This window comes from Callospermophilus lateralis, chromosome 3, assembly GCF_048772815.1.
Source record: "Callospermophilus lateralis isolate mCalLat2 chromosome 3, mCalLat2.hap1, whole genome shotgun sequence".
In the NCBI taxonomy this organism is placed as follows: Eukaryota; Metazoa; Chordata; class Mammalia; order Rodentia; family Sciuridae; genus Callospermophilus; species Callospermophilus lateralis.
Window position 1 is genome coordinate 76445682 of NC_135307.1, and position 288358 is coordinate 76734039.

The following is a 288358-nucleotide window of genomic DNA, read 5'->3' on the forward strand; positions in this document are numbered from 1 at the left end:
TTTAGCAAACAATCAAGTCTTAAGAAGGCAAGGTATTTCTTTCCAGTTCATTCTTCCCTAAAATATGTGGTAATAGACTTGAATTGAAAATTGTTTCCTCAATTTCATTGATCTAAGTCTTGCTCCCCAAACACTGTAGGACATAAATGCAGTATAATGTAAAGTATGCCTTATGGAATGAAAGGCTGTGGGAGTATCATAGTCAGCAGTAATTTGCACATTCAGAAAGCGGAAATCTATAGTAGGCAAATGACTCAACTTTCTATACCAAGTTCATGGCAGAGATAAGCCCAGAATCTCATATCCTATTTTCATTCCCATAATATTTAACCTCTAACATGTCACAATAGTGTTTATTTTCTATGCGCCAGTTTATGATGAAGTTTGGCACATAATAAATGCTCACTGAATCAAGCTGATTTTCCTTTCTTAAAGGGGATTTGTCTAACACTCACTCAAACATGCTTCTGATTGATTCCATACTTTCTTGTGTACTTAATCCTACTTCTAAACTCACGCAGATTATACATGGCCATTTGCAGAGTACCACCCTACTGAGAAGTCGGGGTGTGTCCCAATTTCTGCTGACATTCTTCTTCATTCTCTCCAAATCTACTCACTTCCACGTATACCCCTGCATGGCATTCCCCCATGACTTGTTACTACCCCTTTTTCAGAGGGAGACTTGTTCTTCTAGTTCCAGTTTGAAAGATAATCAACTGAGTTGTAAATGGTTTAAAAAGTTGACTCGTGGGAGGAAAAAAAAAAAATGCGTACCTCCCAAGGACATTCCAATTTTTTTCTTGGTTTCACTGGACTCAAATAGAATATATCTAGTATTTATTATTTTTGTTTGCTTTTTCAACCAAAGTGACTGAGGCATGTTAGTCCCTCAAATGCATATTGGATAAAATATGTGTGAAGATGTGATTTAAATTCTTTTATCTCAAACTGCAACAGAATGTATTCTTATCCCTTCTATCTTTGAGAAAGCTTGGAATGCAGTCTTACTGTTCAGGGAGCTAATTCATGAATATTGGGTTCTATAGAGGAGTCAGCAACAACATTTGGAAAGACAGAGCATGACAAAATTTCCCTGCTGGAATTTTCAATAGTTTTGTCCTGCAACAAACTTATAAACAATAGCCTACATGTCCCACAAGATCTTGCACTACCAAATCCAACCTCACCACTCTTCAAATTTCTTTCATTCTTTATCAGCCATAGTGGCTTTCTTTGAGTTTCTTCTTATTTCAGCTAATTCAGGGCCTTTGCATATGCTGTTCCCTCTGTTTGGAATATTAATTGTGCTCCTCATGCTCCTCCCTGCCACCCCTACCAATGAACCATGCCTCTTTTGTATCCACATCCCTTTGCTACTCCTACTATCAAATAGTAGAGGCGATTTCTCCTCCACTTTACCTGGACAAAACTTCTGACTGATATAATGTAATGGAAGTGGTATGGTTTGGGTAAGTGCTCTGGGTAAGTGCTAAGTATAAGTAGCCCATGTGTTAAAGATTTGGTTGCCAGCACCATGGAGCTAATGGGAGGTAGCAGATCCTTTCAGAGGTGGGGCCTAGTGGGAGGTCTTCCAGCCACTGGGGCATACTCTTGAAGTGGGCATGGAAACCCCAGTCAACCCTTCTTCTCTCACTTCCCAGCGATGAGGTGAGCAGTTTGCTCCATGTGTACCCACTGTGTCTTGGATATGAGGTGTCTCCCCCACGTTCATGTGGTAATACAGGAGTGTTCAGAAGTGAAATGGTTATATTGTGAGAGCTGTAACCTAGGCAGTCTGTTCTAATTTGAATGAGCTAAGCAGGTGGTAATTGTAGGCAGGTAGGGCATGGCTAGAGGAGGTGGGTCACTGGGGACATGCTCTGGAAAGGTTCATCTTCCCAGCCTCTAAAAGGGTAAGTCAAATTAACCTCTCTTTCTCTCCACTTCCCCTGCCCCTCTGCTTCCTGGTAACCATGAATGGGGCAGTGCTTCTTCCCCACACCCTTGTACTACTCACCTTGGGCCCAGAGCAATAGAGTTGATCCACCATGGACTGAATCTCTGAAACCATGAATCAAAATTAACTTTTACTCCTCTAAGTTGTTTCTGTTGGGTATTATGGTCAGAGCAAAGCTAATCTTCCTAACACAGCACTTCACCATAATGCTGCCTTGACATAGGCCCAAAAGCAATGGGATCAACTGACTATGAACTGAAACATTTGAAACCATAAACCTTCTCTCTTTATAAGTTTATTATATTTTGTTACAGCAACAAAGCTAAATAACACAGAAAGTAAACATTCTGGAACTTCCAAAATCATATCCTAAGTGACCTTAGAATTTTTGTTCTCAGAAATAAGTAAGATGATCAAGCCATCTTGTCAAAGACAGAGGGCACATGGGGAGAGACAATAAGCCTTGTAGAAAGACATACCACATGGAGAAAAACCAAGATGTCTTAGCTTAAAGATAGTACCAAGACCCAAAACACTAGTGAAGCCAATTTGTATCCTCTAGCTCCAGTCTGAGCTATTACTATATGAAAGAGAAGCACCATCCTGACTTAATCCTTCCATATTCCTGACTCACAAAATTGTAAGCAATAAAATAATTATTGCCATTTAAAATTCATTTATTTTTGTTACATAGAGTAAGTATATTACTATACTTTGGTTTACAGTTATATAGGTTCCAGTGTATACATAGATTCTTTTAATCACCCATGAATGGATTTATGGTAGTGACGTAATATTCCAAAGTATTTTTGGTACTATCAATAGTACAAAATAGAACTCTACACCCACAAAATCCTAGCAACCACTGATCTACTCTCCGAATACAGGTTTTTGTTGTGTCATATACATAGATTCATAATGTAATATTTCAGACTGGTTTCTTTCTATTAGAATAGCTAACTTGAGATTCATTCATGTTGCATGTATCGAGTAGTATTTTATTGTATGGACTCCCACTCACTGAGGTACCTTACAGTTGGTTCTGGTTTGGGGTAATTTTGAGGGCTATTTTAAACATTCACCTTAAAGTTTCTATTGAAAATAAGTGGTTAGTCCTCTCAATGCTGTGACCAAAATACCTGACAAGGGCAATTTCTAGGAGGAAAAGTTTATTTGGGGCTCATGATTAAAGAGGTCTCAGTCTATGGTTGACTGACTCCATTGCTTTGGGTCTGAGATGAGGCAGAATATCATGGCAGAAGGAATTGGCAGAGGAAATCTGCTCACCTCAAGGCAGCCAGGAAGCAAAGAGAGCATGGAAAGAGCCAGGGACAAAAGTATAGACCTCAAGGCATGTGCTCAGTGCCCATTTCCTCCAGCCACGCTCCCACTCTGCAGTTAACTACCCAATTGGTCCATTCAAATTAGAATGAACTGATTAGGTTACAGTTCTCACAATCTCATACTTTGACCTCTGAACATCCCTGCATTAACACAGGAGCTTTCAGAGGACACCCCATATCCAAACCATAACAGTAAGCTTTCATTTTTGGCATACAAATAACTAGAGGTAAGCTTACTCAGTCACATGAAAGATCTGCATTTCACTTCGTAAGAAACTACCAGAGTAGCTGTCCCATTTTGCACTCCTGCCAGCAGTACATGAGAATTTTACTTCTTCCACATCTTTGCCTCACTTATTTTCAGTAATTTTAAATGATTCTAATAGACACGTATGTAGTGGTAACTTTCACTTTAAAATTGCATGGTAACAATGGGCACTTCCCATCAGGCATGTCATATTATCATTTCAAACTGGACATATTAAATATTTATGGTTCTTTGTATATCAATTATATTTCAATGAAACTGCTTTTTTAAAGAGATAAGCCCCATTCTCCTTTGTTTGATCATTAATGGAGATAAACAGTGAATAGTGGCTAGTTTTATTATGTTTGTACTCTGCTACAATTCTGTTTTGTATTCTGCTATACATATATGTATGTATACATTTGATATATGTATGTCTTTTTATATATTATACATGATATTTATTATATATTATATAGGAGGTGTACATGACATATAATCATATATGATATATAATGTGATATATATTATATATGATATATACAAATATGTATTTATACACTAATATGAATATATAGAGAGAAATATATAGATATGTATACATACATATGTATTTATCTTTCTTCTGCCTTCTCCTCCAAGTACTTCTCCACCTTCTCTATTATAATACTAATTTTCATTTATGATACTAACTTTCATTTCTTCAGTTACATAATTGAACCCCCTATGATTACCTCCTTTCCCTCATGCTTGAACACTGATTATCCTAGAAGAATCGTGTGCTTTCTTCATCTCAGTGCTCCCGGAAATCTTTCTAGTTCCTGTTCTCAAACTGCATTACTCTATCTGGCCTACAGCTCACTGATGTGATCTGTTGTTTTAAAGCTGGTTTTGTTTCTTCACCCATTACCCTTTACAGGCTTTAGAATTTCTCTTTCTTCCTGGGCCCATCCCAGACCTCATCCTCAGACTTTGGTTCTAATTTCCCTTTAATTGGAGCCCTTGAAGTACACGAAAACTACTCCAACACTAGTCTCTGCAGTTAGAATTCAATCTGTGTCCAGCCCCCACTTTCCTGAGAAGGCAGATCTGCCACCTGGCTTGCTACAAATGAAATATGCAAACTGACAGGGTGGAGCCATCATAATATAATTCATGTGGTTTTGCTGTTTATTGATTACAGTTTAATCCATTGGGCAAAAAGATGTTTGATTTTAAATACAATAGGGTCTAGATTTTTCTGCCTTTCTAAAAGATTACTTAAAACATCATTTAACTTGTTTTTGGTATTATTTTAACATCAGTTATCTAAATGGATATTATAGCATGACAAACCCATATCTTAGTCAATTGAAAAAGACTATTTCTCTCATAAACATGCCTAGATTTATTGTGTTTTATTGTTGGTAGTGTTTCTTCATATTTTTTCTATTTCTTGTGATTTTAACATTTTCTCTTTTTCTATAAAACTATTTAACTTTCTCTGGAAGTATCTTTCTTTTAAATTTCTTCTAATTTACTATAAACATTATAAAAAAATGTTTGCTAAACTTACCACCCATTCTTCTTTATTTTTAGTTTTTTTGCTTACCTATGATTTGAATTATTACAATGACTTTTATTAGTTTTTATATATTTTACTAACTAAAAATAATTTTAAAATGAATTTAGGCTTGGTTACTTCCTAGGAGAATTATGAATATTAAATACATTAAAAATGTGTTGAATATCTATAGTCATCTGAACCTTGACAAAGGTGACAAATATGTACGTTGGAGGAAAAAACACTGTTCATGGATAGGCAGAACTAACATCATCAAAATGGCAATATTACCAAAAGTTCTCTATAGGTTCAATGCAATGCCAATCAAAATCCCAACGGCATTTCTTGTAGAAATAGATAAAGCAATCATGAAATTCATATGGAAAAATAAAGGACCCAGAATAGCAAAAGCAATTCTAAGCAGGAAGTGTGAATCAGGAGGTGTATCGATACCAGATTTCAAACTGTACTACAAAGCAATAGTAACAAAAACAGCATGGTACTGGTACCAAAACAGGCGGGTGGACCAATGGTATAGAATAGAGGACACAGAAACCAATCCACAAAATTACAACTATCTTATATTCGATAAAGGGGCTAAAAGCATGCAATGGAGGAAGGATAGCATCTTCAACAAATGGTGCTGGGAAAACTGGAAATCCATATGCAATAAAATGAAACTGAATCCCCTCCTCTCGCCATGCACAAAAGTTAACTCAAAATGGATCAAGGACCTTGATATCAAATCAGAGACTATGCGTCTGATAGATGAAAAGGTTGGCTCCGATCTACATATTGTGGGGTCGGGCTCCAAATTCCTTGATAGGACACCCATAGCACAAAAGTTAAAAACAAGAATCAACAAATGGGACTTACTTAAACTAAAAAGTTTTTTCTCAGCAAGAGAAACAATAAGAGAGGTAAATAGGGAGCCTACATCATGGGAACAAATTTTTACTCCTCACACTTCAGATAGAGCCCTAATATCCAGAGTATACAAAGAACTCAAAAAATTAAACAATAAGAAAACAAATAACCCAATCAACAAATGGGCCAAAGACCTGAACAGACACTTCTCAGAGGAGGACATACAATCAATCAACAAGTACATGAAAAAATGCTCACCATCTCTAGCAGTCAGAGAAAAAACACTCTTTTTAACAAATGATGCAGGAAACTTGTTATCCAAATGTAGAATAATGAGACTAGACCCTTATCTCTCAACCTACACAAAAATCAATTAAAAATGGATCAAAGACCTAGTAATTAGACCAGAAGCTTTGCAACTCCTAGAAGAAAACATAAGTTCAACACTCCAGCATATAAGCAGAGGCAACAACTTTCTCAGCAGAGGCAACAACTTTCTCCCAAAACTCAGAAGGCCCAAGAGTTAATAAATGGATGGCATCAAATTAAAAAGCTTTTTCATAGCAAAGGAAACATTTAGGAATGTGAAGAGAGAACCTACAAAAGATCTTTGCTAGCTACTCTTCTGACAGAAGATTTATATCTAGAATATATAAAATACATAAAAAAATTAACAGCAAAAAATCAAATAACCTAATTAATAAATGGATAAAAGAATTAAACAGACCCTTCTCAAAATAAGAAATACAAATGACCAACAAATATATGATAAAAATGTTCAATATGTTTAACAATTAGGGAAATGCAAATCAAAACTGCACTGACCTTTCATCTTACACTAGTCAAAATGGCAGTCAGTCATCAAGAATACAAATAATAATAAATGCTGGAGAGGATGTAGAGAAAAAGGAACATTTTTACACTGTTGGTGAGATTTTAAATTAGCACAACCACTATGGAAATCAATATGGAGATTCCTCAGAAGACTAGGAATATGTCCCAGCTATACCCATTCCTCAGTATTTATCCTGAAGAATTAGTCATCTTACTATAGTAATACATGCATACCCATGTTTACAGCAGCACAATTCACAACAGCCAAACTATGAAACCAGCTTAGGTATTAATTGATGGATGAAGGGAAAAGCAAAATGTGGTATACATACACAATGGAGTTTTTTTTTTTTAAATCAGCCATAAAGAAAAATGAAATTATGTCATTTGCAGGAAAAATGAATAAAACTGAAGACCATTATATTAAGCAAAATAAGCTAAACTCAGAAGGTCAAGGGACTTATGTTTTCTCTCATTTGTGGAAGCTAGAGAGGAAAAAGGCAAAGAAAGGTGTTGGGAGTGGGGAGGGGACTCTCATGAAGATCAAAGGAAGAGAAGCAGAAGAAAGAGACCAGGGGATGAGAGACACAGAGGGAGGGGGCAAGTGCTGGGTAGTAATATTGGCCAAATTATATTGTTACATTGTGTGTATATACAAATATGTAACAACAGATCCCACCATTATGTACAACTATAATGCATCCAAAAAATGGGGAAAGAGAAATAAAAAAAATAAACAAAAATGTATTTGAGAGATTAACTACTATGAATTTTGTTTTCATCCCTGATTCTGGACATAGTCCTGCTCTGCATTTTTAACTCCTCTGACATCTCTCCTGGATACTCTACATGTTCCTGTGTACCTCAAATTGAAGACTTAAGCTCACCATCTTCCTCCACCTCCACCTAAGGTTATTTCTCCTCTTGTGTTTCTTAGTTCTGCCTGTAGCACTATGAATTTACTCTCATGGACTTGAATGTTTTTAAGACACCTTTGATTTTTCTCTTTTCTTTGTCCCCCAACCCAAGCAAATATCCAAGGTCTTTTTATTTCTACTTCTGCTATATCTCTTAATTTTCATTAAGACTTTCTTTTCCTCTCATACCCTTATTTGGAACATTATTTCTGCTCATTTGGATTAACGCCATAAAATCTAGATTAATGCAACAGTCTGATAACTGCCTTTGATTTCCAGCCTCTACACATGTCGCATTAATTTTACTCAAGAACTTGTCTAATAATCTTTCTTTCCTACTCAATAATTTTCTTCAACTTCCTAATCTACAAAGAATTAAAGCCTTTCACTCTGCAGTCCCAATCTACCATTGCAATTTGCTTTAGTAACCCCTTCTTCCTTTTTGTCCTCCAGTCAAGTTATCTAACTAGTACTAAAATTAAAATGGTCATATTTTAACTGAAGGTCTATGATATTTTTTTCTTTCTATATTTAATGAATGAGCTATAAGAAGTGGACTTCAGTCACCTCTACCTGGGCTTCTAGAAAGTCTTTTATGTTGATTTTAACGGGTTCTTGGCTTTATACTGAATAGATGACATTGCCAAATTACAGAGTTCCTCATATATGTGTGTGTGTGTGTGTGTGTGTGTAAAACCATACACACAGGCACACACATGCACATACAACCCACCAACAAGTTCATACATATATCTAAGCAATGTATTAGAATTTCCATAATATTCATTCTTTACCTCAAATGTAGTAGATACCAGAGGAATACTTTTATATTTTCCTTTACATTGGACATATTTGCAATTTGAGAACAAGAGCTAGTGTTGGTTTTCAGACAGAATCCATTTAATTAATCATACTATTTGAACAGCTGGGGAGGCCATGTATTTATGTAAGAGCTTAACATTCTTGCGAAAAATTGTCAAGTATGAATCAAAATAATATTATTTCACTTTTTAATGATACACTATTTATCTTTAGGTTTTATTCACACCTAACTTTATAAATCAATAGTTCCAGTCTTTGGGACACATTATTACCTATGTTTAAATGCTTTTAAAAGCACTATCATATGCAGTGTGGTAAAAAGGGCTAAGGTTCTCCTTACCACAGGGACTCATTTGGAAAGTGTAAGATTTTCCAATTTTTGTTTCTAAATTTGGCCAGCAAGGAATAGAGTAGAAAAGAAATAGTTTGATAAAATTGCATTTTTCCCTTGGTAGTTACCAGCACAAAGATGGACCTTTTTTATTTAAAAAAAAAGGGGGGGGTTAGGTTTGTCTTGCTCAACACAGCAATAAGAGTTCTTCAAAAACACAAGCTGAAGGCATAGTAAATCTGAATTCTTGTGTAAATCACCCAAAAACAGTTTTAAAGAAAAATGTTCATTAAAACATACCCAACAAGAGTGAAAATAAGTGGGAAACCTATAAAACTAGTTTTAATGCTGGATTCTATCTTTTATTTCTAGAGTAAAAGCCAATTTAAAGGAAAAACTTTGGTTTCTACCAGAGCAAATCTACAAGGAATATCTGGGAATGTGGAGGCACTTGTTTAAGTGGAAATCATTTCTGAGCACCTTCAACAGCTGGCCTGTGGGCCCGGCCATTGTGGTCAGGGCCTCCAAGGGTTACAGTAAGTCCTCAGAACTCTCATAGAACTTGAAAAAAAGAAAAAAAAAAACTTATAAAGGACCAGAAGTTTCATACAAGTAAACTTCTAGAGTAAAGGATTAAAAAAGAAAAAAAAAGTCAACTCTGTCTCTGCCCCTATGGAGCTCTCAAAAGAGTAGAGTAGAAAGACAATCAAATAAAACATACATACATACATGTAAAACTGAAAGTGCGATGTGGAAAAGACGGTGAGAGCTTATCATAACTAGAGGTGAGTGGTGAGAGGAGGCGAGGCAGAGACTGAGCAAGAGTCCTCAGTGAGACTAGGAGGGAATCATTTTCCATGAAAAAGGAGGAAGCTTGGTGAGTCAGAGGCACTGGAAAAAGGCTGGTGTGCCAGGAAAAGAAAGCATAGGGTGATCTGATGGGAAATGAGGCTTGACAGGAAGAAGGGCTCAGATCCTGCACCATTTGTAGGCCTCACTAATGAGTTTTATTTTGGGTAGAAAACAGGAGGAGCACATATTTTGAGATAATTACCTAGAAGGGCCACGTCCAATCTAGAGAAAAGAGAGACCCACAGAGTCTAGAATCCAACATGGCTGAGTATAGTAAAGGCACGCCCACCCTCTCAGTGTACATTAATTGCCAGGGACAGCAATATTAAGAGATGGCTTCTTGAATAGGGGCCAAACCACCACTTGGTTAAAACAGGGAAGTTTTGACTAGCTCTACTAATAAATAATGAACCCAATATCCTTTGCCTGGCCTTCATTCTTTCACATAAATCCAATATGTTAATGCATCTGTAACAAATTAAGTGTCTCTTAAAAGTCCCTTAAAAGTCTCCAAATCTTTGAAAATTTAGAGTGCCTATGGAAAACAAATAAGCAAAATCCTTGACCTTTTCTCTATTCATAAGTAAGATCAATGGAATATGCCAAGAACCCAGAAATCCTTCTATTCCCAGAATTTTTAAAAGGAATTTGCTTTTATGAACCCAAAGCAAAATTGGAGGTATTAAAAACAAAAAAAAAAAAACCTAGCTTGTTTGGTTAGCTTTTGATAATGAAGTCAAGAGAATACTAATATATACCAGTAGCAATACAGAATAACCCAGTCTCTGAACTCACACTGATATTTGACATATGTAGCCTATGCAATCCTTTGGAATCTAAAAGTAGCAATTTAAGTTGTTTATTCTTACATAATGGGAAAGAAGGGAAAGGAAGAATTTCTATTTCCCATTAGTCAATGTCACATGTCCCTTCTGTTTTCCAGTGAGCATTCTCTGTAATAACCCATTAAACTGATCTGTAACAATCAATAAAATACTTGAGACCATGCATGAGATCCAAACAGAATCTCAGACTAGAGAGATAGACTTTTGGAAGGACTTTTTAAATAACAAATTTCATTTATTTTATTTTGGGGAAAAAATATGAAGAATGGGGAGGAAAATGCTATTAAAAAGCTACCACAAGGAGTCAGCAATTTCTGAGTTTTTCAATTAAGTTGCCAATTTTAAGGCTATTACACTGTTCCCTGAATCAAAAGGATTAACAATTTTCCTCTTAGCAATTAGAAAGGTAGAATTTTACCATGGAAGCACATGGGAAAGACTGTACAAGAAGTTAGAATTAACTAAATCTCTACTGAGGACCACCCAAGAGGAGCTAAATGAGGGGTTACTTTCAAGTGGGGCTGGGATCAAAGATTGAGGGAGATTAGAACCAATAGGAGGTTAAAGGAAAACATCTGGTCTTTTGCAGTAATCACCAATAGAGAGGTGGATCTTCCTTGGGGAAAGAGCAGCCCATCTGACCACAGACCCTGCCATGTGCCACAGAGTGGTGACTCCGTGGAGGAAGGCACTTCTGTCATTCTGTAGAAAATGCACTCAACTGTTCTGAAACGTTAATGAGAGTCAGGCAGAATGCAGACTTACAGTTCAGCATTAGGATTCAAAAGACATTATTTTCCCCCCCTTAGGGTAACATAGTCATGCTACATATGGATGATACCTGCTTCCCAGACTTGACTGTAGTTAAACCCGTCACTGTGGATGGTGGTGGTGGACAATGTCTAAGCTTAGAACTGAGGCCACCATAAAAAGAGGAGGGAATGCACGTTAACACTGACTTTAATTAGCTTTCCTAACTTTGGCTTATATAATAAGTTCCCAAGTCTGCTAAGACAAGAGACGTAAAGTCCTGGGACAATCAGGGAAATGTTCAGGAGATAGAATGAAGAGGAAGAAGTTCCATTATTTTCCAAATAAAAAGTTCTTTGATGAAAAAAGCAGTTTATTTTAGAATGTTCTTGCTTTTTAACTTGAGTCTCTTAAAAGTGGAACTTATTTTACCTTGTTCCTAAACAAACTCTAATTCTACTATATTCCCTATTTTTCAGATTATCCTGGATAATTAATCATCCACAAAAATGACGAAACAGCCAAAAAATGGCATCTTTAAATGTGCCAGTTTTATCTGTTATCTCTTCACTCACATTTCCTTAGAAATCCAAGAAGGAATTTTTGTAAAACTTCAGAGCAAGCGTGTTTGCTCCACTCTATCTAACAGGAAGTTGGCTGGGATGAGATTGAATGTGCACTTTGCCACAGGTCAGGCCGGCAACAGGCTGTTTCCTCAGTCAGGCCACAAGTCAGAGAGACTGTACTTTCTGCTCAGCACCTTGCTACACAGTACTTTCATAGCCATGAGCTCTTAGAAGGAGAATCATATAGACATTGGGGCCTAGAAAAAGCTTTAATTAGACCACCTCACTTTTGCAGTAGGGACACCAAGGACTAAAAGAGTCACTAGCAGAATAGGAACTAGTCCCTGCTGGTTTTCAACTGGAGGCCTGTTTACAATTTAGGATTTACCATTATTTCTCCATTATCTTACCATCCTTCTTACTTGTTATGGCTTAGATGTGAGGTATTCCTCCAAAAGCTCATGTGTGAAACAATGTAAGCATGTTTGGAGGTGCAATGATTAGATAATGAGAGGTTAAAAACCTAATCAGTGGATTAATCCACTGATGTGGATTAACTGGGTGGTAACTGTAGGCAGGTAGGGTGTGGCTAGAGGAAGTTGGTCACTGGGGGAATTTTGGGTTTATATTTTGTCCCTAGCAAGTGCAGAAGTGAAGCTTGTTCTCTCTCTCTCTCTCTCTCTCTCTCTCTCTCTCTCTCTCTCTCGCTCTCTCTCCCCCACCCCTTTCTGTTGTTGTCTCCTGAGCTGCTTTCCTCTGCTGGGTCCTTCTGCCATGATGTCCTGCCTCACCTTGGCCCCAGAGCTATGGAGTTGGCTGTCTATAGACTGAGAACTCTCAAACTGTGAGCCAAAATAAACTTCTCCTCCCCTATGTTGTTCTTGTCAAGTCTTTTAGTCACAGTGATGAAAAAGCTGAATAAAACACTTCTCAAAGGCTTCCTTTTTGCTCCCCTGTGTCTTAGACAGCTGGAAAAGAGTGTGATAAGAAGCAAGTCACCTTAGCCCCAGAGCATCCAGCATCAGAGTGTGTGGTGGGGTTGAGAGAGAAAATTCAGGGCCATAAGGCACTGGCTTCTACCTTATCCCCCAATTATAAGTGAGTTTTCCTACAAACTTAGCCAAACATTTTCTCCTTTCTAATTTTCTTATTGTCTTCTTTAGACCTCAGGTATAGAAGACTGAGAACCATCATATTCTTCAGCTTGTGGCTCATTATCATCATTTGACTATGCAGAACATTAATTATCCCCCACACTTTTAAGTTTGATTATTTCCCTCTTCATCCCCATTCCCATTACCCTCTCTCCCATAATCAGTCCTTCTAATGCATTTCGATATGTCCTTGGATATTGATGTGTTCTTGAAGAATTTAATGTCTTCATGTGCAGTACCTGTTTCTAATTTACAGAAATAATATTACACTAAGCTCTCCTTCTGTTTGTTACATTTCAGTCAATACTTTTATTAAGATTTACCCATGCTTCTGCATGTAGATCTAGTTTATTACTCCAGACTGCTACATATCACTATGTAAAAATTCATCACAAAAAATTACTTATCCATTACTTCCAGTGATGGAAATATAGGTTTTTGTTTTGGTTTGGTTTGGTTTGTTTTTTTAGTCCCAGCTACCCTGAGTAACATTGCACTGAATGTGCTCATATAAGTCCTCTCTGTCCATAGAAGAATTTCTGCTGGGTCCCTGAGAATTAGACTGCTAGATCATGGGGAAAATGCATACTTATTTTCCCTATATATTCACACATTGCTCTCCAGAATGTCCAGACAATACTATATACCCACCTGCAGTACAGGAAAATCTTCACATCCTTCTTAGTTCTTCATATTGTAGGGTATCATATATGACTTTTTAACATGGGTTGTAGATAGTCAGGGTTTCATCCTTGTCAACACCAGGGCTTTTGACTTTGCAATTAAAGCCATCATTTTTATGTTGCATTTTTCTACTTTGTGAAGTCACATGAAATGACCAAATGCAGGAAAATTTATCTTGCAACTTCAATAAATACTAAAAATAAGTCAATATTCTGAATAGTGAAGAGCTATTAGTGACAGCATACTCAGTCTGTCATCTTCAACAAAGCGGAAAACCAACTGCAAAAACCCATGTCATCATAGTCGGTGTGAAAATTCAGAAATCACACTTAGGATTAAGTGTAACCCAGAGATCATCCCCATGAAAACCAGTTCTTGTCCCTTGTTATAATGTCTTGAAATTACTTTAAAAAAAAAAAAAAATAAGGAAACTTTTTGATAATGCAGCCCACCCACCCCCTCCACCATCCCACCCACATTCTTATACACATACACCCTTCCTTGAAATCACTCTGAAGAAGTGGTCCCACGACCACGTTAGTACCACATGGTCCTACCCACTTCCCATAGTTTCTGGGATGATGGAGTTCATTGATCTAAGATCGAGCTCATCCGTAATCTGGGGTGAACCAGCAAGAGTCTTAAGACTGTGAACTGAGATAGATCGACATGGTCACCATCTGGACCGGAGCAGTCAGATCATGGATAGCATGGGCCAGAGGCCGCACCAGGGCAAGACAGAGCTAAGAGAACGAGGAAACAGGAACCAAGGCATAGTAGAGAACTCTTTTCTTCAGGGAGGAAACAGGATCAAATTTGCAGAAAGAAGCAGAGATTACATCCAACAGTCCAACACCTACATGTACATGAACTAGCCAAGTGGGAGGGAGCCTGGCTACGAAGAATCATTACCTAGATTCATCCAGTTCCACACCTAATGTATGGAAATAAAGCTGATCAAACATTCTATCCCAAAGACAAGCTCCATCCATCCCAGAAAAGAAGGTTGGCCTGAAGGCCTCTGTTCTCTTTAGTTCCCCCAGATCACACTCCAGCAAAGCACTCTCCACCATTTGTAAGGGAAAGTAGAATTCCCGAGCCTCCATGACTCCTTCCCTATTACAAGTTACGACTGATAAGTTACTCTCAAGGAGATGGGTTAGGAGTTGAAGAAAGAAAAAAAGGAGTATGGTGTTTATCAGGCTTCCAAGGGTCAGCTACAGTATCAACAGCTCGAAAATATCCCAAACCCACTGGAATGTCAAAGCCAGAAAGGACCTAAATATAATATAAATTGAACATTTAATTGAATATTTGTGTAACAACCAGAGAGTGTGCTCTTTTGAGTATACTGAAAATGCTTTAAAAGCTGGTGTTGAATGAAGTTAAATTAAACTTGGTGGAAGTCATCAAACTGTGGAAGAAAATCAAAAGTGAAGAATCTGTGATTTGGGGAACTTGTTTTTTTTGGGGGGTAGGGGTACTTGGGATTGAACTCAGGGACACTCAACCACTGAGCTACATTCCTAGCCCTATTTTGCATTTTATTTAGAGACAGGGTCTCACTGAGTTGCTTAGTGCCTCGATAAGTTGCTAAGGCTGACTTTGAACTTGCAATCCTCTTGCCTCAGCCTCCTGAGCCACTGGGATTACAGGTGTGCGCCATCATGTCCAGTGGTATCATTTTCCTTAGAAGCCAGAAATAACTTCTGGGACAGAGCTTCAGAGAAAACTCTCCCCTGAAACATTCTGACCGCAGGTGAAACAGTGACTCTCCACTTGCCATCATCACTTAGATGCAAGCAAACGGCTGGCTATAAAAACAAATAACCTAAGTCAAGTGGACATCCCCATTGTCCATCATTCCTAAAGTCCTCTTCAGGTAGCACAGTGTGGTGGTCAAAGGAATGGGCTGCAAGAGGGACCATTTATGTTTCAACCCTGGTTCTGTCTTCCCAGCTAGTGAATTTGAGCAAGTTACAGGCTTTCTATGCTTCAGTTTATTCATGTACAAAATAGAGATAATAATTGTGCTTTATTACAAAGTTTTTGAGGTGATTGACTTTAGAAGTGTGTCTGACAGATAAGTGTGTTCAATAGGTTTTAGCTATTATTGTGATTGTGATTTGGTTAAGGTCACCAAGATTCTCCCTCAAGAAAGCAGTATCTCTCCCATTCTCAATCCAGTTAACTGAGGTGGACCTGGCTCCTATCATGACTCCTTGGTCATTGCCAAAATAGATTCTGTAAGGGTCAAGGTTAAGAGTTTTTATTTGAATTGGTAGGAAAAAAATGTGCTTTTATTTTCTTTGGAGCTTTCTGAACTCATGACTAAACATGAAGATGGTAAGGAATCATTAACTTGGGAAAACTGCCTGAGGATATGCCAACACAGAAAAACCTCAGTTGAATAATGGCAAGAGATCCAATCATTATAACATCATTCAAGGTCCTGGATCTAGACATACCTGATGCTATACACTTTTGAAATTTCAAGTGGTGTGAGCCAATAAGTTCTCAACCAATCTAAATTGGAAATCTGTTATTCATAATTGAAAGCGTCCTAAGGGATATAGTACATTACAGCCAAAGGTATTTGGGGACTAAGTAATTCACCTCTTAATTAACTCATCCAAAACTTTTATTTAGCACCACATTATTAGATACTGTACTAGATATTGTGGAACAGCATTGTGAACAAAATAAAAATCTGCATTCCAGTGGGGGAAGGCAACGAATAAATTAAAATCATCAGGCTGAAATATGTGAAATTATCACTTTTATAGGTCAAATACAGTCAAATGTTGGTAATTTTACATGATGAAGCCCTCCTTATAGGTCATACTATAGTTACTCTTTACTGTCAGAGGTTTGATACTAAGAAACAGAACCACTTTGCTGGCTTCTGGTTTTACATCTTCATCCCACAAAACTCCACTCCTCTGGACAACATTTGTTATACTATGACTTAACCTTGGTTAATGCCACAACCTCCATCCCAGCATGACAAAAAGGTACAACCACCTTCAAAATCACTTTCCTATCCATGAGGTCCTACATTCCTATGAAACCACATTGCTTACCAGTATTGTTACCATATTTTCTTTCACATGTCAGTAACAGCCTGTCTGCCCACCTCCTTATACCAACCTGTTTTGCCTACTTGATCCCAGTGCAGCCCCTTTGTAATTGGTATCACCTGGTATTTTCTTGCCTGCTCCTCCTGGTCTGAGTCTCTGATTTCTGCTTGGATACTTATGCCAGGCCTTCCTAACTTAGGACAGCTGGCAGGCTCCATCTATCATTTGGAGGAGGTTGTACCTTGCCTGGCTGGTGGGAGTTCAGCAGGACTGAATCTGGTGGAATGACTATCCATATTGGGAGTGACAGGAACAAGGAGGGGGAGCAGGGAGTCCAAATGTGTAGCCTGGGAGGTGAATGCTAAGATGGGGATTAAGATGCAGAAGGGTTCTGGAAGTGCTATTTGGGAAAACAACTGTGGGACGGATGGGAAGAGAGAGGAAGGAAGCAGATTGGGTAGAATAAGAATTTGAACTTTAATGTAGTCCTGGTAGAATCTTAGAGGCGTGCAGGAAGTTCCTAAGATGAGTCCATCCCTGAGATTTTCCTTGAATAGGGTTAAAAGAGAAAGGCCTTTGTGTTCCAGCACCAATCACGGTTGGGGGTCATTCTGTGGGGAGGCATAACAATTCCTAAAGATGGCTTACAACCAAAGTGTCTGCTTAAGGTGCTCCAAGCCTCCAGGATAAGTCCTTTATTATTTACCACAGTAGGGACACAAGAGAAGGGAGTTCCATCAGCCACCAAGTCACAGAAAAAAGTCAGAAGCCCTTGGCGAAAGTTGGAGCATGGTACCCAGGCATGTACCTGCTTCATTTCTTTGTTCACGTGTTATTATCAATACTCATGTTATTTAGAAGTTGTTTCATCATGTTAATTTTAATTGCAGTCTTCTCCAACTTATCATCAAACCCTCTCTTTCCCCCTAACTCAGTGGTGTCCTTAAAAGTCAGTCAAAAGCACAAATAACAAAATGAATAGTTATTGAGTAAAAGGAGTCAAACAAGACTATAATTCAAATGCTCTATGATACTGCTTGTGTTTCAAGAAAGAATTTGATCATTTCGTTACCAACCTTTTGGATCATTTCACATTTTGATCTCAACAAGTTTTAGCTGAGCCATCTGTATGAAATATCTTAAGGACACAGACACAAATGAGAAATGGTCCTCAGTGTCAGGAAATGTGCCTTCTTGTCACACATCATACAAACAAACAATTCAGGTTCGGGGCTACATGTGTTGCCACCGTTGGAATTGTCCAAGGGAATCCCAAGAGTTGGGATAGAATTGGGATACTTGAGCCCAACTTGACCTGGGGTCGGGTGGAATGCTTTGGGGGAGTTTGTGCATTTGATCTATGATTAAAAGGATGAATTGGGCTCAGATAAAGTTAGTGAGGTTATTCAAAGCTGAGGGACTGACAGTGGATGGAGGAAGAACAAGTGGTGTGAATTAGCTGGATAATGGAGTAAATTTGTGGAATGGAGAAAGTAGCACCAAAATTTAGGCTTAGGGTCAAGTTCTGGAAATGTCCTAGCAAATCTCAACCACCCAGACATCTGAGTCTTGAGAGAAGAACACCTTCCTATTCTTTAGTGCAATTTTCAATTTTATTTGATTCTCTCTGGAAGTGAGTCTATTCTAGGCCCAAAATTCTTTTGTGGACTTCAGTGCTTTTTGTTTGGTTTTATCATTTTTTTAAAGTTGAAGAATTATTCATAAATATGTGTGAAAAATCATCTTGGCAATTATATTGTTTATATAACACCAAAGTGATTCTGAAATGTCCAAAGCTCACCAAAAGTCTTAAATATTACCTAAGCATTTCTGAGGAGTCCCTGATTATTTTTTTAAAGGGAGAGGTTACCTTCTGAATACCCATCTGAAAAGGGGACGTTCAGAAAAGTTTGCTGGTCAGTTCATAACTAAACTTCTATTACTCTCAAAAAGCATAAAACCAATTGACAAGGAGAAATGATGAAATAAAGGTGAAAGGGAAATGTATTTTGCTTCCAAGGTACTAGGAACTAGTATGTACAAGTTACTAGTATTAGATTAACCGTATGATCCTTCTTGAAGGTAGTTCTATCTTTGAATGATTTAAAATGAAACTGGGTCTAATGACAAACATTTATTTGAGATTTTGTATAAAGTTTAGGAAAAAAAACAATATACTTATTCACATATTTTCAAGGCTATCAATTTTATTCTTCAGAAATAAAGCTAGGGCTGGGGATATAGCTCAGTTGGTAAAGCGCTTGCCTTGCAAGGCCCTGGGTTCAATCCCCAGCACCACTCACCCCCCCAAAAAAGATAATAGTGGAAATAAAGCTAATGGTGGCCAAATTTCATCTCCAAAGATCATTGCATTCTAATTTCATCCTTGCTGTAACCTTCGTTTGCAGCTTATCCACATCTGAGTTATGTGCTAGCATTTCTGTGTGACAGTCTTTCTGCTGACACTAAGTGGGAAAAGGGACCTGTTGAATCAGAGCAGGACGATCCCAAGTTTCCCTTGAATAAATCTGTGGTTAATATGTCCTGACATCTCCCTCAGCAGGTTACACACTGGCCAGCTCTTTCCAGAAGACTTTTGAAAGGTGGGGCAATCACAGTGCTGGGAAGCTTCAGGAATGTCTTCTAGCTGCAGGAAAGACATGCAGACTGGAGATCCAAAGGGCATACTTTGGCTGGATGCCAGTATTTTGTAGTGGGGAAACGTAATGTTGAGGGACTTCCTTTGCACCAGTGAAAGCTTTGTAAAGGTCAGAAAATTATCCATTGTACCCACACACAGAGTTTCACAATTCACAGATTTATTGTGGCTTAGGAATTTGTGACATCTCCTTAGAGTTTACCATGGGTGACAGAGTAGAAATATGATAATGAAATCATTATACATCAGCATTAGTCTTTTCTTCACATTGTCCTAACACTGCCCTTCTCTCCTTAAAATGAAAAAAAAAAAAAGGTAAGTAATGATTTGATTTGCTTCATTCTATAATTCCTTAAATAGCTTCTAAAAATGTTTTCCCAACAGAAATAAAATACCATCTGGCTCATAATAACTAACCCTGATGTACCAAAGTATAAATATAATATTTCTTCCTTAAACCTTTATATTAGTTCATCATATTTATAGTTTTATTTTTAAGCAACCCTTTTTAGACAAAACATTTGATGTTAAGGAAGGAAAATATCACAATGACAGATTGGCTGCTTTTATCCCTTTACATTCTACTCTATTTTCTTTTTTATATTAAATACTAAAATTGAATAAAATAGTGTCTTTTTATTGTTCTTTGTGAAATAAATAAAAAAAATCATTCCCACAAACTGCTGAACCTTAACAATGCAATGTATAGAGTCTCATTCTTTTCACAATTAAAATTTACTTCAAATCTTTTTCATTCAATACCAGGCCTAAGACCACCAACCTAGAAACAATTTCTGTTTTTAATAGCCCCCATTAATATCTATGAAAACATAGTAAATGCATAATTTTCACATCAGGATATGGAACCACAAGAAATGAATTATTTATATGAACTACATAAAAGTAATCTAGCATTACCAATGCTTGCCAAACTAAAGTATCCTTGGTAATTTTTATTCATTCAACAAAGATTCATTGAACTCCCACTCAGTGCTTTACACTAAAGCAGAAATTTTAATGGATAAGAGATATTATATGTAATTCCTGTCCTGGAGAATCTGAACTCTAGGCGGGAAGACATGCAAGTGTATACACACACACACACACACACACACACACACACACAAAATACCCAGTCATGTGTCATCAAGGGCCTGATAGCAGGGCATAGTAGCTTAGAGGAAATTGCAATCACTGTTTTTTAACAGTCTAAGAAGTTGTCATGGAAATAGTGGGGCATCATTCCAAAGGGTAAACCAATGGCCAAGGATTCCATCCCTCACAGATGTATACATCTAATTGAAAATAAAAGTTTGTTGATGCTCTGTTACCCTGGATAAACATTTTTATACCATAATGTCTCTCTTCAATCTTTCTCTGCTCCCCACCCCACACCCATCAGCTGCTTGTGCTTATAGTGCCTGTTGCTATGATTCCTATATGTTCTGCCAGAAATCCTAAACAAAAGTGAATCTTAATCTCTGAGCACCAGCGAAAATGATGTTACATTAATGACACATTCTTACGCACAAATGAAATGGCCTCTTAAGAATTGAGAAAGGGATATAGAGAGATATTTCTCCATATACATGTGTGTGCGTGCACGTGAATGCACATGTACACACACACACCCTCACACACACACACACACACACACACACACACACACACACACACACACAGGTTTTCCAAAGAAATTTTACTCAGAGTTAGGAGCCATCCTTTGTATTATCTTCTGTGGAGTCAAATCAGCCTACTGCAGAATTATTTCTCTCTGAGAATGGATGCTTTAAGCTAAGTGGTAACTAAGTATTCATACGTTGTAGTTAAGTTTTCTAAATGTCTCTGAACTTGCAAATTTAATGGATTTCTTTTTTTCTGAACTTTGTGCCTTTAACAATAAATTAGAATCAGCATTAAAGGATAGATTATATCATTAAGAAATTTAATGTACTTAAAGGTGAGGAACTTAAAATCAGATAGAAATTGCAGGATGTTCACAACAAAGCTGAAATGGTTTTTTTTTTTTTTTTTTTAACCCTCCTGGGTTCAGTCGTTAGCAATGAGAGGCTATGACCTCATTAGAGAGTGATGGTCCATGATCAGAGACAGGTGGCCAGGGGAGATATGGGCAGTCATGGTGGTAACAAGAGATTCTCCAGAATGTAGAAACATTTCTTTTTTCCTTAAAACTATTTTTTTTGTTTTGTTTTCATCAGAATTTGAGTAAGATTAGGATGTTTTACACATGTGTTAAGCCTTATTTGGATAAATCAAGCTATGTATCTTTTCTTAACAAATTGCCTGTTCTCTGCACCAACAAAATGGACATTGTTTTTACATATATAGCCAAAAAAGAAATCAATTTACAGCCTGTTATTCAAATTAGACCAGCTGTGAATTCCTCTCTGTGCAGGGAGTTTTTATGGTCATCCATTTTTAAAGTTGACAGTTGTTCAAGAAATATGTGTTAATTTTACCAATTGAAATTTTATTTATTAAGAAATTCCATGCACTCAGGAAGATATATGTGACTTGAATAGGCTAGCTTTGTTGAAAATGAGCAATCCAGATCTCAGGGAGATATAAGGAACAACTTTCAGGCCAAGATGCCCCTTCAAGTAATGAAACAGTAGGATTTATTTTACCACTGAGGTTAGGGATAGCCAAGATCTTATTCTGGGCCATGAGTCATGACTTATCAAAAAGTTTAAAGACTTGGTACATTTCAGAGACTAAGCAAAGGTGACTATGGTTCTAAAAGATGCCCAGCAACGAAGCCCAGAGGTAAGACTTTAATGGTAGGAACAGGCTATGAGAATTCTCTTCTCAACTTTGTTCATCTGTATTACTATTTTATACAGTGACATTATCATCAGTTACTACTGTAGCATCAATAGATAGTAAGCGAATTCATTTCTGGGCATACAGAAGCTAGGAAGGTGGTACAAAAACTCTTGAGATCCTAACGAAAAGAGATATACAAACAAGAGATTGTTAACTTTTTCTTTCCCCCTAAGTACCTGCTCTTAAATTTCCTTTTCTCTCCTCTTATAATTCTCCCTCATCAGTCATTCTTTTCTATGGCCAATTGGTTTACCATCCAAACCCACAGTGACACCTGCTGGCTGATCAGAAATGATGGGACTGAGTCCCAGCAAGGGTACCCATAGTATGTAAACAAGCACATTGAAGCAAGCATTAAATCTTATAAAATTCTTTTAGACATTTAGACAGAAAAAAATTGAGAAAGCATGGCACAAGGCAGTTTGGGAGGGGTGAACTTTGCAGAGAAATCTGCTTGAACCATTGCAAATATAAAATGGAAAGACTGCATGTGTTTCAACCTCATAAAAATGAGCCCAAAGTACATCCTCTACTATGAACCAAGTATTAAGACTTAAGTAAATAGTTATGCTAATTACTCCTGGAGAGGCACTTTTACAATGGTTTTCATTGACTACACTTATAGTCTGAAAGATTGCATGTAGCTTTAACTTAATAAATACCCAAAAAGAAATACAAGAAAATGAGTTGCATGAACATCTGTTTTCTTTTTAAAAATATTGATTAGAACTACAACATAAAGGGTTAAAAATTTAGATTTAAAACATTCTTTGCAGGATTTCCAATTCTTGGTTAAGTTTCTTTCTAAGGAATATTCTTATTTTTTAATCCTAGGTATTCACACATTGGTTATTTTGGCTGGGTACTTTTTCAAGGATGTTTGCTTTATTTCAAGCAAATCCATTTCTGACTTGAAAGTACAAATTCTAGTAAAAACAAAGACAACAGGAATATTTTTTAACATTGGTACATCTTCTGAAAATATTTACACTTTTCATTCGAAGGTTAAATCCTAGGAAAATTTCTCCATACACATGTTCATATTTGAAACAAGAGGTTGTCCCCCAAGGACTTGTAGCAGCAAATGTGTATTGGACAAAAATGTTGGCCTTCTTCATCCTTACTCTGTGTTCTAAAAGCCAAAACTTCATTTTAGCATGACCTTAGAAGAATAGTGATACTTTTAGCATTTCCTGGTATTTGGTGGAAGGAATGTTTTTATTTGACTGCAGATGTCACTTGGTTTACAGGAAGGATTTGGTAACGCATTCATGCCAGTACTGCACTTACCCCAGATTTCTTGCTATGTAGGAAGAACACATGTCAGAGCTCACTGTTTGTTAAATGGAAAAGATTCAGTACACCAGAAGCTTCTATTATAAACATTGTGACTTTGTGCAATTTACAAAATGTTCTATCTCCATTAAACAATAAACCCCTGACCCCAGAGCTCAGTTTTGGGATTCTGTGATTTGAGAAGGTAGACATAATGGATGGCAATAATAAATGAAAAGTTCAAGAGGTTAAGAAAAACTGTTTAATTATTTCTCTAGAGCCTGGGCTGCAGAAGCTTTGCATGTCTGCCTTCTTCCTCATGGAAATGCTGCATGGAAGGGATCCATCAGTGCAGCCCAGGCAGGTCATGAAAGCAGGTTGCTGGCCCTCAGCTGTGTTTATGAACAAATGGTCTCTAGATACACTTCCCTCTCTGAACCTTTGCAATTCCTGCCAGGAGGGATCCAGTGCCAGTCCCAGGGCTCAGCATCTGTTTTCCAAAGAGCTTAGATTTGTTAGCATGAGAAATTCATTGCTCATAGTTGCTTCCCAGCTGTGGCACTAGTCAGTGTAGCCTTTTTGCCTTATTTATTTGTTGAAAACGAGGTCCTATTCTCTCTTGGAAGTTCTCTTATATAACGAGTCCTGGACACAAGCCCCTGAGCTCTCAGGCCCAGGCCCATCAGGCTGCCTTGTTAGCTAACGAGCCTCTCCTGAAAAGCTCCCTCATTCAAACTTCTCAAAGTCACGAAGTCCACATGAGGGCAAGACTTGGCAATTCCTGAGGCACCATGTTCTGTAAATCACAGATGCAAAACATAGGCCCAGTCTGGAGACTTGGGCCTTGGTTGGAGAGTCTCCCAGTGGAGCTTCGGAAGCCAGGTGAAAAGCCTTCCCAGAGGAGAACAACTACAACAGATCTGCCAGGAATTCCTCACGGAGTCCACAGTGTGTTCAGAGCAGAGCCAGCAAAGAATGCTTTGTAGGTCTAGACCCAGGGCTTAAGGGATAGCAGACAGGCATCCTTGTTGTTGCCAAATGAATGTGAATTCTTTAGAACTTCCTATCCCTCAACCCATCCCAAAAGCACTTACAGTAAATTGCTATCTGTCTTACTCCATCTAGACTTGTGGAAACCAGATCAGGGGCAGCTGTTCTGATGAACCTTGGCTTCTGAACTCAAGAAAAGCACTGTGAAGGTTGTAACAGGGGAAAGGAAAAGAACCTGGCTTTGCTTGAATTCACATGCCAAGGATTTTTTTTTTTTCAGTTAATATGAAAAAAAAAAAAAAAACTATACCAAAACTTTAATGAAAGAATTAGAGCATTTTTACTCATTTGTTGTCTTAATTTGGAAGACACCGTTACCACTAGAAACTAGAAACTGACTTCTTTCCAGTGTGTGTACTATGGGAGAGGAGATGTGCAGAACAATGGATAGAACAAGAGCTTTGAGTTAAGAAAGTTTTGCATTCCACCATCATCTCTCTGGGTAACTTTGAGGAAGTCAACATCTTTAAAATAAGGATTTTTAAACATCTGTAAAGTAAGGATTATAAGACCGTTAAGGACAAAATGACACAGTGCACCTAAGACAACGCTCAACCCAGAACATTGTGTTACTCAGTCATTGCTGGCAACGCTTCCTATAATGAAGCCTTCAACTGCAAATATAAACACCTTGAATTTAAAGCCAGCCTTGACAACAATACCCAAATATCTTCCCTTTCCGTTGGTTCAGAATCTACTCTTAAGGACCTCTGGGAGGAATAATACAATGAATGGAATGTTCCTTATTTCCAATCTGAATGAGATGGAAATGAAACAATCATTTTGATAGGAAAAGGCTTAAGTACTAGGAGCAAGTATCTTTATCCCATTCTTATCCTGTACTATACAGTTAAGTTTGTGACAAGAGAGAAATTACAAACTCTAAGACCTTAGCACTAACTCTGAGGCTTGTGGAAGAAGCACATAGGTAGATGCACTGGGTACAGGCCAACCGGTCACCAGGAAGGAAAAATCTAGCTAAGGCAAAAGTCAGGGATGGACTAGAGCAGAATTTCTCAACCACTATGCCCCACCCACACTGCACCCTGGCCTCAACTGGAGACAGCCAGAGTGCAGAAGAGATGGGGAGCCCAGGTGCAAGACCTATCAGATTTTGACCCCAGGCACAAAACCTAAGAAGGTACCAAACATCTCAGTAATCAATATAAATATTTCAATGCAATATTGTAACATAAAATTCAATGCATAAAACCACACAATGAGCAAATTATAACTTTGACTAACTTGGGGCTGTGGCTGTATGGAGAGATCGAACCTGGCTGAGCTCAATTGGTTGCTAGGAGGTCTTTTTTTTTTTTTTTTAATTGGTTGTTCAAAACATTACAAAGCTCTTGACATATCATATTTAATACATTAGATTCAAGTGGGTTATGAACTCCCATTTTTACCCCAAATACAGATTGCAGAATCACATCGGTTACACATGCACATTTTTACATAATGCCATATTAGTGACTGTTGTATTCTGCTACCTTTCCTATCCTCTACTATCCCCCCTCCCCTCCCCTCCCATCTTCTCTGTCTACCCCATCTACTGTAATTCATTTCTCTTCTTGTTTTTTTTTCCCATTCCCCTCACAACCTCTTATATGTAATTTTGTATAACAATGAGGGTCTCCTTCCATTTCTATGCAATTTCCCTTTTCTCTCCCTTTCCCTCCCACCTCATGTCTCTGTTTAATGTTAATCTTTTCCTCCTCCTCTTCCTCCCTGCTCTGTTCTTAGTTGCTCTCATTATATCAAAGAAGACATTTGGCATTTGTTTTTTAGGGATTGGCTAGCTTCACTTAGCAAAATCTGGAGGTCTTGATGGAAAAGGTCTGTCAAATATACAAGCCCTTTGTAGGAGGAGTTTTCTCCCCAAAAGCCTTGTCCCTTTCACAAGACACATGTAAACCACCCCACACTGGCTGAGAGATGATTTAAAAAGTAAACTCTGTGTTGCTCTGGATTCATTCAAAGCAAATTTTTATTATCCTATTAAACATAAAAAAAAGAATACTACTTATCAAAGATCCCAAGAAGTTTCTTGAACCCAGAGCTAGTATTTACCATGCAATATTTTGATAAATGAGGGTTAAATAATTCCAAAATACACAGATCAATTTTTCTTCAAATATAGATGTTTTTGGAAAGTGAAAGGGAAATGGTACTTTGAGAAAAAAAAAATACACTTGGGCTCTGCTGAATCCCAAATATTTCAAAAGTACTACAAAGCTCACCCAACCCTCAGTGCTTCTGGACTCACATGTCCTAGCTCTCTACTCTAGAATACTTTTCTACCAGCACTTTGCCCAGGCAGCTCTACTCACAACAGGAAGTTTGTAACTCGATTTTTCCCTTCTATAAATAAAAGCATCTCTAAATGACAACTATACCAGAAGGAAAGAAATGAAGGCAGTTCTTTTGAGTGTTGTCACCCTCAGAGAACTATCATGCAATTAGGCAGGAAAATGCCAGGTGCTGACCTTGAGGGTGGGGAACTCTCTCATTAAACAAACAGTATCAATTCTCATGGAATGTCACACCCCATCACAAGGCCTTGGGAAAATAGCATTGGCATCAACATTGAGTTCATACTGAAATCTAAATATACAGATGAGCTAGTATCAGTCTGTACAAATTTAAATATAAGCACAAGATGCTCTTTCAAATAGGGTGATGCTATGAATAGGTGACCAAAGCAAATGAATTAACTGATGTTAAAAACAAAGCTGTGTTTGAAAAAAAAAAAAAAAAAAAGTCTTAATACACCTATGTGTCCTAATTCTCCTAAGAGCAGATACTAAATATAAATGCTGATAAATTTAGATAAAAACTTTAATTTCCAAAGCAGCGAACTCAAGAGCCAACAAGAGCTGGAGATTTCTAAGTTCCCAGGTTTGCAAATGGGTTAGCAGGGCAGAATGGAGGTGTTTCTGTTTGTGGGTTTGTTTGGTTCACTCATTGGCGTGAGAAACCAGGCACATTTCTTCAACTGTGGAAGTGGCAAAGGAGTCCGATTCGTTGGGGTTGGTGAATCAACCAAGAGGAATGGCGTTTAATATTTAAATATGTCTCATGTAGCCATTAAAAATCTTTTACGAGTGTTAAGCCATTATTAAAGCAAGATGGGCTGTGGGTCATGGACCCTTTCATGGCACTCCCACAGTGCTAATGAGTCAAGTAATATCTCTTCTCAGCACAATGGCTCCCTCCAGCACCAAATTCAGTGTACTTATCATGGCTAAAAATTCTCAAGAAAAAACATTACCATGAGAAATAGTCTGTCCCAGGAACTTTCATCTTTCCACTGTCTGAACAAAAATGCAATTTCTAACCAATGAACATTAGAATGTGTGTGTGTGTGTGTGTGTGTGTGTGTGTGTGTGTGTGGTGTAGTTGGAGGGGCTGAGTAGGAAATATAGATAACCAGTATAGATCAAATATGTGGAGAGTAGTTGAAGACATGAATGCCTGTCATCCCACAGGACCACATGCAGATGTCCCGAGAAGATGTTCATCTGAGTTTACAGATGGTGGTATACTCCACTCCAATGTAAGTCATCAGCTGTTTCCAAGGTAACTGAAAGAAGAACAGAAGAAGGAAAGAACAACAATGACAAGAGCAGGCAAAGCTAATAAAAGCAGACAAATGCTCTGCATGAAAGAAATACGTGAGTGATCACAGCAACTTATTTGGGAAGACGTTCTTACATATGAGTGATATCCTACTTGACAAAATCAAAGCTTTATTACACCCCATTGCCCAAGCACATTCTGTAGAGAAGCAAACAAACAAATGAATAGTGAGGTATTTGTATATGCAAATACTCCCAACTACTCTTCCTTCCCTTTACTCCAAAGAAGATAAATTTCCACAGAGCTGCCATCAGAGCACAGATTAAGTGACAGCCAGCATATTATGAGAGTGAAACACAAGTGTCTCATGCATTACAGACCATACACTAGGCACAAAACTGCATCACAATTTTTGTGTCATACATAACACCTTGATGGTTCCATAAAGCATTTGTTTAAATAAAATACATGGTGTAAACCTCTGAATTCTGATATTAGTTGTGTCTGATTTTGGTTTGTTTGGATGGATATTGATAAGAAGAGAGAAAACAATTCTGGTGGGTTTTAACTACATCCAAGGCATTTAGAAGAAGTTTTCGTGATTGAAAAAAGGTAGCAGGAGGTAACGATTCCATTTCTTTTTGGTGACTTAGTTTGGTTGCTGCAATACTATTAGTCATAGTGCCACAATCATCAACAAAACTTCATCAAACTTTTTGCTGGTATTAGCAAGACTCAATTGATCATGAGGGACAGAGGAGGCTCATTCAGGATGCCCCGTAGCTGAAATGAAATTTGAAGCCAAAGCTGTCAGGAACTGAGGCAGCTTCATTTTGAGTGTGACTAGGGACTGTACTAATCTCAACCCATAACTTCTCCTTATCCTCATAAGTTCATCCTATAATTGCTTCCCTGATTCCAAATCTACCTTGCAACCTTTTTAGTCATTTTTCAAAGCCAACCTGCCCACTCTCCGATTTTCCCTGATTCTAAATTCCAACAAGAGAACAGAGAGTCGGTGTCTCCTCTTTTCCACCCAGACAACCCTGCGGCGGGTCTTCAGCAAGCCTATGGACAGGCCATCCTGGGATCATATGTGTCCCATTGATCCACCCAGGTCTTGCTGGACAAGGGAGTCATTGACTCAGTAGGGTCTGAGGGGAGACAGCCAAGCCAGCTCATGACATGGAGGCATAAAAATAGCTAACCATGACACAGTAAGCTGCTGCTGTCAGCAAGGACACAGAGCAGACATGGAACATGTGATAGCAGCTGCTTCCAACCAATGGGGAACTCTGTTTTCACTTCAGTTTGGAAACAATTTAGAGGTTAAAATTTTCCTCCTTCATTTTCTTATTTAAAAGTGTTTAAGAATTAAAAAAACAACAACAACAACTTTAGGAGTGCACAGAAAAAAAAAAAAATAAGCCATTCTCTGCTAATAAGAATCTGGAGGCAAGCAGTTGTCAGACAGAAATGGATGAAGCAAGGAATTCTTGAAAATAAGATTGTTTAAAACTAGATTGTAACAACAATGAAACCATGCTTCAAGGGCACTTGGAGCAAATGTTCTCAGGGCCCTGGTGGGTAGAAATGACTATAAAAGAATATTCTACCAAAAAATAAGGGTAACATTTAGAAGAGAATCAATAGCCACTAGAGGACCCAAAGAGAATCTCAATATCCAAAATATGTTGCTGCTCTTAGTATCAACTAATGTTTTCTGGATCAGTATTAGTCTTTTCTCACCTAAATTTAGTCTGGGGTTTTCAACTATCGTTAGTGAGAAGGGACTTAGAAAACAACATCCAAACCTTGTTCTGTTCTTGCGGATCATTTGTTGTTATAATTGCGCATGCATTAACTAAATCTATAATAAATTGCATGTGATTTTCAACCCACAGCAGAACCTAGACATACATCTCCCTGGTTCATTAGGGCTGAAAATAGATCATTTTGTTGCTGCTCACCCTAAGAGTTTTTGGCAAATAGGAAAACAGCACAGCAAACCTGTCTGTCTGTAATGTTTTCTTTCAAAAATGTAGATGGTTTCCCAGAGCCTCATATGGTGTTTTGTATAATCAGTGTTTATTGAATGACTCAATTATTGGTAGTAGGCAGGAAAGAACAAAGGAAGATGCAAATCACTAGTCACATTTTTGGAGGATTTTGCTCCTATCTTTTTAGGTATCATCATACTCACAGAATTCAATTTTGGACACCTTACTAAACACAACTATTAGATTATGCTGTACATTAGAGCAAGAACTTCCAAGCTTTGTGAATCTAAAAGGGCAAGACATAAAAACAGCTGTTCCCTTGTCCTTGACTAAGGCAGCAAATAGCTTTAAGCTCAAGAGTTGTTCTCAAACACATCTACCTTTGTGAGTTGAAGTTTTGGAAATTACTCAGTTAATACTAAAATATGACTTGATACAACATCAGAGGTTTTAGCAGTGAACAATGATGGTGCTAATTATGATTGATGACCCTGGCTGTATTCTGATTACTATTTGTAGTTTCATCATTTGAGTGGTAATTCACTGCCTATTAGCTCATATCAATGCCTGGTTATAAAAGTGTTCGTAATGTTTACAACGAGAGGCCTTGGTGATTACAGTCAAATAAATGTGTGAATAATTGAGAGGTTATGCTGTAGTACACGCCTCGTCAAGCTTCCTTTTCAAGTCTTAAGAACATATTTAAAGCTCAACACTAGACCTCAATTATACTTGAATTACCAGCAAGAGTAAAAAGAGCTATGTTAACAAAGCTGTCAAAAACACCCTCTGCTTTAAATTTACTTGGACAACTGGACAATGGAAATAGTTCACTCATTTAAGGGGTGACTTCATCTGGTAAAGATTCCACTGCATTTAAGAGAAAAGAAAACAGAGGCTTGAAATTTACTGAGTTTTTTTTTTTTTCCTCCCCCTTGGTCCCCAAGAAGACAGAATGTTAATCTTGATAAAATGGTTGCAAAATTGATTAGATTGCTAACTTTATAATGCAGATTTGGTACAAAGGATAGATAAGTGAAATGTTTACATATGTATGATCTAAGATCAATTTACGGAGGTCTCAATGAATTATAAAATTCCCAGCAATAAAATAATTCAATGCAATATGCCCTTCTCAAAGAGTACAATAAATATCTACCAACTTTTCTTTAGCTCCACAAGGGAAAGTTCTGTAATTTGGAACTGAAATTAACCCAGTACACATCAAAAAGTTCTATCCTTTTCCATAATAAAAAAGTTGCATTTCATAAAATATTATTTTAAAGAACACTTCAAGTCTCAGGGATAATTCCAATTTGTTTTAATATAAAATGTGAAGAAACAAATGTGATCATGTTTCAAAAATAATAACAACTACCAAAATTCAAACACTTTATTAAAATTGGCATCCATATTTATTTTTTCTATAATGTGTTTTGCAATCTGTATCATAGTCGACGTGGAAGTAATCTTGGATTATTCCTCTGACACTGGGTTTTTTATTTTAAGCCATTCTTTCAGACACTGTCTAAAGATGCATTGCAATAAATTTTTTATCATGAGTCCCATGTTTGTGAAAAATAATTCTTAGCACTCAAAATACAATAGATTCTTATTGTCTTGGAATCACCACATAGGTGGTACTCATTTTTACACATTGTTTAATCTGCCTAAAATTCTTAGCACCTTACCTTAGATGAAGGTGGCATATAACAGGAAATGTTAGAAACTTAACATTGTGGGATCGGGATCCTAACAGCCAACTCGGTTCATTCTCTTCCTATACGGAGGAGGTACCCAAGGCTCTCAGAGCTTAGGGCTTTTCCAAGGCCACATGCTACAATGTAGTGATGGAGCATGGACTGCCGTCCAGTTCCTGTTTCTGACTTGATTTCCTTTCCCTAGGCCTCCACCAACAGGCTCCTCAGTAGCTCCACTATTTCCCCTCTTGTGAATACTCTACAAAAGAAACAAAGCCAATCACCACTAGGTCTCCTGCCTCCAGGAGAAGACAGATGTGTCCCTGAGATGACCATTGTCCACAGTCTGAAATTTCATACAGGAGCTACCACAGAAAGGGCCAGAGCTGGAAAAGCACAGAAGTGAAGAGACAGTCCAGGTTAAAAGACCTGGAAGGGCTAGGGATGTGTCTCAAGCGGTAACGCGCTGGCCTGGCATGCATGGGGCGCTGGGTTCGATCCTCAGCACCACATAAAAATAAAATAAAGATGTTGTGTCCACCGAAAACTAAAAAATAAATATTTAAAAAATTCTCTTTCTCTCTCTCTCTCTAAAAAAAAAAAAAAAAAAAAAAAAAAAAAAAAATTAAAAAGAAAAAAAGACCTGGAAATGCCTTGAGAAGTAGGTGGCATTTGAGGGTGGGTGGATGAGGGAGATTTTGGCAGCTGGCTTGATATTGATTCTAGGAAATGACTGTATTCTGCCAAACGAGTTCAATTTTGACTCATTTAAAAATTCAACCTAAAAATATAGTAGATTATAGCCAATCCATGGATGGTGTATCAAAATGTTACTACAGATTCAGCAGGTAAAACTGCAGACACTAACACATTTATTCATTCTTATCCCAAGTTATTTGTACAAATAAACTTGCTTCGACATGATGCTTTAATTTTATTAAGGTGCATTAAAGACAACACTATTTTAAAAAAATGAGGATGAGAAAAATGAAAGACTTGCCCACAGACACAGCTAACTAGCAAATGGCAGAACTAAGGCTAAAACCCATTTTTCTCCTGCATTCCCTCCCTGCATTTTCTCCCATGTTTTCTTTTATGAGTTTACTACTTTAAAATCCATTTTTATGTGCAGGGGACAAGATGGAAAGATGATAAATGCAAGGTCACAAACTTTCAGAACACCACTACAAAACAAATTTTGATCCATCAGATATAACTGTTACACACTGTGGACTCAAAACCCACTATCAAAACTGTGATCAGCAAGCTAATGTTATCAGGCAGGGTCCCCTAGATATGGTTGATCAGGCATCACATATACACTTGCTTTCTTTCCTAAGAAAACTAGAAACACCTGGATCATGTTAGGTCACTTCTGGGTTTCTACAGCTGGCTTTTATGCTTCTCCCCTCTTAAGGAGTTGACAATCTGGAAAAATCTTGATATTCAGCCAAGAAAATAAGACCCTTTCATTTTGAGCATGGACATTTCTGTATGTTCTGGTTAAAGAATGGGGAGAGTGAGATGGAAATTATTCCTTATGGTATAAAAATAAAAATGTGGAAAATAAAAAAAAATAGGTCATAATCATCAAGAAAGGATCTATTAAGAAAAAAAAATTCTGTTTTCATCCTAAACAATTCTCTTCAGCATAACAAGTGGCTGCATTTTTCAATAGCTGTGGCCAGTGGTGCCCAGTGGACAGTAACTTCAGGCCTCCTGTGCTCCATCTGCACCATCTGCTTTGTGGGGCCAGGCAGCTGTGTCTCTGTTCAGTGTATCCTCCACCCTCTCTCAGAGAGACACTTGAAAATCTCCTAACTTCAAGCAAAGGGCGGGAGGCCAGGGGTGGGGTAGCCATGCTTACTCTGTAGCACACTATTTCTCTGGTTGAGCTTCTGATGTAAAATTAGTCATCAATTTAGCTCTTTTTTTCCATGAGCCTGAACTCTGGCTTTCTGAATGTAATGTGTGGATGTAAAATATCCAAACCATGGGAAGAGCTGCAGTTTCCACAACATGAACATTGAAGCTGGCAAAGTTCAGAGCAGGTTTGACATTAATCAAGTATCACTTCACTATCCGGGCTTTGAGCTGAAAACTTATCATATTGAAAATAAGAAAATGAGAGTCCCTACACAAGGGACCATGAAATACTCTGAACGAGAATGTCAAACAAAGGCTCTGCGGCTCTCTGCCTAAGGCACGAATCGGCCAAAGTGTGTGTATAGTCAAATATTTTGAAATCCCTGCATCTTCCAGCACAGCAAAAGCCAAGGTGAGAGGGCAATTTCACCTGCTGCTTATTTCCTTTACAAAACTCTTTATTTATTTATGTGTTTACTTTCCATCAAGTGCAGTTCAGTTCTTGTGCTCTACTAGAGATACCGGCATGGAAGTGTCTCTTGTTAAAAGGGCCTTTCACAGGGGCAATCTAGCCATATATCTGATCTACTCCGTGCTGCGTTTTCGATCTCTTTTACCACACACACATACTGACTGTCCAGCGGATGGCTAATAAAAGTAAGGGTCCCTAATTCACCTTCATTCTTGCAATTGTCCAACACTTTCCTCTGTTGCTCCTAATCTTGCATCATTCTTGTCCCCCAAGCTCCTAACCCTTGACTTTCCCTCCCATTAACCAACCTGGAAGTGGCCCCCTGGATTTAATGCAGAACTTGCATGTACTGATTTTTAGGCTCCATGCATCCTAACAACAGTGGATCAGAGTCACCCTTTGACTTTTCCCACTCAGGAATAGCCAGAGGGCAACTTCCTCTTCCTATACACCTACCTATAGTCCCTGGGATCCAAACCACAACCCTGACCCAAATTGTTGTGAGAGGCACGATGTATATCGTTACTTTATTGCAGGGCAACTTGTTGCCTCATTAAGGAGCTTCAAGCCTTGGAATTCAGTAGGTCTACTCTCCTTATGAGAGGAAACAAAGAGACCTTAATGACCAATGGCAAATAGGAGAAAAACAGTAGCAGTAAGGATCATTACTGCTTCCTCACTGTCAAGCCTCCTCCTGGGTAAAGAACTCCTGCTGCTACTCATAAGAGACACTCTCCTGCCTTCCATGGGATGATTACTGATAATCAATATTTGCAATATTTCACAAGATCATCCCAAATATAATCATTGACAGGGTCACAAATAAAACTATTAGGAGAATATAAATAACATGTTTTCAAAAATTTTGCTTAGAAGGTGAGGAATATCTAAGAGTAACCTCCATTGGAGAAAGCACTGTACAAGAAAATGAAATTTTAGGATCCTTAGAAACTAGCTGTGAAGTAATTTTAAAAGCCTGGCAAAGGAGGCTATTTCAAGGGAAGGAGACCCCAGGTGCATTGGATTTGAACTGGGGCATGGAACATAGCTGGAGAGAGGATGTTATAGAAAGAAGACGTGTAATGGAGAACAAGAGCACAAAGGAATTAAAACAGCTCCTGTTCATTACTCATTAAAAAAATTGCAAGATTTAGAAAGGATGGACAATAAGGTGGGCCCAGCCTCTGCTCCATCCCCACCTGGATTCACCCAGCCATCATTTCCAGCTGCTGAGGACCCTCCAGGAAGTTTGCCCAGCATTGAGCAGTCTGTAGGTTGCAGGGAGATCTTGATCTTCAATGGAGGAAGTTGCCTTTCTGTCCATGTGGTGGCAATCTGCATGATGGGCTAGCTGGGCCTGCTATAACAGCCACCTCTCAAATCTGATGTCATTTTGGGATGTCATAAAAGTACCTTTCCTCATACCTCATGTCTAGAGCCTTCCTGCCTTTTTCCAAAGGCTTCTGTTTTAGTCACTGTGACAGGATGTGCCATGGAACCCCCTGGTGTTGATGGGAGCACTGGTTCATACTGGACCTGCAGAGCAGGAAGGCTTGACAGCAGGATCCCTGGCTTGTTCCCACTGGCTATGTGTGCTGCTGCATGCAGAGGCCCTTGCTGAGGAGATGGCCCAGGACTTGGGTTCAGCTTTCCACAGTGACCACAGGAGGACCAAGTCATATGGCCCAGAAATGCAGAGGAGCTGTGATGCTCCTCAGAAAATGGTATATGACAAACAAATCCTTCTCCTTCTTCTACAAAGACTGTTCGGAGACACAATAATCCATGCCATCTCTCTCAAGATGTCCTAAAGAACCAATGACATTATTAAAAAGTTGTACCCAGCTTGGGTACATTCTCTTTGTCCTCTGCTCTCTGACTCTTTCCCTTCTGTTTCTTTGGGATGGCTCTTTCACATTGAAAATGTAACACATACAATTTTGGCCCAGGCTTTGTTTTCTAGATTAACAGGAGGCTAGGATACGTGGCATCCTTCATGCTACACAAAGCTGGGATTTGAACCCAAACCTACTTCAACTATGATACACAGGTGAACAGACACCCCCCACCCCACCCCCACTGCCAGGTAGCCATATGGAAAAAGGAAAGAGTGAAACTAATGCAAAGCAAGGACAGGTCTGTCTGAACTCCCAAAGGAAAAATGAGAACAAGGACAAAAGAAAAAGATAGTTGCCACTCTTCAGCCTTCTATTTTTCCATCCCAAACTGTCTTGCAATTATCAAAGGCCTCAATTATCCTGGGAGAAGAAATTGCCTGATGAAGATAACGGAAGTTTGTTCCTGTGTAGATCCTATTATTTGGGGTGTCTTCAAGTGCACTATCTCTAAAATGAACACAAATTATTACCAGCTATTTCAAGAAAGACTACATTATATCTTTGTGATAAAGAATGCAATTTACAGATCTTAACCACAGAACACCAATTACCATAGTTCTTATACCTTTTATTACCCCGTTACCTTCTGCCTCTGAAGAGATTCTTCAAGAATACTTTAATTTTAAAAAAAAACTCTACAGAAGCAGTAAAATGGTCCATTGGAAAAGTCCATCATCTTTAGCAAAGAAATGTGAAATGTATGTATCTGCTTTGAGTTGTTGTTGTACTGCCTTTAGAAGCATTAGGTTTTCATACTGAGCACTGACATTCCAGTAATGAAAAAAAAAATCTCCAAAATACATCTGCCAGCTCCACCTCATGGTTCTAGAAATAATTCTCTCCAGTTGCAAGGAAGAAGGGCCACACATTACCAAATAAATCTGTTCTGGCTTCTCTTCTAGCAAATTGTGCATCTTCTCCCTGGAGTACTATTAAGTGGATGATACAATAATTCCCTTGGACTCTAATAATCTCCTAGCTCATCCCCTTGAACTCTGCTTCCAGCCTCTGCAACATGTCTGGACTCAGACAGCATCTCTGTCATGTCATTTATGTTTTTGCACACACCCCTCCTGCATAGCCTTCACTCCACGAAGGACAATTCATTAGGGAAGATCACAGAGGAGTCTCCTTGATCACATAAAAACACCACAGTCGTCAGAGAAAACTAAAAATATTTCAACTATCCCTTCTAGAACCTTCACAGGATTCCAGAAATGTTTAAAAATCAATAATAGGCCTGGTATTAAAATTTATTTTCCTGCAAATGTACCCAAAAGAATAATCTTGAAGTCAAAAAAAGAATCTTGAACTCATTTGGAATTCCCAGCTTCACGAAGCCTGGGTTCCATCTCTATTGACTATCATATCCTCAAGAAAGCACCAGCAGACTTTGAGGTAATCTATTCGTCAGTCAAATGAAGTGTTCAGATTCAGACTCATGTAAATCTCTTTCCCTCCCTCTCTCTCCCTTGTACCTTCCATCTGCCATCACTACTGCTATAAAATTTTATATGGTTGAAATAGAGATTAAGGGTAGCTTTGGACAGGAAAGGAAATCACATAACCAAGTCCAAGAGGCTGGCCAAGAGGTATGTGTGGAAGTAGGGAGTGCCATCCAACTCTGTGCCTTGATTACGAGGTTGGCAGTAAGAACTTCAGTGACTGAAAATACATCTGTAGGTATCACAGCCATTTGAAACTCCTGAAGCTGCCCTCCTTCTCCTTGCCCAAGTGCCAACAGCAAAGGGTTCCCCGAGTCATGGGCCTTAAGAGCATCAATTGCCATATATTCAGGACAGTGTTATTTACAGAGAACTACCAGTCCATTAAAGAACTCCATATTCCTATGAAATAATCACTACCACTCAAGAAAATAGAAACACATGGATTTTATTTAGTTTTCAAAACAGAACTTGGCTATACAGAAATAGATTTTAAGGAACCTGGTCATTTGGAACTAAATAAATAAATAAATAAAACTTCCTGGGGCTGCTTTTAAATAAAAAAATTTTTTAGGTGCTTTCCTTTGTTTACTTTGACTTCAGTGGTTTCTTGGCATCCATTCATGCCATTTCAAGATGACCAAGTGACTCACACACTATCCAAAGTGCACAGACCAAAGCAATTTCAGAGAAATCCAAGGAGGGGAGATTATCTATCTGGTCAACCTTCCGATTGAAGGAGAATCACCACTTTGTTTTTATATTACGAATCCAGCTTTTATACTGTAGATGTTACAGAAGTTGAGAAGCTTCCAGGAAGGAGTGAGATGTGGCCTTTTTGACAATATTCAGTGTTGGAAAAATAATCCATTTTGTTGAGATTTGGGGATGAAGATGGTGCAGAATCATACATTCAAGGGAAGTCCTTTCTCCCACAGAGAATGCTGTTCAATAGGATCCGGGGAAAAGTCAGACCTGCCAAGTCCATCTACCTTCATGGGTGGTAAAAATGGGGAGATCTACTGATCTCCCCATGATTTCTATCCCTCAAATCTATTTTATGAAAATTCCAACATGCTAAAACAAATAAAAGGACAAAATGAAAAAAAAGATAACAATGACCATTCTTTCCTAAGAAATGCTTACAGTGCTCAACTATGATTTTTCTGACTCCTGATATTTTTCACTCTATACTCAAATGGTTTTATATTGTTTCCCATTTCCAGTGACAGAATTTAATGGTAACATTTAAAAAAAATACACTCAGAAAAGGAAGCAAACTTTAAAAAAATTTTAAAAAGATTACAATGCTGAAGAATGTCATGAAAACGTCATGTAAGAAATTGCTGAGCTTACAGAAGAAATTTAGCTGACAGACTTCATGGAATCATCTTAGTACTTTTAAGTACTAAAGAGAAAGAAAGCTTACCTTTTGTAACTTCTCAAAATAGAACTAAGTCTAAAACTCAGCATAATAGGAAAAATAGTCTATTTTAAGAAAAAACAATAGAGTTGTCTAACATTAGAACATACTGCATAAATAAAGAGTGAGCTTTTCAACACTGGAAATATTTTAATAGGAGCTAGACAACTCCTTGCTCAGGGAAGTCTACTTGGAATGATAAATTTTTATTTTTATCATTTATCAATATTTCCAACTAAAAGATGTCTATGATTCTCTAAGTACCAATCAGTACTGGTAATTAAGGTTAAGGTTTTTCAAATTAAAAAAAAAAAGCTAGAACCAAATTATCAAATTTGCACAAAATATCCTTTAATGTGAACATATTCACTGATTTTTTTCTATTAATCAAATATTATTTGAGCCCTTAAAAAATGCCTGTATGTTTTAGATGTTGCACTACAATGATGGATAAGGACACTCTCCTCATGACACTTGCATTCTTCCAAAAAAAAAAACACGTTTACAAACATACACAAGGAAATTTCAGAGAGTGATAAATCCTATAAGAAAATAACATAAAATAATAGGATAGAGAATGGAGATGGGCAGCTACTTCAGCCATGGTGAGCAGGGAGGTCTACCCTGGGAAAATACAATTTGAAAATAAGATCTGTTTGAATAGAAAAAGCTGTCCATGCTAAGGTACCGGGAAAGAGAGGTTTATGCTGAGGAAAGGGCAACTGGAAGGGCTCCTGAGACAGAATGGTTCTTGATCTAGAAATAGAATGAGCTGAAGTCAGAGAGTAGGCAGGATGCAGGTCGTGTGTGGACCACTGGAAGACGTTTGGATTCTACTTCTATTTCAGTGGAAAACAACCAGCACGTGATAGCCATGCGCTCTGAATTACTTTTAACAATTACTCCGGCTATTGTGTAGAAAATATGGCTATCAGGAGCCAAAGGTGAAAGTAGGATGGCTAGTTAGAAGCCCTCACAGTGATCTAGTGAGAGCTAATGAGAGCTTGGGAGACAGCATAGTTCAAATAGCATGGTAAGAATTCTGTAGACATTTAGATGAACCGATTGAAGTGTGTGTGTGTGTGTACACCTTAAGGAATATATACATACCATTTTTTAAATTGGGAACAGGAGTCATCTAGAAAAGAATCTTTGAGTAAATCGTGGGAGAATTTAACAAAAAACACTAAGACAAGTTTTCATTTTAATTGCCTCAAAAACACTGTCCCTGTATTCCAAAGGTCAAAACTCCATCACATCTAGTTTTATCACTAGATCTGAATGACAATGAAAGTGGCATTCACAATAGCTGCAGGGATGGACTTCCTTCTCTAGCTTGTGAGAGGACAGGGGAACCAGCCACAAACTAAATCTGGTGAACTTCTCATGGCCTGTCACAGAGCCACAGTGAACAATTAACCAAACAAGGGAGAGGCTTCTCCAGGTTTACCTAACAGGAGAGAAATAAAAAGCCAATTTACCAGTGCTGTTGTTGTTTTGCATTTTACCCTGGGAGAAATACACAGTTGTTTGGAAACTGTAGGTGATGGGACCCATTCAACCCGGGATTTAAGTGGGGTTGTGTGCAGATGGATAAGCCATCAATCACTCTGGCCCTAGGTGGAAAATCTTTGCTTAAGTCATCAACACTCCCAAGTGTAATCCTACCTGCATTAAGCAGGGGGATTTCTGTTTTTCTACTGTGACTTGATATTGAGAAATAACACAAGCAGATAAGCTTTATAACAGCACTAGGAAGCCCTGTCATTCCTAACAAATGAGAATTACTGGGCTACACAAGCTGGACTCTGGCTCATGGGCCATGTGTATGATGACCTAGGTAATGTGGCAGAACCTGGGTTTTTCGAAAGGAGCCCAGCAAGAAAACAAAGTGGAAAAGAATAGTGGGGGGAGCCAGGAGATCTTGAGATAAAGAGGCCAGCCAGCTCCCCAATTTTCAAAATCATTCTTTTGCTTTATTTTTTAATTTGTTTAAACTTGATGGCTAATTTGGGAGAATTGTGTTATTCCCAAAGGCTTTGTGCTAGGAGCGATGGTGCCCACAGTGGTCCTGACCCCATGCCCCTCTCATTTCCACTTTAAAACTTCAAAGAAGATGGTTGTCATTAACGTCTATTGAATGGTTTTGGCTTGGAGCTGTTCAAAATATTCTACCCTTCCTCCTCCTCGTTCTTCTCACCCTGTGTTACCATACCTCAATGTGGCCCCACCTACTCTTTTTCTCTTCCCATTTCTCACCTTCTTCCAAGAAGCAGTTTGGAATTTCAGTCAGTAGTAAAGATGGTAGCTGCAGCCACATGAAGGGGAAGCTCCTACACTTGGATAGTTCACCTCTGCTTTGTATATTTGAAAGTTTCCTGGGAAATTGTAAAAATGCATATTTGTTTTTTGTAACAATATGCAATTGTTTGTATAAAATTGGAATACCTACAAAATTAAGAGAATTTATATAAAAAACAATGAATACTTTCATAGAAAACTAATAGTTGAAAGGAAAAACATAGTTAAACTAAATGAAAGTTAAGTGATAGAATTAGGGGAAATTGGAACAAATTGTTGTACTAAATGCTATCCTGTCTATAACAATAATTCAGTCTTATCAACATAGTTTAATAAGTTTTCAAACCCAACATTATTAACAACATGATGTGTGGGCATTTGCCTTGGTATGGTTATTTCCTACTTGAGTATTATCCAGAGTCAGAGATTTGCCATTGGAGTAAACATCTGTGTGTGAATATACATGCCTATTTGTATGCATATAAAGACACAATACATAAAACACATGTTCTTTAAAAAACAAATTGGGATGAAACAGGCACCAACTGATGGTGGCTAACAACATAATCACTGCTTAAACTGGGCTTATAATATAAATCAAGTAGGAGCCACAATCACAGGAAAGCACAAGTGTAGTGGTAAAGAAGAGTCTCTAGACCCAGACCCCTAGACTCAGACTTCACATCTCTGTTAACTTGCCAAGTGATCTTGGGTAAGTCAAACTCTCTGCCTTGATTTTTTCATTTGGGGTGGCAATATCACTCCTAAGGTTTTCATGATGATTAATGAGCTATTATATGAAAAGTGCTTGACACTGCTCCTGGTACATAGTAATTGCTATTTAAGTGTTAATTGTCTTCATTGTCATTGATTATCATTATTATTGTTGTCATCAAAATGTGACTCTCCAAAATCAAAATGCAAGCTATGAAATGTTACAGCTTGTTAGTTATTATTAGAGAGGAATGCTCTTCAAAGATTTCTCTTCATTTGATCAGTTAGAAACCATTTGTTCTGTTTTTTTGTTTTTTGTTTTGTTTCTTTGTTTGTTTGTTTTGAGTACTTCCTATGTGCTAAGGACTGTTTAGCACAAGGTGTCAGCAACCATCTCTGGTCTCATGTAGCATACTGTTATGCTCGAATTTGGGACCCTCAAAAGACTACCAGAGACCAAGATCGATGTAAGCAGCAAAGAGGCGTTTATTGTAAGCCAGCTCGGTCCTCCACACACACACAGCAACTGGTGACGCTGAGAGGCCCAGAGCCCAAGGTTTGCAGCAGTTTTATACACTCTTTGGGGAAGGCAGGGACTTCACAGACATCATAGCATCTCTTAGCAAATCATCACACACCACGGGAAAATCATAAAACAACTCTAAAATATGATTAGCACATTCACTGGTGGGAACAAGTTGGGTAGGGGTGATTGGTTAGCACAAGAGGGGGATTCATTTGAACTGATTGGTTTAGACCACGAGGGGTGTACATGCTAAACTACATTGTTTCCTAACATGTTACCAACCACCATAAACTATTGGGGGGTCATCTGGCATCACAGGTATTTTCCCTGTCTCATGCTGATTGGTGGTTGCTAGGAGGTTGCTGTGGGTCCTCAAATAGCCTGACTGAGTCAGGGTCACCTGGCTCCACAGATCTCTCCTGATATTTGTAGATAAACAACTCAGCAGGGTGGGTATGTGCCTAGGAGTGCTCGGTGGATTTTTCCAAGGACAAGGGTTATACCCTTGGACAGGCTTTGCTCTGAGGTAGAGGCTGGTTTCTCAAAAATGGAGTCACAGTTTCTCATATACATTCTAGTGAGGTAGGTGGTATTTATGTTTTATCTGTGCCTGGAGTCATTTCAAAGTATTTTTGAAGAAAGATCTGTTTTAAAGAATGAAAATATGCACATACTGTAAAGGTCGGGCGAACGTCGGAGGAAAAGACCACCAAGAGACTGTCTCATGCAACAGCAAAGGGTTTATTGGGGGTCCAGCATGCTGGGGCTCTGAGCTCACTTCAGAGGAGCAAAGAACAAAGAGCCCCGGGAACAACTTGAGCAGAGCTTATATACATTCTTTGGAGGGGACAGGGACTTTACATACATCATAGCATCCTTTAGCAAATCATCACATACCACGGGAAAATCAAATAACAACTCTAAAACATGATTAGCACATTCACTGGCGGGAACAGGTCGGGTGGGAGTGATTGGTCAGTACTAAGAAGGGGTATACATTCAAACTGATTGGTTTAAGCCCTGAGGTGCATACGTGCGGGGACTGCACGGCTTCCAAGGAAAGGTGATTTTTCTCGTTGAGCAACTAGGTGGTCAGGGGAGATTTCGATACACATCTAATGGGCAGTTCCAGGAATTGTTTTACTGCCACATGAATTTCAGGTTCCGAATGCAACTTAAAAACTTTTCAGGACAAACCTTATCCTTTCAATACATACACAAAATTTTCTCCATAGACAGGCAATAGATTAATATATTAATGTCCTTTAGAGCTATGTTTTGATCATGTCATTATTATGCAAACATATCACTCCGACTTTTTAAGCCACCAAAAAAGGCTTTATCTTGACTTTCTTCACCTTGGTTTTCTTCCAAAGCGATTGGTCAGTAAGAAAGAACACTCTATGAGGCTCCCTGATCCCAGACAGGTTAACATATTTGACTATGAAAGACAAAGGAATGTGAACTAGATTGGTGAGCCCTGAAACAGATACAAAAAACCCAACTCATCAGCAGATTGTTTTCAAACACAAAGAAAAGGAAATGCCAAATCAAGCTCCATTATAATTTCACTGAGCAATTGCAGCCCAAACTACACACACAAGTTGACCTTGGCAAAGAGATTCAGCACCCACTGTATGTACATGAGTTTGGAAAGTCATGATATTGAATCTCAGAATAAGTTGAGGACAGATAATCAAAGTCCAGTGGTCTGGATCCTAATTCTGTTCAATCTGCAGGCAAGTCATCAAATCTCATAAGACCTGTGTTCTGTACAATGGGACAAGAGTTCCTACCTTGTTTATCTCATAGGCAAGAATCAAATGAGATATGTTTATGGAAAATGGAGCATAGTAGCTTACGTGGTGGTGTTGATGTTGGGGCATGGACTGTGTAGAAATGGTAGAGATGATCTTCAGAAGGATATGTCAGTTAGGGTTCCACCAAGGAAGCAGAACTAGAAGGGACTGGTTGCAGGGAATTATCTTGTGGGAACTTGATAAGCACTCTATAAGTCTGCTGTCCCCACATCTGATGCTTGAGTTGATGTCTGTGGGGCAGGCCATCAGGAAGAGAAGATGGACAGGAACATGAAAAACACTGGCATAAGCTAGAACTGCACAAGAGTAGAATAAAACCTGAGACTGGTCTTGGTGCTGGACAAAAGTGAGGGCCCTTTGCCCCAAAACTGAACACACACCTGGTCCAGGAGTCAGAGGAATGGAAAGAGAATCCAGAGGAAATTGGGCAATCATAGACTCGGCTACTGCTTTTACATCAATCACATGTGCACATTAAAAGATGGCTGTTGTTTCTTGTCTGGTCTCTACATCTCCCAAGAATTTTCTCTGTGGTACCCCTATCACCAGACATGTAAGAATGTGATTTCTGGAAAGTGTAGTTCAGCCTAGCCAAGTTGATACTCTACAAGGTCCTCACAAAGCCCTTCAACTTCTCATCCAGACAAATGCCACTAAGGGCTAACATGTCTGTTAGACCAGTTAAGAGCAAGAGTTTTGGAATCTTCCTGACCCAAGTTCAAATTCAAAGTTTATCACTTTCTTGTTTGTGGACACTGAGCAAGCAAATTATTTAGCTCTCTATGCCTCAATTTCCTTACCTCTAAAACTGGGGTTATAATACCTGACTTACCAGTCAAATCAAAGATTAGAGAGATGATACAAGTAAAATGCTAGTAGAGTACTACTATTATATGGTCATTGTTTAGTAAGGGATGATCATTTTTATTGTCATGGTCATGCCATCGACTCTTAAGAGCTAACCACATAGGAGTCAAATGTCTAAAATGATTCCCAGACATCTCTTTTCCCTACTCAGCTTTAAGTACATGCTTAAGGAGAGTGCTAAAGAAGTATTTAAAGAACATTCTTGAGGCAAATAAGAATGGAATCAATTTATACATTAAATCATAGAAGGCCAACTATTTTTATATTTTCCCAGCTGCTGGAGATATTTGCCGAAAGAACATTGGTATTTTGAAGTATTATGCTTCCAAGTTGACTTGCGGAGTGGGTTCATCAGAAAAAAAGCATTTATTAGGCAAGCCAAGTTACATTGGACAATATATGTCAAGAAATAGAGTTATGAGTATGAATAGAGTTATGAGTTATGAGTGTGGGGACAGATGGCCTGGGTTTAAATCCTGGCCCCACAATTTAATGTACCTGGGCAAGTTCTGGATGCTCTCTATCTCATTTTCTACTTCTGTACATTGGAAATAATACCAGCATATATGTCATTGAGTCACTTTGAAGACTTTTGAGTTAAATTATGTGGAGTGCTTAGAATAAGAAACGTAGTGGTCATCATGTAAGCACTTGCTGTTGTCACTGTCATCATCATCATCATCATCATCATCCACAGATCTCGCATCTTCTTTCAAGCCAGGAATCAGCACCTATAAATTCAGGTCCATCAACATCCAGCAGAAAGCTTAAAAACAAGCAAAGAAAAAATGGTCTCCACTCAAGTACCAGCATTCACATTCAACTCTCCAACACTTGCACTCCTACTTGCTGTGGTCTACCTCCTCTTTTTGCCAAGGCAATATCCTCTGGACTTGGCTTTTCACCTGCCTCTCTCCTGCAGATTTGATCAGTTCTTCATATTTACTTAGCTGGATTTCAGGACCTTTCTGTTGGACTGTTGTGGATACCTGCCACTCATGCTCCAGAGGAATAGTCCATTGGAAAGGATTTCCATGACCCTTGGGGTCTAAAAAGAATGGGTGAGATAGTTTTCCTTTAACTGTATTAACAAATCAAAATTATGCACTGTTTCACAGTCTCCTTGTCCTAAAGAGGATGCAATACTTCAAGCTCTTTGCTCACCTATTGGAAAGCATTAGATAATTGAAAACTGAGCTCTCCTACTCTCTGAAGGCTGTGGGTTTTCTCAGATGTTTGTTTTTCCATGCTTGCACCTGCACTTCACCATAATAATACAGCCTAGGAGTTTAAATAGAGATGTGTCTAATTCAGAACACAGAAGCTTAAGGAAAGATTTCTGTTTTTAAAAGAGATTCCTATAAACGATTTAGCAAATTTGAGCACAAAACCTGTCCAAAAATGCTAGCACACTTTGCTTCAAGCAGCCAATTTTGCAGGCAAAGCTGTGGTTTTCTTGTTCCTTCTGCGACCTGTGGCTGCCATTTCCTCATAGCAGAGTCCTCAGTGATGCACGAACCAGGGATGTATTTCTCATTTGTGCATACAAGTGGTTTCCTTGAATTATGAGCCCCAAAGTTCCAAGACACTTACAGTCTGGGTGGCCACACAGGTATAAGTGCATAAAAGTCTGTTCTTAGCATGGCTCAAGGAGTGAACATATTCACTTCAAACAACCCGTCTCTCTCTGGGAACATGGTAACAGCACTCCACCAGGAAGAGGCATATTTGTGGTCATAATGTACTAAGCAAGGGTACAAGAAACACACACTTAGAGAAGTTAGAATATACCAAAAAGCAAAATAAGTCCAGCTTCTTATAGGAAAGGATTCTTTAGTCCTCCCCTTCCCTCCCTCCACTGAAACATCTTAGCTCTTTGGAATTCAGCAGAAATGCCAAAAGTGAGATTGTGTCTGTGGACCCAGCCATAAACCCAACAGTAGCAGATGTTAAAATCTAGATTTTTTTAAAAGAATAAAAACTAAGGAAAACAAATGTTTTGATAAAGGAACTCCTAATTTGGGGCTAATTACACACATAAAGTTATGAGTATGAATAGAGTTATGAGTTACGAGTATGGGGACAGATGGCCTGGGTTCAAATCCTGGCTCCACCATTTAATGTACCTGGGCAAGTTCTGGATGCTCTCTACCTCATTTTTTCCTAGAGAAAAAATATTTCTTCTTCAGACATGGAAAAGAGAGCCTACGGTTGACCATATGGAGTTGCTTGAGCAGTGTGGGCAGCAAGACCTGGGCTTAGAGGACAGCAAGCCAGCACAGGCCCGGCACCTCTCTCAGAGGCAGAGGATCACTGTGGCCAAATGTGCCACATCTGTTCTATGGGAACAGGAGAGAAGGACACAGGGGAATTTGACGACCTGGAATAAATGCAAGGTCTTTGAATTCATGTTTTCTCTACTGAACAGGTCCTGGGATCCCCAAAATTTGTTCTTCTAAATGACAAGAGAACTCTTCAAAGGTTATAACTATTGACTTAGAAAAGTTAACTCATATTGGAAATACTCAGTATCATTTTTCCTCTTATGTACCTAGGAACAAAATTATTCCTGATTATGAAGGGCATATTTACCTAAATGAAAATTGTCAAACTGAGCAATGTCATGATAATCACTACAAATGTGTAAATTTGATTCTCTTTGGTTATATTTGTACTTGAACTAAAATTATCTACGGATGTATTTCTGACTGTAGAATAGATACACCCCTAAAGAGTTGCCAGGAAATCTTTGAAAACAGAAAATTATCTTTAGAGTGCTAGGGGAGTAGCACATTATTTGCAAGGGCCCTGATATGAATTATTTAGTAGATATATTGTGTGGATATATGGAGAGCCTTATAGGTGAAAAATAAAAAAAAAAAGACACAATCTTTGCCCTTGATCAGATTCCAATTCAAGGTATTGTTTCAAGAATTGATATTTTTCACTTATTTTCACTTATTGAAGTTTCTTAAAATGAGGCCACCTATATAATACATAGCATCCAGGAAACCCCAGTCTCACTCTTTGCTAGGGAAGCACTCTGTGATAAGATCCTGTGTAAGATAGTACACCTTCCTCATAGCTGGGAGAATCCTGAACTTCCTAGATATCTTGAGCCACCAACTGCAAAGGTGATTGCCTAAGATTGAGCCACCCTTCAAAGGTACTGATTGTGTAAGGTTGAGTCACCTCTTAGGAAAGTCAAGCAGGCACTTCTCTTCCATGCATACATTGCCTTCTGTATTAGCCAGCTTCTGACTGCCATAATGAAATACCAGAGGCAAGGTCTACTTAAAAAAAGGAAAAGAAAGGTTATTTAGTCATAGCTTTGGGGACTCAAAGTCCAAGCAACATGGTTCTGGCTCTTGTGAGGGCCCCCTTGACTGTGCCACTTCATGGCAGATGGCATCACAAGAGTAGGAACACATGCAAGAGGGACAGATAACATGGTGACATGGGCAACCAGGAAGCAGAGAGGGACAAATGACAGCTCACTTTCACAAGAATTTTAATCTCTTCCAAGGGCAGCCTCTCGTGCATTGTCACACTCTTGGGGGACACACTAAAACCATCCAAATGGTAGCACTTTTCCATGCCACACTGTCTTTGCTCACTCATCATACATAATCAGCCATCTGGGATGTGTCTCTCTCTCTCTCTGTGCTTCTTGATATCCTCAGGCCTTCCACAGTGAGGTTTCATTGTAATGAGTCAAGTATCACCAGCCCATTCTGCAAACCCTCTTTGATTTCTTCCTTCTTCCTTATCCCCCCAATCAGAGGAGAATCAGAAGTGGGAAAGTCTCTGAGACTCTCAAATCACACCATGTCAATAGCCCTATTCCATCTCTATTTAGATCCTACTGTACACTGAGCATGAAAGGAACAAACTCACTGCACCAGTACTAGAGAGATTTGGTTTTTTGCTCTGTTGGTTCAGTTATAGCTGAAAATACATCCACTTGGTTGAGAGGACTCTGGTGGCCTCCTAAACCTGTTCTAAACAATAAAGTTCTATTGGTGGTTTAATGGCAGCCAGTGAGTTGGGGATTATGCCATATACTCTTAGAACCAGGGAGAGCTAAACCCTATAGGTATATTGTTTCATGAACAGTTAAATGTTTCAACAGAGACATGTCTAGTGGATGATGCTGTAAAATTTGACTATCTCCTTCTCAACAAACCCTTATCTTGACCTCTGTGACACCATCATGCTGTCCTGGTTTTATCTGCCTGTTAACAACAAAAACAACAGTAACAATCATTTACACTCATCCAATGCTTGTTCTGTATCAGACATAGTACTAAGTATATTTCTATGCATTATCTCAAGCCCTCAGCAGTGGCTTCTCACTTTATTCTCCCTCTTCATTTTCTCATGGATTTGAAAACCATAGCCTAATCATTACCAATTATTATCTCTAGCCCAGACTTATTTTTGCATTCCAGACCCACTAACTACTTAATTAGCAACTCCTCTTGAATATTTTGCAGCATCTCAAAGTTAACTCTTCTGGCTAGACGTGTGGCTCAATGGCGGAGCACTTGCCTAGCATGCTTAAGGTTCTGGGTTTAATCCCCAGCCACCCACCCACACACGCAGTTAATGCTTCACATTTTCTCATACAGCAGTCTCTTCTCCAATTTCCCATAGCTCAGGAAATGGAACTAAATAGGCTCCACTCGTGATGCTGCTTTCCTTCAACTCTCATGTCTAATCCACCAGCAATCCTACTGAGACAGTCTCCACAATGTATACCATATACCACAATGTATACCACCTCTTTTATCTGAACCAGGGTAATCACCCCATTACCATTCTTTCTACATTCATTCTTTTCCAATGCCAAATGATTCTCCACATAGCAATTAGAAAAATATTTTCAAAATAAAATCTCGTCAAAACTTTTTTCTGTGGCTTCACGTGGTACTTAGGATAAAATTGAGAATCTTCATGTGGCCTCCACCCACATCTCCAACCCCTCCTCTCACCATATTCCTCTTGCTCCCTTTACTTCTACCACCATTGCTCTTTCCCCAAAAACATTCTAAGGTCATCTCTACCTCAGAACTCTCCCACCAGCTCCCCTTCATTGGCCTCTTAATTTGGTCTCCCTCCCTATGCTGTGCACGTTATGAGGAAAGAGACCGTCGGGGTCTATGAGTTTAACACTGCATCTGAAGAGCACGCATGATGCCTAGCCTATAGGTGTGCAGGAAATATTTGGTGAACACATAAACTAAAATATCTTTTCAAGGTCTGTTATGTGCCAGATAAAGTGACAGACATGTTGTCTTCTCCACAGGATAGTTCATAAGCTGACAGCTGGTTTCCTTAAGAGCAAGCAAATATGGAAGCAAAGGAGGAGGAAAAGCAAGACAGAAACCATCTTTTTGAAGCCGAATGCCCAAAATGTCATCACACTACCTTTGCCTTGTCTATTCACTAAAAGCAATTCGCTGGGTCTAGCCCACACTCAAATAGAGGGTATGATACAATGTAATGCATACCAGAGGCAGGGATCAGTGGAGACCATTGAGAAGCTGCCTATCAGGATAGTTATCATTCTATGCCAACGTACATAAGCCTGTTCCTTTATTATTAAACCTTCATAACATTCTAAGGTAGAAATGAAGTGCTTTGTTTGAACAATTTCCTATCATTGGATATATATATGTAATATATTATATGTTTTATATATATATATATATATATATATATATATATATAATGTAATATTATAATTTCTCACAAAACTTTGTAATAAATATTCTTGAACACACACATTTTCATAATCATCCAATTATTTCTGGAAGATCAATTTCTAGAAGTGAAATTACTGCATCAGAGCATCTTTGTAATCATTCATATATGTTGCCAAATGGCCTTCCAAAAATGTTATACCAATTCACCTCTCAAAAATTTCTGACTAATACTTTAGAAACTAATCATTAAAATGTTTTGATACTCAATTTCTCTACCACATAAAAAATACTGGGATGGGATTACTTTTTATTATGGCCTTTTCCCAATGTTGCCTTCACTAAGTTCAAAGTCTGTATTTGCTTATCTGAAGATGCGACGCCTATAACTGCATAGTTACTTCATACAGCTTTTCTTCTTCATCAGAAAGGTGATAGTAATGGATGTATTAGCTGATGCTTCATTTTCTGTTGCCATAACAAAATATCTGAGACCGGATAATTTATAAAGAATAGAAATCTGTTTGGCTTATGATTCTGGAGGCTGGGAATTCCAAAAGCATGGTGCAGGCATCTGTTCAGCATCTGGTGAGGACCTTCTTTCTGCATCATAACATGGTGGAGGATATCACATGGTGAAAAGGACTAGTTCAAGTCTCCCTCTCCTCATGAAGCCATTAATGCCATCCTTGGGCCTCACTCTCATGACTTCATCAAATTCTCACTACCTTCCAAGGGCACCACCTTCAAATACCGTTAGTTTATGAACTTGGGGATTAAGTTTTTACCACATGACGTTTGGGGGGACACATTCAGACCATAGTACTGTGGTAACAGACAAAAGTAGAACTTCCAATAGCTTATATATGAAAATTCATTTCTCACTCACACAAAGGGCCCTTCAGAACAGTTTTTCTTCCCAGGGTGGTTAAGGGATCCCACCTGTTTCTACCAGGTGGCTGGGCTCTTTAGTTGGAGTAAGGGGGGCAGAGAGAGCTGGAGGATTAAGCAAGGGCTCTTAACTACTTCAGCCAGGAAGTGACATACATCATTTCATTCAAAGTGCATTGACCAGAACTAGTCATGGAGCCACACCCAAGAATCTTGGTAAGCATCCAATTTTTAAATTCTTAATTTTACTAAATATTACATAAGTGATATCATTAAGACTTAACATTAATGCATTGGACTAATTGATGCTTGTAAACACATAATATGGTGACAGTATATAGCCAATGAATTTCTTATAATATTAACATATCTCTATAACAAAACATAGCAGGTAAAAATATACTTTTATGCTTAGCAGAGGGCCTCTTTCATTGGACTCAGATATTTTCAACAAATCTGTAACCTATCTATAACTTTGATCTTTTGGGTGAAGTCATATAAAAATGTAAAAGTAAGATTGTCCATCTCCGACCTTGCCTTGCTACGTTCAGAGGGACATGTGCCACTTGGTCCCACATGTTGAAACAGCCGTTTCCAGATGATGTATTCTTTAAGTGGACACAGCTTGGCACTGGACTTTTCCACCTCTCCTGTTTCTAATCATCCATTGCCTGGGCATGTCAGGGTCAGGCTTAAAGACTTGCTAGAACTGGATTCAAGATTTACGAGAACGAGTTGTAACCAGGCCTCTCCCAGAGGTTTGGGAAGAACAGCTGGAGTCTGGCCCTTTGCATCATGACAAGGACTATTAAGAACTAAAGTTTTTTTATTTTATTTTATTTTTTTAAATGAGTGTTTAAAAGCAAAAATTAATCCAAAGGAATATCAAAGGCATCTTCACCAGGGGCACCTCTAAAGCAAAAGAGCCTAGTGGCTCCGATTCTCTACCTCACTCACATTTCAACTCTTTGTAAACAAGAAGCAAAAATTATTAGGTTGGAACTGTGGGTTTTCCCCCTTGACCCATTCCTGAATGAAGTTGAATCATTCCCACTCAAAGCATGAGGGGCTGTTTTGTTCTCCAGGCCCCACCCTGTGCTGATGTAATGCACCACGGGTGTGTTTTTCTGATGAGTGTGCTAGGGAGGGCCCTCGCCAGGAAGAGGGAAGCTGTTGCCCAGCACTCCTGGAAGGGCAGGGAGAGAGGAGGCCTAAGCACAGATGTCTGCTGTGGAAGGGACTGACAGCTCACGCTGAGTATTGGAAAGTTCACCTTGTCCCTCCTCTTAACCGAGCATGACTGCCCCTTGCCCCCTCCGTCCCCTCCAAGACCATCCATCGCTGAGAGCTCATCACTCATCACCAGAGAGCTCTGGTTTCTTTCATTTGGTTCCTGAAGCTACACTCCCTTTCTGTGCAGCATTGGACGATGTCTGCCAGCCTAAGAGTGACTGCCTGCTCCTGGTGCCCAGGTTCCTGTGGAAGGAAGAAGAAACAGGTCCTGCCCCTGGGCTGGACAATCCAGGCAGAATCTTCCGGCCTTCCCTAATGGGGGCCCTGTCACCTACTTGAAGGGACTGGTTTTTATAATTTCTTGATTTTCTTTTAATGATGAATTCATATTTGTAAACATGTCAGAAACACCAGAACAGAAAATAAATTTTAAGTAAAAACCATAAGTATTCCATTTATTCAGCTCCACCCACTACACACACACGCACACATATGCACACATGCCACAATTTTCCTCACTCCTGATTCACCTCTTTAATGCTTTACTTTTCCTTTTGGTTCTGAATATTGCCTGCTATTTGAAAATAACCTAAATGTAAAGGATTAAGTGTATAGTTCTCCTAAAAGTGAGCAATTTTTCAGAAAAACTTTCTGCATGTAATCTCTTAAACTATCCAGAGAGTGTCAAACAAATAGTAAACAAATTTATTATTTTAAAGCAACTTTATTGGTTTTCATATGAAAGCAATTTCACTGAAAAATCTTTACTAAAAATGATCTATTCCTAAGAAATCAATAAAAGCCACATATGGTCCCCGAATTTAAAGAAAAATGTTAAGTAAATCTATATTTCTGTAAACCGTTTCTTTTTCCTATATGGAAATTAAACATATTCCCATCTATTCAAGGATTTCAACATGTTCTCTGTTTGTAAATTGATTTCTTAAACGTTCCCTTCAAAAAGGAAGAAAAACAGCATTAAAAGAGAATAAAATTATGGTATTTGCAGGTAAATGGATGGAGTTGGAGAACATCATACTAAGAGAAGTAAGCCAATCCCCCCAAAACAAAGGCTCTGATAAGTGGATGCTGATTCATAATGAGGGAGCATGGGAGGAATAGAGGAACTTTGGATTGGGCAAAGAGGAGGGGAGGGAGGGGAGCAGGCATAAGGGTAGGAAAGATGGTGGAATGAGAAGGACATCATTACCCTAGGTACACGTATGATTGTACAAATTGTGTGATTCTATAGCCTGTACAACCAGAGAAACGAAAAGTTGTGCTCCATTTCATTTGTGTACAATGAAACAAAATACATTTGGCTGTCATGTACAACTAATTAGAACAAATTTTTTCTAAAAAAAAATGGGAGCAAAATATGGGTAAGATCACTTCCTCCTTTAAAAGTGTACAGGAGCTATGTACATTTTTCAAATGGGGGAAATATTTTCTGATTATTTTTTATCATGTTTGGAAAAAATTTGACTAAGCATTGAGAAGTCTGCACAAATAATTAAAATTTTTAAAGGACACATAATATGGTGACAGGTATATAGCCAATGAATTTATCTCATAGTATTAACATATCTCTATAACAAAACATAGCAGGTAAAAATATACTTTTATGCTTAGCAGAGGGCCTCTTTCATTGGGCTCAGATATTTTCAACAAATCTGTAACCTGGGGTTACAGCTCAGAAGTAGAGCTGGGTTATAGCTCAGAAGTAGAGCTCTTGCCTACCATGTATGAGGCCTTGGTTTGATTCCTAGCGCGCACACACACACACAAACACATATACACACACACAAGCAAAGCTCTATAAAAAACCATAGTTCATTTAAAAACCATCCTTTTCAGTGATATTTGGTCATGAAAATGTTAAATCTGAAAATAATAGCTGAAATGTACCTAGAGAAAGTCCTCTATTATAATTAATGATAATTTTTTGAAACTTTTTAACCTCTCTAGTTCAATAAGAATGTCCTTACTACTAAACAGGTGAGGAAAAAGAAAAATAATCCTTGAATTTATCAGCCTGAGATTAAAGAACATTTAGAAATAGAATTCTGTCTACCTTTGACCTCTATCACCTCCTACCCTTCTGGGGGCATTTGATGGGCTTCTCTGCAGAGCTATGACTTGGTTGTCCCCTAGAAGTCAAGGAGCTCTGTGCTTTACTGGGGCTTGGTTAGCCGTGGTGTTTAGATACAGCACTGTGGTTTGGCTAGTGGCAGAAATCTAGAAGGTGGAAAACCAACTTCTGGGAGAAGACTGGTGAGGAAAGCTGTGCCACTCCAGATGGGTACTCCAGGTCCAGCCCAGAGGCAATGACTGAGGCAGGCCACCACTCACACTCCTTCTGATTCCTATTCTGCTCCCCTCTCTCCACTTCCCTCATTCCCTCCCTCTGACGGCCCTCTCCTGTGCCCTTTCTTTTCCCTCACTTGTTTTCTCTCCCTCCATTTTTATCTTATTCCTGCAACACCATTAGCAGGACTTCCCCACAAGTGATCTCTAAATATGGAACTTGTCCTTCCTCAAGCAGTTTTGAGAGGCTAAGTATCTCAAAACTAAGATACTTAGAGGCTAAGTATCTTCATTAATCAAGCATTTGTTGCATCTCTACTATATACCACACCAGATATTTGGTATCAAACAATGATCTGGGTTTTAAAGTATGTCTGGTAGGGGAGACAAGTCATTTTAGGTTATAGATTATTTCAATTCAGTGGGATAGGGAAAATGACAGAGATGGTGTATCAGCCAGGGTTTGCTCAGAAGACTGAAGCTACTCTACATGTAACGAGTGTAAAGAATTTCATGTAAAACTAGGGGACTGCATGCTTATTAGGAAAGCTGCTACGGAAGGTCCCAAGATTGACAATGAAGATTTTACCCTGAGCCCTGGAGGTGAGGGTGAGCAAAGAAGCTGAATTTTTCCTAGAAGCCTGCAAAGAAATGAGTGAAGCCCACAAACTATAAAGCAAGAGCTCATGTCTGGAAGAGAGCTTTGTTTAACCCCCACACCCTGTTGAGAAGAGTGACCTCCACTTCACCTCCATTCCCAACTCTCATGTGAGTGCCTCTCCTTGGTAAAATTAAATCTGGAGCTACATGGGGGGAGGTGACTCTAGGAAATACAGTTCCTGGACTTAGACAGGAGTGAGGGAGAGGGTCCAATTGACTACAGGAAATCCACCACAGATAAGAAAGGGTGCTAGGCAGCACAGAGAAAGGCCATCTAGCCCAGATAAGAATGGAAGAAAGAGGAGGCTAAAAGGCCTCCTAGAAGAGCTTGCCTTAAATGGGTCTTAATGAATGACTCAGTTAGCCACGAAGAAAAGAGGGCAGACCAGGCAGAAGGCACATGAGCAAAGTCGCGGACATAAGGTACAGCAAGAATGTTCAAGGACTACTTTTGTATTAATTTTTCTCTTCCAATTTTGTTTCAGTTTTTAATCAAAGAATAAAATGGTTTTATTTTCTTTTAAATTGAGTTCATCATGAGCCTCGAAGTGCTCTACATACCAAAGTAAGTCCCCAAAGTGGCAATAAAGCAAATTACTTACAAAAGTGTTGACTCCGGCATCAGAGTGGAAATACATCTCCACCACTTCAGAGGCATGTGACTTCAGGAAAGTCACCCAATGTCTCTGAGCCTCTATTTTATCTTTTACAAAATGTCAAAAATTGTAGTACTATTTTTTTAAGGTTGTTGTGAGTGGTAATTTAACTATTCCATGAAAGCACTAGAAAATATTAGCCATTATTATTCATCTACTTCTGGTATTATGGGAAGATCTTAACCCCTTCAATTAATTTCTCATTTGTTTTAATAATATATTTATAACTTATGTGGATAGGTGAACAGAATGAGTAGATGAGTCACTGATATGTTCATGAATGATCTTTAGTTACAGCTCAAAAGCATAAAGAGCACTGATGTTGAAATTGTAACCACAACAAGGAGCATAAAAGTGAGTCTTACATTCATCTCAATAACATCTTCATCACACTCCCAAGGAGCATCACTCATCCCAATTCTTAGATGAAGAAATCCTCCAACACTTCAAAATTCAGTTTCAAAAACATTTTAGTGATAAGTATTACCTAATTGAGCTTTCTTTTCATAACAATCAAGAGGAACCATATTTGAGGCACTTGTCATAGCAATCTCAAATTTCCTCTCATATTTAGAATTAGAAAGAATATAGGAAAATCATAAAATCAAATAGTTAAGATTTTAAAGCACTAACGCAGCATTTATAAACACCAGATCAAAAAATCATTTTTGTCTACTTTTAATACCATTAAGCAATTAAATTTCAACATTTTTCTATTTGTCCTGATACCCAAATACAATGAAATGTTCAGTGCATTTATCTTATATCATGCTTTTGACTATGTAATTTGTTGAAATAATACTAAACCATACACTTGTTAAATAGAGAACAGGCAAAATAAGTCTATAAATTATGAATATTATGTAGACTGGATTCAAAATAAAATTGATAAAATAATCTAAAACAATATTTCACCTAAAATAGCTTCCCTTTTACACAACACATCCACATAATGAAAACAAAAATAAAACACAAAGGAGAACCAAATGATTAAATATGGTTTTAATGTGGCAAATAGGTCAGAGAATATTGGGAAACTGTTAAAGGTAATGATGGCTTTTATGAAAAGGAATAAAGGATAGATTTAAGAGGAACAAGACAGGTGCAAATAATGAAGGTGCTATTAGAAGAATCCATGTGAAAAACAGTGCATATCTGACTTTATGTGATAATAGGATTGGTGTGGAGAGGAGAGATTATGGGACCACTTGGGGAGGTAAAATTGGTAGGTCATGTGATGGAGACTTTCTTAGAGAGAAAGGGAGAGAAGTGGTGATGGTTCCGAGGTACTACTTGGCCAGTCCCACTGAGCCAGTGTTTGCTGGGAAGGAACCTTGAGAAAGCAAACTGCTCAGCGTTAGCCAATCAAGGAAGCAAAACATTTTGTTTTGCTAGTTGAGACTGTGTCATATTTCCTCCTTCTCTTTTCTTTTCTTCTACTCCACTTGGCCTTTTCCCCCTTATTTGGACACTAATTACTTATAAAAACTCAGACTATACTTTGAAAGGTTCTGAATTATGGATAGTGTTAAAGCTATTTTACAAAATTCAAGGCTGTTTTCAACCCATAAACCTGGCCTTAGTTGGGATTACTGGACCCAAGTTCCAGTATTAATTCTTCCATGAACAAACTGTGATTGGGACAAGGAACTTACAACCTCTAGGTCTCAATTGTCTTTTCTGAAAAATAAAAGAGATGAATTAGGTACATTTAAGGCTTCTCTCAATACAGATATTTTGATTTCATATAATAAATGGGTTTTTTTTGTTGTTGTTGTTGTTGTTGTTGTTGTTTTTTGCTAAATCCAGAACTTGACAGACTTGACAGACTTTGAATTATCCATGCAGCATTATAATGGTTAATTTCATCATGACTAAAACTTTATCTCTTTTAATGCTAACTAACAAGCTACATCATGGAATTGGAGATTGGGGTTGAAATATTATGAACTGAATTAATTTCCTTAAAATTTATATGTGAAAGCCCTAACTTCCAGTGTAACTGTATTTGGAGATAGAACTTTTAAAGAAGTCAAAACGGTTAAATGGGGTCCTCAAAGTGGGCCCCTAGCCCAGTAGGACTGGTATGACTCTAGGAATGTGCACACACAAAGGAAAAACTGTGAGAACAACGTAAGAAGATGACCATCTGCAAGATGAGAAGAGAGGCCCAAGAGAAACCAGACCTGCTATACTTTGATCTTGCACTGCCAGTCTCCAGAATTGTGGAGAAAATAAATTTCTGTCTGTAAGCCACCCAGTCTATGATAATTCATTATGGAAATGCTAGCAGATAAATATAATTATAGATAGAGGATAGATAATTTTATTTCATAGGAGGAAAATCCAATTCAAGCTTTTCACATTCTGTGCTAAAGAAGAAATTTTATATATATGTGTGTGTATATATAATGTGTGTATATAGAGAGAATAAATTATTATATATAGAAGAAATTTTATATATATATTATATATATACACACATATATAAAATTTCTTCTCTGCCTCAATGTCTCCAATTAAAAAAAATTTTTTTTCAAATTCTCCATCTATATCCCAAGATTATAGAGATGATTAATAAAATTAAAGGATAAAAACAAGCTTGTAAATTTGCTCTGGTTTGTTCTTGGAGGAAAAAGAATGTTTCATAAATGAGATTTAATTACCTTATTTTCATTGAAAATGCTAAGAATCTTGGTTCATTCTACACCAAACTTTGGCTTCATATTTCTTCTTCTAAACACTAGGATATGAAAATGCTTTTTAAAAATAAAATAATTTCCTAATGAAAATGGAGTTTTAAAAATTTTTACATTATTTCCCCAATTGGGCTTGACAAAATGTATTAAAATGAATCCAGAAGCCACAAAATCTAGATCCTCATTCCAAATTAAACACCTGGCAGATGAGAGATGAAAACATCTGACCATGACCTCTGAACCTTAGTTTCTTCATTGGTAATATAGAGATCATAAAATCCAATTCACAGAATTATTGGGAAAATTGAATGCAATCTATGCACTTCTTGGTCAGGTAATTTTATATATAATACATATTTTGTCACACAGCCTGATTATGTCACCTCCCTATACAAAATTCACACTGGTTTCCCTTTAATGTAGAGGTGGTATCTGCTTCTCTAGCATGTTGTTAAAATCTCATGCCCATCGCCTATAATACCCAACACTGTCCATCCTCCTAGCATATGTTGTTCTGGCAATTCCCTGAGGAAACCATGGGCTTTGGAAGGTTCTATGCTTTTTGCCAGAAACTCCCTTCCCAACCTCACTGACCTGGCCAACACCAGTTCTTCCTGTATGTCTCACTTCAAATGTCCCCACCTCTTCGATGCCTTCCCTGACTCTGGTTGAATTAGGTCCTCCCATCAGTCTTGAGGCAGTGTATGCAATTTAGTCACAGATGTTCTTGGATGTCTAACCCATCAGACTGGGAATTTCTGGTTGAGTTTGTCTCTGAACTCACAGCACTAGCACATGGTGGAAACTCGATATCTAATAAAAAAGGGAAGAGCTGTGAGAACAATGGGAAGAAGAGATGGAAAGAAACAAAACAAAAGGGGAAAGAGGTAAAAGTAACAAGAGGAAGAAAGAAGACAGAAGAATGAGAAGAACGAAAACATTAAGCACTCTAAAAATTCAGTCAATTCAGGGCTCTTTCAAGGAAAAATACTTACCTGAATGAGGTTGATCTGCCTAAATCTCTTCTACATCAATGGTGCCATCAAGTTAAGCACTGATTTTGTCTGCTAAAATTGCAAGTTGGTGAAAAAGGAAGAGTTGAACCAATGTAAATCAAATAAATTTTGAAAAATAATTTTGCACTGACAAAACAATATAGGAGAATATAAGTAAAAAATGCAGTTCTTGGAGATTATATGAGGTACTACATACCTAGATGGTGGAGATTCTAAGGATTAGAAAACTACATGAAGGGAGATTTTTAAAAATTTCCTCAATAGAGAATCTTGAAAAATTGGGGGGCTGAAAGAAAGAAAAATGGAGGAAAATAAAAAGAAAGAGAGAGAGGAAGAGAAATGGGAGACAGAGAGGAAGGAAGAGATAAAAGAAGGAAATGGAGAGGAAGAAAGGAGGGAGGGGTGGAGGGAGGAAAGGGTGGGCACAGATGCATATGCAAGATGTATAGAGATAAGTAATTGTGGAAGTTCTTTGAAGGGAACCCTGTCCCTATTTTCACTTTTCAGGCAGGATTCTTTATTTGATAATATTTTCCCCCATGAGCAAATGATTATGATTATGAATCCTGACTATAATTATTAATTCATCTTCTCAATTTAAAAAATTGAAATCCTTAGTATTTGATTAATCAGATACCAAAATGTTTAAGACAGTACCAAATGAGGTTTGAAATCATTATATTTCATATCCAGCAATGACAGAGCAATTTAATAGAATACATTCTTCACAATAAAAACATGGATGACATTAGCAAGTCACAATACAAACACTACAGTTGCCATGTTAGTGTTTTCTCTCTGCCTACATGTTTATTGGCAAACCAAATGAAGTACTTAAGCTACAGGGGGTAAGGGCTACAAATCCTTAATAGAATGTTACCCAAAGAGGAACGGTGAAAAAGATAAAAGAACACTCAAACCAAGACTCCCTTATGCCAGGGACTTGATATCTTTTATGGTGAAGATTTTTCAATGTTTTTGGAAAGGATATCCCCCTCTGGTGCCCCGATCAGCCAGTCTTTCTGTACTGGCTGGCATCCAATCTTGCCTCAGGCAAAACCCTTTCCTTATTCAATTTTCTTCCCCAGCTTTGGAGAGCTCTGCACAGCCTGGAGTACAGAAACACCAAATGCAAGCCCAGGCTTTCCAATCATTGCATCTTTAAAGTTAAAGGACACTGAATCACCACAAAGTCACCATCGAGCATAATTTCTAAGCAAACTATTCTGAGTGGAGTAGGAAAACTCTCAGTCAACCCTATTGAAGCAATTATTTGCAGCATATCCAGATTTTTTGTCGGTTCTCTCATTATGAAGGTTTTGCCCATTCACATGTGAACTTTAAACACTGACAGATGGAATTCTTTTGTATAAACAATTTCAGATACACTACTCCTCCATGGCTGTGTCAGTTGTTTACAGTATCAAAAAGCCACAGATATGCCTAAAAGTAAGGAAAGTCCGTATTTCTGCCAAAGGTTTGCACAACATTTATCCATAGTTTGTAGCTGGGTGCTCAAAGTGCTGCTGACGAAACCCAGTTTCACAATCCATGAATTTCCTCAAAGCACCCGACTTCCAAAGTGGCCTGTGTCTTTCTTTGAAAAGGACCACAGAATCTCAAAGCAGGTTGAGAAATAGAGTGGACCTAGTAGAGATCAATCACTGTAAATCATCAAGTGCTCTACTTCTCTCTCACAAGCTCATTCCCATAGGCATGGTGCAAGTCCTCCAAAGCAAAGGGTTCACTTTTCTTCTTTCCTGCAGATCCAAGAGTCTTGGGGAGATCCTTGCAGACATTCAAATCCATTTTCTAGTCCTCTCCCTTCTGCCATTTAAGTACCTTAATTCCTAATTGCTCCAACTTTGTCTAAGTGACCTTCTCCATGGGCCATTTAACCTATTTGGAATCTCTTTTTTTTTTTCTTATATACCCAATCCTATCCCAAAGCCCAGATATTCTGGAGAAGTGTTTAGTTTTATAACATTTCTCTCCAAATTAAGAAAGTCTAACTTGCTCTATCTACTTTGTGTACAAAAACTGTTTTTATAGCTTTATTGAAATATAATTCACACGAAATATAATTGATACATTTAAAGAATACAATTTAATGGTTTATAGTATATATATATATATATATATATATATATATATATATATATATATATATATGTATTCCCCACAATCATCTTTGGAACATTGCCATTACTCCAAAATGAGACTTTGTATCCATTAGAAATCATTATTCCTGTCCCCTCCACAGCTCCCAATCACCCAGCTTAACTAGGTAAACACTTATCTACAGATTTTCTTAACCTGAACATCTATATAAACAGAATTGTGTTAGTCACTGTGACATGAGTAGCTGAAAGAACAGTTTACAAGGAGGAAAGGTTTATTTGAAGTTCATGGTTTCAGAGGTTCAGTCCATGGTCAGCCATCTCCATTGCTCTAGGCCCAAGATAAGATAGAACATCATGTGGAAGGGCTTGACAGAGGAAATCAGTTCAGCTTATAGAAACCAGGAAGGAGGCGGGTGTGGTAATGAGGAGCATGAGACAAAATATAATCCCTCAGAGACTTAACTTCCTCCAGCCACCCCTACTTGCCTAAAGTTACAACCCAGCAGTCCATTCAAATTATTAACCCATTAAATGGAATAATCTACTCATCAGATTATAATTTTTATAATTATTTCACTTCTGAACATCCTTGCATTTCCTACATGAGCTTTTGGGGGGAAACCTCAAACCAACCATAACAAGAATTTTTTATTATGTGGTTCTTTGTCATTTTTTTTAATTAACACAATGTTTTCAGGGTTCATTCATGCTATCATATGTCTCAGAATTTTATTTTTTTATTGCCAAAATAATATTACTTTTTTTGAGAATATACTCCATTTTGATTATCCATTCATCAGTTCACAGGTTTTTTTTTTTACAGATATATATTTCATTTCTCTTGGGAATATTGAGAAGTGTGGAACTCTATGATAAAGCTTAAAGAACTACCAAATTGTTTCAGAAAGTGGTAGCACCACTTCATATTCCTATTAGCAATATATTAGGGCACTAATTTTTCTACATTCTTGCTAACACTTGGTATGTTCTGTTCTTATTGAGTTTGTTTGTTTTCCGTAGCTGGGCTAGTGAGTGAAGTAGTATTGCTTCTTGGTTTTGGTTTGCATTTTCCTGATACACTAGTGATTTGGACCATCTTTTTATATGTTTTTTGGCCATTTATACTTTATTTTTGGAGGAGTACCTGTCATATTTTTCATCTATTTTTAAATTGAATTATTTTTCATTATAAGATTGTTATTATAACAGGTTGAAATATTTTTCAAAATACTTGGGACCAGAAGTATTTCAAATTTCAAATATTTTCTGATTTTGGAATGTTTCCATGTTTGTAATGAGATACATAGAAATTTGGGGGATGGGACTCAGTCTAAACATGAAATTGATTGGTGTTTCATATACACCTTATTCATATAACTGGAAATTTTATACATTTTTGTTTTAGTACTCTTGCATTTTGATTGCAACCTGTCCTGTGAGACAGAAAGGGCATTTTCTACTGTGGACTAATAAAGTAATACTCAAAATAGGGATTAAGTCATTGTACTTCAATTTGGAGAATATACTCATTGCTGGGGTTCAGAGAACAATACTCCAAAATATGACAACTTATTGTGCAGAGTATTGTGAACTGAAGGGCACTGAAGAGCCTCAGAAGCAAAGTCTTTTTGATCTTCTTCCATCTTTCTGTCTCCAGAAAGAAGAAGCAAGTGATAGAAACCAGAAATCCTCTTCTCCAAAAATAGGTCATAGAAACTAGATCTCCTTTGCTCCAAAGTAAGCCATAAGATCTAGAAAGATTCCTCTATCTCTTCTCCTTTCTTTCTTGAAGATTCTCATTTGAGAGTACCTGCCCCATACCCAGGAGAAATGCTGTACAGACAGTCCTGGAGAAATATGGACAGAGTGGCCTTGTTGGGTTCCCTCTCAGTCTATAATAATTAGAGTTTATTATTTTGTCCAATCACATTTCCACATGCCTGCCCATTCTTTATTGAAACTAAACATCAAAATACATGGTTTACACTGTTTCTTTGTGTCTTTATTTCTTATGTTTTTTCTGCACATAAAACACCAATTTAATGAGTTTGCTATGAGTTTCTTTTGTTAACTTGTCTGTTGTTATAGAAGTGTCAGCTATGACCCTTATGATGGGTGAGAAAAGATACCATACTTTTCCAATCGTATACCTTTGATTTCTTTCAACAATATTTTATGGTTATTAAAACACAAGTTTTGAATTTTTAAAAAAATTTCTACCTAAATATTTTATTCTTTTTTTGGTATTATAAATAGAATTTTTCTAATATCACTTTCAGAATATTCATTGTCAAGTGTATTGAAACTCAGTTGACTTTGAATAGCCTTGTTGAGCTTTTTTATTCTTTTTATTTGTTCTTTTTAATTTACTAGAGCTTTCTAAATACAAGTTCATGTCATCTGAAAATGTAGATCATTTCACTTCCTCTCTAACTTGAATGCCTTTTATTTCATTTTTTTAATGACCTTTGCTCAGTGCTCTAGTACAATTTGGTAGAAGAGGCAAGAACAAATAGCCTTATTTTGTTACTGATATTGGGATTAGAAGCAGTCAGTATGTCACCATTAAGCATGAAGTTGACTGTGGGCTCTTTGTAAAGGTTCTTTATCAGGTCAAAGAAATTCCCATCTTCTCCTAGTTTGTAAAGTGTTTTATCCTTTATGAGTGTTGAATATATATTTATTCTATATAAATATATATTTCTTTTATAAGTTTCATTAGCATTCCTTTGAAAAAAGTAAAGAAAAAGCTTTTATATTTCAGTAGGAACACATAACCCAGAAACTATTTTCAAGTCTACACATATTACATGTCCTTCCATTCCTGATTTCTAAGATCTTCTCAAAATGGGTATATTAATTTCATAGTACTTAATGGGAATGCATTTAAAAACCATATCACTGCATCTTATAAGAATTCATATTATAAAAACCTCAACAAAGTGGATACCTCATCAAAATTCAAAGGGCAAAACAAAAGAAAGATCCACCCCCCAAAAAACAAAGTTCATTTGATCAAAAGTTCAAATGTAGGATTTACCTTGGGGAAATAGAAGCTAAATTATACATGAGATAGGCATTTGAATACTTAAAATGTGGCTAGTGCAACTGAGAAATTGAATTGTAACTTCATTTTATTTTACTCAATTTAGTTATTGGGAAACTATGCATATTTGAAAAACTTGGTATCCAAATATATTTCATCCTTAAATTTTATGAAATCTAAAAAGAGATCAAGCACTGTATTTCTGATGTGTATGTAGTGTCAGAATTGAGATGTTCTGTAACATAAAATACACAGGACATCCAGAATTTTTAGAAAAAGAGGATTTAATTACCCCATAATAGTTTTTAACATAGATTACATATTGAAATGAGGATTTTTGATATATTAAGTGAAATATATAACATTAATTCATATAAATCATTTTGCTTTTTTATGTAGCTACTAGAAAATTTAAAATTATGTGTGTGGCTTACATTTAACTTCAATCGGACAGACACTTAACTTCAATGGGACAGTGTTGATTTAGAGAGTAATATGATCCCAGGAACGGATTAAACTTTACAAATAATTAAATAAGAATTATTTCTATGACAATCTCTAGCCAAAGTAAATTCACAAAGTGCCTTGTCCAGGTTGAGACCACACTCAGGAGGGTCCATTCAGGATCTGGGGACCTCACAGTGAGAGCAATGCAGTGTGTGTCGACTTCAGAAAAGTCAAAAAGAATTACAGAATGGCCAGAGGGTGTGACTTCGAAGAAGGAAAAATAAAAGCACGAAATTCAAGGAAGGACTAAAGATATAATTTTCTGCAAAGGACAGAGGGGAATTAGTTGATGTGACAAAAGGGGTTACAACTAGAAGTAATGGGATAATAGTAAGCAGGGAAATTTAGGCTTGAGACATTTCAAGTTAAGGAAAAACTAGAAAGGGCACAGAGGGTGGGGTGGACGGCTGATTCAGGCTTGACAGAGGAATGGAAGACTTGACCTAGAGGTCTTTTCAGCTCTGGTTTCTAAAATCCTTTCCTGGCAGTGAATTAATTTGCTGATGGGGCTAGGGAGGGCAAAAGAGTTGCTGAGAGAACAAACTAGACGGCAATGAAACGGTGACAGCCTCCCTGCCCCTGGGGCTTCCTTAAACATCATTTGGGTTCACTTTGACTCTGAGGTTGATGTGTGTTGCCTCTTGGGAATCCTCACAGTGTGCATTCGATACCACACATGTCTGCACAAAAACTCCGCCTCAAAGAATGTGTCACAAGGCAAATCTGCTAAGTGACTTGGAGGGTTTGGGGGTTGCAGACCTGGTGCACCTGTTTGTTATGGAGTGTTCCTTTCCACCACATTTTATTCATGAAACAGAAGTAGAAAATTCCAAGTCCACCCCTGAAGATGGAAAACAGATTGACATTCACACATAGGCACCAATCCTTTCTTTCTCAACAGTCTTTTATACACAGTGTGGGAGACTCCTCACAAACTGAGATTATCATCTACAAAGACAAGCACACCCCGCACGCGCGCTCACACACACACACACACACTCACACACACACACACACTCACACACACACCATTACTGAGATAGGAGATGTTATCTACAAAGACAAGATAGAAAACCTACTTAAAATATGTTATAAATAGTGATCATCCATTTGCAAACACCACTCTGGCAACCTTTTGGATAATTTCATCTATGCTCCAGTAAAAGGTTATGCAAAAAAAAAATGTGTTTTCAAAGTAATAAAAAGCAAATGAACATCTCAATTCTCTTAATTCAAGGGCACTGTCGCAGAAAGGAGGATTTCCTATTGAGAATGTATGTGGGGTGGAAGGGAGATACGGCATCTCTTTTTTTCCTTCACTTCATAGAGCCTTAAAATCAAGAATAGGAAGTAATAATGCCTCAGACACTCTTGCGTACAGTAATTTCCCTTGGATCTGATAATATTTTTAATGTAAAAAGTAGGTATGATTATTCTTATTAATGTGGGATTTATACACACACACACACACACACACACACACACACACACACATATATATAAATGATGTTAGGTTCTATAATCAGAGTACCAGAGTTCAAATTCTATTTAAGAAGTGTATGACTGTGGGCAAGTTGCTTTCCTCTATGAGCTTTATTCTTTATCATTAAACTAGTGAATTTCTCCCACAGGAATTTTTATCTCTTTCTTCTTGGAAAAGTACATGAGATAAAACTCTTAGCATAGTACCTGGCAGATAGTATATGCTGATATACTCTCTGTTGCTATTGTGATGTCATTGTTATTAACACCACAGTTATGACTGATATTAGCACTAGATAGCTATTAGGGAAACATAGTAGTTGGGATGATTGGAAACAGAGAGTAAAAGCATCCAGCTCTCCATAGGAGGGAGGCAGGTTGCCTTACCTGCCAAACACATAGCAGAGAGTATACTCCACTTGCTATTCAGCAAAATGACTCTTGACACTTATGATCAAATGGCTTGGATGAGTGTATTTGAAATAGCCATTGCATAACTCTGCTAAGGCTAAACTGGGATAAATTATTAGCATAGCCTTGGAACTGTGCTTCATTATGCAATCAAGAGATTCTGTATGGTTTTACTTTTCATAGGGAAAAAAATATCAAAAACTAGAACCAGAAAACATTTGGAATTTTTTTTAGTCCATGGCCAGATCTTACAACATCAGTGATTTAAACCAGGCATAGAATATGAACTCAACTAGGCCTCTAATATTTCTGCATTACTTGGTTACAGTGAACAATGCAGTCACTGGCTGTTGTTGAAACTCTACAGCATGCAAAGGCTAAAGGGCTTGCTAGACAACTGGAATCTCACTTTCACAGAATTACTCTGGCCTCCTGAATGCTGGAATAACTTAGTACTACAATGCTTAAGTCTTTTGCACCATAAGTAAAAAATAAAAATATTAAATTTAATAAGCTCAGAGACTAAAATCAAAGCCACATTTACTGCCAAAGAAACCAACTAACAATGATGTGAAGCAAGAAGAGAGAAATGTACATTCACCCTGGTTTAAATTTCCAAGAAGATGATAGCAGAAGAAAGAATTGTGCATAATTTAAATATACCATGAGCTGGGCCTTCTTTCCAAAAGTCTTGAAGAAGTACACACAGGATTTCATATGTCCATTAGGAACTGATTTTCTAAATGGCTACAATCCTAGCAGTGTTGCTTTCCCTGAAAGAGGAAACTGTTTATTTGCATCTTTTATGCTGACTTTGTTAAAGAGTTGTTAAGTGATGCAGTGTAGCTAAGAACAAGTACCTGAAAAGAACAGGATCAAGTCCACGCACCAAGCTTTGTCTGGCAATCTGAATGCAGGTGTGAGAGACACAAACCAGGTGGCTAAAAGGCTTCTTTGTTTGAAGCTGTCAGTAGGAGGACCTGATTAATCTCATGCCCCATCCCTAAACTCCCTTTTAACTATGTCAAGACATCTCCTCACATCAGGAAGTCTACAATGACATGGCTATGTGCTAAGCTCAGTTAATGTGGTCCTAGGTTTAAACACTTCAGGTTGAAAGTGGATAATTGGTGGTAGTGGATTTTAAAAGCTCACACAGGTGCCTTTGAAAAGAGGTCAAAAGTCAAGTGCATCTCTCCTGAGAGGACTGGTGAGCCCTTCCTAAGGAGATCAAAATTCTTTTACAAAAACCCCCAGGGTCTTGTAAGAACTGTTATTAATTTAGTTCTGTATGTTCCAAATAAGGGGAAAACGATACCACATGTGTATATTACCAGTAACCTGGGCGTATTTGTTCCAGAGAGGTAGATGTTAGATAGATTTTCACCTGGCACTTCTGGATTGCTAATGAAGTAATCCACTTTCTACCAGGGCAAATCTGGGGAGTTCAGGTCAGGGTAATGAACCTTGAAAACAGTGAAAAGCCTGAGGGAAAAAGGAGTATAAACATAGAAATGTGTTGTCATCTATTGAATGTGTTGGTAAAGCTCAGGCTGTAGAGTTTTAATTATCACACACACACACACACACACACACACACACACAAAATAATAGAAATCACTATATACATTTGGGCTTTGAAAAATGTGTTATTAAGCATTTTGTCACTTTTTTGATTAATACAAATTACAAGGTTGCATCATCATGTATTTTAGGTGTTTAAAAAAGCACCGAAATTTTAATTGGTATATTTCAAATATTACTTGGGAAGAGTTTTCTAGTACAATTGAGAGGTCTTCCACTGAGCATCTTTAATTTTTCTTTCCTCTTTTTGTTACTTTTATTCAATATGACTACTATTCTTTTATGCATAAGATGTGTCATTAAAACAGGAACACATAATTAGGAAATTCTATGTTTTTGGATAGATCAAATTAAAATATTTAATCTTATGTTTCTGTCTCTGCTTATAAAAATAACATTAGCATACCAATAGTTTTTAAACAACATGAACCAATTAGAATGTCTATCATTTTTTTAAAAAGCAGGAGATAAATGTTGGCAAGTATGTGAAGAAATTGAAACCCTTGTGCACTGCTGGTTGGAATGAAAAAATATGGTTCAAGTACCATGGAAAAGAGTATGGTGGGTTCTCAAAATATTAAAATAGAATTGTCATATGATCCAGAGATTTCATTTCTAGGTATATACTCACAAAAAAATTGAAAATAGGGACTACCACAGATATTTATAGGCCCATATTCAGAGCAACATTATTTGCAATAGTTAAAGCCAAGTATCCACTGGCAAATATACAGATAAACAAAATGTGGCATATACAATGGGGTATTATTATGAATTAAAAATATTATAAATAATATTATTATAAAAGGCTGGAAATTCTAGTATATGTTATAACATAGATAAAATTTAAAGGCTTTTTGTGAAAGTAAAATAAGCCAATCACCAAAAGACAAATACTATATAATTCCATGCATATAAAATACCTAGGGTAGTAATATTCAGAGAAGAAAGTACAATGGTGTTTGCCAGGGGCTGCATGAGGGGAGAATGAGGAGTTATGAGTTAATGGGTATAGAGGTTGTAGGGGAATTTGAAAAGTTCTGGAGATGGACAGTTGTGGTGTTGCACAACAATGTGAATGCACTTAATAGTACTGTCTGTATACTTAAAATGATTAAGATTCTAAATTTTATACTATGTGTTTGACTACAATACATTTTTTAAATTAAAAATCCTTCATGTATTATCAGTACTCTGGAATTGGGGTCTGGATTAGCCACGCTTGATTGACTGCACTTAAGTCTGAGGCACTATATTACTAATGAAAAGAAAATGTGTTTCTTTCAAGATCTTGAAGAATCCAACTGGCTTGAGTAAACAGATAAAAACAAGGGTGTAGCTGACATTTTGAAGTTGGTACACAAATTCTTGAGCCCATACTCTCTATACTTATAATTAGGAAAGAATGTCACTAAAATTTTTAATGAAAATCACAGGTTTGTCACAGTAGTTTTGCAACAAAATCATGGTTTCACTTAAGAAAAGGGGGCAGAAAGAACAAAAATCTTTAAGTAATAACAGTTTAATTCCAATTCAATGTTAAACACACATGGTCACAGCATATAGCAAAGCAAAGTTAATAGCATGAAAAGTAATTAGACATTTGATTAACTGGTGTTAAACTGTACGTGTTAATTGCAGAGAAGAAAGAGTTGCCAAGGCATGCTAGAAGCTGAGCTCCCAATTTGAACTCAGAATACAAAGGAAATGGCTCTAAGATCTGAGTAGCTGTTTTAATGTTTATACAAGTCCAAAAAATTCCCAGCTCAAATACCAGGAACATAAGTCTATTTATTCTACTTAAAGTGTTAACAGAGGACAGTTCAATTAACAGCATGCAACATTTCTTTAGAAGACCTCAAAATCCCTTAACTTGCCAATAATAGTTTAAAGACTCAATGGTGCTTAAAGTCTGGAAAAGGATTCAGTCTCTACCAAACAGGAGATTGCCCTTGGAGAGCTCACTAAAGACTTTGGTTAACCAAGGAGCTATAAACCCCAGTATTCTCATTATTACTCACATATCCTTCCCTGTTGATAGAGCACAGCAGTTTGCTTGATTACTATAATTAGCAGTATCCTCTAGTAGAACTTCACCAACAGAGAGGAATTTATGGATTGCAAGTCTCTCAATTCCTAATTTTCTAGCCAATTTTCATCTACCAGTAAAGTAACAGTAGTAATAGTAACAACAGTGATGATGATGATGAAATAATAATAATAATAATAGAGAGAGAGGTTGGAGAGTGTCACAGAGAGGTCAGGCAGTTGTATTTCATTTCTGCTGTCTTTCATTCAGTCTTATGGTTGAGAACGTTCTTAAAGAAATAAAATACACACACACTCATACACCACGCACATACTTACCCTTCGTAAAATTAAAGACCACAAAAGTTGAAGCTTTCAATAGAACTAAAGTTTTGGAAGTGTTACTGACCATCCCTAATAGCATTATTAGTACATAAATTGCTAATCAAATTACTACCAAGTATCTTTCTCTGCTTTTAACATTGGCTTCATACAAATCCACTAGATTTAAAACTTCATGAAGTCAGAAACCATGTCTTCCATATCCATAACTAAATCTTAAGCTCCTATCACAGTGCTGGTTCTTGTTAGATAGTCAGTACAAATATGCATTGAATAAATGAGCGAATGAATAAGAGAATGGAAAAATAAAAAACAGGTGATGTTATTGACAGCCTTTGGAAGCAAAAAGAATTTTAAGAATTTAAAACAAATTACAAAATGCTTACTACATGCCTGAAAACATTCTACATGACTTATACAGACCAAGTCATTCAATTCTCCAGACAGTTCTATGACATCATCTTTTATTCATCCCCCTTGCGTGGTTGAAGAAACTGAGGCAGAAAGATAAACTGCTTAAGCTGCAAACTTGAGAAACAGGAAATATAGCTTCAGAGTCTACACTCTTGCTATCATCCATTGCACTAAATTCTTAAACTAGGTTGACGATGTTAAAAGCAACAGGGACTAACACTAAAAATAGAACTCGAGTTTATGAAATTTTTAAGGTGGTTCAGTTTGATCAGAAATGCTCACTTACAAGCACAACAATGGAATTATTAGCAGAAAAAATAGCAATGTCTTCATGGATGAACCAAAGCAATGTTTTTGTTTTTGTTTTTAATCACCACCAAATATCAGCAAGAGAAGACAAGAGAGCCACTATTCCCACTCTTTACCCTTTGCAAGTGTGTAGAACAGTGACTGGCAGAGTTAAGTGCTATATGAGTGTCATTGTTATTGCACAAAACCCTTCTTTGATAGTGGTATCTGGTAACATTTTTAATAGTGTGACTTAAGGGATATCCAAGTCCATTGTAAGCAGCCACGACATCAGAAAACTTTTTCTTTTTTGGTGCTAGGGGATTGAACCCAAGAGCACTTTACCACTTAGCCACATCCTTTTCCATTTCTCTCTAAGTTGCCGAGTCTGGCTTTGAACTTGTGGTTCTTCTGCCTCAGCCTCCGGAGAGATTATAGGTATGTGCTCCCACACCTGGCTATTTCTTTATTATACTGAGAAAAAATATTAGTTGGCATTAGCCCTGTCCACTGTGGCAAGTCAGAACCACTGTTGTATAAAACTCTTCTGTAGGACAGCAACTTAAGGCTTTGAAGATACTACCCATTCTCTCTGAATTCATCTGATATCTCAGGTTCATTAATTCAGGGCAATTGGTGCCCTGAATTCCAACTGTCTTCACCAGTCCTTTCCCCACCTTTTTCTTTCCACTTCTTTGATCCATAGCTGTATTAAGGTCTAATGACAAATAAAATTGTACACCTTTTAAATAACATATATTTCAACATGTTTTGATATATGCAGACATTGTGATTACCACAAACAAGCTAATTAACATAAACATCACCTCATAATTGTTACTTTGTGTGCACAATGGGAACACTACTCTTTTACAGCACATAATACATTACTATTTGTTATAGTTTCCATCATAAATCAAAAGCTTGAATCCTTAAAAAAAATACTCCCATTTGCCTTCACTTTCTTTCTGCCCCAGTTCCTGGCAACTACCCTCTACTCTCAGTTTCTATGAGCTTACCTTCTTTACAATCTACCTGTAATTGAGATCATGCAGTATTTGTCTTCCTGTGTCTGGCTTATTTCATTCAGCATAATGTCTTCTAGACTCATCCCTATTGTTGCAAATCTCAGGATTTCCTTCTTTTTAAAGGATGAGTAATATTCCTTTGTATATTTACAACAGTTTCTTTATCCATTTATCCACTGGCAAATAATTAGGTTGTTTCTACAGTTTGTATCTTGTGGATAATGTCACTATGGTTAGATGAGTGCAGATATCTATTGGATATACCAATTTTAATTCTTTTGGATATATACCCACAAGTGGGATTGCTGAATCACATCAGCCATACTGTTTTTAATAATGGTCATACCAATTTATAGTCCTATTCTAATAGGTGTGAAGTGGTATCTCATGGTTTGCATTTCCCTCATAATTAGTGATGTTGAGTACTTTTTCAAAAGACTATTAGCCATTTATATATCTTCTTTGGAATACGACCTATTTGGGTCCTTTGCCCATTTTTCAATTGGGTTACTTTATTTTTGCTATTGAGTGTGTATGTGTTCTTTATATACTTTGATTATTACCCTATCCAATATATGGTTTGCAATTATTTTCTGTAGGTTTCCTATTCATTTTGTGCAGAAACATTTTAGTTTGCTATAATACCTCCCCCCTTTTTTTGTTTTTGACCTGTGCTTTTAAAGTAATATTCATGTAAGCATGTCAAAAGTTTTCCCCTTGCATTTTTTTTCTAGGATTTTTAACAGTTTCAAGTCTAAACATTTAGTTCTCTAACCAATTTGAGTTTTTTTGTGTATTCATGTACATATCTGTTTTCCCCAACATCATTTATTGAAGAGACTACCTTTTCCTGATTGTGTGATCTTGGCACCTTTGTTGAAGATTAGTTGGCCATATGTGTGCAAGTTTATTTCTGGGCTCTCATATTGATCTGAGTATCTATTTTTAATAGGGGACTATACCATTTTAATTACTATAGTTTTATAATGTACTTTGAAATCAAGTAGTGTGGTGCCTCCAGCTTTGTTCTTTTTCAAAATTGCTTTACTTATTCAGAGTCTCTTGCATTTCCATAGGATTATTTTTTTCTATTTCTATGAAAAATGTCATTTGAATTTTGATAGGGATTGCATTAAATCTGCTGATTTGGGTAGTAAGGACATTTTAACAATATTAATTCCTCCAATTCATGAACATATGATACATTGTCACTTATTTGTGTCTTCAGTTTCTTTCATCAATATTTTATAATTTTTAGTATATAGATCTTTCACCTTCTTGGTTAAATTTACTCCTAGCATTTTATTCACTTTAGATGCTATAGTAAATGGGACTGTTTTCTTAATATCTTTTTCAGATTATTGTGTTGTGAGAGTATGGAAATAACCAATTTCTGTATGGTAAGTTTGTGTCCTTCAACTTTGCTGAATTTGTTAATTCTTTATTTTTTTTTTCCTTTCTTTTTATTAAAAAAGGTAGAGAACAAAGTTATGATAAAATTGGCATATAATAGCAAGAGATAACTCAACATGATCTTGGAACTCATATATGACAGCGGAATGCATTACAATTCTTGTTACACATATAGAGCACAATTTTTCATATCTCTGGTTGTACACAAAGTATATTCACACCAATCTGGAGTCAGTGACTGGGTGAATTTGATTATTCTAACAGGATATTTTCGGTAGAGTCTTTTCTACCTACAAAATGATACCTTCTGGAAGTGAGACAATTTTGCTTCTTCTCTGATTTGGATTTTATTCTTTCTTTTTCTTGTCTGATTGCTCTGGCTAGGATTTCCAACACTGTGATGAGTAGAAGTAGCAAGAGTGGGCATCTTTGTCTTCTTCCTGATTTTAGTGGAAAAGCTTTCAGCTTTTTGTGCATGAAATATGATATTAGCTATGGACTTGTTACATATGGCCTTTATTATATTTCAGTACATTCATTCTATACCTAGTTTGTTGAGGGTATTTACAGTGAAAGCATATTTAATATTGTCACATGACTTTTTTTTTCCTATCCACTGAAATGATCATATGGCTTTTGTCCTTCATTCTGTTAATGTGATATATCACATTTATTGACTTACACATATTGAGCTATCCTAGCATCCCAGGAACCAATCACACAGATCACAGTATAAGATCCTTTTAGTATGCTATTGAATTCAATTTGTTAGTATTTTACTTAGGCCTTTTTCCATCTATATTCATCAGGGACATTGGCCTATATTTTTTGTTTGTTTGGTTGGTTGTTTGTTTTGTTGTTGTTGTTGTTGTTGTTTTTAGGTAGTGTCCATCTTTGCTTTGATATCAGGCAAAGCTGGCCTCATAAAATAAGCTTGAAAGTATGCCCTATTCCTTCATTTTTTCAAAGAATTTGAGAAGGATTGCTATGTATTCACCAGTTTAAGTGACCTCTTCTAGATATAATTCATAATTGGATTATATTATGGCATCATAATTGGACATCATGTTACAAATTCTTCTAATCAAGACAGCTTTTTGAGGGATTATTAAGCAGCATGGTCTGGGAGCTATTTCCATTGATGTGACTTTATTTTGCTAGCCATTTTTATGTTTGCATCATACTGTTGGATCACAGTAAAATGAGATCATCTAAAGCCCTTGATCCACCAACAAGTGCCCTTTAACCTGTGCTTGTGAAATTCATACTTTGACAGTATTTGATTTTCATTGAATTACATTTTATCTGTTTATTTTAGTCCAGAGTTTTGAGATTATGTGAGAATGGAGGAAAAATAAGATGTAAAGTATATGTAGACAGAATTTAACCTGGAAAAGTCTTCAACATTCCATAGCTCATATATGAAAGAAACTTATAAACCTTTTCCTCAGTTTGACAGAAATTCTAAAAATGTATCGGGTATAACCAAACTAAAATTAAATTAACCATACTAGAGGCCAGGTAATTATTTTTATATTCTCTATCTTAAAAGACATTACAAAATTATTCTCACATAAGGAGACCATCAAAGAGTAAGCAGCCAAAAAGAGGAAGGGAAAAGAGTCTTATGAAAGTGTGTCCAAAATTATAAATAAAATTGCTGTCATTTTCTTATATATAATAGAGTTTGTGTCAGCTTTTTAGATTTGTAATTTGTTGGATTTTTTTTCTTTTTCTAAATATATAGAATAAAAATTTAACTACTGATAAACACTTCAGATATCAAGTTTTGGCAAAACTCTGTAATAGGAAAATGAGCATGTGATTTGCTAACAGTGTGAAAAGAATGGAATAACTACGTGAATTATGCTGGGATATCTTCATTGTTATTTTCTATAGACGTGCCAGCTTCATACATTAAGATAATAGTAAAAGATATAATGAGATTAGCAAATGATATCAGATTCCATCATATCTCAAAGAACACATGTGTTAATCAAATGGTGCCTGTGGGGGTATGCATCAGGCTCTTTCAGCAACAAGAAGTCAGTAAAATATCTGACCACGGCAGGAATAAATCTAGATTGCATGGGACAAGCTTTCACAATTGTTGGTTAAAGGATGAGATCTCACTAGGAAAAAAAAAATAATTATAGTTACAAACTTAGGTATGAATGTTTATTTAAAATGAAAATATAAATCACAACAAATTCATGCTTTAAAAAGCTGTTATCAACAAGCATCACAAAATCCAGGAAAACAATACATTTTCCTACATTTTTTGGTTTCATATTCTTTGAGGGAAGAGTTATGCTATTTATCTCTGCATAAAATCCTATTTAAACATTAGTTATTTGATTGGTTAGGTAATATACAATAAAACCTTACTAAACTGGTATAATTGGGTCAGACTGGTCTAAGAAGAAATTTGAATTACAGAATTCTTAAACTATGAATTTTAAAACACTTTTCAGTGCATTTTATTGCCTAAGTCAGAGCTAAGATATAAATGTACAACTTATATGCAGAGTTAAAACTTAAAACAGGACTATATCATATAATAATGTATCATAAGTAGAAAATTTCTTTACATGAAATATTTTAATAATAAATTCAGACATTATATTTGCTGAGCCTCTTACTTAGATTAACAAAGAATACTTGAACTGAAATCATTTTGAATGTTTTATTTAATATATTTTGTGATAGAAATATTACTAATTAAAATTTATGGTTTAAATTACTAGGAGTTTATTGCACATCTAATTGGATCAAGTACATCTTCTAGAGATTAAATTGAGAATATAAAATTTATTTAATTGTGCTTTCAAAAATACAGGATTTAATGGAAAGCCATTTAGTAGCATATACTAATTGATTTAATATGTTATTGGCTTCATATAATAACCTAAAAAAAGTAAGTATTCTGAAGTTATATTTTTATCCATAATGTTGTATACCAACCATGAAAATTAACATCTACTCACAAGCATAGACTTTCAAAGAATTCTGTCTGTAATCTAATTTGATTTGTTTGCAGAACAGGCAATTTACAGGGAAACTATGGAGAATCTCTCTGCAAACTTTTCTCTAAGTGTGAAATTCATATGTTTGTACAGTGTATCTAGAAAAAAAAAAAAAAACTATTCCCAAGAAAGGCAACCAAATTCCTTTCAGGACCATCATCTGCTCTTCATTGTAAACTAATCAAAGACAAGCCAAAAAGTCTTGAGAAGGCTGGGAAACCTTGATGCGGTTTTGAAGGCTGCTCAGGATGATGGGATGTAAGGTTTTACCTTATCTCTTAAAGTCCATCTGCCCCTTCTTTGATCTATTTCTGGTGATAATTACACTCTTTGGATTCCATTTGCTACACACCAAAAGTTTTCATTATTTTTGTTCAGTGAATTACTCAATCTCTAATTTTGGGTCCCAGCATTATAAAAAGCTGCCCGGTGACTCAAACATGAATCCAGAACTGAGACCCAGGCAGTAGAATCAGGAATGAGCCTGGCAGAGTAACAGTAATATTCAATTCATTTTGTTGTCCTATTTAAGGGCTCAGTCACTGCAGAAAGGGTAAACATGATAGCCTGCCAATAAATCCCAGTGAGTCTCAGGAGTCTCAAATGCAAACCTAAAAAGACTGGATGGATGTGAAAAAAGACAATAGGGAGCCTCCATTGCAACCAACAGGATAGAGTGTGAGCTCTATCCAGAGGGGCTGGCTGTAGTTCACCTCTTGTCAAAGATTAGCACAAGAGTATAAAGCCATTGTTTCTGTATATTATAATTTCTCAAAAGAAAAAGAGAAACCAGCAAGTAGTGCGTGCGTGTGTGTGTGTGTGTGTGTGTGTGTGTGTGTGTGTGTGTGAGAGAGAGAGAGAGAGAGAGAGAGAACTTTTATAAAGTTGCAAAGCCAAAATGTACATCTGCCAACTGGACTGGCACCTTTGCTATGTGCAGCCCAAGTCCAAATCCTAAGCACTTGAACTTCAGGTTTAAAGTGCATGCCTAGGAGTGGCTGCAGAGTCCTTAGCTTTCTACATGAGTGACTGTTCTCTACCAAGGAGCAAAATGACCATATTAGACACTGAACACATGACATACAACAAAAGTAAACGTTTCTCTACACCAGCAATTATCCCTTGAAAATAATATCCCATGCTACCATTAAAAAGGAAAATGAATACTTATTTTAAACCACATTAAAGTCATTTTAAGAGAACTGAGGTCATAAAATTCTATTCTAAGAATATCAGTGGAACACACACATGAGGGTGTCCATCCAGACTTGTTCAAAAACAGGTGTGCTAATCTAAAAGAAGCAAGTTGCTATCCCTCTTTTTCTAGGATTATTGAAATCAACACATAAATAACAATAGAAGTCCACTCCACTATAATGAGAAAAAAATATTTAGTAGAAAAAATTGTAAAAGTTGTACCAATCAGCTTAAAGTAAAGCAGTTTTATCTTCTGCAATACATTTTTTAAATTTTCAAAGATTTCATTTGAAATCTTATATTTATATATTTAAATAGCATTAGCTAGGCAATGAGACCATATTCTAGTTCTTGCATTTATTTACTGTGTTAATTGCATTAACTCATCATAGACAAGTAATCTGGCCTCTGTTTCAAATGAAATAATAATACATAGTATTGCTCAGAAAATTAAATTATATAATACAATTTAAAGTGCCTTAATACACTAAATTTTAAATTAACATTTAGCTTCTTGTTTATAAAAACATTTTATACATCATATAAAATAGCTACATATTTTATGAAGACGTCTGAGATTACCACTTTTTTTTTCATTCCTGTACTGTCTTATGCAGTGTATTTAATTCAGTCTATAATGTTCATTGAATTCCAACCGTGTTCAAGCTACTGTGTTCAGAATTGTAGCGATCCAAAGAAAATCATATAAGTCTTTCCATTAAGGAATATGTACTTCATTCATTGTCTTCATCCATTAATCATTTAGGAGCACCAGCTAGCTACTGAGGACATATCTCTGAATAAGACAAAAGCTCTGTCAGATGAAAGAACAGGGTCTTGTCTTGGAAAGCTGCTTGGATTATTATTAAAGTGCAACTTCCTAAAGCAGTAAGGATATATCCCCTTTCCTTATATTTATTTCACAATGATGTGTCCATTAGCAACAATTACAAAGTGTCTGTGGACTGATTAGACACCAAGAGTGAATGGAAGCACTGCCTTAGTGCTCTGTTGTTATTACCTGGACATATTGAGCTCCCATGCACATTTGAATATCTAAAACAGGAATGTGTATATAATTTTAGGAAGGCAATCTGACAATCAAATTGAAATTCTAAGATACAAATCTTTTGCAGAATTTATAACTTTCATAATACACAGCCTATAAAAACACTTACATAGGCACACAACAACTAAATGCAAGAAAGTTTAGACAGAAGCTATGGGACTCCTCTGAAGTCCTGAGTTTCACCCCCATACACTCAGACATCATTACGTCATCACCAAAAAGAGCAGGTGGTACTTAGGAATGGGAAACCAAAGAATTTCCTGGATTCACTCTCCAGGCAGACTATTTAAATGAGTGTTTTCTAAACTGAGGGTAACGATCTACAAATCACTCAAAGTCAATGCATCAGGTTATCACTGACTTTTTGTGGGAAGTATTGTTTCATGACATCACTTCCAATCATCTGTGTGCTGAGCTGTGATGTAGAATGTTTCTCTGGTCACATTTTTTAAAAGTTGAGAATCGTAAGTTAAAAATATTTTTATGAGCTGGGCACAGTGGCACACATTTGTAATCCCAGCAGCTCAGGAGGCTGAAGCTGGAGGATCAAGAGTTCAAAGCCAACCTCAGCAACAGTGAGGTGCTAAGCAACTCAGTGAGACCCTGTCTCTAAATAAAATACAAAATAGGGCTGGGGATGTGGCTCAGTGGTTGAGTGCCCCTGAATTCATTTCCAGATATATATATATAATTTATTTATTTATTTATTTATATTTTTATATATTTATATTATGAAGTAATGTTTAACCAGACCAGGTTTGGGGAAAGGGGATTTCCTATTGATAACAGATAGGATCTTTTTAGGCAAACCTGTTCAGTTATAATATATGCAAATATATGTCATCTGAAGGGCTGTGAATTGGTCCAAAACCATACACACCAAATAGTGAACTATGAACACCTCTAGAGAACATGGAAGATGTTATAAAAGGGGAGGAATTTATATTTTATATAGTTTACACACTATATATTTTTATGTACTACTGTACTATAAGTAAAATCACATGTAATAAGTGAGTATTCTGTCAACTGGCATGAAATATTACCATGTCTTTTCAGCCTGAAGTCTGTGGGACAAGGCAGGAAATGAAGCTGCTTCTACCTTGGAAATTGAGCAGTAAATTGGAAGAAATGCCAGTGACAGAAATCAATGGGTGACCTATTTTTCTGTGTTCTTCCTGATGTGTTTGTGTAGCCAGAAGAAAAGACAAGAGAATTTAAGGAAAATTCTTAGAAGAAAATCTAGCATTAGGAAGAAAACTGGAAAAGTAGGAGAAGGCCGAGACTTGGGGTAAAAAATAGGAGTTGTAGGTAAGCTGACAAACTCTGAAAAATGTTCAAGAAAGAGTCTGAGGGCCCTACCTACAGCTGCATAGGTTGAGATTCCTGTGACTTCATGATGAAGGCCAACCCCATCAGTTTCCTGAGCCCACCATCCTTCAAACTCTCCAGGCCCAAGGCACCCTTCTTCACCTGAGGGATCTACCCTGTGGGCCGAGTATTCATTTCCACGAGCCAGGCCTCTGCCTATGCTAGGGTCTCAAGGTTCACCTTTCTGCCTTTCCCTTCTTTTATGATTCCATGATTGAAAGCCTTGTTTCTAGACAGCACCTGCTGGCAACCATGTTAATGTTCAATAAGATCTCATCCAAGAAGCAATACAGGGCATACTCAGTGATACATAATTGCTGAGCTTTGGCATTAGCCTAGCTCTCCGCTTGATGATACCAGGCCTTGACAGTCTACCAGCTTGCCTTTTCTGCTGGTCCCAACTGATGCTATCCACCTTTTCTTGAAAAAGGGTCTTTCTGTGTATTTGCTACCCACTGGCGTGGAGGCAATAACAGATTTATTTTTACTGAAAATAATATATACTTGCGTGGCAATTTTTACTACCTTTATGAAACTCAACTTAGCTAGTTTTGGGATGCCATACTTTTATAGGCAGCATTTTTCACAGGAGCAGGTCTCCGTGTCCTAGATTCCAGTGGAAAAGTGTAAAAATGTGTGAGAACTTTGGGTAAATTCACCATTGCCCACTGACTTAGAACAACTCCAAACTAATCCTTTACAGATTTCCATCAAACTTGGAAATTTTGTTTAATAGTGGCACTGGATAAAGTGCTTTTCTAACTAAATATTAAACCACAAGTAAGCATTTTACTCAAGGAATTTCTTGAAGGCAGCAAATATATCTTAGTCCAGTTTGAAACATCAGCAATGGTATTGCACATAGCATTTGCTTAATAAACTGTGAACACATCACTAAGTAAGTGGAATAGGTAAGCAAGATGAAGCCCTATTTCGCTGATCACCAGAGAGCTTTTGAATCCTGAAGCAAAGGCTGATTCTATTCATGAGACCTTGCACTTGGGAACGATCTTTTTCCTCTGACTTTTTGTCATTCTAATTATTGGAAAAGTTGCAAGATGCTTTGATCTCAGTTTTTATGGAAACTAAAATTACATACATTTTCCATTTACAAATTATTGATAGAATGCTCACTCCACCATTCAATATTGGCAGCTTCACTCTGATAAGACCCTCCTAAATCTTGTTGATGGAGTTTAGGTTTTATGGGCCACAAATCTAATAATTATCTTTTCTACTGCTCCTTGTAATGTATTAGAAGCAAAACAAAAGGGGAAAAAAGGAGATCTATTTCCTCCATAAGTAAGAAGCAGCAACATGACACTGATAACCACATCTAACTAACTCTCCTCCCATCTTTTCTTCATTCACAGCAGTTTGAATTCAGACCAAAAATTCAGGTGAAAGTCAGACTCCTCAGGTTAAATGCAGTTTTACAGAGGCAAGTATATGTGAAAGACATTTTATAGGAGCAAATGATCAGTTGCATGTTTAAAAGCAACTCCTACATATACTGTTGGGTAAACTGCCAAAGGATTCATTGTATTTCTCACACAGGGACTGATGGCTAAAGACACTTAAGAAGTAAGCTAAATATTTCAGATGCTTGGGTTTCACAGCTTAGAGAACGCTTCATTGTAAAACTTGAGATAATGCAACAGCAGTTTCAGAATGATAACGTTATTTAGATTCTCTTTCCTGGTATCATAGAACTTGATTGATTGACTGAGATACCAGGGATTGAACTCAGGGGTGCTTAACCACAGAGCCACATCCCCAGCTCCCCCCGCTTTTTTTTTAATTTAGAGACAGGGTCTCACTGAGTTGCTTCAGCCCTCGCTAAATTACTGAGGCTGGCTTTGAACTCATGATCCTCCTGCCTCAGTCTCTCATAGGACTTTATTTTTAATCCTTTCATTCATGAGTTAATTTTTTCATCTGATCACACAGAAAATAAGAATTTTCCAAATCCTCGCAAGTAACACATTCAAACTGTTCTATCAGCAGCACTTCTTCCATCATAGGCCAGAATTTTCAGCCTTTATAATTCTTTAACCAATGGCCTCCTGGAGCAATTCACCATCAGTGATGAAATTACCACAGAGACTCCTTTGTGATTCAGAAAATAGTAGCAAATGCTCTGTGGTTGGTTTTTCCAGGTTAGCCAATGACAAAATTAACAGTAACCAATTCATTGCCAGCCAGGCATTAACATCTCATCCCTTCATTTGATCCTTTAAATTTAGTAGGAATGAATAGTACTTTTACTTGCATAGGGAAGGCAGGGTGCTGGGGAAAAGAAAGCCTCTCTTACAAATCCATTTTAAATGCTACTTAAATTTTTATCAGTTTTAGATAGCACATAATCAAGTACTAAACCAAATGAGCCAGTTCTCTAGCACAGTAGACATAAGCTTAGCTGCAGAGATGGCTGTTATATACCTCAAGAATCCCAGGAACGAGGAAAAAAAACATGCCAGTGGGTAGAAGTGGTTAGTTACTGCAGAGTGATAAGTCATGTCACAACAAACTACTGTTTCCAAGTGGAAGAGAATATATTCCTCTCAGATATCGTCTAAGTCAGTAGTTCAAAGGAACAGGGCCTATCTGCCTCCCAAAGTTTTAATTTTCTGCTGAGAGAATAGACTTGCTGCCATTTTGAGTAAGTGTTCATAGCACACCCTAGTCAGAAGGGAATAAAGGAACTTTGCAAAAAGAGGCAATAAAGCTAAAACAAAAACAAAGACAAAAGCAGGTAAACTAAGTCTACCTCTAGTACCTAAAATAGAGGAAACCTTGAACCTTCCAGGAAGTTACTGTCTCTTTTACACAGAGCTTTTCCCCTGATGCCTTTGCAATGGATACAGTGGTACCATTAAATAAGGAAATATTTTTTTTTTCTTTCCATTGTAAGTGGACAAACTCAGTAATTGGGAGAGTTTTACCCCCCAAAAGGCCATGGACAGGAATGAATCCTTCTGAATTCTAGTCTTCCTTGTAAAAACAAAATAAATGATTTTTTTATTTTCCTGAAGATTTTTGTCCCTGAATCTTTAATTTTTCTTTCATACCTGTAAGGCCCAAAAATAAAGATTTTTTTTAAAGGGGAGGGGCAGGAGAGACTCGACAAAAAAAAATGTGGCATCCTCCGTGATTCTCCAACAGCATTTCCAGAGATGGTCTGCTTTCAACTAACACAGGCAGAAAACGTTTCAAACAAACAGGACTCCGTAGAATGAGTTACAAACATCTCCCTTGAAGTTTAGTCTCAAACTGTTTCTGTCTGGGAAGGTAAAGTGAATGGAAAGGAATTTGATGTGGTTGGGATTTCCCTGAGCCTCTGTTTTTTGCTTACCTTTCTAACAAACCCAAGAAAATCCAGTCTCTGGAAAGAGATAAAACAGACACTTCCAAGAACTACATCTAAAGAAACCTGTGGTGTAGAAAGTAGGCCCAACCTGGAATTTTAAGAACTTGTTTTCGAATACCAAACACCAGAGACCAACCAGGACAGACTATTACTTGACTTAATGAGGTCAGTAGATTAATTTTTCTTCCTTTCCCGGACCAGAGATTGCTGAATTAGCCCAGATGCTACGAACTTTAAGAAATCTTTTCAGGGCTTAGGAATCAAGGTTACATCTTTCCCCTAGAACATGGTTATATACTATCAGGCAAATAAATTTTTACTTTGGGATAGAAAAGTAAAGTAAGCCATCTTTCAAATGAAACCAAGACAATAAATCCAATATGCACTTAATAATGAAGGCCAGGTTTCTCTCTTACTGTGTTTTTTTAATGCATATGTTATTAAACTACTTAAACTTCTTAAAAGTTAAATGTTATATAGAAAAGAAGTGCATCTATAATATCAGCATGATCTGTTCACCAATCCATTTTTAATGACATCTCATTTCATTGAAAATAACCTCCTTTATTTTGTGTCTTTGGTTTCTGGAAACTGAACAATAAACTGAATTTAAAGCAAGAAAGAAAGAGGAACATAGGAAAAGGGATTTCTCTCAGAGGCCATAGTGGCTAGGAGAAGGCTGGCACTACCCAGGCATCCTCTCTCATTTTACTAGTGGTTGTTCCCTCCTGCATTTATGCCCTGATAGTCTCCTTCAGTGAACTTCATCTTTCAATCAATTCAGCAGCCCCTTAAGTTCTCACAACTTCATCTCTCATCTCCTCATCCCATTCATAATTAGCCTAATAAAAAAACCCATGGGATTTAGTAAATGCCTTTTTTATTTATTAAATTATGTCATAGTTTTGTCCTTTGTGTGTTTATTTTCATATTATCTAGTAATACAAGAGTCATAAGGGTATTTCCATACTTTGGGTTTCTACCATGTGCTTGAGAGTTTAATCAACCCTCACTTTTAGTCCCTTTTAGTTGTTAGGTTGACTTTATATAAAATAGCTTCAAAAGACCAGAGCTAGGTAGTGAGGAGGCCATATAGTATTCCATGAACATTTTTTTCCTTCAAATTAATACTATTTAGCCTAAGATACTGTAATGAGTTCTAAGGAGGGGAAAAAAATCTGGACAGAAAGATAAAAAGGAATAAGAGAGTAAATTCTGAAGAAACATTAACAATAGTAATCATACATTCATAAACATATAATGATAATTCATACTTTTATAACAGCACTTTTCAAATATCTTTCACATATATCACCCCCATTTGATTAAAAATTATCCGTAATGTGTTCCCACACTGCATCCAAGCTACATGAAAATTATGTTTCAGGATGGTTCCATTAAATTTCCTAAATCTTTAATAAAAAGAAAAAAACCAGCTAGATGTAAGACATGTGAAAGTTGTCTGATGTTAACACAAATGACAAAATTTTTAGATTTCTTTTTTCCCTAAAGCTATTTTTAAATGTGACATGTACTTTTTGAAAATGTTTAGGTGCCATTCTATCTATAGGAAGAAAAACATATGGGTGGCTACATGGGCAAGGAGGAGCTCTTTAGTATCCATGTTGTCAATGTGCAGTTAGAGTTCCCTCACCACCCGGAGGCTATTTATCCTACTTTTAAGAGAACCATACTGCCCTGGGCTAATGGTCCCACCCAGTGGCTGGCAAGAGAATCTGTATAACTCAATTTGGTTTCTCCACCACTATCTTTCTTCCCCCTCCGAATGCTGCCTTTTTTCTTACTCCCTTTTAGTCCCTATTACATATTCACCTTAACTTTATTCTTGGGTCTTACAGAGTCCTCCTACTCAGGATGCCTTCATATCTTTCAGTCCTTTCTCTCCCACGCTAAATATTTCCTCGTTATCCAATAATCTCAGATTCTTTATTTATCAACTTTGAACACACTTAGATTGTTTGTGCCCCTCTGAAACCATGGCATCCAAGACAGGTTATAATACTCCAAGCAAAGTTTGACCTCAGCAAAATAGAATAGGATTAACACCTTCCCAAATCTAGGTAAAAGGAAGTATTTACTGATGCTAAGAAGACATTAACTTTGTTGGTACCCAGGCCACTCAATGGATACACGTTAGGTAACTAAAACTGTTAATCTTTTTCTATATTATATAAGCTAAGGATCCACTACCATATGTTTTGAAAGAAAGTCACTTCATAATATCCAAATTTCCACACAGATTCTTACTTATATCTAATCAAATCTGCTAGTCTTCAAGGACTAACATTAAAAATTAATGTCATAAAAAATCTTATTGGCTTTTCATATTTTCTTTATTATTTAATTAGTATTTTTATAACATTGGCCTTCTGGTATTTGTTTACACCATAAATATGCTTTTTAGTTATGTTTTAACTTATATAGGTTAATATAAACCTAACCACATCTTAAAACTTTGTATCTTTGGAAAATCCAACCCAAATCACAAGAAACCCCAAATGATTTTCGAAGTAGGTCTTATTTTGAATTTATGATTTACTGCTACAGGCTTAAGTTAACCGGAACATATTTATCTTTATTAACATTTGTGATCTGATTAGAATTGCAATATTATCTTAACTCTGTTTTATCTTTACTCTCACCCAGAACTATTTAGTTTTAGGCTTATATATACATCTGTGTATATATAATCATAAACTATTTATAGATAAGCACAATTTTGCAAATGATATTTCAGGATCCCTTTCTATAGCTAGGTGATATGTGGATGAACTATATAAATAGCCAAAGTCCACAGATTCACCACCAAGCTCTATGAATTATATCTCCTTATAGCTCTCAAATCCATCCATTTGTCTCTATCCCTATTGCCATTACCTTAGCACAGGTCATCATTGTCTCTTGGAATTCAGAAACATTCACCAATAGTCCTGCTTCTGATCCAACCCTCCTCCAATGTACTCTTGCACTGCAATCAAGGTGATCTTTATAACACATAAAGTTAATTGTGTCAAGTTCATATCTGAAATCCTTCAGAGCCTCCTTATTGCCTTCAGAATCATAGAGAGTTGCATCTTACATGAGAATTAGGTTTCAAAAGCAACAGACAAAACATAAATCATGTATGGTCAAAATTATTCTGGTCTGGTTCTTGAGTACCCACAGAATATATAACCATGTTTTATATATCCCATAAAAAGGAATACATGAATATACAAGTGTATATAACGATTTTCTATATATAAATTATTAAAATGTGCAAAATAAAATTTTTGAAAGTATTTTAGAAATATTGGAATTCTCTTTTGTTTGGTTTCATGCCTAATGTTAAGAATGCCTTTGGTAAGTATTCACTGAGCACCTCTATGTACCAGAAATTACACTGGGATACATTGAGGAACAAAACATACTAAAACTTCAGCCTTCAGAAGCTTACATTCAGAAAAAAAAAATCAAATACCTCAATGGCAGGAGTAGGGAAAGATGTCAGGAGCAGAGTAGAGAATGGAAAGGACTGGGATTTTCATTAGAGTTTTCAGAGAAAGCCTGGCTGAGGAGGTGGCATTTGAGCAAAGCCCCAATGGAGGTAAGAGAATGAGCCAAGCCAGTAAAGGAAGAGTGTTCCAGCAAGGAGGAGAAGCAGCAGGTGCTTAGAGGCTGGAAGGGTTGAAGAGTGAATGGCATTGAGCCAATGGCTGCTGGAGTGGAGTGAGAGATCAGAGAGGTGGAAGGGAGCCAACTGTGGAGGGCCCTTTAGGTATCCGCTACTTGAGTGATGTGGAAGTCACTGTGGTATCAATCGTAAGGGTCTGACTCTGAACCCCAGAAGGGCATCAAGACTGGCCTGTCTTCATTGTCTGCACCCTGGGACTGCATTTCTCTCCTTGCCCGATCCCCCCTCCCTGGACTCCAAGTTGACTTGGCTTGGAGAAGGCAGATATACCTCTTCCAAGGTGTCCACACTGTTTCCTCCAGCCTGGGCTCACTAGACTTTGTCTTCTCAGAGTGTCGAGGACACTGCAGAGCAGTGGTAGCCAACTATCCCCATTTCTACACTGTAAACTTTGCAAGTAGTACCCAAGTTTTCTTTGTAACTTGAGCCTGCAGCACAACACACCTGCACACAGAAATCAACCAGCGTTTGCTTCATGAAGGGATAAATTCTGGTAAAATAAGATGTAGCAGATGAGAACCCAGGAGAATCTCCCCTGTCTGCAGCACTTTGAATTATCTAGAATCCCTATGCCTCTGTTTCTGGTCTCCTATTTGGAGAATTATATTTTAACACATTTCCTTTGTTATCTTTAAAATTTGATTCTGAGTACATTCTTCTGAGTTTTAAATAGTATTCATCAAAGTGAAAAAGAAAAGCTATAAAAAGTCTGTCCTTTCCCAAACTCCGGGCAAACTTCCATTTTCATGTTTGTGAGACAAGGGAAATATCCTAATCTACTTGTCAAATTTAAAATTATTTTCAACCTTTTGTGCTATTAATAAGCCTCAGTAATGGATACCAACCCAAAATGCAATTTAACTGTAAACGGTATATTGGCTATTTCGGGGAGTATGAGCAACCTATGCTTTAATTCACATTCTAAAATGTGAAGACAGAAATAAGAGAGAACCAAGAAGAGTGTTCAGCATGAGTTCAGATATGATCAGCTTCTGAAAAGATGATCAAAGTCCATGTTAATATCTTCCAGATATCATTGGAGCATTCACAGTGGGAGAGGAAGAGGAACAGAATATTTTATATGACCTAAAAACTCAGCAAAATATTAGCCTGTAAGGGTGGCCATAACTTTATCAAGGTTGGAAAAAAGTTTTCCCTTTCTCCCTTCAAGAGAATACCTTGCTTAGTTAGCCTCAGTTTAAACAGCACGCTCACCCTTTCAACATAACATCAGAGCCCCCCTCTCTTACAAAGGTAAGATAATGTGCTCTTAAGTAAGAAGTCAAGCCCTCACTGCCTTTTGAAACTGCCTGATGAGAATTAACGGCCTTTGCCATCCACTTTTAAACAACTTCGGCCGGTTTTCTGTAAGCACCTCGTTTATCTTTGGGCTCTTTCATCTATTATCTGACTGTAAGTGTGTTCATAGCTCATCAGCTGAATTCACTCTGACAGGGAAGTCTCATGACGAGTAGCCATCAGCCTAATGTCAGTTCAGTGAGTATCTCTGGAATTGAGGTGATGGGACAGGGTCACTTTCTGCAACTCCTCACATCACTGTGGAACCACAAAAATAGAGCTTTAAATCATCCTCTTTGGTCCTCTTTGCTAATATTAGAGCACCCTGCGGCTATGTTCACGCTTAGATCAAAAACACCACCTGGGGCCACCTCTGTATCCATACTTACATGTGGTCATAGATGTGAATCATGAAATTTCCATTTGTGCAGATGAAAGTTACCATCCAAATGGTTTTTCTGTGACCTCTAAAGAGTCCATGCACAGATATTTTTGACACTAACAATGAAAAAAATAAATAAAGAAAAGACCATCATACACTATTTTTATAGTTTGGCCACCTGGGTCCCAGAAGCTTGTAATTGTTACTTTTCTTCCTGAAAAACTAGGAATGGGTCTTATGATAAAAACAAAAATACCTTTGCTGTAAACATAAAATTCTTATTTTTAAAACAACCCTAGCTTGGGTTTTGATCATCTGGAAGAGCATGGTACTTGAACCAAAAATGCCTGCTTACAATAACTTACCAGAATTATATTTCAAAACAAGACTGGCTTTACACATTCATAAATGTTTTGAGTAACTGAAGTAGAGTTTTGAGAAATCTCACCACCATAGCATTCAAAGTTTATGCTTTCTGTGACAAAACAGAAGCCCTTTGATATTAGTATTTTTACTTACCTAGCAAAGAGGTGTCTGATGTTCTAAATCCTCCATTACCCAAACAGCATGGCCTATATCTGCCCTGCTGATGAGTGAATCAACTCATTAGGGTGTGTTTAGCTCTGCTAATCACCTGACGATTATTCAGAATCATAACAACACAACTTTTTCAGTCCCAAAGGTAAAACTATGCTATAAATAATAGCTTTCAATTACTCAACACTTAGCCAGCCGACACCTCTGCTCCAATCCTGAAAAAGTAACTTCATGGAGATGGACTGAACCAGTGTGAACACACCCCAAGTCATATCAATTAATGAACAGTTGCTGTCTAACTTCAAAGTCCCTTCAACAGAGCTATAACCAGGTGCTATAGGAACTGGAATCAAGCAAATATTGATAAAATATATGCTCCCTATATGTAATGGGTTTCCATTTACACCATTTTGTAGGTCACTTGAAAAATAACTGCTCAGATTTCCATAGGTAGAAACAACGAAGATAAAGGCTTTCCTTTGTTTAATTGCCACTCCTTTCTTTTTGAGACATTGCAAGCTAAAGTACAGAGGGGGTAATTATCTTACGGAGCAGATGATCTGGCAAGACATATTTGTTGTTAGCATTAGATTTTCTTCAAGTTATGCTTTCCTTTTATGCCTTGCTAAGAGTGAAAAGCAAGAATTTCTGTATAAAATTATTTAGAATAGTAACGATTCTTCAGATATGCCCAAAATGAATTAAAATCACTCTTTGAAATATTGTGATTGGCAAATTGGGGTTTTGGAGATTGTTATTACTTTAGTCTCTGAAACAAAAGACAAATCTATCAGAGCCTGCAGCATAGTTTAAAAACAAGAAACTCCTGCAACCCTCCATTTTCCCATGCCATCCTCCCCCCTGCCCAGGTACAGAAACTTCTCCAAAACTTCTATCAAAAGACTCTAAGTACCCATTTCTATGGGCTTTATACAAGCTTCACCCCTCATCATTCTGTTCTCATCTCCCTTAAAGGACCTTCTACCAGTAGTGCTCTTTCACATCTGCATCGGAACCAGTTCTAAAACTCTAAACTGACTACCATGTCTTTCAACTTGAGTAATTATCAAAAATAAAATTCATATAAAGTGGGCTGGGGCTGGGGCTTAGTGGTAAAGCGCTTGCCTCACACATGTGAGGCCCTGGGTTTTATCCTCAATGCCACATAAAAATAAATAAATAAAGATTTTGTGTACATCTACTACTAAAAATTTTTTTAATTAGTATAAAGCAAATTCATTTATGTATACATCTCCCCTTGCTCCCTCTGCTCTTTTCTCCCTCAAAAATACCCATAACATGTCTCCCTCACAGGGCTTTCCCAACTCTCAATGGTATTCCATCTCCCAGCCACCCAGATTATGGCTTTGAAATTGTATTAGACTTTTTCTACTTCTTCGTTCTCTGCATCTGTCATTTCACAAATCCTGTTAGTGATTCATGGAAATGTCTCTCAAAACCAAGCCTCCCCTTCATTCCCACCTCCACCATGGTAGCGGAGTTTCCCTCACTACACATGTGGGTTACAATCGCTGCCAGGCAACCTCCTTCATGACAAACTGTCCTGTGCCAAACCTTCCCATGCCTTGGAAAAATGCATGTTAGAAACATATTATCAATATATTTGCTACTTTATCATAAGTCTTCTGTGGCTGCAAGCTCCCCACCTCATCAGGTCTAACGTCCTTGTGTACTTGTATAAGCTTGAAGACCCTTCTCAGGACGAATCAAACTGTTTCCTACATAAAGTTAATTACCTCCCTATAACTCTTACCAATTTGTTCTGCATCAAGAGGAAAATTTAATTCTTTCCTCTTTCAAATATTTGAACACAACTCTCCTGCATCTGCTTAATAATATTCTTCGGTTCACCCAGTTGCTTCCGCCTTTCTTCAGATGATTTTTTTTTTTTTTAGATCCCTTATCATCATCCCCATTTATACCCACTGGCCTGGCCCCATTTAAAATGTATGTCATTCTGGCATTGAAATTTTTCATTGTTCTTTTTCCCATTCTCAAATTCCTCTAAGCCTATCCAAAGTAATAGGAAATAGCTCCCTACAGATTTTTGATAGTAACATGGGTATATTTGAGAATTTAAGCTAATATAAGGAATTTTTTTAACATTGTACTTCTGTGTTTAGCATGATATATCATTTACATTTAATAAAGATGTTGTGATTGACTAACTTCAATTAGTTACGAATAATTGTGCTCGAGTAGTCACAGGGAGAAAAACAAATGTAGGCTCTTTGAATATAATGCAACCTAGGTTGAAAGTCAAGAGAGCTCACTTTACAAAGACATTGTATCCTTAACTCCCAGACACTGTCAAAAAGAAAAAAGGAAAAGAAAAAAAAAAAAAACCTAGCTCCCATCAGACAAAAGCTAAGAGTCTTTAGACATACTCGGCAGGAAACAGTCACTCCACTTTCATTCCACCAACCCTCAAGCCAGTGACCTCCCTTGATCTCTGAGATGACAGTTTGCCAAGTTCCATGAAGATGGCATTCACAAATGACCCCATTAGATTTCCTAAAGACCTTAATTGCCCAATTCCTTTCACCCAGGTTTCTGAGGTTCAAGGACTGCTATCCTTCAGTTACTCTCCTGTGTAGGTTCTAGCTATTGTTACCTTAATCCTTTCTGAATCCCTAGGATGCAAAGAACTGAAGCAGACTTTGATTCTCCTACTGAATTACAAGATACTTTACATACTTCTGTCAATAGTCATTCTCCTGTGTTTACTGTTCAACAAGGACATTCACTTTCATGTCAAACATAGAAGGGAAGCCACCATTGCAATAAATGTAATCTAAAGATTTAAAGCTGATCCCTTCAAAAGACCATGTGAAATACCTTAAAAAGAACCTAATCACTTCCTGCTGTCTTAGCGTCATAGTTCAATCGTATCTGGCTGAATGCTATTGGCTCCCGTCTGCACCCATACTGGTAAAAAACATCTGGACTTTTCTTGCAAATCAAATCAACATATATTTTTTGAGCATCTACTCTTTGTGTAGCATTATGTTGGAGTAAGTCTATGAAAAACAAAGTAATTTCATTTAAACTTTGGCTTTTCTTTCATGATTTGGGATGACTTTAAAGGAAAATATACACCATATATGCAGATCAATGAACCTGAAACTAAAATGAGTATATGGGGATGGATAGGCAAAGAGGGAGCACCAAAATAAACAAAAATTAATTAATAAGGTAACAAAAAATAGGAACTCTATTGTATTTAATTAAGTCATGCCAGAATCATAATTCTGTAATTTCCTTGTCTAAAATTTTTTCACAGCCTTATACTGGAACCTCATAAATTAAGTTGCTAAAGTCCATCCATGAAACTTTGCTGTGCCAAGTGGAACATCTATGGGTACTGAGGTTCGTGAAGGGCCAACCACCAGCATGCATGCACACCCTCTCTCAGGATGGAAGTTAAGCACTCCTCTGCTAAAGCAAAAACAGGATAAACAGAGGAAGCTTTACTTAGACGGCAGACCCAGTCACCCTATAGTCACACTCAGGGTTTTTGACATTTCTAGAAGATTGTGACATCATCAGATAATAAATATGCAATTTAATTACCTGAGTGACCTGTGAAATAGTCATTTCATTAGTCAAAACACAGGAATTTAAATGGGGAATTAAAAAAATAGAAGAAAGATCCATGGAGTAGACAAAGGGGAATGAAGGGAAGGGAGGTAGGCTGGGATAGGAAAGACAGAGGAACAAATCTGACCTCACTTTTCTATGGACATATATAAATATACCACAGTGAATCATAAGATGATAATTAAATATATACATATATATATATATATATATATATATATATATATATATATATATATATGTAAATAACAGAAAGATCAGTGGAGTAGAGGAAAGGGAAAAGGAGAGAGAAGAGGGAAAGGGGAAGTACTAGGGGCTGAATTAGAACACATTGTATTCCATGCTTTTATAATTATGTAAAAATGAATCCTGTTGTTATATATAGATAAAAAGAACCAATAAAAAAAAAACATAGTGATCAAAGGCTGGGGCTGTAGATCAGGGGTACTGTGTTTGTCTCACATGCACAAGCCCCTAGATTTGATCGCACATGAGCGCGCGCGCACACACACACACACACACACACACAAATACAGAGATTATAACCATATTCTATCATTTGAAGAAAAATTGGGCTAAAACATATTTAAGAACAAATCAACTTAAAGTTTTGAGTTCAGAAGATTCATTCCGGAGGGAGAGGGGTCAAAACTGGCAAAACTAAAACAGTATCTGTTGAGAAATAGACATTTTCAGTTTCATGATGAATACAGCTCACTTCACAAATACTATTACCTATGCTTTTCTGCATTTCTATTTTACTTTAATAAAAATGTCCTAAGTAGGTCATCGGAGACTGATAACTTACCTACGACTTCTACCACTGGGAACCCAGTGTCACAGAGGAGCAAGTACTAGGAAAGCTGGCCCACAGACTGAAAGAGGAAAGCCAGAAAATCCAAGGTCAAGGAAAAATATTAAATATATTTGGCAAAGGAAAGAGAGTAGATGTTGCCTCTTTACTTTCCTTAGAGTCTGGGTCTACAAAGTGATCTTGGGATCAATAGAAAAAGATAGTACCCACCTAAGGATATGACAGAGAACACGAACAGCCTATGGATCCCATTAAGGCACAAAGTATGTCACTGAATTGCAATCCCATGGATTGGCACTTCAGAATTCTGAATGTTTGGAGGTAGACGGCAGAAGTAATGGAACTCAAGTTAGAAGACATTCTACATCTCCAGCAACGATGAATAAAAGAGTATCCAGGGGCTGCAAACTGGTACAACTACTATGAAAAGGAATATGGAGATTCCTCAGAAAACTTGGAATGGAACCACCATTGGACCCAGTTATCCCACTCCTCAGTTTATACACAAGGACTTAAAATCAGCATACCACAGTGACAAAGCCACACCAATGTTTATACCAGCTCAATTCACAATAGCTAAACTGTAGAACCAACCTAGGTGTCCTTCAACAGATGAATGAATAAGGAAAATGTGCTATATATTCACAATGGAATATTACTCAGCCTAAAAGAAGGATGAAATTATGGCATTTGTAGGTAAATGGATATTATTGATCCCTGGTGCACAGACACGCACTACAAAGAATATTATGCTAAGCTAACTGAAATAAGCCAATCCCAAAGAACCAAAAACCCAGTGTTTTCTCTGATATGCAGATGCTAATTCACAATAAGGGGTGAGGGCATAGAGGTACTTTGGATTAGACAGAGGGTAGTAAAGGGAGAGGAGGTGGTATGAGAATAGGAAGGCTAGTAGAATAAATCAGCCATTATTATCCCAAGTGCATATATGATTACATGACCAGTGTGATTCTACATCATGTACAACCCAGAGAATGAAAAGTTATAGAACATTTATGGATGATGTATCAAAATGCATTCTACCATCATGTATAACTAATTAGAACAAATTTTTTAAAATATAAAAGAAGTAGTATCTAGTCTGAGAAGCTCGGGGAAGGAAGCCTGGTCATCTTCATACTTCAGCTAGTAATGTTCTTATTTTTGTTCTCCGCTTTTTAAACTTTGTGACATATTCTTTCTAAGAATGTTTGCAAGATATGGCTAGTGAAGAATAAGCAAATTTCCCCCATTCAATCTGGTTCATATTCCCAGGTTTACTAGATGCCAAAGTAAAAGAATATTCACAAGCTTCATTATCCAGATCCCTCAGAAAATACTGTATGGTCAGCAAGATGTCCTCAAGGTTGTTCCAATTTCTTTTATACATTAAACCTTCATTTTTCTTTTTCTTTTCAAATTAATAACAGTAAGAACAGTAAGAATAGCTTACAGTACTATTCTAAGCATTTTCAATATAATTCCCTTAAACTTCAGAGGCACACACAAAATTATGATAGTATTACTATTTTCCCAGTTTCATATATGAAAGAAAACTCAGGAAAAGAAAGGTTAAATAACTTATGAAAGATCACCATTATGATTTGAATCTGAAATATCCCTCAAAAGTTCCTGTGTTGAAATCTTGGTCCCTAACACAGCCTTTAGGAGGTAGGGCCTCTGGGAATGATTGGATCATGAAGGTTCTTACCTTATCATTGGATTAATCCCCTGACAGATACATAACTCAATAGGCTATGAAGAGGTAGGCCTTATTAGAGAAAGTAGGTCATTGGACCCAGGCCCAGCCTCTTCCTCTGGCCCCACCCCCTCCACCACCACCCCAACTCCCCTACCCCCATTTCCAATGCCATGAGGTAAGTAGCTTGCTCCACAGGCTCAGAAACAATAGAACCAAGTGATCATGTACTGAAAACTCTGAAACTGTGAGTCAAAATGAATCTTTCCTCTTTTAAGTTGTTTTTCTCCAGTATTTTATCAGAGTTATGAAAAGCTCACACAATAATTCAATAAGTGGTGGAATAGACATAAAAAGGGTAATCCACTCCAATCAACTTAACAGCTAATGAAGAATTCCAATTAAACACATTCACAGAATGCTAAAGAAATGAATTTATTTTGTTTGGGTTTGGACCCTGAAGCAAGACACAAAGGTAATGGTCTGCCAACTTGTCTTAGGGCACAATTTCTTAACCCAGCACTATCAACAATTGGGGCTATTAAATGCCAACAAGACCTTACTCTCAGTCACAACCATCCAAAAGGAGAGTTACTGGGTCTGAATTAGAACAAGATAAATTCCATGCTTGTATAATTATGTCCAAATGGATTCTACTGTCATGTATAACTAAAAAGAAAAAATAAATAAAATAAAATAATAATTTTTTTAAAAAAAAGAATCCAGACACTGTCAATTCCCTAGTTAGAGTTGCCAGATTTAGGAAAGTACAGGAGACTGAGTTGAGTTTCAACTTTACATAAGCAATGGATAATTTGTCAATGTCACACTGACATATATGCAATATATGGCACACACTTATACCACAAATTATTGGTTGTTAACCTAAAAATGCTAATTTAACTGTGCATCTTGTATTTTACCTGGACTCCCTACATGGAGGACAAAATTGAGCCTGGGTGAGAACCAGTGTTAGAGTTTTGGTGAGGGAGCAGGAAAGAAGGTCTAAGTCTCTGACCCTTGTCTGTGTTAGGCTCCATCCAATGCAGAGCTCCAGCCAGGTGGCCAGAGAGGGGAGGACCTGATGGCAACAAAACTGTCCAGGGGTCAGAACCAACTTCTCTCACCTCCCTGCAGTCACGCATACCCTGCTCACCCTGGAACTCTTCTTTCAGAGACAAGAAAACCTTTAGGCCTTTCTTCTGGGTGCTTTTGGGCATGGATCTCCTGATTCTTTACTCTCCATTCAATTGAACTTATATTTTAGGTGTTTTTGTTTTTGTTTTATTCTTGGAATAAGAATGCTGACTTCTCTTAAGTACCATGTCTATTTCTCCAAAACCACCCCTCTGGTGTCAGCCAGACCAACCTCACTTCTGGGACTCTGTGAAAAGTGCCCAACTCCAACCCCTTTGGATGCAGTGAGGCAGGGATAATCCATAGATACAGCCTTTTGTCTCCAATCCCTAGACCTGTGCAGGCCTTCTTGTGAAACTGGGTTCTGGTCTCATCTACTTCCTAAATTATGACCCATTTCTACCTAGAACTCTAGACCTCCAAGGCCTAGCGATCGGCCACAACTTCCAATCTGAAATATGAGCCATAATACCATGTGGAAGCCTTGTGTGTGCAAATCATCTAGAACCTCCAAAGATGCCCAGGCCCTCTAGAGTACTCCAGTACCACCTGCATATCAGGCTACTTACCCTGATGGATAGATAGTGCAGTGAGATGCATGCTCTGCTGCCTATAAGGCAGATAGGGAAATTCAAGCTCTTTTCTGAGTCACTTCTAAAGGGAAATAAATAAATGTATAACCTTGGTGGAGGAAAAAAAGGAAGAAAGGAAGAATGGGACTTCCTTTGCATCCTGATTCTGCCACTTGCTTGGACAAGTTACTAGACTAATCTGAGCCTCTATATATCTGTAAATAGGACAATAATATATGTGTACCATTAAGAGGTAAGAATTACATAAATTAACATTTGCTACATCTAGGTCATCAAACACACTCAGTAAATATTAGATCTGGCTCCCTCCTTCCCTTCTCTTTTCTTCCTGAAATTCAACAAAGATCACTATGACCTTCAAGAACAGGCAGAGATTATTTCTGCCAAAACACTTTCCACCCCTATCCCACTCTGCTTTCCAATCTCTCCCCTTCTCTGCCCCTCCTAGTCTAAGTTTGTGGTATCATTCCTTTTGACTCTGTGAGGCAGTCTAAATTTTATAACAATTCAATCAAGTTCAATTAATGGAATTGTAAAGGGGCCTAGAAATCAATGCTATATTAAATTTTGAATGCAAAAATTAGAGCAAAACAAACCTCATGCCTCAAAGCCAAATTTTATGTTTTTAATGTGTAAGGAAGCCATTTATCCTTGGCCCCAACCCAAGCCCTCCCTCGAAACAGCCAGATCCAGTCTCTCCCATTCATTTAGATTCATTATGGAAATATAGTTGGCTTCCTCCATTTTGTAACAGCTATTGGTTGCCAACAATGGTGTCCATGGGGTTCACTAAATACCAAACTTGGCAAAGCAGTATTGTAGCCCAGCATGGTATAGTCTTCTTTAATGCCTGGGCAAAAATTGTAATTGCAGTTATCTTAGCCACCATGCACACCTTAATCAGCACACCAACTCTGGAGATCTGAAGGAAATGATCTTATCTTCACTCCATTATTAATGTTCACATTGCTTCAAGAGACTTGCTAAGCTGTTGGGAGTGGAGAGCATTAATTCCCAGTTCTTTGTCACTGTAAAATTCCTTGAGTAAATCAGCAGGTTATCACACTCAAAATTATTAAGCTATATCAGGGTATAAAAAATGAATCTCTACTGACTTCTGTCCTGGAAAAAAAAACTTTTAAAAAATTGTCTATTTTCTAATCCAATAACCGCATACCCTTTTCTATAGTTCAGTGTGCTTAGCTAGTTGCAGCAAATCATTGCTATGCATGAATTCATAGGGTATTTACATTTGTAAGAAAATATTTCTCAACTATTTTGCTTTCCTCCTTTTTTATCTTTTTTCATTTCTTTTCTTCCTTTCTTCTTTTTTTTTTTTTATAACACTGGGGATGGAACTAAGGACCTCGATCATTGTTTGTTTGTTTGTTTCTTAATGCTTGGGTTCCTAGGGTATTGTTTATCCCAGGGAGCCATATTCCCTCATCTTGTCTTCTTTCCTAGAACTCTCAAGAACTGTCTATTAAAACAAAAACACAATCTTAATAGCATTATGATGATAATCTCCATGACATTATAATGAGTGAGAACTTCTCATTTATTTTTCTACTGAATGCTGACTAGCCTCATAAACGGCCCAAATTGGTAACTATTATTTCCTTTCTAAGTAGAAAAGGAAGGCCCTGAGAAATCAGCCTCCCCCAAATCATTCATCTTATACCAGTGATTCTTTGGTTCTTTGAAGAGTAAATGACCTTTGCTCCCTTCTGAATGATGTCTGTAAAATGATGGAAACATCCAATTGCCTAATTGCTCTTTATAGCTTTTCCATCTTCTATGAGCCTTTTTATGGCTCTCCATCCATCCCTACCCTCAGCCATGAGGACCATATTCTGTAGATTTCTTCTTTCCTCTCTCATAAGTTCTTTCCTAAGCCTCCTGCAAAGGCCTTTACCTCCTCTTTTCCTTCTTTTCTCCAGCAAGGCTCTGTTTAGGACCGTGGTCTTTTCCCCTCACACACACTCCTCTTGGAAGCTCCCAGTCAGATGGCTTTAATTACCACCTGAATGCAGATGACTCCCAAATCTCCAGCCCCAGCCTTGACCTCTCACCCTCTTTTCAGTCCCATATTTCTTTCTGTCTGCAGAATATCTCTACTTGGGTGTCCCACCACCTCCTAAAACTAAACATGTCAGAAGCAGAGCTCATTATCTCTCCACACCCCCCTTCCTTTTCTCCCTGCTTCTCCAGGGCTGTCAATAGCACCCCTGCCTGGACCTCCAATCCCTGGAGTTCCCAGATGGGCCCAGAAAGGCAGGTTTCTGTCCCCCAAATTCTCACTCAGCTTCAGACCGTGACAACATTGTGATCTCAATTGATTTTATGTCAGGGTTGTTGCTTTAAAAACTCTACTTTCCTATTCACCCAACCATTGACAAATATTTAATATCTCTGCTGCATTCCCTTTCTTAGGACATCGATGTCCTGGAGTCCTCTGAATTGACAAGCAAATCACATCGGCACCTCTTTCTGATTCATGACTCTAAATTATAGAATATATGAGACTGCATATTTATAAACCTTTTTATTTCCTAACATAATTAATAGCTGTAGTTACAAATTAAATAGTAAACTAATTAGTAATTAGCCCGAGAGATTGATGAAATGGAAGTTTTAAGTGATTATTTCTGTTCTTAATTTCTATTCTCCACACCAAAAGTCACCACCACCCTATCCCTGGGGCTTGGTTACATTCTCTCTAGCCTCCTATCTTTGCCTCGCTGGGTGACAATAATTGCACTGTGATGGTGGGTACTGTCCTATAATTCACCAGGTGCTCTAATAAGAAGTTTTCTCACATGGTCTCATCTAATCCCCTCAGCTATCCTAGAAATAAGTGTACAGATTGTCATGTTTTATATGGCAAATAATAGCCTAAACTGGATTCACAAATAAGGAGATTTATTATTCATAACTGTAGAATATAGGAGTGGTATAGGCTTCAGGCATAGCTCAATCAGGGTTCTCAATCAATTTTTCTGCAGTTCCCTCGGTTCTGTTCTCCTCCATGTGCTGGATTTGCCATCAAGATGATTCCCTCACAATCAAAAAATACCACCAGCAATAACAGACCTATGTACTTCCTCATTCATATTCAAGGGAATTGATATCATCCCTTTAAAAAAAATTTTTTTAGTCATACATGGACACAATATCTTTATTTTGTTTGTTTTAATGTGGAGCTGAGGATTGAACCCAGTGCCACACATGTGCGAGGCAAGCGCTCTGCCACTGAGCCACAACCCCAGCCCTATATCATCCCATTTTGTTCATTGATATCATGCATAAAAATGGCTCTTCCTACAGAGCCTACAGAGGCGTGAGTTACACATCCCTGACTCCATTCTGGGAATAAATGGCAGGAGTACACTGCTTGGCTGAGTGGAAGCAGGGCCCACTTCTGAAACCAGAATTGGGGTCTATTTCACCCAAAGCACATTCTGTACAATGAAGGAGAGGTGGGACAACTATTGAGAGGCAGCTATAGTTCATAATCTCTGTTGTTTACATGAGAAAACCAACCATCACAAAGCTAGTAAGTGACAAAGCTTAGATGCAAACATGGGCTCTCTGATTTCAGAATCTACTCTTAATCACTAGGTAATAATTCCTTCCTACAAATATCTGGGTTCTTTAAAGAAAGTGAGAATTCAGAATACACATCTTTTGTCTTTTTTGAAACTTGTCATAGAAAGTCTTCATTTGCTCCCATTTATTTTTTATACCTAACATTTGAACCATCTTGAAGTTATTTTACTTCCTTGCTTTGTCCTGATGATGTTCACTAGTGAAAATGTGTCACTCACACTTCAAGAAAACATCTTCTATTTTTATAAAAATATATTTATTGGAGGAATTATGATTATTCACAGAAGACTATAAATCCTTGAGAGCTGTCCAACAACCAAGAAGTGTTCTGGGCCACTGTACCTTTAGCAGGTCGTTGACACATGAAGAATGTCAGCAACAACATCATTCTGTAGATCTGAATGGTATCTGCCTTTATTAAGGCACTCATTTTTGTTCACTGACAAGTTCCCATCAAAGAGCCACTCAGAACATAAAAACTTCAGAATACAAGTAAAGACAATGTTGAGAAGCTCGCCTTCCATGTCACCCATATCATGTTCTTTTCTCTTTTCAATATTGTTATCCATCTGCCAATGTGCTGTAAAAGAAAATGCAGACTTTGGAGAGAAGCGGGGCAGATACCAGCTCACCTCTATGAGTCTTAGTTTCCTCTTGGTAAATGGCAATAAACTCTGAAAAAAATAGAGTGTTAATTTGACATATGCTTTGTTTAGTTGATTTGTTGAGAGTATTGAACCAGACACTCCTCTGAAAGTTCTTGGTATATGACAGATGCTCAGTGTGCACCTAGGCAACTCCCTTTCCTCATCCTTTATAAGGCTCTGCCCATTTATCTAAATACAAAACACCAGATCTATAACTAATATGAAAAAGTTTTCTTAGTTTATTAGATATTTTAAACAGTTCTTAATTTCACATGATATTATGTGGTATCAAAGGAACTCAAAGCATCATTGAATAAGTAAAAAGATATTTCAGGGAAAGAGGATTCTTTTTTCAGGGACCCTGAACCCCATATAGTTGCTCCTTGAGAGCCACCAGTTACCCATTGCAGTGTCTAGGTGTCTTAGGATGTTTCTAGTTCTTCTCCTTCTGAGCACATGGTATGCTTCTGCTTCTCTGCCACTTTAAAGAAAAGTGTGACTGTGTGACTCTCTTTGGCCAATGACATGTGAATAAAGAGACTGAGGTGATTCTTGGGCAGAGCCTTTAAGAAACAGTGTGTGATGAACACTGCCCTTCCCTTCCTCATTGCTGAGAAATCATTGATGTTCCCAGATAGAAAAGGCTCTGTCAGCTTGTATCTGAATAAGGAAGACAATGGAGCAAAGTATCTAACCAGCTCAGGATGGACATGCAGAACAAGGGAGACATAAACCTTTGTAGCACTATGCTACTCATCTGAAGGATGTTTGTTTTAGCAGCGTCACTTAAACTATCCTGATCAGTTCATGGGGCCAAAAGAAGGAGATAATATGTGTCTCTCCCAAACATGTTTTCTATCTTATTCAAGAGAACAGATTAGAGACTATATTGACTTCTGGGTGAGAAATACTCCTGTGCCTGGAAACCATCCTACTCAAGCATGTCTCCTTCCCTGGGCAGGTCCCTCCTTCTACTTTTCCTATTTCCCCAGCCTCAGCATAGACTTTTTCTCTTAACCTTTAACTCCTGCTTCTCTTAGCCAATTTCTAAGAAGGAAAAGCCCCTTCCTCGTGTGTTTCTCTACTCCCTATGACATCTACTCTACCATGCCTCTATTATTCCCCTGGTGAAAATAACTCAGAGTCACAAACCATAGCTCTCTAATGTTAAGATCTTTTTCATCCAGGAAACTAAGAGTTGGAAATACTGGTGGGGAACCCCTCAATGCCCAAGAGAAGGCTGGAAGAAGGCAGACAGTGGGTGGCTAAGGTTGTCAAATGAAGAAAGAAAGGATCTCCGAGGAAGTCATCATTTTAATCAAGGAGAGTCGCAGAACAAAATACCAGTCCATTATACAGGAGCCTGTATGAAATTTCACTCTGCAGGAAATTTATGGTTTAGCTTAAAGAACACACATAAACATCTCAAACTTAGGGCCAACTCTGTTCATATTTATGTCCTCCAGAACCTACCACAATATCTGAAACAGAATGAAAATTCAATAAATGTTTGATAAATAGGCTTTAACTGATAGTATATAATATCATGGAAAATTGCTAATAGATTTTCCATAAAGAATTAAGAAAACAGAAAGTATAAAATTCAATTTGACTTTCATGTGAATTTCAATATTTTACAAGACCTGCCTACTACCTGTGTCTAATTACAATGTAGCTCAATAATGACTATGAATATTATTACCTGTGTGTCAGATGAGCTTTGCTGTGTGTTTTATTTGATGACAACAGGCTTCACAGTCGCTGCTCATGTCAAGAGGCTGTTTATATAGCTTGCTCATCTGCTTCCGTCTTAAAAATTTAAAGGCAATATTGTTCACTGACACCACACTGAACAGACTCAATCAGAAGTGAAGTTTGGTTGTGGGAATGATAACAGAATCTTAAGTAATCACTCACACTTTCCTCTAATTAAAATAGTGGCCCTATAGTTCTGATTCTTCTTGCCCTGCACAGGATATCTAAAAGGAGGGTATCCTTATTTGTAACTGGCTTTGCATTAGCTCTCCCTCTACATGTTACCTGGCAACTCCTAGCCCTCCATCCTCACATCCTTGGGGATCTAAGCCACAGTCTCCATTCTCCTGTTAAACCAACTGTCTTGTTCTCACTTGTATTTAGTTCCATTTTACCAGAGATGCCTTGCAAATATCTTCACTTGAACATCTCCTTACCTGGACTCACTCACTTTTCCCAACTTTCCCAGCTGTCTACCACAACACCATTCCCCCAACAGCCAGGATGGAAACCTTATCTACCTACTCCTCATGCTTCTCTCTTTCTCACTGCTTCTAATCACCAAATCCTGTGGGTTCTTTCCTACCTGAAGTGTGTCAAAGGTACCTCATCCCCCATATCCTCACCATCCTCGTGTAACAGAGGCTGCAATACCACTCCTGAAGGACACAGAATCTCAGAAGTTCTTCCACGAATGACACTCCATCGTGGGAGGACCTGGATCAGTCAGGGTCCGGTAAAGAGACTGAAGTAATAAGCTATGGATAATTGTTACAGATATGGAAGAACAGAAAATTCAAAAAAGGAACATTAAGATATCACAGAGGTAACAATCACATGAAGCAACTACCACCCTAAACCTTCCAGAACAAAAAGAAGAGACTAGAATGAATAAAACTTAGAAAAAGGGCTTCATGGAACTGAAACTCAGTCCTTTGAGCAAGGGAGCTGGTATTTCAGGAGCTGGAATGAGAGAAAGCAAATTCTTTGAGTGTTGTAAAACCGACAGTTGAATTCAATGGCTGCTTCTAGAATCAAGTACCACCACCAGGTTTTATAAAGAAGTGAAGTCAGGTGATGCTCGGAGGAACAGAAAGGAAACAGGAAGCCCACAGAAAACAAGAAGTAGCCATCTTCCATTCTCCACTTAGCATTCTCCAAGCCTCAGATGGAGCCGGTGGGCAAAGCTGGCCCCATATCAAAGGGTAGGCTTAAAACTGAAAGACAAGAAATGGCACATAGTGACATAACGAATGAAGAAAGTCACTTCTTTTCATCAGAACTGTCATCTTCTTCAATTCTTTTGACTTAGGTCCAAGTGCCAAATCCTAGTACTGCTCCTTCCTCAAGTTTCCAATTTCATTACTCGAAACCACAGAGAGATTCTGCTTGAATCAATTGTCTTTTGGACTATTCTACCTGATAACCTTCAACTTCCTGCCACACGGCCTTCAGTGGCTTGGTGTTATCTTGCCAATGAAGTTACTGTTGAAGTCCTTCAGCAGCTAAAACTCTCAGTGGCTATTTTCAGAGTTATCAATTCATAAAGCTTGGGCAAAGGCCTACTCTAGGATTTTCTCTACCAAACTGAGAAAAACCTATCTCTTCCCTTTGGAAGGAACTCCTTCCAAGAAAAAGCAATAAACCCTCCAGCCAATGTGTGGAAGCAAGGTAAGTGAGAAGTCCATGAACATTTAAAAATGAGCAAACTACTTAGTAAGAGCTCAGTTGAGAAACATAAATCAAGTCAACCACGAAGCTTGGCCTAACCTTGACTATCATAGCCACAGACAGGTTAGACCAAGAAAGGGACTCAGGCTTCAGTGGCATTGCCCACAGGAGACCCTCTATGTGGAATTTCCTTGTTTTTGTTTCTTCTATCATTGAAATCAAACCCCAAACTTTCTTTTAGATCAGCTTTCAGACTCACTTTTTTAAAATATTATGCCATATTTATTTTATCTATTTAAACTCACTTATTCTTTTTTTTTAAAGAGAGAGAGAGAGAGAATTTTTAATATTTATTTTTTAGTTTTCAGCGGACACAACATCTTTGTTTGTTTGTGGTGCTGAGGATCAAACCCGGGCCGCACGCATGCCAGGCAAGCGCGCCACCGCTTGAGCCATATCCCCAGCCCCAAAACTCACTTATTCTTGGTACAGTGTTTCCCAGGAAAACAAGCCTTTCAGCTTTTGGTAGTGTCAACAAGAAAGCAGAGACTGTAGAACTGCTTTCTTACCCTTACTCAGAACAAATCCTATACCCAGAGATACCAACTTTCATTTATTAAGTGGGCAACATAGTTAAAAATTTGATAATACATTAAGACGCTTTAAGGAAAAAGACATTGGCAGAACAACATTTATGTTATGATTGTGTTTATTCATAATACACACACACACACACGCACACAGTACACTTTATAAATGACCTGGAAAGATACACACCAAACTGTTAAAAGGGTATTACCTCTGAATCAGGGAGTTGAAGGAAAGAGAATGTAGGAGTGTTTGCCTATTCATTCTGTATCTTTCTGTACTGATGTGAATTTCATTATAATGTCAGTGCAGATGTTTATAAATTTTAATGGAAAAAAATCATAGACCCCAAGTGAAAGTGATAGAATTATGGAGGTCAGAATAAGCATTGGAAAGTCTATTAAAGTATCAAAAATTTTATTAGCTCTTTTCAGAACTATACTAAATATAACTTGTTTACAAGAAAACAAATTCAGTAGATTGATTTCTATGATGCCCAACTGGTCTTTACCTAATACCCTCTGTCAAAGTGTGTGTTTCTGTGTAGATTCAAAAGGAAACCTGCCATCCTTAAAACTATTTTTGAGTTTGTCTGCAGCTGAACATCGTCGGAGCCTCTCTAGTGAAGTCTGCAGTGCTCATTTTGGCACATGCAGCTGAGCATTTGAACAGAGCAAAGATCAATGGGAAGCCCGTTATCCTTGGGTTTGGCAAAGTGTTTAAACCTGTTTGGGTTTAAGTATTCAGGATGATGAAATGTTAGCCCGTCTGAGACTCCTTCAGCCTTTTTTCAGGTGCAATTTCGACAGCTGTGTAAAGGATTTATGCAAGTTTGGATGAATTCAAACACAGGTGTAAAAGATAAAAGGCAAGTGGAACAAATGCTCTACCTATGATCATTTTTCCATGTTTGGCCGTCTTATTTTTTTGCCTGTTGATTCCAGTGCCCTTTCATGCAACATCTATCTTATGAGTCATCAAAAAACACCACCTTCTTTTAATTTATTGCTAATAAAGAATAAAATTTTGAACAAAATTGCGCCTGGTGCTTCTCTCTAACCCCAGCTCTTTTATTCCCCGGTGTTTCGTCCATCTTTCTTCCACCGCCTTCAAGTAGATTCCTCCCCCTCCCTCAATCGCTTTGACCTGTAGATGGGTTTAGCAGATCTTACAGCAGTGTCTCAAAATGATACAGCAAAATAGTTTATATGATCATTTCACCATATTCTTATTTTTTTCTTTTTTTCATTTCATCATATTCTAATGCAAAGGCTTAATATTCTGTGACCACAGTAGAAAGTCTCGGGGGTGGCACAACATGTTATGCTATTTGTTCCTTATCACTCTGAACCTACTGTTTATTGGCTGGTTTTAGCCAAAAGATAATCAAGTACTTGACGTCAGTCTTTTAAGTTTTTATACTTCATGAAACGGTTTTGTTTAAAAGGGTCTTGCCTCAGTTTTCCATTGTCATGATATATTAATGAATGGATTCATAATGAGATGAACCATGCCTGCCCAAGTTTTTATAAAACAAGAGACACAACCACATTTTCACCACTACAGTAGGCACAAGTGGCCCAGCAAGAGTTACAGCCATGTAAGACAGATGGACAAGACACAAAAGAACAGCGTCACAACAGAAGGGACACAAGAAGGGGAAGGAGCAGTAGCTTCCCAAATATGTTCCTAAGCTCAAATGTGCCACCCAACAGCCTCAAAGTCTCTTAGAAATTGCTGGCAGTGCTTTGGGGTCCTGAATAAAGACAAGTAGTGAAACACAGAAGAGAAACACAAGTGTGCACCCATTTTTTGGAAATAGAAGCTCTAGACAGTAGTCAGGATCCTGGGTCCAGTTACCAGCTATGTAACTCCAGAAAATTCCTAACTCCTGCACTTCTTCCCCTTATGTGAACTCGAATAATAAGTTCTGTCCACTTCATTTCTGAAGTAATTGTAGGGATCAAATAACTATTTTGAAACTCTAGTGAAAAATGTGGCACACTATAGAAGATAATGCTGTTAGTGTTATTAATTTATAGACAAAAAACATGATAATTTTATAAAATTGTATTTGAGATATTATTGTTAAAAACAATTTTCAATTACTTGTAAAGAGTTTGGGGTATTAAAGTATAAATTGTTCCTTCTAAATTTACTTATCTAATTAATTTGCATTGAGTGGTCTAATTTTTGTTTCAAATTAGATTCTTAGCTGCAAAACTTAATGACATTCTACTTCTATTAATTTCTAGCAGTTTGCAAAAACAGGAAAAACTTGAAAGTAAGAAGCCACCAACGTTAGAGTATAATGATTATTTACTTCACTGATGTTTTGAAAGCTCTCTATTTCAGGGTTAAAAAAGAAAGAAAGAAAGAAACTCCCATTCTCTCCCATTCTCCCCCAAATACTCTTGATATCTAATTTCTGAACCCAGCTCTCTAGTTGCTCTAAATTTCTGAGCTATTGATATAAGCACATTTCAAAAATTTTGCTACTTTCTTATATAGATTTATGAAAACAAATGGTTTACAATAATTGAATCATGGTTTGTATTCATACTAGAAACAGACTTGAAAAGGACCTAACTCCCTGCCTCCTCTCCCTCCACGTAGAGAAACTATGCAAACAACCCAGCAAGATGTCGAAAGATCCAGGACCAAGTAGGTCTCAGTCCTTCCCAGAGCCCCAGCCAGCTCTCAGGATTGGATGGTTCTAAACATTAGCCACTTTCCTTCATATGCCAGAAGATGATGGAGGAATCTAAATTAAGGAAGAAACAACTGAACACCACATTGGTAGGGTTTCTTAGAATCCCAACGTCCATCCCATACCTACTGAAAACTACTTTTTTTTTTTTTTTTTTTAATAACAAAGTCATTTTCTAACACTAAATGTCACACTGCTTTCTCATCTTGGGCCCGACCAGCTGAAAATTTTATACTCATTCAAACTAAATCACCATTATACTCTACTGCATCACCCATTTCAGTTCTCTGTATTGACAATTTTTTTGTACATTCCTGTCTTCCACCACCAAAATGTAAGCTCCATGAGAACAGAGACCCCATTTGGATTGCTCATTTCCCAGAACCCCAAAACTGAACCTGATACTGACAATGCATTCAATAAAATGTGCTGAATAGATAAATGAATGTGCTTCTTGGTTTGTAACTGAATCAAACATGGGTACAAGCGATTATTGCTTGCATTTATGGCATTTGTAAGAAAAAACAAAAAAAAAAACACTTTTGTTCTTGAGGCAATAAAAGTTATCTTTGTCCTTTAATTGACAATTGTATCAATTTTTCCAATTTCTGAAAAAACAAGAATTTGTGTAGTACTCCTCAAAGAGGTTTTTTTCCCCCTTCCTCCCACTCTTAATGTGTTCAGATCCTCTGTTGTCTGTTTGCCCAGAAGTTCTTTCTCAAAATGTTTTTTAAGAGCTTTCAAGAGCACACTAGTGCTTTTTAGTGTATAAGGCTATTTTTAAAATAGTGGGGGGCAGGGAGAAGAAATTTAAAGTGAGAAGATTGAAACCTCTTGCTTATTTGACTTGTCCACTTGGTGCTGTTAAAACAATAGTTTATTATTATTATTATTATTATTATTATTATTATTATTATTATTATTTATGGGATACACATGCTAAATGGCCCTTACACTAAATGTTCTTCACAAGGAGTTAAGAGTTTTCTGCAACAATAACCTCATCTAGTTAATCTGGGTCATTAAAAGTCTATGCGGAGCAGAGATCACTGAAAAAACTAACTAAATGCTGCTCTTCAGATAAATTAATATACAGTACCGGGATGCTGATTGCTGATTCTAGAAGATAGTAAAACCTGAGCCAACTAAGTGGAAAAGGAGGGGATGAAGTTCCACTGGCACCTTTTCTTTTGAAGTGGCCCCAAACCCTAAAGCCTGCATTTCATTTGGGAAAATCTTTTGCTAAAACCACTTCCCATGTGCAACCCATCTGGAAGACTATAATCTAGTCTTGCCTGCAGCAAACCGACAATAATGATGCTTGCCTTTCATCTCAGATCCCTAAGCAATAGACAAACATTAATTAATGCCCCCAACACACCTGTGAGGTAGGGAAGTATTATTATCCCTGGCTCACAGATGAGGAAATCCAGACACCAAGAGGTTAAATGATTTGCCTTAGGCTACAGAGTGAGCTAACAACAACTGCCAAACTTTCCACTAACCCTCAGCCTTCTGTAGGGACTCCAGCTCTGAGAAACTCTCAGATCAGTCCTGTGAGTAGAGACATTCCTAGATGAGGGAGGCTGTGGTCAATTTACTGATCTCTCTCATAGTTTGGATCCCACTCCAGAATGTAAATAAACTTGGTGCCCAAATGTCTTAAAAATGTAGAAACGGTAACAGAATCTGGATTATTTATATCTTCCAATGCTCTTCTCAGAGTATCCTTTAATCATCATGACAGATGGACAATAATCAGCTTGCTGCATCCAAACTTCAGGCTGCATTTATAGAGCACCTACTATGTGCCAGGCACTGCAACTTCAGTTCTGGTTTCCACCTCTTTTCCAGAAAACCAAGCGTGACTTCTTCAATAAAATAGCTATTGCAGTTCTTGGGGTGAATGGAAACTAGAAGCTAGTTTAATCAAGGATGGCTTCTCTTTTGCCTAAAGGTTGGCAAGAGGAGTATAAAAATTACCAGGAGAATCCTAAACGTAAACAATTGTATGATCATTATACACAACAGCAGCCTGCCTGCCCACGTCACAAAATCTTGCAGCCCACCCAGCTTTCAAAAAGCTTGTCAAGAGTTCCACCGATACATATAGTCCCAGTTCTGTTGATAATAGATAACTGATTCCTTATTAATTGAGTTTTTATTGCAATTTTTACATTAATTAATCCTATGTAGTATTTGTAACTACCCTCAAAGAAGGTGTTAGTATTTTTCTCTTATTTTGCAAATGAGTGGACAAGGCTCAGCATGTTCGAGAACTTGCTAGAAAGTGACAGTGCAACATTTAACATTGCTGACTGTGAAATCCATGATGTGGCCCTATTTCACTACTTCTTTCCTGAGAGGATAGTTGAGGGGTCCTGATTGATTATTTCTCTTTGTTTTGTTATCTCCTTACTCTCTTTTTTTAAAAACTGATTTTATTTTTTAAATACATGACAGTGGAATGCATTATAATTCTTATTACACATATAGAGCATAATTTTTCATATCTCTGAATATAAAGTATGTTCACACAAATTCATGGTCTTCATACCTGTACTTTGGATAATGATGTCCATCACACTCTCTTGGTACCTTTTACAAAGACTTTAGATGAGCAGGCAGATATCCTTTGCTCGTATTCCTATGGAAACCTGTGCTCCTCCCTAGTCTACTTGGCAGTCGGTAGCACAGCCCCATGACAAACTTTTGATGACCACCCCCACCCCAGACCATCTTTTAATTCTTTTCATTAAAAACTCTTATTTAAAGTAGAACTTCTAGAAGCACTGTGACAATTTCTGTTCCCTGGACCTGTTATCTGGTTTAAGCCTGTGATTTCAAGTTGACCTCAGGCTTTTAAATGCACTGGTTAGTTCCTCTCTCTATTCATTCATATAGCATTTATGTTATAAATATCAAATCCACCAAGTCAAACTGACAAACAATGCAAAGGAATTGTTTTGCTGATTAAATGAAAAGAGCAGCACAAATGTGGGCTTCAGGTATGATTTGTTCAGGACCCTGACTCTGTTTCTTTCAGATTTATTCTCTTTTGTGTATCAGATTGCTTCTTAGACCAACCCTATCTTGTTGATGCAGTGGCGATTCAGTTTCCAGCTTCCTGTGAGTATCCAGGAGGTTGTGAAGTGGTGTAGTGGGAAAAGAAGAAAAGCAAGAAAAAGAGACGGGTGGTGAGATCCCCTCTGAACCAATCTTAATGTTAGGGAATTAACAAGTACTCGGAATGACTTAGGCCTGGATTACCTGATCCAATCACTGTGCAAGGGTGGTGGGGTTATCTGAATGGTTTCTTATCAACCCACTCCATACCATGCAGTTGCAACACAAAGGTGTAAGGGTAGTTCCCCAGATGAAAATCTGGGGAGTGTTAGGAAGAAAGAAAAGTGAATGCTGAGTAGGCCATCAATGAATGTCCCTATAGTCTACCCCTTTAGCTACCCAACATCATGCACATGTACCCTTCTCATGAATGCACTTTCAAAATTGCCCACATATGTGTACAAGGAACACACTTCAATGGGGCATGACAGAATGCCTCTTGTAGTCACTATATCTAGCTCCAAGTCTACAGCTACACTTGATGTTACAACTGTTCTGACCAATCTTGCACTGTCCCTCAAGGCCAAGGGACACGTGACTAAGTAGTGAAGTAAACTCCATCAATATAATTCATACACAGTGGAGAGGGAGAACAAGACACACGCAATTCTTTTTAAATCCCATTTGGAAAAGAGGAACTGCACACACTGACCTCAACTCATAACGTATGTCATATCCTGATAAACAAGAATGTCATGTGTACGAGATATCATATGTGCATTATATATTAGCTATCTAATGTTTGTACAAATGCATGTTTCAGTGCTTTGGCAGTGGAATGAGTTTCTTTATCAAAAAAATCAGCAGATTTGTCTTCTTTTGCCAGTAGAAAATAACTAACTTAAGTATCTAGAAAGACCAGGGTTCCAGACTTCCCTACCATTAACCAACCAGCGTCCACTTCCAGAGATGAAATAAAATCAACCTCGCTCAAATGTCAAGATTGCTACACAACACACAATTGATTAGGAGTGTTCTCTTGAAGGAAAATCAACATTCTGGTAAGATATAGGCTGACAGAGAATGAATGCTAGTAGAAATAGCCAGTCATCTAGCCTAATATTTATTCTGCCCTTTTTCTTTAATAATGGAACTCCAGATTTTGCTTGGCAAAAATTCACTTGGATTAAAAGCTCCACTGCTCTCATCCTTTCTCATAGCCAAGTGTGGATATGCACCTAAATTCGGCTAGTGGGATGTAAGCAAAACTGCTATGTGACAGACTTCAAGAAATTTTCTTTAAAGATAGTTAGCAGGTACCCCTTGCCTCTTCTCCATTTCTACCACCTTGTCTGAAACATGATGTGATGGCTAGTACTCTAGCCACCATCTTGGACTATGAGGACAAGATCAGTTTTTTAGAATGGTAGAATAGTGAGCTAGAAAGAAACCGGCTCCCTAGCTTCATGAAGCCACTAAATCATCTACGAATTGCTTATCTGCAGACTACATTTACATGAGAGAGAAATAAATGTTTTCTAACTCTGTATGCATGAATTAAGAATGTGTGTAAATGGGCAGTTTAATGCTTTTTAACAAAAAGAAGAACTGACAATATGCATGCTCACTAATTTGAAACAGTATATGATAATAGCTACACTGTTTATAAAATGTATACTGTGTCCTAGAGACAATACTAATAACATTAAATTATATTATCACACTTAAATCACATGGTGAACCTAGTTGCAGGAAGGATCATCACCCACATATTTTAGGTATATAAACCAAAGCATAAAGAAGTTAAATTGCCAAAGATCATGCAGCTAGTAAGTGATGGAGTCAGAATTTGATCTTAAATCTGGATGAGATCCAAATTCTCTAAGCCTACAAAAAGAACAGAAATTTTCTGAGTGGTTATACCTTACCTGCAGTAACAAAGATAGCCTGACTGAGGTGCTCAGTAAATCCTTGAACTGAATAGGAATCAATAGGCATAAGAAAAAGAATAGACACAGGGGAAAAGGCTCAATACTCCATTTCTTGGCCTTTGGAAAATGGAGTCTCTTACACATTTCCTCTGTTTCCTGTCAAACAATAAACTATTTATTAAATAAAGAAGAATAATCCAGAGACCCCTCCACTGAATAATTCATAAGCCAGAAAATCCATTTGCTCAAAAAATTACAGCGTCCAGCACAATGCTCTATGTGTATGTGTGTGTGTGTAGAGAGACACAGACACATACACACATACACACAAACACACACACATACACACAAACACACAGAGAGAAGGTGTTGTCTTTTAATGAAAATATTTGATGTTTTTGGAATTCTAGAGCATTCTTTTCTAAATCTGAAAACAGCCTTGAAGGCAGAGTCCCTGCCACACATACCAAAGCCAAAACACCCAGCTTCTGCTCACCAAGTGTTGCAAATCTGATTGTAGCGCAAAGTCAGAAAATAAGCAAGGTCCACCCTGCTAATAACAGCCCTAGTTCTGAGGGATACTGAAAGATACCTAAGCCACCATCACAGGGTATTTATTTTAACCATTTACAGTTTTACACTTGAATGCAAAGAAACTGTAATAAACAGCCATGCACACACAATGCCACCTGTAGCAGAAAGCGGTGATCTTGATGAATACCTAAGGTACTGGAAAGAGGCATTTTTCTCCACCAGAAACAAGGGAGTGACCCTGAAAGACAGTGGAACCATGGAGACAAAGCACAAAAAGAAATGTGAATTTTATGAGGATGGAGAAGGAACAAAATCTACCACACAAAAACTATCTTAGTGTGAGACCTATAAAATAAATGTATTTGCCATATTCTTATTGTGGAGGAATTCCTTCCATTCCCACTGTGTTTCTAAGGACTAGCTTCAGTCAGCTGTAACTGGCTTCACCAACCCCTTTGTCATTTGGGGTATTCAGTTTCTTTGCTTAAAATGTTCAAATCAAGAAAGACTGTGGATGAGTTACCTGAGTATGAGCCAAATTCCCACAATTAAAGCTACCCTATTCAATTTGGTAGTCACAGGCCATATGTAGCTACCTAAGTTTAAATTAAAAACAATTAAAACTTAAAATTCAATTCCTGAGTCCCAAAAGCAACACTGCAAGCCTGGATAGCCGAGTTTAACTACTGACTTCCATAGAAAAATAGACATAAACCTTTCCATCACTGCAGAGTTTTGTTGAATGGTGCTGCTTTCTAGCCTAGAACATGAGAGCAAGAGATTCCACTGTTAAGAGATTGAAGTCAGGTACTACAGATATTAAGTGCAAAAATGCCAGTGTCTTAGTGAATTTGAGTGATACTTTTGAATTTTTCATCATGGCCTGGGGCTGGGGCTCAGCGGTAGCACACTTGCCTGGCATGTGTGAGGCACTGGGTTCAATTCTCAGCACTGCAAATAAATAAATAAAATAAAGATCCATCAACAACTAATTAAAATATTTTTTAAAATATTCATCATTACTCCTAAGTTAGTTATTCAACTCTTTCTAGTAGCTCCATGTAGCTCAAATTAAGTTCAATTCTATATAACAAAACTACAAATGAACCATGACTTGAACACACAAAGTTTCTTACTATGTAAAAGTTCCAGAGATCAGCAGTTCAAAGCTGGTCTAGTATTCTGATTAATTCATTGTGGATCCAGGTTTCTGCCCACTTCCCACCCCTCTGTCAGCATACTTCAGTGGTACGGTCCAAGAAGGTGAGAGAGCTCCAGTCTCTACCTCTGCCTTCCAGCCAACTGGAAGGAGGAAGAGATGTGCAGGCCCTTTCCCTTCAGGATTTTCCTTAACTTGCAAATAACATTCCTGTTGGCATCCTACTATCCAAATGTAAACATATGACCACCTTTAGCTGCACGGGAAACTGGGAGATAGACTTTATTCTAATGGCCATAAAATTGGAGTCTTATTGATATGGGGAGAAAAGAGAATGGCTATGGGAAAGTATGTAGGAACCTCTGTCACACAGTGTTGAAAAGAGATGGTAAAAGAGAAAAATGAAAAGGGATTAAAAAGAATTAATTTTCCTGGGTATAAGCAACACGTGTCAAAAAAAAAAGCTGAAGAAAAAAAATTAAATTGTTGAATAAATGTAAATCTCTGAGCTTGGAGTGACTTTTCAAATGATCTCTATGACGCTGGAGGTCACCTGAGTCCTGTGATTTACAGAAGTCCACTCCACTCCCCACCTTCCTCCATTTTTTATTGTCACAATTCTTTACTGTCTTATGAAGAAGAAATGCCCTCAACTACAGATTTGTCTCAGTTAATAAATCTTTATAAAATCTGAACATTTCTGGGATGTTAAAAATACCCATCCATTCTTAATTTAGTATCAATTAGTCAAGTTCAATTTTAGATCTTCCAAAGATAGAAGAATCGACTTCATTGGAGTTTTGTTGTGAGGATGGGATAAACAAAGAGGATGTAACTTTACAACCTATGGACTGGGAAGACAGGAGAGGAAAAGCATTTGGAGAGTTCTGCAGAGTGGTTGACGGTAGCTAAACAGCAGAATTAGACTGCTGGAAACATGCGTAGAAGTGAAGGAAGGGTCTGGGCAGGGGAAGGAAGGGTAAGAGAGAACAAAAGGCACAAAAATTCAAGTGAAAGCTAATAAGGTATCAAAGACAAATTTTCATTACCTTGGCATTTTTCCTAAGGTTGACCATGCTTATTATAATACTAAATGTGGTTTTTTAGCAAAATATTTAAGGATAGAACCATTTCTTTCTATTACAAAATTAAAAGGCATCCAGGAGGCTAAAATGCAATGCTCATTTAAGCTGACAGCATTTGTTTGTACTCAACAAAAGCAAAAGAAATTGTATTATCTGAGCTAAAACGCCTTGCTCTCACTGTTTGGGGGATTGAATTAACTCATTTGCTTTTAATTTTAATTCAGCAGTCATTTTGTTTTAGAGATTCTACCTACTAACCATAATAACAACATGATAGCATTTACCAACGGCCTTTCAGGAAGAGCTTTACCTCTGCTATTTCATTTCACCTGCATGACATCGTTTTGAGGTAGATGTTGTTCTATTACTTTACAGAGAAGGAAACTGAGGCTCAGACAGTTTATGGGACTTGCCTGAGATAACACAGCTAGTAGTGGCAGAACCCAGCTACAGCCCTGTAAAACAGAGCTCCGGATTCTGTGCCTTTAAGCTCTGCCTGAGGCTGCCTCCTACTTAGTGTTCAGCAGAAATATAAACCATTCACATTAAAATCCAAGGGGTCTGATCGGGCGCACCCTGAGGACACCTTTCTCACTTTGGTCCTTCCCATGTACCTGCTATCACTTGTAATGGCTTCGCATGGCCATTGTGGAATGTCTTTTTCCCTGCTTCCCTGCCTTGCCTTTCCCCACCACCACCCTCACCACCAACTCCAGCCAAGGGGTTGTCTGTCAATGGTGTCACCTAGTGGCAGCAAGAGGAACTGTTTATTGGACTTTCCTCTTCTACACCTGATCCTTTCCTGCTCTTCAAGGGCTTTTTAGGCAGGGTCTCTCTTCACCCTTTTAAGTCACCACCCATGAGTCATTCAGTTCTGCTTTAATCTTTTCCACTTAAGCTCCCTTTCTTCTCCCCTTCTCTCAGGAAAGGAAGAGCCCCACCCCTCATCATTTATTTCACTAATCAAAAAGTTGAGCAACCTCAAGAGAATAGTGGACTCTAGTCAGGCAGACCTGGATTTGAATTTCAGATCTGACACTTTCCTTGTGGGATCTTGAATAAATGGAATAACCTGTAAATCTCAGTTTTCAAATTTATAAAGTAGAGATAAATAACCTATTTGTAGAGTTACTATAACAATGAGATTTACTTAAAATAACCTTAGGAAAGCACTAGTACCTATATGTATATAGTAGGTATTTAATGAATATCACTCACCCCCACAACATCATGAATGCAAAACAAAAAAAATCACACCACTGTATCAATAAAAAGGAAATATATATATATATATATATATATATATATATATATATATATATATAGTCAATTGGTTCTGTAAAGAACTAGTATCTATAAAAACTAAAGTCTTTTAAATAAGTTTCCACCAAATTCCCTGTAAGTAGCCAGGTGTGTTGGCAATGTCTGTAATCCCAGTACCTGGGAAGTGCAGGCAGGAGAATCACAAGTTTGAGGCCAGCTTCAGCAAATTAGCAAGGCCCTAAGCAAATTAGTGAGACCCTGACTCAAAATAAAAAAATAAAAGGGCTGGGGATGTAGCTCAATGGTAAAGCTCCCCTGGGTTCAATCTCCAGTTCAAAAAAAAAAGAAAAAGAAAAACTTCATAAGTATCTATCTATTTCTGGTTCTTCTTATTACAAATAAAATGTATGGTATTTCTTTTTCATGGTGGAAAAATCAAATATTATGGACTATGTATACTAATAATTACATACTAATGTATGTAATTATCATTTATAAACATTACTTGCCTTGATCCTAGAGTTAAAAAATGGTTCACCACTTTGGAAAACAGTTTGGAAACTTTTTAAAAATTTTTTTGTATGTATACATATATTTCAGTTGTCTATGGACCTTCATTTTATTTATTTATTTATTTATATGTGGTGCTGAGAATTAAACCCACTGCCTTACACATGCCAGGCAAGTGCTCTACCACTGAACCACATCTCCAGCCCTGGAAATTACTTAAAATGTTATACATACACCTATCATATGACCTAGTAACACCTGTCCAGGTATACAATAAATGAAAACATAAGTTCAAATAAAAATCTGAATGTGAACAGTTATAGTGGAATTAGTCATAATTGCCCAAACTGGAAACAACTTATATGTCATTTAACCGCTGCGTGCATAAACAAACTGATGGGACTCAGAGCACACCCCACAAAATATGACTGTGGAACCCAGAATGTGTATCCCAGAATATATCTTCTTGGTATATTAATTATTTTGAGAAACTGAAGACACGGAAGTAGCTCCAGAAAAGTGGCTCTATTGTAAGAGAAATGTATATCTTTAAAGGGGCTCTCCAATTGTAAGGGCGTCTCCTCTTGGTACCAGGAAGGAAAGGATGACTACAGCACTCTGGTACATCACTCAGGACTCCCTCAATGGAGAAGGCACAGATCTAAATCTGTGTAACAAACCTTGCCCCTGTAGTCCAGTGCTTTTTCTGGCTCTCTCTCTCTCTCTCTCTTTCTCTCTCTGTATTGAAAACTAGCCTTTATTAGGCCCTAGGAATATGAAAAGAATAAATGAAGGCGGAATTGCGTTGTGATTACATGAATCCGGCATAACTTTCCTATGTACATATATGCAATACACCACAGTGAATCTCAACATTGCGTACATCGCAAGACTGGGATCCTAATTAGAATAAGTTATATTCCATGTTTGCATAAATATGTCAAAATATACTCTACTGTCATATATTTAAAAAGCAAATAACAATTAAGAAAAGAAAAAAGTACATGTCCACATCCTTCATACGCAGTTCCAAAATCCAAAAAGGGTCCAAGAAAATAAATATCTATGTGCTGAGTCATTCAAAACAACTTCAATGGATTTTACCTGACCTACTGTGAGATATTCATCTTTATTTGCCTCTCTGGATATGACTGTTCACATAATTCATTGCAGAAAAATTAGAATGTTTGATAACTGGGCTGTTGTATATTCTGCTAGAGGTGCTATAGACTGTGTATAGTGTTAATTTATAAATCTGACATTCTGAAGTTTGAAACAGAAAATTCTGAATATTAGAACAAACAATCTCAGTATATATTTCTTACTGCTAATGAAGTATTATTCTAAATTCCTTACAAACTTTATCTTATTGAAACTTCATGACCTCTTTTGGAGATAGACATTGCTGTGATATTCACTTTATAGATGAGGAAACTGAGGATTAGATTCTTTGTTTCAGAGAATAAAAGTGTTTTAAAGTTTAAATGCTTTTTTGAGATCTACTCTAGAGGTCCACTCATTTATTAATTTTTCTCCATGTGTAAAGTTACACATTGATAAATCCCTGTCTTTTCCTCATTTGTCTGTCTTTTGTTACAGGGAGTTCTAGTTAAGAGATATGAAGGGTAATGGGGAAATTCTTCTTCCTCCTTCACAAAAACATGGTGCATTGAGCTCTAAAGGAGGAGAAATATTTTTGTCTCTACCTTGCATGTAACAGTGGCCAGTCTTTTACAAGTTGTCCTTTTCAATTACTTCCCTTCAATTTGCCTGGCATTCTAAATTTTAAAGAAAAGCCACATCTAAATCATTAAGATGTTAACTGCTAAGTAACATCTTTAGATTTATACAACGCAGAACATCTACTGACCTTCAGTTTATATGAGCCCATGTAAGACGAAGCTTATCTTAGAGAAATATAATGTGTTTGTCTAAAGGATTACAGAAACTAGCCCCAGAATGTCAGACTTGATTGACATTGCCAAAGAAAAAAAGAGATAGTCCCTGGCTGACAAAGATCCTGCTCAGCACATAGCCCTCCTGTCCACCGTCCCACTGTACCTCCTTGTCCTTCCTATAAAAGCCCTTTCATATACATGAGCTCTCCAGAATGGTCTTCTTCCCTCACTTCATCTGCTCAGGGTACCAGTGCCAGAATAAACTTCATCTCCTCCCTACTTTTTTTTTAATAACAGTGGAATGCATTACAATTCTTATTACATATATAGAGCATACTTTTTCACATCTCTGGTTGTATACATAATATACTCACACCAATTCATGTCTTCATACATGTACTTTGGATAATAATGATAATCACATTCAGCCATCATTAATTACCCCATGCCCCTCCCTTCACTTCCCACCCCTCTGCCCTATCTAGAGTATGTTTATTCCTCCCATGCTCCCTCTCCCTATCCCACTATGAATCAGCTTCCTTATATCAAAGAAAACATTCAGCATTTGCTAACCCTTGTCTTGCAAGTATTGACTTTTGAGCAGTGAGCAGAAAGACAGGTATGGTAACATCCATAGTTGCTAGTTGAATGAACCCCTGTAACAAAAATCAAGTTAAGAAAAATAGAGATTCAATAACACACATACTCATATATACAGAGTACTCCTTGACTTGTAATGGGGTTACATCCCAATAAGACCATTGTATTTTGAAAATGTCCTAAATCTAAAGTGCATCTAAATTACCAAACATCATTGCACAGCCACACAGTACACTGTAGAATACCAGTTGTTTACTCTCATGATTAGGTGACAGACAGGGGACGGCAGCTGGCTGCCAGTGCCCCAAATCCTAAAAGAAGGTCATATTTTTATCACTAGCCTATGAAAAGATCAAAACTCAAGTATGATTTCTGCTAAACACTTATCACTTTTACACCATTTTAAAGTTGAAAAGTCACAAGTCAAACCATTAAAAGCCAGGAACCATCTGTACATGGGAGGTACTGAGGGAAAAACCATTAAATCTCAAAGAAATGGCCCTGAATTTATGCATACATACCATATTCAACTGTAACAAAGACAGAAGCATAGTAGAAGTGGGAGGTATCATTGTGTAGGTCAATAAGTAGCAGACAGACGTGAGCAGAGGGAACATGAGGAGAAGGGCCTCCTGTGTGGACCCCCACATGCTTTCTTTTAAAAAGCAATTTGCCTGAGACCACTCTGGCTTTGCCTGGCTCAAGTTAATAGGATACACTATATTCTTCAGCAAACAGATTGTTACCTTTAGAAGAAATGCAGAAGCAAAGACTCCTCCCTTCCCATTAGAAGAACAAGTTATCCCAAGGGGAGCAATTTTGTGACCTTTACACAGACCAGATTTTAGGACTTGGGGAGACAGGATAATTAGAAGCAAAGCCCCCAGACCTAAAATCTATAAGAACAAGTCCCAATTAGAATTGGTTAGTGCAGGTTTAGGTGACCTACAGTTGCATGCCATTATAATAGTAAAATTTCTCTTCTATGGGGTAATGCCATGCACATTGGGGACTTGGAAGTCTGAGGCAATCCTGCTGTCAGTCAAAAGTTGAAAGGTGGACCCAAGCAGGACTTTATGGAAACTTCCCTAGGACCCTCAATAAAACTGGAGGGCAGGATGGGCACACCATCCCTCTCCTCCCTGAGAGGACCATTTGTCCTACCCATTCTAATAAACTAATGCCTGCTACTATGTGCAACTCACTTGAAATTCTTCAGACAAGACTGCAAGAATTGATAATCACAGATCACCACAGTTGTTTTGACTCTGCAGGCAGATCTTGCTCTGTAAAATGAGTGACCAGGAAAATCATGGTAAAAGAGGGTAACGTTTGTTGTATAGATTTAGGTCAGTGCCTTCTCTATTTATGAGACTCAAGTGATTAGAGCTATCTTTCTCTTTCTGATACAGAAATGGGAAACTCTTACAAGTGAAGATTTCTTTTGTAAGTATAAATTTTCCTTACTAAACAGTAGCTTCTGCTATGCTTTTGGAGCTTCTATTATGTCCGAAATTTCTTCAGATAATGAGCTCAAAATAACGTTGGTGCCAAAGAAGCATATTTGGGGATAGTATATACCAGAACCCTACCTAAACAATGGAATATTTTTGTTAAGCCAAAACTTTTGAGATTAAGGGATTGCAAAAATAGGAGGATTTATTGAACCAGTACAGATGCTACCCAGTAAGAAAGGACCAAGTACTAGAACAAGCACCTGCAAGCCTCAGTAGCAATTAGGAAATGCCCACCAGCCCAGAACTAAGAGCATTTCTAAAAATAAAACCATAGGGAAAGAAGACATGACCTACTTATATTGAACCGACATTGGCTATAGCCAAGAGAGGCAGGATCATGCCAAGCAGAGATAGGAGGGCAATTCCATAAGCAGCAGCTGTGGGGGGTTTTCATCCAAGATGACAGAATAGAGGAGGTCACGTTCCTGGCTGCTCCATGACATGGAACCAAGAAATTAGACTTCCCTGCAAGGTGAGTGAACAACAAAAAAAGTGTGGGGGGACTTTACTGGAATTTAAAACTGGACATTCAAAGAAGATTAGGGACACAGGAGGTTGGATATAACAAAATAGGGAAAAAAATCTCCAGAGGCCAGACCTGAAGCACCATCCAGAATGGTCTCTCCATGAGCATAGTAGAGAGCTAAGGGAATTAAAGAAACCTGCATTTTGGGGAGGCCAGAGGCATGTCTGGGTACTGATTTTTTTAGAGACCAAGGACATTGCCCAACAAACCTGAAAGGCATGCTGCATGATATCCACATGCAGGGGCAAAAAGACACCTTCTCTCCAGGCAGCATGAGGAGGACAAAGGAAGAAACACAATTTTGCAGCTGCAGGTGGGGGCCGGCAACTGAGGAAACCCATTCCTGGCAAGCCCAAGTTTGGCCCAAAATAAATGACCAGGAGAAAACCAGAATGGAGAGAGGTTTACACAGGGACAACTGGTCTTGGAAACTCACCTGCCTCTACCTTCCCTCTCCAATCCAACTGCTTGCAGGACTGACTGGGAGAGAGGCATCTGACCAGGAACTCAGAAGGGTAGGGCTGGAGAGATTGTTTTGAGACTGAACCCAAGATCAGGAAAGGTAAATCCTGCAGGTGATGTAGGAGTCTAAGAATTGCCTCCCTCACCACATGAGTGGAAACCAGGAGAGAATCCTGGGGTAAAGTCTTCCAGTATGGACCAGCAAGTACTGGGTGTTGGAGGTGTGCTGATTTAAAATCTCCAGACCATAGTGTTCAGCAAAGAGCTTAGAGTCACCTAAGTATAAACCCTGCCCCCAAGAACTCTTCCTATGGGATTACCTCCCTCACTCCAGCAATCCAGAGGGTGGAACATCACCTCCAGAAGACCCCACCTCAACTGCTGAGAAGAGAAGCTGAGAATATTTTAAATTTCAATAGAAAGAATTCTTTAACTTTTCAATAAGATTTTTTTTTCTTTTTTAATTCTTTATCTGTTCAATTGTGACCTTGATGGCACATATACATTTTCAGGTTTGAATTTTTTGTCATTTCTAGCATGTTTGAAGCCAGTTATTTTTCATAGATTAGTTTTTTATGAACTAGAATGTTTGATTAGTATATTTCAGTTTTGTTTTGTATTCTTTTTATTTTTAATTTTTTAAATGTTTACTTTGTATATATTTTTTCTCTTTTCTTCCATCAACAGCCAATCTCTACTGTTCTTTCTTTCACTCTTCCTTTAATTTTTTACTTCTGTCTTCTCTCCTCCTCCCTAATGGTCATCACATCCTATATCATTTCTTTTGTCTCCCTGTCCACAATTTAAAATGGAAACCCACTTACAAACTTGCTGTTTTTATTATAAGCAATAACTGATCTTATTATTTCTGTTTATTGTGATAATAAACATTGTAGATGTCATGGTAGGAACTATTTGATTTAATGCTGTATAATGCTTGCATTGGTTGGTATTATTTGTCTCCCCATAAACATTGAGGTACTGTAAACCTTCAGGGACACTATAAGTCCACAGGGTAGAAACTCTACTGCCTCAGATATGTACTATTAGATGGGTAGACACACAAACAACATAAAAAAGTGGGGGGAAAACTCACCGTAAGAAAATCAAGATACTCTAACAACATAATGCATCAACACCATAGTGGAAGAAATGTGAGAGAAGGGATTCAGAATGTACATAGTTAAACTGATCTGCGAAGTAAATGATGGTATAAGGAATGAAATTAGAGAGAAAATACAGGAAGTGAAAGGTCAATAAAGCAACAGAGATTCTGAAAATAAAAGCAGTAATCTTCAAAATGAAGGAAACAATAAACCAAATTAAAAATTCAATAGAAAGTATCACCAACAGATGAGACCACTTGGAAGATAGAACCTCAAGCAATGAAGACAAAATATATAACCTTGAAAATAGAGTGACCACAAAGAAAAGATGTTAAGAAACCAAGAACAGAACTTCCAAGAATTATGGGTAACATGAAAAGAACAAATTTAAAATTCATCAGGATAAATGAAGGCATGGAGATATAAGCCAAGGAATGCACAATCTTTTCAATGAAATAATATCAGAAAATTTCCCAAATCTAAAGAATGAAATGAAAAATTAAATATAAGAGGTTTACAGGACCCCAAATGTACAAATTACAACATACCCACATTAGGGCATATTATAATGAAAATGCTTAGCAGAATTTTAAAGGCTATAGGAGAATAATATCAGATTACATAAGAAGAAGACCAATTCAGATCTCAGCTTATTTCTTTTTTTTTTTTTTTTTAGGATTTTTTTTCTTTTTTTTTTTTATTGTTGGTTGTTCAAAACATTACATAGTTCTTGATATATCATATTTCACACTTTGATTCAAGTGGGTTATGAACTCCCATTTTTACCCCGTATACAAATTGCAGAATCACATCAGTTACACTTCCATTGATTTATATATTGCCATACTAGTGTCGGTTGTATTCTGCTGCCTTTCCTATCCTTTACTATCCCCCCTCCCCTCCCCTCCCCTCCCCTCTTCTCTCTCTACCCCCTCTACTGCAGTTCATATCTCCCCCTTGTATTATTTTTCCCTTTCCCCTCGCTTCCTCTTGTATGTAATTTTGTATAACCCTGAGGGTCTCCTTCCATTTCCATGCAATTTCCCTTCTCCCTCCCTTTCCCTCCCACCTCTCATCCCTGTTTAATGTTAATCTTTTTCTCATGCTCTTCGTCCCTACTCTGTTCTTAGTTACTCTCCTTAAATCAAAGAAGACATTTGGCATTTATTTTTTAGGGATTGGCTGGCTTCACTTAGCATAATCTGCTCTAATGCCATCCATTTCCCTCCAAATTCTATGATTTTGTCATTTTTTAATGCAGAGTAATACTCCATTGTGTATAAATGCCACATTTTTTTTTTATCCATTCGTCTATTGAAGGGCATCTAGGTTGGTTCCACAGTCTTGCTATTGTGAATTGTGCTGCTATGAACATCGATGTAGCAGTGTCCCTGTAGCATGCTCTATTTAGGTCTTTAGGGAATAGACCGAGAAGGGGAATAGCTGGGTCAAATGGTGGTTCCATTCCCAGCTTTCCAAGAAATCTCCAGACTGCTTTCCAGATTGGCTGCACCAATTTGCAGTCCCACCAACAATGAACAAGTGTACCCTTTTCCCCACATCCTCGCCAGCACTTGTTGTTGTTTGACTTCAGAATGGCTGCCAATCTTACTGGAGTGAGATGGTATCTTAGGGTGGTTTTGATTTGCATTTCTCTGACTGCTAGGAATGGTGAGCATTTTTTCATGTACTTGTTGATTGATTGTATGTCCTCCTCTGAGAAGTGTCTGTTCAGGTCTTTGGCCCATTTGTTGATTGGGTTATTTGTTATCTTGTTGTCTAATTTTTTGAGTTCTTTGTATACTCTGGATATTAGGGCTCTATCTGAAGTGTGAGGAGTAAAGATTTGTTCCCAGGATGTAGGCTCCCTATTTACCTCTCTTATTGTTTCTTTTGCTGAAAAAAAACTTTTTAGTTTGAGTAAGTCCCATTTGTTGATTCTAGTTATTAACTCTTGTGCTATGGGTGTCCTATTGAGGAATTTGGAGCCCGACCCCACAGTATGTAGATTGTAGCCAACTTTTTCTTCTATCAGACGCCATGTCTCTGATTTGTCAGCTTATTTCTTAACCCACACAGTTAAAGCTAGGAGGTCTTGGAATAGCATATATCAAGCTGTGAAAGAAAATGGACATGAACCTAGAATCCTATATTCAGAAAAATTAAGCTTTAGATTTGAAAATGGAATAAAAACCTTCCATGGTAAATAAAAGTTAAAAGAATTCACAACTAGAAAGCCTGCATTACAAAATATTCTCAACAAAATATTCCATGAAAATGAAATGGAAAAAGGAAAGTGAAAACCAGCAAACGGAGATATTACAGTAAAGGAATAGTCAGTCAAAGGAGAAATTAATTCAAATTAAAAACTAGAAATAAACTAAAATGACTGGGAATAAAAATTGTATCTCAATAATAATCTTGAACATTAACAGCCTAAACTCATCAATCAGAAGATATAGACTGGCAGACTGGATCAAAAACCAAGCCCCAAAATATGCTGTCTCTAAGAGACTCACCTCATAGGCAAAGATATCCACAGACTGAAGATGAAAGGATGGGAAAAAACACACCATGCACATGGATCACATAAATAAGCAGGGGTTTTAATCCTCATATAAAGTGGATTTCAATTCAAAGTTAATCAGAAGGGACAAAGAAAGACTGCTTAATGGCCATAACAATCATAAAAATGTATACCCCAATGGAGCATCTATGTACATCAAACAAACCCTTCTCAATTTTGAGAATCAAATAGACCACAATATAATAAATACTGGGTAACTTTAACACACTTCTATCACTACTGAATAGATTCAATACAATACATAATCTAGATTTAATAGACATATATAAAATATTTGATACATCAGTGAGTGAATATACTTTCTTCTCAGCAGCACATGAATCCTTCTTTAAAATAGACCATATCTTATGCCACAAAGCAACTTTTGGCAAATACTATATATATATATATATATATATATATATATATATATATATATAGAGAGAGAGAGAGAGAGAGAGAGAGAGAGAGAGAGATAATACCCTGAATTCTATGTGATCATAATGGAATGAAATTAGAAATCAATGATAGAGTAAAAAGTAGAAACTATACTAACACCTGAAGACCAAATAATACACTATTGAATTATGAATGGATAGCAGAAGAAATTAAGAATGAAATAAAAATACTTGGAGGTAAATGAGATTATTGATATAATATATCAAAATCTCTGGGACACCATGTAAGCAGTGCTAAGAGGAAAGTTCATTGTATTGACCTCAGTCATTTGAAAGAATAGAAAATCAACAAATAAATGACCTAACATTACATCTCAAAGCCCTAGAAAAAGAAGAACAAATCAGCACCAAAAGCAGTAGAAGACAGGAAATAAATAAAATCAGAACAGAAATCAATGAAATTGAAACAAAAGAAACAATTCAAAAATTGACAAAACAAAAATTTGGTTCTTTGAAAAAATAAGTAAAATTGATAAACACTTAGGCAAGCCAATGAAAAGAAAGAGGAAAAACTCAAAATTAGTAAAATTTGTGATGAAAAGGAAATATCACAATGGACACTACTGAAATACAGAAGACAATCACAATGGACACTTTGAAAAATTATACTCTAGTAAAATAGGAAGTCTTGAAGACATCAACAAATTTGTGGAGCCATATGACCTAACCCAATAGAATCAGCAGGACATACACAATTTAAACAGATCAATTTCAAGCAATGAAATAGAAGACACCATCAAAAGCCTACCAACAAAGAAATGCCCAGGAACAGATGGATTCTCACCAGAGTTCTACAAGACCTTCAAAGAAGAATTAACACCAACACTTTTCAAATTATTCCATGAAACAGAAAAGGAAGGAATCCTTCCAAATTCGTTCTATAAAGCTAGTGTCACCCAAAACCAAATGAAGACACATTAAGGAAAGAAAACTTCAGACTAATATCCCTGATGAACATAGATGCAAAAATTCTCAATAAAATTCTGGCAAACTGCAATCAAAAACATACTAAAAAGATAGTGCACTATGATCAAATGGGGTTAACCCCAGGGATGCAAGGTTGGTTCAATATATGGAAATCAATAATTGTAATTCATCACATCAATAGACTTAAATATAAGAATCATATAATCATCTCAATAGATGTAGAAAAAGAATTTGGCAAAATATAGCACCCCTTCATGTCAAAAACACTAGAAAAACTAGGAAAACAGGAACATATCTCAACATTGTAAAAGCTACTTATGCTAAACCCAAGGCAAACATCATTCTAAATGAAGAAAAATTGAAAGCATTCCCTCTAAAAACTGGAACGAGACAAGGATATTCTCTTTCACAATTTTTATTCAACACTGTTCTTGAAATTCTATCCAAAGCAATTAAACAAAAGAAATTAAAGGGGCACAACAGATAAAAGGGATAAATAAGAAAAGAACTCAAATTATCACTATTTGCTAATGACATGATTCTACATTTAGAAGACCCAAAAATTCCACCACAACATTCTAAAACTAATAAAAATAAATAAATACAGCAAAGTAACAAGATATAAAATTATCATTCATAAATGAAATGTGTTCCTATATATCAGTGATGAATTGACTGAAAGAGAAACTAGGAAAGCTACCCCATTCACAATATCCTTAAAAAATATATTTGGTAATCAATCTAACAAAGAAGTTAAAGACCTCTACAATGAAAACTACAAAATGATAAAGAAAGAAATTGAAGAGGACCTAAGAAGATGGAAATATCTCCCATGCTCTAGGATAGGCAGAATTAACATTGTCAAAATGGCCATTCTACCAAAAGCATTACACAAATTTAATGCAATTCCTATTAAAATCCCAATGACATTCTTCATAGACCTAGGAAAAGTAATCATGAAATTCATTTGGACAAATAAGAGACTCAGAATAGCCAAAGCAATCCTTAGCAAGAAAAATTAAGCCGAAGACATCACAATACCAGAACTTAAATTATACTACAGAGCTATAGTAACAAAAACAGCATGGTGTTGGCACCAAAACAGATTCATAGACTAATGGTACAGAATAGAAGACACAGAGAAAAGCTCACATAAATTCAGTATCTCATACTAGACAAAGCTGCCAAAAACATTCACTGGAGAAAAGATAGCCTCTTTAACAAATGGTGCTGGGAAAACTGGAAATCCCATATGTAACAAAATGAAATTAAGCTCCTTTCACTGCACACAAAAACCAACTCAAAGTGGATCAAAGAGTAAGGCACTAAAACAGAGACCTTGTGCCTAACAGAAGAAAAAGTAGGACCAAATCTCCACCAGGTTGGCTTGGGAACTGACTTCCTTAACAAGACTCCTAAAATGAAAGAAATAAAATTGAGAATTAATAAATGGGATAGATTCAAACTAAAAAGCTTCTTCAGAGCAAACGAAACAATCAATAATGAGGAGAGTTACAGAATGGGAGAAAATCCTTACCACATGCACCTCAGACAGAACACTTATCTCCAGGATATATAAAGAACTCAAAAATTCAGCACCAAAAAAACAAATAACTCAATCAATACATGGGCAAAGGAACTGAACAGACACTTCACAGAAGAAGAAATACAATCGATCAACAAATATATGAAAAAATGTTCAACATCTCTAGCAATTAGACAAATGCGAAGTAAAATTACACTGAGATTTCATCTCATTCTAATTAGAAAGGCAATCATCAAGAATACAAGCAACAATAAATGTTGGCAAGGATATGGGGGGAAAAGGTACATTTATACATTATTGGTGGGACTGCAAATTGATGCAACCACTAGGGAAAGCAGTATGGAGATTCCCAAGAGAACTTGGAATAGAACCACCATTTGATCCAGTCATCCCACTCCTAGTTTTATCCCCAAAGGTCTTAAAATTAGCATACTACAGTGATGCAGTCACATCAATGTTTATAGCAGCTCAATTCACATTAGCTAAACTATAGAACCATACTAGGTACCCTTCAACAGATTTTTGGATAAAGAAACTGTAGTATATATACAAAATTGAATATTATTCAGCCTTAATGCATAATGAAATTATGGCATTTGCAAGTAAATGAATAGAACTGGAGAATATTATGCTAAGTGAAATAAGCCAATCCCAAAGAACCAAAGGCCAGATGTTTTCTCTGATATGTGGATGTTAATTTATAATAACTCGGGAGTGGGGGAAGAGTAGAGGTAATTTGGACTAGACAGAGGGAAATGAAGAGGGGCAGTGGAATGAGGATAGAAAAAACAGTAAAATGAATCAGCATTCTTATCCTATGTGCATATGTAATTACATGACTGGTATAAGTACATCATGTAAAACCAGAAGAATGAGAAGTTATACTCCATTTATGTATGGTATATCAAAATGCATTCTACTGTCATGTACAACTAATGAGAACTAATTTTAAAATTTTAAAAATAGATGCAATTGTTGCTTGTGGATTGGGTGGGGTTAACAGTCCAGAAAGTTTATACATAAACCAGGCATGGTCATGGTGAGATTCAAGTCAATGTTCCAACATACATTTAGAAGTATGAAATTACCTTTTTGTCAGTTTTGTCTACAGCTTTTAATTGATTAACTTTCTTTATCTCTTCCCTCCTCCAACCTCTGACCATTAATTAAATTTGAACATCTCAGAATATTTTCCTCATCACTACTCAGCAATAAAAAGAACAAACTACTGGCCATACAACAACACAGGTGAATCTCAAATGCACAATACTGTGTCAAAGAGACTATATGAGTCAGGGTTCTCTAGAGAAATAGAACCAACGGATATATGTATCCGTCTGCAGGCTGGAGAGCTGGAGGAACAAGCAGCTGAACAGTTCAAGAGGCTGAAGCCTCAGAACAAGAGGGATCAATGATGCTATCCCATTCCAGGATCAAAGGCTTCTGGAAAGAATAACTGGCAGAATCCACCTTGAAAGAGTGAAGGAGATTGAGTTTGGGGTCCTCAGATAATCACAGCAGCAATCAAGAACCCATTCAAGAAGTGTTGAGCTTGCTTCTGTAGCTGCTTCCTTGTTCTTTCAACATTTATTCCATCCCAGTCTCTAACCTATTGGACAATGCTGCCCACAATTAGGGAGGGTCTCCACTTCAGTTCTATCCCACATGCCAAATATTTTTAGACACACCCTCAATGACACACCCAGAAGCCTCTTAATTTTAATCATCTCTTAATCCAATCAAATTGACAAATCATATTAACTGGTCTCTCAACCGTACATATTCTGTGATTCCATTTACATGACATTGTGGAAAAGGGGAAACTACAGGAACAGAAAATAGATCAGTAGTTGCCAGAAACTAGGGATCAAGGACATGAAAGAACACTTGAAGATGACAGAAACATTCTATCGCTTGATCATTGTTGTTACATGACTATATACATTTTTCAATATTTATAACTGCCGATTTTACTGTAACATAAAGTATAACAATAAAACTATAAAAAGAGAAGTGATGGTATTCAGTTTTAAGCTTCTATCAGAGATATGTGAAATAAAACTCTATTATAATTTATATGTACAAAATAAAGTATTGTAGTTACTAAATGATATGCACACCTATTTTTGATATGTTGTTAAATAAAGGGCAGGTCATAAAGCAGCAATAGTATATTATGAGTTGCAAGGAGAAAGAATGTATAGAAAAAGAGAACATACCCAAAAGATTTCTAGATTATCCAGTTTGATTTCATATAATTATTTGTTGTCATCTCTTTTGATCCTTTGTATTTCTGTGATGCCAGTTGTAATGTTTTGTTTTTCATTTATGATTTTATTTGGGTCTTATCTCCTTTCTTTTAGTCTAACCAAAGACTTGTGAGGTTTATTTTTACCAACTCTTATTTTCATTAGTCTTTTTTATTCTTTTTATAGTCTCTATTTTATTTATTTCAGCTCTGATCTTTGTTATTTCCATTCTTCTGCTAACTCTGGGCTTAATCTATTCTTCTTCAAGCTCCTTGAGGTACAAAGTTAGGTTGTTTATTTGAGATCCTTCTTTTCTATTAATGTAGGCATTTGTGGTCATAAAATTCTCTTAGAACCGCTTCTGCACATCTAAGTTTTGGCATGTCACTTTTCCATTTTTGTCTCAGGATTTTTTGTTTCTTTGTTTGTTTCATCTTTGACCTATTGGTTCTTTACAAATGTGTTGTTTAATTCCATATATTTGTGAATTTTCCAGTTTTCCTCCAGTTGTTGCTTTTTTGTTTCATACTTTTATCATCAAAATAAATACTTCATGTATTTGGATCTTCTTAAATTTCTTGACTTTCTTTCTAACCCAACATATGATCTGTACTGGAGAACATTCCATACACACTTGGGAATAATATGTTCTCCTGATGTCAGATGGAATATTCTGTATATGTCTGTTATAGAGAGTAGGTCTATTTGGCCTATTTGGTCTAAAATGTAATTTAAATACAATGTTTCCTTATTGGTTCTCTACCTGGACGACCTATCCATTATTAAAGTGGAGATATTGAGGTCCCCTACTGTCTTTTCATTGCTATTTCCCCCTTTCAGAACCATCAATATTTGCTTTATATGATTAGGTTCTCTGACATTGGATGCATATGTATTTATAAATATTATACATCCTCTAAAATTGACCTCTGTGTTCATAATGGAATGACCTTCTCTTGTGACAATTTTCATTTTGTTTTTGAGACAGGGTCTTGCTATGTTTCCCAAGCTGGTTTTAAATTCTGAGGCTCAAGTGATCCTCCTACTTCAGCCTCCTGAATAGCTGAGACCACAGGCATATACCACTTTGCTGGTTCCTCTGATAATTTTTCACTTAAAAGTCTAACTTTATGTAAAATAAGTATAGCTACCCCTGTTCTTTTTTGGATTCCATTTGCATGAAATATCCTTTTCCATTCATTCATTTTCAGTTTGCATGTTTTTGTAGACAGCATATAAATGCATCTTGCTTTTTTAGTTCATTGTCCCTCTCTATGGCTTTTGATTAGAGGATTTAATTCATTTGTACTTAAAGTAATTATTGGTAGGTAAGGATTTACACTGCCATTTTGTTCATGCTTTATGACTGTTTGGCAGTTCTTTCCTCCTCTCTTGCTGCCTTCCTTTGTGTTTTGATGATTTTATAGAGTGATATGCTTTGATTACTTTATCTTGTATATACCTAGTATAAGTCTATGCTTTGGAGGTACCCTGTGGTTGGTATAAATTATCCAATAAGTGTAATGTTTAATTTTAACATGATACAAACTTAAGTCAGTTGTATAAAAAGTATAGTTTATACAAATTATACTTTTTCTTCTCACCTCAACATTTAATGTTTTTGATTTCACAATTTACTATTGCTTTGTTAAAAAAATAACCAAGAGAAATTAAATTCTTCATCCTGAACTCTTACATAACATTAGGACCAGTATATTAAAGCCCTCCTGGTTCCCAGCTAGTGGTCCTGTGGTGTGCCATGGGAAGGGGAAAAAGCTGCAAGGCAAATGGAGAAACAGGTTGTACCACAGAAACCTAATATAGTACCCTCTGGTTTTATATGAGCTAGTTTAAAGCCAAGGTTATTTATCAATAATGGGTTGACAGTAGCTAACCCATGCTTTTCAAACTAGAAGGATAGAAATCTCAGCTTATACAAAATCACAGCAAATAATGTTTACTTTTGGTGGTGAGCAAGGGTGCCCTTCAAGTGCAGGTTTAATAGATGACTTATCACTATCAAGTAAGTACTGTTTTATTTCTGGTACATTTTAGAAGTATCAGTATTGATGAATTACACTGCTGTACTTGGAGCCACTCTCCAGCAACATTTGGGGCAACTCAACGAGTTGGCTCACAGAATAAGTGGAATGGGAGTGGAAGAAGGTGAGACAACCTGCTAATGCTAAATTCCAAATGTGTCAAGAATATATTAGGATTTATTAAGGTCAAGACACTGCCTTTAGGATACATTTGAGATAATTTTGAGGACAAATGGAGTATAGATAGCCATGCCTCAGAGATTGTTCTTGAATCTGGATCACCATAGTTTGGTACTGGTCTCAGAACATTCAAGATACATTTTAATGAAAATAATTTTTAACACACAAGTAATATATGTGAATTTTTTATTTTTATACTAATTTGTTATGTATAACAGCAGAATGCATTACAATTCATATTACACATATAGAACATAATTTCTCATAACTCTGGCTGTATACAAAGTATATTTACACTATTCGTGTCTTCATACATGTACTTAGGGTAATGATATCCATTTCATTCACCATCATTTTTTACCCCCTTACCCCCTCCCTTCCCTCCCTCCCCTTTGCCCTATCTAGAGTTTGTGTAATCTTCCCATGCTCCCCCTCCATGCCATTATAAATCAGCTTCCTTATCTCAGAGAAAACATTTGGCATTTGGTTTTTAGGGATTGGCTAAATTCACTTAGTATTATATTCTCCAACTCCATCCATTTACCTGCAAATGCCATGATTTTATTCTCTTTTAATGCTGAGTAATATTCCATTGTGTGTGTGTGTATGTATGTATGTGTATATATATATGTCACATTTTCTTTATCCATTCATCTACTGAAGGGCATCTAAGCTGGTTCCACAGTTTATCTATTGTGAATTGTGTTGCTATAAACATTAAAGTGGCTGTGTCCCTGTAGTATGCTATTTTTAAGTCCTTTGGGTATAAACCACAGAGTGGGATAGCTGGTCAAATGGTGGTTCCATTCCCAGTATCCCAAGGAATCTTCACACTGCTTTCCATATTGGCTGCACCAATTTGCAGTCCCATCAACAATTATGAGTGTGTCTTTCCCCCCACATCCTCGCCAACATTTATTGTTGTCTGTATTCTTAATAGCTGCCATTCTGAATTTAGTGAGATGAAATCTTAGAGTAGTTTTTATTTGCATTTCTATAAATGCTAGAGACGTTGAACATTTTTCATATATTTGTTGATTGATTGTATATCACCTTCTGAGAATGTCTGTTCAGTTTCTTGACCCATTTACTGATTGGATTATTTTGAGTTCTTTAAACACCCTAGAGATTAGTGCTCTATCTGATGTGCAAGTGGTAAAAATTTGCTCCCAAATTGTAGGCTCTCTATTTACCTCACTAATTGTTTCTTTTGTTGAGAAGCTTTTTAGTTTGAATCCATCCCATTTATAAATTCTTGATTTTAATTCTTGTGCTATAGGGGTCTTATTAAGGAAGTAGGGGCCTAATCCGATATGATGGAGATTTGGGCCTACTTTTTCCTTCTATTAGATGCAGGGCCTCTGGTTTAATTCCTTGGTCCTTGATCTACTTTGAGTTGAGTTTTGTAATGAGGGGAGATAGAGGTTTAATTTCATTTTGTTGCATATGGATTTCCAGTTTTCCCAGCACCATTTGTTGAACAGGCCATCTTTTTAAAATCCAATCTGCCAGTCTATGTCTTTTGATTGGTGAATTTAGGCCATTAACATTCAGGGTTATTATTGAGATATGATTTGTATTCACAGCCATTTTTGTTTATATTTGGTATTTAACTTGACTTGGTTTCTCATTTGATTAGTTTTTCCTTTAGTGTAATACCTCCCTTTGCTGATTTTCATTGTTGTTTTTCAATTCCTCTTCATGAAATATTTTGCTGAGGATGTTCTGTAGTACAGGCTTTCAAGTTGTATATTCTTTTAACTTTTGTTTATCATGGAAGGATTTTATTTCATCATCAGATCTAAAGCTTAATTTTGCTGGATATAAGATTCTTGGTTGGCATTCATTTTCTTTCAGAGCTTGATATATGTTGTTCCAGGATCTTCTAACTTCTAATCTGATTCCTTTCTCTCATGGCTTTTCATATTTTCTCCTTATTCTATATATTAGGCATTTTTATTATAGTGTGCCTTGGTGTGGAGCTGTTGTGATTTTGTATATTTGGCATTCTGTAAGACTCTTGAATTTTGTTTTTCAAATTCATTCTTCATGTTTGAAAATTTTTCTGATATTCTTTCATTGAATAAACTGTTCATTCCTTTGGTTTGGAACTCTATTCCTTCCTCTATCCTAATAACTCTTAAATTTAGTCTTTTTATTCTATCCCATATTTCTTGAATGTTCTGCTCATGGTTTCTTACCATTTTCACTGTGTTGTCTACATTGTTTTCAAGATTATATATTTTGTCTTCATTGTCTGAGGTTCTCTCTTCCAAGTGGTCTAATCTGTTGGTGATGCTTTCAATTGAACTTTTAATTTGGTTTATTGTTTCTTTCATTTCAAGGATTTCTGTTTGTTGGGTTTTTAGAACCTCTATCTCCCTATTAAAGAAATCTTTTGCTTTCTGTATTTGTTTATGTAGCTCTTTGTTAAAATGATCTTTTGCTGCCTGTATTTGCTCTCTTATATCATCCTTTAATTTGCAGAACATTTTAATCATGTGCATCCTGAACTCCTTCTCTGTCATTTCTTCTGCTGTGCTGGCCATGTGGTATCTTGATATGTTTGGGGCACTTTCTTCCCTTGTCTTTTTATACTGCCTGTGTGTCTTTCCTTCTGGCACTATGGATCCAAGGCATTACCTTTTTTACCTATAGGCTTATAGTGCCCCTGTAGGTATCCAATACCACTCCTTTGAGGTGAAGGACAATGTTATCAGATCCCAATGTAAACAGTGTACACACTAAAAACAAATGTTTGCTATTAAGAAATTTACAGTTTGGTCACAAGGTACAGAAATGGTGAATTCAATTATTATCTACAATATACTCAATACGTTTGTAAAAGGGTTTAGAGTTTCTGATGTTTAACAAAGAACCAGGAGTGAGGAGTAGGATGATATGTTGAGGAGGTAGGAGGTGAGGATATAGAGTTATTATATCTTAGGAATGTGAAAGAGAAATCTAAAGAGGAAGATTTGTAACAGGAGAAGGGAGAGGAAGTTATTTTGTGTTAACAAGTGAGGAGACAGTAAGTACATAAAACAAACAGACATTTATATTAAGAAAAATAAAAAATGTTGAAATAGCAGAAATTGGTGAGATAAAATGAAGAAAAGAATATACACAACACAACTATAATATATTATTCAGACATCCCAGTCCTCAAAATCCTAATTCATGCAAAGAACTTTGTTTCACATATATTGGGGATGTGAGGGCAGGAGAATAGAGTGGGAGAGGAAGAAAGAAAAAAAAATATTGAAGGAAGATATAGGGTTTGTTTTGGTTGAAGATCAGTATCTTTCCTGCTTCCCTTCTTATCCAATGGGGTCATCTGTTGTTAGCTGGTATCTCCATCCTCAGGATGGTGAAGGTAACCAAGGTGTCACCGTGCCAGGTTAGCAACTGCTGGGGGGAGTGGGGGAGTTAGAAATTGGGTACCTAGCCAGCCAGCATTCCAAATTGGGAGTCCTCCCCCCCAAGATGATGATGAAGGTGACCCAAGATGGGGCACCTGCTTTCAGCGGTGGGCTGTCCCATCATGTGGGGGAAGCCAAGTGACAGTGTTAGATGATGAGTTCAGATACAAGCTCTGTGGTGTGCAGTGTGTGGCTGTCCACTGACTTCAGATTCTGTATGAAGTTCTCGGATACAGGCAGGCCACTGTGTGCAGTATCTCTGCTGCAACTGGAGGAGCCCCATGTGGGTAGATGGGGGTCCACACAGAAGTGGTGGCCAGAATTCCTGTGTGTGGGAAGCTGCCGAGTGTCCTTCATGGGAGCAGCATCCGTGATTTCCACTTGGATGGGTGGCCGAAAGTTCTGTGTGGGTGCTGATGGTGATGGTCCCACAGGTACCTGGTAGTCCTGTGTGGATGAGTAGTTGGGAGGCCTACTCTGATGCTGTGGCCTGCAGCCCTGGACAGGCACAGGACCGTGACTCCCATGTGGCAGCAGGAATATCGCTCACAGAGAAACAGTATTCTCACTACTTGAGTCCCAGGTCACAGAGTGACACAGAATGCTGCCTCCCTCTGGCCCGCCATCTTGGATCCATGAAATTTTTTAATAAAAAAATAATTTAGAAAAGTATTATGAAAGACGACAATAAATCTATATTTTCACCATGCTAACAATTTAAAATTTTGTTATATTTCCCTTCAGACTTTTTTCTGTGTGTTTATTTATGAATTTGCAAATATTTACTTACATTTAAAATTAATATATAATCCTACTTCATATCTGACCTTTTTTACTTAACAATAAAATAGTAGAAATTATTTTTTACATCAATATGCACAAACTCACACCATTTTTTATTTTAGTATTTTATTTATTTATTCTGACTTGTTATATATGAGAGCAGAATGCATTACAATTTATATTAAAATATAGAGCTCCATTTTTCATATCTCTGGTTTTACATAAAGTAGAGTCATACCATTTGTGTCTTCATACATGTACTTAGGATAATGATGTCCATCTCATTCCATCATCTTTCCTACCCCTATGCTCCCTCCTTTACCCTCCCACCCCTTTGCCATATCTAGACTTCATTTATTCCTCCCATGCCTCATTATGAATCAGCATCCTTATATCAGAGAAAACATTCAGCCTTTGGTTTGGGGGGATTGGCTTGCTTCACTTAGCATTAGATTCTCCAACTCCATCTATTTACCTGCAAATGCCATAATTTTATTCTCTTTTAATGCTGAATAATATTCCATTGAGACTCACATCATTTTTAATGTTATTATTTAAAAATAATGTTAAGTCTCTGTAGATGAGTATTTGATTTGGTAGATTTTTATAAAAAGTTATCTGATAACTGATTTATGTAATTAGTGCTTGATAATTATTTTCTTTGCATAAATATCTAAGTGAAATCACTAAATAAAAGAATAAATACCTTTTGAAGATTTTTTTGTTTACATTAAAAACTGTTCTCTAGCTCTCTCTGGAGCCTGATCATTGGGTTGGTTGATTCCCATCGCCACACTCTTCCACCGATGTTCTGCTTCACCTTGAGCCCCAAGTAATGGAGGCAGCCTTCTAAGGACTGAGACCTGTTGTGCTTGAAAATGAGAAAGTCAAGATCAATGACAACCTATAAAGGATGACTGTTCAAGACCATCTTACTGGAGGAAAAATTGGTTGCAAAATTTCTGCAACTTAAGAAGAATGAAGTGTATATTCAGCAAAATCTATCTGATACATTTAATTTTTTCAGAAAATCTATTTTTCAAATTATAGGCATGTCTCTACTTGTCAAATAAACCATTTCAGTGCCCCCCCCAAAAAAAATATTCTCTAGAAAGATTTTGTCAACTTATACTACCATTGGCAGTATATGAAACTATTGTTTTTCCAAGAGTAGATATTATTATTTTTAAAAGTACATATTTTTTTATTTTGAGAATGAGAGAGTAATATTGTTTTTATTTGTTTTGAATTGTTAGTGAGATTGTACATTTTGCATGCATTTATTGGCTATTGAGATTTTTTCCCTTTGTAACTCTACTTTGCTCAGTTTTCCATATGGGTATTAATATTGCATGTATAAAAGCTTCTTTTCACAATAAGATATACAAAGGTTCTGATTGGCACTTAGGTTTATGACGCTTGCCTGAAACTAAATTTGCACACATTATTCCCCAAATCCTAAGTCAAAAAAGAAGAACAAATAGACCAAAAAAGGACTCTGGAGAAAGAGAGTACTCCATAATTTAATTTGCTCATTAATAGAAAAATAAACAATAAGCTTCAACAGAGATACTACTAGACTTTTTGTTTCCACTGTAAGGTGACTGATAAGACCGTAGTGAGAAGATAGCCTTAAGACACTCTATGGGAAAGAGATGAGATGAGTGGAGAACATACATAAAACAGAAACAAATTACTTCCTAAAAGATAAATTCTAACAATAAGCAATAAGATAATAAAAACAAATTCAAAACTTATTGAATCACAGATCCAGTTATAGGGAATTTAGAAAAACTAGAAGTGATGATCTTGAAGAAGCATTACTTCTGAAAGAAAAAAAAAGAGAGAATATACCCTTCTAGTGTATGAAAGTGAAAGCAAAGGGAGAAAAAAGAAAGAGAAAGGCAAAAGAATCATAAGACATTTCAACAACTTCACTGCCCACTATGACAATATCATTCATTTAAAAAAAAAAAAAAAAAGAAGAATACTTTGGCTGGGGATATATATCAGTTGGTAGAATGCCTGCCTCACATGTACAAGGCCCTAGTAACACACACACACACACACACCCCAAAAAAACTATACTTCACTATAGTGATAGGAAAGAATAATCTTGAACAGGGGACCTCTATAAAATAGGAGAAATCAGAACAAACCTATTCATATTCACTATAATAAGAAAGTAGAATAAGGCAAACTAAAATATTTTACCCCCCCCCCAAAAAAAATATTCTCTCAAATAAATTACAAAACAGAAGAAATTTGTAACATAGTACTCCAAATGGAACTATGCTACATCAAACATTTATTTGGGGGTTAAAAACACACTTATCAGAAGTCCAAAAACTAACAAAAGAAACATACAATGAAGGGAAGATATGCAACGAGAGAACTAAATGCAAGAAAAAGTTGAAGAAAAAGAAAAGTATTCCCTGAGAAATGGAGAACAAATTACAAATTGTCCAAAGGACAATAATTTCAAATGCAAAAAAGCAAGAAAACAAAAAATATAAAAAACATTACATAAAGAATAAGTTTAAAAGCTCTGAGAGAAAGTGGTTGAAATAAAAGATTGGCAAATAAGACCCAACAAACATACAATTGGAGTCTGAAAAAGAAAAACAATATTTTGTGGAAATAGGAGATAATATAAATAGACCTATAGAAAGAGCTTGCTGAATACTTACGAGAACTGACTCAAAATAGTTAACACTGAGATTACTTCACTCTACTTTAAAGGGGGATGTGTTGGTCTGCTTTCTGTTACTATAGCAAAATCCATAAATAATCAACTTATAAAGAGAAAGGTTTATTTTTACTCAGAGTTTTGGAGGTTTCAGTCCATTATTTGTTTCCTCATTGCTCTAGAGACTGACTCACGGCAGGGCAGCAGATAGCAAAGTTATTCATCTCAGGTTGGGATGCAAACCAGAGGAGGAAGAAGGGACTGAACTCCTATTATCCGTTCAAGGGCATGCCCCTCAGTGACCAGAAGACCTCCTACTAGGCTCTACCTATGAAGGTTCTAGCACCTAAAATATCACCAAGCTTTTAAAACATGGACCTTTGGAAGATACTCAAACCATAGCATTCTTTCCCAAGGGTATACATGATTAACTTTATACTTCTTAAGTACAGAGAGGGTAAAAAGAGGAGAGGAAGAAACTTCAAGTTAACTAAGGAGGCTAAGGAGTAAAGGGAAAGAAAAAGTAGAGCAAATGCAAAACATAATAATATTTATAAATTAGTCCAAATGCATCAATAATCACCATACATGTAAATGGATTAAACTATACAGTTAAGAAAAAAAAGATGGCCAAAATTCATAAGTATTTAATAGTATGCTATTCATTTAATGTTTTTACACATGGATGTTGGTATAAGGATAGCTATGTAGACCAAATGAACATAATAATCAAGTTTTTTAATTAAATAATTTAATGAAAATAATATTTCTGTTCCAGCTATTATAGCAGATTGGTAGAGAAAAAGGTAGACTATTATCATCTGTGTATTATTCAAGTTAAAAAAAATGACTACTTACTCCTCACTACCCAAATATGTATTCCAGATATTCCAAATAGATTTTAATTGCATTCCAAACAGTTGCTATATTTTACATATAACAAAACTAAAAAGTTTTTTTTAATTATATCCTCAAGGTAGCAAGAGATTTCTTAAACAAAACACAAAGATGCACAAGAAAAGTTATAAATTCAACTATTATGAAACATGAAATCTTAATGTATCCAAAAATACAATAAAAGGATAAAAATGAGTTCTACATCAGGAGAAGATATTTATAGCACATTTAAATGACAAAAGGATAGTATTTTGAGATTATAAAGAAGTTTTACAAATTAATAAGGGAAAGGTAATCTAAAGAAAAACTGAATCAAATATATGAACAAGAAGAGGAAACCCAAATGTCCCACAAACTTTAACAACAAAGAAAAAGATAGAGAAGGGAGAGAGAAGAGAAACAGAAAGAGAGGACTAGCAGGGGTGGAGGAGAAAGAAACAGAGAGAGAAGATAAAAGAGGGAGATGAGAAAGGGAAAAATGTCAATTTCATCTGGCAGGCAAAGGCAAATTAAAACTATACATACACCAGATGGGTAAACATTTTGAATTCAGCTAATACCAATCACTTGGAAAAGCAGTTTGGCATTTCCTGGCAAAAAATAACACATATTTCCATGACTCCACAACTCCAGGAAAAATGAACTTATGTACCAAGATATAATAGTATTCACATTAACATTGTTTCACATGGCAAAATGTCCGTCAACAATAGCAGAGATAAATATATTTCTGTATATTCAGAAAATGAGAATTACACGTAGTGAAAAATGAATGAACAAGTACTTGCAACAAAATTAATGATTCTTAAAACCAATGTGAGCAGAATAAGCAAGTCTCAGAAGAATATATGCAGGATTATTTCACATATCAAAAGCATATAAGTAGACTAAATTGGATGATACATGTATTAGGGATATATAATTAGGTGATAAAGCTATAAAGAGAAATAAAAGAGTGATAAACACAAAATTCAGGACAGTGGTCACCTCTCCGTTGGAAGATGTTTTAGTGAGAGGTGCATGGTGGGCTTATAAATTACTGGTACTATTCGACATCTTAAACTAGGCATTGGGTATGCAACTGTTCATTTTTAAATTGTAGATAACTTTAAGTAGTGTGTGTATCCTATCTGCTACAGTTAAGGCTCAAAGGGTAAGTATTGTAGTAGAAGTCTCCTTTTGGGTGCCTTCTACTGGAATACTAGCAGATGAGCTTTTTAACATTTAAACTTGCCTCTCTTGGAAATCAGAAACAAACCAGGCAGGCTCCAAGCCTCAGATTTCTGAGGCTGGATGAGGATTTTACATGTGCTATATGCTTTGGTTATTTAAGTGACAAATTTTCCTTATCTGCTATAAGAAATGCATTTATGAAACCAAAAGAAACAAAGCTTGCATTTGACTAATAAAATATTCTGTGTGCCTTATCATCTTTGATTTTTCACACAATTGTACAACTCCTGGGAGAGCAACTTCTTATTAGCACCTGTGTGCACTCATATAAATATATAATTCATTTTCATGGAGGATTAACATATATTCTATTCTAAACCAGTTTGGCCAACTGTCTGATTTCCACATCTGTTGGCAGGCTCCTGATAATTCCACTAAGCAGGAGAGAGGGAAAGAATGATATATTCATATACAATAGACAAATTTTAGACAGTGGGAAAAAAGGAAGAAAATGAAGAATATTTTGAAGGAAATTTTAATGTATATTCATGTTAACACTAAGTATATAATAGACTAATTCAAATTCTTTTACCTTGGTTACTACTAACATTTATTTAACACATGTAAATTCTACCTTTGTGTCTTAAATGTGTATTTTTCAAGACTGAGCCCTTACTAGCATTTACTTTCTTATGTGGTTATGTAGCTCCCCCATACATTTCTGTAGTTGGGGACTGTGTTATTATATCTAGAATGATTTCTCCTTGCAAACACTCAGTACAGACTTATCTCCCCTAGAGCAAATTGGGTCCCTAGTCCCAGCCTGTCAAAACAGTGTCTCTGATTCTATTTCTTCTGTGGTTTGTGGGCAGCTGCTGACTGTGCCTATACCAAGTACCCTTCCCCCTCTGCCATCAGAATCATCCTTGTTCTGGGAAACCAGCTTCCCCCTGACCATCCTCACTAACCACTGGACTGGGTGTGGATCCAACCTGGCCAATCAGACTGTTCCATGACCTGAATTCACTGATTGGTACAGGCACGGGAAATAGGTTGAAAGAAGCCAATCAAATTCCTCCATAAAATTTTTCTTCCAAAGCCATCAGAAAGACATTGTCTTCACCCTAGAGTTTCAGTACAGATAAAATAAGAGTCTGAATTCTCACAGCCTTCTTGTCCATCATCTAAAGACAGACTGACCGGGAGACAGACAGCAAGATCAGCCCTAACAACATAATTGAGCTCTTGGATCCAGCCATGCCTGAAATCGGCTTCTACCCCAGGACCATTTAGTTAGATCAGTCCAAAAAGAATTTATTCTGTCCCTAAGGGATCTAAACATTGTTTAGTTTTGTTTTATCTAAGAAGTGTTATAGCACAGTGACTCTAAAGACCACAGAATGCAGTGTGATACCATGAAAGGTTTGTGGAAAGCAACACACTGGTTTCAGAAGCACAGAGGCAACTGCATTTTGTTGAAGAGAAAATTACAACAATCTGGGTGCCCAGCAGCTGATGCAGGTGTGCAAGAGATGAGTACATTTAATGAAGAAAGCACAGCCAAATCAAAAATCACACTCCTCAGATCCTTCAATCAAAGAATTCTTTCAATATTTGCACACATAATATCTTCACTGCCAAATCAATAAAACATGATTTTGATATGGACCTGTGTTGAGAATTTTCTGTTTCTCATGTAACATTCTTTGAACCAGCCAGAGGCCCCACCCTAGAAATGAGAAACCCAAATAGAAAATGTGGGCCCTCCTTCATTCTTCATGTTTTCTGAAGAGAAGAGAAAACAGTTCCACCTAAGGAATGAAAACTTAAAATGACTCAGAAACAAGAGCTCCCTGAGATGGGAAGAGAAAGGAGGAGAAGATATTAGGTTTGGCTGTGACTTTCCATTAATGTAATCCAGATGTGGGGCTAGAATCTAGGGAACATTATCTTGAAACCCCCACTCCACCATGTGAAGAAAGTCTAATGCTCTCCCTAAGATTTCTGTGAATTCCTAGGTTCCTCATGTTCTCATGGCCACCTGCAGAATTCCTTCTGATTTTGCGTCATCTTTTCATCTTCCAATCCAGGTAAGGAAATCAGCCACTTTTCATGATTTCCATACCAAACAAACAAGCAAAAGCAGAACCACTCACAAAAAGCCTCCATGTGAGCAGATTCTTGTTCCTCAAAGACCACATCCTTGTTCCTCAAAGTCTTCCCTCACTCCACCAAGCCATTCACCCTCCTCTACCCTTCACCCCATCTCCTTGACTCATAGCCGCATATAGTTCAAGTGCAAAGCTGGCCATCTATCTTTGCTGTTGCCCCATTTACAGTATTTAAAATATTCTGTTGCCTTCTCGGTATTTACTGGCTGAGGGTTTCATTACATGTTTTCCTATACAAAGCAGAAAAGAGGCTGAGTGTGGTGGCACACCTGTAATCCCAGTTACCCAGGAGGCTGAGGCAGGAGGATCACAAATCAAGGCCAGTGTCAGCAATTTAGCAAGGTCCTAAGCAACTTAATAAGACCCAATCTCAAAATAAAAAGGGCTATGGATGTGGCTCAGTGGTTAAGCACCACTGGGTTCAACTCCCAGTACCAAAAAAAAAAAAAAAAAAGAAACAAAGAATAATTTTGGTTTGGGATGTTAGGATGACATAGCTTGTTACGATGATATGGTAAGAATCAAAGACAGCGGAAGTATCCCCAAATGAGGGCATTGTCTTTGTGTCTGTGAGTATTGGCAGATTTGCATCAAGCGATGTACAATTGTTCTCTGCTCTGGGGACTCAACCCTATATGGAGTGCGCTCTAGGAAAGGCAAAAAGAGAAGGTTTCAAGCCAGGGCACTGGAGCAAAGAACAGGGATAGACACCTCAAAACACCCACCAACATGGGAGCCGCTCCTCCCACTTAAAGACTAAGTGATATTTTAGATTCCAAGTCTTTGTGAAACTCTTTATCTTCCCACACAATGTGCAAGTCTTTTTTATCCTTTTTTCTACTCATTAAGTCTTTCCCTAAAACCTCCTTCGGGATGATGGTGGATAGTTTAAGTTATCCGTATGCTTAGATATATACTTTTTTGAAGGTATCATCTTTGTTATGTACCATGCATCTCATCTTGCCCTCAAACGAATATATTTGCTAACAAAGCTACCTCAGTCTCTTTTGGTCTCATTCTGTCCTTCATGGGTTGAATATTCAGTCAATTAAAAGTTCAAAGTTTGTGGTAAGACTGCTTATTTCTTCTCAGAAGTTCTTTCATCCTCCTTCTCTCAGGATGCTATCTGTGCAGAAGAAGTTGCATAACTTTGTTGGGCCTGGGAGAAGGGATCTCAGGGATTTGAACCTTCCCCATGAAGTGGAGTGGCTTATCTGTGCTTGGGGGTACAGCTGGTCCCACATGGTTCTTTGGAACCAGGTTGGCACCCTGTGATGAAGTGCTTGGTTCCTGTCTCGGATGCCAGCAATAATTGTCTGCCCTTGGGGATTCCCTTATCCTAGATGTTCTTGCAATCAGAACTTCTTTGTTTTGAGGTGCTCTACCACTGAGCTACATCCCAAGTTCTTTTTATTTTTCATTTTGAGACAGGGTCTCCCTAAGTTGCCCATGCTGGCCTCAAATTTATGATCCTCCTGCCTTGTGCTTGTCGTGATTACAAGAGTATGCCACTGTGCCCAGCCAGCCCCAATTTTCTAGCCGCAGTGGGCTACACCAATCCAAGAGTCCCAAAAGCCAATCTTCTCACTGAATCCCAATCAGGAAGTAAAATCCAAAATTCCTCTATATCAATTCTTCTTTGGATCTATTTGGAGTTTCTGCCTCTTTTTGATGCTCCGCTCTTCCTACCCCCAACCCAGGGCTGAGGCACAGAGAAGTGAAATGGTAGGGCCAAGACAAATAGCTCAGGGAAACTGAGGATTCATGCAATTCAACATCTTTTTATTGAAAACCTACTATGTACCAAGCCCTCTTCTAGTCTGAGCTGCAGCAATAAAAACAAACAAACAAACAAAAAAGAAAAAAACTGTGGAGTCCCTGGAGTTCATATTCTAGTAGTGGTGAAGAGTTAAGAAGTTTTTATGCACAAAATATGTACCATGGTCAATTTAACATAAGTACCAAGAAGAAAAAAATAAAGGAGAGAAAGGTAGTGGGGTGATGACATATAATTAAAGTGAATACTGAACAGCCATTTGCCAGTTAATTATTACAATGCAGAGTTAACTATAGATTTCTCAGAAGTCCCTTTTTCACTGCTGTGACTAAAGGACCTAACCAGAACAACTATAGAGGAGGACAAGTTTATTTGAGGGCTCACTGTTTCAGAGTTCCCAATCCATAGATAGCAGACACCATTCCTCGGGGCTCATGGCAGAAGAGTGTGGCAGAGGGAAGCAGTTCACATGTTGATCAGGAAACAGAGAGAGAGTTCCCAGTCTCCAGATACAAAATATATATGCCCCATAGCCACGCCCCCAATGAACCACTTCCTCCAGCCACAACCCACATGCCTCTAGTTACCACTTAGTTAATTCCTATCAGGGGATAATTCTCTGATTGGGTTATGACTCTAACAACCCAATCATTTCTCCTCTAAACCTCCTGGCATTGTCTCACACATGAGCTTTTGGGGGACACCTCACATCCCAACCATAACAGGGTCGGGATACAAGTATGGGGAGTAAGGGCCTGGGAACAGGAGACCAAGGAAACAATCCCTGCTGCAGAAGAAAAATGGTAAAGACTTTGTGCATGAAAAATAAAGGAGAAAAGGGGAGAGAAGAATACCTCTGAGCCACCAGCCCCATCAGCCATCTATTTACAGAAGGCAAGAGAACACAACTGGTGGAGAGTGACAGGAGTCCTCCCAGCTGTAACAGAGTGGTCAACAGGCAGCACTCTGGACACATAGGATCCAGTGGATGTTCCTTGAAAGAAAAACTCCTCCCAGGCCTGATTCAACACAGTGCCAGGTTTGCCAGCAGTCTGGAGAGTCAGACACAAGTTTCCCATGATTTCTTTTCTTTTTTTTTTTTCAATTGGTTATTCAAAACATTACAAAGATTGCAGAATCACATCGGTTACACATCCACATTTTTACATAATACCATATTAGGAACTGTTGTATTCTGCTACCTTTCCTATCCTCTACTATCCCCCCTCCCCTCCCCTCCCATCTTCTCTCTCTACCCCATCTAAACCTGGTATAGGTTCTGCCGCATCACCACAGAGGAGCCAATCAGCTAGATGTTGCTGGGGCCGCTGTGAGCCAATCATCAGCTGGCAGTCTGAAAGTTTGCTGGGGCCCCTTCGGCTGTGGCTCTCAACAAGGTTCAAAGTCAAGTCCCAAATACTTGCAAGTCAAAAGAACCAGAAATCGTTAGAAATCATAGAAACCTGACACTTCATTTTAAATATGCCCTTCTGGGAGTACATAGGAAAGAGAAGGGAGAAGATTCATCTTGGAACGGATTTGAAGAGGAGGCATTAGTGGTCCATCCTGAAGGATGAACAAGAGTTTGACAGGTCAATGGAGAGGACATAGGCAGGTAAAAACATGATCACCATAACACACCAAAATTGTATCTCTGAGGATCTACCCTGCCCCAGCCTCCCAAGCCCTCCAGTCCATCACCCTGTTCTGGAAGTGTCAAGGGAGGCCTCAGTTTCCTGCATGCCAGCTCTTTTGGATCTTCGGTGGGCATTCCTACTGTGCTGCATTATACAGACAACACACATAAAAAGGAAATGTCAGCACTTATCAACATCACATAACAAAAGGGACTAAACTCTAAGTAAGCACTGATAACTTCCAAAAAAAGAGAAGTTACCTGGTTTCTCCAAACTGGCTCCAGCCTTGGCACAGCGATGGATCCTCCTCTCTGTGCCCCATGTGACACAGCTCACCACAGAGGTGCACAAGCTACTTCACCACCTCTTAGCTTTTCTTGCTAGGGTTGAGCTCCATCGACACAGATGAAACTTTCAATTACCATAGAATTCTCAAGTGTGAGCCTTATAAAGAGGAAAAACTGAAGCACCAAAAATAAGTAAATCCCTAAAGATGAAGAACTGTAAACTGGAAGACAAGTATTCTAGTAACAACCCTGTACTCACTGAGTGAATTTAAGCAACTCCCACATTCTCTCTGACACTCAGTGTGCCCATCTGAAAAACACAATTAGTTGATCATCCCTGAAACCCCGCCAGGTCTAAAATTGAGTGATTTCACATTTCCAGTCCAAAAATGCAAAAAGTATCTATCAATACCTTGGTCGATCAGAATCTTCGGAACTTTGAGTTCAATCACCACTTAATTCTTACTATTTTGTGCAATGCCAGGCCATTGGAATTTCATGCAGTAAGCGTCTGAAATGATTGGCCCTACTTATCCCTATTTATCAAGTCTTGGAACAACAAGTTCCATAGCAACAGAGGCAGTCAAAATACTTTTAACCTTCTGTCAGAAAATATTCTAATTGTAAGCACACAGTGTATGTATAATTGATCCTTTTCCCATGTTGCCCTCACTTGGAAAACCTACCATAATTCAAGTTATCAGGAGAGCTTAAAACATACACATTGGGATTTGACTCAAAATGATTGTCTTTCATGTCTTACATGGGCTACAAAAGGAATTAACTGGCATAATGTATGTGTTTTGGGGTATACTCTGTATGCTCTTACAAGTTTTTTTTTCTATCTGATAATTTAAAACACATGTCAAGGTATTTATAAAATTATTTTAGCAGAAGTTTTCCTGTGTTAAAGAAATACCTGGGCAGAGTCCACAGGTCCATGCAAGCTGTGTACATACACGCACAAATAGGCAGGTGTAAATCATCCTTTGTCTTCCAGAAGCAAGACTACCATATTGATAAATAGGGGTTGTCACACTCATTTAATTCTGAATTTCTCTGAAACATAGTTTTGGTACAAATGTCAATTCTATAGAGCCATGGAATGTGTTGAGGCTTTAATAAGTGAATGTTTAATAATTGTGAACAAACAAAATAATGAGAACAAAAGTCATAGGATTCGGTAAAGTTATCTTCTAAGTTGGCAAAGCTTGGGGAAAAAATTAAGGGACACACTGACATGTCTGTTTTAATGAGCTTTTTTGCTGATGTGACTTAACAACCCAATCAGCACAATTATAGCGGAGGAAAAGTTTAAGGGCTAAAGGTTTCAGAAGCCTTAGTCCATAAGAGGCTGGCTCCATTCCTTGGGGTTCAAGTGAGGCTGAACATCATGGTGGAAGAGTGTGGCAGAGAGAAGTAATTCACATGCTGACCAGGAAGCAGAGAGAGAGAGAAAAAGAGAGAGAGAAACATTCCACTCACCAGATACAAATATATATGTCCAAGCCACACCCCACCTGCTTTCAGTTACCACTCAATCCCATCAGGTGATTAATTCACTGAATGGGTTAAGGCTCTTTTTACCCAATCATTTCTTCTCTGAACCTTCTTGCATTGTCTCATATGTGAGCTTTTGGGGGACACCTCACATTCAAACCTTAACAATGTCATTCTTGAAATTTAATTCTGAAAAGCATTTCTTTGAGAGACTCTGCTAAGGTCCTGATGGAGATCTTCCTACTGAATGAACTCAAAATACTGAGAGGCTTCAAGAGTGACAAAGAGTACCCATTAATTTCATCTCTTTTGCCAACTCTGATTAATGAATAGTAAATTCAAGAATGCTGTCTTGAGAAGGATTCTAAAGGTGCATCTGAGAGCAGAGTTCTGATTGATTATTGATTGTTGATGTCTCCAGTGGGAGAGAGAGAGGCAGTAGCAAAAACACGTGTGCTGCACATTTTCACACATCCTCACAGTGTACACAGCCTGAACGATGCCAGAAGCAGCATCTTTCTCACACAAGGTTTTCATCACAGGACCATTCCCTTCCAGAATTTAAAGTAGCTGCAGATTGCCCTTAAGGTCAACTATAGCATTAATCTTATAGGAATTGATCACTTATTCTAGCTGCCTGCTCCACCTTTTTCCTTTCTCACCTTCCCACTTAGGTCCTCAATTATTTTTTTACTGCCCTCTATAACATCGTACCTCTGTGTGAGTTGCTAGATCCGCTCATTGTTCCTCAACAGTCTATTCACCCCACCTTGCCTTTACCAGCCTGTATCTGGGCAGTCGCCTCCTCAAACACTTGAATTAACATCCTCATATCCATTATAAGGCAAATTTCTGATGCCTATTCTTAGCTACTTTGCCTAAGTCTTATGTTGTATATTCTATATTGAAGTATTACACTCTTATTTTTATGTTGATTTATAACCCTAACAGGGATTTCCCCCCTCTTTTCTGTTAAAGTGGAGGTTGCATTAAAAATAGGTACCACGGGGCTGGGGGATGTGGCTCAAGCGGTAGCGTGCTCGCCTGGCATGCGCGTGGCACTGGGTTCGATCCTCAGCACCACATACAAACAAAGATGTTGTGTCTGCCAAAAACTAAAAAATAAATATTAAAAAATTCTCTTTCTCTCTCTCTCTCTCTCTCTCTCTCTCTCTCTCTCTCTCTCTCTCTCTCTCTCTCTCTCTCTCCTCTCTCTCTTTAAAAAAAAATAGGTACCACATTTTAAAATTTTTCTACATGCACAAATACTGCCTGAATAAATTCTGTGTCATCTTAGGCTTTCAGAATATGCTGACAAGAATCACACATTATCTTTTTCAGAATTCTACTTTTTGTTAATTAAGTTATTTATTTTAATTAGGTATGTATGACAGCAGAATGTATTTTGATTCATTGAACACAATTGCAGCACAACTTTTCGTTTCTCTGGTTGTAAATGATGGAGCGTTGTACCATAGGTGCACTCATACATGTACATAGGATAATGATGTCCATCTCATTCCACTATCTTTCTTCCCCAATTCCCCCTCGTCATCCCATCCTCCCCTGTGCCTCCATTTTTCTCATGCCCCCTCCCCCTTATGGAGCAGTAGCCAATTATCAGAGAGAACATTTGGCCTTTGGTTTTTTGGTATTGGCTTACTTCGCTTAGCATGATATTCTCCAACTTCATCCATTTACATGCAAATGCCATAATATTATTCTCTTTTAATGCTGAGTATATTCCTTTGTGTATATATACCACAGTTTCTCTATCCATTCATCTATTGAAGGGCATCTAGGTTGCTTCCACAGTTTAGCAATTGTGAATTGTGCTGCTATAAACATTCAAGTGGCTGTGTTACTGTAGTATGTATGCTGTTTTTAAATCTTTATATATTTAAAAAGTATATATAGGGTATAGGCTGAGAAGTGGGAGACCTGGGTCAAATGGTGGTTCCATTCCAAGTGTTCTAAGGAATCTCCATCCTGCCTTCCAGATTGTTTGCACCAATTTGCAGTCACATAAGTAATGTATGAGTGTGCCTTTTTCCCAATATCCTTGCCAACACTTATTATCTGTATTCTTGATAACTGCCATGCTGACTGGAAACGAAATCTTAGAGTAGTTTTGATTTGCATTTCTCTGATTACTAGATATGTTGAACATTTTTTCACATATTTTCTTCTGAGAACTGTCTGTTCAGCTCCTTAGCCCATTTATTGATTGGGTTGTTTGGTTCTTGGCCTTTTTTTTTTTTTTTGGTGTTAAGTTCTTTATATCCTGGAGATTGGTGCTCTGAGTTCTTTTTATATCCTGGAGATTGGTGCTGTATCTGATGTGTGTATGGCAAAAATTTGCTCCCCAAATGTAGCCTCTATCTTCATCCCATTGATAGTTTGTTTTGCTGAGAAGAAGCTTTTTAGTTTGAGTCCATCCCATTTATTAATTCTTGATTTTATTTCTTGCACTTTAGGAGTCTTGTTAAAGAAGTTGGGACCTTATTCAACATGATGAAAATTTGGGCCTACTTTTTCCTCTATTAGGTGCAGGGTTTCTGGTCTAATACCTAGGTTCTTGATCCACTTTGAGTTTGTGCATGGTGAGAGAGAGGGGTTTAGTTTCATTTTGCTGCATATGGATTTCCAGTTTTCCCAGCACCATTTTTTGAAGAGGCTATCTTTTCTCCAATGAATGTTTTTGGCACCTTTGTCTAGTATGAGATAACTGTATTTATGTGGGTTTGTCTCTGTGTCTTCTATTCTGTACAATTAATTGGTCTATGAATCTGTTTTGGTGCCAAAACCATGCCATTTTTTTACTATAGCTTTGTAGTATAGTTTAAGGTCTGGTATAGTGATGCCTCCTGCTTCACTCTTCTTGCTAAGGATTGCTTTGGCTATTCTGGTCTCTTATTTTTCCAAATGAATTTCATCATTGCTTTTTCTATTTCTATAAGGAATGAAGATGGGATTTTTAAAAATTTTTATTATTAGTTGTTCAAAACATTACATAGCTCTTGACATATCATATTTCATACATTTGATTCAAGTGGGTTATGAACTCCCATTTTTACCCCGTAAACAGATTGCAGAATCACATCAGTTACACATCCACATTTTTACATACTGCCATACTAGTGTCTGTTGTATTCTGCTGCCTTTCCTATCCCCTTCCTATCTCCCCTCCCCTTCCCTCCCCTCCCATCTTCTCTCTCTACCCCATCTACTGTAATTCATTTCTCTCCCTTGTTTTTTTCCCTTTCCCCTCACTTCCTCTTATATGTAATTTTGTATAACAATGAGGGTCTCCTTCCATTTCCATGCAATTCCCCTTCTCTCTCCCTTTCCCTCAGTTGGAATTGCATTGAATCTGTATAGTGCTTTGGGTAGTATGGCCATTTTGACAATATTAATTTTGCCTATTCAAGAGCATGGAGATCTTTCTGTCTTCTTTAATTTCTTTCTTTAGTGTTCTGTAGTTTTCATTGTAAAGGTCTTTCATCTCTTACATTAAGTTGATTCTCAAGGTTGTTTTTGTTTTTGTTTTTGTTTTTGAGGCTATTGTGAATGGGATAGTTTTCCTAATTTCTCTTTCAGAGGATTCATCACTGATATATAGAAATGATTTTGATTCATGAGTATTGATTTTATATCCTCCTACTTTGCTGAATTCATTTATTAGTTTTAGAATGTTTCTGGTGGAAGTTTTTGGATCTTCTAAATATAGAATCATGTTGTTGGCAAATAGTGATAATTTGAGTTCTTCTTTTCCTATTTGTATCTCTTTAATTTCTTTCATCTGTCTAATTGTTCTAGCTAGAGTTTTTAGGACAATGTTAAATGGAAGTGGTGAAAGAGGGCATCCCTGTCTTGTTCCAGTTTTTAGAGAGAATGCTTTTAATTTTTCTCCATTAAGAATGATGTTGGCTTTTGGTTTAGCATAGATAGCTTTTACAATGTTGAGATATGTTCCCATTATCCCTAATTTTTATAGTGTTTTGAACATGAAAGAGTGCTATATTATGTCAAATGCTTTCTCTGAATTAATTGATATAATCATATGATTCTTATCTTTAAGTCTATTGATGTGAAGAATTATATATATTGATTTTATAAATTGAGCCAACCTTGCATCCCTGGGATGAACCCCACTTGATCATGGTGCACTATTTTTTAATGTGATTTTGTATGCAATTTGCCAGAATTTTATTGAGAATTTCTACATCAATGTTCAACAGAAATATTGGTCTGAAATTTTCTTTCCTTGATGTGTCTCTGCCTGGTTTTGGTATCAGGATAACACTAGCTTTATAAAATGAGTTTGGAAGGTTTCCTTCCTTTAGACCATATGTTATGCCACAAAGCAAGTCTTAGCAAATACAAAAAAAAAAATAGAGATACTACCCTGCATTCTATCTGGCCATAATGGAATGAAAGTAGAAATCAATGATAAAATTGAAAAGAGAAGCTACTCCAACACCTGGAGACTAAACAATACACTATTGAATGACACATGGATAACAGAAGACATCAGGAAAGAAATAAAAAAATCTTTGAGTTAAATGAGAACTCTAATACAACTTACCAAAATCTCTGGAACACTATGAAGGCAGTGCTAAGAGGAAAGTTCATTGCATTAAGCTCATTAAAAGAAGAAAATGTCAACAAATAAATGACCTGACATGGCATCTCAAAGTCCTAGAAAAAGAAGAACAAACCAACATTGAAAGTAGTAGAAGACAGGAAATAATTAAAATCAGGGTGAAAATCAATGCAATTGAAACAAACAAAAAAAAATTCAAAGAATTGTCAAAAAAAGATGGTTCTTTGAAAACATAAATAAAATTGACAAACCCTTAGCTACCCTAAAAAAAGAAGAAGAAATTTCAAATTACTAAAATTTTGATGAAAAAGGAAATATCACAACAGACACTATTGAAATACAGAAGACAATTAGAAACTATTTTGAAAATTTATACTCCAGTAAAATAGAAAAACTTGAAGATGCCAACAAATTTCTAGAGGCCTATGACCAACCTAAATTGAGTCAAGAGGACATATACAATTTAAACAGATCAATTTCAAGCAAGGAAATAGAAGATGGCATCAAAAGCCTACCAATTAAGAAAAGCCAGGGACCAGACAGATTCACAGCTGAGTTGTACAAGACCTACAAAAAAGAATTAATACCAATACTCCTCAAAATTCTACCTTTTAAACCCTACATAACATGTAAAAGAAAAAAAAAGATGCTAGCATTTTCTCTATTCAGACAAGGCTTTACATGCATTCTCTCATTTGATGTATACAATAGCCCAGGAGGAAAATATTATTTATCCATCCAAAATTGTTGTGAGGATTAAACTAGATAAAACTAGATTAAACTAGATATGAAAAGCTTTTAGAAGAACAGAATACAGCAAGCACTCCTTACGTATCAGCTATTATTATTTTTGCTGTTGATGTTGTTGTAATACTAACTACAGTTTCTCTGGACTATTTTCCAGACACTGATGTGTATAATTTCTTTTATCTCTGCAAAGTAGTGTATCTCCATTTTACAGAAAGAAAAAACTGAGCTCAGAATGCTTGTCCAAGGCTCTTCAGACAAAGGCTGAATTCATATCTAGATCTGTCAATAGAATCTGAGCTCCATCCATTCTAACACTCCAATAGAATGACATTTCATCCTTTAACTTCATGTATTTAAGAGAATAATCAAGTTGTTCTTTACTCAAAAAAGTACAATGATTGAATTTTTGCGAAAGTCAACGTCTATAGCATTAGAACACAGTCTTTCATTTCTACTAAGAACATCCTGAAGATAACTAAAGGAATGATTTGAAGGTTTAAGTAAATATTTAGGACTAAGCACCTGGGCTTAAGAAGTTTTGAGGTACTATAGATCTGTTGCAGGGTAATGTCAATAATGTTATTCATGAACTATGTTTCTTCACCTGTACCACTAGCTGGTTTTCTTGAATAGAGCAGTTATCTCCTGGTGTCTTTGGGTTGGGACAGTCTAACTAATTACCTACAGTCTTACTTCACCTTAAAGGCTGGGCCTGCTGGGAATGGGTGAGAGAAGGTGAAACGGGTGACATCCTATTACTTCTATTATACTTTGTTTTGCTCCTCATTACATTCAATTTTCCTCAATTGCATATATCATTCAGCAACCTTTCAACTTTGAATGCCAACCTTTTAAGAAAAGAATATCTACTATAAAACTACTTGTACTGCAACTTAATGTCTCAAAATTTAAAAAAAAATAAAATAAAAATTAAAAGCGGGGAAGTAGTTCAGCGATTAAGCAAACGTTAGGTATATGTTTTTAAACGAATAGCCTAATTTATTTTCACCTGAATTACATAATTAACCTTGAGATACCTCAATGAATGCCTTTGATACTCTCAATTAATTCTTTTTTTAATTTATTCTAATTAGTTATACATCACAATACAATGTATTTTGACACATCATAAATAAATGGAGTATAATTTCTCATTCTTCTGGTTGTACATGATGTAGAATCACACTTTGCATGTTGTCCTATATGTACCTAGAGTGATAATGTCTGATTCATTCTGCTATCTTCTTTGCCTCCATGCCCCTATGCCTCTCTTTACTCCTCTCTGCCTAAACCAAAGTACATCTATTTTTCCTTATCCACCCTCCCTTATTTTGAATTAGCATTCAGATATCAGGGAAAACATTCAGTCTTTGGTTTTGAGGATTGGTTTATTTCATTTAGCATGATATTCTCCAGCTCCATCCATTTATTGGCAAATGCCATAATTTCATTCTTCTTAAAGGATGAGTAATATTCCAATGTGTAGATATACCACATTTTCTTTATTCATTCATCTGTTGAAGGAGATCTAGTTTGGTTCCATAGTTTGGATATTGTGAATTGAGCTGCTATAAACATTGATGTGGCTGTGTCACTGTAGTATGCTAATTTAAAGCTTTTGGGTATAAATCAAGTAGTGGGATACCTGGTTGCATTCAAGTTTCCTGAGGAGTCTCCATACTATTTTCCATAATTATTGCACCAATTCGTAGTCCCAATAGCAATGTATGACTGTACCTTTTTCCCCACATCCTTGCTAACATTTTTGTTGTTTGTATTCTTGACAATTGCCGTTCTGACTGGAATGAGATGAAATCTGAGAATAATTTTGATCTGCATTTGTCTAATTGCTAGAGATGTTGAACACTTTTTTCATATATTTGCTGATCAATTGTATTTTTTCTTCTGTGAAGTATCTGTTAAGTCCCTTAGCCCATTTATTTATTGGGTTATTTGCCTTTTGGTGGTGAGTTTTCTGAGTTTTTTATATATGCTAGAGATTAATACTCTATCTGAGGTGCATGTGGTAAAGATTTTCTCCCATTCTGTAGGCTCTCTCTTCACATTATTGTTTCCTTTGCTGAGAAGAAGCTTTTTAGTTTGAATCCATCCCATTTGTTGATTCTTGATTTTGCTTCTTGCATTTTAGGAGTCTTGTTAAGGAAGTCAGTTGTTAAGATGATATAATAGAGATTTGGGCTTACTTTTTCCCTCTATTAGGCACAGTTCTAGTGCCTAAGTCTTTGATCCACTTTGAGTTGATTTTTGTGCAGGTCGTAAGAGACAGGGCTTAATTTCATTTTGTGATATATTGAATTCCAGTTTTGCCAGTACCACTTGTTAAAGAGGCTATCTTTTCTCCAATGAATGTTTTCGGCACCTTTGTCTAGTATGAGATAACTGTGTTTATGTGGGTTTGTCTCTGTGTCTTCTATTCTGTACAATTGGTCTATGAACCTGTTTTGGTGCCAATACCATGCCATTTTTGTTACTATGGCTCTGTGGTATAATTTAAGGTCTGGTATTGTGGTGCTTCCTGCTTCACTTTTCTTGCTGAGGATTGCTTTGGCTATTCTGGGTCTCTTATTTTTCCAAATGAATTTCATGATTGCTTTTTCTGTTTCTATCAAGAACGTCATTGGGATTTTAATAGGAATTGCATTAAATCTGTTTAGCACTTTTGGTAGTATGATAATTTTGACAATGTTAATTCTGCCTATCCAAGAGCATGGGAAATCTTTCTAGCTTCTAAGGTGTTCTGTAGTTTTCATTGTAGAGGTCTTTCATTCCTTTTTTTAGATTGATTCTCAAGGTTTTTTGTGTGTTGTTTTGTTGTTGTTTTGGTTTGGTTTTGGGCTATTGTGAATGGGGTAGTTTTCCTAATTTCTCTTTCTGTGGATGTATAGGAACTAATGTATTGGAATGTGTTTGATTTATTGGTGTTAATTTTATATCCTCCTACTTTGCTGAATTCATTTATTAGTTTTAGAATGTTTCTGGTGGAAGTTTTTGGATCTTCTAAATATAGAATCATGTTGTTGGCAAATAGTGATAATTTGAGTTCTTCTTTTCCTATTTGTATCTTTAATTTCTTTCATCTGTTTAATTTCTCTGGCTAGAGTTTTCAGGACTATGTTAAATAGAAGTGGTGAAAGAAGGCATCCTTGTCTTCTTCCAGTTTTCAGAGGGAATGCTTTCAATTTTTCTCCATTTAGAATGATGTTGGCTTTGGGTTTTACATAGATAGCTTTTACAATGTTGAGGCATGTTCCTACTATCCCTCGTTTCTCTAGTGTTTTGAACATGAGGGGTAATATATTTTGCCTAATGCTTTTGTTGCATCTATTGAGATGATTATATGAATCTTGTCTTTAAGTCTATTGATGTAATGAATTATGCTTATCGATTTCCATGTGTTGACCCAACCTTGAATCCCTGGAATGAACCCCACTTGATTGTGGTGTACTATCTTTTTAATATGTTTTTGTATGCCATTTGCCAGAATTTTATTGAGAATCTTTGCATCTATGTTCATCAGGGATATTGGTCTGAAGTTTTCTTTCCTGAGATGGATTCATAGCCAAGTTCTATAAGACCTTCAAAGAAGAATTAACACAAATATTCCCCAAGTTATTTAATTCATTCTTAAATGAGATTTTTAAATAAAATAAATTTGCTGTGCTTAAAAGTGTTCTGTGGTCACTTTGCAGGATAACTAACAAGAAGAAATGTAACTTAGCCTCATAAGCAACTAACTGGTCAGTGCAAAGCATTCTATTCTGAAGTGGGGACTAAGTGTTCCCCCAACTTTTTCCTCATCTGTGCAGTGGTAGTATACCATTAACCTTTCCAGTAAGGCACCTAGAAAGAATGCAGAGTTACTGCTTAGAATGCACTCCTGCTGTTCTAACAGCATTTTCCCCTATATGACATATACAGTATGAATTATCTTTTCATCAGTTATATTTTTTGTTAATACAGCCCATTTTCACAATGAGTGAGATGATGACAAATATCACATTCCTTCTTCCTGTTTTCCTTAAGCCAGAGATCCAAACATACTTGTCAAGTACAATTGAATTTAACCAAATTCTAGGTAGAAGCCTGTCATTATCACCACATCATTGTGTTCATTACAATTAATCCACATAGACAGTAATATTTAAAGGTACAAAAGTTAAACCAATGGGAATTGGCCAATAAGGCATGAGACAGAGAAGCAGATGTTTAATGTGTTCTAATGACCCCTTTGGACAATCCTCAAAAGACCAAGATATAGGATCAAGTCATTCAGTACTGACCAAAAGCATTGGATTTTTTCTTGGATATGCCCAACAAGAATTTTGCACAATGAATAAAACAATACTGTGAGTAAAAAAAAAGTTTGTTCCTGAGACAATTTTTCCTTCTTGACTGATCTGAGTCGTCCAAGTCAAACCAGCCAAAATAACAAGTCCTTAAATGGCTCTAACTCAAGAGCAATAACCTGAGTAATTTATGGTTTGTAGTCTAAGTTCAACATGGGAATAGTAAGCAACTATCCTTACCATTGAATGTGTGTGTGAAGGTGACAAGGCATTACCATGGCATGACATGGTGTGAAACATACACGTTTCAGTAAATGGATAGTGTTATGAGATGCATGTTCTGAGTGCAAGCAAAGGAGGAATCCGGGCTTGAGTCTGACACATTAGTATGTAGCTGGTGTGTCTCCAATCTCCATAATTTCTTATGATGACATCTTTCATCACACTCATTAAGAAAGAGGAGGAGAATACATGTGGTCACCAGATTCATTTTTGTTTCTGAAAGAAAGCCGCATCCTTTAATTACCCCTTACCATCTTATTGCTCCAATTATTATGGCAACTTTGAAATAATTCTTATTTGACATAGGCTTTTTAATCATGAACAAACAAGACCACACACCCTCCTGATTGATACATTGGAAACATATGTTTATTACGATAAATACTCTTGTGGGGGAAAAAATTCAGTGAAAATCTAAAAGTCAAATGAACTGATGTAACCATACTCAATTCCAGAACTTTATCCCCTTTCCCAAAACTGCCCAACTTCGGGCTCACAGCCTACAGTGTGCTCATCAGGACCCTGACAGTATGTGTATCTTCCACCAGAGTATCTCAGTTTGGTTGAGAAGGAGCAGAGTATAATTCTGACCTCAACTCTGCCACATTCCAAAAGAAAGAATCATAGAACCAAAAAAGAAAAATTCAATTGTGGTGAAAAACTTGTAAAATTTAGTATGAGACAAACAGGTCTATAACTAGATATCACTGACATTTTTAATTTGATCTAAAAGGTATTTTAGACATTTTGTCTAAAATTTTCTATGTTTAACCAGATGGTATTGAAGAATAAGTAGTTTTTAAAAATCCAGGTACTAACTGCAGAATTTCAATGCATGGCATTAAATAATTCATTAGTAAAATATGTGCAAAAACATAGGAAAATTGATATTTACTGGGGACAGTTTACAATATAATATTTTTAAACAAAAGCATATAGGCAGAGAATTTGAGATCTAACAGCCTGAATAATAAAGCAAAAGGAAGAAAATAATAGGAAAAGAAACTAAACAAAATACTAGAGGTCAGAACAAGAGCAGGATTAAAAGGCAAATTGTAGGCACAAAAGTGAATGATGATCAATAGACATTTGAAAACAATATTGTATTTTTGCAAACCTACCAAGGTTGTAGAGTTTTCAGCAGAGTTTTAGTGGAGGATTTGTGTTCTGTTTTGCTTTTTACTTTAGATTATTGAAGATTGAAGAAATACCAGACTTCTAAGCCAAGAAACTGAAAACTGATGAGACCCCTGATTAGCAGGGAGGAATCAAATTCTGAGTGAGCTGGTTAGAAGGGGAAGAAGAGCTGAATTCCTCAAAGTGACATGGTTGACAGCCGTGGGAATTGGGTAATTGTACCATGTCAGAGCTGGAGGCACAATTTGAAGGCATAAATCTTCACAGAGAAAGGATTCCTGAAGATATGAGAATGAATAAGTTGACCATATATAGTCCACACTCAATAAATATCTGTTAGAATCAACTGAATGAAAAGGAGTTAGCAAAAAATAAACAAGAGCAGGGAGCCAAGGCTGGAGCCTTAGAAGATGCCCTCAGTTATGAAAACAAACCAACCAAGGAAACCCAGAGGCAATTCCAAACGAGGAAAGAGATGAAAAAGGGAAGTACAGTGTGAAGGAGGTCCAAATTAAGTAATATTTAAAAGACATGGATATTAGCATTGAGTGAGGGGGATAGAAGGAGAATGGGTTATATTTGTTGGAGAAAAATGTATTTCAAAACGTTCTCTGGAAGGAATATGATCCTTCAATTTTTCTGAAAACTGTGGTTGAATCTTATACACTGAAGCAATTTATGGTAACAACAGTCAACAACCACTATGCAAATTAAGTTAAAGCCAAGTTCAACTAAGAAAAAACTGAAGATTTTGCGAAAGGGAAAAAAGGAAAAAAAAATGAAAGAAAAAGAAATCCCTCTAAGGGGGAAAAAAAATGGTCTGGGCTTTGATGAACTTAAAGACATGGGTCTGCTGAACAGCATTGATTCTTCAGGTGTCTCCTAAGAAAATAAAGCACTGTTTTAGATTTTAAAGTGCAGGGGAACTAAGGCCTTCCTGTAATTGTCTAGAAGTTGTTACAGAAATCAATTTGTTGCAAAATACCAAGAGACTTTACCTGGGATCCTTCTGTCTTTGACCCCTCTCCCTGTTCTGCATTCCATTCCTAGGATTCCTGTGGGGAAGAAGGTCCCTGGTCTCCACCAGATTCTCAAATATATTGTTATCCTTTAAAGTTAAGAACCACTCTTCTAGAGGAAGTCATACTTTTGGCCACTGGGAGGAAATTTGAAAAAGTTTCCATGGCAAATTGGGGTGATGTCTGCACACCCTTATTCATCCTTACCACCTTCCCCTCCATCTTACTGAACCTATCGCTCTCCCCTTGAACCTTCTCTGGGCTTTAAATTTCACCCCATTCCCAGTGCTTTTTCTCCATCTCCTTTGCCCTATAAATATTGTAGATCCCAAGGCTCCATATCCAATACCTTTTGCTTCTTACTTTATACATTCTATCTGGCTGACCTATACTCTGACTTCAGCCAATTTCTAAAGGATGGTCATAAAGTCTGGAAACACGGGTGAATACATAAGAAATGATTTACTGATACCATGTTATAACACATGACAAAATAGTATCTATGTTTTCAGAATTTATGGCCATTCGGTATATATTTATGGTTTCCAAATCAATCTCAAGCCAAGAAGTCTGTCTCAAGCTGGATGTGATTTTCGGGCTGTGGACTGCTGATGGAACATCTCCACTTGGCATCCCCCACGTACTTCTCACATAACAGGTCCAAATCAAATCTCACTCTTTTTTCCCAACATCACATCCTCCCACATTTCCCATTTTAGGGAATAATATCCCCATTCTCATTCAACCTCCAAACCAGAGCCCTGAAAATTATCCTCCAATAGCTCTCAGGTTTCTGGAAGTTATCCTCAATAGCTCCCTCTGTCACTGTTTCTCCTTCCAACTGATCACCAATCGTGTCTATTCTTCTCATAAACCCTTTTCAATCCTGTTCCCATCCAGCCCATCTCCACTGTCTTGCCTTAGTTTAGGCAGTTACCATTTCTTGCCTCAACTACTACATTAGAGCTTCTCTACTGATCTTCCTACCTCTAGTCTCACCTCCTTCTAATCCTACCCACTACTTCACTCTCTCCCACAGTGGCAGTTACAAAATAGCCCAAATCCCTTGGCCTGATGGGCAAGCCTTTAATCTTCTACCTTTTCAGTTTCTCTTTGGTGCTGCAACCACTCTCACTTGCTTGGCCTCTTCAAATGTGTCTTGAATCATTTGCTTGCATTTCCATCCCAGATCCCCAGTTATGAGCTTCCACTTCTTCAAGGCTCAGCTCCAGACTCCCTAGCACTGTGACATTCCTCACCACTATCACCACCCTCAGAATTTGCACTTTGTTCTCCTGTGCTGTGAGAGATACTTACATAAATACATCACTATCATAACCTATCACAAGTGCCTGTCTAAAATCTCTTGCCCATTAGATTATAAGTTCCAAAGGGACATTTACTTATTAATCTTTGTATCCCTAGCTCCTCACCGGGAACAATCATGACTTGGATAGAAGAACAGAAGGTGGAAGAGGGAAACCAGACAGCTTAGAACTGGAAAGGAATTCGTATTTTGCGATAGAGCAAAAAGTCCTCATGTAGCAGATAAAAGCGACGGACCCAGATTAGGCATGGAAGGCTTAGCCAAGGTAGAACCATAGAGACCACAGTGGGGCAGGATTGAATCCAGTCGCTGATGGTAAGGAGAAAGACTGACTTTGAAGAGAGAGAGGAAGCCTAGACTGTCAGGCTAGCCACATCCCCAAAAGCAAAACAGACAATGAATTGATTTAATAAAGAAGTCCTCAAGAGCAGGAGGTCAGCAAGATCTAATGGCATATCTTTTCAGGTTCTGAAATGGCCTGTAGTTTGAGATTCTGATGAATCAGTACCAAAGAGGACTTTCAGCAGAAAATCATTCCCTATCTTGGGCTAGGACCTGCCGATGGAATGTGGGCATGGAAGAATTGGCAAGGCAGGCCCAATGGTGTTGGGACTCTCAACAGGTTATCAGCATTAGGGATCAGGCACAGGGAAACAAGGTAGATTTTACCTCAATATTTAGGCTAAGGGGAGACTGGCTTCAGGGACACTACTGAACTGAGGCAAAGTCCATCCGAACACCAGCAACAATGACTTGTACCTGAGTCATGGCAGTCTTGAGCAAAAGCCCCTGCAAGTCCCATGGAGAACAGAACTGCCTCAGGGTCTCCAGCAGAGCAGAGTGAGGCCAAGAAGTTCTTTGAGCGTGAGGAGTGGAGCTGTGGCCAGGCAGTCAGTCAGGCACTGACACCTCTACAAGTATTGTGCTTAGGAAGTTTGAATAGTTTCCGAAGAGTACAAACACAATTTTGTTATTTTTAATAAGATACTTTTCTGTTGGCACTTTTTCTAATAAAACCTTTTCTATTCCAAGGTTTATCCTTCACAATGGCTATGGTTCAGAAATTTGTGCCCCTCCCAAATTCATGTTGAATCCCCAGTGCAACAATGTTAAAGGTGAGTACTTTAGGGGGTAATCAGCACTAATCTCATAAACAATATTCATTCCCTTATAAGGGGCCTGAGGGAGGCTATTTGTCCCTTTTGTCCTGTACCCTTCTATCATGTAATGACCCATCATTGAAGCACAGAGCATCCCTCACCAGACACAAGTATACTGATACCTTGATCCTGAACTTCCCAGCCTTCAGAATGGGAGATATGAATTTCTATTATCTGTGAATTTTCCAACCCAAGGTATTTTGTTGTGGAAGTATAAATAGACTAAGACAACAATATGTCTAATTAAGAAGACAAATATCAGGATAAAACTTTTTTGCTACTTTTAAGACTAAGAAATAAAAATCCACCAAAACAGTCACAACCACTTAATTCTTTCAAGAAGCATAAGAATCAAAACTGTCAGAACTGAATCTGAGTACACTGTCCCATGTGTGCACCAGAGTCTGGAAGTGGTGACTCAGGCCACCATCAAAACCAGGAGGGGGGTGTCATCTGAAGATCAAAGAGGTAAGTTTATTGTGTCCCTCCTTCCCATGTTGAGGTTCAGGTCAGATTTTTATTGAAAAACTTAAGAGAGTATTGAGGTTAAAGTTTATAAATGACCCATTGAATGTGAATTTCTTCTTTATAGACATAAAAATTGAGGTGCAGAGAAGTTAAGTGAAATTCCAAAGACTATGTGTGTCTAGGTGGTCACAGAATTTGATGACACAAAAGGAGGCAGAGTAAACAATCATTTGCTAAAAGCTTAAAATATATAATTGAAAAATCAAGGTCTCAATATCCATGTTTGTGAAATCCATGAAGTGGTACATAAATATTAAATTAAGATATGACTAGTTAGGTAAATCTATCCAGACAGACTAAAGTCAATATCCTCAGCTATATGCACTGAAAAACATCTTCAAAACAGAGTGAGAAGAGGCCCTAGCTTTATAAAACTTAAAAATTGTTTTAGTTGATTGAATCAATGAGAGTGTAGTCAAGGGGAAAAAAAAAAGCCATTCTGTGTCTTTCAACAAAAGGGAATTTGGCTCAGATAATTGGTAACACAGATAGTGGAAAAGCTGACAGCCCAAACACAGGATGAAGAATCTTCCTCAAGATGAGCAGCTGCAGGGAGCACTACCACTCCTTGGAAGTAGTGGTGGGAGACCCACAAGAGGAGCTGGTGTTTGCAGATCCCACCTGGAGTGTGCTGGGCCAGGAAGAGGGTTTCCAGCAGGAGCTGGCCCCATGGAAGAAGAGGCTGCCTTGTGGGGCCTGAAATATTGGATGAGATTTGTTTACAACTGCTGCCAAAAACTCACAAAGGTTTTCTTTCAGGGTAAGAGAAAGTCAAGTTGAATTAGGAAGTGACTTTCAGGGTAAGAGAAAGTCAAGTTGAATTAGAAAGTGACTTTCAAGGTAAGAGAAAGTCTGGCTGAATTAGCAATGACTCTTCCCCAACTCTACCCACCTCTCTCTTTTTTGTGTTTGGCTTGCAATCAGACTCACCTTCACTCCCTGAGCCACTCTAATGGGAGAAGTCTTCTAGCCCATTCTGCAAATAAGGAAAGTAGTCGATGATGCTGTTCTGAGCACCTGTCCATGTACTTTGGGGTTGGTAAGAACAGCATCCAGAGCAAGTCACTGCAAGATGAAGTGACCCAGAAAAGCATGGTTCCTGAGCATAACGAAAGCATCAAAGTTAGGATGATGACTAACTACCATCAAATTATCTTCCACGTTCTACTTTGCTTCATTAATCCTTTTCTTCTCTCTCTCTCTCACATCCAATGAACTCTTATAGGAACGTTTTAAAGCTACATAGTCTCCTTCAAGTCAGCAAAAGTATGACCCAGAAAGACAGGAAATAGAGAGGTCAACTCTGCATTATCAGTGAGGTGTTGTTAAAAACCCACCACTGTTCCCACTGATTCCTTGAGAGCTGCAGCACACCAGCCCATTTGCTAACCTCTTTGGAGGACTATGCAACAAAGCAGCCCACCTTCAAGGTCACCCTGACATATGGAGGTTGTCCAGCACCTTGAAAGCTGACTCCCTCCAGCACACTGTTTGTTTTGATGTCAGCTGTCAAGGAACCAGGTGACAGGAACCAAGCCAAGCCTGAGCACACAGAAGAAAAATTTAAATTCTACATTTGTCCCTTTTCCCTTGCAGTTCACACTCCCACATGGACACATGGGCAACTCTAATTCATCTTTCATCCCTCATTCCTTCCTTCCTTCCTTCATTCATTCATTCATTTATTCACTCATCCATTCTTTTACTTAGTAAGCACTGATCATCTGCTATATGCTAGGCACTAAAGATACAAAGGAGAAAGCCAGCAAAAATTTCCATTCTTGTACATCTTATCTTCTAGTCCAGGATGATAGACAAACATATAATGGAAAGATATTATTTGTCCAGTTATGGTTTAGGGTTATGGAAAAATAATGATAGGCATTTTGTGTGTTTTCTTATGGTAAAAGCATTGATATCTTTTAAAAGGAAGCCAAGATTTTTTTGTTAAAGATGAGCTTTTGAGAAAAAAATCTAACATAAGTAAGAGAGTGAGCTATACAAAAGGAAACAGCATTCAATTCAGAAGGAATAATAAGTGCAAAGATCCTGAGGCTAGACCATACACAATAACAGGCTCCAGGAACAGCAAGGAGCCCATTACAGCTGAAGTGGAGTAAGGGAGGAGAAAATTAGTAGGAATTGGAGATGAGCTCAGAGATGTAGAAGAGATAAGATTTCATAGGGACTGTGAATGGTTTTAGAAACTGGCATTTGCTGTAAGATGGGGAGCCAGTGGAGCAAAAGAATAATTTATGTGACTTAAAAAAAAAAAAAAGGATTGCTCTGCTTGCTGGAAGAACAGAAGGTAGGGGGCACAGAGGTAAAGTCAAGGAAAAAATACAACAATGCAGAGGAAAGAGAAAACTGAAAGTGATAAAGAGTTGGGTTCTGAATATATGGTAGACACATTTTTAAGATTCTCCAAAGTATGGATTCATGGCTACTCTTCCTGTTTCCTTGGATTTCTGTTATAAATCTAGGATCTTCATTAATCTAGGGTCCAGGAATTTGGAGCAGTGAGGAAGCTTTGGTTAGTGGCATTCATTGATTTTAAGAACAGTTAAGTGGGGACTAAGTATAATGAAAAGGAAAGAAAAGAAGTGGGTCATATTGGTCAGAATGAGGAATCTCAACATTTCTAATATGAGTAAGTTCCTATAGTCAGAGATATATATTTATATATTATATATGTGCTATCTCATTTAATCCTTGGAATGATTATGAAAGCAGAACTTTCATCACTTTCTAATCTTTCACCTCAGTTTGAAACTGTGGCCATAATATAGCACAGGAAGATTTTTAAAAACTTGGCCTAAGTCACAAGCTAAGCTGGAATTTGAGCTCAGTTCACTGTCTCTAAATTCTATGGTATTTCCTCCACACTATAATTACTCATTTGTTCAATGGACATTTACTGGATATCTAGTACAACTGCATAAAACAGAGACAAACAAGATAGAACGTTTGCCTCAAACTTCTCATTGATACTTAAAAATAAATGATTGCTGGAAAATATACTTCTCTTTCATTCAACAAATATGTATTGAGTAGTCACTAAGTAGTGGCATAACAAGTTCTTTTGCTTCTGAATATTTCATTCTGATGGGGGATCCAGACAATAAACCAAAGGGTAAAACCCCTCCAGTGGGATAAATATCATAGAGAGAAATGGATCAGGCTGCAGAGCTGCCACTATTCCTTATGAGTTGGTTAGTGATGCTCTTTCTGCTCACATGTAAGCAAAAATCTAAAGGAAGTGTGGCATGCAAATATCTCAGGAGAGAGCCTTCCAGTCAGAGGAAACAGTTCATATAAAATCCTTGAGTGGGACAAGCTTGGGACATTCCAGGTAGAGTAAGAAACCAATACGGAGCAAGTGGAAGGAGCAAGGGAGAGGTTGGTGGCCGATGCAGTCAGAGGGCTAGTGATAGAGGGGTTAACAGAGAGATCAATTAGAAGGCTATTGCTACAATCCAGAAGAGAAGTAATGGTCACTTAGACTAGGTCAGAAGCTGTGGCCATAGTGAAAAATAATATTGGGAATATATTTTGAAAGCTGGGGATTTTTTTTATTGGTTGTTCAAACCATTACAAAGCTCATGACATATCATCTTTCATACATTTGATTCAAGTGAGTTATGAACTCCCATTTTTACCCCAAATACAAATTGCAGAATCACATCAGTTACACATTCACAATTTTTACATAATGCCATATTAGTGACTGTTGTATTCTGCTGCCTTTCCTATCCCCTACTATGCCCCCTCCTCTCCCCTCCCATCTTCCCTCTCTACTTCAACTGCTGATGTTCAATTCTCTCCCTTGTTTCCCCCCTCTTTCCCCTCACAACCTCTTATATGTAATTTTGTGCAACATTGAGGGTCTCCTACCATTTCCATATGCTTTCCCTTCTCTCTCCCTTTCTCTCCCCCCACTCGTCTCTGCTTAATGTTAATCTTTTCCTCATGCTCTTCCTCCCTGTTCTGTTCTTAGTTGCTCTCTTTATATCAAAGAAGAAATTTGGCATTTGTTTTTTAAGGATTGGCAGCTTCGCTTAGCATAATCTGTTCTAATGCCATCCATTTCCCTGCAAATTCTATGATTTTGTCTTTTTTTAGTGCTGCGTAATACTCCATTGTGTATAGATGTCACATTTTTTTTATCCATTCATCTATTGAAGGGCATCTAGGTTGGTTCCACAGTCTAGCTATTGTGAATTGTGCCGCTATGATCATTGATGTGGCAGTATCCCTATAGTATGCTCTTTTAAGATCCTCAGGGAATAGTTCAAGAAGGGCGATTGCTGGGTCAAATGGTGGATCCATTCCCAGCTTTCCCAGGAATCTCCATACTGGAAAGCTGGGGATTTGAAGACAAATTTTTATGTGAGTAGAAGAAAGATGCTTTTGACCTGAGATATCGGGAACATGGAGTTCTGTAGTTGGAATTGGGGAAGATTATAGAACAAACAGGTTTGAAAAAGAACCAAGACATTACAGAGTTGGCCAATATGTATGAGGTCCTGTGTTCAATCTCTAGCACTGCGGGGGAAATGGTGTTATGGTTTGCATAGGAGGAAAATTCCTGTGTTAACACAAGAATATTCAGAGGTGAAATCACTTGCAAGAGCCATCTTGCAGTTACTACTCACTTAGTCCACCCCAGTTTGAATGGACTAAGTGAGTAGTAACTGTAGTCAGGTATGGTGTGGCTGGAGAAGGTGGGTTACAGGGGACATGCCTTGAAGAAGGCATCCTTCCTTTGGCTCCCTCCTTTTCTTCCCTTCCTCTGTTTCCTGGCTGCCATGAGATGAGCAACTTTCCTCTGTCATGCCCTTGGCCTGGATGTTCTCTGCCTCCCCTTGAACCCAGCAATGGACTTGGCTGACCATGAACTAAATCTCTGAAACCATGAGCTATCAAAATAAACTTTTCCTCCTCTAAGTTGTTTTTGTTGGGCATTTTGGTCATAGCAACAAAACACTGGCTAACATACCTAAAGTTCAAGGGAGAGGAATGGTTTGGAGAAAGAAATGTAATGAGTGTCTGCAAGGTTCTTACACCTTTGAGTTTACATAGGCTCACCTCGGGAGTGAGCAGAGTTGCAGAACAGAAAGTACCAGAGCCTGGAGCCACTCCAACCTTTAGAAGTCAGAGAGACAGGAAGAGGAGTCAACAGATAAAACTGACAGTCCCCATCCCCAGACCTAACAAGTCCAAATCTTGGGAGTTTGAGTCCAGAAATCTGTATTTTTAATGTGGTCTACCAACCATTTTGATGCACTTGAGCCTGATAAAAATCTTAAACCTATACTCCCTGGAACACTTTGGTGTAATAACTTAATGAACTGCTTTTAGTTGTTAGAGCTATTCACTATAGGTAGCCTAGTAGAGCACTTATGAGAATTATCAATAAACAACCAGGAAAAGAAGGGGAAAGAATCAGGAAAGCATGGGCCAATGCTGTGATTTTTTTCTTCTAACAAAACAAACAAACAAACCAGACTTGATGTTTGCTAAGTTCTATATCACTTCTCTCAATTCCCAAGAAATGGGTACATCCCAAAAATTTCCATTCCTTGGTTTGGGGTACATTGCTAATTTTCAAAAGGAGAACAAGGGGCAGATTGGCTGGGTCTTGTTAATTCATTGTTTAGGTAGCTAAAGAAAGCTTGCTTCCCTGCCCCTATTAAACAAGGGAACTGATGACAGAAGATTAATACTGAGCCATTTTCATGAGCACAGAAGTTAACTAGGAAAAGCTCATGGTAGATACACCTTAAAGGAACTCCGGTAGATAGTCCATATCATTGAGTTTGACAAAGCCATGGATCTATGGTGAAATAAACAAAAGGGAGCTTAAGAGCCAAAGGCTAGCAAAAGCAAAACAGTCCCAAGAGAAGCACCGCTATTGATTGCTTGTTTCTATTTAGTATATATCGCATGTCACAGCGATAGTCACATATGCAAGGATTGAAAATCTGAGTGGATGACAAATACCAATATAAAATCAACCAACCAATAGAAAAGGAACTAAGTTAAGGCTGCTTAAATCTATAGGGTTTGGAGCTGCTTAAAAAAAAAAAAAAAAAAAAAAGGATCAGAAAGTTCCACGTAATAATTCAAGGAGCAAAAAAAAAAAAAAAAAAAAAATAGCTAGATTTGCTGAAAGGCTCAGTAAATGGAGAATTGAATCTCTAGAGCACTTCATGTATAAAACTTTGGATCAAGTTTTTCTTGATCTCTTGATCTGGATACCTGAAGCATGGGAATCACCTGGAAGCTTGCTAAAAATTCAGAATCCCAGGTCAACCCCAAGTTTCCTAAATCAGAATAGACATTTTAATAAAATCCTCAAGAGATTTGTGTGCATTTTAAAGTCTGAGAAACTCTGTTGCAGTTGTCTGTGGTCCTTTAAGTATCACTGACACAGCCTGTGGAAGGGAGGGAGATGGTGGTCAGCCCACCACCAGACCATGACGGAAAATGAACAGATATCTAAATTTGTCTTCTCAGATTTCAATGAAAACTCAGGAAACTCCTCAGTTTGTTAAGCAAATGAAGATTGGTGAAGGAGGAGTTTGTTAAGAAGGTATGTATTTAATCAAGTACAGTCTCAGACCAGTTACTACTAATGGAATGGAAATTATGGTCAAAGAGCAGTGATTCAGTTTTGGTAACTGGAATTTCCAGATCCTTAGGAAATATAAACTTTAAAGGACTTAACAAACAGTAATGTTCCTGTAAAAGCTCCAGGGGCCACAAATCGTACTTGCTTGCATAGCACCGAATTCTAACGATCTCCTATAGACTGAAAATCAGGCCAACAAGCCTAACCTAGCCCACCAGGAACAGAATCCAAGAACTATGTGTTCTCAAACAAACTAACACAAGTGCTCTTGCCATTCAGTAAGTACTTTTTGAAGAGGCCTCTTTTTTCTATACCACAGCATTAAGCAAGGCAGTGGAGGAGGAGTTATATCATTATCCCATATAGTCTTTTCATCTAACCACAATTGCAGGGGGCACTCACGACATGTTACATGAACCTGTCATTGAGGTTGAAGCTGAAAAATTTAAGTTACACAATAGTAAGATGGGCTTGTGCATCCACTCAAGCAAGGGATTTCAACCTCAAACCAGCTCACTTAAGGCCCCTTTACCATCCTGTCTGTGTTGGTTAAGCACTGAAGAATCTAGACACATGTCAGTGCTGATACCATACAAAGAAAACAGAAAAGACTATTTTTAAAGCTTTTATTAGTATTAATTTTATGTCAGGTGCTGTGCTAAGAGTTCTTCATGTATTTTCACGTTTACTCTTCAAATGAAGTACTCTCAAAAGTTATGGTTATTTATACTGTCATTATTTTATAGGGGAGGGAACCAGGACTCAAAAAGGGTCAGTCACTCATTCAAAGAAAATTTAAAAAGTTGTCAGGATTACCAGCACCTGAGAACCAATTCCTCCTTGGCGGTGTAAACCAGTTGGGGTAATTAAAAAGTCTTAAAATAGTCAATAAGAAACATAAAAACTAGAGGCAGAAAATAGTTTTCAAATCCAGGGCCTGATGGGTTTTCCAGCTCTGATAGCAACTGGTACAGAATAAGGAAAAAGGCTCAAATTCTTTATTTAAGAAGAAATACATCAAAAACTTTCAGTGTGGCAGGCTTCTTGAGGAAAACAGGATAAAGATAGGAAAAAGAAGCTGTTTGGGGTTGGGAAGGTTACACCCACCTCCTGGGGCTGCGTTTGAACCTAGGGCTGTGAGCTAAGGTAGGTATCAGCTTTAATCTGAGCAATCTGCAACCAGTGGATTCAAATCAGGAGTTCTCAGAAAAGCAAATGCCCTACTTGTGATGGCTCAAACAAACCCATAATTCATAAGTGTAGAAATGGGATTTGAACTCATGACACTTGACTTCAAAGGCTTACATTTCTCTGCTATATGGTTTGACCTCCCATACTCTTCCTAGTATTCCAACATACAGAATAAGAGTAATAAAACTTATGAGACAGCCACATTTACCTTCTACCTACAGATGACCTTGCCTGGACCAGTGCTCACTTGCAATGGAACTTCATAAGAGACACTTCTTTTTTGGTGGATACTGAGCATGAGAAATCACTGTAGTTGAAAAGAAAAATCCAGATTAAGCATGCTGATTTGGCCTTCACAGGGGCCAATTTAGACTCTTCAGCACATTCTGTACCAAAAATGAAGTGAATCCATGTGCCTTTACAATGCCAGCTGGCTGTGGACTTGAGCTCCAGTTATTCCCATCACAAGGCAGAGATATGGGGACATAGGCTCTGATTTGGAGGACATTTCTTCATCAGAAGATGGCAAGACACCAGGAGAAGAATCAAGGTGATCTGGGGAAACACAGTAGTCCCTAGGAGAAGCCGAGAGCCTTCAGAACATCTTTCTAACCTTAAAAGATTTTCACCACTGGGTTACTACATTCCAGGGAAGGGTCAGGGGGAGTACGTTCCATTCCCTAGAGCCAACTTTACTCCAGGCTTCCAGGAGCACTCCACACAGGACAGTGGCAGATTTGTATGTCAGCAGGAAGTCAGTTTGCCACCCTGACACTATTATTGGAGCAGACTAGACCTTGGCATCTGGCTGGGACTGCTGCCAAGCACACCTTGCCAGCAGCTGCAGGTGCTGGCTGCTGCTTTGGCACTCTCTATGGAACAGGAAAGGGCAAGAAAATATTACATGGACGTATTTTCAGCTGAAGACAGCAAATACGTTAATGTGCCAATATGTCTTATTAGTGTGTTGCCATATAGAAGAGTCGGGAAAGGTTGATATTGGAAGCTTATTTTAAGCATAGACACATAATCAGGATTGGAGGAGGCCTTTCTCATCATGATTCTCAGTCAAGAAAACCTAATCACTAGGAACACAGAGACACACACACTCACAAACACACACACACACACACACACACACACACACAAAAACCACAAAACACTAAATGTCCTTTAGAACCAACAGAAAAGTTTTCAACAAGTATGAGACAATTATAAAGGATTTATAAAGGATCATAGCAAGAAGGAAAAAGTTTCAAGCTGTTAAAGAAAGGAAGGATGACATGTTCTAACACCCCCATGAAACAGAATTTCCCTCCTGACTGGGAACTGACAGTGTCACATTGAGCCGAGTGTGTCAGGGGGGAAGTAGGGGGAGACAACAGAGGTCTAAACAGAGGACAGTGTGGGTTTTTGAACTCTGGAGGATGAAGAAACCTTACTGGAAAACTATTCTTAAAAAAGGACAGAGAAAATCAGAAAAATTAGAAATTATACCCCAACTGATTCAATTGTATGAATTGCCAAGATCATTGTAATGTCATGTGTAGCTAATAAAAAAAAAAAAAAAACGAAAAGAAAAAGAAAGGACAGAGGATTAATAAGCATTGACTTTCCATTTGAAGCCAGGGAAAGGAAAGAAGATGGAAAAAAAAAAAAAATTCCTGCTCTGAAAACTGAAAGAGAAGATGAAGGCCAAGTTCCATTTAAGAAGTGTCCTCACATCGAAAAGTCAGCTGTTTGTTCATTGTTCCCAAGAAGTCATCTGTTTGGTCAGGAAGGTTTCTGGTCACCACTGTGCCACCGACTTATCCCAGAACACCAGGTAGTCTCACAATCTCTTTGAACTTGAGATTCTCCACCCAGAGAATCTAGTCATGCTTCTAGGCCCAGCATGACAACACATCTGCCAGGGAAGGTGCCCAAGATTCTCCAGGGGTGATTAACCACCTTTCTCAGGAAAATAAACACCAGAGAGGTGTTAGGAGATGCTCACTGAACTGTTCAGGCCCAGTACTGCCTACTAAGCAGCTAATGAACTAACCGCGACCAAAAAGGTGCTATGGATTAATTTAGCCATTCCATAACCACTTATTCAGCACTTGCCAATGTAAAAGATTATATTATTAGCTGAGAAGGATATCTGTCCCATGTGCTCAAGATCCTTACTACCCAATAGGGAATCTTAAGAAATATCCACAAATCATGATGACTCACCTCACACTCCAAGAAACACGAAATCACACTAGCTGAACTGCTGACTGCTTACCTCATAAACACGTTGTTCTTCTCGAGGTTGATTTTACTAGTGAAAAGACTAAGAAGTTTTCAAGAGTGGTTGGTGGGGTGGATTTGGTGATGAGTTCTGTGTGGATCCTGTCATTTAGAAACCAAGGCAGAGGAATGGATGTAGGAAATGGATAAAAGGAGTTCAAGTTCTAAGAAAAGCCTGCAGAAGACTCACTTGACTGGAAATCATTCATTTTATCCTTGGGTTAGAGGAGTCACCATTTGGTTTCAAAGAGTTCTTACACCAATTACATGACAATGCTCAATTCCAAATACATTGGGAAATGTCATTATTTCTCCCAATCCTCATCTTTTGCCTATACAGTAACAAAACTATATTTCAGTTGAATATTTAAGCAGTTATCAAGGGAAGATGCCATTGGCAGAGATTTCCAGATCCTGGTGTAAATGAGTCCAAACTCTTCCCTACATCTGGACTGGGAGGTGTGTGATATTTTGAATCAAATTTCAAAGGTCAAGGGTAAGCAAGGACCTAGAATTACTATTGCATCTAAAATTATTTTACAGCCTTCAAAAGAACATTGGAAAAATTATTGCAATTCTCAAAATTACACGCTGCTTTTGGAGAAAACATACTTCTGAGTCCTTGGAAGTACATAGGTAATGTAAGTAGGGCCAGGCCATTTTCCATATCACAGTAAGTGCCAGACAGGAGGCATAGAGGCCTGGGCACTGCCTTAGTGTCCCCACCTGTTGTCTGAAATTTGAGTAGAGATGTTCATCATTTTCTCCCACAGACACCTTCCCCATTTTTTTCCATTACCTCCTATTTCCTAAGCATGCAGATTTCAGTCACTTTTTAAATTCTTCCCTATTCTCACATCATTTATTCCCTTATTTGACAAATACCTAATGATTGTCTATACTGTGTCAGGTCTTGTTTTGGATGTTAGGATTGTAATGGCCTTTGCCCTCTCAGAGTCATGGTCCAATTGGCAAGTCCAATAAATAAACAACCAATTACAATGCCCCCATGCTCTTAAAAGGGTTCAGCTAACTTTCCTAAACCATAGGCTATGGTGCAGAGCCTGGATGTCTGTCTGCATTTAACAAGCACTGAAGGTGATTTTCCTGCTCACCAAAATTTGGAGAGCCTTTCAGTGTAGTAGTTTGTGCTATAATGAATGCGAGTGAGCTGGTGGGGAGTGTTAAAGACACATGGAAAAGCCAATTAACCTAAATGGAGGGAAGAGAAGGTGTTGGGAGAGATTATCTACAGAGTGATCTCTAAATTGAAATCTCAAGGATACAAATGAATTACCCCAATGCAGAGGAAAGAGATGGAGAGTGGGTACAAAAAGAAAAAGAAGTTAAAAAAAAAAAAAAGGAGAAACAGTCCCTACGCAAACCTAGAGGTGGAGAGTACCATTGTGGGTGGCTGGAGTTTGACTATGAGATGATCAGTAAAGAGAGAGAGAGAGAGAGAAAGACTTTTAAGAAATAAATTAGGAAATGCCTCATAACATCGTCTTGGCATTTGGAGCTTATCTTGATGATGTTGATGAACTATTGAAAGATTTTTAGAAGAAAAAATTGAATGAATAGAGTGATCTCTTTTCTCAATTACTATGAATTCATGCTACATTTAGAGTTTTTTAAAAGATTCTAGACACATGCTCTAGGTAAAAATTCTTTTTCCACCATTTTTCCTAAATTTGCCCCTTCTTTTCCATTCCTACAGACATAACCCAATACCAGTAGTTCTAACCTCCTTGTGTCTGGATTTTTGGCAACATCTTTCAAAGTGGCTGGTTGCCTTGTCACTTTGCCCTGTCTTGTGTGTTGGCTGTGGCTGTCAAAATGGCCTCAGCCACTGATTTCATCAAGTTACTATCCTGCTTAAGAATCTTCCTCTTTTATTCCTTATACTTACCTTTCTCACAATGATCCTCTAAGCCTGCCACTATCTTCTTTTCCCACCTCTGCCCTCTCAGATTTTAAGGACTTCATGCTTTATAAATCCTTTAGGTACAGCACCATCCGGTACTCCTTCATGAAAACATTTACTCTTGAGGATTAACTCCTCTTATGTCACACATTGAAGTCTGTTAGCTTTAGTTATAGAGTGAAAGACTATTTCTTATCAAAGGAATCTCAGACATTAATTGGCAAAAGTGTTAGTGAAGATGTTACAATAAAAAAAGCTTCTTTGTGACCTCCTAACCTCACCTGTCTCATAAAAAATTCCCCAGTGAAGCACAACCCAGCATAGTTAGAGGTGACACCTTGTATTTAGCTTCTGTCCTGCTATTCCTTTCACTTCATTGTGAATCTGGCATTTCATAATTTACAGAGTTGCGGTTTTTGTTTGTGGGTTTGTTTTCATGAAAAGTCAGGTTTTATGTTCCATTAGAAAAAGATTTTCCCCCATCTCTGAAACACCAGAATGTTATCTTAAATGTTTCATTATGATATTGGGGATTGGGATAGCACAATACCAAATTCCCTCCCAACTCTCTGCCTGGCAGAAGGGAACACAATCTATTCTTCATGAGAGTGGCAATGTGGCAGGAGTGGTGGCCCATGCCTGTAATCCCAGCAGCTCAGGAGACTGAGGCAGGAGGATCATGAGTTCAAAGCCAACCTCAGCAATGATGAGGCACTAAGCAACTCAGTGAGACCCTGTCTCTAAAAAGAATACAAAATAGAGCTGGGGATATGGCTCAGTGGTCGAGTGCCCCTGAGTTCAAGCTCCAGTACCCACCCCCCAAAAAAATAAATAAATAAGAGTGGCAATGTCTTTCCCAGGCCCTGGACCAATACACTAGTCTGAGTGCCCCACTTTAAGTGATGGATCCACACCATCATGCACACTGGAATAAATGAGTGGTTCATTCAATCAACTTTTAAAGAAATGCAGGTATCTAAGACTTCAACCACTTCTCTTAGAAGATTTATGGAAATGGTGTAAAAAATATTTTTCCTTATTTCTAATTTTCCTTTTCTCAGTTTCATGAAGTTGGTCAACTAAAACTCAGAGTCATTTGTGAGTCATAAATTACTCTTTTATGTGTGTTCATTATGTCTCATAAAAGAGAGAGGGACAAAAAAAGAGAGGGAAGGCCAGTGGGAAATCTTTCTTATAAGGTTAGCATTTTCATAATTATCTTTGGAGAAGTCCAGCTACATAAAGTCCTTTTTTCTCCTTCTTTCTTAAATAGTTTATTGAGATATGATTCACATACTATATAATTTATCCGCTTAAAGTGTGTAATTTAATGATCGTTAGCATGTTCACATGGTTATCCAACCAAAATCTAATTTTAGAACATTCTCAGGCCCCGAAACCCTACCTACTGCAACCACTATTCTATTTTTGTCTGCTTTGGAAGTTTTGAATGGAATCAGTGGTGTTTATAAATGGCCCCTTTCACTTAACATAATGCTTCTGAGTTGCACCCATATGTAGCCTATATCATTACTTCACTTCTTTTTATTGCCAATAATATTTCACCATATGAATACGCCACCTTTCGCTTCTCTATTCATCAGTTGTTTCCACTTTAGGCTATTATAACCCAGGCTGCTATGAATATTCATGTCCAGGTTTTTGTGAAAAATGTTCTCAATTTTTCAGGAGACATACCTAGACTGAAATGGCTGTCATATGCTAAATCTATATTTAGCATTTAAAGAATTGCCAAACTTTTTCCTCAGCAGCTGAACTATTTTGCATTCCCACTAGCAATGTGTGATTGTGTAAGGGTTCCAATTTCTCCACATCCTCATCCACAGTTATTTTCTATGTTTTTAATAATAACCAGTGAAGATTTGCAGGTAAATGGATGACACTGGAGAAGATAATGCTAAGTGAAGTCAGCCAATCCCAAAAAAACAAATACCGAATGTTTTCTCTGATGTAGGGAGGTTGACTCATAGTGGGATTGGGAGAGAGAGCATGGGAGGAATAGATGAAATCTAGATAGGGAAGAGGGGTGGGAGGGAATGGGAGGGGGCAAGGGATTAACAAAGATGGTGGAATGTGATGGACATCATTATACAAAGTACATGTATGAAGACTTGAATTGGGTGTCAACATACTTTATATACAAACAAATACAAAAAGTAGTGGTATTTATATGTAGTAAGAATTGTAATGCAATAATACTAATAATAATAACAACAACAACAACGTTACCTTAGATTAGGTAGAGGGAAGTGAAAGGAGGGGAAGGCAGGGGAAGTGGGGATAAGAAAATAATAGAATGAAACAAACATTATTACTGTATGACCAATGTGATTCTACAATATGTATACTCAGAAAAATGAGAAATTATATCCCATCTATGTATGATACATCAAACTATATAAGTGCATTCTACTGTCATGTATAACTAATTAAAACAAATTTTTAAAAAAAGAAAAAAAATAACCAGCCAAGTGCATTAAAGCAGTGTCTATTGTCATTTTGATCTGCATTTCCCTGATGACTGATGATGCTGAGCATCTTTTTGTATGCTCACTGGCCATTTGCAAGTCTTCTCTGGAGAAATGTCTACTCGGATCCTTTGTCTACTTTTGACATGGGTTATTCTTGATTTCAGTGAGTTGAGTCTCCCGGTATTTTTTTGGCCTAACTACCTTTGTATCTTTTTTGAGGATCCAACTTTTGGTTTCATTGATTTTTCTATTCTTTATTTTTGTTATTTCCACTCAAATCTTTGTTGTTGTTTTTTTCTTCTTTTTTTTTTGTTGTTGATGTTTATTTTTGTTTTCTTTCTGCTGTTCCATTTAGGTTTACTTTGCTCTCTTTTTGTTTCTTAATGGGGAAATTTAGTTATTGACTTGAGATTTTATTCATTTTTAGTATAAGCAATTATAGCTATCAATTTTCCCTGAACTCTGTGTTAGCTACATCTTGAGTGGTAGTATCTTGGAGTTTACCTTTTCACTTATCTCAAAATATTGCCTAATATTCCCCTGGAGATTTGGTTTTTGACCCATTGATTATTTCAGAGTATGCTGTTTCATTCTCTACATATTGGTGAATTTTCCAAGTTCACTTCTGTTATTGATTCCCAAGTTAATTCTATTAGAATTCTTTTACTTTTAAGTACTTTGAAGAATCCAGTCCAAATTACTCTTGGGGCTAGAGGTGTAGCTGAGGTCAAGTTTTTACCTAGTGTGTAGGGGACACTGGGTTCTATCTCTAGCATCATGGGGCACCGGGGCACCGGGGCACCGGAGGCAGTACCTACCCCTGAAGTTCCACTATAAAAGTAAAAACAAACAACTAAAGCCTATATCCAAGTAAGCTTGGGAAAAAAAAACTATTAAGGAATGAACTCTGGAAAGAAATAAAAATATAATCAACCTCCTAGGGACCTATTTTCAAGAGAAACACACTCAGTATTTTTAAATTAAAAATACATATAAAATCCCATCCGATTTTCACAGGGAATCTTTAATTTAAGGATCTTACAAATATAAGCAAGAGCAAAAAAACACACAGATTATTATATAAAGAAAAGTTGGAGTAGAGGAGGGCTAAAAAAAAAAAAATGAGTGGTTTATCCAATCTAATTTTAAGTGATTTCAAATAACAAGACTTATACCACTTCCCTTGGCAGATTTATGGAACTTGTGTAAGAAATATTTTCCTGACATTCAGGCTGAGTTTTCCTTTTCTCAATTTCATCAACTCACGCATAGCTGTTCCTTTGCACACCACCCCAAACAGTTCCTCTCCTTATTTGGTTTGAGTTTCAGCTCCTCAAGGACCTGCAGATGGCTATTATATCCCCCTATTTTTCATTCTTTATCCAAGTTAAACATATTTAGTCCTCTTAATCTATCCTCTTAAGCCAGCTATTATATTTTTGAATTTCTGTTCTCTGAATGTGGTCCAGAATATTCATTCTTTCTAATTCATGGAGACCCCAAATTGTTTATGAGTCACAAGGGCTCACTCTTGATATCATTGTGGGCAACTGCCTACCTCTGTGCCCCTGGCATTTTACTTGGGGTGTGAAGCCCAAAATAGTACTTAAATTTAAAAAAAAAGAAAAAGACATTTACTTTCCATTACCAACCACAGGTGGTTTTTAGTCTCAGTGCTTTCCAAGTACTGAACCACCATCCTGTTGGACGTCTGTCCTTTGGATTATTTTTTCCCTTCTCTCAGGCGTCAGAAATAAGCAACTTCTTTCCCTGGCTCTCTCAAGATTCCCAACAGTTCATCTGGTCTGGTGCAACCAGTCACAGCTAAGATCTGCCAAGTTTACAAGTGCACAGGGGTTTTTTCAGGGCCCTGCTAATGCATTCTGGCTATTTCTGAAACACTAGGGCTAATCTATACCTTGCCAAGCATAGGATGGCTCAACAAACCCGAGTCTGAATATTTTATACACTTTTCAAAATCCAGCTAGAAGTGTAAGATATCCTTTATTCAGTCTTTCTCTAAGATGTTCCATAACTCTCAGATGCTTGTCTGTGTAACTACTAACATTCACACAGGATAAAACAGTCACGCATGTGCCCTCTCAAGACTATTAATGACTGAGCACTGTGCGCTGATTTTCATTCCACGACTTTTATGAGTCACTATGTGAAATATAACTGACATCTCATTCATTAGAATTCCACTAATGGAGAACATAATATTGCTGAAATTTATCTTTGTTCTATGGATGAAATTTCCCACAAGCAAATAAATACTATGTGGGCAGGGGTGGTACATTTGCCACAATTAAAGGAATGATGTTGCCTAAGAACAGTAACATATACTATACTAGATATGTTCTCCATAAGTATGCCTTATGTGCTCATTAAAGCAGGTTTGGTAGCATCTCCACTTAAAAGAGTGTATTAAAAAAATAATTTGATGGGCTAGGGTTGTGACTCACTGGTGGAGTGCTTGCCTGATACATGTGAGACACTGGGTTCCATCCTCAGCACCACATAAAAATAAGTAAAATAAAGGCATGTGTCCAACAACAACTAGAAAAAAATTTTTTAAATAATAATAATAAATAAATAAAGGTATTGTGTCCATCTACAACTAAAAAAAAACATTTTTAAGAAAATTAATTTGAGTTATATATGGTATGGAGAAGTCTGTATTGCTTTTCAAATGAGGATTCAGATTTTACTTTCCTTCCCATAGTATTGGACAAACCATATGTGTGTCATTCAGTTAGGTTCTAACCACAGATGAAAAGCTAAGATCTCAGAAGAGAATCCATCTGCAGTCATACTGTTGCTGTGGTTTGGATGTGTCCTTCAATGATTATGAGTGGAAAACTACTACCTAAAGCAACAATGTTGGAGGTAGGACCCAATAAGAGCACTCATGAGTGTTAATGTTATTATCACAAGAGTAGAATTGTTATAAAAGCAAATTCTGATCCCGTGGTTCTTGTTCTCGCCATGCTCTCTTGCCCTTCCTTCCACCTTCCACAATGAGATGACACAGCAAGAAGGTCCTTACCAGATCCTGACATCTTGCTATTGGATTTCCCAGACTTCAGAACTGAAAGAAATAAACCTCTGTTCTTTATAAATTTCCTAGTCTCAGGTATTCTGTTAAAGCAGCAGAAAATGGTTCACTTAAAGATAATAATTTACTTTAATATTTTGCTTTCAGTAATTGCTCCTTTGCTTAAAAAAAAAGAAACTCTAGATATCTCTTGTTATCAACCTGTGAACTCTTTCAGATAATGTCATAGTTATATTATAAACTGCTAAGAGCAAAAATTGGTTCTGTGCTTCCTAGCATGACACATTTTATATAGTGTGGCCTAAAGAAATGTAAATTAATAAACAGAAAATATTTCAATGCCTTAAGCCAAAGGAGTAAATAATAGTGGAAATTTCAGGCATTCTGGGTGATCCTTTTAAATGGGTGGGATCTTTTTAAAAATAACATGAAGATGTCTTATGTACTCTACTAACAGTTAGGGTATCACAGAATAGTAAGCAGAGTAACATGGATCCAGACATTGACTCAGATAGCTGGACCTCAAGAAGAAACATTCCCTTAAGAAAAAGACAGAGAGAGGAAAAAAAAAAAAAAAGTACAACCAGCAGCAAGACTAGACATTGAACTTAATGAATGACTCTAGGACAAAGGGATGTTCAGGTTAGACACATGTCAGATACAGATGCAAAACGGATATCCTGGAACATAAGAAAATTTACAGAGTACTTTGCTCAATCCCTTTATTTATCAGATCCAGAAACTGAGACCAAGAGAGATCAAGAAACTTGCTCAAGAACCAAAAAAAAACTAATGCTAAAGCCAATACTCTTTTGGCTTAAAGCATACACTTCTGCTGTACCCCAATCCTGTGCCCTTCCGGCTATATCCCAAGTTCATTATTTACATTGCCAGTTAAGTGGAAGATCTTCCAAATAAGCCCAAAGACTTGTCACTGATGCAGATTTTTCAAGTATGAATAGGAAAAAATTGTTCATTTCTAACTCAAAGGAAGCCTCGACCTCATACTTTGCATAACACTATATGATTCTTCCTCATGCCAGGTGTCATATTTAATTACTTTTCATGATATCCTCCAAGATTCTTGCTTTAAAATAGCCATTATGCTACCAACAGGGCAAAAAAATATGTAAAATAACTTAACTCCCCCTAAGTAGGATAACAGGCTTCTTGTGAAAGAATACCACTCGTCAAGCCAATTCAATTGTTTGGATAAGTGGAAGAATACACAAAGCTTCTCAGATACAGGGCTGTTCTGCTGTGTCTTGGGGAGCCCAGAGGACCTGAAGGACAGGAAGAATTACTATTGCTCCTGGCCAAAGTCTCATTTGGATGCTATGCTTGTACTGCAGGTAAAACAAATGGGAAGTGGATTCCATAAGAAAACAGCAAACCCTAATTATTTAATTTCTCTCATTTATAATAAACAATAGTAAATTTTTTTCTCTCTCTCTCTTTTCCTAAACCCCAAGGTTTTTAAGGATTGGCTTATTTCCTAGAGCTTTGACAAGGTGTGATAATTCATGTTGGTGTCAAGTATCAGGAGCATACATTAGAAGCCGACCTGATGGGAAAAATCATGAGATTCACAATGGAATATTACTCAGCCACAAATAAGAATGATTTTATGACATTTGCCATTTGATGGGTGGATCTGGAGATTTAGCATGCTAAGTGAAATAAGCCAATCCTTAAAAATCAAAAAAAGAAAAATATTATGAGATGCTTTCCCCCACCTCGGTACCATCTCAGCATCCTTATCCTTTATCCAGGATTCTGTTACCACCAAAAGTATCTCAGGCCCTAGGATCTTCATAAACCCTGTGACAGGATAGTAAATACATACGCTGCAGATCACTCTTCCTAGCCTCCTGCACCCATGGCAGATATTACTAATCATGATTCTCTCCTCAGTGGATGTGGCCTCACAATTTATCTCAGTAGAGAATCCTAATAAAAAGTGATACATTAGTGAAACTTGTTTGTTATACCTACCTAAAGGTGTCATCACCAAAAAGTGGGGAAAGAAAGCAATGGACCTGGAAGGAAAACTCTTGAACCCCAAAAGTCTTCAGTGACTCAACAGACCCGAACAACAGTATTCAAAATAAAAAGCTGGATGGTTGAAAGTTTGCCCCTCCGATCACACCATCCTAACAAGAAGGAAATTTATGTTTGTCAAGATAAAATAAGGATGGCTTGGAGAATAATGCACCCTAGGTTTATGGACCCTTCAATAATCAGATTAACGTGTAAGGACTCTTGGGTTCTGCAGTCTCACCATGTATTCTTGTAGCATAGTGGATCTCAAACTTTAGCAGCTACCAGAATCATCTGGAGTAATTGAGAAAGCACAGGTTTCTCGGGCTCCATTCTCCAAGTTTTTGATTTGGTAGGCCCTGGGCGAGGCAAGAGAATTTTCAGAAATAGATGATACTGACACTGCTGGTCTAGAGACGACACTCTGAGAACCACTTCCCTTATCCACTGTACTCCGGATTCTGCCTTCATCCTTACCTCCATCCTGCTCATCTGAAACCACATTTCTAAGGTCACAGAGTTCTAAGACAGCGGCACAAACAATGGTCTCTGTATATATTCTCCCCTCTTCTCAGCAGAACTTGGCACTCCAATTTGATATCCACTCCTCTCTTAGCTGCCTTAATGCCGAGCTACCCAGAGTGTCCTCCTTAGTATAGTACTGAGAAAATCTTCTTCAATACTCCATGTCCAACAAAGTATAAGATTTGGTCCTTAGTTCTTCTTTCTGAAGGTATTTAATATCACAAATTTCCAGGAAAGGACCTAAATAACAAAGATTCTAAATTAATTTAGATGAAATCTACATCTCCAAATATGTCTTCATTTCTGAAGTTTCTTCAGAAATGAAACTACAATGTTCAAGACAGTAGAATCTACTTTTCCTATCTTGCTTTATCCCATTCTCCCAAATCTATTAGATATTAACTGTTGTGCTTCTTACAATTTTTGCTTCCAAACTTCTGTATTTCATTCATTCTATGTCTCTACCTGAAAAGCCTAGGTACCCATAGTTCCCTGTTCAAATCCTATGCAACCATCAAAGTTCCAACTACATGCTGCTACCTTTATGAGTTCTTCCCTGATTACTCAAATTGGACAAGTGCTCTTCCTTTCCTGACCTCCTCTGGTAAGTATCTCCAATACATGTATACACCTTCTCCCTCCTATACACACATAGCCCCCTAATTGCAAAGCTTAGCTTGCTGACCACATGATTTCCTATTTATCAAAACAATTATGATTGCAAGTCTTATCCAATATCTTTATCACATATTTGTCACATCATGTATTCTAATTTGGGGTTCAAAGTATATGGTGCTTTTTGATTGTTTGTTTGTTTGTTTTAGTACTAGGGATTGAACCCAGAGGTACTTAACCACTGTGTCACATCCCCAGACCTTTTTAAATATGGGTAAATGGCAGAAAGATCAGCAAAATAGGGGGAAGGGAGCAGAGGTTTGGGGGACAGGAGTGGAAGAGGAGGTACTAGGGACTGAATTAGAATAAGATACATTGCATATTTTTTATAATTATGTCAAAATGGATTCTACTGTCATGAACCAATTTTTAAAACCTCAAAAAAGTATATGCTTTCCAGAATAATTAATTCATAATTTATTCTGGATATCAGTATGCTTCTCTTAGTATAAGATCAACCCAAAAATATCACAAGTATACCCTTGATAATTTCAATGTTTTACCCATTAATACTAGTTGTTGTATGTCACAAAGACTTTTTATTACATCCAAGGAGAGAACACCAACCCCAACTACATCCAGCTAAAAGTGTTAAGATTTAATCTGTATGCTCAGCCCCAGCTAAACTCTGAGTCACTTCTAATCCCCACAGCATGATGATCTATCAGCAGCTTCTTTCCTGCCAGTATACAGGGCTCAGTATTGGATTTGATGTTGACAGTGTGCTATCCTGTGTCCCTGAAAGGAGCCACTGGGGTCCACATGTCTGTTGATTGCAGTCTCCTTGCCAGGTCTTACTGAAACACTACCCAATCTGTATAGCTTTGCTTTATTCTCAAGTTTCCAGTTCACACTCTATGTCTTCCTAATCTGAGCCACAGTCTTGATTGAGTGCCTACAGCTAATTTATATCTCACCAGGCATCTCTCCTAGGCCCTGTCACTTTTCCTGCAACCCTCCAGATGAGGGTAGCACCCTCATCAAGGAACACCTAACTATGAGTCAATACTTTCCAGAGATAGCTGCTATTATCTCCACTCACCAAATTAAAGCCTTACAGCATTCCCCAGGACTCATGTTATACAGTGATCTGGACAGCTTTAGGGATACACCATTATGATTAATAATAAGCTGCATAGGGCCTTACCAAGCTTCCAAGAGCCCTAAGGACTGGATAGTACCATACACTCTCTTCTCATGGCAACCCATAACTTTAAGTCCACTAATCCTCCCTGCATATGGGGTTGAAGAAGGCCTTACTGGTGTTAAGAGTGATGTTCATGTGCTTTTACCACGGATTCCATGAGTTTGGTTCTCAGTTATCACTAACCCCATACCTCCAGTTCTAGCCTAATCATCATTTTATAGGGGATGGAGCACACTACATCAGCCACATGGGATCTCCTCCAGAACTTCCTCCTGCCCAGACTCTTATCCCCTAGTTAAGGTTCTGTAGGTATCCTTGCATCCCTACTCTCCTTACCACTATCTCCAGAATAATTGGAAGGATCAGGTTGTGGAGGAGAAAAATCTTGATCCTATCTTCTTGTGAAGCCTCAAGTCTTGAGAACTCTCTCCCTAAGACTTTTACCTATTGTGTTAGTTTTGTTTTGCTGTGGCCAAAACTCCTGATAAAAGCAACTTAGAGAGTGAAAGATTTATTCTGGCTCACAGTTTCCGATGTTGCATTCACAGTCAGCTTGCTCCAAAGCAGAAACATCATGGCAGAAGGGCATGGTGATGAAAAGTTGCTCAGTTCATGGCAGCTGTGAAGCAGAGCTGAGAAGGGCCAGGGAAAAGATAAACACCCCTAGTTACCTACTCACTCCAGTTATGTCCCTCCTCCTCCCAGTAGTCCGTTCAACTGTCAATGGTTTAATCCATCAAATGGTTAACTCAATGGATTAATCAATCAATGAGATCAGAGCTTTTATGCTCCAATCATTGCCTAAAAGCCCCATCTCTGAACCATGTTGCATTGGGGACCATGTTTTTAGCACATGAGCTTTGGAGGGGACATTTCAAATCCAAACCATAATACCTAACCTCTGGGTACCAAAGATTGAATCCCCATTAATGATCATCAGGAAATCCAATTGCCTAGAGCTGGAACACATGTCTGATCAGTTGTTAAGAGGCTGATTTTGGTCTTTGGCTTAGATATCTTATGTTTATACATTGAATTTGTATGATTTTCTGATTCCCCTGAAGGTTTCTTCAATAAATCATTAAAACAACAGAAATCCCAGTGCAAGTTTATCATAGTTAGGAAACAAAGAATCCCTCCCCTACTTAATTGCCAGGAGTGACATTCAAATCAACACCTAGCAGCCATTCATTAATTAACCTGGTTTTCAATATGTTTAAAAAAAATGTCAGGACCATATTGCTATAAAACCCTGTTCTTGTATCCAGCAAATATTTTCCCATGTTATTGTTGATGATAATAAGCTATCAGACAAACCAACTGAGCTAACAGGGAATTTTGAGATGGAGGATACTAGTTGTCAACCTTCTCCAGCTCCTATTCTACTATGACTGGCTACTGTCCAACAATTCTGATTTGATTTGCTATAACTTGGCAAACACTGATTGGAAAACTAACACGGACACTACAGTGAGCAATAACAGCAGAAGATTTCAGAATTTACAAAGTACTTTTCACATACTTATCTCATTTAGTTGCTTATACCTGAAGAGATAAATAAAAGCAAGGGGTTCTGCAAACTCCTATCAGGCCTGGCAGACACAGGTAGTAGCCTGCAATCACACCCTCCTGGATTCCAAAGTCTCATAATCTAATTCATTTAAGCTTTACCTATGTTGGCTTAGTTTCCTGTAGAATTCTCCATTAGAGTAGTAATAACTTAAAGAATGATTTTTTCCTGCTTATCACAATTCTTACCTGGAATGTAAAATACAAAGTGAGAAATGCTCAATCAACAACCTGTAATAATATTTTTGTCAACTAATGTAATGGTAACAACTGGTTTGCTGTAATCTCCTTTTGTTCTTTTCTTTTAAGTCTATAAAATCAGACCCTAGAATACCATTCCAGGGTAATGGGCAACTAGAATTTGTGTTTTCCTGGACAGCCATCCTCACTTTGGCTCTGACAGCCTTCTTATTCTCACACTCAGCATGCCTCGACTTGCCTTTGAAATTGACATATCAATTTACCATATTAGATCAGACCAGCAAAAAGTTAGAGTATTGCTTCTACAGTAGAAAGAATTCCACTCATCAAGCTATTCCGGAGACTTCTAAAGTCAGCTCTTTACCTCCCCTGTCAGAAAAGAAATAAAATAAATCTCAGTGGCCCAGGGAGTTCCTACAACCAGTTTATCTAGCTAATATATCTGACTGTTCCGTTTGTCCCACTATGGCCAAGGCTTCTACTCCCATTTCGCTACCTTCAAAAACAAAAAACAAAAAATTAATGAAAATTCTCTCCCCTTCATGCCCCAAATCCCTTAAATCATGACTCTCACTGAATTTTCACGCTAGCTCTAATGCTGGCATTAACCTAAATAAATAAGGCAGAATTTTGTTTATATACTCTCAAGACTTGGACCATGAGTCATAAGCAACCCATACAAATAATTTTTCAAATTGACCTCTTCAACCCCTGCCACTTCCCTGTAAGTCATCCATGACTTCTGGTCATCTCACATACTTTGTACTGACAAACCTTTAATTCGCAAATGGAGATGGGATGACTTAATAGGTAATTTTTCATTGAAGTAGTGATATTTTTGTTAAGTACTCTAAGTTAGCAACCAAAGTTAAATCCACAGGGTATGAAGAGAGTTTTGTTTACAAAAAAAAAAAAAAAAAAATGAAAAGGAAGGAAGGAAAATTCTTGTCCACATCATCCTTCCACAATTCATCTGAATAATAGCTGGGCTATAAATAGAAGATGTAAGAATGACTAACTCTGTTTTGATTCCATCTCTTCAATGACAAAGGAAATCCCTCTGTACAAACATATTAAGCTAAATCATAACAGCTGCACTTGAGGAATTTTATCTAGAACATCAACATCAAACAACTGAGAATGCCAACCTCGAAGATGTACAAATAACTCCCAAAGGAAGCCAATTTTATAACTATCAGGAGACTTGTAATTTAAATGAAAAATTTAAATACAGCCTTGCCTTAAAAGAATATTCCCTTGAAATTATCACTGCTAATAAAATGCAAGAGAAATGTACCCCCTATTACTTTATCCTGGAAAAATCTCTTTTGTGAATAAGAGAGTATATGCATCATTTATTGCTAGAACCTTTCTTTTAGAAACTTAACTATCTTTTAAAAATTTGTCGGCTAAAGTAAGCCCTTAGCCATATAGAGATCAGTCTGCTGGCATTACCCTGGAAGAGAATGAATGAGAGACTGGATTGAATTTTCCATGGAAGCCAACAATTAAAATTGTTTTCTTTGGTATATCCCTTTCTGTCAGTTGTTTTTGTGCTCTCCAAGAGAAGAAAAAAGTTTAGCAGCCTGATTTAGTCATTTCCAAATCTCACTTCCAGTTTCCATCTTATTAAAGACATGACTTAACTTTAATGTGTGTAACATAAACAGAATCATAAAAGGGAAAGAATTAGAACAGTCTGGAAGAGTCAGTGTCTAACGCAGAAAAATGCCACAGCCGATTTGCTCTTTTTATTGTTGTTGTTCTTTTGCATTGTTTACTGCAAGGAGAAATTCTCCTTTTGCTCTGCTGCTGATTCTTCACCCGCCATTACAATTGCTGGGAATTCCAATTTCACAAAGTTATTACGATATAGCCACAAATAATCCATCTTGTCAAGTCCATCTTCAGGACTGAAGATAAAGTTGGAGCTGAGTTGCTACACACATCTGGAGAAGGTTCGTTACTTGTAATCGTGAGCCTCTCTGTTAATGCACCCATGAGAAAGGGGCTGACAGGCTGCATATTTCTGCAAACTGTTCCCAGAAAGAACCAATTTCCTGACTTCCATGTGGTGTCAATAATGGAGGCATGAGATGGAGCAGTGCTTATGAAATATTAAATCTGCTTACAGGACCAGCTAGAAGCAAATTCAGACCACCTGTGAGAGGGAGTACCAGCAGTGGGGACTCAAACTTTGGCATACGCATGGCACATGTGAATGATATGTATCTGATCTATGTATTTGGGCTTATTTGCCACAAAACTTCCTGACAGTAGTATGAGAGAGAGAAAGGGTGAGGGAGAGATTTCTGCACATTTAGAATTGAAACAGTTCAAATCACTGACATTATTAAATTTACTATCATAAGCAGCCAAAGTTCATCTTATTCATCAGGAAAAAAGTGACTGATGTTTCATGGCATTAGTATTAGATCATTTTGAATCCTGCCAATAAAAACAAAGCATTAGTGTTTCAATGTTTTAATATCATGATTTAATTCTCTCAATGATATTAGGACCAAGAAGCTCAACCAACATGAAGACCCCATCAAAATTCCTGAGTCAAAAACTATGGTTCTGAAATGAGTTCACCATCCTGACCTCCCATTTCACAGTATATATATTTTATGCTTGTGACTTTCCAAATATGGGTTCTTAACATTGCAAATGTAAAGTTTTATATCACTAACTTGTGTTTCAAGGGTTTGCCTAAATAAATAGAAAAACATCTGGGCTCTTTTTACTGGCAAAAGCAAGAGATATTTGACCTAAGATCAGATTCTGAGACTTGAACATTAACTTAGTCTTTCCACAGAACGTCTCTAATTTTCCACAACTCTCGGCTGAGAGAGTTCAGCCCAGTTCTTTTAGGGGAATGCTATGACAAAACACATCCCAGCAAAACACATGTCCCAACTGGCTTCCCTCACCCCAAAATCTTACCCACAGGTCTAACACATTCTCATTGAAACTCTCTCAGCTCTTCAAGAGCACCATCCACAATTCTAAACTGAGATTTCTATGATTTAAAACAAGTGCCTTGCCTAGAACTCCTCGGAGTCTGGAGCTGTAGCTGTGTGCAGAGTGACAACCCAGGCCTCAGCTTTGTTTCCCACTTGGAGTGGAGGAACATGACAAGCCCTGCTTCCAGGGTCAGAATAGAGAGGACCAAAGACTCAAGATGACTAGCAGCATGGCCAGCTATACACACAGCTCTGTGTGGCCTCATTACCGTTGTATCCCATGCTCCCTAGACCCACAGTTTGCCTCTCAAGCTACTCCAGTGAAAGGAGACTTCTGTGGTTGGACAGCATGGCAGCCCTTGGATTCTACTTAACTCTTCTTGAATTTTTTAATTAAAATTTAAAAATAATAAGCTTAATCTCATGTTTTCTTTTGACCAAGTATTTCATTAAAATCAAATTTTTGTCCTTTTTAATTGAAAAGGTAAATTCTACGTTGGACATAGATGAGTGTTCTTCTTCAAAACATCCTGACAAAAATGTAGTTATTTCCCCAAGATAAGGACCCAAAACTAAATTCAATAATCCTCCTCTTCACCAGTTCAATGTTTCTTAGAACTATTAAGACAGCCACAAAAAAAAAAAAATTATACACATTATTCAAAATAACCACAAAGTGAAAACATTCCAAATATCCACCAGCAGGTAAGTTGATAAGACAAAATGTGGTATGTCCATATCAGTGGACTGCTATTCAATAACAAAAAGAAAATACTAATCATGCTGTGATTTAGATGAGTCTCAAAAACATTATACTAAGTGAAAGAAACCAGACACAAAGGAATGTGTGCTGCATAATTCTATTTATATAAAAATGTCCAGAATAAACAAATTTGTAGAAACAGAAAGTAGGTTCCTAGTACATAAAGGGTTGTGGGTAGGAAGAGGGTCTAACTGCAAACATGCGCATCTTTTTGCAAAGGTGGATATGTTTCAAATTTGAATTGTGGTGATGAACGCCCAACTCTGTAAATTTACTTTTAAAAAATCATTGAATTGTAAATGTTATATAAAAACAATTATGTTAACATGTATTAAGCATTTCTCTGTATCCAGGAGCACTAACAATTTTTAGGTATTTACATATATAAAATATAGGAAAGTATTTGTAGATATTCCCTTATTTAATCTTTACTACCACTAGGTTGGATAGGTACTATTATTATCCCTATTTTAAGATGCAAAAACTAGGCTTAGTCATTACATAATTTTCTTAGAGTCAAACATCTATAAACAGTGAAATGAGGACTCTAATTCAGACTACTTGACTTAAGAATTTACTCACTATACCAGCATTTCTCAAAAAATATCCTTCAGCATATGGGTATGCTCTAAATTTATTTTAGGAGTGACAAAATGTAGATTCTCTTCTCACTCCTTGGGAAAATCAGGCAGGACCTAGGGCAGGCAGAACCTAGACCAGTCTCTTTAGACCAAGAGTAGCCTCCACAATTTACTCTAAGTGTCATGTAAATGTGTTCATTGCGCCTGCCTACCATAACACCAAGACCCCACTGCCAACTTGTAATCATGTTATCTTATATGACAACTATTCACACTCCCCGCAGGGAGGTAAAATGATTTAGCCAGGGGTTGTGGCACACATCCATAATCCCAGCAACTAGGGAGGCTGAGACAGAAGGATCACATGTATATGTCCAGCCTTGGGAACTTATTTTAAATAAAATTAAAAGGGCTCTGAATGTAGCTCAGTTGAGAACACTTCTGGGTCCAATGCTTGGTACTGCAAAAAAAAAAAAAAAAAAAAAAAGATATAAGATGATTGGTCCAGAATAATCACCATTTATGGCGCAGCTATACCTAGCTCCCAGACTTCTTGGCAAATGGTTTTTCCCCTGAGCTATGGAGTCTTCTATGTTATGATAGAAAATTTGACTAGATGGCATAACAGCAGTTTCTCTAAAGGGAAAATAAATTGAGATAAAGAAATGTTGCTTTTAAGAACAGAGGATAAATATTAGAAGAGCCTGGCTTTGTCCAAAATTGTTCTTTCTCCCACATACCTGATTAACCAAGCCCCGGTCCTTTTGTCTCCTAATATCTTGCTTCCATCCACTTCCCTGCATTGCCATTATACCCCCTAGTGCTTGTTGTCATCTTCTACCTGCATGACCGTAACAGTGATGTCCCTGGCTTCCATGCAACCCTCCTTCTTCACCACTGACTGTCATGCTGCAGCCCACACGATTTTCCTCAAGTACGGATAATGTCACCTCACTTCTCTCCTTAAAACATCTCTTTGAGTCCTCACTGACCACAGAGGGAGGTCCAGACTTCCTAATATGGACCCCTTAAATCTCCACACTCTTGCTACGGCCAGAAGAGAAGACGTTCAGTTCTTCAAACCATGTTGTACAGTGAGCCTCATGCATGCTGCCTCCACTGCCTTATCTGAGGTTCACAGTTTGCCAAAGTAAACATATGGGTTCTTTTTTCTGTCAAAGAAGTGTGTGTGTGTGTGTGTGTGTGAGAGAGAGAGAGAGAGAGAGAGAGAGAGAGAGAGAGAGAGACCAAAGAAAAAGATATTGGCCCCCTTTCTTCTCTTCACCTGGCTAACTCCGATCGGCCTTCAGCAGGCTATCCTTGCCATGTTGCCATGCCCAACCATCATTGTTCCATCTGGTGTTCCATCTGGTGGTGGTTCTTATGCATCTCCTTGCTGTCTATCTCACCTTCTCGTCTACAGTCTGGGAGGTCAAGTCTACAGCACATTAAAGGAGCTCAACACATTTTAAGTGGATGAAAGAATAACATAAATAAAAACCTTAAAAAATAAAACTTTTTCTCCACTTTAATGGATTCCCCATAATCCATTTATGAACACTAGTTCTTCAACTATACTTTTTTAGGAAAACAGTGAGATGAAAAACACCTGAGCAGTTTACAGGCAAACTGACATACCTAGAGAGCATATCCACCCACTCCCCCAGTTGCTCAGGCAATAAGACATGATAAACAATAATTTTTAAACAGCATATAATTAGTTTGGCTGATTTAATATGTTAACATCTCTCATCTTAACTGAAATATTGCAAAACACAAATATTAATTCCTCCTGAAGTAATACGTATATGTATGTATAAGGATAGAGGCGATAACAGAAAAGGAACACAGATGCTCAGTCAGGGTGATAAGATCACAGGTGATTTTTCATTGTTTTGTTATTTTAACATTATTGTTTTCATACTATTATTTGTGCTTGTGAATACATATTTTTACTATTAAACAACAGATATCTGTATACTAACTGAACATTGGGTCTAATAGCAAATCAATAAACACACAAAAAAAGAATTGAGCACTCTATTTGATTTCTACTATATATGACCCCCATGGGACCCATGATGTGAACTTACTTGAGAACTTGTGAAAATCATAATATAGCCAACATGAACTGACCACTTCATGTGCCCAGGCACCAGCTAAGCTTTATCTTAGTATCTACATTTTTACCAAAAAGAAAACTCAGTTTAAAGAGCTTAAATGACTTGCTAGGAAGTTAGAAGCTAGAGTGATAGTTTATTTTGTGTGTCAACTTGGCTCAGCTTTGGTGGTCAACTGCTTGGCCAAAGGTATTTTTGATATTGCTATAAAGATATTTTTAAGATGTGGTTAACATATACAATCCATTAACTAACTAAATAGATTATTCTCCATAATGTGGGTGGGCCTCATTCAATCACTGGAAGACCTAAACAACAAGGACTAAATTTTCCTGAAGAAGGAACTCTGCTGCCCAACTGAAACAGAAATTCTGCCTAAGTTTGCAGCCTTCAGACCCAGGTCTTCAACATCAAGTCTTGAATCTCTAGCCAGTTGGCTTACTACAGATTTTAAACTCACCAACTGTGTCTCTATCTATTTCTATCAATAGATAGATAGAAGATAATTAGATGTAGATAGAGAGAGAAATAGATATAAACAGAGATATAGACATAAATATAAGATATATTAAGATATATATCCTATAGAATGAGATAGATTGCTAAAGACATTCAATAGGAAATAAAGATAGAAATAGAGATAATAAGATAAATTGTTAGATAAGAGAGGTAGACAGATACTGTTTCTTTTTCTCTAGAAATAGGTAAATAGATACATCTCTTTTGTTCTGTTTCTACGGAAAAGTCAATCAATACAACTACTAAGTAGGGCCATCAAGCTTTGAATCCTATAAATCTACTGCTATAAGTGTTATAAAAATCAAAGAAATCTTCAAGTTGCATGGAAGAGTTCTTCTATAGATCAGGCCATGTGGCTGGAGAAGGACAGGCCAGCCATGCTGGCATGGGGAAGTTATGGGCATTTTTAACCAACAGAAAGCATCCATGGACTTTTCTTTGCTTTCCACAGCAAAATACGGCTTCTTTATGGTTCTATATCAGATTCCTTCCTTCACCCTTCTCAGTGTCTCCCTTTATAGCAGATGCAGACTGAAGTGGGACTCCCTGAAATTCACTTCCCAGAGACCTTAGTCAACCAGTTTCCTTCTCTTGCTCTTTTATTCAAAAGTTCCAGGTCTCAGCTGGTGTGGTGGCATATCCCTGTAATCTCATGGACATGACTTGGGAAGCTAGGCAGAAGGACAGAAAGTTTAAGGCCAGCCTGGGAAATTTAGGGAGACTCCTCAAATTAAAAAATAAAATGGGTTAGGGATGTAGCTCCGTGGTAAATACCCCTGGGTTCAATAGCAGGACCAAAGGTTGGCCAGGCTAGGTGTGCATCCGTGAGATAGAAATTACCTGTGATTTACCATTAAGGATATTACCATTAAGGATATTTTTTAAAAGAGAATTATGGCAGGAAAGATTTAGACTTTTCTCATTAAAAAAGACTTTTAAGAAGAAAAAAACTGCTGCAAAGTACAATCATGAATGTTCCTACCCACAAAAAAAAAAAAAAATTGAGAACAGGGTTATTCTTTTTTTTTTTTTTTTTTCATGGCTTTCTGGGACATTTTAGGTGTGGCTTATTATAACAGCACATAGACGTACTTATATCTTCACCATGTCCCTTTCAGCCCTACTGTCCTGGGCCCTGACAGAAAAAGCACAAGTCTCAGTGGCCCTCTCCCAGCTTAAATGGCCACTGGCAGACTGGGGGAAGAGGTGGCCTGGGCCCAGAGCACCCCCTCCCCTCCATTTCGGAGCAGCACTCACAGTTCGAGAGTCCTGGCACTTAGCAAGCTTCCTGCTGAGCTGTGAAGTCATTCCAGACAAATCCTTGTGTTTACAGAGATTCCAGAGCAGCAGGGAACATCTCAGAATACCAGTCTGGACATAGAAATCTATGTATCTGGGCTAAGCTGCTCTCCACACCTGCCCTGCCTGCTTCTCCCCCATACGCACCCCCTCCTCCACTTCCTTCTGTGCATCTGCTGTGGTTTCCTTCACACTGAGTCAATTCTGGGATGTTAATAGTGAAGTCCTTTAAGAATCAAGTTAAGCCAGAGGGAGTGGAATGGAAAGAAAGCAAATCTGAGGAATAAATGAAAGAAAGGGGAAAACAAGGAGAAAGAATGGAAATAGGAGAGTGGATAAGAACTCTGACCACTGCTCAGTATATTAGGGAGAAAGCTCAGAAATGACCTATTTGATAAAACTAGTGCCTTTATACACCACATAGGCCATTCAGGCACTTTACCTGACCTCATATCACCTAGACTCTTACCTTGAAATCAAACATTTTTTTAAATCAGAAAAAAATTGAAGTTAGAGTCCAAAAGTGGTTTAAGGCCTGACTTATACTGTCTTCCTCACTTCCCTGGGCTTCCGTTTCCCAAATCCTTAAAATGGGAGTAATAACACTCTTCTGTGTAAATTCAAGGCTGATAAAAGAATAAAATGAAATAGTGTGTGTGTGAAATGTCTTTTAGGTATACAAATATATTTTTATTAAATTCAATAAACTGCAAAGGTCTCATTAATTATCCTTTCTATTTTCCAACCTCTAGAAAATCATTTCCAGAAAAAACTGCCTTCCAACCAACATAACTGGGTTATTTTTAAAGCTCATATAAAAACTCTACAATGGAAAAGAAAAGCTCAAATTTGCCATCACCACGTAGTTTCAAAGACAATAATAAGCCATCCCAAGTCATTCTACAAGCTCTACATTAACAATAGCCCACCTCTTCAGTTAGTTTATACAAAATTCAAAAGTGGCAAGTAACCATTTTAATGTCTCCTGATACTTATTGTTTAGAGAGATCAAGAGAAAATTACACCTCACTTACTATTGTATATTCCTATCTTAGCCATTCTTTTTAATCACAACTTTCCTTCTCAATCCTTCTGTAAGTGCAGGACCTATTTACTCTCAGTGACCTTTCCACAATACCCCCATGGAATTTTTATGCAGCCAGGTAAACCAGGAAGGAGGGTTGCCTCCCAGATTTCAGAACTCTTGAGACGAAGAAACTGAAAAAATTTCCAGAGCAGTTGCTTTCCCACATATGGTATTATTTAAGACCAATAACCTGGACTTCAGGGAATGTGCTTTTGTCAAATGATTATATGTCAGACCACACCCCTGTGGGTGGGGGTGGGGCTCTCTGGAAGGGAGTGGATATTCCCACTGTCAATCATCCCGGGGAAAGGTCAATACGGGGTCAGAAAATGATGGCTTGGACAAGCAGTCCCAAAGCTGATTGATATCAGGAAAATTTTTCTTCTTTCTCTGCATCAGGATTTGGTTTGATCAGACCCTTCTCCAGGGAGATGCCTGCAGCTATTCCAGTGATAGGGACTGAGCAATTCCAGGCCATAGTAGGGGCAGAGGGGCATCTCAGTAAGATTCTAGAATATTCTAATATCTCTTTGCTGAAGGTTGCCAAAGATCTACTGAGCTTTGTCCTACCCATAGAATGATATGGATGAGCAAAAGTTATGGGCCTACCTCAGATGAGAGGGACAGTAATTCAGAAGTCACCATCAGGATTCAACTGTGCCTCATGGAGCAGAGATCTCTGAAGGGTCCTCAAAGATGACAATGGCAGCAACCAAACCAGCTGAAACCACTCTCCAGATTTCCAAATCCATCAGCATCCAGGCCTGGGTGTGACATATGATTGGATATCTTGCTCAATAACTCATTTTGTTTTAGTAGGTCTAGAGTATAGCCCAAGAGTCTGAATTTCTAGCAAGATCCCAGATGATACCAACATTGCTGGTCCTTGCTGTCACACCAGTAACAAAGTTCAATCTTGAGATACAATCTGAGATTGGAAGCAGAAGAATAATAAGGACTCATGTGAGCCACAAGTAAGAATGCTCAGGGGTCTTATTCATATCCATAAAGGAAGACCCTAGGACTAGGTAGGATCCTCATTAATTAGGGTGGTATTAATTCTAACTTGTACTTTAGAGAACCAACTTAAGGGTGAGGTATTTGCTACTCCAAGCTGACCAACAATGGACATAACTATACATAAAATATCCAACCATATCAAAATCAGAGAAGACTATAAAAATAATCATTTTTTATGCTTAATAGCTAGGCTGCAGTTATGTTAAAAAGCACTAACAAGACCAGAGAATAAACAAATTGGAAGACTTAAAGGATTGCTCTTATGACTACAGCATTAGAATCTTAGTGCCCACTAGCTGTCTGTCCCATTCTTTGATTCAAAAAATAATTATTGAACACCTACTGTGTGCCAGTCACAGATGAACAAAACAACACAGTCCTGTGGAGTTCCCATTCTGGTGAAGGAGACAGTGATTCAGTAAAAGATAAACAAGTGAGATAACAATGAAAGAAATAAAAGGGACAAATTTTTTTTTTTGATAGAAAATAAGTGGGTAATACTTTAAAATGGCAGTTTTTGAGATGAGACCTAAAGAAAGAGAATGAACCCTTACAGGTCTTCTAGGCAGAGGGTGCAACAAGTATAAAAGTCCTACAGAAGGGAAGCCTATGATGTGTTTGAGGCACAGAAAAGAGGCCAGGGTTGTTGAAGAAGTAGACAAAGACAGGTCAAGCTTTACCTGGGATCTTTTGAGTACTGATTTGTGCAAGAAAAAAAGGACAAGGAGGCAGGGGTCAGAAAACTAATTCTGTAAGTTACCAGATAACAAATAGTTTGCAAGTCAAGAGGCAAGATCTAAGCTATTATATAATTGTACTCATATACCAGAGAGAAAAAGTGCCACATGTTTTTATTGATAAAATTCAGCATATAATAACAATTAAGAATAATTTTTATAATACAAGTCTACCAATAAGGAGAATGGAATTCTTTGGGAGGGAGGGATGACATTTTGTTTAATCGGGTTCAAAATTGGTGTTTCTTATCAAAATTGGTTGAAATGTTCATCTGTTAATGCTAATCTGTAATAATATCTTACATATTTCATCTTTGAAAATATCTTTCACAAAGATAGATTCTCACAAATCTGCTCTCGACCCACAAGCATACAATTTTATGGAGCATATTCATCAGTCAGAAGGAATTTATGGAATTCTATTAGATTCTTCCCTTGATATTTGCCTTTTAGCATGTCATTGCACTGCAGATTAATCATTTCTGATTGAAGGTTAGGTAGAAGTTCTCCACCTGCACAGTGAAATGATTTTCAAAATGTGGAAATTTGCTTTACACTATACTGAGGTCTGGAAAACACTGCTGGAATTGCAGTTTGAGCGCTCTCTCTCTCTCTCTCTCTCTCTCTCTCTCTCTATATATATATATATATATATATATATATATATATATTTGCAAATATGTGTGAGAATAGAAACCGTGCTTTTTGTTTGTTTTAACTTTTGACAGCATGGGCAGTGTATTAAACCTTGAGCATGCTTGCAATTGAAACAATCGTAGTTGTCATTGAAATGACTTTTTCAGATATCAGATTCACATACAAACTTTTTTTATGTTACAATTTTTTATTGAATTCATTAACATCATCTAGTCTACAAAAATATTTCCAAGGCCATTCAATAATTGATAATAGTGGTTAAGGATGTGTTTTCTTGTTCAGAAAATTTTCAATTTGAAATTAGCAATGAAACCATGCTACTGCTAAAGCCATCCAACTACTGTATGGTAGTACATCAGATGATCCAGCTCCAATTTCTAACAAAAATTCAGAGAGTCAATGCCCAGAATGTCCAAAGACTTCTGCCATTTATTCATCAAATAAAGAAGGAGAGGAAGCAAAATTGAAATCATTAAAAGAGACTAAAGGGGAGCAGCTTTAAGTAAGCAATCTGATACAAGAGGGAAACCAGAAGAAAGAAGAATGTCAAAAGAATGTTAAAAATTGCTGAAATGTCAATAAGCTGAAAAAAGTATCCACTGGTTTGGTGATCATTGGTCATGACCTTGCAAGCATAGTTTCCATCTCCTAGTAGGAAAAAAAATCAGATTAAAGTGAGTTGAACAGAGTAGGAAATTGGGAGGACAGAAATTTCACTTGAGGCATTTTTATAAAATGGGGACACAGAAATAGAACCACAGATAAAGAAGGTTATGAGAGTAAGGAAGAGATTTTATGTTTGTTTGTTTTTTAATCTTCATTGTTTAACAAAAAGTCACAAAGCCCCATTTACCTACTAGACTTCTTCAAATGTGAAAGTGACTGGGATATGCACAGTAATCTGCACACTCAAGTGCTATAACGAGAGCCATAAAATATCAGGACTCTCTCTTGCTCTCTCTCTCTTTGCTTCCTGATTGCCATATCCTGAGCTGTTTCCTTCCATATGCCCTTCTGCTGTGATGTTCTGCCTCACGTTGGACCCTGAGCTATGGAGTGAGCCATCTGTGGACCGAGACCTCTGAAACTGTGAGCCCCAAATAAATTTTTCCTACTCTAAGATTTTTTTTGTCAGGATTTTTGGTCACAGAAACAACAACAACAAAATGACTAAAACAACTCTGAATATAAATGATCTTAATTCCCTAATTAAGAGACATAGATTGGATTAAAAAATAAGATCCAATACTATGCTGCCTCACCTGCAAGAACATAAACAGATTAAAAGTGAAAGTATGGAAAATAATGTTTTAAGCAATTGGATTCAGAAAGCAAGGGTCACTATATATCAATCAAGGGAACAATCAAGAAGATATGACAACTATAAACTATATGTACCTAATGTCAGAGCATCCAATTTTACAAAACAGACTCTATTGGACATAAAGAGAGACAGAACCCAATACACTAATAATGAGGGGCTTCAATATACCATTCTCACCAATAAATATATCATCCAGATAAAAAAAAAACAACAGAAACATTAGCATTAAGTTACACTATAGATCAAATGGACTCAAAAGAAAATTACAATATTCCATCCAATAGCTGCATAATGCATATTCTTCTCATGAATGCATGGAACATTTTCTAAAATAGGCCATAAAGCAACCTTTAACAAATTCAAACTAAACTAACAGAGTATCTTACATCTTTTCTGGTCACAGTGGAATGAAACTAGAAATCAACAGCAAGAAACACTACAGAAATTATAAAAATGTGGAGATTAAAGAGGACACTTTTGAAAAAAGTGAGTCATTAAAGAAGTGAGAGGGAAAATTTAAAAATTCCTTGAATCAAACAAAAATGGAAACACAGAACACCAAAACCTAGAGCATATAGCAAAAGTAGTACTAAGAGGAAATTTTGTAACAATGAGTTCCTACGTAAAAAATAGATCCCCAATAAATAAACTAATGATGAATCTCAAGGTCTTAGAAAATGAAAACAAACCAAACCCAAATCAGTAAAAGGAAAGAAATAATAAAGGCCAGAGCAGAAATAAATGAAATAGAGGTTAATGGAATAATACAAAGGATAAATGAAACAGAGTTGGTTCTTAAAAAAAAAAAAAAAAAAATTAACAAAACTTTCACTAAGTTAATCAAAAGAAATAGAAGATCAAATTAATGAAATTGGAGGTAATAAAGGGAGGCATTATAACTAATACCACAGAAATTCATATCACTAGAGAATATTTTGGAAAACTATATGCCAAAAAAATTGGAAAATTCAAAAGAAATGGACAAATATCTAGATACATGAGACCTATCCAACTTGAATCCAGAGGACATAAAGAACCTACATAATTCCAAAATAAGTAATGAGATTGAATCAGTAGTAAAAAGTCTCCTAACAACAAGCAAGCTGAATTTTACCAGACTTAACTAACATCAATGACCCTCAAACTATTCCATAAAAAGAAAGGGAAGGAACCCTTCCAAAAATATTCTACAAAGCCAGCTTTTCCCTTCTACCAAAATCTGACAAGGAAAAAACAAAAAGGAATGCTGTGGATCAATATTTCTGATCAAATATAAACTCCTCAACGAAACACTTTCAAATTGAATCCAACAGCACTTTTAAAAGATCATACAGTAAAACACTGCAATAAAACACTGATGGCTCAACACACCCAAATCAGAAAATGTAATGATTACATAAATAGAATCAAGGTTAAAACTCATGTGATCATCTCAATAGATGAAGAAAAAGCTTTTGATAAAATGTAACATCGCTTAATGTTAAAAGCCCTGCATTAATTAAGTGTAGAGGCTCATACCTCAACATGATCAAAGCTACGACAAACCCACAGCCAACATCATTTAGAGCAGAGAATGCTGAGAGCCATAGGCAAGTAGGCATTTTTGGTTGAAAGGTGACCCTGCTCAGGGATTAGGGTGGCTCCGGGTTTAGGGTGGATTCTGCTGGGAATAGGGCGGCTCCAGGATTAGGGCGTATTCTGCTGCCTCAGGTGCCCGCTTCTTTAGAGTTCCCGTGGAGTTCTCGCGGGGTTCTGAGAGAATTGGTACGCAGAGCCCGGTGGAGGGAGTGTATTTTCCCAGAACGTGCATGTAGAGGGCCGGTGAGAGTTCGGGAATGAAAAGTTGCTGTTTGAATCTACAAGGCTTTGTGGTGGCTCAGTTATTTTGTGCCCAGACAGACTGCGGCATTTGGCGGCCCGTGCAGGGAACTCTGAAGCTTGGAGGTAAGTGAAATTGCTTGCCCTGAGGAAGAGCAAAAGAATGGGTGACCATTTCAAAAGACAATGTGTTCTTGTTTTGATTTATTTTGTTTTTATTTCAAGTTGCCTGTTCCTAGAACTTTCTCAGGCAAACTGGGGAAAATGGTTGACTCAAGGTTTGAAGTTGTTCGCCCCCGAGGAAGAGAAATTGTTAGAGGAAGGAGGCACCCCAGTAAGACCAAGAACAGTTAGGACATATGTTGATACAATACAAAAATGTAGCCCATGGCTTTTTAAAGACGAGTTATCAAGTATATCAATGGGACAATCATGGTATCCTGTAGAAGGATTTTTATTCAACAAGAAAGAGATGGCTAGTTCTGTTTACTACATTTGTCTAAGATCTTGGTATTTACAGACATCTGATTAATTTACAAAGCTAAAGTGTTAAAATATCAACCACTAAATATAAAATCAAGTACTCTTTACTTATTAAGTTACATAAGGTAATATATTTAAACATTATGTGTGTTTTCATAAATTGGTAAATGGAAAAAAATTTAATATTGCTTTGTGTCTGTGTCTTTGCTAAAACAAGGTTACTAAGAGTTAAGATTCTATCAAAGAGTATAAGAAGTTTCAGTTGGGTTTCAATTTTAGTATTATAGTACCATAAAAAAACATGAAAGTATTTCATCTTATTTAAGTGGAGTAATTTGTCTAAATCAGAAATTTTATAAGAGTTGTTTCAGAATGTGAATTTATAAAAAGGGTTAATGGCTACAAAAGAGATATAAAAAGGTTCAAGATGTGGAAATACATTTTAATATAAAGGTTAAAAAAAGAAGAAATGTTTCTAGATGAGATAATCTTTGTGTGTTAAAGTAAAAAGTTGTAAAATAAGTAAGTTGCAAAAGGCTTTAAAAGGTTAAATTAAAGGTGGTTAAGATGCCTTTGTGACTGAAGAAAGATTGCATCATTCAAAGCCTAGTTAATCTTAAAAGCATTACTTAAAAAAAAAAAAACATGAAAATGGGAAGATAATAGGATAAAAGCAATTTAGAGAAAGAATATTAGAAATTTGAAGTGAAAAACTTTTAAGACAGAAGTACAGGAAGGTGAAAAAAAAGATAGAAAATATGTAGGAAGATAGAGAAGATGTAGGAAGAAAAGAATTTTAAACCCACAAAATAGGAAACAAAGGAAAACTAGGAGGAAAAAAAGCAACTAAGGATGAATGTATAAACCTTAGGGGGAAAAAAACTAGAAGATAGAAATAAAATAAAAAATGGTTTAAAATGTCAAATAAAGGTATTTCAGATAAAAAATACAAAAAGCTAGGACAACTATTAGATACAGACATTCAAGATAGATATAGGTAAAAAAGAAAAGTTTAAAGTCAAATATTGGATAAAATAGAAGAGCAAGGAGATTATTAGTAATTTTTTTCAAAAAGCCCATCAACTTTAATTTCTCGTGGTGCAGAAATTAGAAGTCTCAGATGAGGGTGTTAAAATTTATAGACAAGAGCCAATTTAAAAAACGTTAAACTAGAAGGAAATTGGTTTAAAACCACATCAAAAAATAAAAAGGACTAAAGTATTTCTAAAAAGTAAGGCAAAATGCTTTTGGAAGACTTGAATTTAAAAGGATCTTTAAGAAAAAACCAACAAATAAATGATCTAATACTTCAACTCAAAATCCTAGAAAAAGAAGAGCAAAACAACAGCAAAAGAAGTAGAAGACAAGAAATAATTAAAATCAGAGCTGAAATTAATGAAATCGAAACGAAAGAAACAATAGAAAAAATTGACAAAACTAAAAGTTGGTTCTTTGAAAAAATAAATAAAATCGACAGACCCTTAGCCACGCTAACGAAGAGAAGAAGAGAGAGAACTCAAATTACCAGCATACGGGATGAAAAAGGCAATATCACAACAGACACTTCAGAAATACAGAAGATTATCAGAAATTATTTTGAATCCTTATACTCCAAAAAAATAGAAGATAGTGAAGGCATTGATAAATTTCTCAAGTCATATGATTTGCCCAGATTGAGTCAGGAGGATATTGACAACCTAAACAGACCAATATCAATTGAGGAAATAGAAGATAACATCAAAAGACTACCAACTAAGAAAAGCCCAGGACCGGATGGGTATACAGCAGAGTTTTACAAAACCTTTAAAGAGGAACTAATACCAATACTTTTCAAGCTATTTCAGGAAATAGAAAAAGAGGGAGAACTTCCAAATTCATTCTATGAGGCCAACATCACCCTGATTCCTAAACCAGACAAAGACACTTCAAAGAAAGAAAACTACAGACCAATATCTCTAATGAACCTAGATGCAAAAATCCTCAATAAACTTCTGGCGAACCGGATACAAAAACATATCAAAAAAATTGTGCACCATGATCAGGTAGGATTTATCCCTGGGATGCAAAGGTTGGTTCAATATACGGAAATCAATAAATGTTATTCACCACATCAATAGGCTTAAAAATAAGAACCATATGATCATCTCGATAGATGCGGAAAAAGCATTCGACAAAGTACAGCATCCCTTTATGTTCAAAACTCTAGAAAAACTAGGGATAACAGGAACATACCTCAATATTGTAAAAGCAATCTATGCTAAGCCTCAGGCTAGCATCATTCTGAATGGAGAAAAACTGAAGGCATTCCTTCTAAAATCTGGAACAAGACAGGGATGCCCTCTCTCACCACTTCTGTTCAACATAGTTCTCGAATCACTGGCCAGAGCAATTAGACAGACGAAAGAAATTAAAGGCATAAAAATAGGAAAAGAAGAACTCAAATTATCACTGTTTGCAAATGACATGATTCTATACCTAGCAGACCCAAAAGGGTCTACAAAGAAACTATTAGAGCTAATAAATGAATTCAGCAAAGTGGCAGGCTATAAAATCAACACACATAAATCAAAGGCATTCCTGTATATCAGCGACAAATCCTCTGAAATGGAAATGAGGACAACCACCCCATTCACAATATCCTCAAAAAAAATAAAATACTTGGGAATCAACCTAACAAAAGAGGTGAAAGACTTATACAATGAAAACTACAGAACCCTAAAGAAAGAAATAGAAGAAGATCTTAGAAGATGGAAAAATATACCCTGTTCATGGATAGGTAGAAGTAACATCATCAAAATGGCGATATTACCAAAAGTTCTCTATAGGTTTAATGCAATGCCAATCAAAATCCCAACGGCATTTCTTGTAGAAATAGAGAAAGCAATCATGAAATTCATATGGAAAAATAAAAGACCCAGAATAGCAAAAACAATTCTAAGCAGGAAGTGTGAATCAGGCGGTATAGCTATACCAGACTTCAAACTATACTACAGAGCAATAGTAACAAAAACAGCATGGTACTGGTACCAAAACAGGCGGGTGGACCAATGGTACAGAATAGAGGACACAGAAACCAATCCACAAAACTACAACTATCTTATATTCGATAAAGGGGCTAAAAGCATGCAATGGAAGAAGGATAGCATCTTCAACAAATGGTGTTGGGAAAACTGGAAATCCATTTGCAACAAAATGAAACTGAATCCCTTTCTCTCGCCATGCACAAAAGTTAACTCAAAGTGGATCAAGGAACTTGATATCAAATCAGAGACATGGCGTTTGATAGAAGAAAAAGTTGGCTATGATCTACATACTGTGGGGTCAGGCTCCAAATTCCTCAATAGGACACCCATAGCACAACAGTTAATAACTAGAATCAACAAATGGGACTTACTCAAACTAAAAAGTTTTTTCTCAGCAAAAGAAACAATAAGAGAGGTAAATAGGAAGCCTACGTCCTGGGAACAAATCTTTACTCCTCACACTTCAGACAGAGCCCTAATATCCAGAATATACAAAGAACTAAAAAAATTAGACAATGAGATAACGAATAACCCAATCAACAAATGGGCCAAGGACCTGAACCGAAATTTCTCAGAGGAGGACATACAATCAATCAACAAGTATATGAAAAAATGCTCACCATCTCTAGCAGTCAGAGAAATGCAAATCAAAACCACCCTAAGATACCATCTCACTCCAATAAGATTGGCAGCCATTAGAAAGTCAAACAGCAACAAGTGCTGGCGAGGATGTGGGGAAAAGGGTACTCTTGTACATTGCTGGTGGGACTGCAAATTGGTGCGGCCAATTTGGAAAGCAGTATGGAGATTTCTTGGAAAGCTGGGAATGGAACCACCATTTGATCCAGCTATTCCCCTACTTGGTCTATTCCCTAAAGACCTAAAAAGAGCACACTATAGGGACACTGCTACATCCATGTTCATAGCAGCACAATTCACAATAGCAAGACTGTGGAACCAACCTAGATGCCCTTCAATAGACGAATGGATAAAAAAAATGTGGCATTTATACACAATGGAGTATTACTCTGCATTAAGAAATGACAAAATCATAGAATTTGGAGGGAAATGGATGGCATTAGAGCACATTATGCTAAGTGAAGCTAGCCAATCCCTTAAAAACAAATGCCAAATGTCTTCTTTGATATAAGGAGAGTAACTAAGAACAGAGTAGGGACGAAGAGCATGAGAAGAAGATTAACATTAAACAGGGATGAGAGGTGGGAGGGAAAGGGAGAGAGAAGGAAAATTGCATGTAAATGGAAGGAGACCCTCAGGGGTATACAAAATTACATACAAGAGGAAGTAAGGGGAAAGGAGGAAAAATATAAGGGGGAGAAATGAACTACAGTAGAGGGGGTAGAGAGAGAAGAGGGGAGGGGAGGGGGGAGGGGGATAGTAGAGGATAGGAAAGGCAGCAGAATACAACAGACACCAGAATGGCAATATGTAAATCAATGGTTCTGCAACTGATGTGATTCTGCAATCTGTATATGGGGTAAAAATGGGAGTTCATATCCCACTTGAATCAAAGTGTGAAATATGATATATCAAGAACTATGTAATGTTTTGAACAACCTACAATAAAAATTATTTAAATAAAAAAATAAAAGGATCTTTAAATTTCCAAAGGATGCATATAGGATATTTTGGAACATCATCCCTGAAGAAAAATCAGTTAATGTTTTACTTAACAGGAATCCCATACAATCCACAGGGACAAAGCATAGTTGTAAGAGCTCATCAAACTATTAAAATGTACTTATTAAAGCAAAAAGAGGGAATTGGAAAGGGTATATATCCCCCAAAGATAAACTTAAAATAACCCTTTTTACTCTAAACTTTTTAAATTTGGATTCATTAGGACTTAGTGCTGCGGAAAGGCATATGTATCCAAAAAATGTACATAAGCCTAAGGTACTTTGGAAGGATATTCTAACAGGACAATGGAAAGGTCCTGACCCAGTGATTGTCTGGAGTCGGAGGTCTGTTTGTGCGTTTCCACAGGGAGAAAAACAGCTGATTTGGATTCCAGAGAGACTAACCAAAGCGATTTCTACAGACCAAAAAGAAGATGATTTGACTCAAATCTATAACAGCTGATATCCAGAGCTCCAACTTGGCTATTTTTACATCTGTGACAGTGATTAACCAGGATGCTTTTTTTCAATATCTATTTTATCTTTTCCCACATCATAAAGTTCTATTTTATTTTTTGAGCTCGTACAGATCTAAGTTAATGATTTTCTGATCAGTTTTATTTTTTGACTGTGGACTTTTTAAACATTGCAATGGAGATTTTGCCTGTGTAAAGCTACAAGGCCTTTACTATTGTCTTATGTGTTGTATGTTTGTGTACACACTTGTGTTTTGTGTTGTATGTCTGTATGTGCGTATGTCCATAGATATATATGAGGAGCGCTCATGAAAAAATGGATCCAAATATTTTTTATTATTCACGTGATTTAAATGATTTAATTTTATTGGGTAAATAGCTGTTGAGGATTGTTTTAATATGTGTACAAATAAGGAGGTTAACAGATCTGTTTGTTTACTTTCACCTTTCCTTTTCATTATATTTAATAATTCTGTTCAGGATAATGTAAATTATTCAGAAAATTGTTTTCTTAGTACTTGTTGGAATGTTACATATTTTTTTTAAGCATCATTGCCAGAATTCCTATCTTCCTCCCAGTGCCGGTGAAGACAAAGATAAAACCAAAGTACAGCTTCTATGATAGCTATCACAGTAAACTGTATAAACTGATGCATCAATGAATAATAACTCAACAAGTAATGCTCAATCAAGGAGTTGATTTACTTTGGGAGGAAATGGACATATTGATGGATTCCTCTGCTTTGAACTGCTTGCAGAACTTGCCTGGACTATGTATCACTTGTATGCATTGTGAACTATCTGTTGGTGCAGCGAATTGTGGTAGTGCTGGGGTATCTTTGCTGATGGTGTCACCGGTGATACAATTTTTCCAAAAGAGCCATCAATTGGCTTGGTGTCATGGCATTTCTGTATCCTCCTCCCTTCTGCTAGTGATGGTCTAAAATTTGGGGGCCAACAGAGGTGAGGCAAAGAATCTCACCCCCCCACTGGTGCAAAGGCCAAATTTGGGGGCCAACAGAGGTGAGGCAAAGAACCTCACCCCCCCCACTGGTGCATAGGCCTATCCAAAAGTATGGCTGTATGCTGGATCGGTAGTCAGTGATGGGTATGATCCAGTTGCAGTGGTACCAACCTAAGACAGGAGGCTGATGCCTAGAGGTCATCTCATCCGATGACGGGTAAGAACCATATGTTGAATTGGACAACCTAACAGGCACGGTCCCTAAGCCACATTGCTTGTTGTTTAATTAATCAGAAGGGGGGAGAATACAATACAAAACACAAAAGTGTGTACACATAACATAATGCCGCAGTCTGTCTGGGCACAAAATAACTGAGCCACCACAAAGCCTTGTAGATTCAAACAGCAACTCTTCATTCCCGAACTCTCACTGGCCCTCTACATGCACGTTCTGGGAAAATACACTCCCTCCACCGGGCTCTGCGTATCAATTCTCTCAGAACCCCGCGAGAACTCCACGGGAACTCTAAAGAAGCGGGCGCCTGAGGCAGCAGAATACGCCCTAATCCTGGAGCTGCCCTATTCCCAGCAGGATCCACCCTAAACCCAGAGCCACCCTAATCCCTGAGCAGGGTCACTTTTGAACCAAAAATGCCTACTTGCCTAAGGCTCTCAGCAAGAGAATATCTCAAACTTTTTCCTTTAAGATCAGGAATAAGATCTTACCATACTTATTCAATACAGTACTGGAAATTTTAGAGCAATTAGGCTCTAAGAAATAAAAGTCATACAAATAGGAAAGCAGGAAGTAAAATTATCCCTATTTGCAGATGATGTGATTTACTACACAGAAAATCCTGTGTCCACAAAAAAAACAAAAAACTATACCACAGAACTGATAAAGAAATTCAATAAAGTAGCAGAATACAAAAACCAGTAGCTTCTCTACGCACTGAAAAATGGTTTCAATTTGCAGACGATGTGATTTACTACACAGAAAATCCTAAAAAGTGCACACACACACAAAAAAAACTATACCACAGAACTGATAAAGAAATTCAATAAAGTAACAGAATACAAAAACCAGTAGCTTCTCTACACACTGAAAAATACTTTCACTCAGAAAGTAATCAGGAAAATAATCTCATTTTCAATACCTTCCTCCCCCAAAATAAAATATCTGAAATAATCCTAACTATGGATGTGAAAAACCTCTTGATAAAAATTATAAAATGCTGAAGAAGAAATTTGAAGAAAACACTAAAAGGTAGAAAGACCTCCCATGTTCAAGGATTGGGAGAGTAAATACTGTTAAATTGTTCTTACTACCCAAAGTGACCTATAGATTCAATACAATGCCTATGAAAATACTAATGACGCTCTTCACAGAATTAGAAGAAACAATCCTAAAATTTATATGGAAGTACAAAACACTCCAAATAGCCAAAACAATTCTGAGCAAAAAGAACAGTAATGGAGTCATCACAATACCTGATTTCAGGACATACCACAGAGTCACAGTAACCAAAACAGCATGGTACTGGCATCAAAACAGACACCCAGACCAATGGAATAGAATAGAGGACCCAGAAATAAATCTCCACAACTGATCTATAAATCTATAATTCTAGCCAACTGATTCTTCACAGAGATGACAAAAGTATACATTAAAGAAAGGACAACCTCATCTGCAAATGGTATACTATGTTTTCTTTCACATGTAGAAACTAAAAAATAAAAATGAAACCTCTGAAAGCAAAAGAGGGACTTTTAGGGATTGAGAAGGGGTCAAAAGGGAGGGGAAAGAAAGGAGAGAGAGGTGAGGAAGAGAGAGTAAAAAAGGGTGGATGAACATGACCAATGCATAAAGCTTGCATGTGTTTGGAGATGTCACAGGGAATCCCATTAATCTCCACAAATAATATGTGTTAATAATTATAATTTTAAAACCCCAAAGCAAAAGTAAATAATGCCACCTTTTCCTTCCTCTCCACCTCAACCAGATTAATTTGTAAGTTGAATGAAATTCTAATCAAGATCTTGGAAGGTTTTCCAGAACCAAGCAAAAATTATTCCTTCAACATATGAAAAAAATGTTCAAGAGTAGAATAATGAAAGGCAATGAGCTAGATAATGAATGATGTCATAAAGGTATCATAATTAACTAAGGAAGATAGCAGTAGAATAGCAACCATCTCAAGGGAAGAAGTCACCCAGAAATAGAACCAGGTAGGGATATGGTAGATGACGCAAATTTTATTTCAAATCTTTGAAAACATAGAATATTTTAAATAAATAAATATACCTAAAATAATTGATGAATTGTGTGGAGTAAGAATTAAGATGGATACTTAATTTATACCTAATAAAATAAATAAATAAAAGAATTCTAGATATATATTTAAATGTTAAAAAAAGGCTGGGGGGGAGCCATAGTAAAGCTAGAAGAGAATGAATTTTAGGGAGTCATTTTGCTTGCTTGATCATTTTGGGAATCATGAGTTAAAGAAGACCTTTCAAATTGTGATCATCAGGGATATTTGGTGGATTTGGATCTCTAGATGTGGATGGGCAGATTTCCTCAACTAAAATTTACCAGACACCTAATTATAACACATATAAAAACATGGACCTTTTTATCAACACCAAATGGACCCTGGAGCCCTCCCTGGTTGCAGTAACCGCGGCATCTTCACAGAATCCCTGGGACAGAACAGAATCATCTAAGAGTGCTCCATTAAATGTAGATTCCTGAGTTCCATCCCATATCCACTAAAGTATAAGCACTGGAGCTGGCACTCTTCATGTTAAGCAAACTCCAATTACTATTCATATATACTAAAGCTTAAGAGTTACAATACTGCCCTGAGCTCTTGGGAACACAGTCTGAAAGGAGAACAGCAATCTAGAATTAAAGACTTGACAAAAACATGAGGAGAAAGGTAGTCCTTCCAACCCTTCAAAGACAGCTCAGGGGGCTGGGGTTGTGGCTCAGGGGTAGAGTGTTCATCTAGCATGTGCGAGGCCCTGGTAATGGAAGTTTTGAGATGGAAAACGTTAAGTGCTAATCAGCACCACATATACACTTGATCTTAGCCAAAAGGCCGAGAAGCGATGCAGCACCACATATAAATAAATAAAGAAAGAAAGTATTGTGTCCGACTACAACTAAAAAATAAATATTAAAAATTAAAAAAAAGAGTTCAGAACCACCTCTAGGGAGAGGAGAGCCCAGAGGCCTGGTAATAGAAGTTTTGAGATGGAAAACATTAAGTGCTAACTTGAGGGCACTCAGGTGGAGAGTGAGCAGCCACAGGTGCAATAATGTGGCATTTAATACCTATATCCTAGAATCTGAGGACAAACTGAAATGGAAAGATTATAACAAATAGTAAAAATGGCCTGAAGTAGCCAAAATATTGGCTAAACAAAGTGATAGAAAAGACTTAACAACGGTCCTATAATTTACAACACTTGCTTCAAATAGACTACTTTCCACCTACTTTATAATTTGTTGTTTTTATAATTTCAAAAATAATATCATCTCATTATAAAAATTCAAACCATGTCAGAATTGTTCCACAGAGTGAAAATCTCCCACACCCCACCCACTCAGAGAACTGAAAATCATAAATATTTGCTTCTATGATTATTTTTTCTATGTACAAATAGCATTTTATTATATTTACTACAATTACATAAAAATGGGAACATGCTACAAAACTGTTCTGTATTTTTATTTTTGTAGGGTTTTGTTTCTGTTTTCTTTTGTTTTTCCTGGGCCTGGGGGTTGGACCCTGAGCCTAGAACATGTTAGGCAAACACTTTTTTCCTGAGCTAATCCCCAGTCCTTGATTTTAACTTAATACTTCATGGACATTTTTCCCTGTGAATATATAGAAACTACACCTCATTCTTTTAATTGGTTGAATAATATTGTGAATTTTGCAGTTTCAAAGTGGAAGATGAGGTTGATTTATGCCCATGTGGTTTTTTTTTTTTTTCATTAAAAATACAACTAGGGTATCTCCAATTATATTCAAGCTGATATGTACTGTCTCTGCTTAAAATAATTGAAGGAGGCAACACTAATCATCTGGTGGAAGCTTCCAGCAGTGAAGTCAAAGCATCCAAGGGGAACTTAAAAGCTTTTGGAATGTTTAGCCTCCCTTCAGATATTGGACATGCTTCTTTATTTTTCAATGATAAGAAAGATTATACATTTCCATGGCAATCGACTGGGAAAAACAGTGAAAATAAAAACCAAACCACTCAGGATACATGCTTTCAAAGTTTTAAGACCTTTGATTCCACCAGGAATAATGACCATGTATTGATCATCTATTAAATGCCAGGTGCATTATAGGGATCACTTCATTTAATCACCACAATAACCCTATGTACCTACCCTTATTATCCCTGAAATGTGGAATTTCCTCACTCTGATATCTTTTCCATTCAACATTCCACATTCTTAAAATACTAAAAGGCTAATTGACCCTGCTTCCCCTCAAAGGATTTCTGCATATGTAAGAGAAGTCTGGAATTCGTATCTAAATCTCCTCTGAAGTCAATAAATGCATGCAGAATCAAGTAAGATTGTCTTCAACTAAATTAAGGATAAATTTTTGCAGGCCTCTAACAGAACTGCTTATAACCTCAATTCAGATGCTTTCATTATTGATTTTCTCCATGACACAATGCAATTTGATTTCTGTAAAATAGGAATGCCTTTCTACAAAAAAATGAACATGTCATTAAAAGTGATCCACTGTCTTTTTAAAGTTAATACTAGCCTTCCTTTAGCTCCAACTCAGGTGAATGGCAGAGGAGGGCCTTGACCTTGTGATCACTGATACAAGGGTTGATTAATCCACAGGACAGGTAGTGAGTCATCTCCGACTAGCCTGGTACATGAAGATGAGCCACTTTCTCTCTCTCTCAAGATTTTGAACTTATTCACATATTGAAAGATCAAGGCTGTAGCAAGAGGAGATTAAAATAAATGTTGATGAATGACAGAGGCCTAAAGGGACCACTAGGGGTCAAGAAAGGGCTGAGAAAGTAGAAGGATGAAGGTAAGGAAGGAGAAGGCTTCAGCGCAAAGAACAAACCTAGAGACTTCCAGGTAGCTTGGGACCTGGGATCCTATCAACATCCTGCCTGCTGGGCTACAATAGCAGAGCCCCCACACTGAACTCTAGGGGAGGCACCGACAGCAAGGCACACCAGCCCACAGGAGTACGAGGGTATACCTCTAGCTCCAGTCAGCATCACCCCACTCCCATCCAATGACTGAGCTCAGTAGGAGGCACAAGTAAAGCTCCATGTAATCTGACAATAGGTATTACTTCCTGATCTGCACTTACATGGCTAGGCGAAATATCTAGACACGACTATTTAACGAAGGTGCACTGACACTTATGCTATAAGCCAGAATTTTTAAATAAAGTTATAGACTACTAAAGCTTTAGCCAGATCTCATCCAACTATAAATATTTTACATAAGTGCCTAATGATTTTTTGGCCAAAATGATAGGGCCACCTACATATCTATATTTCTACCTACAAATATCACCTTTCTACTTAAATCCATCTGAATTTTTCTGAGGAGTTTCAAGTTTCAAGCACCATTTTAAGTATATCTATTAAAAGCAAGTGATAGGGATCTATGTCACTTTGCTTTTACTCTTTCTAAATCTCTTAAATACTAGCAAATTCTTTGAGCCCTTGCATTTTTATTGCCTGAGAACATAAGGGTTGCCTTCAGAGTTCTTATGTGGAGCTGTTAACTTTGCAACTAAAAAGAAGAAGTTCTATAGCATTTACTATAGACCCAAACCCAGAAATTTCACTTAGTTATTCAAAAGACATGAGTTCCTCCTCTACACTTCCTATGCAGAACAAGATGACATATAGCAGCAGACCAGAGTTTCATACCCTATCCTAAATTTTCAAAACATCTACTCAAAATATATTGCACCCCCAGGCCTAATTATGTGTATTTTCAAAACCATTCTCTAAGTGATTCTGACATATTGACCTCATTCCCAATCCTACTCTATTTCTATTTAGAAGTACTATGTAGACAATAGGAATTTAATCATAAAGTTATGTGGTTTATCTTGAGAATGTAAGATAAAATGTAAATAATGAAACTCACCACCAAAAGTAATGTATCTTTTTGTGGCCTTTTTAAATTTTTTTTTTTAGTTGTTGATAGATATTTGTTTTATTTATTTATTTTTATGTGGTGCTGAGGATCATATCCAGTGCCTCACACATGCTAGGCGAGTGCTCTACCACTGAGCCACAACCCCAGTCCCCATTTCTTTTAATTATTGGTGGACACAATATCTTCATTTTATTTTATTTTTATGTGGTGCTGAGGATTGAATCCAATGACTCACACAAGCTAGGTGAACACTCTACCTCCTAGCCACAACCCCAGCTCATTACCAATTATTTTAATATGCTAATGATATACATAGTTTAGGTACAAGTTTAACTGCTTATAATGGAGAATTCCAAAGTAACTTTAACAAGAAAAAAGCTAATCTCTCAAATAAGTCCTGAAAAAATGGCCCAGTGTTTACATGCTGGTACCATAATCATCAGGGACCCACATTCATTCCATTTTGCTGTTTCGACAACCCTCAACATGAGGCTTTTCTGATGACTGCCCCAGGCTCTACTATTACATCTGTAGTCCAGAGAGTAGGATAGAGGAAAAGATTAAGGGAAGACAAAACCTTTCCTATAAAGACCCAACCCAGGACTTGCACACATCAGAAACACTTACTTCCTATTGGCCAGGCCATCATGGTCATATTGTCAAGCCAAATGAGCATACAGGAAGACTGCTTCTTAGGATTACTTTCAATGCCTACTGTCTTGGTTTGAGCATTCTGGGAAACAGACTCTGAGATGGAGTTCTGTGCACAGGAGGTTTGTAGGGAAGTGTTTCTCAGGAACATCACCTGTGAGGGGAGGAAGCTGGATGGATAGAGGGAGGAGCTGAATTGTGATGCAGTCACTGCAGAGGCCTCTGCTGGTCCTATAGAGACCTCTGGGTCTGAGCTGGCCTTTTAGAGTTGACTCTAAATGGAAATAAGCGCTAGACCTTGATGTACCATGATGTACCATGATGTACCCCATCATGGACCTGTTCAAGGACTCAGGCTACCTTTGAGGATGCACTTTCCTGGGGGCATCTGTCAACCCCAGCACTTTTGACATTCTGGGATAGATACTTCTTTACAACAGGGCTCTGTCCTGTGTGTTGTAAGACATTTAGCAGCTTCCCTAGCCTCTACCCTCTAGATGCCAGTAGCAACAGACCCCTCCACTTGTGACAATCAAGATTCTGGATATTACCAAATGTCCCCTGGGGGGGGGCAAAATCACCCCCTTTAAGACCGATTGCCTTAGGGTGAAGGCAATTCACACAGATGGATTCAGTGGTAAACTACCACAGTCAAGTCCCCAGCAGTTGGGGAATCAGTGCCTCAATCCTGAAGATCTGGGGAAGGCACCATAGCATACACTACAGCGGCCTCATGACCACTCAGTCCTGCCTCTCAGTCCAGTACTTTGCTTCTCATGAAGGTTATTTATTATGTACAAAGTTTAAAAGTAAGAATAACTGATCTGGGTTAGATCATGATAATGAGGCTGAGGAAGGAGACAGAAGAAAGGGCCCAGAGACTCTGAACTGCTATTAAAACTCAGTACCCAAAGGGAAGTTTAAAGAACGGAAGGGAATGGGGACTGAGACCTGCTGAATCCCACTGCCTTCCTGCTAGTAAAACTGCCAGGCTGACTCTGGGCCATGTTCCTCTCACCAGTCCTTTCCTGGAAGTAGGGCTCTCACCCATAGGTGGCCTAACATTTGACGCACCTCTCACACAAAACCCTGTGGCCTCTACTTGTTTCTCACACCAGCCTTCTCAGCCTCATCTGACCTACTTTTAGTTCCTGCCTGCAGCTCTTCAGGCCCCTGTTTCCTGGAGGCTCTCATGGCCAGGAGCCACATTCCTCTGGGCAGTAATGAGATGGGGAGAGCACACAATTGAGAAGAGAGAAGGTGGACATGGCACCTGTACTTTCCTTCCTCTGCCTTAAGAGGAGGCTGGTTCCTCGCCACTAATTCGATAGTGAATGGACAAACAACAGAAAACTGTGGTACAATCAAAATGACCACAGTGGAAGTTTTCAAAGTTTTAAAATTCTGGGCAGAAAGATATGAGATTAAGGAGAAGAAAGGAAGGAAGAAAGGAAGAGAGAGAAGAAGGGAGGGAGGGAAGGAGGAAGGAAGGAAAGAAAGGGGTTATTATGAAGCATTCCCCAAGAGTTATCTATTGGCTTTTTCCCAGAATGAGGGAGAAATGGTGGTAGCTATACTTTTAATGTGCTGTATCTTTCAAGGATCTTACTACTTCCCAGGAACTTTGAAGCTAGATTCTGCATCTCAGACCAAGACATGTTACCTCAAAACCCTGTTGCTGACTTATTCCTTTAAATCATGGTGTCTGGCTCAGATTCAGTATCATCAGGTGCTAGTGAAAATATGACTGGACAATCCACAGCTGGAAGACTATGTTGTCTTCTTTAATGAGACCCTTCAGATGCTTTCTTTAATAAACAGATCTAAACTCTACTGAGTATTTAGCATCCATTCTAAGGTTATTATAGTCCATTTTCTGTTGTTTTATTTATATATATATATATATATATATATATATATATATATATATATATACACACACACACACACACAAACAAAAATGTAATCGCAGTACTGGTTACATTTCTTTGAATAGATACACAGAAGTGAGATAGCTAGATCATGTGCTAAGTTTCATTTTTAATCTTTTGAGGATCCTCCATACTATTTTCCAAAAAGACTGTACTTGTTCACATTCCCACCAACACAGTATAACAGTTTGCTTTTCTCCACATCCCTACCAACATTTATCTTCTTTTTGATAATGGCAGTTCAAAGAGGTGATAGCTCATGGTGGTTTTAATTTACATTTCCCTGATATTAGTGATGTTTTTTCATATATCTGTTGTCCATTTATATGTCTTCTGTTGAGAAATGTCTGTTCAGGTCCCTGGATCTTTTGTAACAGAATACTACAGACTGGATAATTTATTAGAGAGATACAGAGACAGAGACAGAGAGACAAAGAGAGGTCCATTTGACTTAATCTTTTAGAGGCTGGGAAGTCCAAGGGCATGACACCAACCTCTAGCAAGGGTCTTTGTGCTACATCCTAACATGGTCAAAGGGCAAGTGGGCACACAAGAGATAAAGAAAGAAAGTCAGGCCAAATTCATTCTTTTAATCAAGAACACATTCCTTCAATAATTACATTAATCCATTAACATAGGTCCTACTTCCCAACACGGTTGCTCTGAGAGTTAAGTTTCCAACACATGACTTTTGAGGGATACATTTGAAGCATAACAAAGGCTATGCCCTTGCAGTGCTCTGTCTTTTCAATCACTTAAAGCAAAACTCAATCCTCAGTTTTACAGAGGACACTAAGACATAGGGTCCAAGGTCACTTAATGTGTGTTGAGAGGTGGACCTTGAACCTAGGGAGTGTGACTCTAGCTCGATGGCACCTCTCTTGGCTGCACCTCCATCATTCTGAGGAGGACAGAAGTGAACAGGACACGGAGGACTGAAATAAAAACTGGCCTCAACCTCCTGGCCAGGTTCAGACACAGAAACTGACCACACAGTGCTTTCTTGGCAATCAAATCTCACCAAATACTGGGACATTTTGTGCATCAGACTCAGAGGGCAACAGCCCTGCGAGATAATCTACGAAATTTGTTTTTAAAAAGCCTAAGGGGTTTGCTCTCCCTGAATATCTCAGAATGCTCCAGCATTATGAGAATTTTTCCTATTTGAATGATTTTTTTTAAATAGAAATGTAAAACTACCTTCAGTTTGCTCTTTTGCCAGGCCAAAATTACTTCCTTTCTATAAACACTCTAAAAATATTGACTGTCTGCCCCATAACCAAGTTGGTGTTTGCTTTAATTTATGGTATTCCAAGTTGAAAAAGTACTGAAGTCAGAGTCAGAAAATCTGACTTTGACAAATTCTGGCAGTTTGGACTGGGTGACTCCTTGCAGTGTGCTGGGCCTTAGCACTTTCATCCACAGGTGGTGACAATGCTATGCACAATGGAAAAGCCACCTGGCACAGCAGTGAAGGGCACAGGCTTACAGTCAGCCCCACATTTGGTTCTGACATTACCACTTTCTAGGGTGTGACATTTAGCTTGTTATTTGACATCCCTAAGTCTCCATTTTCGCATTTTAAAATAGGAATAATTACAGTGCCAACCTCCTGGAGATTATCATAATTAAATAAGATGTACATGGAAAGCTCTTAACACAGAGCCCAGAACACAGTATTCAAATCCTTGCTGCTATTTTTCATAAACATCATTATTATTGCTACATGACTTTCTGGAATTATTGTATTAAATTAATTGGTGAACAGAAAGGTGCTTTAAAATTATAAAAGACTATGTGAGTAAGAGTTACTTTGGTATTCACCTTAAAATTCTACTACTCAGTACTACCCTGATTTTCTTTGAAGTGATTAAGTATTTCAATACTTGTTTTCCAAGAAAAAAAAAATGTTACTCTTTGTTTTTCTTTACTGGTATTTCTAAAATTTGCCTTTTATTCATCCTAAAAGGAATTCTTTTTAACTTACCTCTTTAACAACTACATTTCTGTTAGTAGGGATATCAACATAAACCTTATCATTTTGGTGGTACAAGACAGTATTCCTTATTAGTTAGGGTAGTTCAATTGATGTAAGAGGTAAACCCAGAAATAATAGTAGCTTAACACATTTTATTAGGTGAGTTTATTTCTTGCATAAAGTAAAATAGGTGCTGTCATTCATGGCGCATGGGTAAACGTGGAGTGGGAGAAATCTCAAAGCATCTCTGCTCTAAATAGTTTTTCGAGGATTTGGGCCTCAGAAGCTCTGCCATTTTCATCACAAGACTCCAAAGTCACCCTGAGTATCTGGAGTCTGCTGTGAGATAAGAAAACAGAGGGTAGAGAAAACATGCATCTTTTTTAACCACAACAACCCCAAAGTGGCACAGGTCACTTCCAATCATGTTCCACTGGACAGATAGTCTCACCCAAATGCCAAAGGGTTACAGAAAATGTAGCAGGACCCTGTGTGAGCGGCCATTCCTGGCAACTGTGGGCAGCCAGCCATCCCTTGCCCTTGCAATAGTGGTTGTGGTCATAAATTCACATGTTTCATTTCTTCTGTCACATGACTTTTTTACACAAATAAGTAGTAGGTCCTGGAGTTCAAGTCTCTGAAGAAATAAAGTTGATAAACACTCTCAGACCTAAACAATTGGAGATCTGAAATTTAATCCCATTACTTGTCTTATTTTCCTTCTGGGCTGATCAAGGCAGAAAAGACTCCATATGAATTCAAACTTGGTCACCAATTACCATTCAACATGTCCATATCTTAATTGCCTAATCTCTTATTTGAGAGAAACATGCAAATCACTTAGAATGGTATCAGAACATGTGATAAACACTGAACATCAAGTAGTGGTTCTAATGTTTCTCTGGTCACAAGTGAAAATATGAGGGGAAAGAGGGAACAGGAGAGTGGAGAGTAGGATCCACGGTGCCATGTGGACTGGGAGAAATCTCAAAGGCATCTCTGCTCTAAATAGTTTTTCGAGGATTTGGGCCTCATTGTTCAAACCACTAGCCCTCCAAGTAGTGAGTCTACATTGTGAGACCACATTGTTCAAACCCTTAGCCCTCCAGGGAGTGAGTCTAACCTAACCCAGAGAGGCATGCCCACTGTAGATTAGATCGCACCCTGCCCCTTCCTCAAAGGCCTGGACAGAGACACACAGAAGCCCCTTGCTCTGTTCAACACTGACTGCTGTGGATTTTACTGGCATATATTAAAATTCAGAATTTTTCATATCTTCCGTATTTTTCCACTGAGCTGTATAACAGATTCTGACCTTATTCTCTATGCCTCTTAAGCTTTTCCAAGGGAAAATTTGATTGATTTGTGTTATTTAATGGCTTAATATATGACCACATGGACCAGTCTTTGGGGTACAAATCATCACCTGCCATATTGCCATGGTGTTTATCATGCCTTCACAAACAGTATTTGGTCCAAGAAAATTACATTTTTCTACTCCCTTGTAAAGCCCTCATCATCTTTTTTTTTATCCAAAAAATGATCTTTCTTTATCCGTTTCTTTTATTTTAGTCAAGATGATTCAACAATTAAATAAAATTAAAATCTTTAAGGAAAATAGAAAAGCAGGGAAATGAGCTCATATTCAGTGAAATAAGGCTCATAAGGAGGTCTGGAATTGTCCAGAAACAAACATGAAAAAAATTAATAAATTTATTTACCACTTTTATTCATTCTTAGAAGTAGAATTTAAGTTTCAGGGTCCATTTATTAAGACTTCTTCTAATACCTACTTTACTAAAAACCTGAACCTACTCTATTTTAATGATTAATTCAAGAACAAATCCCTGAGATGTATTTCCACTGCATGTCTTTGAAAGAAGGAATCCAGAACAATTCTCTCCACATATTCTATATCTTCCCTTTAGACTTAGGCAGCCAACTTCATGGGGAAGCAGGACTGAATTTTCTTAACAGGACAACATTCATCTCTTTCATTGTTTTTGCTTAGTTAGGTATCCCTAATGTGTTCAAAACTTCCTGAATCCAGTATCCCAGTAACCCTCTTTTTGTGATTTTTGGCAATGAAAAGGAAAGGTCCATAGAATTGATCAAGAGACTCACAGAAAGGATATCATTCCTCAGGACCATCATAGGATATGGATAGAAGCTAGAAGATCCAATGCCCCTGGAGACATAGTGGCAAATTTTGCACATGGAGGTTACCATTGTAAACACAACCAGGAATATAGCCAAAATATATACCCACATTAGGAAAAGTTCCCTAGCACTCATTCACTAGTAATCCCAAATTGTCTAGATCAACTTGAAAGCTATAGGGCAACATAATGCAAAACACCCACCAGCACCAATATGTAGCATACTGTTAGCATCAATCATATCAACTCATTTGGATGTCAAGAATCATGCATCATCATCTTCATCACAGAGAAATGCAAGAAATTTTCTAAAACAGGAGAATGATAGAATCCTCATTACCACAGGTACCACAACAATCTGCAAATTGAGGGCTATGTTTGCCAGGCATACATTCTCTCCAAGAATCATCTCTTTGACCATGGATCACCCTCTCCTGAGTAATTTGCTGAATTGAGTAAAGCCAGGCCAAAAGAATTCCAACTGGAGCACATAAGCATGTGTGGTACCTCCATAGAAGAGCATGGTGTCCACATGGCTCACCAACCCAAGGGCCTGGGATGTGCTGCTGTCCAGTGATGTACTGGGATTCAAATTTACACACTACAACTAAAGCATACCTTCATTTATTTTCCATTACCAATCTCAAATTGCTTCTGCAGTTCTATTCCCTAATTCATTGGAGAGGGTGACAGAATGGTGTTGGAGAAAGAAAATGGCACAGAAAGGATTTTTGATTCCCATTAAAGGCAATTCTTCCATCTAAAATTCTCTGGTTAACTCAATCCCTTTTTGTTCAGTAGCTTTTCAATGCTTAAACACCTAACCTAGTAGATGCTCCAGGTCTTAGGAGGATTGTCCTCACTCTGTTCCATTTACATCAGGATGATAACTTGATACAGGGCTGTTTTAATATCTTCATGGATGGATGTGGGAGCCCGTGATATACATATTGCCTTCTGTTCATGATGTCCTAACCCAAATATCTCCAGGCTTCTGTCTCTTTTTGTACTCTTTCCACCAAGCAGCTAGCTTCATTGACATAGCTTGGTGCCTCTACATGGAAAATGAGTACTTATTGCTACTGAGGTGCTCAAAGGCCCCCTCTCAAGTCTCCATGATTCCGTGACTTTCCTGAGTGGTGGTTGCATAGAAGGCATCTGTTATCCCATCTAAAAGTCCCTTCTCCCTTTGTTTCATTCATCCAGTTGGAACCGCCACAGTGTTTATAGCTACTTCCCACATACCAGCACATGGAGGAGGCCAGGGTACCATTGGAGAACATGAGAACATCTGTCTTCATTAAGGGCTGCCAATACTACTCTACTGACACACAGGGGAACCCTGAAGTGGAGTCTCTTCTTAAAATTGTATAAGGAATCAGGGTTCAGGTAACCTCTGATTCTGCTGCCCCCCAATAGTCTGATATTTTTGAGTTCTTTCCAACACCCCACCCTCCCCAGCATGAGACACAGGCAGCATCTGCACCCTACTCTAGCTTTTGCCAACCCCTTCCTTCCTGAGGAAAAAGGCTTCCACACCCTCTCCCAGGTTGGCAGGAACATTCCTTATGCAATACCAAGTGTCTCCTCTGCGCTGTCAAAAACAGTCTACCAAATCAGGTTCTTAATGTTCTAAACGGGTATTTGGAATTTAGGAAATAATTTGGTTCCTTAGTAAAGACAAAGTTAAAGATTCATTGTGCTTCTGTGGACTTAAAACTTCTATAAAAGAAATTGGTGTCCGAATATAGACTTGGTTTTTTGCTTTTCATTCTGACCTTAAAAGTCAGCGTATTCCCCCAAGGGAATGGTTGGTTGCCTTTGGTTCAATAGGAGTGAGATTGAATACAAGGAATTGTGAAAAAGAAAAGTATTTAAAAATATTCCAGAACTAATGTCCTTTTTTTTCCTTTCCCATCCTTCCCCCCACAACCCCCCATTTCACCTTTCTCTTCTTCCCTTTCTCTTTTGTGTGCAAGACGTTAGCATCCAAAGGAAGTTCCTCCCTATGTGAGGATAAGGAATAGACAGGAACTCTGTGCTTTTCATTCAATATCTCTCCAAGATTTAAAATCTCTAAAAATATAATGCTTATTAATGGGGAAAAAGATGGCCTTAGGTCTGCCTTAATCCAAAAAGCATCTAACTGCAATTGCCCTCCCTTCTCCATGGACCTTCCTTTTGAAGAGCTGCAGTTTGTGCCCTCAGGTGTCCAGCCTGCTCAGGATATTCCCTTCCTGACTGGTTACAATTCAGGCTTGCTTAACTAGCTCTTGACAGTTGATAGTTATATAAGAGGGGTGTGTGTGTGTGTGTGTGTGTGTGTGTGTGTGTGTGTGTATAAAATATCAGGTTAAACAGTTAGTTCAACCCTAATAGAACATGCAGTTGTGTGTGAGGACATATTTGTATGTGTATCGTATGGAATCCTTGTTCTCCCATTGAGAAGATCTAGGGCACCCCAGTAATAATATGTACATCTAAATTCAGGCCTAGATATTTAAATACCATCCTCCACTACTAGAAACTAGAACCTCTTGGAGAAATGGCTGATTATAGGTCTGGATGAGCCTAGACTCTCTTGTTATATCAGAAAATAGGAAATTTTTAAGGAATTCTGGGGACCTATCTGTAGGACACCAGAAGCCAGGCTGGTCACAGATAAAATAGGATTCTTTCTGGCTGATTTCTCCAGGACTTATTCTTGAGCTCAGATTCTACCTGACTACTGCAATACTAAACAGAATGATGCTATGTGTGTTGCTAAGGGAACACTAATGGCTGTGACAGACAAATTGTGATACATTTTTTGTTAACTCAAAGTCATTTGATTAAAAACCTAACCACAAGGGTGTATCCCATCAGATTCACCAGTCTCTGCCCCAAGAGAGAGGGGAGGGCATTGCACAAAGGCATGGATCAATAGGGGTCATCTTAGAATTCTGCCCTCAACACAGGACAAGCTACCTTGACTACATGGACCTCCTAGGGCATGAGACTCACTCTGCGCCCATAGGACTTACAAGAGAAAAATCTAAAGCAGGATCACTTTCTTATTGTTCAACCATAATATACCATGGTATTTGAGAGCCTTGCACTTCTGGTTAATTCCCAAATATCACCCAATACTTTTTAACTTTTTCCTGGACATGAAAATAAATTTTAAAATGGCTATAATTTCTTTCTGAAAGAACTACAAAGGGTTTTCTTCTTCCCCCATCCTTGCTCAGAGTCATAAACTTAAATCTGCATTAATAGTGATTTTCAGAAAAGATGATGAATGAGAGAAATGGACTTAAAACAAATTTCATTTCTAAAACTGACTCTCAACTGCCAGTCTCATTGAATGTTCTGGTTAAGACTGTGGTGCAGGACTCACAACTGTAAAAATAACACTTGCCTTTGGGTTGGATCAAATGATAGAGTTGGCTTTTCTGACGTACATATCTCAGTAGCCCTGAGTCAGGGCATCACAGGCCCACTTCCTGATTCTGCAGTCTCCAAGACCTTGACCCCTGTTCGTGATGCTCTTCCCAACTCTAACTAAGCTTCAAACCAGTTACCAGGACCCATGACTCCACGCCATTGCTTCCCTACCAGTCACCTTTATGTCTTTACCATTAAGACCACCTTCACCACCTTTGCTGTCAGCTAAAGATAGTACAGAAAGGTGGAGAAGATTTGGGGGGAAGGTGACAGGCAGATGAGGACAAGTAACAATGGATTCTGCACATAGTCCTAGTCCCCCAGCTGTACCACAGTTCTCTGGCACAGTTTCAGGTATTCCCTGTCTTACCAATCACTCCCCACATCCTCACCACCATTCCCCAAATGAAGGGTAGGGAACACCACCCACTCCCACCTAGAAGATGATTTTAGTGTGTTCTGCTACATAGATCAGACTCCGCAGAAGAGAATTGGACACTTGAATCTACGAAGTGGCCTGGGCTTGTGGTGGTTTTTGTTTTGTTTTGTTTCTCAGAAAGCAATGAGGAAAGAACAGCTGTTCCAAATAACAGAAGAAAAAGTGATTTCTCACTCTGAATGGCTTGGACATCTGAGCTACTCAACTTTCCTTGAGATAGTTTGACCCGGCTAGATCCTAGATATGGAATCTCTACACCCATAACTTTTCACAGTTACTTAGTTCCTAAGAGAATCCAAATCCTCAGTGAGGACAGCAGAAAGATAATGCCCTTAAACCAGCCAAAGAAGTGTCCAAAAAATCAAGGCCTCCCTGTCTTTCGTCATCAGAAATGAATGTTCTAACACCCAAGAAAACTGGGCTTTCTCCTACAAAGGCCATGGCCTTTCCCTCACTCCTCTCTGCTGGAGTTTGTATATAAAGAAATCAAACATTCAGCACACAGTTAAAACAAAGTGTAAAGAAATTTAATGATAAACACTGAATATAATGAGTAATTTACAAGCACACAGATAAGCCAGAGTTTGACTTCCAATCCAAGCCACAACCTCTTCTTTTCCATCTGAGTCACTGCAAAAGTAGACTTCTTTCTGGCTCATCTCTCCAGGGCTTATTCTTGACCTCAGACTTGACCAGGCTGCTGCAGTCCTAAACAGGAATGGTTTCTGCACTTTTGTTTCAAAATAACAACAGCAACTATCACAGATAAACTCTGAATCTTTGTTCCCCACAACCATTCAGAAACCGGACTGTCAAAGGCTCTGTCATCTTCAAACACGATTTCTAAGGTCACCCAGACACTGACACACAGCCAGCAAAGGTACAAAGAGGTGGTGGGTCACATAGGAAGTATTGATGTGTCAGTATTTATCTGGCTGCCCATTGGCCAGAATTTAGTCACATGCCCCCCCTGGATGAGAAGGTAGTTGGAAAATATTGTCTTGCTTAAGCATCAATTTTGCAGAAACAGTACTTTATGGAAGAAAAGCCTGATTCTTGTGTGAACAGCAACCCAGATCAACTACAATGAAAAGGGAGGTGGTGATGGGAGTAGCAGCTAGCTACATTTACTATGCAGACCCCTTCTGAGTACTTGACAAATCATTTCTCATTGAATCTGCAGAATAACTCCATAAAATATATTTCATTATCCCACTTTTAAAGACAAAAACACTGAAGCTCAGAGAGAATAAGTTATTCATCTGAAATCACATGACTAGTCAGGTAAAAACACAAATTAAAATCTCAGAATACCTGATCATAAAGTCACTGTGCTTAAACATTACCCCATTCAGTGTTGCTTAAGTTTAGCTGGAGTTGTTTGATTCGTTTTTCCTCTTTGAACTCAAGAGTGATCTTATAACCAATGAAGATCCTATTCACGTAGAACTTGGAATGCTGCATGAGTTAGGGAATCATCTAGGATCAATAAAATTTCTTCATAATTTTAAATTAATTCTTCTTTTTCGTGTAGTGATGCCTGCATCTCCCACTCACTAAAATCTCCTTGAACTGGACTCTCTTGGATTTCTTGAAGGAACAATCCAGGTCAGATTTCTGGGGCTGTTCCTTACCTACGTCTTTCCTGATGAACTTGCTTCAAATCATTGAAGTACTTTTTGTTGCCCTTGGAGTTTATCCAACAAAAAAGTTTTTCCAAAAATGTCCTGTTGCTTTTCATACTCTTTTCCCCAGCTTTCAGATGTTACAAATCTCTTCCAACTCACTGTTTTCCTGAAACTCTCTGTTTAGGATGTGTTTTGCAATCTATCACTTTTGTTGCTCCCTTGAAAAATGACACCTTCAAAACCTAACACTTATGCTTAAAAATGCTCTCTCCAAATTAGGTCTGCCTAAGCTTCATGTTGAAAAACATGCTAGAGTAAAATCAGGGGGGAAAAATAATAACAATGGAGACAGCAAAACAAATGCCTTTGTTTCAGAAGATTTGGGGGTGGGGGTAATCAACCAACAAATGTCAAGAACTTTTTCATATAAATTCAACAGAAGTTTCCATCTCACTTTTTTCAATATAAAAAAATGGACCAATTTCATATCTTTGGTTGTTTCTTACAATAACAAAAGTCTGTTCTTTGCTTCTTACAATTCAGCTACATCACCAGAGATGTTCACAGATCCCCACCTGAGAACTTGGAACACCCAAGAGATAGAGCTTTTGTTTTTAGCTTTTTCTATGATTTACAAAACCCCATTTGATGTTGGATCTGTTTTCTTATTTTAAAAAATATTTAATAGCTATATCACCTTTCTTTTTAGTGAGTTAACACTTGAAAGAGAAATAATCTTCATACCACAAAGTCTCACCTTATTGCTTTCTTCTTCAAAAATCTTCGTGAATTTACACAATTACAAGTGCATACTGTATGTGTATGTGAGTATGTGAGTGTGTGTGTGTGTGTGTGTGTGTGTGTGTGTCCTTTCTTCCCTTGGCAACCACAGATCTATTTTCCAGAGCCATCTATAGCACCTACTATGTTCCCATAGTAACCACACCACCAGAAATATTCCTAGCTAGAATCAGAATCAAGATTGTCCCCTGAATCATACCTACATAGTTCCTGACTTTTGAGGAGATGCTTTGGGTCAACATGACTCAGAAAATCTATGTCTCTGTACCTAAGCCCAAAGTTATCATTGCTATTCTAAATCATCAATAAAACATGTAGGAATATTCAGTTAAGTGTTAAGGATTGGAAGTATATATTTATCCACTATCTTCCAAATGCCACAAAATTTATAATAATTTTTTTCTTTTCTTTTTTTCTTTTTGGTACCAGGGATGGAACTCAGGAGGACTCAAACACTGTACCACATCCTTAGTCCAAATGCCACAAAATTTATAATAAAGAGACAATAAAATATATAAATCCTCAAAGAAGAGAACAACAAGAAATTAGAGTTGATTCAATTTTGGAGGCTAAAAAGCAGATAGACTAGTGATAACCATCTTAACAGATCTGAAAAAATAAAATCTGAACTGGCAATGTGGGAAAACCAGAATGATCTGCTTAGGACCTGTAGACTTCTGATCCTTCTTAAACAAGAAGTACAGATTAACTTGAAAACAAAAAGATTTTTTGAAGTCTATATAATCCAGTATTTCTGTTATCTACACCTGTATAAACATTTACCTCAAAATTTAGTGGTTGTTTTCATTAGCTTTTTTGTTGCTGTGACCAAAAGACCTGATAAGAACTTTTTACAAGAGAAAAGTTTACTGTGGCTTATCATTTCAGAATTCAGTCCATTGTTGGTTGACTTCATAGCTCTGGGTCCAACGTGGGACATAATACCATGGAGAAGTATATATCAGAGGAAAACAGCTCAGTACATGGCATAGAATTAAAGAGCTCTACTTGGCAGGGGCAAAATATAAACCCCAAATCACACCCCTATGAATTATTTCTCCAGCCACACCCTACCTTCCTGTAGTTACCACGCACTTAATCCATTCAAGTGGATTAATTCACTGATTGAGTTGCACCTCTCATAATCTAATCATTTCATCTCTGAAAGTTCTTGTATTGTCTCACACATGGGCTTTTGAGGGACATATAATATCTAAAACATAATATTTTGCACCAGCCCCCAAAAGCTCATGCCCATCTCACAATGCAAAATACACTTAATCTGTTTCCAACAGTTCCCATAGTCTTAACCGTTCCAGCATTAACCAAAAATCTAAGTCGAAAATTTAAGCATGTAAGTCTAAGCATCAAGACAAATTCTTGGATGTTTTCCTCTATAAAGATAAAAACAAGTTACATATATCCAATGTATAATGGCATAGAGTAAACATTTCTACTTCACAAAGGAGAAATAGGAGCATAGAAAGAAAGGATTAGACCAAAGCAAGACTGAAATCCTGCTTGGCAAACAAATCCTGTAGTTCCAAGTCCAGCATCCAAAGTACATGATGTTGTCACAAAAGGCGTTTAGCTTTGCCCCTATGCCCTTGCTTGTGGCAGCCCACATGGCCTCTCTCTTGACTTAACTCTGCTCCATTCCTCCAGCTTTCCTTGGCAGACATTCCACAGTATTGATATCTCTTAATCTTGGGAGTCTCCATTATAGCTTCAACACCCTTCTTATATCTTCATGCAGTACCCTCTCAGTGGCTGTCTGCAGGGATTCCATTCCCGCTACACTTTGCCTGGCTTCCTAGGGCTTCTTTAGAAATTTCAGTAGAAGCTTTTATGACCCCCTACTTCCAGCATCCTGCATTTCTGCAGTACCAGCACCTGGTGGTCAATACCATGGTTTGCCATCATCTCAAGCAGAAGCCAAGCAATAGCTTCTGAGTAAGGGGGTAGCTAAGCATGGTGAAAAAACTTCATAGGCCCTCGTGTGCAAGCAGAAGGTTTCTTCTCAAAGTTATTTTTAATTTTATATCCTTGACCCTGAGATGAGTGTTGTCTTGCCAATTCTAAGATATCATCAAACCATCTTTTCTACTCTCTATGTAAAGTATTTAACATCTCTTTAGTAACTATAATCTCTTTAACAATCACACTTTTTTTGGCCCCAGCTTTATACACACTTTTCTAGCCAAATTGCAATTTTTTTTAAAAAAAAATCTTTATACTCTACTTTCTTCTGATTATCACAGTAAAGTTGGCTAAAAAAACAGCAGCAATATTCTTGCAACTACCTGAATTTCATTCTGCCTTGAAACTTTCTCTGCCAGATTAATTAGTCCCTCACCTTTAAATTAGACCTCACACAAAGTCTCAGGACATGGCCAAAATGTAGACAACTTCTTTGCCAGAACATAACATAAATGACTTCTAATCCAATTTCCAATAGAGTTCTCCTTCAACTATGAAATCTTGTGAACCCAGTCTTTATTGTTCACATTCCTATCAGCATTCTAATTCTTCTGAGCTACCATCAGAATTGTCTATTAAGTTCCACTTACAGTATTCTAAAGTTTTCCAGCTTGCATCTCTAAACCTTTCAAAATTTCTCCCCATGAAAACCAGCTCCACAGGCTTCTGAATCACATGGTAACTTCTCAGAACCAATTTCTGTGTTAGTCAGCTTTGCATTGCTGTGACCAAAAGCCCTAATCAAAAAAAAAAAAAAAAAAACTTAAAAAGAAAAAGTTTATTTTGCATTTTGGCTCCCAGTTTCAAAGATTCAGTCCATGGTCAGCTGATTTAACACCTCTGGGCCCAATATGAGGCCAAACACTATGGTAGAAGGTCATGGCAGAGAAAATCAGCTTAGGACATCGTCAGCTTCACTGGATTGAGGGATGGCTAGAGAATTGTTAAAGCATACTTCTGTGTATGTCTATGAGGGGGTTGTCAAAGAAGACTGGCATCTGGATCAGTAAACTGAGTGAGAAAAACTCACCCTGATGTGAGTAGCACCATTCTATAGGCTTGAGCTGGATGAAACCCAAGTGAAGAAGGAGAATACCATTATATATAAGATTTCTGGTTCTTTGGCTTTTAAATGCAGACTTGCACCAACAGCCTTTGTTATGGTTTGGACCTGGAATGTTCCCCAAAGTACTTAAATATTTGGTCCCCAATACAGCAATGTCCAAAGGTAGGACTTTTAGAAAATGATTGGATCATGAAGGCTACAACCTCATTAATGGATTAATCCATTTGATGGATTAATAAATTGAATGGACTACTGGGGAAAGGTAGAAACTGTATGCAGGTGGGACATGGTTAGAGCAAGTAAGTAGGTCACGGGGTATAACCTTAGGGACTAATATCCCCATTCTTTCTCTCTGCTTCTCAGCTGGTCAGGTCATCTCTTAACACCTTTCCTCCACTACACCATTCTGCATAATGTTCTGCCTCATCTCAGATCCAGAGCAATGGACCAGCTGACCATGAACTGAAATTTTTGAAACTATGAGCCAAAATAAACCCTTCCTCCTTTAAGTGGCTTATGTCAGGATTTGGTCACAAAATGACAAAAAACTAACAGCAGCCTCCAAGGTACTTTCAGGCCTTCAGCCATAGACTGTGGCTGCATGTTGGTCTCTCTTTCATTCTGAGGCTTCCAGATTCTTAAACGGAGCAGCTACTAACTCTGAAAAAATATGACTAGCCCAAGAAGAAAAACCCCACAGATACTGTCATATGGAGAGTTTTAATGAAGAGGTCCATTCCAGATAGTCGGCAGGCCAGCCTACCTTTTAATAATTTCTTCTTACACCACCCACACAGAGCTTATGTTCTGCAGTTTTTCTTTTTCTCTTTTCTTTTTTTATTCTTACAATCAAATATCACACACCCTAATAAAAGCTAAAAACCACAGACCAACATATTTAAGAAATATTTAAAAATATTTAAAGAAATCTATTCTCATGAAAGAGTAGGATTAAAAGAAAAAAATAGGGCTTTGAGACCACATACATAATCCATAAAGCCAAAGCAAACTTTGTGTGCACCAAAGGAAAAAGGGTGATTTTTTAAGTTTATTTCCTCAAAGTTATAAAGTTATAAGTTTAAAGGTGAAAATAACTCTAAAGTCATATAAAAATAACTTTTCGGCAGCAAACATTTCTAGCTCTTTTAGCTACTTTTTATGGTAGATACCTTGTTATTTCTAACTAATATGCTTAAAGTTTCTAGATGTTTCTTAGATATGATCTACTGACCTCCTTATATAACAAGAGGATTTCACTCTTTATGAGAAACAAGGCACGTATATTAGTATATTATAGGAAATTGCACCATTAGAACATTTGCAGTAAACAATGGTCTGACCACTTAAGTCTCTATGACAGTGATACGGCAGGAATCTTTGATCCAACTGAGAGCACAGATGTTCCCGGGGAAGCTGAATAGAGGCTTTACAGAGTTTTCACTTTAAAAAAATTGATTTATTTTTACAATAGAAAGCATTTTGACATATAGTACACAAATGGAGCATGACTTCTTATTTCTCTGGCTGTACATGGTTCAGAGTTACTCCAATAGTGTAATCATGCTTATATATAGGGTAATAATATCTGTCTCTTTCTACCGTACTTCCCTCCTTACAATCCCACTCTCCCCTCACTCCCCTCTACACAAACCAAAGTTCTTTCACTCTTTCCTATGCCCTCCCACCCCACTATTGATCAGTATCCACTTATCAGAGAAAACATTCAGCTTTTGGGTGTTGGGGTTTGGCTTATTTCACTTGGCATGATATTCTCTAGTTCCATCCATTTACCTGCAAATGTCATAATTTCATTCTTCTTTAAGGCTGAGTAATATCTCATTGTGTATATATATAACTGCAAATTGGTGCAACCACTATGGAAAGTGGTATGGAGATTCCTTAGAAAATTGGAATGGATCCACCATTTCACCCAGCTATCCAACTCCTCAGTTTATACCCAAAGGACTTAAAATCAGCATACTAAAGTGACGAAGCCTCATCAATGTTTATAGCAGTTCAATTTACAATAGCTATCTATTGAACAAACCTAGATGACCTTCAATAGATGAATATATAAAGAAAATGTGGTATATATCCAGGCATGGTGGCACACACCTTTAATCCCAGTGGCTCAGGAGGCTGAGGCAGGAGGATCCTGAGTTAAAGTCAGCCTCAGAAACTTAGTGAGGCCCTAAGCAACTCAGTGAGACCCTGTCTCTAAATAAAATACGAAATAGGGCTGGGTCAAGCACCCCTGGGTTCCATCCTCAGTACCAAAAAAGGAAAGTGATATATATAAACCTCATACACACACACACACACACACACACACACACACACACACACGAGGCTTCATTTTGTACCCAAAAATTTATGTTGAAATAGAGGGTTCTTTTGAGAAAGAAGAGAAACAAAGACCTCAATCCCTTTACCCTGAGGTTTAAGTTCTTAAAATCTCTAGGGTAGCAGGGGGGCTCCTTACTAAAGCTAGATGGCAGTAAAGGACTCTAAGCTTCCTTGAAGAAAGATCCTCTTTCAGAGTTAAGAGATTAAACCACTGAACAAAAACAAAGAAGTAATGCTGTGAATCAGAAGCTCCACAGACTCCCTCCACAAGTTCCCTGCTCACTGGATCCCTAGCTTCATGGCAGCACAATTTTGTCCTGAATATGCTTCTGAATGTCTCAGCACTAATTTGAGAAGCAAGAATGAATAGATTACACTATGAGCAACCGAGAAACACTAGGGCAAGCTGACATCCATCCGAGATATGGAGTAAGAAGGAAACACAGGGGGGGAAAAAAGTGGAAGTTGGGAAAGAAGGATAGCATCTCAGAGAAAGGATTTGCTGTTTTTCCAGGAGCTCAGCAAGCCTAGCCATGCTTTGCCCAAGAGTCCTTTTGAGCCAAAACTCCTGGGGCAGGATAAATGGTCCCTCCAAGCATTCTGAGAGCAGAAAGCTAAGGAGTCATTGATACCTTTGACCATGAAGCTCAAGGAAAGGACAAGATGAGGAAAAGTCGAAGATCAGCATGAAGATTAGAGATTTTTGTCTCTAACTAATAGGAACCAGTCCCTAATTGAACAGGGATGGGTAAGTAAAATAAGAACACTTCTAACACTATATATTAGTTAGAATACACCTACATTGATTATTAAGAATGCAATACATAAATCCTTCATATCTTTTAAATAAATTGAAACTTTATATTAGTTAGAATATACCTACATTGATTATTAAGAATGCAATATATAAATCCTTCATATCTTTTCAATAAATTGGAACTTTTCAAAATCCCACTTAAAAAGAATCTTTTCAAATGATGTTAAAATGGAAACTCTGGAGGATAGGTAAAGTGAATTGATCATGTAGTACCACCTAGTTGGTGGTGAGTGAAAATAATCTCATGGCCCTTAAGTACACCAGTTATGCAAATATTAAATACATAAGTGGCTTTGGGAATGAAGCATTGAATATTGACAAACATATAAGCAGAGGACTTTTTGTTCTAAGCAACAGGAACCAACTCTGGATAACTTAAGGCCAAAAGGGATTTGTGGGGAGGATGTGACAAGAGCTCACAAACTTGTAAGAACAAATAGAAAGCCAGGCATCAGGAAAAAGAGGAACAACCTGAGAAGCCTCTTCAGGAGCTTATAGATCTCCTCTAAGACATTTCACACAGATGACTTCGACCCACTCCACCCACAGGGAGAATCAAGAATCCACAGGAGTGGGGGCAGGAATCTGGTTGCGCATCTTGAACCACATGGCCAAAGGTAGGTGGTGCGGGGAGAGAGGAGTGCAGAAGGGTTGTTAGAAAAGGGAAGAAGAGGAGATGTTGGGCAGTGGAAACAAGAGCCCCTATTCCATGCAAACCAAGTCACATTCTTTCTTTAATATTTCCTGGCTTCACTTTTAAGATTCTAGATTTCATTCCCAAGTAGAGTAAACCAATGTTAAAATGTCATTATCTGAATTATTGCAAGTTTTCTTGAAGAGAAAATTAAGCCATTCATGGGTTTGGGAATTAGCCTAGGTTTCAATCCCTATTTCCTCCTGACTTTGTGACTTTCCATTGTTTCTAAAGGATCAGTTTTCTAGTCACTCTCAATCTTCCTGAGCTTCAGCTTCATCAGTAAAATGGAAAGAATGCTTAATGTGTCAGTCAGTATGCCTTTAAGTAATAGATCATGAAACCTCTAGAATAAGGGAATGTAAGGTGGCACACACCTGTAATCCAACCTACTTGGAAGGCTGAGACAAGAGGATTGAGAGTTCAAAGCCAACTTCAGCAACTTAGTGAGGCACTAAAACAACACAGCAAGATGAGGGCCTCTAAATAAAATATAAAAGAAGGGCTGAGATGTGGCTCAGTGTTTAAGCATTCCTCGGTTTAATGCTTAATACCAAAAAAAAAAAAAAAAAAAAACTACACTGAGAGTTCATCTCACACCAGTCAGAATGACAAGCATCAAGATTACAAATAATAACAAATGCTGGAGAGGCTATGGAGAAAAAGAAACACTTTATACTGTTAGTGGAGTTGTAAATTAGTACAACCACTATGGAAATCAGACTGGAAGTTCCTCAAAAGACAAGGTATGGAACCACCACATGACCCAGCTATACCACTCCTTGGTATTTATCCTAAATAATTAGAGTTATCATACTATAGTGATGTATGCTTACCCATGTTTATAGCAGCTCAATTCACAATAGCCATACTACGGAACCAACCTAGATGTCCATCAATGGATAAAGCAAATATAGTATATAAAAACACACAATGAAGTTTTATGCATCCATAAAGAAAATTGAAATTATGTCATTGGCAGGAAAATGGTTGGAACCATTTTCACTTGCTAAGTGAAATAAGCCAAACTCAGAAGGTCAAGGGTCATATGTTTTCTCTCATATGTAGAAGCTAGAAAGGAGAAAAGAAAATGGGGGAAGACCTCCTGAAAAACAAAGGGAGATCAGTAGAGGAAAGGGACCAGGGGAAAAATAAGAGAGAAATGTTGGGGAGTGATATTGGCCAAATTATACTGTTATATTGTGTATATGTATCAATATGTAACAATAAATCTCATCGCTCTGTACAACTATAATGCACCAATAAAAATGTGGAAAGAGAAAAAAGTACTTTTCTTCCAATATAAATTATAGAATTCTAAAACTGGACATGACTATAGAAATCATTATACCAGCCACTTTCCAGATGAGGGTATTTAAGCTAAAAAGATCCCTTAGCCAGGATCACACATTGGTAAGTAGGAGAACAAAACCAGATTCCAAATGTGCCAACACCTAGCAAAGCACTTCTCCATAAAACAACCCTGCCTCCCTCAATCATATTAAGTAGCTTAGCAAACAAGATCTTCAGAAATGGTGCAAAGATAAACTTCCTCCCTATCTGCCCCATGCAAATATACTCAATGTTGGTATTACCAAATACCAGATAACGTAAACACTATTATTCCTTCAAGTTATTCACAGTGGTACATGAAAAGTTTTACTTATTGCAAGTTTCCCAGAGAAACATGGCAAGAGGTGGAGTGCATTGTTAGTGGTGTCATTGCTTATTGATAATAATGGAAAATGGTATGTTAATGAGCAAAGGACAAATTATGGCTGTCATTTCTTTTTCCCTAAAAGCCAAATGATTTACATGCATAGACAGTAAATCACATCCAGGAGAACCAATTACTTTTCCCATTCCTCTCCATCAATTGGCTCCCCCAGTGGGGACCCAGTTTTAAAACCACTCTGGAATGAAAGGCTATTCTACATATGAAATTCCATAAAGCAAACCCAATATCCCACTTTTCTTGAGTGTTCTATTATTCTCACATCTGATATGGGCCATAAATAGCTTTTTAAGCTGGACCAGGTACAGAAGCCAGTCAAAGAAAACATGAGGATAAAATTTGGAAAAACTTGTCATAGATATATTTTGGCTTCCAAGCACACCACCAAAATTTTAATATTCAACGACTTAAACAGAACTTCTTAGTGACTTAAGTTGACCTCAATGAATACTGCATAAATTGACTTACCACAACACAGTACACCAAGGGAGGGACCCCACAGAGAAGAGCCTGTCCTACATAGCCATACCTAACCAGTTTAAGCCTGAGGTCCTGCTGCCACAAAGCTAAGACACACAGAGAAGAATTCATGTGCTGCTGGAGCCATAGTTCAGGGTGAGATGTTTCACTCCTCACCAACAAACTGGCAGAATCTCCTGAATGTTGCCTTCCTCCCTCCTTGTCATCAGCCTGCCCTCTAACTGAACACTGGATGCCCTTTTTCTGCCATAAGACAGATACTGAATCGCCACATTATTCCCTCTGACCCTGCGGGGCCATGGTACAATAATCAGAATGTCAAAGTGGATCTGAAAGGGCTTTGTGTGGGATGAGACAAGACTCTAAAGATAGCAGGGCAGCTGAATCACTTAGGATATGACCACAAATAGTGTCACGCTAGGCTTGCTGGGTAAAGTTGGTGCCAGAAGCCCCTGGTAAATCTCTGGGCTAATTATGGAGGGTGGAAGGATGAACTTGGAAGCAAGTTATACTTAACACAGGGATCGGGAAGTTGAGGAAGAAACCTACAGTGTCAATCTCAATCCTGATAAGGAAAATTTTAAGTTCATTGTTTTAATAAGAGCACACTATCATATGATAAGGGGGTTTTTCTGAGGAACAGGTGCATTGCAAGTTTTTAAACATATTAAATCTTCAGGGAGTTACACGATAGATGGCAGTCTGGAAATATGCTGAAATGTCCTGGCAGAATTTCAGACATAATGATTTTTTCTCTCTCTCTCTGTAAACCTTCCATCAGTGGGAAGGAAAACCCTGCCAAAACTGAGGAACCCAAGCTGGAGGCCGTGAGGCTCCCACTCCCACCAAGGCCACCTGCCAAGATTTTCAAGGCCAAATCGGAAACAACCACGTGGAGTTCATTAAAACGACCCAATGATCAAAGGCCTTCAAGCCTTCACAAAGGCAAAAATTAATCTGTTTAATACTTGGCTAAATTCTTCAACTGTTGAAGTAAATTTGAAACGAAATTCATCAAACTTCCCCTCTTCCTGTGGAAAACTCCTCTGAGTTCCTTAGAGTGCCCACGAGGTGGCAGGAGAGCTCTTTGTTTCAACTCCTGGATCTCTGCAGCTGCTCAATCCCCTCAACTATACATGAAGAGGTATTCTCTAGATATACCTACCAAAATATGAATATACAAATACGTTTTTCAGGGAGTCAGAAATTATTTTCAAGTACAGCTGGGCCTAACCCCATTTGAAAATCTCTTTGAGTGAGGAAATGTCTCCGGGAAATGATAAGAATTGAAAGATGAATCTTGGCCCTCTAAGACAAGGCCTGAGGAAGAATGATGGCCCCATTACACAGACCCTGTTTATGAATGTCTCACAGCCCAGCTGGCCTCACCTCTCCTACCACACCTGTCCCTCATGTTCCTTCCCTTTCTTACCCTTTGAAGATAGGCATGCACATTTCCTGAGTCAGAAGAAAATGGGAGGGCTCACCACTAAGGGGAAGCAGCTGGGCTGATGAAATCCCCCACAGCAACACCTAACCTCTACTCAGTCTGCCCAGGTCAATCTGCATCACAACAGGTTCTGGGAATTATGTTCCACTACCCTGGACATTATGAATATTGATTCCTGTTGGGCAAGCTAAAGCTAGTATAGGATTTCAGATTCCTCCATTTCCTGGGAGGACAACATATAAAATATTAATGCATTCCATCATGAGAAAAAAAAAAAGCGACTCATTAAAAATACATAGAAATTCATGAAAAGTCTTTCATTGTTTATTTCGCAAAGTGAAAACATTTATCCCAACCAGACCAAGGAAAGGGGGGGAAATATTTTCTATAGCTCCGATTTCACACACTCTGGTCTGAAATGAATCAATAGTAGCGGGAAGGAGCAAAATCAAAGATTTCCTTTTCAACAGTAATAAATCTAGTCAGACCCTATTTAGTGTGGCCCTTGACATAGCTTGCAAAATCCAAAGTTGCTAAATTGTGTATTTCAATAGTAATCCTTTACAAAATTAATAGGAAGTGCTAAATTAGGACAAATGGTCTCCAATAGGATCCAGATGCTCAACCCCACACTAGGTAGAAAGTGTGAAAAATTAGGAATGGTACTGATTCTTTCCCTAAGTCCCTTGAAAGAGGCAGAGTTCTTTCAGCATGGAATGTAAACACTTGGGAAGGTAGCATAAGAAAAGCATGTGTTATGTGGCAGCCTGAGTCCCAGATGTGTTTGTACTGGAATTCCAAAATATCTGGGTCTGAACAGAGGGCTGGTAGCGTGAGGATAGAGGGGTCACTTGGGACAGACTGACCTATCCTCCTCCCTAGAGGAGCCAGTTCAAGACCTATGGGCCAGTATTCGCGGGGAGGGGTAGTCCTTAACAGAGCTTGGTGTTGTCCCTCACCTTGTCTGGTAGTGTCCCTCCTAGACTCATATCTGAGTCCCAAGGGTGATGAAGAAAATGTAGAAACCTGCAAACATGACCCACCCCCTTTGCAGTGGCGGTCACATTGATGATGAAGATGATAATAAGAATGTTCAGACCCTCCGTCTTGAGGGTCAGCAGTTTCTACAGGGACACATGCCTCCAGGGGGCACCCGTGGCCCTGCGGCTGCTCTTGCTGCTTGTGGGAAAGAAGCATTGGCAGCAATACTGACTCAGAGTAGAAGGCTGATTATAGTGAGCTGAATGATGCCTCTCCCCACCACAAGAGACCCCCGTCCTAAACCCCAGAACCTGGGAATGCATCACCTACTGTGGCAGAAGGGACTTTGTGGGTGTGATTAAACTGAAGCACCTTGAGAGGGGAAGATTATTCTGGATTATCTGGGTGAGCCCAAGGCAATCAATCACAAGGGTTCTTATAAGAGGGAGCAGGAGGGTCAGAATCAGAGAAGCAGATGGAACAACAGAAGGAGAGGTCAGAGAGAAAGGGAGACATCTGAGGACACTACACTGCCCGCTTTAAAGAGAAGCGGCCTCACCAAGGAATGCAGGCAGCATTTAGAAACGGGTAAAGGCAAGGAAGCCAGGTGTCCCCTGAAGCTCCCATGGAAGTGTGCCTCAGGCACCCACCTTGGACTTCTGACCTACAGAGCTAGAAGACAACTGACACGTGTTATTTAAGCCACTAAGTGTGTGGTAATTTGTTACATCAACAATGGGAAGTACACTGGTAATACACAGGAGTGAGACCTTTCAGAATCATATGTTACCATGAGGAAATCGAATTCCACAGGACGAGTAGGGCCAGAATTTGGGGGGCCATTCTCACTGTGGTGTGGGTAGTGGGTACAGTTGGAGTGGGCTACATCAGATGCATAGGTCTGCTTTACATTTACATTTCCTGTGGCCAAACACAGTCTTAGCGCCCATTGTGAGCCTTCCTTCAATTCATTAGCATATATTTCCTACAAACACTCTAAGATTCAAGACCAAAACCTGACACATTATTTTTCTTCATTCTCTTCTCTTGAAGAAGAGGGCAAGTGGTGCCATAAGTACCTCAAAGGACACTACTTATGCCCACAAATGAATTCCTAGATCGTTTGAAACAGAGGCCAAAGCCCATCCTTATCTTTTGGATACTAATCACATCTCTCAGTCACTTGCCCTAGATTTTAGTTCAGTCCTTTAGTTGTTCTGCTGACAAGACATTCTGGAATGTCTTCAGAGGTTTGCCCTATGGCTGTGAAAGAAATCCAGCCCACCCACCTGAGGCTCAAAGCTCTTTTTAAAATCAGGTCATCGTTAAAGGTGGAGGACTGTTTTTCAGGGCCCAGAAAAGTATTTGAATTGGCTGCACTCATCCAGAACTTCCTGCCAAATGAATCAGTTCTTTCCTCTCAAAAATCAAAATATGTCCCAGATCTGAAAAATATATAGTCTTCCTACTAGTGGCCATTATGGAACACATTACTTATATCCAATTCTATTATCTCTGTTGACAACAGAGATCCGGAAACAAACTATTGCAATTAACAAATGATTTCCAAACTTCATTTTAGCTTTGATATCATTTCTCTCGATCCTTATACAAGAGATATCAATAAGGAAAAAAATGGCAGTTCCTTTTTATTGTTCTCTTTAACCACCTTTTGGCAGAGGAGCTCATGAGCAGTCAGATGATATAAAAGGAAATAGTAGTAAGGCAAAAGCAAACATTTCACTATGGTATTCAAGGGTGGAAACAGCCTACGCTATGCACCTTTCCAGCTAGACTTGTCCTCTGAACAAGTTGAACAACCTCAGGCAGGGCGCCACCTTTCTCCATCTGTTCAACTCTCCTCCATGATACTTCCATGTATATGTTAATATCAAACATTTCATTTACCTGCTAAGAAAAATTCTTCCTCATACTTTCTAGTTGACATTTCCTGGAAGAAATGTTCCCCATTTATAAGTGGGTCAATTCTTCCACTAAGGAGGTGAGTGTCAACAAAGTACGGGACGTGTCCTTCCTCATGTCCCTGCTCCCTGTCACTCCACATGTCCTGCTGTGCTTCTCATCCCCGTTGCTTTGGTTCATTTCATTTTTTTTTCATCTTCTATTTCCTTCATCCATTCTCTCACCCTGCAAGCCTGACTTATCTCCTACCTCTTCCATAAAGCGTTACCTGACCACAGCCACCCTGGGACATCCCCTCTTAATTAAATACATGGCACTTGTCCTTTGTAGCATTCAGCCAGAATTTAATTACCTCTTCCTTGTGATGCTCTCCAATTGTTATTTAATTCTGATGTTATTTTGATTTTTAATGTGTGCTTCTGGTCTTCTACCCCTATCACCAATTTCTCAGCAATCAGAGGTCAGGTAAGCTATTGTTTCCTATTTACCACAGCACCCAGATATGTGCCTTCTACATAAGAAGTCCCCATTTGTTTATTACTTATTCATTCAACATTTATTAAGCTATGTGGAAATTCATGATTGTTGAGTGAATGAAGAGCAAAGTGACTCACATACCTAAAAATTGAAAAGTCACCTCCTTAATAAATCAGAATTTATTCTTCTCATTTTATTTATTTACTCTTTGTCAATATGATAGGACAATTTTTCTTTTAACAAATTTAGACTACAAACATTCTGAACAAATTTCAATTATGAGAATGGCTGTACATGCTCTTTTAATTGCAGTTGACAGGAAGTGCTATAGAGCCGCTAAGTGCTTAGAAGAATAGATTTCATAGACTTATAAACAGCAGAAAATACCAATACTGACAGAGAAAAAATAACACTCTCTATAAGTGTTCACTTGATAAACTGCACATTAAATGACAACATACTTTCTTTGATTTAATGAGACTACATCTATTGTGTGTGCTTATTCAATTCCTTCAGAGGCAATAAAATAGGTGTTCTTACTCTCCTTTGTAGCTAGAATGAGTGGCTACCTGCCATGTCTATCATAAATCTCAAGTTTCAAAGTATTTAACTAAATACTTTCAAGTAATTAATGAAACTCAGATTAAGCTCTAAGTTACCATTAAATTTACTAAACCAGATTCTATTTTAATACATATCAAAATGGATTACAGTCATTAAACAAATTATGTGCCTTAGAAGTCCCAAAATAGTTTGAAGAGTTATTTCCATTTTTTTCCGCACACAGTACCTGAAATAGGATCCCTTCCAAAAATGAATACATTTACTTCATTTTATGTAATGCTGCCTTTTGCTAATTCACCTACAGGAAATCTGGAACAATATTTCACTTTAGAATGAACCTTAGTCAAACGCCACCTGGCGGTCAGAGGAATTTTTTTTCTATCATACTCTCTAGGAGAAGTTAGTCAAAGTATCCTTGGTAATTACAAAAACACACACACACACACATACAAAAAAAAAAAAAAAAAAACAAACCTCACTGCATCATACTTCATCAACAATTAATCCTGTGTAACACTGAGATACTAGAGAAAAGATTTGACTCAGACTGATATTGATCCAAACCTCAGCACTAGGTTTTTTTGGTTACCAATTTTTATCCTGGGCAAATTAACTTAAACTCTCTGGGGGCTCAGTTTTCTCACTCATATAATAAAATTGATTTAAGAAATAAGTGAAAGAGGGCTGTGGATGTGGTTCAATCAGTAGCACGCTCGCCTGCGCGGGGCACTGAGTTTGATCCTCAACACCACATAAAAATAAAAAAAAGATATTGTGTCAGGGGCTGGGTTGTGGTTCAGTGGTAGAGCACTCGCCTCATACGTGCGAGATGCTTGGTTCGATCCTCAGCACCACATAAAAATAAACAAGTGAAATAAAGGTTAAAATAAATGAATAAACAATATCTTTAAAAAAAAAAAAAAGATATGTGTCAAAGAAAATGGACCCAAAAAATTTAAAAAAAGAAAAAAGTGAAAGAAAGACAAAAATGGAATAAAATAATTCTTTGGATATAATAGGTTTTAATAAATAGTACCAACAATTGATATTACTATCATTATCAGCAATACATGCTTTTATTGAATGCTTATTATATGCCAAAAGCATAGGTAAATATGGTTCTGTAAATAACAGAACCAGGATTCAAACTCAACTGTAAGACATCAAGGCCTTGGGCTGGGGATGTGGCTCAAGTGGTAGTGCGCTCGCCTGGCATGCGTGCGGCCCGGGGTCGATTCTCAGCACCACATACAAACAAAGATGTTGTGCCTGCCGATAACTAAAAAATAAATATTAAAAAAAATTCTCTCTTCCTCTCTCTCTCTCTCTCACACTCTCTCTTTAAAAAAAAAAAAAAAAGACATCAAGGCCTTGATCTTCTGCTATACTGCTATTATTATCACAAATGATGATCACTATGATGATAATGATGATAAAAATATTTCTTGGATTCCTCTAATAAGAATATATTTTCTCAGTGGTATGTAATAAAGGTTCATCTTTGCTCATGAGAAAAAGATACATATATATATATATATATATATATATATATATATATATATATGTATTTTCCTTGGCACAAAGGTCATTAGAGAGTTCATGAGAACATTTCTTTCACTGTTTTGCCTCCAGTATACATGAGGCCTAGTGAAAAGCTCCCCCTTCTGTTCTATTTATAGGATGCCAGTCCCATATCCATTTGACAAGCACATTACTTCCCATTATCTCCTCCTTGGGGGATACCTGGGATGGCCCATACACTTTTCTATTAGAATTATTTAGAAACAGAATTCATTTAGCAACATTTGCTTTCAAGTTAGTTGCTTCCAGGAGCAACTCAGAGGGCCCAATATTAAACATTCTATTAGTTTCCTTTAATTAAAAAGGAATTTAAAGTTTAAAGGTATTATGTCTAATATTTTATTATAAAACTGATAAATGTTCATTATTATATCTTTAAGAAACCATATCAAAAAGAAAAGATAAGAGTTAACCATAATCATAGCACATGGGAAGCACTATTAATATTCAAGATATATATTTTCTTTTCTCTATGTAAGTCTGTTTTTAAAACAGAAACACGCTATATGCATGCTGCTCTTAAACCTTACTTTTCATTTAATGTTATCTGATAAACACTTGCTCTGCCATATTTGGGAATCAACCAGCCTCCCTCTTTCCAGTCCAGAAAACATGTTATTCAGATGGTTTAAAAGTCCTTCAAGCATTTTAAATTAGAAACTGGAATGTTCTCAAAGTAAAGATGAAGAAAGAGTGAGAACTTTCAAAATCCAGCTTTAACTTGACTGTGAACAACTTTTTTCTTTAAATGTATCTTTATTCCATCAACTATTTATTCATTCAATTAAATTATACATTAATGCTAATTATGCACAAGGCCAGGCATTTAGGGGACACCAAAGTGAATAAGCAGCATGTTTTGGGGAGCCAGGAGATATACTTCATGAATCTCAAAGACATCTTGTCTGGAGGTTAAGTTGAGAAATACATTTCAGATCTATGGAGGTAAAGACAAAGTACTCTCCTCCACCCCCATGTTTATTGAATTCCCTAGTTTTCATGGAGGCTAAAAAGCTTCCTGGGGAAAAAGTGGACCCTGAAATATGTAAACTGTGGTAACCGAGAAGTGCAGGAGGGAAAGCCAACAGGATGAAATTGAAAGGACGGAATTTCAGGGCCTCTGAGAGAAAGTCATCCTAAAGGTAACCAGACTTCATTGGAGGGGTAGCACATGGAAGAGAACTCCGGTTTTAAAATGCAGAAATGGCATGGTACTGTCACTTGAACCGGCCCCAACCCAGGCCCTTTGAGGAGTCAGGATGCATCTAGGCATGAGAAACTACCAAGCTCTTATTAAACTATCCAAGATCCAGCAACCTTCCTTCAAGACCCATCTGGACAGAGCATGACCCTGATAAGAGATTGTGTTCCTTACTCCCAACAAAGTTAGAACTATCTGTGCTCTGTGCAAATTGATAAAGATTCACATCCTAGAAAATAAAATTAACAGCAGCTCAAAGATGGCAGTGCCTCACTCAGAGTAGCAAAAACAAGGACAGCACAGGTTTAACAAATAGAACTCAGCAAAGTACAGGTGGGTCAAGAGCCTGCAGGCATGCAGGTGGAGGCCAGTGAGCTTGTTCAAGTGTTGCAAACTCTAATACCTATGGGCCAAATTTGCATCCTAAATGAGCAAAGTGGACTGGATGATGCCTGGCAAGTGGGAGCCCCACCTAGCAAAGGGCCATGCCTCCTCAGCCCTAGCTGGTTGAGGCTATGCTGGCCCAGAGAAAGCATGGCTCATTGACAACAGCGACATTGTAGGAAAAACTTGGGGCCAGGCATTTACGTGGGGGCAGTGTAGCCAGGTTAGAAGACCACAGTCATCACCATCATGAGCCAAAGCTGCAGTTGAGGAAAAGGGGTCAAGAGTCAGTTTTCAACAAAAAGACAAGGAACAGCAAATCAACTGTAGAACATGAAAGTAAAGCTATCCAACTCTTGGTGTTTAAGTACAAAAGACAGAACAATTAGCTAACAGAGAGGGAAGGAGCAGGTAATGTGAACCTGGACAGCATAAGCAGCAATGAAAGCCAGACACCGGTGGAAAGGGCAAGTGGGCATGGGCAAACTGTGAGCAACAATTGACACCTCCATTCCCCAAGTTTAAAATTAGGGAACATCTGAACACCCAACTCAAAAAAGTCTCTCCAGGAAATTTGATAATTGGGACTAAAGTCATCACTGAACAGCTTAACTTGGTGTCTCTAAAAATATCAACATGTAATGGCAAATTGGCGTCAGTCTCCTCCACGAGCTCACTGATACATGGTTTCTGTAATGAATCAGGAGTTGCCTAACAAGGTTCTGGAGCAAGGGAATAAGTGATGAAAGATGGGTCATATAGGCCACGACCACAATGCCAAGAGGACAGCTCACATTGGGGTGTTTACATTCAGGTTCAAGGCCTGCTGGCTAAGCCAAAGAAAAGCAAGAACAAAAACAAAAAAGGTGGATAGGGCCTTCCAATTAAAACTCTGCCTAACTCAGCACCCGCATATATAGCTAGTGATGTTGTAAAATGTGCCTGGACCTCAGTTTAGCAAATCATGAGTACCTGGCTTAGTGCTCACCTGGGCAGTCCTGAGGGATTCATTAATATGACAGCAGCACTGTAGGGTGGGCACAATTCGACAAAGACCATAAGCATGTCATGCTCTTTCCCTCTGTCTGTGCCTCTATGTTCTGGGTTTTTTGTTGTTGCTGTGATTGTTGCCCCCCGCCTTTGGTTTTGCTTTTTTATTTGTTTCTTATACTGGAAGTTGAATTCAGAGGTACTCTACCACTGAGCTACTACCCCAGCTCTTTTTATTTTCTGTTTTGAGACAATGTCTTGCTAAGATGCCCAGGCTGACTTCAAACTTGTGATCCTCTTGCCTCTGCCTCTTTATTTTATTTATTTACATGGTGCTGAGAATAGAACCCAGTGCCTCACATATGCTAGGCAAATGCTCAAGCACTGAGCCACAAACCCAGACCTTTGCCTCTGCCTCTTGAGTCACTGGGATTATAGGTGTGTATCACTGCATCTAGCTTTGTTGTTTTTTCTACCATTTAGTTCAGTTGTGTCCTCTGAGGTTTTTCAAAGACTAACAAATGAAAGTTTTCCAGAAAAAGAAAAAACTATGAATATTTCAGTTGTTAAATTGTGCACTGAACACAACTATGATACTCAAGGAGTATAAATATCAGATGCATGTGGAGGTCATGCACCAGAGCTAACCACACTGACCATAGAATATCCTTAGAGAAAGCCAAGAAGCAAAGACATTAGGCAAATAAACCTCTAATTAACATCAATTACAGGTAACAAATTGATATGTCAGGAAGAAATCTCCATAGAGAGGACCTCAGATGGCTCTGATTTAGTCATCACTCCCATCTCTAACCACACATCTGAGATTAAAATCAGACCTACTTCTAGCAACATAGACAAATATTAGAAACACAAATTTGAAGGCAAAAAAACAAATTTCAGATAGATATGAACATTATAATATATATCATTTATATTTGCTTTAGTCAGCTTTTTCACTGCTGTAACCTGACCAGAACAACTGTAAGGAGGAAAAGTTTATTTAGGGGCTCACGGTTTCAGAGGTCTCAATCCACAGACAGCAGACTCCATTCCGAAAGACCCAAGATGAGACTGAACATCATGGCAGAAGACAGTGGCAGAGGGAAGCGGCTCACATGATGATCAATAAGCAGAGAGAGAGAGACTCCACTCTCCAGACACAAAATATATACCCCATAAACATGTCCCCAGTGAATCACTTCCTCCAGCTACACTCCACTTGCCTCCAATAACCACTCAGTTAATCCCATCAGGGATTAATTCACTGATTGGGTTAAGGCTATAGCCTAATTATTTCTCTTCCAAACCTTCTTGCATTATCTCACACATGAGCTTTTGGGAGATACCATATCTAAACCATAACAATATTATTTTTTCAACATGCAGAAATAACACTATAACTAATATAACATTTTGTGATAATAATAAAAAAGAATGAAATATTAAGGTATTAACCAAAGAGATTAAAGACTAGTACAATGAAAACTACAAAAATTGATGAAACAAATTAAATAAGATATAAATAAATAGAAATATATCCCATATTCATGGGTTGGAAGATTTAAGACTGTTAAGATGATAAACACTGAGGCTGGGAATGGAGGTAAGCACTTGCTTAGCATGCATGAGGTCCTGGGTTTAGTGACCAGCACTGCAGGGGGCGGGGGAAGGAAAGAAAAGAAATAAAGGAAGAGAGAAAAGAAAAAGAATTAAAATATTTTCCAATTCAATCTTTAGACTCAGTGTAATCCCTATCAAAATCCCAATGGGGGCTGGGGATGTGGCTCAAGCGGTAATGCACTAGCCTGGCATGTGCTGGGCGCTGGGTTCAATCCTCAGCACCATCTAAAATAAAATAAAGATGTTGTGTCCACTGAAAACTGAAAAATAAATATTAAAAAATTCTCTCTCTCTCTCCCCTCTCTCTCTCTCTCTCTTTAAAAAAGAAATCCTAATGGTTGTTTTTGCAGAAATAGAAAAACTAATTCCAAAATTTACATGATATCTCAAGGGACCCAGAATAAGCCAATAAATATTGAAAATTAAGAATAAAGTTAGAAGACTCACACTTCCTAATATCAAACTTGTTACAAAGCTTTGGCAGTCAAAACTGTACTGGCTTAGAGACAGAAATATAGATTAATGAAACAGAATAAAAATAAACACATATTAGGTCAAATGATTTTTTTCCAAGGGTTCCAAGACCATTCAAAAGGGAAAGGACTATCTTTTCAACAAATGGTACTAGAAAAAAATGGATATCCTCATGCAAAATAATGAATTGGACACTTGTTCAATACCTTATGCAAGAATTAACCCAAAATGAATAAAATCTCTAACTGTGAAACCTAAAACTATAGAATTCTTAGAAGAAAACAGAACACAATCTTCATGACATTGAATTTGGTAACGATTTCTTGGATATAATACCAATGCATAGTTAACAAAAGAAAAATAGGAGACCTGGATTTCATGAAAATTTTTAAATTTTAAGCATCAAAAACATTATCAAAGCTAGATGCAGTGGCACATGCCTGTAATCCCAGATACTTGGGAGACTGGGGCAGAAGTTCACAAATTCCAGGCCAATCTGAGCAAATTAGCAAGACCTTATCTCAAAATACAAAATTAAAAGGGCTAGAGATGTAGTACAGTGGTCAAGTACCCCTGAGAGTTCAATCCCCAGAAACATACACACATACAACAAGGTAAAAAAAAAAAAGGAACACACAAAATGGGAGAAAATATTTGTAAGTCATATTCGATAAGGGTTTAATTTCCAGAATATGTTGAGAACTCCTAAAGTTCAATAACATAAAAACAAACAACCCAGTTCAAAAATGTGTACAGGACTTAAATAGACATTTCTCCACAGAAGTAAAGACCAATAAGCACATGAAAAGATACCCCACATACTAATTATTAGCAAAATGCAAGTCATAACTACAATGAGTTATGTAACCTCCTATCCATTAGATAGTTAGTATTTTTAAAAAGACAGAAAGTAACAAGTGTTGTGGAGGATGCTGGAGAATTAAAAACCTTGACCACTGTTGGGAAAGTACAAAGCAGAATAGTGGTTTCCAGGTGTTATGAGGATTATTGTTTAAATAAGACAGGGTATTAGTTGTACAAAATGACCCACATTAAACTCCTGGAAATTTATCCCAGAAAAAGGAAGATATGTTCACAAAAAAATCTATACATAAATGTTTATGGTTGTTTTATTCATAATAGTCGAAAACTGTAAATAAGTGATGTATCATTAAACAAACTGTGGTATAGCCATACCATGGAACACTACCCATCAATAAAAAGGAATGAACTATTGATATATGAAACAACCTGAATGAATCGCCAGAGAACTATGTTGTAAAAAAGCACAAATCTTAAAAATTACTTACAAATTACATTTGTATAACATTTTTGAAATGTCAAAATTACAGACATGAGAATAAATTAGTAGTTACCTGTGGTTAAAGAATAGGTGGGGCAGGAAGGAAGTAGGTGTGGCCGTGAAACAAAACACAAGGGATTCTTTTAGTAGTGGAAATGTTCCGTGTTTTCCCTATTATCTGTGTCAATATCCTGGTTGTGATAATTACACTGCCTGTAATTCAGGAAGATGTTTCTATCTAGAAAACCTGGGTAAAGGGCACAGAAATTTCTGTATCATTTCTTACAACTGCATGTGAATATACAATTATCCCAAAATTAAAAGCTGAATTAAAAATAATATATATTGTTTATGTATATACACAGGTCATATTATTTTTGAATCCACACATGTGTAATAAAAGATAATAATAAGCATAGAAATGGAGAAAATTACATATAACATAGTGGCTATCACTTAGGAGAGAACAAAGGAGGAAAAGTACACAGGGGTTTCAACCAAATCTTCTTCATCAGATTAATCTGAAGTGACTGTCAAAATATTACATTTGATAAAGCCAGATAGACAGATGTTCATTCTATTAGTCTCTCTAATACTCTGGATCCCAGTGGTGTACCAAGGATGGGACCATGGGAGTGGTCTGTCATGGGTACAGGTCACAGGGGGTATATGTTCTGAAAAATCTAAGAATAATGAAAAAACAAACTTGAAGTTGGCCTGTTTTTAAATATCCCTTTCCTTTGAACTGTCAGTTCTACTAATATCAAGAACAGAAGACTCCTCCCAGCAAATAATCCCCAGCCCTCCTAGTCCCTCATTGGTAAGCCACTTGCTACCCTTGAACTATTTCTTGATCATTACAGATTTAGCCCATTAATATCAATATTCTTTATCAATAATAGTATACAGTAATATCCATAATTTTCATCTTGAAACATGTTGAGGTCTCAAATTACTAAATAAAAGATTCTATCATTTTTGTTCTAGTCTACTAAATAAATCCAAGGGAAATATATACTTTAGAAAATTTGTCAACAATTCTGGTTTTTTTCAACATCTTCCCTTCACTCCTCAGTTTAATTAGAAATGTTGCACTGAACTAGGAAACTTTAACATTTTTAGTATATCATGATGTTGCAACAATAAGATAGTGTGGGATTATATATTATGCCAAGATTAGATTACAGGACAACTAGATGCCAAAATAACAAATCTTTGGAGAAAAAAAACACTCAAATTGCTCATAAAATACAATAGCATGTTTTGTGAATATAATCTACTATAATCATCTGTTGAAATCTTAGTCCTCATTCAGCAGAAAGGGGGAGACTTTTGAGAGGTGTTAGGTCACGAGGACTCTGCCATTGTGGAGGGATTAACACTGTTATTAAAGGGCTTGACAGAGATCATTCATCCCTTTTGGCCCTTCAACTTTCCACCATGTAAAGCATCAAAGTCCCATCTTGAAAGCAAATGGCAGCCCTCATCAGATACTGAACTTGCCAGTTTCTTGATTTCAGATTTCCCAGCCTCCAGAACTGTGAGAAAATAAATTTCTGTTCTTTATAAATTTCTGTTCCTTTGTTATATATAAAACAGACTAAGACAAATTCTATATTGACTTAATTCTGTGCTCAAGTTTAAGTTTCTGGAACAATAGGAATGTCTACATATCTGAGCCTACAAACGGATTTGCCATAAAGATAACCATCAAGCTCTGCCAGGCAAGGAGAGATAGGTCAAGAATGCAGCAGAGACTCTCAAATTGAGTGTACCTTCTAACAACCCAGAGAGCTTGTTAAAACCAGATTCCTAGGACCCTGCCAGCACAGACTCTTACTCTTTCTCTTTTTCTTTTTCTTTCCCCCCCCCCCTTTTTTTTGATGTTCTTTTTAGATATACACAACATTAGAGTATATTTTGATATATTAAATGTCCATAGAGTATAACTCATTCTAATTAGGTTAGGACACCAGCATAGATTCTAACTCAATAGACCCATATTTGCACTTCAAATAAGATCTGAGGCAATACTGATGGTGTCCCTCTATGGACCACATTCTGTAAAATTTTTTCAGGGATTTGTTCCATCCCTTTTGCTTTTGTCCCTGTGTTGCCTTTAAAATCTGATCCTGGAATAATATCAGGTTCTCAAGTTGCAGTTTAAAGTAAGGATCCAGAAGATGCCAGGCCAAAACAGGACCCTTACCATATACTGAGTAATAAAGTTAAATCACATAATACATAACAACATACAATCATATATTTTACTACCTTGAATAGTTTAAAGTTCCCGTCCTTCAGAAAGCTCAGGCTGTTTCCTGTATCTCTCCTGTACTGGATACATGAGAATCATAAAAATTTATTTGGTAAAGAAGGAATTTACTAAAAACAACTGATTGCCAATTCAACTGTCAGTGACTCTTTTTCCATGAAACCATTCTTTGTGCTCTTAATTAGGTAGTGCACTTAAGCAGGTTAAGGGAAAATCTTAATGATGTCATTACATTGGTAAGAAACAAAAAAAAAAATAAGCATTGCATTAGATAGATTATACACAAAAAGGCACTTTGCTACAATATATCAAGCCATTAGAATGGAAAAGGAAATTTACTTCAGGAAAGCAAGGACATTGGGACCTTGAAAGACAAAGAAAGTGTTTTGTCCACTATCTACTGAAAGATAGTTATTATTATAAGAATTTTATTGCCAAATCAATGGTTTTTCTCCAAAGATAAGCACCTTAATTACAGCATTAGAATCACACATTTTATATTCTATTCATAATAATGTTGAAGCTCAAGTATGAGGAAGAAAATATTAGTTGGCAACCAGAAAAAAAAAAAAAGTTTCTCTCTATGAAACTGTAGTTTAAAATGTAAGATTTCAGGAAAAAAATTTATATGAAATGTAAAGAGAACAGAGGAAGGAAACAGCATATTTTTTAAAAGGAAAGTTTCCAAAAGTGCAGAATTTAACTTTTGAAATATTTTAAATGTAGGATATGCTCCCTAGATGTAAGGACAGCATTTCCCAAAATATTTTCTGAAAATTTCTTTTAAAGGTTTTGAATCTTCAAATCCTATGGGCTCTCTGTATTTCATACAACTGAACTTCACAAGCTAGATATTAAGGAATATCCATTCTATTATATTCAATAGAAATTCCAGCCCTTATTTTATGTTTCCTTTATATATATGTAGTTTTGTTCAGTATGGCAACCCCCAAATCTAGAACTTAATAGGAAGTGCTCAATAGGGAATTGTTACAGGCATAAATCAATTTCTTTTGCATTATCATAATTTGTACATTTTGGCTATTATTTGGTATTCCTTTAGAGATGCACTGTTATTAAAACCTATTTTTTGTTCTGAAAAAATTACACTTTATTGCTTCAATGACACTTTTGTTCACCTAAAGACGTGAATAGTCTTTGAGCATACTAGTAAGTATCTTTCTCATAGTAACTGCTTGGTTTTTCTTTTTGGAAGTTAATACTACTCTTGTTGTGATTTTTATCTGGTTTGGATATTCTGAAATTGTAGATATGCTGTCAATCTTTCTGCCACTCTTTTTTTTTCCTTTGATGTTTGGATATTCATATGAATAAGATTCGTGTTACTCTTTAAGACTCCCTCACTGTTTTATGCAACTCACTTTAGTGAAAGAGGGAGAGGGTTATGGGGGTGGTGATAGCAAAACATAAAGACAAATTTCCACAAATTAAAGAAAAATGCTTGCAACACAGCACAATATGAAGACTCTAGAGCTGAAATGCCTGGGCTTTAGTCCTACCATTCTCTAGTTAGGACCTTTCATCTAGCTTAAACAAGATATATCTTAGAATCTTAGTTTCCTCGTTTGTAAATTAGAGTAAATAATAATTGTAATGGAACAGGATAAAACAGGTAAAACATTTAGCCCAATGATTAAGTTCAAATGTATTCATATTAAACTTAAGAAAACAAAAGGTCATTGATAAGCAGAACACATTTACCATACAACCCTATTTGAAGCATATCATTAAACCAAAGGCATATTCAGAATCCGGACACACAAGACCATTTCAGATTTTGAGGATAGCCTCACCCTACAGGGAATGAGTTGAAACCAGAGACATAACCTAAAAGAAGAAGTGAAACATGATGAGTAATTAATTAACAATAATTAATTATTGTTTCTATCAAAATAAAGGTATTTGGAGGAAAATGTACTGGAAGATTTTATTTTCTTTTAGAGGAATATGTTATAGTGTAAATTGTTTAATACTTAGCAATTATTAGATCTGTAACTTTGAAATCTGAAACTACTTGTGTGATGTATAGAAAAGAAAACAGACCAAATATAGATTACAAAATCTGATGGAGATGTGGAAAAGTTCAAACCTAAATACATCATCCTACTTAATTCCAAACATGATAGTTAACAATATGAAAAGTTTTCTGAGAAATTAGAACAGAACTAGGTGGCCTGGACAATGCCATTTTCAAAAGCCAAGTACAGTGGGGGAAAAGTTCATTCATTTCAAAGCAATCGGTTTCCAATAGATATTTTAAAAAGTAACAAATACAACCAAGTCACAAATTAGATCTTATGATAAACTGAATGGTAATTTCCAAAATGATTTATTAATCATATCTAAAATGTGTCCATGAGAATGGGTCCACATTCAAGAGAAAAATAGATCTGGAAATAATGATAGAATTCAAGAAGTATTTAAAAGCCACACTTATTAAGCATCCAGAGTCTTGCAGCCAGTAGAGATAGAGGAATGAGAAAAAGCAGAGGCAAAAGTGGAATAAAGGTCTCCCTCTGAGAAGATGGAGAGAACCACCTGACAACTCCCACAGTGTGCTGTTTGGCCAGCTTGTTCAACTCTGCAAGTAGGACAGAGTAGTTTCATAAGGCCCATTCTTTGTTTTGTAACATTACAGTGGGAGGTTAATCAGAGAAGGTCCTGGTTATTACTAAATGAAGCTAAGGAGATATATATATATATATATATATATATATATATATATATATATATTATATATATATTTAAAACCTCCAGCTGACTTGAGCCAGGGACACTCTGGACTGAACTCAAACAACATATTCGACCATCTAAAGGTTGTAGACTGGGGGACTGCTAATAACGGGAGGTATACAGAGGCCTGACAGGCCTGAGAACTGTTTGTGGACTTTTCCTCCCCTGAGTTTTCTTCTTGCATTGACAGAGTAGGCTATTTTTATACCAACTCTCCTGCAGAGAACAACTAGAAAAGCTGGATGGAACATTTTTTAATCTATTGAAAGGCATTAGAGATTTCTGTAGATGGAGGATTATAAAAGCAAAATCCAGGGGAGCATTTGGGGCTGTTTTACCAAATTTTCTGATCCTAAAAGCAGCATCTGAGAAGCTGAGTTTAGCTGAACAAAGAGTTCATGGGGTCCCACTCAGAAAATTAGAGTTGATGATATAAAGATGGCTTTATTTCAGCAAATCATAGTTGAGATTCAATAAATACAGAAAGAAGACTTCTCAAGAGCTTTTCTAAGGTGACTAAAAGCAAAAGTTTCTGAGGAAACAAAAACTGCCATAAATTCCCTTCTCAGGGGGTCTATTCCCAGGAAAGAAACCATGAGTAAATCTACCACAAATTCCCACTTCATGAAACTTAATAGCCATGAAGGTGAAAGAAAGATCAAACATCACAAACTTTCTACACTACATTTGTTTTCCTAAAAATCCATTTGTCTTTTATAAAGAAACCTATTTGTTCTTCCCATAGGAGCCTCTTCTCCCCTTCCTTTTCCCTATTAAGTTTGATATATGTGCCCCAAATTCTAACCTCCCCTTTGAGTTACTTCATGGAGCACTCCTGAGTGTATATGCTTTGCACATGTAAACAAACTTTTTCTCTTGCTATTCTGTTTTCTTGTCAGTTTAATTCACAAACCCTAAATACTAAAGGTAAAATGATGGAAAGAAGGAAAGATGTGTTTCCTCCCTCAACTTTGACAAATTAATGGGGCAGGAAGATTCAAGGTGCACAGGAAAAGAGACACTGGTAAATATAACAGATTTTTATGAGTGACACCAAAAAGCTATACTCTGAGATAAGAATGAATCATAAATAGCCTAGTCCAGATTTGAATCATTCAAACTGGTTTCCATTGCTAATGCCAGTGCTAGCTGTGTGCCAAAAATCTCTCAAGAATAAGATATCATTACAGAGAATTTGAAATTTATCTAGAATGAGTTTTCATATACAATGTTTGACACGTATTTGAAAAAGCACACAAAATGACCATATGATTGAAAACAAAGGGAAAAAACGGACTCAGGTGGAAAGACGGTCATTAATTGTGGAGTAACTGTAGGTATAAGATTACTTTTTAGGATGATGAAAATGTCCTAAATTTAGGTTATAGTAATGGCTATACAATTCTGTAAGTATGCTAAAAACCATTCAATTGTATACTTTGAATAAGTAAACCTTATTATGTATACATTATAGCTCAATAAAGCTTTTTTTAAAAAATCAATTAAAGGGAAAAAATGTGAGTATTTTGACCCAAGTGGAGCTGCCTTAGGGGAAAAAAAAGCAAGAGGTCAGCTTTGGACCCTGAATTTGAGATGCCTATTTTACATGTAAGTATAAATACCAAGTGGAGAATTGAACACATTAAGTCTAGAGTTTTTAAGAAAGATCTTGAATGGAGATATGAATTTAGAGTTATAACTTACAGTTGGCACTTAAAACTAGGATCAACAAGGGAGCAAGAAGAAGATCAAGTACTTAGAACTTGGACAATCCAAAATGGGTACAGGTGAGGAAAGATGAAGTCTGAAAGAAAGAAAGGAGAGAAGAAAGGGAGGGAGGGGACAGCAAAACAGTCATTAAGGAGCAAGAGAAGGAACAATCGGTGACAAACTGGAGTTTTCAGTCTTCTGGTAACCAAGTAAAAAAAGAATGTCAACAATACCCAAGTTACAAAACCAGCCTAGGTATCCATCAAAAGATAAACGCATAAAGAAAAATGTGCCATTGTTTTAGTCAGCTTATATTTTCAATGCTGTGACCAGAATACCTGATAAGAACAACATAGAGAAGGAAAAGTTTATTTGGGAGCTCACAATTTCAGAGGTTTCAGTCCATAGAAAGTCAGCTCCAGTCCTCAGGACTCAAGGTGGCAGAACATCATGGCAGAAGAGTATGGTGGAGGGAAGTACCTCACATGATGATCAGAAAGCAGAGAGAAAGAGACTCCACTGCCAGATACAAAATATATACAAAATATGGCCCCAGGGACCCACCTCCTCCTGCCAAACCCTACCCACTTTCAGTTTGCACTAGGGGATTAATTGACTGGTTGGGTTAATGCTCTCATGTCATAACCCAATTATTTCACCTCTAAACATTCTTGCATTGTTTCACACATGAGCTTTTGGGAGACACCTCACATCTAAAACATAACAGGTGTATATACAGAATGGAGTGTTTTTCAGCCACAAAGAAGAATGAGATTATGACAGTTTCACAAAATGGATGGAGCTAGAAACCACAATTTTGAGCAAAATAAGAGTCTCAGGGAAAAAAAGTATCATGTGTTTTCTCTCATATATGGAAACTACAAAACATAATTTGACCTTACTTATTTAGGTATACATGCAGAGAAAATAATCTATGTATTACAAATCCATTTTGTACATCTGATACACCCTTTCACCCAAGGAACCATGAGGAACAAATTGATCACAGAACATGCAGGGTTAAAAGGGATTTAGAAGGTAATGTGGCAATAGATTGGGTTTGATGTACAGTAGACATTTCACTAATGAAATTATTATTAACTAAATTTGCAAAACAATATAGACCACAATTAAAAGAACAGAAAGAATATCAATGAAGAAATTTGTTTTTAGATTTTTGGGGGGGCAGGTGGTTCTCCCCATGTTACCCGGGCTCCCCTTGAACTCCTTGATCTCCCTGTCTCTGCCTGGCAAGTAGCTAGAATTAAAAAGGCATTTTTGATCCTCTTTAAAACTTAGATCTGCATGAGAACTAAGCAGATTTGTTGAGATGGAGAATGATCCCTCCAGAGTGCCCTTTCTAAAACACAGCTCTGATCATCCATTTCTGAATGAAGCCTTTGCTAATCTCCACCTCCAACAGGATCAAACTCAGTTTCCGCGATCTAAGTTCCATTTTCAACTGATATGGTCACTCAGTCTTTGATATTGTGTTGTAGCAGTCTGAAGAGACTAAGATACTCACTCCAGGTAGGGAGCAACCTTCTATCGGCGGTTTTAACATGGCAGGCTCAGATCCCTTGGTTCTTCTAGATCCATCCTTCATATGCAAATCTGATCATGCCTACCAGCTGCTCAAAACTTTCTGATGGTTCCTAAATCCTTCTGATGTTTCCTTGCAACAAAACCTTTAACCTTTAACACTCAACTTCTGGCTCACTGCTATTAAACATGGAGTTTGTCACTCGACCTTCCCAAGCCTCGGCTTCCTCACTCCTAAATGGATTATAAATAGTGCCTGCCTCCCTTGGAGGTTGGATCAGTCATGAACAGCCAGGACAACTGAAACCACTCTAGTACTTCAAAGAGAGGAAATTTAACACAAGACATGGGCTAAACAGGTGATGGAAGGGCTGAGAAGTCAAACAGGGGATGTTATGGTTAGTAGGAAAGACATACATCTAGAGAAAATTTCAACTCAGCATGGGAATAAAAATAACAACAACAAAAAAAGGTATGCATAGAGTAGAACCCCAGGTGAAGGATCTTTAGCTCAATATGGGGTTTAGGGACTGACCTTGGGGAGAAACTGAGTGTTAAAGCGTGAAACATGCCACATGAAACATTCCCCATAATATCCAACCACAGGACAGGAAAACTGGGACTCATGCACCCACTCTCATTCCCCATTGGTGAAGAACGCTCCCTTAGGGATATTAACTGCCCTCACATCTAGACTATGCCAGATCTGGGAATTAACTAGTAAGTGACCCAGTAGAATCTTTAGTCTTGAACAAGAAAGACAGTGGATGCAAAATTATCGAAGCATTGTTTTTACAGAGTATGTTAGAATAAACTTATTAATTATAGATCATTATTGTATTTGGTTCTATGTCTATTAAAATAAATATGGCAAATCTGTTGGCTTAAACAATATAAAGTTATCATCTTACAGGTCTGCTGATTAGAAGTCAAACAGATTTTACTGGATTAAAATCAAGGTGTCAGCCAGGCTACCTTTCTTTCTGGAAGTTCTAGAGAACAAACTTTGTTATTGTCTTTTTGAGAAAGTGCCCACATTCCTTGGCTGTAAGTCCCCTTCCTCTGTCTTTAAAGCCAGAAATATTGCAGCCTCAGCATTCTTCCATAATCACATCTGTTTCTGACTACAGCCTGGACAGGTCACTTTAGGACCCATGTGTTCAGGTTGAGATCACTCAAATAATCCAGGATAATCTCCTAACTCAAGGTGCTTAGCCTACATTCAAGTTCCCTTTGCATACAAGGTAAGATATTCATAGTTCTGAAGATTAAGACATGGGCATCTTTGTAGACCATTATTCTGCCTGCCACAATTATGTGAGCATTTTTTTCAGTATCCATATTAATTCTTACTAATTGATTTGTTAAGCAAAAATTATAAAACTATATGAACAACTTTCACTTGGGTTCTGTTCAGGAAATAACAAGTATAGGATGTACTCCTCTCCTTCTCTTCCCAATGAAAAGGAAGAAAAGAAGCAAAGACTGGTCTATGCAATGAGAATCAACCAGCAAGAAGACAAATGTTGAAGCATACCTCTGTCCAAGTCAAGGCTATCTCTTTGCAATTCTCTCATCTTAGTCAAAATGAACTCTAGCCACACTTATAGGTGACAGGACCAAGCCCAACTGTCCTAGGATAGATAAAGCAAATGGCCTGCCCTTGGTTGTCCTTTATTCTTCTCCAGTCTTTCTTCAAGGACACTAACTACTGTGGCTTCTATTACCCACCAAGTTAGGTGGGATAACATTGTAACCTCTGCTTCCAGTGGCCACCATCCAGAGCACTTCAAACACCCATCTCCGAAATCTGATTGTTTTCTTCCAGGTCAAGTTTTATTGCAATATAAATTGTCTTTTAAAATTACACAATGATATATCATTGGATTAGAAATCATTGCATATACAGAAAGGCACAAAAACAAAACAATGATTTCAGCATAAGGGAAACAAATATTCGTGGCTAGATAAGTGATTGCAGTTCATATTTTGTTGGACAATCAAGTGTTCTAAGAAAGGGGGATAGTCTAGTGTTCTTGAAATTGTCTTATATTCTTTACCAAGATACTTTCAAAATATTGTTAATCACTTGCCAACAATTGTGACTAAATGCAAGAGAAAGTCCAAGTTTTTCAATGTAGATAAAAGATATTTCACTGCAACACAAGGCTGGTACAATTGATTCATGCTTTATAGAGGATTATCATTAAGGTGCTGTGTTATAATCTTAGTGTTACAAAAAAATAGTGTATCTTACCATCATGGTATCTTCAAATTGATTAAGTAGATTACTTTTAATACTAGGCTTTATTGTTGAAAGACAAAACTTTTTTTTTCCCATTTATTTTAGCCTCTTTAGTAGTCCAAGATTCATCATTGTGTCCCAGATCATGAGTTTATTACATGCTTTACTAAAGCAAGCTCTAACTTACCATATAGAGGAAAGACCAAGTCTGTCCCCTCCAGTGAAATAAAAGATGAAGAGGAGAAAGACATTCAGTAGGAAGAACAGGAGGTAAAGATGTATATGGTGAACATTCCCCTCCCGGTGAAAATCCTGGAGAAAGAAATGCATTAGACAGCTGGAAAAGAAAGCTAAGCTTAGGGTTGAGGGACTTTTTCCCACTTCCTAAAACGGGACACTCAAAGGAAACCCCCTCAATGGTAACATGTTTATGAAAAGGAAGTTCTGAGCTCAGGGCTCCCTTGACTGCTGTGTTAGCCAGCTTGGCATCTCTGTGACCAAAATACCTGACAAGAACAACTTAGAGAAGGAAAAGCTTATTTTGGCTCCCAGTTTCAGAGGTTTCCTCTGTGGTCAGCTGAGTCCATTGCTCTGGGCCAAGGTGAGGCAGAAATTCATGGCAGAAGGATGTAGCAGAGGAATGCTGCATCACTTGTGGCCACTAGGATGCACGGAGAGGGGAAGAGAATGCAGGGAAGATGCACTCTTCCAGGGTTCACCCCAGTGAATCACCTCCTCCAGCCATGCCGCCTCTGCCTACTGTTACCACCCAGTCAGTCAATTCAAACTAGGATGAACCGATTAGATTACAGTTCTTACAATCCAATTGTTTCACCTCTAAATATTCCTGCATTGGCACAGAGCTTTAGAGGGACACTTAATATCCAAACCATAACAGCTGCCATGTGATAACCTAAAAGTTCACAAGTTCCATGTTCCCATGAAGAGTAAGTGGTGGTATGGTCAGCAAGCCCAAGGTAGATGTTGTAACAAGCCCAGTAACCCTGCATCATGGAGTAGCAGGGTCAGTCTCTCAACTAGGGACCAGTTAGGATCATAGACTTCAAGGGTCACCCAGAACTCAGCACACAAGGAGGACTACAGGGCCCCAACTAAGCTGGAAGAAATCAAGGGTTCATCAATAGCCGAATTTGTCCACAGATTTCAGTAGGGTGACCAGTGACCAGAAATATAAGGGACAGTATCTCTATACATAGATTGGCAAGGATTAAGAAAAGACCTATGAGCACCAAGGGACCCCAGAGACCATTCCCCATCCTCAGTACAGGGGCCTGGCAAGTGCCCCCACATATAGTCACCAGAAGGGAAAAAGGAGGAGAAATCTGAAACACTAGTAATTTTTCAAACAGAAAAAGCAAAGAAGAATGTTTAAATTATTTAATTGGAGGGTTGTGCATGCAACTCAGTAGTGGAACACTTGCCTGGCATGTGTGAGGCCCTTAAATTCAATCCCAACACTGCAAAAAATAAATAATTAAAAAATATATTTTTTATATATTATAAATATATAATATTCAAACATATTTATACATACATATTTAGTCATATGAATTCAACCAAAATTGGGAGGATTTTCCTAGTACTCAATTTTTTTATAAATGATGTATCATTTCATATATAGCTTAAAATTTGCTTATCTCATTTAAGAGCATTTCCCAGAGATGTTTCTAGTAAGCACACAAAGATCTACCTCATTTTTTTACCTGATCACATGCTATTCCATTCCATATAGGTTGAGTATCCCTTTTCTGAAGTGCTTGGGACCAGAAGTGTTTCAGATTTTGGAGATACACACGTACACACACACAAATATATATACACACATGTATTTGGAATGTTTACACACACATAATGAGATTTCTTGGGGATAGGATCCAAGCCTAGACACAAAATTCATTTGTTTTATATACACCTTAAAACACTTAATTGGAGTGTTTTAAGGTGTATATATTTTTAAGGCACCTGTATTTTGACAGTGACCCATCACATGAGGTCAGATGTGGATTTTTCCACTAGTGGTGACATGTCAGCTCTCAAAAAGTTTCAGATTTTGAAGCATTTCAGATTTCAGATTTTCAGGGATGCTCAACCTGTATAAAAATTCATTTAACTAACACAGTAAAGAAAGGGTTAAGTCACATCTGATATTTCTTCTAAAACAGAAAGTACTGTAATTCACATCATCTATTGGGGCTTTGCTTCCTACAAAAAAAAAACAAGGTTTCAGCCTGCAACAGAAGTTCTCAACAAGTCTCCCTGGGACCCTTTATCTTACACAAACTTCTAAATCAAATTAATTTCCTGTGGGAATAGGTCTGAACACAGCTTCAAAGGGTACACTTTGGGGATACAGACTAGACTTACTAAAATCTCCGGTCACATGACTATACAGTGCCCCAAACAAGGAATATTGCACTGCTTTAAATAAGAAACACTCAGCAAGACTTAAAAATAATTTATTAATTCATTACCTAATAGCCTCAAACCAAAGTGATTAAATATGTTCATTGCTTACAAATTATTGTGATACATAATTTTTATTAATTTATGTCAACATAAATTATGGGTATTCCAGACAATTTGCCTGTTTGTGGATTTGTTTTCTTCCTGTGTTCCTGTTAGTTTCATCTCAATTATTTTAATGGTTTTCTTTATTTAAATCAATACTTTTATTTCGAAAGGTTGATTATTGCAGAGAGCAGATATAAATAAAAGCAGATTTATGCCTTGTTCATGGCAGTAGTTAACATTTTAAGGTACTAATCTCTGTATTAGCTGTGATAACAACAACAGCTATAACAGATAACTCCTCAAATCTCCTCTGGCTTAACACATTAGAACTTTCTCTCTTGCTCATGCCAATTCTAATCAGCAACTATGCAGTTGGAATGAAGGTTCCGCTCTAGGCATCCAGGGCCCAAGACTGTTTCAGGTTCTGCCCTAATTTCCCCAAAGTCATCCAGGCCACTCACAACCAAGAGACAAGGTAGAAAGAAGGATTCATAGGCTTCTGGATCAGGTACAAAAGTGGATATATCAAGTACACCCATCTCCTCCTGGCAAGAATTAAGTCTGGTTATATCTAGCCACAAAGGAGATTGACCAACGTAGTTTGCCTGTCAGCCTAAGCAGAAAAAGGAATAGCTGCCTTTGACTGAATGATATTGTTCCTGGAATCTATATTAAATAGTCAATCTAAAATATAGAAAATTTTATACATGCAAAGATGTAATAAAAAAACTGACAGCATCCTATCTATGTAAAAATAATTAAATTGTAAGGTGGTCATTTTGGAAATTTAATGCAGTTATTTTAGAAGAATTTTTACTGAGTTTATGAAGAAACTTCAGAAATGTCTACCTTATAAATATAAGTGCAATAAATGCAGAGCCCCAAATTTGATATATTGATTACAACTATATCCACATGTTCACAGTAAAATAAAGGACTATAGAAAAATGCTAATAATTAAAAAGCAGATATAATAATGATGATGGTCATTTGATGCATTCCTGAGGTAGGCTAGGCAAAATATTAGCAATTTTATATGTATTATCCCAAATGCCAACTACCTTGGTAGCCTGAAAGATAGATGTGACCTATAGTAGACATAGTTGTTAAATAGTTACAGTGAAGAAGATAAGTCCCAACCCCACCCACACTAAATCAAGGATGGATAGGGACATTTTAGTCAGCTTTTACCTCATAGTGACAAAAACACCCAATAAGAGCAATTTACAGGAGGAAATGTTTATTTGGGACTCATGGTTTCATTGCTTTGGGCCCAAAAGTGAGGTAGTACATCATGGGGCCCTGTGGAGGAAACTGCCCAGTTCAAACTGGGGTCAGGAAGCAGAGCAGTGGGGGAGAGACCGCAGGAAGAAGCACCCCTTCAGGGCACACACCCAGTAACCTACATTCTCCAGCCATGCCCCTACCACCCAGTCAGTTCATTCAAAGTAGGATGAATGGATTAGGTTACAGTTCTCATAACCTTATAATTTTACTTCCAAGTATTCCTGCATTAACAGGAGCTTTTGAGAGAAACTTCATATCAAAACCATTAACCAGGTGACTGTGTATGCAGAGATGACCCAGCCTGGTAAACAAGATATAAGGGGAACTTTCGGGAAAAAGTTTCTTCCCACGCAAGATAGAGCCTTGTGAGAGAAGTCCCATTGCCCCGACTCCTTATCTTTCTGCTCTGGCTACGATTATGTGAAGCATTATTTTTTTAGCAAAGGTGGTCATCTTGGGGCCCTGATTTTACCAGCCTAATAATGAAAAGCTTGTATACTGAGGATAGCAAAGAAAAATAATGGAAAGGGTCTGGATCCTTGAAGACATTGCTGAGTTCCTGCACTGTCTGTCCTACAGTAGCTGCCTTCAGGTTTCTTTGTAAGTGATAGAACCTAATGTCTTAAGTGCTAAGCCACCTTTGATTGAGTGTTCTGTGTTTTCAGCTGAAGAGATTCCCAAATGATACCTTATCCTTCCTTTACAGGCCTCACACCCAGCAAGCAGGAGGTAGAACTGGGTCATAAACCCCAGCTGCCCTGGCTTGAAGGCCCAAGAACTCTCTGTCACAGCATAGTGAAATCGAGGCATCTCTGTCCCCTCCCCACATGCTCCAGATATGCTATGGTGGAAGAAAATGAGAACTTGTGCTTTTCCTGCAAGTCTTGTCCTATATAACACCACACTTGCTACAGCCACAGCCACAAAAATGTTTCTCTCTCATCCCTTGCTGCTCTTAGATACCTAACAGTTTCATCACCAATTTTACAGATGTTGAAAAAATGTCTGTAATGTCTGTTCGTTTTGGGCACGTTTCCTCTACCCCACCACCACCAGTGCTGGTGATTCAACCCAGGACCTCAGGCATACTGGACAAGTGTTCTACCATTGAGCTGCATCCCCCACCCCTGGCATGTCTCTTGAGACAGCCTTCTTGTAGACAGGTGTTTGAGGGTAGAATGGTATCCCACAAAACTTTTTTTTTTCTGGTCTTGTTTCTGACTAGGATAAAATTACTGTTTTGTCAAGTTCAAAAAAATTTTACTTGAACTTTCATTTTATCCTTTGGTTTGGAAACTTCACTTTCTCCAGTGCTGTCCTTGACATTTCATTTGACATCCCCTAGCTGTTTGCTTTAAAAAGAAAACAATCTCACACAGAAAAAAAATGGTAATAAGAAGCCTATAGGTGGAATACTAACTGTAATTGCCTAAGTCACCCTCAAACCCCACCAAATGTGTCTATGTAACACAGTTTTCACTTTTCCCCACTTAGGATGACAGAAAATGAACTCCCTCCCACAAGTTTCTATGTCCTGTGGCATAAGTGTCTTTGGTATCCATTTAGTTTCCACTGACATTTAACTAGAACACAATAGATCAGAACATTATGTAGAGAGGGCGCTAACTTATTCATCTGGAACAAAAGAATACTTTGTGGTTTAAATTCAAAGTCTTCACTTAAGGAGATGCTTAGGGGGGGCCCCACCTGGGGTGATCTTTCTTATTGAGGATTATATATTGAATATTTGGGGGGTTGCCATCAAACACTGTGTGGTGAGCTCTTGCATATCCTCTGTCACCATAGCAAAGAAACCATGATAAAGGTCAATTCCCCAGACACAAAAATGTGCCCATCCTGAGAAGGTCAACCAAGCTTTTGCAAGCAAACAAGTGGCCTGCAAGACGGAGGGGGCATCTGTGAATTAATTATCTCTCCCTTTTCTCAATCCAGGGAGTTGATATGTACCTCACACCCAACTCTTAAAACTATGAAAAAGTAGCAGGGTGTGGTGGCACATGCTTATAATCCCAGTGCTATGGTTTGGATCTGAGGTATCCCCCAAAAGCTCATGTGTAGAACAAGCAAGAAAGTTTAGTGGTGAAATGTTTGGGTTCTGAGAACCTTAACCCAATCAGTGAATTAATCCCCTGATGAGAATTAACTGAGTAATAATTGAAAGCCAGGAAGGTGTGGCAGGAGAAGGTGGGCATTGGGGACATGCCTTTAGGGTATATATTTTGTATCTGGCAAATAGAGAGTCTTCCCCCAATTCCTGATCATCATGTGAGATGCTTCCCTCTCTGCCATTATATTCTGCATCACCTTGAGCCCCAAGGAATGGACCTGGTTGACTAGGGACTGAGACCTCTGAAACCATGAGCCCCACATAAACTTTTCCTGCGCTGAAATTGTTCTTATCAGGTCTTTTGGTCACAAAAGCAAAAAAGCTGGCTGAAACACCCAACTACTCAAGAGGCTGAGGCAGGAGGATCATTGCCCAGCCTGGGAAGTGTGGCAAGACCCTGTCTCAAAATAAAATAAGAAGATTTGGAGAGCATCAGGAATAGAGGGGCCCTGGGCTCAATCCCCATTACCACAAAAAAATAAAGTGAAATAAAACAAAACTGTAAAGAGGAAAATCACCTATTAAATTTTATCTTCTTTACTAGTCAGTAAAACCCATCCTTACAGAATGAGAAGGGGAATAATGCTCCTACCCATTGAAATAAAGCACTTTAAGAAAAGTTAATGAGAGAGAATCCAAACTAAGAATTTATTTATTTCTTTTTAATTCCTGCTCTGACTAATAAACTGTGCAGCCTTCAGGAAAGTACTTAAGCGTTCTGAGTAGTTTTGGTTTTCTCCCATGTATAGTGATGAGAATTATAATGACAATATTCACACTGTACCTCCTGATTACAAGGTCTTTCTACAATTACTTTGATAACAAAGCCCATCGGAGGGGAGGTTAGAAAAATATTATCCCTATTTTAGAAATGAGGAACTAATGTAGAAAATTTAAGTGACTTGACTGAAACCCATACAACTGCTAAACTGCAAGGTGATATTGAAACATAAGTCTCCTAAGTCTAAAATCAAAGGAGTTTTTGCTAAACCCTATGAAGCAAGAAGATCCTCAATGTGATTCAAAACCTATGACACTATGGTTGAAATTCCAAGAAAGTACAATTGAATTATTGGTGAATTTACAAAGACTAATTCTTCAGTTTTTATTTTCTTATTCACACCAATTTCATTCCTAGGACAAAGGTCATAACAGTGAAATGAGAATGAGCTAGTCTTCAGAAATAGGAGAAGAGCTATATAATTACACTGAAGGGAGAGAGAGGGAGGGAAAGAGGGAGGGCATAGAATGACCAGTTGAGGACACTGTGGAAGGCACTGTTGAATATTATATAAGTAAGAATTTTATAAGCCAAAGAATTATCTTTATTCCAGTAAATCATTCCCTCCTTTCTCCCATATGAAAGATGTCTTAAGTACTTTGATGAGCAAGATTTTTTTCACCTACTATTTTACTACAGGCATTTTTATCACCTCAAAAGAAAATTCTGCAGTGAATTGAGCTGTGAAGCATTATCAGCCACTATCACCAGTATGTTTTCCCCTTCAGTCATCATCTTTCTGTTATCTACAAAGGTCATAAACGAAATAAGTTGACAGGCTTTATTATTCTCCAAGTCTAATTTATTGCCCATTCTGAAAAAGAGAATGAACCAGTCAAATATGATGAGGGCATCTCTCACATGCCATAATGCATCATGGATGAGCTTTGTTTTAAGAGCTTTCTAAATAAAGGGGCAGGGATTGCTAAGTAATTATAGAAGAGTTCTTATTCGATGGTACCGGTTGGGAGAAGATTCAAGCTGGCAATAGTTAAACTAGTTCAACAGTCAATCAGGAACTGGGTAGCAATCAACAGAGTACCATCTTCTCTTTGCCAGTAGGGAGAGAAGTTGGGGAGAAGCTATTGAAAGCCTGCCTGTTGTAGGGACAAACGAGGCAAGGCACCGAAGACAGCAGGAAACAGTTTTATTTGGCTGCAGCCAGGCTCAGAGGGCACAGCTTTTGCTTTAATCAATCAATCCCCTGAACCCTGAGTTCAGGGAGTTTCAGAGTTTTAGACCCAGCATGTAAGGGGAGGGGCTCAGAAGTTCACAGTGTGCAGAAGGTCACATAAAAGCAGCTTTTTCTTTCACTGTTTTGGGCAAGTTAACCCTTCAAAAATAACACCTGAGAAGGGGAGAGCCTCTTCTCCCCTTCCTTTCCTCCTCCTGCCACTTGTTACCATGGAGCCCAGTTGGTAACTTATCTTAAAAATGTAGACATCTCTGTGAAGCCCCAGCTCAAGGCCAGAGGCCTTGTTTGCACATTTCTACAAACTACTATACTGGATATGTTTATGAAAAACTAGTAAGGGAGTGTCCAGCACCTAGAACGCTGATATCTTCCAGGCCAGTGGCCAAGTAAAACAGGGCAACACAAAAACAGGAAGTTTATCTACATTGAACTTTTTTGCAGAGACTCTTTTGCTGACAGTCCTAAAATCAGCCATGGTGAAGAATTCTGGAGAAGCCCAGTTAAGACTTTTCTGTGGAGAAAGGGGGTGCCACTTCATGCCCATGAAAAACTCTCAGTATCCTTAGCCCAGACTATTTTTTCTAAAAGAAGCATGGCCTTGATCATTAGCCATCAGAATTCTGATCATAATAGGAGATGTTATTAGTCATTTTGATTTCCAAAATGTTGTAAGTGAAAAGAAGTATGAAGTATTGATAATAAAATGTCAATAGAGCATCTGCCATAATCAGAGTAGCAAAGATCCATTTCAAAATTTCAGTTTAGCAATGTAGAATTTCATTTTTTCACATTTTTATCACCAGACTTAGAAAATAAATAGCCACTTATTGATTTTGTCCATTCAAAACACAAAACATTTTAATGAGGAGAAATGAGACTACCCTATTTTTCTACAGAAATAGAAATGAGAAGAGAAAGCCTGTCTAATAAAACACTGATATTACTTTGAGAAGATTCACTGTTTAAGAATTCTTAGTGAAGGGCTGTGGCTGTGGCTCAGTGGCAGAGAGCTTGCCTCGCATGTGTGAGGCACTGGGTTCGATCCTCAGCACCACATAAAAATAAATAAATAAAAATAAAGGTATGGTGTCCACCAACAACTAAAAAAATTTAAAAAAAAGAATTCTTAGTGAAAGCTGATAAAATCCCTATAAACTCCTCTCTCTGACCTTCATATTTTCCACTTCTTCACTCCTTTACTCTGTCTTCATCACTAACTACTTCCCTTAGAGAACTCCAATCCACAACCTTTCCCTCTTGATCTAATTTATCATCTTTTTCCTTCCACATTCAGCCTAGATAGACCAAATAGTTCTTCACTTCAACTCTGCTCTTGACAGAATTCTCAGAGCCCCTTCCTTCCCTGTTAGGTCTGGCCAATTATCCACTGTATATGCTCCTACATGTGGTAGCCAGGAGAGTTGCTGCCAGAATAAATGAATGATCTCCCACTGAAGCCACTTAATGCCACTCAGAAAGCCTTTTGCTGGCCCCTGGCCAGTCACTCCCCAGTCACACTGTGACTGTCATAATACACTCCCTAATTCTGCTCAACGCCCCACACACTCTGGAAAAGGACACTCACACTTCTTAGGGAAAGTAGAAGTCATATCTCTGCTTCAAGGCCGTCCAGTCTACAGACTTACTTGTATACTCTTTCAGATTGACACTAATTCCCTGCTGTTTGGGGCTGAGTCCCCTAAGGGACCAGGCTCCTACAGGCAGCCATCACTGTCATTGCCCTCCCATTACCTCAACTTGTTTCTCTGTTAATTCCTCCTGTTGTACTTATAAACATGCTAGATGATTTCCCACTTAACAATAAAAAATAACAATTAACAAAAGCAAACCACCAAGAAGCACCCCAAATCCAGGAAATCAATCTAGCTTTTTCCTTGTTTCTCTCATTTTCCCCATCTCACAAAAAATAATTATTTTTAAATAGTGCCTAATAATATAATAGTGATATTTATTTTTACTTTTTTTAAAAAATGAAAAATAGAGGTGAGTAGAAAAAAATCGCCCATAGATAAGTCGCCCAGAAAATAACAGTATTTCCCTGTAGTTTTTGCTATTTTTAGTAAAATAATTATAATCATAAAACATAAGCAAACATGTATTTTTATTTTTTAAATAATATACTCACTTTTTTTCTTATTAAAGTGTTGTAAAGACTGCCCAAAATGATTCAGTGACTTCACTTTTCAGTAAACTCTCCTATATTTTAACATTAAACAACTAAAATATATTTATAAAGAAATTTTAAAGGGTTAGCCACCAATCATACATTTGATAAATAATTAATATCAGAATATATAAAGAACTCCTACAGTTCAATAGAACAATAACAAACAATTAAAACATGGGCGAGGAATTGAATAGACATTTTTCCAAAGAAGACATAAAAATGACCAGTAAGCACATAAAAGATGCTCAACATCACAGATCATTAGGGGAAAGACAATCAAAGCCACAGGGATGGCTATTATTAAAAAAAAATAAGATAAATAAACAGAAAATAATACAGACTGATGTGGAAAAATTCAGGCCCTTGCACATAGTGAGAATATAAAATGATGCAGACACAACTGAAAACATTGAGGAGTTTCCTCAAAGAATTCAAAAATAGAATTACGTTATGATCTAGAAATTCTGCTTCTTATTGTATATTCAAAAACAGGAACTCAAATAGATCCTTGTGCTCCCACTCATGGCAATATTATTCACAATAGCCCAAAAAGATGACACACGTGACCAATTAATGGATAAATAAAATGTGCTATGTCCTACAATAGGATATTATTCAGCCTTAAAAAGTATGAAAATTCCCACCCAAGTGGATGCTGGTGGGGTGTCCAGTGGGGGTCCAGGTTCTTGGTGTCCCAAAGAACTGAGTAAGACATGAAGAAGTAACAAGGCACAGACTTATTGAAGGTGAAAATAACACTCCATAAAGTTGAGCAAGTACACTCTGTAAAGCAGAGGGCAGAGTGAGAAAGAGAGGCTTCAGGCCCATGTCAGGGGATTCTTGATTTATATGCTGATTCTTGATTTATATTCTTGATTTATTTAGGCTGTTCCCTCCCCCAAATGGGCCTGATTAAAGACCCTCTTACATTTGTTCCCATTGGTTACTTTATGATACCTAAGTAAACTATTATCCCATTTGGTTTTTGTTTTATGCTCACCTAACTAGAATACCAAACCTGTGGCAGGAGTTGCCATGGGCAATAAGCCCTCAGTGGTGGGAGTTGTAATGGTAATGAGACTTATTGTAAACAGAGATCTGATGACTCATCTCCCCATCTTATATTTCAGCCAATTTCTTGTATCCTGCCTCCACCATCTTTTTTTCCTTTTTTTTATTGGTTGTTCAAAACAATACAAAGCTCTTGACATATCATATTTCATACATTAGATTCAAGTGGGTTATGAACTCTCATTTTTACCCCAAATACAGATTGCAGAATTACATCAGTTACACATCCACATTTTTACATAATGCCATATTAGTAACTGTTGTATTCTGCTGCCTTTCCTATCCTCTACTATCCCCCCTCCCCTCCCCTCCCATCTTCTCTCTCTACTTCATCTACTGTAATTCATTTCTCTCCTTGTTTTTTTTCCCATTCCCCTCACAACCTCTTATATGTAATTTTGTATAACAATGAGGGTCTCCTTCCATTTCCATGTAATTTCCCTTTTCTCTCCCTTTCCCTCCCACCTCATGTCTCTATTTAATGTTAATCTTTTCCTCCTGCTCTTCCTCCCTGCTCTGTTCTTAGTTGCTCTCATTATATCAAAGAAGACATTTGGCATTTGTTTTTTAGGGATTGGCTAGCTTCACTTAGCATAATCTGCTCTAATGCCATCCATTTCCCTGCAAATTCCATGATTTTGTCATTTTTTAGTGCAGAGTAATACTCCATTGTGTATAAATGACTTATTGTAAACAGAGATATGATGACTCATCTCCCCATCTTATATTTCAGCCAATTTCTTGTATCCTGTCTCCACAATCTTGACCCCCCTAAACTGCTACTTAAAAACATGACAACCAGGCTGGGGATGTGGCTCAAGCCGTGGCATGCTTCCCTGGCATGCGCGTGGCCCAGGTTCGATCCTCAGCACCACATACAAACAAAGATGTTGTGTCCGCTGAAAACTAAAAAATAAATATTAAAATTCTCTCTCTCTCTCTCTCTCTCTCTCTCTCTCTCTAAAAAAAAAAAAATGACAACCAGAATGAACCTTGAAAACATTGTGCTAATTGAAATAAACCGATTACAAAAAGACAAGTATTATAGTATTCCATTTATATGGGGTACAGCAGTCAATTCCTATAGACAGAAAGAAGAATAGTGTTGCCAGGGCCTGGAAAGTGAGGGGCATGGGGAGTACTGCTTATGGTACAGAGTTTCAATTTTACAATGAAAAGTTCTGGAACTGAATGGTGGTGATGATACAACACAAATATACTCAATACCACTGAAATGGACACTTAAAAATAAATAAGACAAATTTATATATATATATTTTGCCATAATTTTAAAAAAACAAGAATTTTCAAAGGGTTATCAAGGCTTCAAAAAAAAGATAAATAACCTCTGTGACCAGACATAAAAGAAAAAAGCTAAGCAACAAAAACTGGCCTTTTACATGGACATTTATGTAGTGGGGGAACCAGAAGTGATCCTGGGAGAAAAACAGTCACATGAAAACTAATGTCCAAAAAGAATCAATCCTGTCTCATATACATTAACTCCAATATTTATAACACCTTGCAAAGTAAGGGACATAATCCTCACTTTACACATGAAAAAAAAATAATAATAAAACAGATCTTCAGTAACTTGTCTAAAACCACAATCAGAAGCAGGATTCAGATAAAGATATGGGTAACTCTAGGCCTGTTTTATAGCAACATACTGTATTAGTTCATTAAATGACTAAATTGATGATAATTGTTGTATTACAAAGTTGAAAGGACCAGGGAAAATCGCCTATACTACTCAACAAATATTTATTGATTATCCTTCGTAGAGGCTCTATGAAAATGGAAAAGTCATTAATAAAGACCCAAAGGAATAAAGTTATTAAAATAATAAGGGCAATGGAACAAGTATTTGGGAAAAAGATGCTTTGACCTGTCAAATAACTCCAGGTGGATAGCACCCTAATTTTGATATAAGTGTTACTACTTATAACAAAAGAGCTCACTCTACCCTTTGACCAAAGAAATAAAGTAATAAAATATAGTGTTTTCTTTTCTTTTCTATGTACATGAGGATTAAATTGATATCAGTTCAATTTAACAAATATTTATTGAACCATACTCTGTATCAGACATGATAAGATAAAAGAGATATGAGTAATAAACCTTTCTTTAAAAAGCTCAATGTCTATAGAGACAGGCCAGTAAACTACAAATTATATAAGAGATCATAATGAGTTACCATTCAATAAAATGGCTAAAATTAAAAAGTCTCACAGCACCAATTTAATAAAATATAAGGTAACATATTCTTAGTGGAAGTATAAAATAGTCGAATCACTTTGTGTCAGTTTCTCTAAAAACCAAGTGTAAATATTCTGTGACCCAGAAATTCCCTGTAGCATTTACCCAAAAGGGTTGAAAAACATAAAGAAAAATAGATGAAGATAGACATATATTTTCACAAAAAAGACTTATATATGAATACTCATTATGTAACCAGAGTCCTAGGCCAGAACTCAACTTTGGGGGGTCCCAATGAATCAGGTCCAACCATTTGCTACAGGAACCAAAAGAGAAAAAGTAATGGTGAAAGGCAAAAAAAAAAAAAAAAAAAAAAAGGAATTTATTTAATATCACTATATTAGGAAGACAAGAGAGATTAAGCATCCTCAGCCCTTTTATGAACTTCAGGTTTAAATAGAGGAAAGGAACAAAAGTGGGAGCAAGAAGCATGTATAGAGGGTGGTTTTGGTCACACTGAGTTCCTCTTAATCATTATGTCAGGATTTCTTATCGTCAACCATAAGAAAGTAGAATGAATGGGACATAACTTTCCTATGTTCCTATATGAATACATGACCAGTGTAACTCCACACGTGGGCAACCATAAAAATGGGAAGTTATATTCCACGTATGTATGATATGTCAAAATACATTCTACTGTCATGTATAACTAAAAAGAACAAATAAAAAAGCACAAATCTGAAAAAAGAAAAACTGGAAATAACCTAGGTGTACATCAATTGAAGAATGGATTTTGAATGTCACACATCCATACAATGGGATATTACTTAGTAATTTTAAAATGTTTAACGAATGAACTTTAGATGTATAAAATGACCTGCATGAATTCCAAAGACATTCTGAGGGAAAGAAATCTTACACACAAGGTCACATACAGTTCCATTATATAAAGTTGTATAGCAGGCAAAACTAGTTGAAAATAAAGTCTGAGAGAAATGGAAATTTCATGGGAAGGGGCATGAGTGACCTTTTCAGGGTGGTGATAAGGTTTTGGATCTTACTAGGCATGTGGATTAGTCACATGTATGTATTTAATGGATCTCATGGTACACTTAAGATTTGTGTGTTTCATGGTGAGTAAATTTTATGTGCAAAGAATAAAACAAAGAGCTACAAAAAATAGCAATTAGGAATGCTGATATACATTCTGAATTATTTGGAGCAAGTATATTGCTATCTAAAACTTACTTTAAAATGCACTGAAAACGATGGATTGATAAGAGAGAAATGTAACAATGTAAGCAGAGTAAAATGTTAGTTGTAAGACCACAGTTTTTCTGTCTACTTGAAAATTTTCATGTCAGGTCAGAGAGATTATATGAAAGATTGAGGATAGGTAAGGTTCAGGGGTACTGAGAAGATGGTTCACTCTAGCTATGGATAATAGGGAGATGTCAGAGACAATTTCAAGGAGAAGGTGAAGTCTGAGTTGTGCAGGATAATTAGGATTTCAACAGTCAGGGAAGTTGGTGTTCGGTTAGCTATGCTATAAGTAGTCTGAATTTACTGAAGTATGAATATGTAGCAAAGAAGGACCAGAAGTGGGGATAAAGTGGTAAGCAAAGGTCAAATCATGGAAAGTGCATGTACCATGCTAAAGTTTTATCCTATTTATAATAAAGAGTTATAGTAAATTTTAAACATAGGTTGTGTGTGGTATGCTTTGTACTTGAGAGAGATCACTTCCAAAATGTGTGAAAGAAATTTTCTCTACAATGAAAACTACAGAACACTAAAGAATGAAATTGAAGAAGACCTTAGAAGATGGAAAGATATCCCATGTTCTTGGATAGGAAGAATTAATATTGTCAAAATGGCCATACTACCAAAAGTACTATACAGATTTAATGCAATTCCAATTAAAATCCTAACATCATTCCTCATAGAAACAGAAAAAGAAATCATGAAATTCATTTGGAAAAATAAAGAGACCCAGAAGAGCCAAAGCAATCCTTAGCAAGAAGAGTAAAGCAGGTGGCATCATAATATCAGAACTTAAATATACTACACAAGCTATAGTAACAAAAACACCATAGTATTGGCACCAAATAGTCATGTAGACCAATGGTACAGAATAGAAGACACAGAGACATACTCACATAAATACAGTTATCTCATATTAGACAAAGCACAAAAAACATACTTTGGAGAAAAGATAGCCTATTCAACAAATGGTGCTGGAAAAACTGGAAATCCATATGCAGCAATATGAAATTAAGCCCCTATCTCTCACCATGCATAAAATTCAACTCAAAGTAGATCAAGGACCTAGGAATTAGACCAGAGACCCTGTGCCTAATAGAAGAAAAATTAGGCCCAAATTTTCACCATGTTGGATTAGGCCCCAACTTCCTTAACAAGACTCCTATACCACAAGAAATAAAATCAAGAATCAATAAATGGGATGGATTCAAACTAGAAAGATTCTTCTCAGCAAAAGAAACAATCAATGAAGTAAAGCCTACAGAATGGGCGCAAATTTTTACCACATGCACATCAGATAGAGCACTAATCTCTAGGATATATAAAGAACTCAAACAACTAACCAATCAATAAATGGGCCAAGGAAATGAACAAATACTTCTCAGAAGATATATATTTGATCAACAAATATATGAAAAAATGTTCAACACCTCTAGCAATTAGAAAAATGCAAATTAAAACTACTCTAAGATTTCATCTCACTCCAGTCAGAATGGCAGGTATTAAGAATACAAACAACAAGTGTTGGTGAGGATGTGGGGAGAAAGGCACACTCACACATTGCTGGTGGGACTGCAAATTGGTGCAACCAATCTGGAAAGCAGTTTGGAGATTCCTTGGAAAACTTGGAATGGAATCACCATTTGAACCAGCTATCCCACTCCTTGGTTTATACACAAAGGGCTTTAAAACAGCATACTACAGGAACACAGCCATATCAATGTTTATGGCAGCACAATTCACAATAGCTAAACAGATGCCCTTCAACAGATGAATGGATAAAGAAAGTCTGGAAATATATCCAATGTAATATTACTCAGCATTAAAAGGAATAAAATTATGGCATTTGCAGGTAAATGGATAGAGAATATCATGCTAGGTGAAGTAATTAATCCCCCAAAACCAAAGGCCAAATGTTTTCTCTGATAAGTGGTTGCTGATCCATAATGGGGGTGGGGGGCGTGGACTGAGTGGAGAAACTTTGGATTGGGTAAAGGGAAGGGACGGGAAGGAGAGGGCCTGGGGGTAAGAAATTGAGATGAACATCATGACCCTAGGTACATGTATGATTGCACAAATAGTGTGACTCTACATCGTGTACAACCAGAGAAGTAAAAAGTTGTGTTCCATTTGTGCACAATGGATCAAAATGCATTCTGGCTGTCATGTATAACCAATTAGAACAAATTTTAAAAAGAAAGGAAGAAAATTTTTCAATGGCAAAACTAGAGGTATTAAAAAACAGGACAAACTATTGCAGTAGACGGGGCAGGGGATAACAGTAGCCTGGTTTAAGGCAATGGAAGTACAGGCTAAGATTGACAGGAGATAAAATTGATATTGTTGGTGATTAAATCAACGTATGGGGTTAGAGAAAAAGGAAGAGTTGAGGAAGATCCTCGAGGTTCTGAGTGACCATGATAGAATGTAGGGGTGGGAGACAAGCTTTAGAAGAGAGATCTCCATACGTGCAATTTAGGAAATGTTTATTTTTAATGCCTGTATGGGATATCTTGGTCAACCTATACAAGAGGCTATTAAATATATAACTTGGGCTTCTGAAGGAAAATCAGCATTGATTGATTGATATTTTTATTTACTTTTTATTTTCTCTTTACACTCACATTCCAAAGAGGATTTGAAAATTAAACAATATTTTCAGTAAAGCCATCATATTGGATGATACCTCATATATTGCTATTCCCTTACAGATCACAAAGGGAAAAATCAATCTGTATGTTTCACAATAATGCACAAATAGATTGTTTTCCCCCCATACTTAGGCTGCCATGTGATTACAGTATATACAGGGAGTTTGGAAATGTGATTTCTGATTCTATCTCTTCCATTAGCAATGCGACTCTGAGCAACTCATTTGAACTCTCAGAGGCCTCTGATGTGAGAAAGCTGGATCATTTGATCTCTACCTTCCCTTCCAGCTCTCAATGGGAATTCTCTATGAGCTCTATTTCATGGTTCATTATCTAGAACCTTTCCTCTCTTCAGTGACCTCCACTTGGCCTCCAAGGTACTAATTAGCACTTCAACTTGAGAAAAGGAGAAAGGAAGTTTAAAGTGTTTGCTCTTTTCTCACAGTTATGACAAGAAAATATTAAAAAGGGAAAAACTGACAGTACTAAAATTAAAGTTTAGCCATGATGTTTTCAGTTTATAACAGACTTGTCCTATCACAGACAATATAACTCTGCTCAGGAGGCAGGAGGATTGCAAGTTCAAGACCAGCCTCAGCAATTTAGCAATGCTTTAAGCAAGACCGTGTCTCAGATTTTTAAAAAATAAAAGGATATAAAGGGATGGAGTTTGGTTCAGTGTAAAACATCCCTGGGTTTAATCCCCAGAACAACAACAAAAAAGGTTCATTTAAAAGTAAGTGAGGTCATGGGCTGGAGATATAGCTCAGTTGGTAGATTGCCTGTCTTGCATGCACAAAACCCAAGGTTCAATCCCCAGCACCACAAAAAATAAAAATAAAAAAAAAATAAAGTGAGGTCGTTATGTTTTGATTTCCCATACATTGGTATAGAAATCTTACAATTATAATTATAATATTTCAATAAGAACAAAGTTTTCAGACAACTCTGAAGTCAAATTTTTGAAACAGAAAACACAACAAAACACAAAGCTTTCTCTTTAAATGTGTTTAATGAGCAAATGACCTAAAAGGAAAAAGATTCATTAAGCCCCACAAAGCAATAAAAATACATGGATTTGAGCAAAGTTGTTGGGAAATTCCCTGCACAGTTAACACACTATGCTCAAGACATGGCAAATGTCACGGAGTACTAAGAATGAGTTTTCCTCTAATTTGGTGCATGAATTTCTAATGGCAACGCCATTTCCTTCTCCTCTGTATGCAAAATGGTTACACCTAGTGTCTGCAAACTTGAGTGTATATCATAATCCTATGACAGACTTGTTAAAAAACAAACAGCTAGTTCCTACCTTCAGAGTTTGTGACTCACTAAGCCTAGAATGGACCCCAACATAATGTTGGCATTTCCAACAAGTTCCCAGGTGGTGCTGCTGCTAGCCAAGGACCACATTTTAAGAACCACTAGACCTACATCTTCTGTTTCAAAAACTCATCTCAGTCTCTGAGTGAATATGGAATGAAAGGAAAGGGGTCTCATCTTCTTCTTCCTCCAAAAGACTACAGAAGCTCTGGAGGATCACTGTAGCCCTAACGATGTTCCATAGTCTACCTTGCCCTTCTGCAAAACCCTTGAAAAGAAGGTCACATCTTATTCATACTTTCATGTTTCCATTGTCTAGAACAGTGTCTGTAGCCATCAGGGACTTAATAAATGGACCCAAAAAAATTACATATACAAGTAAATGAATAGAAGAATGAGTATAAAACACTTTTAATGTCAAGTACATAGCTGGTAGGAGGTGGGGGCGGATCTAGCTCCATGGTAGAGCATGCACTTAGCAAGCATAAAGCCCTAGGTTAAAACCCCAGCACCACAAAAGTAAATAAATACAGAAATAAAATAAAGTCAAGTGCTATAAAAAACCTGGTACAAATGAATCTTTCTTGAGACCCAAATGAAAGTCTAGATTCTGATTCAGAAAGTCTGGGATGGGACCTGAGAGTTTGGATTTGTTTTTGTTGTTGTTTTCTTTTCTTTTTGAATATGCTGTTTGTGCTATGTGCAATTGCCCAAGCTAGTCTTGAACTTGAGTTACAAGGCTATTCTCACTTCAACCTCCTGAGTGCTGGGTCCACAAGTGTACATCACTACCCCTGCTGAGTCTGAACTTTTTTAACAAGCTCAAGTCTTTCTTAGCCTTGTCTGTACATTAGAATAACCCATGGACCAGTAACTGCACGGTGTCTGGTCTATTTCCCAGAAAAATTAAATCAGAATCTCTGGGTTTGGGGCCCACACATCAATATTTTTAAAGGCACCTCAGTATTCTAATACACAGCCAGGGATGAAGATAGTTGATCTCTAAGAAATCACACATGATATATTTAAATTATCTTAAAATTCAACTTTGTTTGGTCTAGGTTATCTGAACCTTATATTATTTATGATAGTACTGATGTTAATCATATCAAATATACAATTTTATTCTCTTTAAATCATTTACTTAACATAAAGTCACTTCTTTATCCAGCAGATATAATTATCTAAACTAGCCAGAATTTTTTTGACATCTTTTAAAATAGTACTTGATGTTTTTCAAACCACCATGTTAGAAAAAGATCAGTAATTACATTAAACAGTTATAATATATTTTTTTCTTAGAAATAGGACAATGTACCTCCCTAAGATAGTGCCATCAATGCAGATGGATGCCAAAAGTCAGATGTCACAGCCTCTTTCCAAGCATCATGAAATCTAAGATCTGACTTTTAGCCCCTCTAATTAATTAAATGCTGGCTTCCAGAGTATGCCATTATTTTCACAGTCCATCTGAAATAAGCAGAGTCAGGCTTTTTAAAAAATATATTTTAGGAAAAAATATCAAACAAAAATTTGTATTTACACAGAAGATATATTAGAGAGTATTCTTTCACATTACAAAAGAAACATCCTTATAGCATACCCTAAACTATTATGCCACCAGGGTTGCTTTAAGATATAACTGAATCCAAAACTCAGTTTGTATCAACTTTTCACAAACACATTTGTTTCTACCACCTCCCAATAGTGCCACAGGCTGGTAATCACATGGCCTCCCTTCAATGGTGGACGTTGAAGATTCAAACCATAACAGTGCCAAAGAATGGCACATGGTTGACTTTGATCTCCATGTTTTAAAAAGTGGCCCAGATAGTGCTAAACCTTTCAGACCTAGAATAATCTGTTTTAACATTGTTCTAGAAATAGACCGTATAATCCATTCCAAGTCCCTGACTCCTGGCCTCCAACAGCAAGCTCTGGAGTCTCTCCTTGCCAGAATGTGAACTTAAACATCCCATAGGGCACAAGGAAGGGCTTCTTAGCCAATGCTGCAGGCTCAGTGTTGCCGCAGCTGATTCTCAGTATAAGAAAAAGCTCAATTATGTACTTAGTCAAACCAAAGCTGAGTGCAGAGAATTAAGCCTCCCTTTGGCTTTTTGTAGAGATAGAGAATTAAAATAGAAAGCTTTGGAAGACTAAGAGTCGAAATCCTTTATTAGGTAGAACTCTCATATTCCTTTTCTGATCATCTTATATTTCTAGGCTATTATAATCATCAAAGAGATATTGTAACAGCATGACTTGCATATAGGAAAGGATACAAATGGTGCCAAGTTCAATAAATCATGCTATTATGAAATAACCATCTGACAGAAAGGAAAAGTGCCAGAAATGAGACAAAGGGCTGAATACACAGGAAGTTCCTAATGAATTGGAATTTTTATTCTTATAGCTGAACTGAAAATGGTGCTTTGAACATATCAAGGAAAAGCATCATAAAATCTAAGATCTGACTTTTAGTCCCTCTAATTGATTTAGCACCTTGAAATCTGACTTCCAGTCTTCTCCCCTTTCTGATACTTTTCTAAGATTATCAGTGATATTCCACAGAAAAAAGAAGAGGAACTCTCCCCGCCCCCCACTAACTTTCAACAAAGCCAAGAATATAAACTTTATAAAATCAAAGTGGGTAAACCCCCCATTGATTTTAGGAAAAAAACCTAGAATGGTTTATTTATACTATATTAACTACTTAAAAAAGGAAACTGTGATCACAAGGAATTGCCCTGGATTTAAGAACACTTATGTAAAATATCTTTTTCTAAGATTAGTAAGGTGGTAGGAATCACAGATTGCCACAGATACTATAAATCTGCATTTCAGCAATCATGATATCTTTGTGATAAATATGGAAGATAGATAAATGTGGAATGCTTAGAAGTGTAGGTAGAGCCTGTGTTAGTTAGCTTTCCAAGATCATGACAAAAATTCCTGAGATAAATAACTTAAAAGGAAAAAAAAGACTTATTTGGGCTCATGGTTTCAGAGATTTCAGTCCATGTCACTTGACCCAATTACCTTTGGGCCTGTGGTGAGGCAGAGCATCTTGGTAGAGAGCACATGGCCAAGGAAACTTCTCACCTTATGGCAGCAAGGAAGCAAAGAGGCTTCCATGTACCCCATCTCTAAAATTTCCACCACCTCCCAATAGTGCCACAGTCTGGTAATTACATGGCCTCCCTTCAATGAGGGTCATTGAAGATTCAAACCATAACAGTGCCAAAGCCAAAGAAGGCTAAATTGTGAGTCAAAATCATCCCTGAGAAAAATTTCCAAAATCTCTCTGCATTCAGCAGGGTTTGGTCCTTGTCCCTAACTAGTTCAAGCTCTCACTGACTACTTGAATACGGGTATCTGTGGCCCACACAAATTGAAGATAGAAAAGAACAATAATGACAAATGACCAATTTGATCACAAAGTAGTAGCAGCTTTCTTAACCAAAAGACCTCATCTAACTAGACTGAACTTAATAGGTAAGCATAGAATTACTTGATCCCACTCACCTACTGCCTGCTGGACTACAGGTGGAGAGCCTGGATCTCCCAGATTGACAGATGAGAGAAAATGCCAAGAGATGCCAGGTGCACAGAAGTGCTCCAAAATGCGAATTACTATTATCTTCATTATTTGTTAACATCTTCTTTATCTCGTGAGGCTCTATGATCTTAACTGTCACTTCTTATTTAAGTTTCAAACAATAGGTAAACAGAGTCATGCCCTTCATTCTGTGCCTGTTTCAGCTCTGGTCAATGTGGGAATGTACAGCTTCTTGCCTACCTCCCTATGAAAGAGGATAGAAGTACTCATCATGTACTTTGCATCTATGTTAATATGTTAATAATGTGGCCTCCCACAAACCCTTTATTTGAACTTTCCAAAACTATCTACTTACATAGTTGTTTCTAAGCAAGTCAGGAAAACATTTATGCTCTTAATAGTTACTTCATATTCAGTGTTTCTTGTGGACATAGCACTCAGAAAGGTACTTTTAGATAACCTCTAAAATCTCACCAAAATTCAGCAGGGTAAGTATTATTATTTCCATTTTATGCACAACCTCGTGGATGCTCAAAACACTGAAAGATTTGTGTGCTCAAAGAATCAGAGGTCAAGTGTTTAGGTTTCCTTCTTTCTCTTCTGTGAAGCCAGATAATTATTTTCAAATATTTCAACCCTCTTGGAATGGTACCCCCACTCCACGTCCCACCAACTTCCCCAGCAGTTCCTAACCTTAGTAGAATTCTTTGCAGATACATTTCATATTTTATCATCTCCATGCCAAAAGTGATCTTTCGCCTGATCACTGAGAATCACCTGAATCACAGCTGTGGAGGAAGTACACAAGGTTCTGAAAAAATTTCTTTACCCAAAACTCCAGTTCTCATCTTGATGGATTCATAAAGGCCATTCCTTCTTGAGACTCATAGCTTTTTACCATGTTCACTAGGACCATGTGAAATCCATCTTCTCACTCCCCAAAATTACACGACTCTATTATGGGAGACCAAACTTCTGGCTACAATGCTGTCTTCAAACCCTCCAACTCACATCTTACTGTAGGCGGAACATCCCTGAGGGGCTGGTTTAATGGACTCACATGTCATGATAATGTGCAATGAAAGGTCCCTTTGCATCTGGGACTCCATTTAGGAAATAATGAAAAAATTTTAAAGACTCTTCTATTGCTGTAGTGATATATTATTTATCCATAGAGAATAAATTGAAACACACAGAGACATCTCACATGAAAGACTAGAGTTAAATCTGCCAGTTTCAGACTGATAAATGAAAGCCAGATTCCCAAGTCTTGGTCTTCTGGTTTTGCCTTTTGCTTTAACATCCAAATGCACTGGTTCAAACCCCCACCCCAAGCACTGATGAGGCGTTCATTTATTCATTCCAACCCCATCTTTTTCCCCCCAGTACTGAGGATTGAGCCCTAGTACACTCTATCACTGAGTTACACCCAAGTCTTTTTTATTTTGAGACAAAATTTCACGAAGTTGCTGAGTTTTGAACTTTCAATCCTTCTGTCTCCGCTTCCCGAGGGACTGGAATTATAGACATGTGCCCACATGCCAGACCATTCCAACAACTTTTTTTTTTTCCTCCTGGGGATTGAACCCAGGGCCTCATGCATGCTAACCAAATGCTCTACCACTGAACTACATCCCCAGCCCTGTTTCAACAACTTTGGTTGAGAAACTACTGTGTGTCAAGCTCAATTCTAGGCACCAAATAGAGGGCATGAAAAACAGGCAAACAAAAGTCCTTCCCTCACAGAGCTGACATTCTACATGTGTAGTGGGGTAGGAGAGTTGGGGAGTGTGTAGACCATTCTGGTGGGTCCACTCTGCAGCCCACCACCCTGCAGTCCCCGTATTCTGCCTGCCATCTCTGCCCTGGTGGGAAATAGCACCCCCACTTTCTCCACTCCCCATAGAGTACAGCCAATACAGGTTGGTTTCAAAGGCTTTCCTACAAGATGAAGGGTAGTGGAATGAGATTATAGCATAATTAAATACAAGCAGCAACTTAAAATGGAATATGTATTCAAAAATCACAGATCTAAAAAGTCATTCTCCCTAGTGGGCAATTTCTATTCTCCCTCTACTCTGGCTCCTGGCCATCATCCCCAAGGCTTCTCTCTGAAGACACTTTTCCCAGCCCCTAGTTTTCCTAGCTGCCAGCCTCTGACCATCAATTTTCTTTTAGTTTTTTCATGCAAAGCAATTCACCCACAAAGCAATTCTTCCCAACTAAGCCCTGGGTGAGGTGGATGGAGC